This window comes from Ciconia boyciana, chromosome 1, assembly GCF_034638445.1.
Source record: "Ciconia boyciana chromosome 1, ASM3463844v1, whole genome shotgun sequence".
In the NCBI taxonomy this organism is placed as follows: Eukaryota; Metazoa; Chordata; class Aves; order Ciconiiformes; family Ciconiidae; genus Ciconia; species Ciconia boyciana.
The window spans coordinates 191673397-191904409 of record NC_132934.1 but is presented as its reverse complement, the minus strand read 5'-3'; the positions used below and the strand labels follow the sequence as shown (position 1 = coordinate 191904409).

General features: G+C 39.6%; 2 protein-coding genes across 2 annotated transcripts; both read left to right on the top strand.

Moving 5' to 3' along the window:
- The first annotated feature begins 65229 nt into the window (after positions 1 to 65229).
- Positions 65230 to 181122, top strand: LOC140649496 (FRAS1-related extracellular matrix protein 2-like). The gene is made up of 12 exons (XM_072856827.1): positions 65230 to 70458; positions 76297 to 76386; positions 148325 to 148471; positions 151234 to 151464; positions 154203 to 154328; positions 155250 to 155501; positions 172232 to 172381; positions 174354 to 174563; positions 174831 to 175028; positions 177017 to 177181; positions 177259 to 177441; positions 180950 to 181122. Exons 1-12 carry the CDS (start codon positions 65310 to 65312, stop codon positions 181120 to 181122), a joined length of 7074 nt encoding a protein of 2357 aa, XP_072712928.1. The 5' UTR covers positions 65230 to 65309.
- Positions 181123 to 182038: 916 nt separating this feature from the next.
- On the top strand, positions 182039 to 213719 carry LOC140646421 (FRAS1-related extracellular matrix protein 2-like). Its single transcript, XM_072850317.1, has 12 exons — positions 182039 to 182163; positions 183048 to 183351; positions 186038 to 186169; positions 186831 to 187162; positions 196671 to 196863; positions 199228 to 199332; positions 200493 to 200620; positions 200709 to 200843; positions 205642 to 205768; positions 207167 to 207354; positions 208260 to 208406; positions 210025 to 213719. Exons 1-12 carry the CDS (start codon positions 182044 to 182046, stop codon positions 210535 to 210537), a joined length of 2424 nt encoding a protein of 807 aa, XP_072706418.1. The 5' UTR covers positions 182039 to 182043; the 3' UTR covers positions 210538 to 213719.
- The last annotated feature ends 17294 nt before the right edge of the window (positions 213720 to 231013 follow it).

Here is a 231013-nt window from a genome sequence, read left to right as displayed (position 1 = left end):
CTTCTTTGGCCAAACGTCACATTTAGCAAACACTGTGTAATTTAAATCTTCCAAGTAGATTGTACAGGAATGCACACCAACTAATCAGTGCTGAGGAGAATAAGGAGAAAAAAACCTTGCCAGTGTTGGATTTCAGCCACGTATTACTATCACTAACACTGTCTTTGTTCTGTAGGTGAAGGGTATTTACACAGACTGTATCTGAAAACTGGGTTGTGATGGTTTATCACAGCTAGACATAACTGTTCCATTTCTTTTGATTGAATGTGTGCTTTTCCATCTTAAGAGTTGTTTGCAGCAGTTTCAAATGCTTCGCTACATCTCTGATTTATGGAGAGTTTTACTAGGTCACAAAGGAGGTCATGTCTCAGGGAAAAGGACCATCAGAGAAGACAAGATCCAAAGATAGGAGATTAACAGATAAGAGCTTCTAAAATGGTCCTATCTGTGTTTCAGAGAAAAGTCAGGGTGTCTACCTTGGAGTAACTCACCTCTTCTGTTTGTGATTTCAACAAAGCCTTTCACAAAGCTATACTTAAGGTGGCATAACCAAACCAGACCTACATGGGTACGGGCACTGCACCTAAGGGAACTAAAGCAAAATTAGCCTGTGTATCTGCACAAAGAGGAATGCATTGAACAGCCATAATTCAAGACACTAGAGAAAAAAATATAGACCATTTAAGTAGTTAGGGATAATTGGCAGCAAAGGTATTCTGAGCCACTGGCACTTGTTTGCCTCTGTACAGTCATGGTCCAAAATTTTACTGCCAGTGCAAATAGGAGCATTACACAAAATGATCTCTCCCTGCTGTGTGCCTGCACAGCATTACCTTTGTCACGGACAATGATTTTAATCATTATACTAGAGACTCGGAACAGCTTGCAGCATTCCTGCCCTTAAGAAAACTCCTTCTTAGGAAGAAAAAGCCATCACCTCTGGGTGGTTTGATTATTTTTCACCACCAAATTCAGCCAGATAAATTAATATAGCACAGATTTCTCCAATGTCTATAACAAAAAATATTTTGCAATTGAAAAATTGCATTTTAAAACTTGCTTAAAGCTCTAGTGACTGATGCAAATCTTCCGTTCATGTTTGAGACTATACACAATATATTCTCTATTTTCTAGAAGGAATATTTTCAGTAAAGCAAAATACAGAGTGGGGACAACAACTTTTGTTCTTTTAGTCCATGCCAAACATGAAGCCAGAAGTCATATCACACCTGGTTGCTGCAGCGGTGAAATGTCAGAAATTTCCTTCATGAGAAGCCATGTGACAGAGTGCAGCTGGTGTGTGTGATCACCAGAAAGCCTAACTTCACACAAGTGACCTTATCAGAACAGAATAGAGAGAAACAACTTCCATCTGAAGCAAATCTCATGCTAGGAAAACGATTATCAATTCTGAAGACACTGTATCAAACACAATATTATTTTCTCTTGAATTCTTCTTTAAAAAATTTCCCTGCTGTGAGTGTTACTGGGCAATTGCTAGACAGCTCACAGGCTCTATCATTAAATATATCCCCAAAAGATTGTTCACCTCTATTTCAAGTGCTATTTCTGTTCCTGAGATTCATAGCTTAACCTTCATTGAACTAGTTTGGAGAAGCATTTCAGTTTTGAATTGGAAGTAGTGAAGCTGCTCTTTTGGGGAGAGAACCGGAGCATTCCTGTGCAGGAAGAAAGAGGAGGCTGAGCTGGTCTGTAGCCCTGGGCACTGTGTTATCCAGGACAAAGAGATTTCCACAGCAAAGGAAGAGACCAGTCTAACCAGGTTCTGGAAGCTGAATCTGACAGCATTATCACCAAGGGAAAGCACTTGGTTTCATTGTCTCTTTCCCTACTGCAGTAGTCAGAGACTGCTACAAGGTGGGATAACATGGTGTTTTCTGCATCTTATACATTCTGGGCAGAAAAAGTTTAACAGGAGAGCACAGAAAGCCATATTTCAGAGCTCTTCCAGAGTGAGAATCAGCCCAGGTACATGAGCCTTGAAATCTGCTCTTTCACATTATATAACAAGGAGAAAGAGCTTCTCTCATATTAGACTTTCATTCAGTAATCCAGAAGTTTTCTATGATGTGTACATGTGCTATAAATAACTTCTCATCTCTGAAACAAAAGATAATCTTTGTGCTTTGCCTTTGTTATAAGCTCTCTCCATGTAACTTCCTTTCATCTACACTTGTATCAGAAGGGGATGGGGGGCTTTGCAGACCTGGATTTAGCTCTACCTTTGCAAACAGTGCACTGGAGATGAGATCATAGCGTTTGGCTAGACCACTGGCAGCAGATGTGGTATTTTTCTCTCAGTCACGCTGGGATACTTGTGTCAGTGACAGGCATTGACAGCCAGCAGCGTGGAGGAAGTTCATCCTAAGTTGCAGTTTATGCCATTTCTCTGACATGTAGCACTCCTCTCTCTTTCATTTTATACACGCATATTCATTGCTACCTGAGTCTTCAGTGCTTTTCTAAGCCTAGATCTTAAACATGAAGGCCTTGTAAGTTTGGAAATGTCAGACTACATTAGTCCCTTTGTGTGTCTGAAGACAGAAACCACGCTGTTGCTGCAAGAAGCTGTCGTGCCCTAGACCACATATCCCTGTTGACTCCTTTGTGTTAGCATTAATGATGGTGCTGCCATGTGGTGAGCTGGACCAGATCTGGTTAAAAAGGACCTGGAGAGGAAAGCAAGCTGATTCTCTGGCTCTACAGCCAGGCACTGCTACAGCTGGGGTGAAGAGGTGCAGAAACGCAGAACAGAAGAGGGTGAGGAAAGACGATGCTTTCAGTTGCCTTGTATTCTTTAACTGGCTTACAGTGGTCATGAACCTGCATCCTGAGTCTCAACGTATGTGTCTGTAGCCCGGCTCTGAACTGAGGTATTCCTTTCTCTGAAAACTCCTGCTAAATGATAGGACAAGACAAGACACTTCCAATGGATAAAATGAAAGTCTGCTTGCTAATCACCACCACAGACCTATTTGGAAAGAAGATATTGTAACGTTTTGATAATTTCTTTACACCAATATGAGGCAAATCCTTGCCAATGATGTCTTAATGTCAATTGCAGCAGCAAGAAAACCTTCCAAGACACTGCAGTTATTTCCATAAATGATGACATCGTAGTTTCCTTCTCAACACTAAGACACACAGTGACTAAGTCCAAATGTGACATGGGGATTAGACGTAAGGTGACAATTTTGTTACCAAGATTACCGAGGTATTGTTGAATAGCTGGATACAACAGTTCCTCGTAATCATGTGTAGGTTCCCTATACTCAGTCTTTTTCAGGACTTGAAGAGAAGCATGGCCTTTTTCAAAAGCACCTTGTTTAACTTAGTATGGCAGTACCAGCTTCTCTGAAATTGTTAGGGTGAGATCAGTTCATACCACTGAAAGGCATATTTCATCTTCAAATCAGTTCAGCATAATAGCATGAATTGAATTGCTACTAAAAGCCACTTACAGCATTTAATGCTTTTCCTTTCATCTAAATTCACAAAAATGTTTTTAAAAGGTAGAATTATATAAAGATGGACACGTCAGAGATTTCATTGTAAAATGAACAAAACTGTAAAATAAATGCTTTACAGAACTTTATGTGTCACTTAGAGTAAATTAATGTCTTGCCAAGGTGCCAAGGTTGTATTTTGGTTTCAGCCTACATTTGTTTCAAGATATACATTGCGTTACACTAGATGTGTGACTTTGTTGCAATTATTCATACTTTACATACACAGTAGTGTCCAAGCCATTTATTGTTTTAGAGGTATTGTCAAAATGAGTTACTCTTTGATTACTGATGTTTCCAGTGGAATTATTCAGTTACCACATTAAATTGACAAAAATGTTCATTATTTGACAGAAAATAGGTGAGGTCCTTTATCACTGTTGTAGTTGTCAAGCACTGCCATAACCCTTCACTGTAACCCATTCTATTTTTGGGCAAAGACTGTTAGGAGAGAGGGACAGGAGTTGCAAGTTTTTCCAATTTTGTAGAATCCATTTTCCATATGTTTAAATTCCATATGTTTAAAAAGTTATTGCTTCCTTCAAGAAGAATGTAACTTCTGAGACATCATCATGCATTCCTCAGATTTATTGGATGCAGAGAAATAAGGGATGGAGTGTTTCCATTGTGAGTACTGGATATGTAGGCTGAAATATGCCTTGGCTCATTGTTACTCTTCTAATGCCATATTCAGGTGCAATGTAAAGCCTGTTTGATCCCTGGTTAAACCCAGTTATGAAAGGTTTGTTCCTCTGTAATCAAGACTTGTTTCCTTTGTCCTTACATTCCACTTGACGTTTGATGTTTCTGAAACGTGGGAGCACTTCAAACTGGGATCTGAGACTGGGTTTAGGGTTTTAATATGACTTGTTCCTTCTGATTTGTATAACTAATAATTGTTCTTGAGATTCTATCCCACCCTATGCTACCAGTATCCACTCTTAGGGTGTTATTTCCTCACCAGTCTATCAGTATGAGCAATATTTTTTCATGGGCTTCAAGGCACTTTCTCATCCGTTTGCAAAGCAGTAATTTCTAGAGATGTGCCAAATCAGATTATAATCCTTGGTTTATAGCAAAATAGTAATTGATCCTTTCCAATAGGCATGTAAGGCCAGATGCAGGGATACTTAGATACCTAAATTCACATTGATTTCATGGGAGTATAAAAAATAGATATATTAGATAATTATGTAAAAAAAAATCTAAATTGAACACAGCACAGTTAAGTGTTGCCTTTTTTTCTAGGATATATGAGCAACAACAGTCCCATCTACACACTTCTCTTTCCACAAGGGATTGCCCCCACCCACTTCTTTTACATCCTCTTTCTTCCATCTGCTTGTTCCTTCTTCAGCAATGCCTGCCTCAGAAGCAAGTCTGATGTCTCTTGTCATCTAGATTGGATTTTGTCCTTAAATAGTTGGAAAAAAAATTCTCTCCTGATTTCTCCCATGTCTTACTTCCTATTTATGTCCTCCAAAATAATTCCTCATCCTGCTGCATTTCACTCCTTCACCCTGCTTTCTTCTCTTCTACCTCCACCCTACCCTTCATTTGAATATTTCTTTCTATCAGAGAGCTAGAATTTGGGGTTGTCTACACAGCTAGGCAGTGAAGGGAGCTTGTTCTGCCCATGCTCTTAGCTGGCTAAATAAAATCCAATTCTCTTCTGAAAGCAATACACCTGGATTCATTCAGCACTGGGCCTGCAGCAGTAATCTCAGCTCCTCTGCAAGGTTCACTAGTTGGGCACAGCTGTGGCCATCTCAAAGCTTTGAGTAAGATAGAGAGAAACAAATTTTGCTTCCTCAAGAATAAAAGGCTGAGGCCATCAATAGAAAGGAAGAATTAAGGAGAAAAAGGCTTTGCAGAAGTGGAAAGGTGGAAAATATCCTGGAGAAAGGCTGCTGAATTTGCTGCTCCTTGGCAAGATAAAGAAAATGGTAACAGCCATAGCTGAGAGAGCACGCTCCCCACTGAACAGTCTCTGTCCCACATGCAGCATGTCACTTGTCCCAGATGTTACAGCCACACTCTTAGCAGCACCCAGCTCAAATCCCCAGGGCTCTGGCACTCTCAGAATAATAGTCAGGAAAGTGATGGCCATAGGTTACCCAAACCAATCCACTGTCTTGAATGGTTTGCTAGTGTGCTTTGCCTGGATCCTTCTGGTTGCTAACGTGGATATCAGTATCAATCAAAACTGTCTGTCACCTGTCCAGCACGGAGGATAGGTGGTGGAGTTCATGTCTGCCCACACCACAGCATTCAAGCTTGACAATCAAACCTGAGAGTTTTAATACAGCAGAAGAAGGATTAAAGTGTTGGGTTTTAATCTGACAAAGATACTTGAAAAATGCAAGGCAAACTGCAGTTTCATATGCTACAGTGATAAGAGAGCAATTAGACCATGTTCTAGCTATGTTTTGCCATAATCTGGTACAAGTCCGGTGTTGAGACATGATTCTGCAGCAGAGCAGCAGTAGCTGTAGCAGATAATTAAAACAAATGCCGGCAGCATCATAGTCCCTCCGTTGCTGCTTTTTAATAAACCTAACATATCTCTCTACCTGACTAGAGGAATGATACCCCGTTATTGCTGGTGCAAGCTAGCTCAACTCCATTGGTTCCAAGGATATTTATTTTTGACCCTTCGACAGCAAAGAAATTAGGTAATTAAATCTATATTCAAATTTTGGCTCTTAGGTTTTTGTCAAGGTATCCTTGCTCTCACTAACCCCTTAAGGAAGTTGGTATATGTAGTGCAGGTATTTTTAAAGTAACTAGATACCAAATAAGGTAATTTAAACACATAAGCATTTTATAGCAGTTTCATCAAAGAAAGGTACACATTTCATGGTAGTCCTGACTTAAAAATCGAGTATAAAAATTTAAACAATACATTTCAGCTAATGACATTGCTGTGAGATAAAAAATAAACATTTCTTATGTGATTTACCATGGGTTTTTGAAGAAATACATTAAGTTCCTCTGTTAACTGTTAGATTTCTTGATCTCCATTTTATTTGGCTGGGTAAGGGTTTATTATATTTTATCTCTAGATTTTAAAGCCCTAAAATTTTATTGGTGAAAAGCAATGAAAAAGTGACACTAACGATTTACATTTCCATTATCGTGGTCTGACCTCTCTTCAGCCACATTCAGCCAAGAATTCAGCCTTCTGGAAGTACTCCCCTGCTCTCCCACAGCATGCCTGGGGAAATCAAAGGGACTGAGAGCCAGTAAGTGAAACATTTGGCAATTCGATGTGTAGCTGGTGACTCCTATAACACCACAGTTTCTTTGGTATTTTGTTATTAAGCAGGTGTTTTTGAAGAAGCACTTAGGATCAACAGTGAAATACTTTTTATTTTTCTAGTTTTATTTCTTAAAGTTCCTCTTGCTTCTGTGTTTGATGCTCAGGAATGCCAGAAAATGTATTCTCAGGCAAACACTATTGAGGAATGTCACAGGATTTGAAAGGAGAAAATGCCTCACAGGAAAAGACAATTCATATTAGTCTGCACACCTCTGTATGATGTATAGCACTAAATGCTTTGCACATTTCATTTTGTAGATGCCAGCAGTATACCTCTGCATGTCTGCTCTTTAGGACAACATTTCCAGAGCCTGTTTCTCTGGCCACCAGGTTCTTTTCTGGTCTCTAAAAAACTATTTGCATTTGAGTAGCCTTTTACACTCACTCTGCAGGTTTAGGGTTGGCTTTACAAGGTGAAAAACATGCTATAATTATACCCTTAAGGATATATATTTTCCAAAAATCATGTGGCATTGCTTTGTTCCTTTTGAAAAAGTTAGAAACTGACTCATCTAGGGATATCATGGAGGGATTGATAAGCAATTAGCTTAAATTGGGGTGATTACTTAATTATAAAGTAGGAGCCAAAATTATGGGAAAAAGTTTTCCTTTCAAACAGAGAAATGCTTTTACAGCTTTTCACTTCAACTTTCTTCTCCCCAAATAATGGATGTAAACACATGCCTTACTAACAAAAACACTAATATTAGCAAATAAGTTCAAAGTTTTAGGCCACATTCCACTCTGGTGTTGCAAGACTGCAAAAGCTCACCTCACCCTTCCTTTCCTTGGACCACAGGCATGTTGATTTACCTCCCTCTGTTCAAAAGACTGGCATGGAGGCTTCTCTGGGCCCCAAAGGAGAAGGAAAAAAAGCAGTGGAGATACTGTTCTGCAACTGAAACAGTTTTTCAGCCTCTGCCTATGTTAATGCAATCTCTCCAGCTGTGAAAATTCTCTAGCTGGAACCTACTGTTGGGTGGGTTTCACTTCTGTCCCAAGAAGGCAATTGAATGGTGTATCTGGCTAGTGAAATAATGAGCCATCTATCTCCTACCTGCCATCCTTATTTCTGACATCCCTTTATTTCCTGAGTCATGTCTTAACCCCAAAACTAGTAAGCAGTGTTTTTTACACACTCTCCCTGTAGGTAAGTGAGGTTCACACAGGCATTCGTGGCCACTCACAACCAATTTCTTCTAGCTCAGTGTGTTCAGACATTAAGTTCCCAGACAAGAATTTCCTGAGACACTGCTGTCTGGATTTCCACCTCTTGTTTCTCATGAGGGTATCAGCATCATCGGTTGTAAGCCGTCATCTAACAATAGCACATATATAATGTATTATATCGCATGATGGCCCTGTGAGGTTGTTTTTTGACTCATTATGTTGGAAGAAGAGTGTGCTGTAATAGAGAAAGAACAGCATGAGCCCTAGACAGCTGTCAAAGCCCTCTCCTCTCAAGGGTTAGGCTGTGGTATACAAAAAAGAGAAATTCAGTTTGACAGTCCTGGAAAAAGTATGCAGAAACAAACACAAGGAGGCCTATGTTATACGAAGCTTCTTAGTAATGTGAGAGGTGTTTTTAATATGACATGATTGAACATAAAGAAAGGCAATTTAAGCACGTTTTTCTTTACAGATTTCTCTGGCAACTTTGGAAAGTTGCCAGAGAAATAGTACAAAGTTGCCAAACTATTCTCTTCTGAAACAGAAATATCTCATTAGGTGCAGAGGGTGAATCAAAGAAACTTTAGCTTTCAAACATTTGAGTTTTGGAAAGCCACAGGATAAGAGGAAATCCCACACTGCAGAAGTAGTATTTTATAACTTTTTCATTCTTCCTTCTAGTCCTGTATTTTAATGAATACCAGAAATCAAGTCTGGGCTAGTTTAAGAGTCAGCACATGGCTTCTCCAGGGACACTTCTTCTCGCCCATCTAGATGGTATCTGAGGACATTTTCTTAGTCTTTCTGTCATACAGCAACCCAGCCAAAATTTCAGTTCAGACTGGTCAGCCAGTCAGCCTGAGGTTCTGGAGACATCCACATTCACACTCACGTTAGCTCCACGGGGCTTGTATAGTGGGAACTAAACTTTCAGGAAGCAACACAGGGATGCTCTGCCCACGGTGTGCAGTTCACGCATGATAAAACCAATGGTGTTATGAACATCCTACGTCCAAACACCCGGTCAATGTAACACATCCCAACATCATCAACATTGGAGGTACTGCTTGTACAGGACACAGGAGAACACAGTGATATTTGGGAGATGGGGGATGTTGCGTAGGAATATGGCAATACCAGTAATGAAGGAAGGCAAAAAAAACCTCCTATAGGACTGGAGTAAGAAAGCAGAGCCCCTCCTTACTGCATTATAGTAGTACTACTTGTCAGTAAAGCTGTGGCCATGTTATTTACCTTTTCTGTCACTGCCTCTCTTCATGTTTGTGACTGATGCACTGTACCTGAGCATAGCTTCTAAAATGAAAGTAAGAGAGGAAATTAATTTCATGATTTTTAATTTCTAAAGTATGAACACAAAATGCTATATGGGATCAGAACAGTCTAAAATGGCTGATCTATTCCTCATGGTATTAGGAATGAACCTCTCTATCAGGAATACAAAGAGACTAAGGCACAGCTCTGTGAAAGCACTGAGGGCAAAGAAGAGGCAGACAGACATCTGATGGGTCTAGGACTAGGGCTTTATTCTGACTCACCACACACATATTTTCTCACCACATATAAGGAAACTTAAAATGCAAATAAGTACGCTAACTTATAGCAACAATATTATGTATAATCCTGACATAGAAAGTAACATGTAATCTCCATTAAAAAAATAAAGTTCATATAGTTTAAGGGCACAAGGTAAAGAAATCTTTATTTATAAGGAAGTAACATCAGCTCTTAAATGAAAAATACAATAAATTTCAGCACAGGTTCCATATCCTCTTCCTCTAGCCATATAAAAACGAGGTCCCTATTGTAGGCTTGCTATATGGCTTCTGCACTAGCTTGTTGACATAAACATGACAGAGAACATACCTTGTTCTCTGAACATATATTTTAGGATGAAGTAAACTGCCCTCTGCAGATGCCTATCTCACACTGAACTAAAGAGCAGGCATTCAACTTTGACCAGATACCTAAGTTTAAGATGGCTGGGGTTAGATGAGATAAACTCCATTCTAAGTGTACACAAATTCTAGTGAAGTACAAGAATTTTAAAACTCTTATCTACCTTGTTTTATAGATCCATACTATGTTCCTTGAATCCCACACCCTTATCTCTAAGAAATTGTTATTTTCATTCATACTGTGTGAGACATGGAGGATTTGTTCTGTATTTATGCTGTGCATAAAAGGCAATCCTCTAAAACCAGCAAAAAATAAAACCTTTTTTTAACATAATATACTGTAGTGTTATAACACTGAAGACTCCACATCATTTCTGAGAATTGAAGGTATTAGCTGCATGATTTGGAGAAAGCCCAGGTGGACAACAGTAGCAACTTGCTTTGTAGCCTGTCGGGTGAATTTTATAGTAGCTCTTCTCTGGACTGTGGAAGCACTCTAGTGACCAGCTGGCAGAGCAGTAATAATCAACAGCAATATACCATTCAATGAATCAAGCCTGCGTTGTCTTGCAAGCTGAATCACAACTGTAGTAAGTTCTCTCTTTAGTAGAAAAACAGGTTAGCAACTGATAGGTTTGGCATAATGCCACATCCACATAGCACAGGGCAGGGAATAGGACTCTGCTTCCACTCCTCCAGAAGCACAGCATGAGCCAGAGCATCAGGATCAGGAGCCCAGACTTCGAGTGCTTTGGGCATGTATTGCTGCTCAGATCAGGGACAGTTTACATCATTAAAATTAAAAATTTAAATTAAATTTAAATTAAATTAAAACCACACAATCTGTTAGTGCAAAAATGTATTCTTCAGCTAGGAACAGAAGCTCTGGGGTTTTTTTAGTAGAAATTAGTATTTTGGCATAAAGCAAAACAAAAGCAATAAAAAAACCCCTTTAAAATGCATCTGCTACATACTAAATTTATTAATGTAGCAGGAATTACAAGTGTAGCAACTGACTAGTGTCCAGATCAGTGAATTACAGAGTTGTGAGATGCCCCTGTAATATGTTCTTGTCCACCTTCATATAATGGTTAGAGGTGACTGCCTCTGGCAGTTACAGTTGATTAAATACAATATTTTTTAGCTTATCTGCTGAAATATTATCTTCAAAATAAAGTCCGTATTAAGAAATCCTTGCTTACATACAGACATCCAAAAAGAGCATCGTTATTTGTTGCTAATACATATAAATGCTTGTCTGCAAGAACAACCACAGATTTTTGTCATGCAGATGCATTTCAGAGTTTAGTTAATAAAGGTTAAACTCTTCATATATTATGTTTTGAGTTGACTGCTAAGATGTAAAATCCTGGGGTTTTTTTCCTCTCGTTGTCTGTGTTTGCTATGTGGAAAGGACACTTTCTATCCTGGGGACAAGGGATGACTAAAACAAAGGGAATACTTAGAAACCTACTGCTGCATTCTATCTACAACAAACATGGAAATTTGGTAAGATTTGTATATATGTCAGCTTGACAGCTACAGTGTGTGGCTCAGCTGGTGTGGAGCTACACATATTTACTAAAACCAGAAGGTGGCATCAAAGACTGTCTAACATTTGCAATAGAGAGGCCTGAAAGCACACTGTTGAAAAACCTTTATTTTTGCTAACAGAAAAAATAATGTAAGTGTAGGGAGTCACTGCCCCTTTATTAGTCTTAGGAATTTGGGTTAGGCAGATTTCTGGAAATCTGTCCAGAGATAGTATCTAAGTATTATGACTCACTCAACCCAGATAATTTATTTTTATGAATTATTATGAATAAACCAGTTTGTTTGGGATTAGTAAACATATACTCCTGTCCTAATATCAGTAAATATATTTATTATCCATAAGAGTTCAGTAGACATCTTAGAAATCTTAGAAGTCTTAGAAAACAAAACAATATATATTATCTATGCACATTACGTTTAACTGGTGCTCTCCATCTTGGCTACCAGTCACCTAAGCTGGGTTTTATCACTCCTCAACTGGATTTTCTTCTCTATCTCACTTCTGGATAGTACAGAAGGGCAAAGTGCCTTCTCTATAGTAGCACCTAGTCAACCTAACCTTGATTATGACAGGCTGTACTAGAAGCAAGCTGAGTGGATTGGGTTTGCGGAAAGCAATGATGATCTTCCTCATGCTGCTGAAGTTTAGGGAATTGTGAAGGAGGAGAAGCACATGGGGTGTGGAGTACTGGGGGGGTGACATGCTTACACATGCCTCAGAGTGAGGACAGAGGTGAAGGGAGCCGGGTGAAAACTGGTTAATGTTTTTTGTAAAGGCAGTGTTGTTAGCGTGCTGGCAGAAGGTATAGTTAAGACAGTTGCATATTACGATATCTTCTAAAATTCATACAATGTTTAGGGTTTAAAAGAACTTTTTATATAAGAATAGCATTTCCAAAAGTAATGGTCTGCATAGTAAAACAAATTATGTTCATTTTTTAAGAATACAGCAGTTTGCATTTTTAATATTCAGCTGCCCTCTGTATCTAGATGTTTTGTTCATATGAACTAACTACTGAAATAACATTATTGACTAGAAAAATTTACTGCAGTGTTGGCAAATAATGTTTGATGCTTTGTTCAAAGTATTTATACTGCCAGCTTCCCCACTCGGGCAGACCAGATGATTTTCTACTAGCCAATAAAAGTACTCAAATATGTTTAACTAGCAAAACTAGTTAAACTCCTATTAAAATTCTTCCTCTGATTTTTCTTTGAGGTTCAGTAATCTGTCCATTTCCTCAGCATTGTGCTACCAGTCACAATGAACCCCAAATCTGCCTTTATGGACAAAACTTCCCTCTCATCTTTGTAGTCTTGTGTACACTTGTGTTGTCACCTCAAATATAATAGAAATTAATTTTAATCTACATCTGATGTAGATTAAATAATCCTTAAATAATCCATTGATAGTTTCTTATTTCTTCTCCTCTACTTCTTCTGTTGTCTATTGTGGACTTAAAAGCTACAGTGTTTTCTTCTTCCTTCTTTACACAAATTCAGAAGATAAATAACCTAATTCATCTATGATAATCCTGAAGCATCATCCATCACATTATACCTTCTCTGAAATTCAGATCTTTGATTCTGCCCTCAGATCTATCCCATGTCTCCACGCTGTGTTCATCTGCTGCCTGATTTAATCTCTTGAATTTTTGAAATTGTACTAATACCACTTCATAAAACTTAAATAGAAAGCTGGGTGGGGTATAAGGTGTATAATACATATTCAAGTTTGACAATTTCCAAGTTTATTTTATTTTTCTTAGGGGATCTTACTAACTAAAAAATTTATAAATTTAATACAATTTCTAGGGTGTGTTTTTCACTCTGTTTTTGTGGCTTTTGAAGACTGAGGCATACCTGAGAAAAACTTATTGACGGTGTGCTGGTTTTGGCTGGAACAGAGTTAATTTTTTCCATAGTAGCTTGTATGGGGCTGTGTTTTGGATTTGTGCTGGAAACAGTGTTGATAACACAGGGATGTTTTCATTACTGCTGAGCAGTGCTTACACAGAGTCAAGGCCTTTTCTGCTTCTCACCCCACCCCACCAGTGAGGAGGCTGGGGGTGCACAAGAAGTTGGGAGGGGACACAGCTGGGACAGCTGACCCCAACTGACCAAAGGGCTATCCCACACCATATGATGTCACGCTCAGCATATAAAGCTGGGGGAAGAAGAAGGAAGGGGGGCACATTTGGAGTGAAGGCATTTGTCTTCCCAAGTAACGGTTACGCATGATGGAGCCCTGCTTTCCTGGAGATGGCTGAACACCTGCCTGCCCATGGGAAGGAGTGAATGAATTCCTTGTTTTGCTTTGCTTGTGTGCGTGGCTTTTGCTTTGCCTGTTAAGTTGTCTTTATCTCAACCCACGAGTTTTCTTACTTTTACTCTTCCGATTCTCTCCCCCATCCCAACCAGGGGGAGTGAGCGAGCATCTGCGTGGTGCTCAGTTGCTGGCTGGGATTAAACCACAACAGACAGGAATACTAAAGCTGGCTGCCTACCTGTTCCTGTATCTAAGTTCATCCTTTTACTTTCAGTTATCCTCTATACCACCATGCTAATCCTTCTACCTTTTTTGATATTAGCTACATCTAGATATTTTGAGTTGTTTATCATGTCCTACTCTTAGTCATTCCTTAGCCAAACTATTCAGATTTCTCCCAGTGTCCCACCATAAACCAGCTATCTCTCTTCATCATTTTTATATTGCTCTTCCAACCAGTCTTTAGCTGCTCGTTATCTTTCTAGCAATGTGGTATGAATACCAGCCTCGTAATTCTAGGATTTTGTGGTATTAAGTGCATAGTTACTTAGGGCAGTGTATTTTGCCTGCTCTGTCTTGCGTGCATCCGTGTAAAGAGCTGAAATGCAAGGATAGAGAGCTGCAGCCTATCGAGGAGGAAGCAAAGGGCCATCTACATTCCATTCTTCAGCAGGCACATGGAGAAAGCTCGTTCAGGCAAGTACCTGCTTACCTGCATTAGGCACCACACTTGCATGTCAGTTATTAAGCATATCATCAGATAATAATATAAGGTAAAGTGTGCTTTTTGCAATTATTTCAGAACAAGCATGAAATGATGAGGTAGTGAAATATAATATCGGTTATGAAGTAATTATTTGGAAGCCTTTCAAGAAAAACTGAAGGAGTGGTATTGTCAGTTTTAGTGTTAAAAGTCTGAGTTTGGTGATACGGTCTAAAAGAAACATTCAGTTCAGCTCCTTTATAACAGGTCTCTTTTGGATTAACAGCTTTCTCCAACTGTATTGTAGTTTTCTGAAATCACTTGTCAGCAAAAAATGCCACCCACTGACCATACTGGATACTTTTTGAATACTCCTTAGATTTCACAGAGAGCTTAGGAGTATCATCAGTAAAGAATAAATATTTTCCTCACCTGCAGAACTACACTAGAATATCTGAAAGAATATTTCTTCTCTGCATACATGAGGTTGTCCCTCTGAGATCAGATACCAATGTGTGGCTACCAAAGATAAATGCTGGCTCACTTATGATGGCCACTATCAAGGACAGAAAATCAACTGAGTTACTGTGGTGGGTTGACCTTGGCTGGCCGGGAGGTGCCCACCAAGCCACTCTATGACTCCCCCTCCATCAACAGGACATGGGAGAAAATACAATTAAAAACTTGTGGGTCAAAATAAGGACAGGAATATTACAGAGCAATTACTGTCACAGGCAAAACAGACTCAATTTGGGGAAATTAATTTAATATAATGCCAATTAATAACAGAGTTGGATAGTGAGAAATAAGAACAAACCTAAAAAACACCTTCCCCCCACCCCTCCCTTCTTCCCAGGCTCAACTTCACTCCCAGTTTCTCTACCTCCTCCCCCCGAGTGGAACACATGGATGGGGAATGGGGGTTGTGGTCAGTTCATCACACGTTGTCTCTGCTGCTTCTTCCTCCCCACACTCTTCCCCTGCTCCAGCGTGGGGTCCCTCCCACGGGAGACAGTCCTCCACAAACTTCTCCAATGTGGGTCCTTCCCATGGGCTGCAGTCCTTCACGAACTGCTCCAGCATGGGCCCTTTCCACGGGGTGCAGTCCTTCAGGAATGAACTGCTCCAGTGTGGGTCCCCCATGGGGTCACAGGTCCTGTCAGAAAACCTGCTCCAGTGTGGGCTCTGCACGGGCTGCAGCTCCCTTCAGGGCACATCCACCTGCTCTGGCATGGGGTCCTCCATGGGCTGCAGGGGGATATCTGCTCCACCGTGGACCTCCATGGGCTGCAGGAGGACAACCTGCCTCACCATGGTCTTCGTCATGGGCTGCAGGGGAATCTCTGCTCCAGCGCCTGGAGCACCTCCTCCCCCTCCTTCTTCACTGACCTTGGTGTTTCCAGAGTTGTTTCTCTCACATATTCTTGCTCCTCTCTTCTGGCTACAGTTGCACAGCAGTTTTTCGCCCTTCTTAAATATGTTATCCCAGAGGTGCTACCACCGTCGCTGATGGGCTCGGCCTTGGCCAGCAGCGGGTCCGTCTTGGAGCTGGGTGGAACAGGCTCTATCGCACATGCAGGAAGCTTCTAGCAGCTTTGCACAGAAGCCAGCCCTGTAGCTCCCCCCCGCTACCAAAACCTTGCCATGTAAACACAATACAGTTTCTAAAAGTCTTTCTCTGAAAATGCCATGATGAATTTTAACAATGCAGTCAAGTGTGTGGGGGCAGGAGACAGGGAGACACACAGAGACATATTCTGTTATTTCTCTGAACTTCATCAACTGAAGTTAGCCATCTAGTCTAAACTACTCATTAAGTTAGCCTCTGTAGTTAACAGAGACTTATATCTCTATAGAGCCATTTATCCTATCTTAGGATAAACAACTAATATTAGTAGGATAACTCTTTGCAGCTGGTCTACCTCTCTGTTGACTTTTGGACAATTAGTTTAGACTAAGAACTTGACCTCTAGACAGACAAATTTAAGTCATTTGAATACCACCTGTAAAGTTTTGAGTCTTTATTTTTAAAAGAATACAGGTAGAAAATGTCTTTATTTCTAACATAAAGAACAGAAAGAGCAAAGGTGGAGGCCCTCAAATTGCTGACACTCTAGGAAGTAATCTCATCACTTACATAATTCTTCAGAAAGGTAAAATTACCTTCTTTGAGGTTGATTAACCTATTTAAGTAGATTCACTTTATCAATAATATTGAAAAAAGTAGGAGCTCCAGTTATGTGCTAGAACTTTGTACTGTTGGGACCTGTGCAAAGAAAATCTGAGATCAGTGTGAACAAACCAAGAGCTATAGGAAATAAGGGAAGAGAGGGGGGAATTAGCACAGCAAGAAAAAAAGAAAAACAAGAAGAAGACTAAGACATTAATGTTGCCTTCTGAGCATGACATGTTATAAACCAGCATATATCAGATGCAGAAACAGGCCTACATTTCATTTTCAGTAGTTATGATTTGAAACAAACACTTTAGACAATACAGGAACCTTTTGTTAGATGGTTCACTTCCAGTGTTTGTCGATGTGATAATTTTATCTTCAAAGTGAAGTGGTGGCACCCTATTACAAGATAAACTGAGATATCGAGAGCTATGGACAGAGGAGAAAGGTTGAAATATGGATTATACAGCACATTAATTACTAGGGGTGAAAGAATGTGATAGGGGCTGAAGTGCAGATAATTGATTATAACAAAGCTGTTGACATACATCAACTTGCTTTCTTCCCAGGCCTTGAAATTCCTCTCTCTCAAATTTGAGCATCCTGAGGGAAAATAACATTTTTTCTTCTAACAATGGGACTTTTTTCAGCCATTTCAGGGATGCTGGGATGAACTTTCTTGGCATCTGTGAAGCATGCTGGTATTTTTCTGGGTTGTGTGTCAATGTTGTCATCTAATTCTGTCTAACTGAACAATGATGAATAGCTGATACCATCCGGCAGTTTTAGGACAGTTATGTCAGCAACTTGGTCTGCTGAGATGTACAAAATAATCCCTTATTTTTGGAAAGTCCTTTAAATAAAGCCCCAAACTCTACAGTAACATCAAATTAAGCTTTGCTCTGGGTTGACAAATTCACTGGAATTGGTGTGATTATGCCCATTGAACATTTTCCTGAACACTTTAATCCTGCAACAAATATTACAATTCTGCCTTTATCTGTCTTTCATGAAAGCAGGTTTGAGAAGAGTCATCCATCTTCTAGTCACCTATATGCCTGCTCCCTTTGAGCAAACATGCAGGATGTTACTACTGAAGGATGAAGCATTTATAAAGAATTATAGTAAAGGTACTTTTCTCTTTATAACACTGAAAGTCTTAGGAAGGATGCCTTTAAACAGGCCTTTATAGTTGTTAGAAAGATTTAAGTTGGTATCAGTATTTTTTTCCTGGTACTCTACCATGACAAGCATTCTTTTGGTTAAATAATATAATTCGTGTATCACCTTAGTGACTGCATGCTTTGGCTATCAAACATTCAATAATTCCTGTAAGTACACAGAAGAGGAAACTGCAGATACTTGCACACTCTGAGATTGCTTATCTGGAGTTCAAGTAAGGTCAAAATATACACATCCCATGGGATGTTTTTCCCTGGCCAAAAGAAGGAAGGCACCTCCTTTTGCATGGGCTCCAGAGATTAATTTTGTGATTGAAACACCATCATGTTTTCAAGCTGAGTGAGCAAAAACCACATTCCTAAGTGTTTGTAAAAGATTTTATAACCATATCAGAGCTCATGTAAGTCTCCTATTTTTTCATTATATACAAGATCCCATAAACTGTTTCTTTGGGAACTAGGGCATCCTTCTGCCTGATCACACTCCAAAGGTGTTTTGGGAGTTGGAAGAAGCATGGCAAACCTTGGTGGTTTCTTCATCTGTGTGTGGACTGAGATGAGAATGTGTGACTGTGCATGATCACAGTCCTAGTCCCTTGATTGTCCAGACCAGAGACCTGGGAAAAACATACTGCCATCTGCCCAGTAAGCCTGTTTTGTTAGGGTTTCTTTTGGGTTTTGTGTTTACACATAGACTTGTATCTGGATGCTATTCAGATGCAACAGAGTTACATGGTCAACTAAATAAATAAATAAACGAAAAGCCCTAAAGAATTTATACAGTCAAGACTAGTATCTAAAAATAATTGCTTCTGCAATGTCTTGGGGTTTGATTTTTACGAAACTGAGAAAAATCGTAAAGAATCTGGAAAAATCCTTAAAAACCAAGAATTAACATAGTTTCCCCTAGAAACTTGCTGATAGATAAAAAAATATAAAATTAGGTTACCATTAAATTCCAGAAATTATGATGAAAGTGTAAATTAACCAAGTTTTGCTTGGAAAATGAAATCAATTATATGAAGTTCTGAACCGATGCACTGGTCTAATAAATGCATCTTAAATTGCACAAGAATGAATGATTTGAATTTCTTTTCAGCTGCTTCCTTCTCCAGGCACCCCAGCAAATGTTAGCTGACGCTCTGTTTCACAGGCATTACTTGTACTGCTCTAGCGTAAAAATCTTGGGCTATGAAGCTCAGTTGTCACCCTAAAGAAACATAAATCTTTTTAGTGGCCACAGGCTTTTCCACAGCACAATGGACTTCTCTATTGCTTGAATGTCTGAGACCCTGGGACATAAAAGACTGCTTCTTCCTACCTATATGCATGGCACAAGTGGACTGCAATACAGACTGGGCATCTGCTTTCTTAGAGGATTGACCATTTGTTACCTGATGAAAGAGAGCATCTGAATTTGAGCCTGTTACTTTATTCTGTTGCTCCACCAGAATTAAAAACAGCAGATTAAGGATAGCCAAAAGATATTTAATGTTTCCACTCTGTGGGAAATTCCCAAGAACTTGGGGCAACAAGAATTTAAGTCTTTTCATGCTTGTTATGAAACATTTAACATGAAGTCTTGTTTTAAAATCTGTATTAAGAACCAAGGCAGCAGGAATCAGAGAAAGAAATAGTCAGAAACTCTGAAATGAAAAAGAGAAGTAACAGAGCTGTTTGTTAGGATATTTCTTTATTTCAGTTAAGTATCATGTTCAGCATTTAAAAGCACCACCATTTGGAGGAACTTAATTTCATGTTCTCAGAATATTTTTGCATCATTGTTAAATAAATTCTACTTTGATTCCAGGTAATATAAGTAGACAAGCAACTACTGTGATTACCTAGTGCATTAGTACACTTGCAGTCTCAAAGAAACTAAGATTCAGAGATAAGGCACAGCACAAGGGTGATGGACTCAAGAAGTATTGATAACATTTCTGCTTGCAGAAATCTGTTAGCAAAAATGGCACCAACTTTATGGGAGGAATGGGGTTTGTTGTGCCAATGTTTGGGGTAGATCAGCAAGGAAATTCTATACAATTCTGTTCTCCTTCCCAGTGTGTGGTAACTGTAAGTAGCTCAGACATGGTCTCAGTTTGAGAGAATGTTTCTATTGTATATGTATTTTCTATTCATTTCTATGTTAGCGTCCACTATTACAAGGTAGTAGCCACTGATGCACACCAATAGGCTTGGATGAGCCTTTAAGACAGTGGTAGCAAAACCTTTCATGTCACATGAAATGCCATGTTCTGGCACGCATGCCAGTTCTGACATATGTGCCACCAGTTTGCCTTCCCTTTGCTCTCTGTGATCTAAAAACTGTGACAGGTTTAAATTAGCTAGAACAGGATATTCCAGAATAAGGAAAAATTAATTTGTTGATGAATGAAGGTAAGGCTTGTGTATTAATTTGAATATTATACATACATTTATACAGATTGTTTCCTGCTTCTGTGATGTTTTCTAACTATGTGATGCTAGTCAATGATTTTACTGTTTCAGAACCCTTCTACTCTTCAAAATCCAAAGTAAAAAAAAAAAAAAGTGCTAAACTTTGTAGGTAGAGAGAAAATCCTGACAGTGTGAGAGAAGAATACCCTGAAGGCCTCATAACCAGTGAGCAGATAATGCAAATTTAATTTTTTTTAATAAAAAGCTGTTGAGTATTAAATGTGGTTTTCAGTTGAGGGCCTCCTCAAAGTGTGTTTGACTCCTTAGTCAAACTCCTTTGACTCCTTGATTGCCAGTACTGGCTAGGGTTGTTCTTAACGCTGGTAACTGATTGCACAGCTACTACAAAAGGGCTGAGGCCAGAATCTAATTTGGTGTTGCAAAAGTGCCTGGACTGTCATGAGTTCCACTATCATCAAAATCATGAATCTGTCTCTCTCTATCTCATGTATTCATAATTTAAGCAACCTAAGGCATTGTTTTGCCTTGGTTTCCAGAAATCCCATGTATAAAGGAGGCTGGGCCTTGTGTTGTATTCTGTGCTAAAAACCATGGCATAGGGAACAGACCTTGGGGAGTATCAGCACATGGCATACAGTGGGGAAACTGATCCTTTTTTTTTACCTTAGAGCATGGACACTCTCGGTCTAGTCTAGAAGGGAAAGCTTCTCTATCCCATGAGCTTTGAGGACCCTGGGAGAGAAAGGTGCCAAGCCCACGCTCTCCAATATATAGGTCAGTTCCTCCAAACAGCAGCCTGGCTCTGCAGTGTTCAAGTCAGCAGGGCCAAGGCAGGGCACTCCCATCCCATCAAGCACTAGGAGTCTCTGAATTCTTGTAGGAAGCTATTTGCATACCTTGGTCATGCCTGTACCCTCTGGTAAAATGGCTCCCTTGTGGATAAAGAAACAATTGACATTTTGCATTGCTTTTGTGCAATGCATCCCATTGTCTTCAGAGGATGGAACAGGTGAGCAAAAGGCCATCATGGAAGGAGGCAAATGAATCAGAAGGCAGGCCTAGGTGAAAAGGAGGAAAAGGGAAGGGAGAGCAAAGGCTGGATAGGTAAAGAATATAGCCACATGTATTTTCTAATTGTCAGATTATTGGAGAGAAAACAGTGCTTTCATCCTACACTCAAACCCTGCCTATGGAAGTTTGCCATACAAAACGAATGTTCTCTCTCTCTTCACATCATCAATGAGGCTTTAAGCCAAGGTCCATAAACCTACAATTGCCTTAAATCAACACGCTTTCCGTGCATCCCCAGGAATCTATATTTTTCTCTCTATTTCCATCTCTACTTCTGTATTTTACTGTTCCTGCATGGGGGAGGTGGGGGAGGTGGAGGGGCAGGATCTGTGTGAGTAATGGACTCAGATACTGAAAGTCTACTTTCAAAGGTTTTCACAAGTCTAAAGAGCTGATATGTAAACTATGCTACATTTGATTCAGGGGAACACAGCAATGGAAAGCATGAAAACCAGAGGTGGGCTTGCAGTGCACACAGACATTCTTCAGCTTGCTTTCATTCAGCTCTTATGCTAAATTAATGAAAATCTGGAATCACATTTCAGCTTGGACTAACTACATGAGGAAAGGCCCAGGATACTGAGTTGGATTTTTATAGACTATGCCACTGTGCAGGTTAGCTTGAGGTAAAGCTCTCATGGTTACGATGCTCTCTGACTGTCTGTCGTACAGTGGATTTCATGGTTCTCTGGGATTTTTTACCTTTTATGTTAAGACTATTAAATCTAGTTTGCTCAAGTGCTACTAGTAATGGGGACCATCAGGTACCTAAGCCACACAGTACCTTATACACACAGCTCCTGACTGCTGTACCCACAAGTACAGTCCCATATGCCATCCCATATCCCACAGCTCAGTGCACAGCCTATGCTGCTAGGAGCTTCTTTTTTTTCAAATAATAAATATTTAACACAGTTCAGTGAGCTCTGTTAAAAATGCATCCTGATAAATGGCAGTTTGGGAAGCAGAAAAGCCATTTTTCTGAAATTTAATCTTTACATGAAGTGTCTGAAAATAGACCTAATCCAGAGTGTTTATCACCTTCCTCACCTCTGTGCCTGTGTGAAGTCATAATCAAATATAAAATTTTGCCAAAACCAGAAGGATTTTATCATATGTACTTCAGCGACTGTGGTGCCTGCATAATCATAGGCAGCTTGGGTGGACAAAGGAAAAATTAAAGTGTGTGAATGGATTTCTAGAGACAGGGAGATTTTTCTTTCTTTCCATGGATGCTGGAACAGTACTATTTTTTAAAATCCCTTTTTTCTGAAACACTGACATTTTACTTGAGGAAAAAGCATGCAAAAATCTGACAACAAAGAAATGAATCAGCGAGTCTGCTTGAACACATGTCTTCTCATTTATTGTCTCCACTTTAAACATGCTCTTTTCTTGCAGAAGAATTTTTTCAGGAGAGATTTATCTGCAAACACAGCCCAGATACATGAATTATGTGATTAAAACTACTGATAGGTTTTGTTTGTGACTTGTCTGCGATTCTATGGAATGCAGGTATTTTACTGAATAAGGCTAATTGTTACGTTTAGGTGCCAGCTCTCTGTAATGAAATGAAAAGCTTTTCAATGGCAAACTGTAACTGAGCTGTCAGGTGATAATAAAAACATTAAAGTATATTGAAAACTGGGGAGGAAAAGTCTTTCCTTTCTCACTTGACATGTTCTGAAATGTGGTTGTGGAAGTCATTCAGGTCTGAGCATTCATGCATGCACACGGAGCTCAAGATTCACAATTAATTCCCATTTCCACCTCCCCCACAGCCTGGGCTATCCGTTGTGTTTGTGCAGTTCGACATTAGTTCATAGCCTCGATGTTGCTTGGTGCCCCCAGGCTGCCGCTGCAGCTGCGTGGCAGATTACTTGACTTACTCAGCAGCCCTGTCTGACACGGTGGGAATGGAGAAGGGAAAAGGAGCTTCAGTGCTGTGCTAGAGCCGGCAGCTCTGGGACGTTGCTTAGCCCCGTCTTCATCCGTTAAGAGTCTCCTGCTCTTCAAAAATGGTGCCCAGCCCACAGGCCCTAATGCCGACCACAAATGCAGAATGAAGCTGATGATTGAAAGGCCTTAACGAGAGATCTGTGCCTCGCTCTGGGCAAATCTTGTTTCACAGCAACTCTAACCTTTATTTGTTGCAGCCTGTTGCTGTCTCTAGTCAAATGAGGAAATATGCCTGAAGTGCCCTGTGTATTCTGACCCACAACCATGCTGTCCTACTTGTCAGAAAGAAGGAACTCAGCATCTGATTCACATGCTTGAACTGCTCAGATCTTTGGGGACCCATAAACGTATTGAAACACATTAATACAATCCATACAATGTTAAAGACAATGCAATTATGGCAAACATTTTAAATCAGTTTAGAGACATAAAATCCACATTTATTTTAGCCCTTAGCAATTTTAAGGAGTTTACATTGACTTCAAGTCATAACTTTTTCAGTAAAAACAGATGTTCATTTCCCGTGATAGTAGAGCTTTTCTTAGGAAGCAAACCATGGAGCAGAGAAGTGTGTGATTTGCAAAGAAGCCATAAAGCAACTTTATTTCCACTCTGAGCTGAGGATAGTGTTTGGAGCTATGCTGTACAGGCTAGTCAAATGCCCAAAGACAGAGCTGAGGCTAATGTAGTTGCACCCATACCCAACACTGTTGAATTTGACCCCCAAACTATGCACGGAAATATCAGTAAAAAATACCCCCACAAATAAACTCCTAGCTTTGTGGAAGACTGGAAACTGCCTGATCATGGTAATTACAGACCACACAGCATGTCTTCGTTCTCGTTCAAAAGACAGATTTATTAACAAAGCGATCATGTTTCAATAAAGACAGAAAGAAATCCATTTCATGTTTTATGTCCTTCTTGTTGTTTTATGGTCAAAGGTCCTGTGGGGCAGGAATTTTTCATCCAGAAAAATAAAGCCAATGCAAGATAATTTGTCCTTCAGACAGACATCCTCCTTCGGTCCTCTCCTAGAAACTTATCTGAGTTGCTGAGGTGATAAACACTTTGGTTTGCCATAGGTCACATGTACAAACTGGGAATCTCATCCACAGTGTTTGAAGTTAATACGATTTCTTCTCTGTTGGATGTTTGCTCAGGCCATGTTATAGAAGACACTGAGTCTCCATGAGGGAAATTTATTTCAGACTAGGGGAACTTGACTGGCCTTGCTGTTTCTCATTCTGAGAATCAAGGACATCATCCTGTGACCAGACAAGCGTCCCTCACTCCCAAACATGTAGTGACAGTACAACTTAATAATTTATGAATTCCACTTGACTGAATCAGAGTAACTTCACTCAAGTCAATGAATGCACATGAGGAGATGGAAACTTTCCGTATTTCTCTTCATATGCTTTGATTAGTGCAATACAGGTATCTGAGATGGGGTTCAAGTAATATGACTTTGGCCATCTGCAGGTTAAAGCCCCTGTGGTGGTAATAAGCTCACAGAATAGGATACTTAAGTACCTGCAAGAGGTTAATGTGTGCAAGCTCCCCCTACAGGGACAGAAGACCTTGTTGTTATCATCAGTGCAACCTAGAGAGTGATTCAGCTGAGCAGTCACTACTTCAGGATGAATTTATGTGTTCCCAAAGCTTCAGTGACTGTATTGACTAGCTTGTTCTTGATTATGACAGGAGCTTAGCCTCCTGGCACATGTGGGCAGTGATATATAGATACCACAATACAGGTGTTTTGGCCCGTGAGCTGCTCCCAGTCATAGTCTTAGCTAGTCTTCTTGGTTTTTTCTCTAGTCAATAAAGACAGAGAAGATCCTCTTGAGGTTAACCCATTTTTTCTTAAAACCAGAGGGTTTAAAAACAAAACAAAACAGACATACTACTACTGGTTATAAAGGAAACATAGGCATGGTTTAGCCTAGACAACTGATTTTATAAAAGCTACAGTTAGGTGAATTGAATCCTAACCCCAAATATTTGTGGAAGTTTTGAAAACTAGATGCTTGGGAGCATGTAGAACTAAGAAAATTATGTCCTAACAACAACAGCCCAGTAACTCCACAGGGCTGCTCTGTTACCAGCGTAATTTCCACTGTTAGCTGTCAACTCGTCTGCTCACTTGAAGCCAAGTTTACTATGGCTCTGTCCCCTACTGTCAGCAAAGCCACAGGGCAATACAAAATGCTCTGGCGTGGGTCAGGCTGGTATGCAGGACAGCTGCCGCATTGCCCCACCCAGAGCCTAGCAAGGCACTTCTAAGATTTTCTCACTTTGAAAGAGCCTGGTCTCCATTGCCTCGCACTTGTACCCTGCCAGCTGTCTTCTTCTGCACTGCTTTTAGCAGCAGCTGTGATTAGTGTTGTGCCGTCAGCCAGATACAGCACGCACAAGCAGGGATCACCCAGGCAGAGCTGGCAGCTCTTGGCATCCAGAAGCCCAATTACTGGCATACGTTTTTTTGTTACTGATTTATTAATCTGCTTTTGCTCTCTCAGAGTCTGTGGTGTTTATCCGTACTCTATCATGTCAAACAGAAAAAAAAGTAGTTCCATGTATTATAATAGTGAAGCTTTCCTCTCTTCCGCTTCATTCTATAAAATAATGCATCTGATTCACAACACTGCTATGCTGTGCTATTTCTGGCACTTTAGGTTAAGTTTGGACAAAGTTACATGTGATCTACAAGCAATAAAGGCAAGAAATAGCTTCTGGTTTATATTTGACTTCATCAGTAAATAATGTATCAAAGCTTTTATGAGAATATATAAACAACATGGTAATGTTTCTTATAGCAGAGAATTGTCTGAGATTTTAAGCACTGCCAGCAGTACAGAAATATCCAGCAGGTTAATGTTAGGAATGAGTGTTATGCTTGCTCTCAAAGTCATTTTGAGTATTGTTAAAAAAAGTAAGGGACTTTGAGAGCAAGTACAAAATCAGTCCTGATATTCATCTGCGAGATATCCCTGTCACACCAACACTGTTTAAAACCATAGTGCTTGAATGTGCTCCGTCAGAGTGGTGAAGCTACTGCTGTAGAAGAGAATGGGATTTTGGCTTGCTAAATTTTACACATCTTGGAGAGGTTCTCAGTCTCTCTTATGATAATAAAGATTTACTCATTTCCTTTGATAACTAATATCAAAGGATATCTGATAACAAATATCAAAGAAAACACTTTCCTTTTCATAGCATCATGGGAGATTACTTTTGATAGCTGTGTGTGAAAGGGCTGACGTTACACCAGTGACAATGAAAAATAAGGGCTAAGGAATTAAGACATTCAAATGTCTTTCAAAATGACTCGAGGAATGGTTCATCTGTTTAAAAGCTAGTCTTTTCTCATGAAATGTACAAGTCTTTCTTTTTGTCTTCTGAGTCATTTGTAACTTTTGCAAGTTCTCCATAGTTCTTTTGAATGGATCTCGTTAGAGACGGCTTTGTTGAATGTTAATAATGGGGCAACTTAAAATAAGAGGCCAAATTCATCCCATTCCCACTCTGTGCTTTCATGCCTTCTCCTCCATAGCTAATAGTGACAGTAGGAGGACAGCTGTAGGCTGGGCTCCCTCGGAGAAGTCCTGTGAGACAGAGCTTGGGATAAGGGGCTCCTATTGCCTTGTCTGTGGAAATTATTTTACAGTTGCTGCCTTCTATGGAGCCTGAACTGTCCCCTTGGGTCATTAGTTCTTATACCAAAGCACAGAGTTAGCTGAGCATTGAAGACCTTGTGACTAGCAGGAGTGATGGCAGTTACCACATGCTACAATGGATGTCATACGCCAACACACCAATACATACCATGGCATACAAAAGTACAAACAAAATGTGAACTGAACTGCTTTCGAAATGGTGGTTTGCAGGAGTCCAGCTGAGTGGTAAACAGTTTGTCCCTTTCCCCAGAACAGGCTTAGTTTTACGCTTCTGCACTCTCTAACTGTCTGGGTGGAGGATAGGTGTCCAGATTTATCAGTATTTCTTCCGCCCTTCCTGTGATTTGCCATTTCTGCTTCTGCCCCAGCAATAGGAATAAAACATCCTGTGGAACTGGCTTTTGTGGTGTGTAGCCAGGCCATGCTGTGAGGGTGAGCCCAGGGACCCTTCACCCTTCCTAGCCTGAATAATACCCCTTCTCTCCTGGTACTTCCAAGAGCACAAGTATGATCCGACCCATCCTACCCTGAGTACAGAAAAGCCTGTGAAATACTCCTTGGCGTTGAATTCCAGTGGGATACACTTCAGATGTGAATGAATGCCATCTCACTACTGTGTGAAAAGTACTCTTCAAGGTCTTGCCAGGAATCGGCCTTTTATTGCCAAGTTTTCATTTACACTTTTCAGGGGCAATGTGCATAAATGCTACTACCCTTCACTAGGCAACTTGCAGCTGAGCTGTTAGGAGTAGGAAAATTTCAGTGAAAGCTTGTATTTTTCTTCAGCTCTTTTAAACTGGATGAAGGCCTGGAGCACAGGGAAAAGCAGCTTCCTATGGATGATGGTAAGGATAAGCCATTATCGCTGATGAGCTCAGTGTGGAGCCAGACGAAAGGGCCTGGCTGCTCATCAGACTGAAGGTGCAAGGCATTAAAGGGGATTAAAGCAGCACAGTCTCTGCCAGCCTAATCCACCTGGCACCAATGAGCTGTAGGGAGGCCTGGATGCTTTGTGCTTATGGCGTTTATAAGGAGGCTTAAAAGAAAAGAAGTAGTCAGTTTAGTTGCTATGGAGGCTTTTGGTGTTAATTGACTTTTGTGATCCTTCTTTCCCTCCCCCCCTTCTCTTTTTTGTTGATTAGAAACTGTACTCCACTCCAATTTAATGCCCACGAAACATAGGAAGCCTTTATTTCACAGTGGAAAAACAGAGCTTTAGGACAGTACAAGGGCTTGTGAATATGTTGTGTATGGTCAGAGCACTGCTGCAGCACTATCTGTGCTCTGATTCTGCTAAGGCAGGTCCAGCTTTGTTAGGCAATCAAAAAACTCCATGAAATTATCTAAGACTGAGATTTGGATCCCCATATCCTTTTCCAGTATCCAGAATGCAGTATACTATAAACTCAGGAAGGCAGCTTTCAGTGGTGGTAGATGTCCTATAAGGAGGAGGGAGCAGCAAGAGAAAATAATGTATTCTACAGTGAATTTGTTACTGATGGATACAATTTCTGGTCTGAATGTGGCTGATCCACTTCAGATGGCTCCTGATCCCAGTCACATGCTGGAGACAATAATGAAAGGCTGCTTGTGTCTAAAAGGCAAAAGGAAACATTATTCTGTATAATCTATGGAGAGACACAGTCTCCTTCTGGAAAAGGTCAGAGGAGGAGCCCAACTTTAGGTGTTCTTACTTACCTGGGGGAGAACTATCACTGTCCATTGACTGAAACAAGTGCAGAGAGTTTACGTTGCAGTCACCAGTAAGGGTACGCCCAGCAGTGTCTCCAGGGAGAAATGTAAAAGCAGATTTTTTTTCATCTGCAATCAGCAGTGAAAAATATGTAATGGTCTATCTATTGAACAGCAATTGTCTGCAGACAAAAGGAATTTTTTTTTTTTTTTTGAGCACTGGATGTTTGGTTGTCATTTTTTTCTTTATTACTTCAATGCATAAACCCAAAGGGTGACATAGTTCAGACTGACACCAGCACATATGATGTGTGTTATTCCCTTAATTAAGCTGTTGCAAAGAACTGAAATTACAGTGTCAGTAGGGACAGGCCTGGAGTAGTGCAGTGTTTACTAAAAGGTAATTTTTAGGGATTAATGTAACAGTGGTACTGAAGATCTGTCCTCTTTTCACTTTTACTTCTGACCTTTTCTGTCTGAACAGAGTTTTCTGATTAAGTTTTTGAAAGGTGTAACACAAAACCAGTACATTACTCCTTTGGAACAAGAAACCTGTTAAAATAAAGCACTGTATATATTTATTTGTAAGCTGAAGAGAAAAGAGAGAGACAAAAACCCCACTAAACAAGCAAAAACCCAGAGGCAGTTTTTTGAGAGGCAAAGCCATTTGAAAGGCTTTCATTTTTCTTTCTTTGCTTTTGGAGTAACCACTGTGGATGTGAAGATAAGAGATCATTAGACCTACATCAGTATGTGGCATATGGGCTGCTCTTCTGTAGCACATCAAGCATGCAATAACCCAACCGAAATTCCCACAGAGGTTAAACAATAGCCTCCTGTTTGTAGCTGCCTCTGGCTCATTTAGTAGAAAATGTATAACTGAGGTTTTATCAGATTCAGCTATAAAGACGAGGTGCTCAATATTTCCTGTGCTAAGTGGAGTTCTTTGATCCATTATCCTGCTAATTACCAACGGGGTTGACCTCTTCCTGGATTTAACTGCTCTTGACCATTTTTTTCTGGCTCCCTGTATTTGCTTAATTAGACACAGCCATGAATGCTCCCACAGTTCAAGCCACCTTGAAGCACTTTGGTTTGTTTGTGTGGATCCTGCACCCTCTGAGTAGAGAGTCAGACTTGCTCAAGGACTAGATTCAAAGGCCAGGGAAGTCAAGGGGAGACTTTAAGTCAAATGGCCAGACCCTAGCACAGTAAACAAAACCCAGCACGAGTGCATGGAGTGTAACTGGAGCCAGGCCAGTTTCTACAAGCAGAGAATTTGGCCCAAAAGTTTACCTTCTAATCTTCAATTCATAGTAGCATTGTTTATGCAATGGACATAAGAAAGACTGAATCCGGTCCTGTGCGAGCACTGTGTACACGACACACTAAGGACAAAAATCTTTCACTGTCTTTGAAAATGTTTCCTTGTCTTTGCATGATACGTGTGTGAAACTTAGTAAGAGAGCTTATTTTTCAGAATATTTGTTGCTGCTTTTTAATTATTTGTAGACAGCTGATCTGGAAGGGACACTGAAAGGTGGTGTAGTCCCAGCCTCAGCCCCAGGGAATGTGCCTGTGTCATTTCTGACATATATTTATCTACACTACTTTTAAAACCATGATAGAGACCCCTTCTCTTTTAGCAATCTATTTCTGTACTTCCCTGTGCTAACAGTTAGATTTTTTCCACTTTATGTCCGTGTCTTCACAGCTGCAATATAGGCCCATTAACTGTTATCTTCCCATTAGATAGGGAGAATGATTTATTCCTTTCTTTTTTTTGCGATATCCTGTTTGAAAATGGTTATCGTGGCTTCCTATATTCTTCTCTTCCTAGACTAAACAAACTTCTCTAAGTCATCTTTGTTTCTATCTACCCTGGCAATGTGTAGGACAAATTTTTAGGATCTCGGTGGAGCAGAGCTTGGGCTGGACCAAATCGCTTAAGTTAATGTGAAGGCCCCGTCACCTATGGGAAGCAGAAAGAGCTGCTCCTCTGCACAAGTGTTGGATGTCTGCTAAAACCTATAGCCTGTCTGAACAGGTGATTGCCTGGCCAGCTGATTTTGCTGATAGTTCGTGGAGGAGACACACTTCTTTCTCCTCCTGATTTCATTAGGGCCCTGGGCATCCTGAGGGGTGTAGGAAGGCTGAATCCCTTGTAGAAACACTACGTCAGTTTGCACACTCTTAAACAAGATGCATTAGTGGGGAGAACTATACAGCATTGACCCTTTTAATCACCCACACTGAAGGACCAGACAGAGATGGAATCAGGATCTTTCTTCCATGAGGGATGCACCCATGCAGGTCAGTCCTGTGATCAGGAATTGGATGGATTGTGTCAAGTTTCACCTTAAAGATGGACTGTGAGAAATTCTTCTCCAATTACATTCTGGAAGAGAAGATCTGAGATAGACCTGTTATGGCCAAATATAAATTTTACAGGTGGGGGGGAGGGAAGAAGAAGGCAGGGAACGGAAGGGGAGGGCAGAAAAAGCAGAATGCCTTTTATGAAATTTTATTTTCTGCATGGTTATGTCCTTGATTTGTTTAAACACACTTAAGATGAGTATTTTCCTTTGAGAATGAGGCATAGACTACATGTTATGGAACATGTGTTTTTCCTTTCATTAAAGATAACATTATTTTTCATTATCAGGCTTTCTTGGTACTTGCAAAATCAGGTGTGAGTATTCAGTCCACCCATTCAGTCCAGTTTTGTTTGTGAACTTATGCTAGAGAAAAACTTTTCTCAAAGCTTGGGATATATCAAAGGCATTGTTTGAGACAGCCACATTGCTGAGGATTAAAAATGGAGTGTTTTAACGTCTTCAAAGTGTTCCTCTGGTTTATTCTGTCTCAGCAATATCTCAAACTGGAAGCATGGAAAGTTCATAGTTGGCCTCGGTCGGGATTTGGATTTTTTTCCTCTGACTACAGAGGAAAAAAGGTGCAGAGATTATTTCAAATGTGTTATTCAGTTTATTAATGTTTTAGGGAACCTACAAGGTTTCTCACATCATGTGGTAGCTATTTCTTTAGAAAACTACACCTCCTTCTGTGAGTTTTCCAAAGTCTGTAAAAAATGCTGGAAAACAAAAAGGATGTCTATTATTTTACTGTGTGACTATCAAATGATCTGAAAGACATGCTAAGATGTGGGATTCAGGGGATGACTCACTTCCACAAGCAACTTCTACCCTATTTTCACCCATAGATCTCAGTGCTTATAAATACAAGATATTCCCTTATAGTTCTCCTTGTTAATTTTTTTCTTAATTTCCACTTCAGAAATGGAGTATGTGTCATTATCCATGTGTTCCCAAAAGACAGTCAAATACTAGGCAAATCCCAAAGCTATACAGCACAAATGTAGGTATGGCCTCTGCGTCTTCCTGTCTCCAGAAACCTCCCTGTCCTGGGGAATTTTGAATCTCAGACATTGACAACCTTCAGAAGATTTCAGAGGGTGTAGCATATGCTTATCATCAAACTCTTAATTAAGTGTGCTATGGCTCATGGAACAGCTACAGATGTCTTACTGTGGCTTTGTGGGTCATAGGCACCCCACGAAATCACTCAGCCAGATGGCGTTTTCCTCTGCTAGGCATGAGTTGATGAAAACTAGTTGCCCTTACTTCTTCTAAAAAGAAAAAAAAAGCTATTTTGCACTTTCAAAGCACAGAGTGTGTCATTAATGCTTCAGCCAGCTTAAGGAAGAGGTGAAATTCTTACCTTTTCACAGATAAGGAAACTAATATGGAGAGTTAGAGAGATGGTAACTGGATCCAGGCTACTCAGAGAAATAATGCCACTGCCAAACTGGAGTTAGGGCTTCTGGTACCATATCTCACTAAAACAGAAGTAATGTTAGCATACGGAAAACATCTGAATACTTTTGTTTCCCAGTTGATAGAAATTTCTTTTGAAAATGATAAATCATAGTTTGCTGCTACAGAATTTCACAGAGAATGATAACAAAAATGACAGACCTTAGGGCCACATCTTGTCAGGACCAACATTCCTGTCAGTACTGTCATGTCCCTTCTATTTATATTTTCATTTACTCTAAATTGTAGTTCTCAAAATAGCATATGACAAAAAACACTCATCAGGTTCTCTATTTAGCTGAAAGCATTTGGGCAGCTGGTTCACTTTTTCTTTCCCAGATAGCATCTTTACTCTTCTGTAGAGTTCAGTGGGGGTGTAATGTGCAAACATATCCATGGTATGAGTTGGCATTCAGATGAAGAATTTAAATATAGGCCTAACTATTCTTGCCCTGAGCAAGAAAATGCCTTGAAACTAACTATATTCAGATGCCTCAAAGTGCTGCACTTACACAGAAAAATCTCATTGCTTTACTAAAGGTTTATAAGCAAAAAGGTGATTGAGTGTACTTGCAGGTCTGCATTGGGGAAGGAGTGGGATAGGCAGCTATCATCATGCTGTTCTGATAGCAGAGACCACAGAATCTACCCAAGATTCAGAACACAACTCTTTTTTTTTTCTTTTCAGAAGATACAATGAGAGTTTCTAATACTGGAAAAACTATTACAAACATCCTTTTAAAATAAATATAAGAACAAAAATAAAAATGGGATTCACTTTTCCTGCTTGCTGGGGAATCTAGGTGATGAAAAAGAAGAATTGAAGTAGCTGAGTTTTGAAAAAAAATTAATCTTGTTACTAATACTAGAACATAGCAAGCTTTTCTGTTGATCAGAATATTACAGTCAGTGTCTAAGATCTGTTTAGGAAAAGATCCAGTGATTAAAAATGTGGGAACAGAGGTAGCACATCATGTAAAAAAGTAGAGTTACCTTTCCTGAGGCAAAGATAACTGAGGACCAAGTTACCCCAAGTCTTTAGGGATCACAGTTCTAACAAATGAACAGATGTCTGTAGTCCTATCAGGTGCATACAAGTCAGACAGGAGAACAATCCAACTAATTTTTTGCTGTTGTGATTTTTTTTGTTTGTCTGTTTGGGGTTTTTTTAGCATCTATCTGTCATGGCACTGTGAGGGACTTCAAGCTCAAAGGAAATGTTTGAAGGTCCTTATGCTGCTAATATTAAACCATCCTTGGAATTTTCAAACTGTAGAGATGACAGTCTCCTAATTGCAAAGTCCTAGACTTGAGAAGGGCAAATGCTGAGTGAGAGCTCTTCAGGACAGATAAGGAGGCACTGAGCTAACAGCCAGCCAGTGAAAGTGAGCACTGCTTGGTTATTTTCAGCTGTGAAAACAATAAAGCCACAATGATTAATACTACTCACAGAGTTAAGAATGATCATGAACTGAATGAATGAGGTGTAGGAGGGGGAAAAAAATAATACTTGGAAAAAATGTCTACTTTTTATTTGATATTCTAAAAACAAGATTTGGAAAAGCAAGAAAGAGACAATCCTTTTCTTTAAAAAAACAAACACAACAACAGCTAGCCTCAGGGAGAAAGTGGAACACAATTAAGAAAGAGAAATGGAAATGTAAAAATGGGGGGAGGGAAAGAAAGTGGATAGGCATGAACATAAATTAGAATCTAGTCATTGTGGGAATGTGCCAAGAGAAGCAAAAACAGGTGAGTATAAAGATTTTGTCAGTGTATTAATGAACACTAAGAATGCTTTGAATATTTTCTAATTGTATCTAGAATAAAAGACACCCTAATAGTGGGGGGGGGGGGTGTCTACAATGGAAAGGGTGAAATTATCAGTAAGACAGAAACAGCAGTTGTGCTCAGAGTACATATGTTTATGTCATCTAAATAAAGCAATCCTGGACAGGCTTTCTTAGAGCTTTCCTTGGCCCTGAGAAGAGAGAGTATTAAAACTGATAGATTCTACTTCATCTAACTAGTATGAATTGCATTAACTTATGAATTTTAACATCTGAGAAGTGATGTTTCAGCCATATGAATTATTCTACATGATAAATCAGCTTTTCTTCATTTGTATAATCAAAGTATTTAAGGACATCACTATTATTCCCAAATAAAATAGAAGTCTACAATTAACACAAAAATAGATTAAAAAAATAGAAGCTGCAAATATGGTAAGTTTTTTTAAATTTCTTTACTGAAATTAGAATTTTCCATTTCACTCTAAGACTTGCATGAAGCAGTGTTATTTCATTTGAATTGTGCAGGCAAGTGAAAAGACCTTTCCAGCTTTGATGGTTAATGACTGAGCATTTAAGAGATAGGAAATAAATGTAATAATGTAATGCTACAAGTCCACACCACATAAATTGAAGGAAAATCTTTGTTCTTTAAATTCTTTCTGCAGGTCTGCTGAGCTACTTTATTCATTCTATTATTGGCATCGCCCTTTCAGTTCAGGCTTGTCTTAAGTGTTATGAAGAAGACTAGACACCTGGGTATGATGCCAAATAGACTCAATAGCACACATGGAGTATATTATTGTGAAGTAGCTGCATCTAATCTCCAGTCCATTTAAGAAATTGTTGTTGTAGGATCAGCTAATAACTGTAAACGCCACCTTAAAATGAGAAGAGTTGTAATTGCATTTGATCTCACAACGTCACGCACAGCAGGTATCAAAATAAAATTGCTAACTTTTATATTTATTTTCTTATTTTAGTAAAGGATCTTATCTTGCAGAAGGAGGCAGCACCCTTTCTAAAAAGTGGCAAAACCACAGCAAAGTTTTACCTGATATGCTTTAGGTTCATTATTTTTACCTGTTATGTCTGGAATGCTAACTTATTTGCTGAGAATTAGTAGGACCAGTAGCTACACTGCGCTGCTTAAAGAAGAATTTGCCTAGGGCATTGCTCTGGCCTGGGAAACATGGTTGTTCAGAGGACAAGGGCTGCAATACCAGTGGTATGTCTGCACTCTTGCCTGAGCACCTCACATTCTGGAAACAGAGTTGCCACTAGAACATAGAGCTCTGATGACTGAATCCATCCTTCTTTTTCATCTCCTACTAACCAGCACTGCTCACACAAAGCTGCACCTTTGGCATCAGTTTTGGGGAGTGATCGCTGGGTGCAGGCTGAGTGGTTCAGATCTGTCATGTCCTCACCACTTAGGGCTAACCCCCTCTACAACAGATTATCCTGGGATATGCTACACCACCAGTTTCCTCTATGGTCCTAAGATATCCACACTCAAATGAACAAGGTCATTGTATTTTTCCTGTTCGAAATATCTGCAGTAACAGTGCTATGCTGCCTGCAGTGTGGCTGAAGGGCATGCAAAGGTGATCACTGGAAGGGTTCCTGGTGCTGAACTGCCTCCAAAACCAAGCCCAAACTGTGCCTTGGAAACATCTACTCTCAGTAGTACAACACAGAGCCAGAGAGAGCCAACAGCTATGTAGAAGAAAAGGCACAGTGTGCAAGTTCGTGGACCCTTTTATTTTACTTAGAAGCATGAACTTAAACCAGACCAGTTAGTTTCAAACCACCTCAAGTCTTTTATACCGTCTTGCAGTGACTAATGTGATTGCTCCCTTTCTTTCAGCATTAGGTACTGGTTTACGTGCAGTCACATTTGACTGGCTAGCCGATGGCTAGCAGGAGCCTTCTCTACTTGAATTAGCAATGTTGGGGTTCACTGATATCCTTGCCAAATATTTCAGCTAAGAGAACAAGGACTTACTGACCATTCAGGATGAACTTCTCCCTTTTTCCTAAAGATGTCTCCTACATCTTCCACATCAGCGTGAAAGAGGGGTGGTAATGTAGGATCACATAGACTGTCCTATTCCTGATATACCCATCATGAGAGAGATTTGGTCTTTAGAGCTGACACTTTTTTGCATCTTTCTCTCATCACTGAAAATGCCTTCTATAATGTTTTGCCAGAGAGTAATCTTATTTTATCATTCAAACTTCTTTTGAAAGATTGTGCTGGATTTTGTTTGATTTCTGGCATCACCCTGTGGGCCTGAGAACAGGCTCTGTGTTTGTGGCACATGCAGCAAGGCAGCTGAGAAAATGTTTGCTAATCATATCATGTTATGAACTTCTGAAGAGTTCTAAAGTATGCAAGGGCTGTGTTAAGGTTGGGCAGCAATACTATCTGCCCCTCCAGTCTAAAGAAAGCAATTATAAAGATCAAAATAAGAGCTCCAAGTTTCAGAACATTGCATTTTACATTTGCCTATCTCTAAATCTTGGGAATACAATCTTTTGTTCCCACTTAAGGTTCTTCTGTTCTCATGCACCCATTTACTGGAAGAGGTCCCCTCCCACCACTCAGTTCATTTTCTCTCACTTGCAATTCTATTGCATGATATCCCTCAGCATTTGTTGCAGTGCACATATTCCTTTTAACTCCAGTCATGTTAAAATTAAACAGCAATGGATATTATTTATAAAGCTGAATCACTGTAGATAGCAAAAAGATCCTCTGAAAGGTTTACAGCAAAATTCAGACAGATTTGTATACATCGGATTGGAGTTTTGAGAGTATGGTTGCAAACAAAGAGCAACCGAACAATGGAGGAAGTCTTAAGCAGGGATCCGAGAGACAATATGCTAGGAATGAAAGTTGTAAAGACTGCACTGGGGACCAGAATAGTTGTAAAACACCTATAGGAGTGACAGGTGGTGACTTTAAAATGCCACCACATGCAAAAAGGTGATAGAACAGGATTTGTGGGTGGGACACATCTCATGTAATGTTGATCACCTAGGAGCTGTATGTGCAATCTAGGCAAGTTGTCTAGATTCACCTTAGCCTAGAACAAGTGTTAAAGGAGGAAGGATAAATTACCCTCTATGAGTGTCTCTTTCCACTGAGGGAGGCAAGGTGTTTAATATCGTCTAGGTGCTAATGTCTAGACAGCTAAAAATGGACCAGATGTATCCTGCCCTCTGTCTATAGATGCACCTAAACATAGGGGGAAGCTTCCATCTTTCTCTTCCATCAATAATGTATATGTTTGCATATCCATAGAGCCTTGATTCAGCAATGTCTTCTGAGAAAGAGAAAGCCCTGGGGTATCACTGCTTATGTAGGACCATGTTTTAAAGACAGCATGCATGGGATCCATCTAACTGATTATGGGTGTCTATATCTGATACATTTAAGTTCCTAATGCAGTCAGTGGAGATCTAATCATTGAAATAAGGTTCATCTACCCAAATGTAGGCTTCTGCTTTAAGAGCAGATGAATCTTACCCTCAGCTTCATTAATTGGCTTAATTTCCTCTGATCATCAAAGGAACTTGCATGACTGGTTTGGATTCGGCTATTTGTGTTGCGGAAATCCATGTTTGAACAGGACAGATCAAAACCTTAATGTGTTAATGCATTTACTTTTGCTACTTATAAGAACATCTGCAATGAAGAGGAACATTTGCTATACCATAAAAACAGTACATTTCTGAGTACCAATTAACTGTTTCCAGATTCCCAGGTAATTTAATAATTTGTTGATGAGAACAGGGAAAAAACTTCTGGGAACAGATGATTTCATTTGGGGATTAAAATAAGGAAGTCCACAAAAGCACCTGGTAAAAATAATTTCTAGTTTTATTGAAAGATAAAGATCCAATCCCTCAAAGTGTTAATTCCCACTTCTGAGGGGGTCAGCACTTCCCACTGTCTGTTCAGTGAGGATTGTACATGCTGAATCCTTCCCAAAAGACATTTAACTTAAATGCTTGTAGACTAGATTAAAAGCACCAAGCTACCCACAGGCCAGTTATACCAAACTCCCAAATCAAATTTGCTTCAATGACTTGGAAACTTTGGATAGGAGTAACATCCTTCTGTCCAGGAAATTGGGCCTCCCAATTTATGACTTTGTTAAATATTTAGTCACAAATTAACAACATGTAATGTCACACTAAAACATTCCATTTGAGATCAGAGACCAGAAAGTTTATTTGAGCCTGCAGTCCTGCTTGACAAGATTTGTAGCGTACATTTATAAAGCCCGTTGGTATATTCACAAAGATACAAAAAGGTTCCCCCTAACATACAGATATGCATCCCATCCATCTTACAATGCATTTTAACTCTGCTCTTTTCAGAAATATATAACCTGATGCCAAAACATGCTTAACATGATCTACTAGAAAACCAGACATAAAGAAAGTAAAAAAAGAAGAGGTTTTGTTTGCCATCACTTTCAGAAAGTGACTTTGGGGAGTTTGACTAGTATATTTTAAACATTGAAACACACCTAATAAAGAGCTTGGCAGTAGCCTTTTGGAGTTATTAGATTCATCCAAGGATAATTCTGAGGAAAATAGAAGGAAAGAAGAAAAAGAGCTGAAACAGAGAGATCACTTGGGCTATAAACTTTTTATTTATTTCCCCTTGTTATCTTGGATGAATCTGTGATTGGCCTGTACACAAGGATGTTTTGTGGGAGTAAGGGCAGCCTTCCATATGGACCACATAGGGGCTTGCTGCATCTGTTTCCCACTGGTTAGGGGAACAAGTAAGCTATCTGCTTTCAAGTACGTGGGCAGGTGGCAAGATCAGCAGAGGTTTCTTCTCCTCTCCTGCTAAAGTAACCTTCATCTTGGCATTTACTTACTTGTGAATGTTTGACTTCACAGATTTATTCGTCTATTAATCTAGCTGGAGAAGGAGTAAAGGGAGGAGAGAGGGAATGTTAATGGAAAATCTTGGTTTTTTTAAAAAGGAAACTGACCACCTTCAGGAAATCCATTATGTAGCACTGTAGTGACCCATACGGTTCATCATCAGAGTTTAGCTCTTTGGATCCTTTTGAGTTAATAGTAGCACATTTGTCAACTTCTGCATAAATCAAGAGGAAGGAGGGGAGACACGTTTTGCCAGCCATGTTTAAAGCTGACAATAGAGGCGGCTCAGGAATCCTGAATCAGTTCCAGGTTCCATTTGCTAGAGACCCTTCTGACCACATCTACATTTTGCTCCATTTCCTCCCTTGTCCAGACAGGATGGAAGTCTCTGCTCTTTCCACACTACGGTTTTATTCTATCACTTGCAGGCAATATTTGCTCTCCTCTCAGTCCTCACTGCTTTCTACTTTGGTCACTTTGCTGCTTCTTTTCAGCTAAAAGCAAAAGAGAGTCTTTTCATGGCTCTGGTGCCACAAGGGCCCTTAGCAGCCAGGGAATGGCTCAGTTCATGGTCTTTAAGAAGGCAAATTTCCCCACCCCTTGCCATCCTGTCTCACGTAGGACAGTGCAAGTTCAATGCTTATTCAGGCAATCTTCAGCAAAGTTATCTGTCAGCTTCTGTCAGAGTCCTGAGGGCACCAACAGGTCTTACTTGCCCTGTCCAGCCTCACGTGGGACCTCCATCCCTGCACCCTCTGCCCACTGCCCCCGGAGCTCCACTGAGGCTTAGGCCTTGCCTGAGCCATGTTGTGGGTGTGCCTGTCTCTGGTCTTGTCTCATGGCTGAACCTTGCATGCTATACATAGCTTGTCTCCTGGATAGACCCATCATACATACGTTGTAGCTTGTCTCTGGCCCTGACTCCTGTTGCTTCAGACTGGGCTCCCTAGATAGGATCTGCCCCTGGTTCATCACTTGTTTCATACTTGCAGGTATAACAACCTGCACATATTAGAAGCATAGAACCATTTAGGTTGGAAAAGACCCTTAAGATTGAGTCCAACCATAAACCTAACACTGCCAAGTCCACCACTAAACCATGTCCCTAAGCATCACATCTACACATCTTTTAAATACCTCCAGGGATGGTGACACCACCATTTCCCTGGGCAGCCTGTTCCAATGCTTGACAACACTTTCGGTGAAGAAATTGTTCCTAATATCCAGTCTAAACCTCCCCTGGTGCAACTTGAGGCCGTTTCGTCTTGTCCTGTCACTTGTTACCTGGGAGAAGAGACCGACACCCACCTCTCTACAACCTCCTTTCAGGTAGTTGTAGAGAGCGATAAGGTCTCCCCTCAGCCTCCTTTTCTCCAGGCTAAACAACCCCAGCTCCCTCAGCTGCTCCTCATCAGACTTGTGCTCCACACCCTTCACCAGCTTTGTTGCCCTTCTCTGGACACGCTGCAGCACCTCAATGTCTTTCTTGTAGTGAGGGGCCCAAAACTGAACACAGTATTCGAGGTGCAGCCTCACCAGTGCTGAGTACAGGGGCACGATCACTTCCCTAGTCCTGCTGGCCACACTATTTCTGATACAAGCCAGGATGACATTGGCTTTCTTGGCCACGTGGGCATGCTGCTGGCTCATATTCAGTCGGCTGTTGACCAACAATCCCAAGTTCTTTTCCACCGGGCAGCTTTCCAGCCACTCTTCCCCAAGCCTGTAGCATTGCATGGGGTTGTTGTGACCCAAGTGCAGGACCCGGCATTGGCCTTGTTGAACCTCATACACTTGACCTCGGCCCATCGATGCAGCCTGTCCAGATCCCTCTGCAGAGCCTTCCTACCCTCAAGCAGATCAACACTCCCACACAACTTGGTGTGGCCTGCAAATTTGCTGAGGGTGCACTCGATCCCCTCATCCAGATCATTGATAAAGATATGAAACAGAATTGGCCCCAGTACTGAGCCCTGGGGAACACCACTGAACACCTGGGATCCACCAACTGGATTTAACTGCGTTCACCACAACTCTCTGGGCTTGGCCATCCAGCCAGTTTTTTACCCAGAGAACAGTACACAGTATACAGATGTCATGGTGGTGTCACAGCAGGTAGAACATTGGCAGTGGCAGTTGGTGACATTGCCGGCCCAGGATGGGTATAAAAAGGGCAGTGCCAGCCCAGGGTGGCAGATGAGCAGCCAGGTGAGCAAGGGCAAGGAGGGGAGGGCATGCGGGCAGGGTCTTCCCATAGTCATGGAGGGTGGCTGCTTTGTACTACAGTTGGTCATCCGGACTGGCAAGTGACCAGACCATGGCACACTCCTGTCTTCTCCTTCTTCTGCCACTGAGCTGGAGAGTTGCCAACAGTCTACAGGACAGATAAGACAGCATCAACCCCTACCCCATGTTCTTACAGGGAGCTGGAAGCTCCCCAAAGCCATGGGCAAAGGGAGGTCTGTGCCCTTTTTCACTGGGTACCCTGGGGCTGAGCTCCTGGCACTAGCCCTAGTGATGTAGTGGCCATGTCACAGTGGGCAGAATGCTGGTGGTGGCCAGCATGGTTGGCCCAGAATGGGTGTCTCCTGGCCATCAGGGAGGCATGGAATAGACAGTCTTGGTGTGAGGCTGGGAGAGCCCTGGCCAGGGAGGCAGGGGCTGCCTGTGGCAACAGAGGGTGGCTTCTTCAGTTGGTGGTTCTCCTGTCTTTGACAGCTGCAGGTCCAGACAGGGACATGAGCAGGTCATGGCACATTTCTGTCCCCTTCCTCCTCTGCCACTCAGCTAAGGAGTGTTGCAACTTTCTACAAGGATGTTGACCTAAGGATAAAGAAACACCTTATCATGTACCTCTACACCTTATCTTGTATCCTGTGATAGATAGCATCATGGTCCTACAGGCAGCTGGAAAGTCCCCACAGCTGTGGACAAAAGGAGCTCTGCAGCACCCACCTTCTTTTTGTGAAACTTATGATGGAATGAAAAAAGTTTATAAATAAAAAAATTCTGATTAATTAACCTATTGGTTGGTCATTCTTGTTTGTGCTATCTTTTTTGGGAAACCTTTTGAGACTTTTCCTTACTGTACTTATTTCCTTATTGTATTTAATCTATTTATCTTTATATATATGTGTGTGTAAATGCAGTATATACACGTATTTAAATATACATATCTGAAGTGTATCTATGTATAAATTAGAGAGCTGCACAGACACACCCAGGTAGGCAGAAGGCAGCAGGGCTGGGCCCTGCAGCGTTCCCCAGGAGCCAGCTGCACAGGCCAACAGACAAGCCACATATTTTATATTGGCCCAGCTGTTATTTTGGTTGTTAGCAGCAGGATTTCTAGCTCACAGCACTGGTGAAATAGCAGAATGGTGCTGGTATGGTTGAGAAGAAAGGTGGTATCTGAGGGGGGATATGGCACCCACCACTGCACAGGACAGAGATCCTTAATTTAGCACTGTGGTTTGTATTGATAGTTCTTAATTTGAGGGACTTAACAAAGGCACCTAAACTAAGAGAATAAACTTAATTTGGTCTCTCCATAAAGCAATTAAGAGAGGCAGGCATTTCCAAAGACCAAATCAATGCAATTAAGATCTGAATTGCTTTCTGTACAAGATTGTTGCTCTCCACCTCAAGGGACACAGTCTCTCTGAATAGGCATGAAGAGAAATCATTGCAAAGGTGAAGACAGGCACCTGTCTTAGCTTACCCGTAGAAACTTGTCTGAAAATAATTTGAATTAATTTTTATCAAACTTTAGCATTCTAAAAACTTAGATTTCCCATCTAAGCTAGGTTCACATGTTCCTGCACAGCTAATAGAGAAGGAGAGATACATTTGAGAAACAATTAATCCCATCCTAAGATACGTACTTAAAGCAGGTGGAATGAATTGCCCTCTCGAGGTATCTATCCTCTTTCATTAAGCAGAAAGAGGTTAGGATGATTACATTCTTAATTTAATCACTTCAAGCAAATGGCTAAATTTCAGTGGAATAAATCCTGACCAGAGCATGCTGGTTTATAGCACAGAGTACTGTGGACATGCTAGCTCAGATTCACAAGCACCATTAGTGTTTTACTGTGGCAAGGCAAAATAAAGCTCGCTATCCAGCTGAGAGAATTAACTCTGCCTAATGATGGACAGGACAGTGACCATGAGGACACTACCTTGCTGTGCCAGCTCTTCAGGTTGCTTTGTTGAAATGGCACTTTATCACTTGCTGCTGCATGCTTTAGATACATATTGAGAATTGCAATACCATCCCAATTCCTTTCTGGTGCCAGGATGGGATAAACCAAACCAATGCTGTTCTTCACAGTACTTGCCATGTGTGTGCAATAGTGCCGCTCATCATAAAGCATCTGCCAGTCCCCTGCCCAGGGTAAACGGAGGAAGCTCTCTATGGAGTAGTTCCACTAGATAGCATATGGTGAGTGGGAGCTCTATCTTCCTTTGTGGTGCTGGTCCACTACAGACAAAATCTGTCTCATGTTCAATGCAATGCATGTAAATTGGGTTGCTCCGGGGTTAAAGCTTCTGAATTTTAAAATATAATTAACATGCAAAAAAGTTACAAACTATCTTATTCAGAAACACTCTAACTAACATGAAAAGACTTGGAAAACTACAAAAGATGAATATATTTGTCTAAAATAACAAGCTTCTTAAGCACTGAAGCTATATTTCCTGAGAATAATAAATGAAGTATTTTAGAGATTATAAAAAGGCTTGTAATGCCTTTTTAATACCTATAGGATCATAATTAGATGACGTTCCGAAGGCTGTACGTTCCCTGTCCAAATGGAATGAAAAACTCTGAAAGCCTGCCTCAGTTCACTGTTGTCATTGTCACTGGATATTTGTGTGTGTGCATGTGAAAACGTCAATGTATTTAGGGCTGGCTGCAAGCCAACATGTGTGGGCATATGAGAAAGAACAGAGCTTCACTGCACTGTAAAGGCACTGCTAAGGTTATCAGTCATTCCACTTATTCTTGTACCTATAAATAGACCATAGCTTTTAGTTACTGTACAATCCCAGCTATTAAAGAATTTCTGAAGAGGAAAGTCAAGAGTCGCAGCATGGGAAGGAACAGCCAAACCATTTTGCCAAATTGGTTTAAAGCACTAAACCACAATGTTACTAATGCTCACTCTGTCAAATTACATGTAAAAATAAAGCTCTGTTATCTTTGCTTGGCCTGCAAATGTAAAAGAAAGTGCAAGCCCTCAGCTTTAGTGACCAACTATAATACCTGTAGTCACCCTTGCATTTAAAAAAAAAACAAACCAACACCCAAAACAGACACAATGACTTACTTTTCATTGTAAGTGCTGTTTTTGAGCCCTCTGCTGGCAAGAATCTTTCTAAAACAGACATTTTTAACTTAACACAAAAAAGTGTGGTAGAAGCAGTCTGAGTATACAAATGGTCACTTATGATTCAAATCATAATCTCATACCACCTACGCTGCACCTCCTTTTCCAGGAAAAGAGCTACCTTCTATTAGTTTCCTTGGCCATTCTTAGCCTCTGTTGGTTTTTTTTTTTCCCTCTCTCTCCTTTTCGCCCCCCAATTTAAAGAACTTTCAGCATTTCATAGACAAGACTGAGGGAAACGTGAACTGTTAATGCTTGGGGTGCCCAACCCTGACTTCCATCCTACCCATCCACCTGCCCTGCTGTTTATCCCTCCACCTCCTCCCTTTTGCTCTGCTCACACAGACCTGAGAGCAGCAGCAGAAGGTAGGACATGCTCGTCCCTACTGGGTAGCCTCTCCTCATCTCAGGCTTGTCTTGTTGCAGCTCTGAAGAAATGACTTTCTTCAGACAATGCTCAGATCTATGTTTTACAGTCCTTGTTTGGCAGCCTTCAGAAGCCCCATACATCTCCGCTGAGCATGCATCTGTGTGATTTAGCAAAAGACCATGATCCAGTCAAACCTAAATGAGTTATTTCAACTCTCTCCAGCTGTTTCTAATAAACTGTCAGGCATCTGTAGTCATTCCTGGCATTACCAAATCCTAGATCCTACTGAAATTACCTACATACTCCTCTAGTATTTCTCTGATCTTCATCAGGCCCAAGCAGGCTTACCCTAACAATGCAGAGTGAATTCCACGTTATATCCTTGGGACTGCTTCCCATGTGAGAAGGGCTCCTTTGTGTCCTCCTGGCACAAGAGCTCAGGTATCTGACCTCAGGCTTGAGCTGGACTGAGGGCAGAAATGCCTGTGCTGCTCACTTCCCTGCTTCTTTCAGTTGGTAATGCTTGCAGCTCTTATTTCGCTGTGCTAGAGGCATAGCAGAGTAGCTGAAGCCCATAGTGGCGTAAGAGTGAAGGACAGAAAGAAGGGTAAGACTGTGAGAGCAACAAGTACTTGCAGCTAGTCAGACACCAGGGAAAGGAGAAGGAGCTGCAGGGCAAGGTGGCAGCTGGCCTGTTTCTTCGCTTTAATAGGGAAGGGGACAGTCCTTAGAGTGTTGGGTTTTTTTAATAAACTGAGGCAGGAGGGATCAGGTGATAGTAGCTGATGTTGCTGACTCCTGAATCTGATAGTAGTGAAGAAGAGGAGTTTAGTCCCTGGCCTGAGCTTTGCTAATGACTGTTCACCACCTGAGAAGGCTGGCATGTGTGTGTTTAGGAGGGGGCTGCTAATAGGTGACATATTTGACACAGGAAAGGAGGATCTGAGGCAATATGAAGGGTGGGATTCAGGTGCCTAAACATGCCCAGTAGCATTTTTTTAGATGCCTTTGTGTATTTTATCTTGCCTCTGCTGCTCCATAAGGCTGTAGATGCTCTTCCATAGGTCCTGTGTCATATTTACTAGCCCAGTGTGATGTCTCAGATACCGTGTGGCACCTAAGATAGCACTAGACATCTATGCTTAGGCACTTGAAACACTCTCAAGGTCTCTAACCAAAAAGTCTGGGGAGAGGGGACATGGAGTCAAGATACGAAGTGCTGAATAGCTGATTTTCCAGCATTTTTACTTTATTTTTTAAAGTAAACTACATTTTATATCAACATTTACTGAGAGGTCATATACTAACATCATGACATGCTACACAAGTACTATCAACATCTAACAGATAGACCCACCCCCGAGAGATAACAGGGTGGTCTGATCAGCCTCAGATACCACCATTCACTCTGTCTGACTGCTTGTTAGGGCAGAATTTATTGCTTGAAGTAAAAGTAGATCAAATTGGCAGAGCAGGGGATGTTTCTGTGTGTGTGCCTTTGGGTGAAAGGGAAAAGAGGAAAGGAGTTTAATCAGTTCTCTCCTGAGCCTTGTAGTCTACTGATCATGTTGGCTCTAGCTTATGAGATTCTTCTAAGATTCTTCTTGTCTTTTTGCTCAAACTCAAGGCAAAAGGAGGAGTTGACTACCAAGTTAGGGTTCAGCAAAGAAAACATTCTATTTAGGCCATCACCCCTTTCCTGGACACGGTCTTTTCTTCAACCATGGAAACAAGATGAACTGCATTGGCAATTCTCTTTTCCGAAAGCACTAAAATAATGTCTTGTAACATGAGCATGTGCATGTTGAGGCTGGTGTGCAAAAAAACCCCAACCAAAACCGAATTTATGCCTTTTGGCCATATATTGGGCACATTTCGGATGCTTTACAGGAAAGTCAAGCAGTACAGCCCTGGAAGGACTCCAGGACAGACTATGACCCCTCCAGCCAAAAAGCAGGATGTCATTGTTTAGTTGGCATGTAATGCAAGAGTTTAGCATGGATTGCTAAGATATCCATCTAAGAGCTTTAAACAGCACTTCTGGAATACAGCTTGAACTGCATATTTGCACTGAAGCTTAGCAAGATTAGGAAACCTTTGTTTACTCTCCTATGTCTAGTATTGTTTTTTCAGTGGGAAACACTGATACAGATAAATGTATTTAGAATTTGAAGGAAAAAATAACAAAACTCTGCTTGCTAATGAATCTAACTCCAGGTGTGTAGTGGGTCCTGTATATCTACTGCTAATAAAAGTACTATTTCATATAAAACAGACTTCATTTCTTATGTGTTCTATTTCTTTTGCATCTTCAGATCCTGTATTTTGCCACTTTTTTTTCCTGTGCAAAAGCCCTTTATTAATACAAGAGACCTGCTTAAAACCACCCAAGGAGCACACTTCCAAACAGAAAGCCAGATTGCTAATTGTCCTGTTAGTCCTGTTTAGAAAGCAATAAGAGTGGGTATGAAATGTAGCAAATGGGAAAATGTACCAATAACTAGAAACAGCAATAAACAAAAGACAGCAAAACAGTTTAGCTAGTGGTAACGCAGATGTATTCTGATTTCTGCAAAGTCCAATTAGAGGACGACATTGATCCTTCATGCACACACACAAAGACAGAATATAGAAGGAGCCGCTCCCAAAGCAGCATATGTTCCATTAACTCTCTTATTTTCAGATGGATTGACTATTTTAAAAGTGAGTGATTGAAAAGAACATTCTTTTTGCCCTGGCTGTGTTTCTTATGTAAAGAAATGTCCTTTAAGAATTTACGGTACAAATACATGTTTTAGCATAGGCAGCCTTCTGAATCACTGCAGTCTCTCCTGTGCCATGTCAGGTGGATCTGTTCCCATCAAAGAGAGTTTAACTGACATCTCAGCCTTCAGACTGTATCATTAAAGATCTTCTGGGATTTAGCTTGTCCTTCCTTGAGTGCACCATGTGTGCATGGTTGCTCGGAGGCAGAGTAAGAGGTTTTGATCTGCACTGCCTCTATTTATGATTGACTAGCAGAGATTGCATGGCCTCCCCAGGCAATCTCCTTTGTTGGATTAGACAAATAGGTATTTGGTCTAGGTTGAGTTAATCCCACCCTGGGGCAGGAAGGTGGACTACTTGACCACCTGACATCCTTTTTAGTCCTGTTTCTTCCTACAATTTTCTGATTCTTTCCTGATAAGTAGGCTGCTGGGCTCTTCACAAGGTTAGGCACTGGAAAAAGATGAGGACCAAAGACTTAACCTGGAAATGTATTTAGAAGCTTAAACTTCATTTATTTCTGTGGAAGCTGAGATCCTAAATACTTCTGTAGACCACAGACTGAGCCCAAAACTATCACTTTATCCTGGGTAAAATAAAAGAGACATAAAAAGACAAAAAAATAACTTAATGTTAGGATCCCTTAACTCCCCTAATACTTGTGTAAGATCCTTTTCCTAAAGGTGTCCATCCTTTGCCAATTTTATTTATTGCTTAATATCCTACCAGATCCATCAATACATAGTCTCTATGTCATGATTGATTCACCTTTTATTGAAACAAAAATTTCAGTTACTACTGAAGTATTGATGATGACCAAGTTACACAAACTACCTGTTGTAGGTGCCTACCTTAGCCATCACTACCACATCTCCTGTCTGGGTGGCCCTCAACAGTGGGTAGACTAAGTGATGTATTACTCCCTTAAGCTTAAGTATCAGAAATGTTTGCATTAAGTATCTTTATCTTCTCTACTTACAGCTATTAATTCATTGCCACTATTTAATGTTTCTTCCTTTCTGCAGGTTTACAATCTAATACTTTCAAGAATCCTTTCAATCTGCCTATTGGTAGATTATTTCACAGGAAATATGTCATACTTAGAACCTTTTCTTCCATGTTTTTAAACTATATTTATTTTTATTAATTAATCCTTCCTTTTCCCTGATAAACTGTTTACACTCCTCAATGGTACTATATCCTGTGCTTTAGCCCATGCTCCCAAAGGTTGTCAAGAGATACATAATTTGCTCTTTTAGTATTTTCCTATAAATCATTTCATATATCCTTGTCATGGTTTAACCCCAGCCAGCAACTAAGCACCACACAGCCACTTGCTCACTCCCCCCACACTGGGATGGGGGAGAGAATCAGAAGAGTAAAAGTGAGGAAACTTGTGGGTTGAGATAAAGACAGTTTAATAGGCAAAGCAAAAGCAGCGCACACAAGCAAAGCAAAACAAGGAATTCATTCACTCCTTCCCATGGGCAGGCAGGTGTTCAGCCATCTCCAGGAAAGCAGGGCTCCATCAGGCGTAACAGTTACTTGGGAAGTCAAATGCCATCACTCCAAATGTGCCCCCCTTCCTTCTTCTTCCCCCAGCTTTATATGCTGAGCGTGACATCATATGGTGTGGGATAGCCCTTTGGTCAGTTGGGGTCAGCTGTCCCAGCTGTGTCCCCTCCCGAATTCTTGTGCACCCCCAGCCTCCTTGCTGGTGGGGTGGGGTGAGAAGCAGAAAAGGCCTTGACTCTGTGTAAGCACTGCTCAGCAATAACGAAAACCTCTCTGTACTATCAATCAACACTGTTTCCAGCACAAATCCAAAACATAGCCCCATAGTAGCTACTATGAAGAAAATTAACTATCCCAGCCAAAACCAGCACAATCCTATATCTCTACCTGTCACTATTAGAATTACCTTTAATTTGTCCTTGTCCTTTTGGTATAATGATGCCATTTGGTATAATTTCTGCAAAAGGATGCAGAAAACTTGATTATCTGAGATAAGGTTGGACCACAAATTGTGCAGAGGTAGACAATCCTTCCTGAATAGTACTTGCAGGCTTCTACCTCTGAATATTACAGCTGCAGTTTAAGGTGTACATTGTAATCTACAAAGGAGAGTTATGTCTGGCAGGAAGCTACACGAATGATCATATTTCTACAGAATACTGTTAAAGGAGTTACAACCTACTGGGTTTCCGTCCCTGTTGATTCAGAAATAGGGAAAGTTTCCTGAAGGGCTGATTTCAGACTGAGCACCATTATATCAATGAATTAGCACACTTTGTACTGCTGCCAGTCCTTGAAGCTGGGCCCTCCCAAGGTCACTTCACATCCACAGTCACCTGGCATGGGAAGAGACCTACATCATAGGTTCTAAGCTTCAATGCCCTGTAAATAAAGTCCTTACCAAAGAAGCTATAATATTAAAAAAAATGAAATGCTTTTAATATGAAGATCTGACCATTTAGAGGGATTCATGTAAATGTACTACATAATATTTAAACTATTGAAATTTACTAAGTCAGAAACTGTATTTCAAGTATTCAGAAAAGTTACAGTGCAATTTTACTGTATATTTACAAATACCTCTTACATAATTTAACAGTGTCCAGGGCTGTCTCATGTTGAGATCTTTGAGATCTAACTTCTGAGCATTTTCTCCTGTTAAATATTCATGTGAAATACGTGTACAACAAGGCTTCCACTTCTTTATTCAAAGTATATGCCTAGGGATCAAATTTTATCTTATCTGTGGGATTACAAAGCAGACATATTTCCAACACAGTAGTGGTATTGGAGGGAATCTTAAAATAATTTTAAAATCATATTAAGTAAAATAAGAAATGAGTGCTTTGGGTGGGCTTAAACAGAGTTGCCTTCAGGTGTATGCAGTGCAGATACCTACATTCCTAAGTTCTCACTGTAATTAATGAAGAAAAGTGTGTATTTTAAATTCAAGGATCATTTGACCTGGTTTAGATTCAAATTCAGGGTTAAATTAAGTGAATTCTAGGAACATTTATTGCATTGTCTCTAAAGAGAACCCAAAGTGACTCTCATATGCAGACAGCTACATTCAGTTAGATGAATTCTGTTCTTTCATTCACATTCTTAATTAGAGTAAATTATCAGGCCACCCAGATACAGGAAGATGAATAAAGTCTGAAAGAGCAGAAAAAGGGCACTCCTGAACTCGGTAACAGAGAGGTTACAGCATGCTCAGCATGCTGGGATCTTACCAGTAAAGAATATGTGTGTATGCAGCACAGCTCCTAAGCCTGGGTTCAGGAACTGATTAACCAGGAAGGAAGAAGTTTGCTTTAGCATGACATAACAAGTGTGGTATGTTATCGTATATCATGACATGTTATTCTGAGTGTATATCTGAGAGCCCTTTCCCTTTGTCTTGTGGGTTAGTGTAAACAGATTAAAATCATGTATCTTTTTTTTAAGAAGAAGACCTGGTTGAAAGTCTCCCAGAGTTAGAGAATGCTGACTTGACCAGATAAAAATGTTACCTGGAATGAATCACTGTGAGGAAATTTGCCTTTCAACAACTGTCATCATATTTTGTTAGGCCAACGTCACTGATGAATCAAAGTATTTTAGTAAAGTGTTATTTCCAAATTAATTTTGCTTATAGAATATTCTTATAGAACAGCACTCTTTCTACAGCACTCTGATACTGACGAACGTATTTACTTCAAGTGGAAGTCTTGAGATTTGGCTAGCTCTTTGGAAGGTGCTTTTTACATTCATCTGTTTACAAACCTATGGAGTTAGTTGGTCATGATCTAGCTGTACAACCTTGCAATAACTGAGCTACTTCATCTTCATTTTGACTACATTCCAGCTAGGATATTAAGTGAAATTTAAAATGTTCCTTACTGAACTAGCATCTTCACATACCCAGGCTCTTCCTGCGATTTGTCCAATAATAGCAAAAAAAAAAAAAAAGGCTGGGTCATTCGTTTTATTGTGTCTGCCCCTTGAGCAGGTGTTTATAAGTTAGTCTAAGATGTAGTACTTCTTATGGCATTCGTGGCAACTTTTGCTTATTTTATAATTCTATTCACAAAATGTACTAGAGTATGAAGAAATGGACACAGATTTCAATAGTAAATGTAAAGATTGTACAACACAGTTGCAACGTCCTTTCAGTATCATTCAGTTCTGGAGAAGAGGCCTCTGAGGGCTGAGGTGATTCTGGGGCAGGAATGAGGAAAAAGCAGAGGCAGAAGAGAGAAAGAGTGCTAATCTGAAATCACACAAATCCAGTTCGCTGTGGGTGAAACAGTAGCTCCCAAATGTCTTGGGAAGTGGTTCTTCTTGCCTCCATTTCAGAATGGTAGCATGAGGACAACTCCCTCTGATGCTTCCTTTTCCCTCCTGGGTTACTCAACTCTTGCTGCAGGGAATACACTCAGGCTACTGAGACTCGAGATGCTTTTTCTACAGTTCCTGCTCCCCCTAACTGTGATGCTCAGTCTGTGCTTTTGTCTCTGTTATACATTACAGTCAATGAGATATCATAGAGATTACCAAACAGCCTATGGTTCCAGTAGCATTTCAGCAGTAGCAGTAGGGAAAGATTATTGTCTCAATTACCCAAGAAGCAGGATAAATTATTTTCCGTCGAGATCCATATTGCTGCATTTTCCAGTAAGTAAACTAGCTCCACTATGGTACAATGCAGATTGCAATGGAGGAATACGCACAAGTATAAAGGAAACTCAAACTTATAACAAGTGTCAGGATGCAATCTTGAAGTAGTATCAGTAATAATCTAGACAAAGATTAACTGCGGCCATTGCAGTTTTATGAATGTCAAGCCACTTTTTACATGTATCCTGGTCAAACTAGATATATAGACAGGCTTCTGCTCTGGCCTTTCAGTCATTATGATGTTTCTGTTTATTAAGTCAATTTTTTATAATTTGTTAGATTTCATTTCAGTATCTTGTTGATCTAACAGAAATACTATTAATCCTGAGATTCTTTCTGCTTCTTTCCTAACAGTTGAGTAGATTTGTTAAGCTAGATGGCTGTGAAACACGAGAAATCAGGCAACACAATTAACCTGCCCCACTTCTCTACAGCTTCTTAGTTTATTTGGCTAAGTTCTAATAAAATTGTATATGTGTGTGTGTGTGTGTGTATTATGCATATATGTGTATATATATATCAGAAAAGTATTTATGACAAGATAGGGTAGACTGTCCCATTCCATATTCAACCTAGTTTATCAGTGATTCTGCTTTTGTGGTGTGTAATGGGCAAAATTTCAGACATGGTAGCATCTAATTATGAGTGCTGTAGAAAAACAAAATCAAGAACAACAACATGAAATGCACTGTGTTTTGCTGTATTTCACCAGTTACCCTCCAAAACCATTTTTACTCCTTGTAAGAAATATTTACTTTGACTACTGTAATTTCAGGGCACTTCAGAATTTCTACCATATTATCCCTCTTCAAAGATTAAGTGCTATTGTTCCCACTTCATAGCAGATATAGCAGAAAAGATTAATACCCATAGACATGTAAACATTAGGCATCTGATATAAGTGATGTTTTCAGGTTCCCCATTGTATATAGCTAGGCACTGATAAAGGGCAATTCAGTCCTCGTGTCTTCAATGATCCCATCTTTAGGATGGAAAGGATGCTCTTTTAGAGGTGTCTGTCTATTTTCATCCCTATGCTGCATCTGACCTACTCACCCAGGCTTTTATTGTAGTAAATGGAGATAGAGAGGCTTTCAGAGCATTATTCATCTTATTCTAGAGTAGATTTCTAAGGTAGGTCAGATGAATTGCAAATTAAAGCACCTTTTCTTTCCACTGATAACAAAAGGAGCCTGGAGTGATGAGCACAGAAGTACCTTCACTGTAGGCACCTCAAGTTAGGTGTAATGAGATGCTTTCATTTACTTCAGATTCAGGGCTATCCTGTGGGAGTGCGCTCACTTGAAAGAGGATTGATGTTTTTTGTGAAGTGAACAGTAAGAAAAGCTCCCAAAAGTATTTATTTTTTCCTTCCTGTGACTTGTCTAATTTCCAGGGCTGAGGTCAAAGGAGCTGAGTCTTCAGTCATTAGATTGGACAGTAACAGGTTCTTCCTTTCATTGGGCCCTTTGCTAGTCTAGCTTTACTGGGAAGGACAGAAGGTCTCTCAAAACTGTTCTGTAGCCTGACAGTTCAGGTAAGAGGGAGAAACATTTTAAGTCCTCTTTGACTGTCAAAAGCCTAAAATCCACCTCCAGTGCTTTCTGAGAAGGTGCTCTAACCACTAGTTTATTTGCACATATCAACTGGCTTACCTCTTCCTTAAAACAAGCAGACAAAAAAGACTCACGATCTTTATGGCATCACTCACTCTCTGTTCCTCACACCTTTATACAAAAACAGTAAGAAGAATGAAGTCACGGTGGATGATCTATATCTGTGACATTTTATTTTGTAGAGATCTGTAGGGATTTAGTATTCTGTGTATATGCTTTGGGAGTTTTTTCAGTAGGTATCATACAGGTGCTTTTTCTTTACGTGTTTTTGGACTGTTTATTTATGTTATTGCTTCCATTGTTTTACAATATTCTGGACTGGCTGGTTTCAGATCTGAGAAAGAAACAGGTTTGCTTCTGAGCTGAAAACTTCACAGCTGAGGCTGAGAAGTCCTGGTGTAGGCACGGAAAAACAGATTTATAAGAAAATGCTCAGACAGTTACAGACTTAAGAAATATGATAAGTTAAAGTGATAGAAGAAATTTAACTTCCACAAATCCAAAATATTTCATTAGATGAAATACTGTAAACTTTCTGGGGCATTTAAATGGGTTCTGAACTAAGAGTGACCGCTCAGGGCAACATTGTGTTGTGTTCATTACTGACCTCTTATCAGTCTATAGTAAGGGGCAGAAAACCAAATCTAAACCTAGACATGTAATGGAGAGTAACACATTACAGAGATTAAGGCTGTCATATAAATGAATGGCTTGGAATACCACATGCAGAAAGGGTGACTTGCTTGGTGAAGTTTTTGCTTAATTCAAATGATTTCACAGATGAGAGAACCTAAAGAGGGAGAATTCTCCTATGTATAGATATGATGTGTTTACTGCTTATTTGGACCTTCAGTGTGGGATTTAATCCACAATGGGATCTGAACAGACCATTTAAAAAAGAAAAAAGTTACATGGTTTCTTACGGTATATGAGCACATACTAAAGACCAAAGGTTTGAACAGTAACTGGGATATCTGCCATGTCTGGAAATGGTGCAAAGATACAAAGGTGCTTGTTTGGGTACAGGGTAATCACAGGCCGTATTTCAAGCAGCTATCCCCCATAAAGGTCCCAGCATTATTTATAGAAATTCAGTGAGCATAGAAGGCCTGATGGTGACCCAGCTCAAAAACCTCTGTGCGCTGTGGATCAAGCATGTATACCAACCACGTATACCTCACCTTCCAGCTGAGAGTTTTTCAAATAAAGCTGTCAATTTTACTTCCCTGAATATACTGTTGGAAATACCATAAATACTGCAAATACTAAGGTTATCTGACTGCAAATACTTATTTAGCTATCTAAGGCAATTGGCAAAATCTCTCCAGATGCTGTTGTGTAGCCCCTGGTGGAGATCTTGATTTACCTGCTTAGCTGCAGATTTATGTGCTGTAGCAAGAGTAATCTTTATGGTGGGTCAGATACTGGTGGCCTCTGACCCCATCCCTCATTATGTGGTGAGTGTATGTTTGCTAATTGAGCTGTTAATGGCAAATACCTTTTTTTAAGGAAAAGAAGTTTTATAGCTAACTGCTTTTAAGAGTGGGGAAGGTAGCTGCACATGTTGTGTGTTCTGTCATTAAGTGGGTCCAGAAAATGTTACTGCAAAATACTATTTCCTCTCTCTATTTTGTGCCCATTTGGCCAAATATATTCCCATTGGAGCACCTTTGATTTCAGTGGACTCGTCAGGGATAAATTTGGCTTTCCAAGTCACGTAATACAGGGACATCACAATGGTGGGCAATGTTTTGAAACTGAAAGTTAACTATTTTTACTTTCATGTAAACAAGCCACTCAGAAATCTCAAAGGTCGCAGCACCAGCCTTTGAACATGCTGCAACACCTGTGCTTTGGATTCCGTTCTGTATCAGAGCACTAAAGAGAGCTGCATCACATGCAAGCCTGAGGATGCTTAAGAAAAGATTTGGCTTCTTCAGGAATATGAGTACATATGAAATGGCAGAACTTGTGGAAGTGCATTTAAAAATATTTTTTAAAAATAATTAAAATAGAAGCCCTGAAGCCAATAGGCTTAGAGCTTTTGAGTCTCTGATAACCTGGAGCAGTATTTATCATACCTCTTTTTGCAAGTCTAGGAGTTAAGCACCTAGTCTAAGCCAGGAATTGAAGATTCCCCATAGCAGGGATGGAAGGATATGAGCACTTCTCAAACATCCTTCACAGGATGAGATGCATCTAACCCCCATCTCCCCTCACTGATTATAGGAGGCATCTCTCTATGGCATGGTGTCTGTCTGACAGTTATCAAAATTTCTTCATTTCTAATATCAAGACAGCAGTAAGTGATTCAAATCTCCTCCTACTGGGGCTGATAGACCTTGGTTTAACATACTGTCAATGGAGGAAGTAAGGTGCAAGGTCTAAGTCAGACACCTAAAACAAGTGGCCTGAATACAGTCTTTTTATGTCCAAAGGGGTGATGAATGACACAGAACACTGGTTTCACGTAAGGTTATTGAATGTATATTTGAAAGACTGTCTTCTTACTGAAATGCCATAAACTCATTTTACTCCAAAATGTAGGTTAAAAAGGGGAATGGACTAAAGGATCTTTCAGCTTAGGCAGTCATATCCTGCCTCTCGCACTCTACACATATGTATTGAGGTGGGAAATCTGAAACTGCCTTGCCCAAGTTTTGGGGTTCTGTTTAAGGGCAGCTAGTTGCCATGTCCCAACTCTGTGGTGAGTACCTGGTGCTCCCTTTCTCTGAGAGACTTGTACCCTGGCAGTGCTGCAAATATAATTCTTCAAACACAAATCCTAGCTGTTCTCTCACTTCCAGTTAATGTCTATGTCGCTTGAAAGATTAAGTTAGGCACCAAGTATTTATCCCTGCCTTCAAAAATCTTCCCTCTAAAATGAGCTGTAACCTGAAATTGGGATTCTTACTTGTTAACTGCTGGGTTTTGTCTGTGACAAACACCTTCTGCATTACAAGCAAGGTAAAATCAGTTTTGATCAGTTTGATCAGAGGTTTTATAGTTGTTGCTCCAGAATAGCTCCTATTTCATAGTATATGTTGACACTAATTGATGGTTCATTTGAATGTGAATAAAAGTCTGGAGAACTGGTTTGACACAAATTTACAGAAGTGCCTGGAGTTCAACTTGCAATGTTACAAATGCCTAATTTTAATAGGTATGCAGGTGAAACAGACACCTACATCCATATGGCTTGCACATTAACAAAATCCTCATCTGTCATATTTTAAGCTGCCTGTGATTCTTATCTTGGCAAAACTCCTTGAAGACAATATGAGGTTTGTTTGAGTGGAAGTCACAGACCCAAAAGGTTAAGACGTCTGTGTATTCACCCCAGTTGTGTGCAAAATGGGAGTAAAGTTAACATTGGCTAATTTAGGGAAATCTCTACAGAGAAAGGAAACATAGTAAGTGGTTGACATCACTACCTGGACATGAAAAGGGAGGGGGGATGCTGGTTCTTGTCCTCTTCACAATCTTAAGGCTTAGTTCTCATTTACTTTCCACCCTGTGGCTGTCTAACATAAAGGCCAGTAGTTTATAGTCAAAGGAAAATGGGTGTTTGGCAGTGATACTGTTTGAATTATAATACGATGAAACTGCCTGTGTGGGGAGGTTTTGTTATGACAACTGAAGCTACAAAGATTAGGTAAAATTTCTCTTATAAAGCAGGAGAGAGAAAATTACAGTGAAGGGCACCTTAAATGCTTAAACAACAGTTTCTTCAGCCTTTGATATGCAATTTTAATAGTTATCCAAGGTCAACACAGAGATGGCAGGATCATCCTTCAAAAGAATTTGTTTCATTTTATGACACATACCATAGTGTCCTGAATCATTAAAAGCATTCAATTCGGGGATACCTGACAGCTTGTTTGACTGAAGTTCTGGACCTAGTTTAACAATCTTTGTCGTGGAACATGACTGTATACTATATAAAATGCCCAGTATGTCACATTTATAGTATAGTTGTGTATAAAAAATATTTAGTTGATAGAAAAGAGTTCTGTTAATAGGCAAAAATCAACATCTTGGCTCAGATAAATTCAAATAATTCTAAATATTATTACTAAATTAATTCTCTGTCAGCTGCAGAATTACTGCACTGTTATCAACAATTCAACTTACTCACCCACAGACAAACATACGTCCTTCCACAAGACCAGCAGCCTTCCAAAACACATAAAAAAGTTAGTAACATACATCTAGATATTGCTCCAATTGTTTTGAGAAGAACAATATCATGCTTATGTTATAAAAGCCTCTTGACCACTGAGATCGCTCCTCTAGAGAAGAATGGATTGGCTCTTTGAATAAGCTACCTTAATATGAAGTAAGTACTTGGTGCAATAGTCTCTCCCCACCACTGATTGTTCAGCTAAACACGAAACATATGCAGAAAATGATTAACCATTGTAATCCATGATGAAGGAGGATCATCCTCCGAATGAAATTTCAGTATGCACAGCTTCATTCTACAGGAACTGCCCAACTTCTCTCTCAAGTTACTTCATAGACTTATCATAAGAACATTAATTTTGGGCAAATATTCTTAATTCTCTGTTTCTATGGCAGGCCGGGAGATAAGATAGGCTTATGTGGTCAAAGGCTTTTCTATTTTTTCCCAGTAATTTCTATTAAATCTATTAAAAGATATTACCTGTACGTACAAATCTTCCTTTGCTTATTTAAGGGGGTAACACTTCAATCAAATAGCCAGAACACTGCCACTACCAGTCAAAATACTAAACTGTAGTCAATAGAGAGCAATGGACTACTCCAAAAAATTTCACCTCCACCTTTAACATCTCTGCTAGAATTTGAATTTGAACTCCTACTTTTTAAACTCATAGTTCTTAATATAGAAATCAAACATATGGACTTATAAACTCTGTCATGAAAACTAGAATTTGATTCTCTCTCACTTTCTATCCAGTTGAGAACATTGCACCATCAGCTAAATAACCTTAACTTTAGCACTGAGTGAGTGATCTCTGCTCTTTCAGCCATTAATGTTTTCCACAGGCTACATGAATAAAATGCCTGTATTGCAAATGTCAAAATGCACACAAGCCACAGTGCAAAACAGCTTTACTGAGAAGCCATTATTCATCCTTTCTGAAAGTGTAAGAACTGGGAGAGAGAGGAAGGGAAATAAATCTCTATTGCAATTTTTATAACAACAGGCATGTGCTACCAGAAAAGAAAAACAACAACAATGTTGCATGTGTGCTAACAAGAAAATATGTATTTGTAGGGCATTTGTGGGATAGGAGGAGTTAAATAACTTAGCCTGGATTTGATCTCTTATCCACTAAGTAGCTTCCATTCTGTTTTCTTTTTCAAATAAAGTGGTGTCAGGATTGTTTCCCTACTTATTTCATTAATAAAATATATAAGCACTTGACTGTACTGGAATTTCAGTGATCTGTAATTAAAACATGGCAATATAAATTAGAGTAGATAACTGGTATAGACACAGTTTAGAGTTTAAAAAAATAAAATAAAATAAAAAAATTGGCACTTCAGATAAATGTATAAACATGGAAGATTTGACTGTGTTGACCTCCACCAGCTATTAAGTATTTACCTATAAGTAATAAATGACTTACAAATAATTCCTTGTTGATACATGATTTCAGTTATAATTTACATAAATATAGTCTAACACAATACATACCCATACCAACATGTACCTACTCTGGATTGCACGTTGAGATGAACTTATCATTGTCATTGGTGACAGCATTTGGCCAGTTCCTGTCAAGAATATTTCCAGCCACTCGCCAATTTCATCCAGGGGAAATCTGAGAGAGGACTCAAAAAGTCTAGGTCTTTAAATATTTTTTGAAAATAGCTATGTTGCTTACAGTGTCTTTATTGTTGCCTTCATTACACATCAAAAAACATGTGAGTGTGTCAATGTACATTTAAAAGTAACATTATAAATTCCATAATCACAGTAAAAAAACTTCAAAGAGTCCAAACACAAGACATAAACCATAGGCAAGGAAGTTTGATGGAACTACTTATTTACTCTAGTAAATTACCAAGTCTTTTCTCATTGTTAATAGGAGATCAAGAAGTTGTACAAAGTTGTAACTTTGAAATAAAAAGAGTAAGAGTGATTAAAAGGTAGAGGAGAAAAAATGGAAAGGAAAACACATTGCTTCTGATGAGATCTAAAGTGGGAAGGAGCTTGAAGAAGGTTGATTTGAAAAGTAGGTTTTCAAAGAGCCAAGGTTGAAGTGAAATAGTGCTAGAGACATGGAGGGTGAGCAGAGCACCAGTGCTAGGCAGGTGAAAACAATTACTGGGGCAGCAGCAGCAGAAACATCGTAAGATACTAAGACAAAAGTCTAAGAAGAGCTTTAGAAACATGAAGGGTGATCTTGGATTGGGTTTTGGAGTGAATGTTGGCTAGGTCACGTGGTCGCATCTACTGTAGGTAGATGAAATGTAGAAACCAGCATTGTACTTATCCCAGCATCAACAGAAAACAATTTTGAGAACAGACTGTATAAGAATTCCACTAGTCAAGGAATTAAACCTTATCCTGATAGAAGCCCGTGAAGTTTCTTCACACTACAAGGGAAAGATTTACCTGAGGCAATGGGAAATAAAACTACGGATGCAAGATTTAGTGGCTTTGGACTTTTCAAGAACATGTCTGCCTGCAGGGCAACAGATATTTGGACTGAAACAGAAGTCATGAAAGAAATGGACAACAGTTTCATGACAATGCCACATTTACAGAGTGTGATGGTAAAGAAGAAATCTCAGGAAGAAGAGAGGATTCTTGAGTCAGCTATCTGCCTCTTGAGATATTGGCAGAAAAAGGATGACTGAAAGTTACAGTTTAGCAATATTCTTGCATATACCCAGGTAAAAAACTACACCCAATAATTTATAAATAGCCACTTGCATAATAATTCATTAATGAAATAAGAGAAGAAAATGTGAGTATGGAAGCAACAGAAAGGTTGTTGGTCAAGTACAGCTACACGCAGGCAACAGAGACACTCTCTAATCTGGCTGATTTAACATTTTCAAATTTTTACTCTGTTTCAGCAGATTATTTATATAGGCTTGTTCTTTGGTCCTTGTACGCCAAATCACCTGTCATATTGTGAATGATGAAAATTTTCTCTGTGCCACAGTAAGTACCGTACACCTTGCTTTTACATGGCCTTCAGAGTTGAATTGTAATAGCAAAATTACTTATACAACCAATAAGTGTCCAAATGCTCCCATGAATCTCATTTGCTGTTTCCATCCTCTTCCCCACTCTCCTAATTTCCTTGGCAAGATAGTTAATATACATTGGCAAGAGATGGCACATCTTTTTGCACTTATAAGTTATGAAATACTCATGTTATCTATTTGGAAACTGTTAAAAACCCATGACATTTGTGTATCATATTTATCTCCTTTACCAGTATTTAATCATCAAAATTATTTCATTTTTACTACTTTATTTGAAGATCATCTCTGGAATTAATTCTATCATTAAGTACAAAATTCCAATGAAAAGTAATGTAATAACAAAAATCAGGCTTTGCTACCGTTAAGATTATACCATATCAACAGAGGGCAGTCTTTGATAACCATAAATTTATATGTAGACTTGGTGAACAGTAAACTTCTGTTTGTCTTACACAGGAACTGTGAGTTGTGTAGGTTTCAACAAGGAATATAAATCTGTGATCCATCATCAAAAGCAGAAGCCAGGTGCCCTCAGAAAGGGTTGCATTTAAAATAAGAATAGATTTGCATTCATTTTTTAATAAACAAATGTCTTAAAATACAGGTTTATCCTGATGAACCTCACAGGTAACTTATTTCAGAAGAAATATTAATCACTAGATTTCCATGAGCACATTTTTTTATTAATACTCTGTTAAATGAGCAGGTCATCTTTGTCCTAAAGCTTTCTGTTTCTGTTTAGACTCAGAAATATAGTGTAGTAGTGTAGCAGAGCTGCAAGCTTTCATGCAAGGGTACGTAGACTTTTTTTCCCTGGTCAAATACCAGCCACTTTATTCACCAAAAATTTATTTTAAAAGGTCAATGGACTTGTTATTGAGCCCAATTCTGATTTGCTACATTGGCTTCAGGGACAATTGGTAGGAAAAAGCTTTGGATTTACAGCTATGTCATTAGATCAGAATTTAGCCAAGATGAATTTTCTTCAAGGATGATTTGAACACAAGTGTTGGCACAAGCCAACCAGTAAGCAAGCTAAAGAAAATCCTTTCAAAATTCTTATCAACTCCATAATTTGGAGCAGTTTTTATTTTATGTTGTGCTGTGAAAAGAAAAAAAACAAAACACGTCTTGCACTTTGTAGTTAGACTGTGGCACAAGAGCTCACTGACTCATTGATAAGACAGTAACTGCTAAAAAGAAAGATGATTTCTGCTGTTTGTACATGTTTGCACATGTACATTTGTACTACTTGATGATGGAGATAATAGAGATCAAAGAACCTGACCCTGTATCCACTGAAAATAAGAAATTTCTGTATCAGAGATGGATCGATCCCATTCCTTCACTACTTTTCTCTTGATTTTTTTTTTTTCAGTTAAGAAGCTAAATCTCTCAAAAATTTATTTCTTGGAATGCCCTTCTCCATTCACTTTCAACACAGGTATTTCAAAAGCTACTCCTTCATCTGCCAGATTTCTCTAACTCTCTTTATCAATTAAAAAGAGATGTCTCAAAGATGATCTCTTGATAAACATCACAACAAATATTGGACTGATTTTAACAGAGAAGAGATTGCTCTGTTACAAATGTGGTTCAAAACACATAATCATTAAAGAGAAAATATTTTAAAGGTACATGTTTACCTGCTATCCCTAACAGTCTATTAAAAACTGAAAAAAATAGTGTACTTTTCATTAGATACCTTTTTTCCCTTCTGCTAGAACAACAAATAAAAAAGCTAGATGCTATTTGTAAGTGATTTGTTGCCCTTTGTCACTCTCTACACACATACATGCATATATGCACACATACACATGGTTTGAGTGGCAAACTCTGCAAAAGGGAGTTTATTTTGAAACAAGGAAGATCTTTTTCCCTTGAAGTGAATAAATTTAAAGATTTCTACTGAGCATTGGTTCTGTAAAACTTCATTTTAATACAGCCTAAATTTGGAATAAAACTTAGATAATACCCATTTCTTTAATAAGACAAGCTATTCACGCCCATGAAGGCAGACATGCCTTCAAATCACCCCGAAGCTACCTCAAATCTCTGTGCTGGGTCATTTGGTTTTGGTTTAGGGGTTTTTTGTTTTGTTTTGGGTTGGGTTTTTTAAATTTATTTGTTTTAAAAACAGAACCCAGGACTTGACACCAGACCATTATATCTGGGCAATTCCAGTCACTCCATCCTGAATATTGTAATCTCTGACAAAAAGAGATACTAACACCATGTTTGTGAAACTATGGGAGATCCTTGGTTCTGGGACTCAACTTTTTCTACTGAATTATCTTTCTTTGAGGCTTAGAAATAAGACATTAACTTGCTGAAATCCAGGGTGAATGCCTCATAAAGGTAGAGAAATGGTATTAGTGTTGCTTAACTTACTAGATATCTAACTACTAGAATTACTATGTCCTGCAGCAGCATCCAAGTCCATAATTCAATACAGACTTCTTCAATAAAACTTTCTGCAGTTTTCCACAGGTATGACAATAATAGAATATAAAAGTATCTCACAAATTACAATAATGCAGTGTTGTAGAACAGATGTCCACTGATGTCCCCTTACCCCAAACCAAGCTGAATTATTTGTTGGAATGAATACTTACACGTAAATGCGGCTGACTGTGCCCACACCTGAAATTCCAAATTCAAGTTTTCCATACAGAAAACAAGATCACATGCCATAATGTTGCTCCACCACTGAAGGATAATTTCAAAGATTATTTTAAAAGAACGCATCACAAATTTAAACCAAGTCATTTCCAATGGGACCATTTCCATTGGGTCATCTTTGAATCTGCCCTTCTTTCGTATTTTTCACTTTTCTATTGTTAGAAACCTTTTTAAAAAGAGACTGTGGATCGCATTTCATTAAGAAAGAATTTTAGCAGCTGTGAGAGAAGGTGAATAAAAAGTCAGAACCTGCCATTAGGAATTTTAAAAGGCAAATAACTCCTGCAAGCTCAGGCTCTTATTAATATGCTTTTAACTGCAGACACAAGGTGGCAGAAATACTGTGAAGCTTTTATTCACCCACTGCTGTGCCTAGTCACCTCCGAGGAATGAAACTGGATATTAACTAATGTGTTTTGCCCCGGAGATATTTATCCGTTTTCTCTCTGGCGCAATCAAAGCCGGCGCTGGCAGGCAGGTCTCCACACCCCCACCCCGCAGCCGCCCGCCGCTCCGGCGGCAGCCCCGGGGGGCTTCTCCTGGCGTGACCGCCCCGGTTTCCCTCAGGCACCTTTCTCTCCCCCGTCCTCCTGGCTCGGCTCTCGGGCAACCCCGCTCCTGCCGCCGACGGGCACCGAGCAGCGCCGCGCCGCCCCGCCGCGAGGGGCGGCCGTTACCCGCCGCCGCTGCCGCCCCGCGCTCACCTCTCGCCCCGTACCCTGAGGGGAAGGGAAACCCCCGAGCCCTCCCCGGCGGCGACTCGGGGACAGCCCCGCTCTAATTCTGCCCCAGGGAGCCAGGACTGAAGGCGAGAGCGGGGAGGTTCAGTGCAGGGGAGGCGGGGAGCGGCGGTGCGCTCCCGCTGCCTCCCGGGGCTGGCGGAGGTGCGCTCCTCCGCTGTGGGCAAGCAGCACCGGCCTCCCGCCGATATGGGGGCTCCGGGCGGCCCGCGGCGCCTTTCCCGCGGCGGCTGCCGCCGACAAGGCGACCCGCGCCGGCAGGGTGATCCGTGCCCGCCGCCTCCCCCTTCCTCCCCGTTCCCGCACGGCCAGGGCTCGGCCCGCCGCTTTCCCTGCGCCTTCTCCTCAACAACCTGTTGAGGGGTTGGGGGAGGGAGGGCGGGGCTGTCTCCCCCGGAGCTTGCAGGATTGGCAAACCGCTCTGTCCAATCGCGCCAGAAGGCCTCGCCCCTCGCGGGTGTCTATTGGCCGCTCGGAGGTGCGGGGCGGGGCTTCGCAGCTCGCGGGGCTCCCCTCCGGAGCAGGGCGCGCTCTCCTCAGAGCGCCGCGTGTGCGTGGGGCGAGCGGGTCTGGACGCGCCGCGCCGGCGGCAGGAGCGGGGCCGCGACTCGGCCCCTGAGGAGCGCAGACGCCGCTGCCGGGAGCTCCCGGCGCTTTGCTCCGCCGGCAAGGACGATGCAGGCTCTCCCCGCCGCGCCGCGGCGGCTGCTGGCCGGCTTGCTGTTACTGGCCGGCTGCGTCTGGGTGGGGGCGCCGGAGCCGCCGCCAGGCAGCGCCGTGGTCTCCTCGCCGTGGGCACCGGAGGCGGCCCCCGTCGTGGTGGCCAACCGCGGGCTGCGGGTGCCCCTGGGCCGCTCCGCCTGGTTGGACCCCGCGCGGGACCTGGTGCTGCAGGTGCAGCCGGGGGACCGGTGCCACCTCACCGTGCTGGACGAGGACCCGCTGTGGCAGCGCCCGGGCCGCCTGAGCCCCAGGCGCTTCCCCTGCGACTTCGGGGCCCGCGAGGTGCAGTACTCCCACCTGGGCGGCCGCAGCCCCGCGCGGGACCGCGTCCGCCTGCAGCTGCGCTACGACTCGCCGAGCCGCGCCTTGGTGCTGCCCCTGGTGCTGGAGGTGGAGGTGCTCTTCACCCAGCTGGAGATCGTCACCCGCAACCTGCCCCTCACCGTCGACCGCCTGCGGGGCACCAGCAACCCGCTGGACGCCCGCAGCCTGGAGTTCGCCTTCGAGCCGGGCCGGCAGCGCTGCCGGGTGGGCCTGCTGCCGCCGCTGGCCGGGCTGCCCCGATACGGAGAGATCCTCAACTACCCCCCGGCGGCGGCGCCGGCGGCCGCGGGTGGGGGGGCGGCGGGGGGCGGCCCGGTGCCCGCCTCCATGTGGGACTGCGAGGAGTTCCTGCGCCTGGGGCTGCGCTACCGGCACACGGCAGCCGGCGGCTCCCCCAACCGTGACCTGGTGCCGTTGGTGGCAGAGCTGTGGGAGGCAACGGGCAGTGGAGCACTGCTGAAGCGCGAGTATTTCCAGGTGCTGGTGCGGATCCGGGCCGGGACTGAGAACGTGGCCCCCAAGCCCAGCTTCTTGGCCATGCTCATGATGGAGGTGGACCAGTTTGTCCTCACCGCCCTCACGCCTGACATGCTTGCGGCCGAGGATGCCGAATCACCACCAGACCTGCTGCTGTTCAACATCACCTCGCCCTTTGGCCCTGGCCAGGGGCACATGGTCAGCACAGACGACCGGAGCTTGCCTGTCTCCTCCTTCAGCCAGCGGGATGTGAGGGAGCTGCGCATCGCCTACCAGCCACCCATGGAGGACTCTGATCAGGAGCGGCTCTTTGAGCTCGAGCTGGAGGTGTTGGACCCAGAGGGTGCTGCCTCGGAGCCGTTTGCCTTCGTCATTGTGGTGAAGCCCATGAACACCCTGGCACCTGTGGTGACCCGCAACACTGGCCTGGTTCTCTATGAGGGGCAATCGCGGCCTCTCTCAGGCCCCGGTCCCAGCCCCAACCTGGTGATAAGTGATGAGGATGACCTTGAGCAGGTGCGAGTGAGTGTGGTGGCAGGGCTGAGGCATGGCCACCTCACTCTGCTGGAGGACACCCCAGCACCTGCTGCCCCTCGTAAACACTTCACAGTGGCTGAGCTGGCAGCAGGTCGGGTCATATACCAGCACGATGGCAGCGAGTCCCCACTCAGTGACAACCTGGTGCTGCGGCTGGAGGATGGTGGCTCTCGCCACCGTGTTGAGTTCCTTTTCCCCATTACCTTGGTGCCCACTGATGACCAGCCACCTCTACTCAATGCTAACACGGGACTGGCCATGGCTGAAGGTGAAACAGTGCCCATCACCACCCGTGCTCTTAGCGCCACTGACATTGACTCGCAGGATGCCATCCTGCTCTTCACAGTGGAGTCTGGCCCCACTGCTGGGCAGCTGCTCCTCCGTCAAGCACAGCCACCTCCTGGCTGGGAAGAGGAGGAAGAAGATGAGGGCTTTTCTTGGAGGAGGGTGCCAGGTTTAGCGGGGAGCTCCCTAATCTATGAAAAGCCAGTGAGAGAGTGGCTGCAGCAGGACATTGTGGAAGGGCGTCTCTATTACCACCACTTCGGGCCTCACAGCCCTGGCCCTGGGGTTGTGTTGGACCAGTTCATCTTTAGAGTCCAGGATGACAATGACCCACCCAACCGCTCCGGACCACAGACTTTTGTGATCCGGGTACACCCCGTAGACAGATTAGCCCCAGAGCTGCATAGTAGCAGCAGCCTGCACTTAATAGTTGCAGAACAGCAGGTGACCCCACTGCGGAGGAAGCACTTGTGTTACACAGATCAGGATTCAGGGGACCGTGAACTCCACTACACAATAACCCAGCCCCCCACTGACACTGACACTAACCACCCTCCAGATGTATATGGAGCCCGCCTTGGATCCCTCGTGCTGACTGAGGATCACTCTGTGGAAGTTACCCACTTCACCCAAGCCCAGATCAATCATCACAAGATAGCATACCGTCCCCCACAGGAAGAACTGGGGGTGGCTCCTCATTTGATTCAGTTTCAGTATCAAGTGCACGATGCAGCTGGCAATGCAGCCGAAGGGACTTTCACCATCTACCTGCAGCCTGTGGATAACCAGCCTCCTGAAATCACTAATACTGGCTTCACTTTGCCTGAGGGAGGCAGCCATGTCCTTAGTCCAACTGAGCTGGATGCCAGTGACACAGACACTGAACTTGCCCATCTCAGATTTATCCTGACCCAGGCTCCTCAGTATGGCCAGTTGCAGCTTTCTGGGTACAGTTTGATTCCAGGAGGTGTCTTTGGCCTGGAGGATATCAGACAAGGGAGGGTGGCATATGTGCACAGTGGAGCTGAGACCAACAGTGATACCTGTAGGCTTGACGTGAGTGATGGGGTTCATTTTGTGCCCATCACACTGAAAGTGAATGTGCGCCCAGTTGATGATGAGGTTCCTACGCTACGGTTGCCCCCAGGCACTCTTGGTTCCTACCTGGATGTGCTGGAGAATGGTGCTGCTGAAATCACTGCTAATGTCATTCAGGGCACAGATGAGGATACAGATGATTTAATGTTGACCTTCATTGTAGAGGATCCTCCTCAGCATGGGAACATCCTGGTCCAAGGGGTGCCTTCAGAGAGATTTTCCCAGAGAGATCTGCTGGATGGTGCTGTGGTATATGCTCACACTGGTGGTGAAATAGGCCTTCTGCCCAAAGAAGATACCTTCAACCTGACCTTGTCTGACCTGTCTGAGGAGTGGAGCGTCAGGGGTAATGCTGTTCAAGGAGTTTCAGTCTTGGTTACCATTCTTCCTGTTGACAGTCAAGCCCCAGAGATTTTTGTGGGGGAGCAGTTCATGGTAACGGAAGGTGACAAACGGGTCATTACTCCTGCTCACCTTAGGGCTGAAGATGTGGATACCCCTAATGATGATATACTCTGCACCATTGTTGCTCAGCCGACATCTGGGTATGTAGAGAACATCTCTCCAGCCCCAGGATCTGAAAAATCTAGAGCAGGTGTAGCTATAAGTGCTTTTACCTTGAAAGACCTCCGTCAAGGGCATATTTTTTATGTCCAAAGTATACATAAGGGTGTAGAGCCTGTTGAAGACAGATTTGCTTTCCGCTGTTCTGATGGCATTAATTTTTCCCAAAGGCACTTTTTCCCCATTGTCATTATGCCAATCAATGATGAAGAGCCTGAAATCTTTATGCGAGAGTTTGTTGTGATGGAAGGCATGAGCCTGGTTATTGATACCCCTATCCTCAATGCAGTTGATGCAGACATCCCTGCTGATAAGTTAATGTTCACAATCACCAGGCTTCCCAGGCATGGCCACATTGTGAACCAGCTGGTCAATGGAACTGTCCTATTGGAGAGCTTCACCTTGGATCAGATAACAGAGCGCTCCAACATACTCTACGAACATGATGACTCTGAGACAAAGGAGGACAGTTTTGAGGTGGAACTCACAGATGGTAAACATACCGTTAGGAAAACAGTACTCATCATGGTTATTCCTGTAGATGATGAGACACCCAGAATGGCCATCAATGATGGTTTGGAGATTGAAATAGGGGAAACTAGAACTATTCATAACAGAATATTGAAGGCTACTGACCTGGATTCTGAAGACAAAACCTTGACATACATTATAAGATACGGGCCAGCACAAGGCCTCTTGCAGAGAATAAAATCTTCAGGTGGAGTTGAGAATATTACCCTGGGGATGAACTTCACCCAAGATGAAGTGGATAGAAACTTAATTCGATATATGCATTTTGGGCAAGAAGGAGTTCGTGATCTTATCAAGTTTGATGTGACAGATGGAATAAACCCTCTCATTGACCGCTACTTTTATGTGACAATAGGTAGCATTGATATTGTCTTCCCAGATGTAATCAGCAAAGGAGTTTCTTTGAAGGAAGGAGGGAAGGTAACCCTTACCACTGATTTGCTTAGCACCAGTGACCTGAATAGTCCAGATGAGAACTTAGTTTTCACTATTACCAGAGCACCTGTTCGTGGTCATCTTGAATGCACAGATCAGCCTGGGGTACCCATCTCCACTTTTACTCAGCTCCTATTAGCAGGCAATAAAGTCTATTACATTCACACTTCAGAAGATGAGGTGAAAATGGACAGCTTTGAGTTTGAGGTGACTGATGGCTATAACCCTGTATTTCGTACTTTCAGAATTTCCATCAGTGATGTGGACAATAAGAAACCTGTCGTCACAATCCATAACCTGGTGGTGAGTGAAAATGAATACAAACTGATAACCCCATTTGAACTGACTGCAGAAGACAGAGATACACCCGACGCTTTGCTAAAATTTATCATCACTCAAATACCAGTTCATGGTCAGATCATGTTCAATAACTCCAAACCAGTCACCACCTTCACTAAACAAGATCTAAATGAAAATCTAATCAGCTACAAACATGATGGCACAGAATCAGTTGAGGATAGCTTCTCTTTCACTGTTACGGATGGCACACATACTGATTTCTATGTCTTCCCCAACACTGTGTTTGAAACGAGGAAACCTCAGACCATGAAGATTCGAATAATGGCTGTGGACAACAGTGTACCTCAAATCGTAATAAACAAGGGTGCTCAGACTCTCCGTATTCTGGCCACAGGTCACATCGGGTTTCTGATTACCAACAAGGTGCTCAAAGTGGAAGACAGGGACAGTTTACATGTTACTCTCAAGATCAGAATCACAGAGGGTCCGCGCCATGGCTTCCTGATCCACCTGGGGAAAGGCAACCATAGCATCAGCCAGTTCACCCAAGGTATTACAATACTCCATGCTTTCTTTAGATCACTGGAAACGTTCTTTTTCATGCTAAATTCTATAATAATTGATGGGAGAAACTTTCCAACAGCAAGGTTATTTATAATGTCTTTATTATTTTTTAGTTCTGTTTATTGCATCTGTGACAGCTTTAAATAGGAAAGGGGGTCTACTGGGTAAACACTGAATAAAGGAGCATCTTCACTTTGGAGAGCTTACAAATAAATGTGATTTGGACTTTCTATCAGTGACTGAAACTTGGATAACAAAATTGTGCTGCATGTGGTTCTGGATCTTTAGAGGCTGAGTGCCTTCTTTAAATAGTTTTATTTAGAAAATGCTATGGGAGTGGGCAAGCTATTATTAACTAATGGTCATACCATGGCTAGGGTATCATTTGCTATACAGTCTGAGCACACTTAACTGTAAAAGCAAAATCATTTCCCAAACATGGGGAAATAATATATTATGAATGAATTTGTTGCCTTAATTACACAAATCTTAACCACAAAGTGTTTGTGGTAAATTAAAAGGTAATGTAAATGTTTTAAAATTATGTCAGTGGTACTTACTTTTTACATGGAAGGAAAATACTAGGTGGTATAAATAGCACAAAAACCACGTGCTGTATGTTCTGAAATAAAGCCTCAACACAAGGCTATGAAATAACTTTAGTTGAAAGGGGAGCATTAGGTATTCTCCAGATAATTTTCCATGTTACTTTGCAATGAGTTAATAGTTGGTTAATTAAAAATGAAATGAGGTTTCTTGGAACCTCCTGCAGCTGTGGAGTGAGCAGACAGCACAACTGCATGGAGACTCAAAGGCGTCCAGACAGGCTGGGCTGTGTAGGGGTAAGGCTAGAGATGAATACTTGTAGCTGGCTGTATTTCATTTCACAGAGCCCATACTAGTATGTATCCCATGTTACAGTCTTGGCTGTGGTGATGTTCTTGTCTGATATACCAAACCTTGCAAACAGGCCTGACGAACTTTTGAATGGCTGCGGTACCCGAAATTTTGCAGTGTTAGTGCAAAGGAGAGGATGAGGAGGGCCCAAACCATGTCTAAGCTTTGGGAACCACCACAGCTCCTTAAATGTAAGGCTTCAGTAGTGAACTGCGAGTAGTATTAAGAGTATTGTTGTCAGTCTAAGTGAGAAATAGAAGAGAATGGGAGTGAGCAAATAAACAGATTATCACTTTTTTAATGGATTTTCTCTTACATGGGAGAATTTAGAATTATTGAGTTGGTGTTCCTTGAAAGCAGACCACTGCATAGCTCAGTGATATCCCATTTTTTTGAGGGGGGGGCACTCAGGATAGGTACATATTCCATTCTCTTTTGTGCCACGTGGCTGGGCTTATATTTGTCAGATGACCAAAATGCAGTTGTTACTTGGCTTTCAGTTGGCAGTCTGACCACATGGCATGCTCACTGGTCTTCATGCAGGCTTTCTTAATATCCTGGGGCTGCCTGAGCTGGGTGAGAAGCATGCAACCCTTAGGAAAAATTGGTTTTAAAGCTAGTGAGGATCTTCAGAAAGTGATATAACTTCACAGGTTCCCTGACAGTACTGGTACAAGCACTCTAATTTGTGTTGAGTTGAAGAGTGTTTCTAAGAAATACACATTTCTTCAATAATTTTGTCCTTTGGCCTCTATGAGCAAACACCTCCTGAGCATCTGTGTTATTTCTGTGGTATCTCTCTTCTCAACTTCCTAAATGCTTTTTATAATGGTTTGTATTTTATGAAGCAAACACATAAAAATGTCTTATGAATGCAGGGCCAAGCACTTGAGGGAGGAGAGGTGTCTGGAAAGGCTGCATGAAAGGCAGAAAACATCAGGCTCTCACAGGGATAATACATCTGCTGACGATAAGGAAAGAGAACGTGCTGGAAGTCATAGAATAACCTGGGAGTGAAAGTCATGGATGAAAGGGCACTGTCTTTTCCTTTCCTTTTTCCTCAGATGCCCTCTTGTCTGTAGCTGCTTTGGGTATGGGAGAGGCTGTGAGTGGCAGGGAGGCAAAAATTATTGGCTGAACCTAGAAGGCTACAGTTTTGAGAAGTGATGTGAGACACAGAGGTCTTATGTAGACCAAGCTGCATAGTCAAAACTCTGTGTGTAGTTCACTGTTGACCCTCACCTTGTGGCCTACTACCATTAATGTGCAAAGCACTGTCAAATCCAGAGTAGTGAATTTAGGCATATTTCATGCTTATGCTATACTGAGACAAGTAATTATCTAATGTTCAGGGCAGGAGTAAACAAGACCTTATTTTGTCATATTCTTAATGATCCTAATGTAAGTGCAGATTTTTCAACCAGCCACGAGTAATTGTTTTGACTTCGGGATGCTCCTGTGTTGACTATTAGACCTGCTGTTATACACTTTCTTTTTATGTTTTGATGTCCCCCCTTTTTAGGGGTCCTATCCTGCCATGTGGGGCAACCTGTTACAAAATGCTGAATATTTCCAGTTTCATTAACGTGTGTGGGTCCTGATGGGGCTTGTAAAACATCATTACAGTCTTCCAGTTTATGTTGGAAGGGACCTGTGGAGGACATTTGGTCCAGCTCCTACTCAAAACTGGGCCAACTTTGAAGTCAGGTGAGGCTGTTCAGGGTCACATGCAGATGAGTTTTGAAAGCTGTTCAATAGTTTGTGAAGTCCATCCTAATACTCTACCACCCCACACTCCCGTTCCTTGGATTTGGGTCTATCATTGTATGAACAGGCAGCCTGACTGCTTTGAGTGAGGTAATATTGATGAAACAAGATTCATTGTGTGCAAGCAGCTTGAGCGGTCTGGTTTTTCAGATTGCCTGTAACTGAAAGAGAGGGCAGAGCAGTTGTTTATCAAACAGCTTTCTGCCTTGTGCTTGAGATTGCTTTTCAGCATCTGCCCACAAAACTTTATCAAGTGCTAGAAGGGAAATTAGCCTAGCTTGCAAGATGAGCTAAAAGCCTCCAGTCAAAATGTGGTTGTGCAGAATATAGTATGTCTCGGAGATTTGTTGTGTATTTTGTTCAGGAACAATCAGTGTGGGGCTTTCTAATTAGTATATATAAAATACTTCTGCCACAAGTACAGTAGGTAATCTTTTGCTCATGAGGCTCATAGAGTTAATTTGGATTGCTCAAAGAAGGTATAAGAGTGTGGAAGAATTAACGACTTGATAAAAGGTCCCCAAATTCTGCAAATAGTTGGTGCTTTTTATTCTTTTCTATTGAATTGTTAAAATAATCTGAATGAGAGAGAGACAGGCAAGTGACAGTAATAAAATAAAATATTCTTAAAATACATTAAGCAGTTCCTAAGTTTATTCAAGTACTATCCGTTACTTCATGTTACACCTGAAAGCATCACTTTTGGTTCTTTATTATTTCTTTGTGCTTTATATTTACAATTTGGTGATAGTAAATGCAGAGAAAGCTTAAAGAAAAACACTTGCCACATGGTAATTTCTAGTCTAGTGCTGTCCTAGAACAAAAATACATACAAAGAGTATCGTGTATGCATAATTGTACTGCACTCATCTCTGCAAGTCAGGGCTGGAATTTGTTCATAGCAGATATTCATTAAGATTAGATAATTTGTTTAAAACTGTGGAAAGTCCATTAAGGAACTGCCAAGTCTTTGACATTTAAAGAAGTTTAGTGGTATATAACAAGTAGGTAGCTGATGTTTGGATAATGTTTTGAATGTACAAAATGTACATTCTGCTGAGCACTGTTTTGAGAGTCACCAGTCCCACGTGGGTAAGTTTGTGAGTAAGGACCAGGTCACACCCCACAGCTCTGTAGGTGTGCTGAGAAGCCAGGAGGAAGGGGACGGAATAGCGGAGAGCAAGGATCTGCCTTGGCAATAATATAGCTTGGTTGATGTCTCAGCACTCCGTGTAGCCTCCTGAGGCCAAAGATACCTGCATGGCTACTCCAGCCAAATAAGCAGCTCTTTGCAAGCAATGATGTTATTCAGCATTCACCCCTGATAATGCTTTTTATCTTCTTTTTCAGGCAAGTGTTTTCAGAGAGACAAGTGAATTATGTTGTGAAGTGCATTTGTTTCTTAAATAATATATATTAATATATGTAATCCTTAATAACCACATCAGTTTTGTAGAATTTTAAATGGGAAATCAGTGCCCTGATCTAGTGAAGATAATTATTTTTTTTTTTAATGGAAAATTATCTTGGGTGGATTTCAAAATTATGTTGGAGAATTCCAATATCACATTAATATTTAGCAGGCACTGTAGTTATACAGTAATCAATTGTACTTACAACTAGGCAAGTTTTAATATAACTAGCATAACCTAATCAGCTGTGGAAGGAAAGCGTAGAATTGCTCAAGTGACTCTGAACATGTTCTTAATGAACAGAAAACAGGTCATTCCTTTGCAATTCTTTTGACAAAATTAAGATGTTTGGATGACAAGTGGCTTTTTTTGATGAGGTGGTCATGGTTCTGCAAACATTGGCTCAAGTGCTTATCTTTGTCTTTGTTGGAACCATGGGTTTTGATAAGGCTGCCCACATGGACAGAGCTGAGTACTTGTGTGTTTGCAGAATGAAAGATTTATTTGTTCCACTGGCATGAAGAGGTATTTGTTTGTGTCCTCTTTACAGCCCCAGGAATTTTTGATCTTTAACTTTCAAACATTTATGGAAGAGATTCTTCAGTGACATATATTTGCTGATAATCTTCTTAACATGTTTGGCCTAGAAGATGTCTGGCTACTTTTGGAACTGAGGATTTTGAGGAGCTCTAACAAAAGTGCTTTTGGCTTCTTTTTACTAATGCATACACCCTAACATGGGAGGAGAACTTGGGTGGTACTTGAGCTCCACTTTAATGCTATTAATTTCTAACACTTTTTCTTTAAAAAAGTACCAGACGTGGGTTTTTACCAACAGCAGTCTTTCAAAGACAGTGACAAAAATTAATTTTTATGTATTACATGTTTCTCATCACTGCTCAGGGAAACCAGAGAGCACAATATTAATAAATATTTGTTTACCTTTTACATACTTTCTTTATTGCAATTGATTATTCTAAATTGTGCATTGAATTTTTTCTTACTGAAGTCTTGTCTGTCTACTTGAATTCCATTTGTCTGGCTTCTTAAAAAAGTCAATCACTGTAAGTGTTTGAGCACTATTTATGACAGTTCATATAGATTATATGCCATATCCTTTGAAAACATGCTGATAGGAAGGATGGTCTGTGGAGGGGGCATTTTTGTGGGGGACTAAAGAGATTGAGATCTCTGTGCTGCAGAACGTGTAGAATGCTATCCTAGAGGTAGACCGCATGCCAGAAGTAATCTAGTTCTAGAGGTGGGGGAGTCATGTGGACTAATTTGTCTTGTCTCTTCAATGGAGGGTAGACCTTACCATAGAAGATACCCTGGGTTTTGCTCCCGTTTCAGCCACAGATTTTCTGTGACGTCTACAGTACTTTTCAGGATGAAGAATGGCAGAGTCAATATCTTAGTGGAGATACATCTCTGTTTAAGAAAATGCACCACTAAAAATATGAAATAGTTCTGACTGTTGAGCCCATGTTTTTACATTTCCTTTCAGTTCTTTTTGTAAATACATCTTAAAAGAAGGAGGGCACTGGGGAGGGGGAAGTAAAGGGAGGGAGAATGAATGGTATCTGTAAAACTTCAACGCTGTTAGTATGGAAATTCCTGAGCTCTGCTGGAGAACCTTGACCTCTCTCTGTTGAAGCTAAACTATTTAATACGTCAGGTTTTTCTATAAAAACAGTTTCCTACCTTCAGCATTTAAAATTAAATCTATTTTTCCTGACTCTTTCCAGCTGATATTGATGATATGAAGATATGCTATATTTTACGAGGGGGTGACAATGCCACCAGTGACATTTTTCATTTCATGGTTGAAGATGGTGGTGAGTACTCATAAGATCTGTGCTTTTGTTGTTCTTGAAAGACAAAAGAGTTTAAGTATACTTTGGGACTTTAAGAACATTGAATTTAGTTGAGGGAAGTCCATGTTACCTCCTGGAATATGATTTTTATTATGACTTTCCCATGTTGTGGACTATTTCTGGTGATTACAAAGAAAGGTGTTGATAAAATGGTAATTGCATCTAATGAAAAAACACTCAACCTACTCTAGCAAGAAAGTGAAATTCTCTAAGTCTACTCAGATACCTGGGCTTTCTCTGGTTTTACCTTTGTATTCCCTGTCCAGGCTCTTTACACATAAATTCTTATAAGCCTGTTATCTTGAGAAACTTTCTAAATTTTGATTTACAGTTATGGTTGTCTACCTCTTTAAAGGTTCCAGCTACACAACTATTCATATGGATGCATTGTCTCTGATGTACATGTTGCATAGAGTTCAATTTCTGATTCTACCTACTTAACATAACAGAATCCTCAATGGCTTATCAAAGATCTTTGTCAGGTGACTGATGTGAATTCTCCTGACTAATATTATTGTGTAGGATTGTGGAGGATGCAAAAGAAAAGAATAAAAACAAATTGAGAATACTAGCATATACTCATTCAGGAAAAAAAAAAAGTAGGTTTTTTTTCTTTTTAAAGAACAAAGATAGAACAGTTTAAGGGCTAAACAAAACACATCAACAGGCCTTTTTTATTTCATCCACAGTCTGTAATTAATGTGGATATTTCTAAACGTAGATACTCCTGTGTGTGGTAACAGGTGGCTAAATTATGTTACTTTAATACCTTTTTAAATATGTGATATATAGCTCTATGAGTAATTGGCAATGAATTTTATTAGTTGATTTAATAATATACTTCTTAGAAAAAATGCTTCAAGTTAGCTTATTTTCAGCTCATGTGTACTCAGCTTGTGTTACTTCTTCACAAGAAGCACAGCCAATTAACAGTATTAAGATTAGTGAGCAGGGATTTGTCCTGTCTGTGACAGATTGAACAACTGTCACCTCTACCATTGCTGGGAGTGAGATATTAAAGCATGTTGTCTTGTTCATTGTGCTGGACAAGCACAGAAGAGACAGTACTTTTGAAAATGTCTTTGCAAATATTTGCTACATCAGAGAACAAGCAGTGAGATAAGAGTTTTGTAACACTTGACTTATTTTCCTTAAATGTTTTCTTTTAACTGAGATATAGAGAAATTTAAAGCTCAGTAAAGATAATGGAGCATGGGATGCTGTATTTTCTTAGCACTGCCATCATTTTCTTATGACAGGTGTCACCACATGGTGACATTGTTCATGATTTTCAAGTGTTCTTCTAGTAGGTGAGCAAATACTGAGTCTTGAGATGTTTCAAGGTTTCATGTGGTGGGAGTAATTAAAACTGAAGAAAGTTTGCTCTCAGCGACTGATTAACATAAGTTCTTAAAATTGAGTTGCTACTTGAGAACCCAACGTTTATGAGACTTCTCTCCATGCTATTTGAACGTTTTCTAGTGGCAAATGTGTAGTTAAAGCAAATTGCACTTAATATATTCCAACTCTATACCAAGAATTTTTCTTTCATTGGAAAGCTTACCTGCCACATCTGCTTCTACTTGGCAGAGTTGTAACAGCCTGTCAATTGTAACAGCATGCTATTTTTCATAGTACAAAGAATCATTATGATAACAAGGTACTTGCTGACTTTCTAGAGCCTTTGGAAATGTGACAACGTTATCATCTAGACTACTTAGCTAGATGGTAAGATGGTCTTCGCTTTCCTGAGGCTATTTGTTGACACAGTGAAAAATAGCGTTGCATTTCAGAGTATTTCTAATTTTCTGACTGAAGATGGTAAAACTGCATTTAAAAGGGATGAAGTTGTGATCAAAACATTAATATTTGTCTGTCTGAAATAACTCAAATTTATTAGCAGTGTCTTTAGAATCTGTAACAAGGGGTGAAAAATCCAGCAATTTAATCTAGCTATATTTCCACCCTCTTCAGAAAGACATCAAAGCCAGTGTTTTGCAGCTCAGATATATTTTGGCAGAATTTCAGTGGTACCAAGACTATTGTTTTAGTGTTTTTTATTTTAAGCCAGATCATTCTAGGAGACTAAACACAAGATCTGAGTGAAAGATGCAGCACAGACTACCAACATCCGCAGTAGAACGGCACGCTTCAGGCTTCTGTTTCCTGTATCAGGAATTTTGCAGTAGTAACAAGTTTGTGATGGCTACCACATAGTGCCTAATGCTGTAAATTAAATAAGTGGGACTTCACTTAAGCTGAATTGCGCCATAGTCTATAAGTGGTCCTGTTGAAATCAGGAGAGGTTTCAAAATTTTCTTCAATGAATGAGTATTTGTTCATATTATTCAGCTACTGTTATTCTGAATAAGTAAAAAAAAATTAAGGCACATCTTGCAACCCAAGTATTTTATATCTTCCAGTTCTCTCATGCCTCAGTGAGGGGAACCTACAACACCAGTCCTCACTCTCTTCAAATAACATGAATTAGAAAGTTGATTTTGCCCCATACCTCTAGTGTTGCCTGTAAAATAATCTTCTATGTGTTTCAGAATATTTGTTCATGATCTATGAACTGGAAATAGTGGAAGAAGAGCATGACTTTCTCTAGCTCCATCTTTTGATGGTTGATCTACCCCACTCATTATACCATGACTTAAGAGAACAAATGCAGACGATCATTTGTTGGTGTCTTAAATGATGATAGTCTGATTGGGGCCCAAGTCTCTTATCTCAGGAAATTGCATGGAGGCCAAGTACGAGGAGTCATCAGACTGCTCCAATGTGAATTTTGTTGTGGATCTGGAATTTTGTTTATCCTCTTACATGTGGCTAGCCTTTGTGGTAAGCAAGTTAGGGCAACAGCAGACTAGGTGTTGCCCACCTAGTGAGGGGGGTGAGCCAAATGAGGGGGGAAAAAGCCAAGTCAGCACTCTGCCAGCTCTTGGCCCCTTACCTGCACCGTTTCTCACAGCGGGAGCGAGTGCCATGCTGTGTACCAAATTGTGACCTAGGGCCTGAAAACACGAAATATGGTACTGGGACAAACTTGTTTTCTTACTGGCCAAGGGAGAAACCTGCAGCCTAGACACATGGAGAATAGCTCAGGGATTATGGCTGTCACGATAACTTTCTGAGTATAACTAAAGAGAACAGAAATGGGCTCAATATGAAGAGAAAGGAAGGCCATTTCAGAATAAAATCAAAGAAAGCCTTTGGGACTGTAATTCACAAGCGAGAGCATAGGCCTGCTGTATTCAAACCGAAATTAGAGGTTTCACCAGAAAGAACTGGTTGAGGTTTTAAGCTCTGAAAGAGTCTTATTGTCAGCGTCAGTTACCTACATATGTATGGCTGTAGTGCTTTTCTGGCTTTAAATGGCATGTTTCATAAAAGTAATTAAAAAGTGAAATAAATAGAACACAATTCAGCTGTTTATCAGCACTAATATTTTTAAAGGTAGAAAAGGTTTTAATTCTTCATGCTTAGGGATTTAGCCTCAAGATGATCTGCTATAAAGTGGGAGAGCCCTTGCATTTCTGTTATACTTAGAACGAGAAGCCACTGTAGGAGATTGGATGCTGCGGAGTTAGCTGTGTGACATTTTGAAAGAAACTACCGTAGTTCATATTAACAATTTGCTTTCTGTTTTGTTTTGAATTTTGATCTTAAAATGATTATGTGGAGACCTGTTGATACCCAAAAAAATGTTATGAGTCCATTTTAGCAAAACCTTGAAGAAAATACGGAATTTTGTTTTTCACAAAGGTTGCAAAATAGTCTCAGTTGAATCTCTTTCCTCAGAAGTGGCCTCCACATTCCATTAACAAGGTGGAGAAACAACTCTTCTTAGCAAGGGCAAGCATGTGACCACGGTGAATCCTGATGTTTATATTATTAAATTCTTAATTCAGTGGTTAGTAAAGGCACCAATAGTACCAGAAGGCAGGGAAAACAGGATTTTTTTTTTCCTGTGGGGAGGTAAAAAAAGTGGAAATCCAGATTGATAGTTGAACTCCTGGACGTATTTGTGGTATGTAAATTTGCACACTATTGAGAGACTCACTAGATCCAGCAGAAAATGCTTGAGCCTTTTAATTAGTGAAAAACAGACTCACAGAATAACTTAAATCTGATAGACTTAGTGAGAGACTGCAGTGTCTGTAGCAACTTCATATTACTGAAAGCTCAGGGAAAATGGATATGTATGGCACTGCCAAATATACACATAGAGTTGGTGCTTCAGCTATGCAAAATGGCACTAATCTGTATGGAATGAAAGTTGACACAGAAATTAGCTCCAGTGTGTTGAGCTCTTGTGCCTGTTTCAGAAAACTGCATGCTACAATTTCATGCTACATCCCTTGTGAGTTGTCTGAGGCATTTTTACTCCTTACATGAGAAACTAGCACTGAGAATGCACAGCTAAAACTGAAGACCATCGTTTACCTTCAATTTATGCCGTCCTTATCTGTTTTTTTAACGTCACTGCAGTAAGTCATAATAATTGAAAAATAATATTGATCTAAACGCCCACCTATCCAATGTGTAGAAGATATTTTATCATTAAATGTGCAGTTTCAAATAATGTGAAACTGGTTGAACTTGTTTAAGGCAAATTTTTGGCCAGATTCTGCTGATTGTGTCTAATAAAACAAACATACCCCAAAGCTGGCACTAAACTCAAACCCCAGCTCAGGCCCCATACTTCCAGAGGCAGTATCAGTCAGATTCCTTTGCCCAGCAATGGGTGTTGGGACTGGGGTAGCACTACTACAGCAGTGTGCTGAATGCCAGTTGAAGAGCAGAGCTTCTCTATAAAGGACTATTGTTGTCTTAATTTTTGCTTCACATAAGAAATATTCTTTATTCGATTTAAGTGTTGTGGATAACTCTGAAACGTTCAAGTTCAGACCATGTAAAGTCAGTGAAGGAATGTTCATCTCTTCTCACTAGTGATCTTCCCCCAAATATTTTTAAAATAGGAGCTTGTTCTTGACCTGCTTGTTGCTTGGCTAGTGCTCTCATCACAGTAGTCTACTTGCTCCTCCTCCTACTCTGTCTGTTTTCTGAAGCTTGGGGAACCATCAACCAGGACTGTAGCACCTATGGAAGAAATTCATGTTTTGTGCCTCAGTATTTTTTGTTGCAAGGGGCTGGTGCGATACTAACAATGTTTTGCATTATAGAGTCGGTTCCATTAAATTTTCCCGTTTTGAGGAAAAAAATGAGATAATGCTGGTTTGGGCCTGGAGCATTCTAAAAAGAAAAAAAGATTGTGCAAGGGGGAAGCCCATTTCCTGTTCAAAATTAATTTGAACCATAATCTGTCCCTCCCTTACCTAACTCCCTTCTCTGCTCAGTGCTTAAGTGGAGTCCTCCAAAATGCTTCTTTAGGGCTGCTAAGTGGTATCTTGCAGTACAGTGCCTCAAGGGTAGAATGGTTTCAAAGGGGGAAGTAATGACAAATTCTCATGGCTGTTTTAGGCATGTGAGGATCACTGTGGAAGAAAAGAAACAAGATTTTTTTTTTTTTTTTTTTTTTTTAAATTTCAGGCTCTTTGGGCAGCTTTTCTGACTTAAAGCCAAAGCATTGCAAAGCCAAGGCTCACTGAAACTGGTGTTTTACATCATTACCTAAATCTCATTTAAACTTTTCATTGCAGATCCCTAAATGCCTTAACACAGCACTGCATTTTCCTATACTAACATTTGGTTAAATCCCCACTGAAGCAAGAATCTTTCAAAAACATTTCCCTGAAGTTAGCCTGTAAACCTAATTTCTGGGAAAACTTCATAGACTTTTCCTAAATATGTTTATGCAAGAAATTATGCTAATTAAAGAACCACTGTTCTACTGCTTAGAGAAAACTTCCATTAAGTTTATGAAATATAATTATTTCATCTGTCATCCTTCATTTTACTAAATAAAAAATATATTTTTAGGAATTTCACCATTCTGGTAAGCTTTATTCATTCATGAGAGAATAATATTACACTCCTGAGTATAATTATTAAACTAAAGCAGTTGTCAGTGCTGCTTTTCAAAGCCGTAACACTGATGTGTTTTCCTGGGTGAGCTATAATAATAGTGTAGGAACAGATATTTTGGACTCAATATCTGACAGTTCTTAAAGAAGCGGACTGGTAAAATACCATTGGGAATTATTTGCAGCATCCTTGCTTGACCTCACATGTGGCATTTGGGCACACTAGTCTTGGCAAGAAACATCAACTACATTTATCTTTGGCTTAAAAATGAGGGCATCACATGTTGGCGGTACGTTTGCCAGCATTTGCCAAGTACTGTATTGGATTCTGGTCTGTTGCCAGGTTTGTTGCTGCTGTTTTGATATACTCTAGGTTGGTGCCCAAACAATTTTCCACATGTCACACTTCTTAGTGTAAGTATTACCAAGGAATTTAAATAGTAGTTTGACACTACAGTTTATAAAAAAAAAAAAAGGGCAAACACTAACCCAAACCAAAAAGACCCCTCAAAATAAACCTTTCTGTAAATAAAAAATTAGTTCATGGGGGCGTTGTTGTGAATGTAGCTGGAAGGTCAGGGCAAAATTAATATCTGTTAAAGTATACAGGAGTAGCTATGTGTTTTGTGTAGAGATGATTATATGGGGCACATAGGAAGTCTAGTACAAGCCTTACTAATCTCAGTGGAAAGATTTTCATTGTCTTCTGTACCAGTTATATTGGTTTCTTTGTACTGATGTTTTAGACTGACTGCTGGAAATTATTGAATTTTCTGTTTTGAACTTGAATATCACCTTATCCTCCAAATATATACATAGAAAAGAAGGTCTGCTTTATCCAGGAAAAAAACAAAATGGTTTTTGCAGAGGAAAAAAGGTAGTTGTTTGGTTCACAGGAGAATTTTTGTTTATTTTTAATTATTTGGGTTCAAATGGTGGTTTTAGCCAAAAGCAAGGCTTTCCTGTACTCCCCATCCTGGATTATTCATCATTTTTAACAAAAGCAAAGCAGTGTAATTGAAGGGGTGGGTTTAGGTACTGTTCTGGATTAGGAAAGGAGAGGCAACTGTGTTTTGAATTGCCTTTTATGCAGAAGTTAGGGCACTTTGTCCAAACGTGGAAGACTCAGATGCAATTCCTTCCTTTATTTTGGAGACTTTGAACCCGTGCTCCCCATGATGTGCCCTCACTTATATTGTGGCCATTTTTTAATTATTTTCTGTTTGCCTCCTGTGTATATGAATTCTTAAATACTTTTTTGAACATAGCCTGGACTCTGATGTTCCACTGTCCAACTAAGTACTGTTACCACGGGGCCAACAAATTCTCATTTTTTGTGTGTGCTCCTCCCCTCTTTTTTGCCATGTATTTCTCCTTTTCTGCTAATACTTGCTATGTTCCACAGAATAAAACAGCTTGAATAGACTGATTAGGAGCAGTGCATTCTAGAATAACCTTTAGGCTGGTGGTTTAGATCAGGGTTTAAGGTGGGGAGATTTTGGTTCCAGTTCTCTTTGAAGTCAGGGCCAATAGTCTTGTCTTCCACGTAGAATGATCATCCCAGCTGCTGGGTTGGTTGGATAGAAGGGAAATCTCTCCAAACCATCACATGGTGATAGATATTTTCATAGTTTTAAACTGAGATTACTTGCTGAATAATCACACTTTTAAAGAACAATGTATTCACAACAAAATTGACCAGCTCAGCTCTTGGAGGTGAATCCTGCTTGCTTTACTGAGCTGAATAGTGCCATTGATTTTATTTGATCTGGTCCAGTGAGAAGCAAGGAAGGTAATGCTCAAGATAACACTATCAGTACTTAGCAGGCTTTTTACTTAAAAATAATCCACAATTTAGCTTTTATATTCTTATGATACATAATAAGGCCCAGCTAGCAGCAAAAGCAGCATGACAATGAACAGTAAAATTAGGCCAAAATGCAAGAATTAAAGGGATTAAGGAGACACACTAGGCTTAAGTGGAAGAATGGAGAACTTTCAGGAGTAACACTGATTGCCAGTGACATGAGAACCTGCAGAAAAACACTAATTCCTAAAGTGAGCTATAATAAGCCTGTGAAATGATATTGGTTGTTGGTTGCAAATATTTTTGATTCAGACAGACTAAAGAGGTCTAGAGAAGAATGAAATGAGAGAAGGGACACTGGCTGCTATCGAAGAACCCTGCTCACAGCAGCTCAGCTTGTTTGATTTCCCAACCTGTTTTCACTGAGGGACTCTAAATAGCCCTCAGGATGAGTTTAGCATTTTTCACTGCACTTGCTGGTTAACAGTGTAGAGTCCCTAGAGTTCCCATAAAGGTTCATTTGATCAGTAGATTAAATGTTTCAGGGAAGTTTTTTGATTTCTTTAAAAATTAGATTAATATTTATACAAGAGGGATAAACACATATGAAACAAACTGCAGATATGTGCCAGTTTTCCACCAATAAAAGTTAGTCTTAACCTATGGAAATACACTAAGAATCAAGTTAAATTAAAAATGGAGAAAAGGTAATGAAGGCATACGTTGTCATCAAATTTTTGCAATTTCTGCATCTTAATTTACAACATTCTTGCTATTGTAAGAAACACTCTCCATAGCAGTATAACCATGTATCAGCAAACACATAGTGGATTTTATTGTCTGTCCAGGGTCTTAAATAAAAAGCTTATTTGTATTACATTATGTAATTAACTTATATTTGCCAAATTGTTGCTGTTGGCTGGTAGGCATTGGGAATGTGCCAAAACTGAAACTTTATATAACCATTGAGTGACGGGGAATTAGAAGCCTGCTTGGAGAAAAGGGATCCAACATGCGTACGTAGCCTTTCTAGTACACATGTCTTATGAGATATGATCACAAGTGTTATGAGGAGCGGCTGAGGGGACTGGGGTTGTTTAGCCTGGACAAAAGGAGGCTCAGGGGAGACCTTATCGCTCTCTACAACTACCTGAAAGGAGGTTGTTGTAGCAAGGTCTGTGTCCGTCTCTTCTTGCAAGTAACAAGCAATAGGGCAAGAGGAAATGGCCTCAAGTTGCACCAGGGGAGGTTTAGAATGGCTATTAGGAAAAATGTCTTCACTGAAAGGGTTGTCAAGCATTGGAACAGGCTGCCCAGGGAAGTGGTTGAGTCACCATCCCTGGGGGTATTTAAAACACGTGTAGATGTGGTGCTTAGGGACATGGTTTAGTGATGGACTTGGCAGTGTTAGGTTAACAGTTGGACTCAATGATCTTAAAGGCTGTTTTGATGATCTTTTCCAACCTAAATGATCTTTTCCAACCTAAATGATTCTATGATTCTAGTACCAAACAGTTATGATGAAGAGCAGCCATAGCAAAGAGTTTAGATGTGTGCTGGTTTAGCATCAGTTCAACACCACAGGGGAGCTAGTTCAAGGCAATGAACTTTCTTTGGAGTTTTCCTGTGGAAGTTAGAATTCTCTTTACTCTTAAAAAGTGCAGTGTACTTGGAGATACCTCTTCTGACCTAACCTTGCAAAGCATAACACATAAAAGATTGTGCAGGCTGAAAAGCAAGTCTGCTGGAAAACAGAGTTATAAGAATTGGTATATTCATTTATTCTGTTTGCCTTGCTAAATGTTACAATATAAGGACCATACTTGCCTTATCAACCTCTTTGTGTACTTTCTGGGAAAAGGAAGACATTAGTTTTATTTCATAAGCCCAAACTGTGTTTGGATGATGTTGAAATTTTCCCTGAAGTTATATGACCTGTTCTTTATAATTGGCATTGAAGAATTTAAGAAGAGGAAGTTAAGAGCCAGGAATAATACAAGCAGAGTGAAAATCCTGTTAGAGTAAATTAATGCATTAATTTGACCTGTGTTTGGGTTTGGCCTAGATGAGAATTTCTTAAGTCAGTATATTGTGGCTTGTTTTCCCTGGGGTTTTCTTCAGTTAATCTTTCCTTTACAGATTTAACTAATTAGTTTTTGGTTTTAGTAGTAGAAAGAGTTTAGTTTAGCACTAGACCCTTAGGAAGCTCTTTGAAAAGACAGAATTTTCCCTTTTTTTTCCCTTTTCTGAAGAAGGATTTTGGCTTGTTTAAGTTAAAGTAATTAGTAAAACATTAATTCATTCAGCTTGATACAGCATTGCCCCGAATGTTTGCCAGGATTCCAGTCTCAGTAACTTTTAACTTAAGTACTAGCATAGCACTTCTGTCACTCTGCTGTATAATGTGCATTTTCTTCAAGACTGTAGGAATGCTGTTACCACACACCTTGCTGCCTCTTTAAAGCTTTGTAGTTAGGGTAGAACATAATAATTAGAGAAGGAATTGTAAGGATACCTTTAAAGAAACATTTGAAGTCTAATTCAAAGCCCAGTGGCTCCAGTGAGGCTCTTTGTGCCTAGAGGTTTGTGGTTTGATCCTGCATTAGTGAAATCTGTGAGAATATTTTTTTCACTTACTACTGTGATGTTCAAGAGCAGGTCGTAGAAGACAAGATTCTCATAACTAATAGTATGCTATTATTCACTGTCCCTAAATCTATTTTACCCTAAAAGTTTTTATTTTAGGGCCCTCAAAGCATTTGATTTCTTATTCTGATGTCTCCTCTTTAGGCAGAGCTTGTGAGCTCAAGAGCCTGAGACACTGTAACCAGTTAAAAAAAACACTGGAGTACTCTGCATATTATTTTAAGACTTTCCTGGGGTTTGTACTGAATTTGTTCACTGTCTACACTGTTTAATCTCAGTAATGCCCTTTAAGCTGGCTCATCATTACAGTAGGGGATTTGTAGTACTGTGTGGTCAAATACATCCCTCCCGAGAGAACTGCACTGAGAGTCTTTGGATAGAGATATAAGATCCTAATGAAGAGGAAACTAGTCATTACCTATTATTTTTTTCTGGCAGAGGCATGAGTGCATCACTCTCAGCTTCTTCCTCAGGGATAGGTGATGCAGTATTGTACATTTAAGATCCAAATGGCAGAACTTCTCTAGTGGGCACTTTGAGTGGGATTATGTCCTGGATTCACCCTAATCAAGTGGAGGTCCTTAAAGTGCTGAATTTGTAGCCATAATAAATTTAGGTTCCCTCCATAAGCAGTGACAAAATGAGAGATACCTCAAGTGTGAGCAGATTTAGATGTGGTACAGGAGCAATTGCTCTGAATTCTAATCCAATTTTGCCCATATTTCCCTTTTCATGTCTACTTAGAATTGCATAAATCATGTCAGTATTAAACAGGGCAGCTTTCAGCATTGGCAAGATTTATAGGTTGTTCAGCAAAGTGGACATTTTCAAGCTTGTTGACTGATTTGGGCATAACTCTAAACATATTAATGGACATGAGATTGCCAATGTCTTGCTTTTACTTAATAAGTCACTGAATACTATATTCATTGCTGATACTTGAGACCTGTGCTTAATTTTCTCTGCTGCCTGAGGAAGCTTAAATAGATTTCCTACACAACTGCTGTAGCCTTCAGGCTATAGGAAATGTGAGGTGAATCCCTCTCACTGAAGCGGAGTCATTTTGTGTGGAATGAGTAACTGTTCACTGTTGAGCACAGGTCAGGCTTCCTGTCCCACTGCATCAAAACCAAGCCCTTTTGGGCTGCTGCTCAACTCTCGTGAGTTCTCTGCTCCATCCAGCATGGTGAAAAAGTCTCTTCTTTTCCTTCATAATCTTCGCTCATGGGAAAGCCTAGCTCTCTATTTTCCCTGCTCCCTAGGAGTTTCCATTTATGCCTGTGTGGGGGATTGTCCAGTTAAGTTTTCAGCTCTCTGCCCTCCATCTCCATCCAATCAAACTTTTTTTTTTTCTTTCCCCTGTCCTTTTTCTGCCTCCTGCTTGCTGCTATAGCCTGGTTGTACCAAGAATCATTGAGGGCTAATCAGATGGTTATCAGATTACTAGATCTGCTAGGGACAGTGGGATGCCTTTTCCTGTCAGGGACTGGGAAAAGTTGAGTTAGCCTATGCTCCTTCAGGGTCTTGTTGTTTGTACACCAGTGGCAAGTTGGAATGAGACAAAGCAAAGCATTGCTTTTTGCACTGTTTTGCCACCAAAGAAAAAACTTGGGGAAAAAAAAGAAGAGCTATGCTTGACCCTCCTGAATATATTCTAGTGGAAGAATCCTTCACCCTTCAGAGTAGCGGGAACAGACAGACCTTAGGCATTAAATTGAAGCTATGGACTGCAGTGGTTGAAGGGGTCTAAAAATGAGGGATTGTAATTCTTAGCATTGGGGCATATCAGCCAGCCCATGATCCCATATAGCTCTCATTTTTTCCCCCACTTGAAGACAGGCATAAGGTCATTTAGTAGTATGTCATACCGGTATTGTAGCAATAGCAGAGTCCTGTGTGTCGTTTTAAGATGCACAGTTACTATATGCTTTGTGCTTATTTTCAAATACACTGCTTCAGATCCATAGAAGGATCATAACTGAGCTAGATTCAAATAAGCAGGACAATTTTCACCAGCAGTGGTTCTGCCCTAAATTATATAATGCATAATTCTTGGATTTCAGCTTATGAAGAACAGAGAAACAGAGCACAATAGAAAAGGTTTAATTTATTTATTTATTTATTTATTTATTTAAGGGAAAATAACTCTCTTCAGAAAAAAATCTCAGTACTAATGCACTTTCTACCTCTAAAGTATCTTATCATATGTGTACCTGTTCCCTATTCAGCGCACACACTCACCGACTCACATCTCTACATCAAGGTAGTGAGCCTGCAAGTGATTCGTGTGTCATCTCTCCACCACCCTGAATTACGCTGCAGTTTGAACTTCTTTTCTGAACTATTAGGTTCATAGCACAAGTAGATTCAAGATGATATGATTTATTTTGATCACCTCATGAAAATATATCTGCATCATATTCCAGTTAATAGCCAACAAATGTTTACTAACACTTTAGGAAAGAGGATGAGAAAGGGAAGGGAAATACTTTCTTACGGGATCAGTCTGTTTTTTCTTCTTTATTGAGTCTCCCTACATCCCCTGAAACAGCCTAGGTTTAACTAATTCCCCTTTTCTGTCATCCAAGAGAGTTGTTTCTGAGAAAACGCTCTTTGCTACTCTTAGAGTGCTTGCAGATTGAAAGAGGCCGCAAAAGAATATACAGTTGAGAAATACACGTCTATTAATTGAATCTTCATCTTAAAGTTACAGTAATTTCAACATATTGAGCAATAAGCAAATGTAGTTTTAGTATATTAGTCTCCATGTAGTTACTGCTGTTATTTATAGTAGTTTGATAATCATCACTCATAGGAATTCTGCTTGAAATCATCTGATAAAATTATTTCCTTCTCTTGATTACTACTATTACTGCCTATTAAAGCAAACAATTCTAACTATGTAACTTCTGATTTTTCATGGTTCTTTACATTTCCCTTAATTACACATGTAAACCAGACCTTTTTCATTGTTTTGAAGTCTTGGATTCATCTAAGCATCTGAGGAGTGTAACTTATTAGCCAGCCCTGGAACCATTTCTAACAACTGAATTGTTGAGATCTCAAGTGGCTGTATTACCTTCTGGAGCTGCCTGCTTATAAGGAAATCTCACTCAACTCAAGTACCTCAGAGGCTGCTGTTACATGCGAGGAATCTGTTCTTTGTTGATCTGATATAATTTTATTGCAGTCTTCCCTTGGTTTCCACAACTGAAAGAGAATAAATCTAGGTCTTCTGTGAACTTGACTTACATTTTTGGTAAGACTGTGTGCAAATGTATGTTAGCTCTTTGGGACAGAGCTGCATTTCCTAGCTGGGACATGCTTTTGCAAATGCATATGTAACATGAAATACATGCCTTTGCTTGATTATCCTCTCATCAATAGGCAATGTATTATTTTCATCAAAGAATAGCTTCTGTGCTATTTTTTTCCTGCAGTACTTCTACTTTGTTCTTTGCATGAAATAGATGCACATTGGTGCAAAAATATATTGTAAGACATCTGTAGATTCCTTGGTTAAATCCCATGTTTTCATACCTTTTGAGTACTACTGAAAAATAATAATTTTAGTCTAGTTTTTTCTTCATAGTATTCATTTTGACTTGTGAGATTTTAACAGGATGCTGTCCATGTAGCTTAGTTCTCCAGATTCATTCAGTGAACTGAGTTGCAAATACTTCCAGCTTATGTCCCTTTCTGTTTTTTTTTTTCCCCTCCTGTTTGATGACTCCAGAATAAGTATAGCTACGGTGGGATTTAATATTTAGTATTAAGATAATCACAAAGAGTTAATATAGGCTTTCTTTCACAGCATTTGACATAGCAACACATGACAAAATGAACTTAAAGATTTAACCAACATTGAGTTTCATAAAATGACAGTTTGGACAGCTTGAAATGGTTTGTTTGAAGGATCATGGATCTTGTCAACTTTCACAAAAGCTGGAAAATGTCGTTTCCTGAGAGGCTGTGTTTCATGAAACTTAACAATAATGGTGATTTTGCTAAACAAGAAGTCTAAGCTGCTTCTGGCCTGCTGGCAGTTTTTGAATGCTTGATTTCTTTATTTCACCTATGGTAGGACGTGGCATAACAAGGGTCAGTGGTTGGAGGTTGAATGCATAACAGTTCAGATTACAGATGGGAATGTAGTTTTTAAGAGTGAATGCTCTTAACTGTTAGGAGATTTTCAAGGCAAGTGGTGAATTCTCCTGATGTCTTCAAGAACAGATATCTTACTGAAAAAAACCCTGTCAAACTACATCCAACACAAAGCTACTGAATGGAATTTTATGTTCTCTTAATACAGAAGATCAGCTAAATAATTATAAATGCTTCTTTTGGCCTTGGAATCTATGGAGCAGGAATTTATAGAAACTCAACTATTACTGATTTTGCATGCAGCTAGAGTCAGCAGCAAAGCTCACCTGGACCTCAGTGAGGAAAAACTAGAATGAGAATATATCATTTGCAGGACAGTCTTGTCAGTGCCATTCTTCCAAATTGTATATTTAAAAAACAATCCTTACTCCTCCCTGACCCCCTTCCAAGATCCTTAAGGAAATTAAGAAGTGCTGTTGTGAAACTGGTAGAAGGACCTTTAAATCCAATAGCTGAGAAGTCAAGAATTTGAAGAAGATAGAATGAAAGCTGAATGGTACAGTCCTCAAGATCTGTGGATTGTTATGCCTTTTCATATAGTCACTAGTAACATTATTTGCTTAGTATTTCAACATACAATCTTTTCCCTCTCCCACCCGCACACATTCTTGTAAAGTATATCTTGTTAATCTTAATGTTATCTTAACTTTTTTCACCCCAGGGAAGTTTTTGTAAGAAATTCTAAAAGTAAGCAGCACTTAAAAATACAACCAAAAAGAACACCCAAACCTAAAAAATTTTACCAGTCTTACTGAATTTTAAAACAACCTTTTGCATTTAACAATTTAAAAAGCTGACATTTGCCAAATTGTGTTTTATTTTTTATGTTCAAAACTACATCATGTGCCAGCTTTTTCTAAGTAATATTATGTATAAATGTAGGTGCAATATTTTTTAGAATTTGACTGTTTATCCTGTTTTTCTTAGCTAGATCACGGTTATTCTGACATAATCAAGTGAAATAACTCCGTCCTTATGTAAAAGAAAGTAGAACGAGACTAGCCAGCTTCCCCCCCTGCCCTACAAAATTATTACCGTAAAGGTTATCCAACGTGTGTCCTGCCTGATGAGTGTGTTGCTCAGAAGAGTTCCAACATATGAGACTGAGATTTCAGGTTCATCACACTGCTGCCTTCTCTATGGACGTGCTGTCACATGATGCCAAATGAGGGGATATGGATGACTTTCCGCTATGATTAGATCACGTAACTACCCAATCCTATAGCTCTCCAGTGGCCCATGCATAGTTACTTCACTTTTGCTTAACTATGCTGACTTGAACTGGTGGTTTGTAAGCTAAATGTTTCATAGTCTACTATGAAGAGACTATATATATGTGCGTGTATATATACATAAAGGACTGTATATAGTCCTTAAGCCAGCTAGCCTCTTCGAGTTTATATAGCAAGTATGTATTCTAATGGGGTATCTTTCTTTCCTGCTTCACTCCCATATTAGGGTGAGTAGCATGGTTCACAGTTAAGTCTTGAACTTTGAATTCTTGACATGCCTGAACTGGCTTTCTACCTGAAAAAAGGCAAGTATTCCTCTTTCAGTGCTTAGCTTTGCGTAAACAGGTCTTTACCCTGACCTTTGCTTATAGATATTGTTATCCAGTCAGCTAGCTACACTGGAAGGAGACAGAGCATACTGTTTCAAGCAGCAGTCAGTTTTAAAGTGTATAAAAAATGCACATTTCTTCTGCATAAGAAAGACTCCAATTTTGATGAAAAAGAATTATTTGGTGGGGAAAGATGGTCAGGAGATATTTTCACACTTTTACAGAATACTTTTTAGGTCAACTTTTAGCTCTCACTGTTCACAGTATATGAAACTACAGCTCTCAGGCCCAACCCACCTTTCCACTGTAGAATTGATAAGAGATCATCAAGAAGCTGATAAACACAAGCTTAAGGATTAAGAGTAAAATGAAATATTTGGGGTGGGCTTTCAGCGCAAAGTAAATTCCATTCCATAAGTAAATTCAGATTTTTTTTTTTTTTTTTAAGTAGCTCTTTCTCTGGGCTTCTTTTAAAATCCTTTAATTACTTATTGTGCAGTTTAGTAGTTTTTGCCTTATTCCTTGCTAAGGTGAAAAAAAAATCACTTCTTTTTCCCTCCATAAATACATTACCTCTGTGAATTCCCCTTTGGGCAGTGTTGTTCAGCTCCGTTCCAAAATACAAGACTGTGTGCTAAATGGCATTGAATAGGATACACAGGAGGAACAAAGGTATGATTAATTGTATGTGCTAACATATTTGTTTTACTTCAAACTAGCTGCATAACTTAGAGTAGAAGCAGAAGCCACGGCATGAATTCTAGCATATGTAAATCCAAGCACAAACTCTCTATACGTTCTGGATATACGTGCTAAATAAATAAGCAGCATTTCTAAAAACCACATTACAATCCCTTAATTGCTAATGTTTGGACGCTAGCTAGATCAAGCTAGCACAGGTACACTGTCATGTACTCGTACTAGTATCTTAATTTTGCTTTGTAGACATGTATTCTATTTAATAAGATTTGGCCAAGTTTGGAGGGGGTTTGTAGCATACTTCCCTGGGCAGGTTTTTTGTAAAAATGGAAGGTCTAAAGAGGCAATATATTTTAGTAGTCTGCTCATTTATTACATCATAACAAAAAATGATTCTCCTCAATGTACAGCCAAATTTTGCTCTTTTAAATTCAGACAGAAGATAAAAAGGATGGGAGTCATTTGTTTTAACATAGATGTCCAAAGTATATGGTTCCAAATCTAATGGTAATTTTTGGATCCTTTTATAGTTAATGAAGTTGTTTATCTGATTAAGTAAGGGTGATTCATCTCAGTCTAAGACAAGAGCTCACAGATTTGTTGAACTTCTCTCCTGGGGTGCTCATTTCTCCATTTATGGTAAGGGGGTGCTGGGTACAACTAGAAAAAATTTAGAAAAAAGGTGAAAAAGATGAATCCCACTCTTTTTCAATTTTATTTGTGGGTGCAGGTTGTAAAAAATAACATTTAAAAGCAGATGCTAAAGTATCATCTAAATTTGGATAAAAATATAATAGAAGGATAAGCTATGTAATTGTTTTTTAACTACATAGTATATATAGTTGGAAGCATCTGGTTTTAAATATTTGAAGTACTTGTGCAAACCAACGTAAGCTCTCTTGGAGCATAATAGAATCTCCTTAGTAATTTTCCTGTACCAAATACTTGTGTTTGTGCATTATATTGTTAAGTGTCTGATTATATTGATATCAATGTGACCATATCACTTTCAGTAGTATCCTAGCTAGCATAACAGTATTTGTCAACTTGCCTACTAATACATTAATGATCGATCAGTCAGTGCTCTTGGTCACGGACATTGTGAAAAGCTAACTTTGTAATTCTGTAGTCTGGGGTTACAAACATGGGTGCCCTTGATATGTTCTAGTTTGTACCATTTCATTGAACGTCTCAAGAATTAATTCATCGTCTTTAACTTGTACTGATTTAGGGTCTAGTTCCAGGCACTTGGGTCATTTATCGAAGTGACTAAATGACCCAGATCCTCCCTCCCGCCCCCCCCGCAAGTTTTTACTTCCTATATTGCAACATTGTGTAGCTCTTAAAAGTATGCACATTTGTAATTAAACAGTTCATTTGAATGTTTTTTTTCTCCAACTCAGATGTACATTCCTGCTGACAGTAACTACAAGAAGCATACTAACTTTGCATGCACAGTTCCCTGCTTTAGTTGTTTGAGGATCTAGATGCTAGTCTTCAGTTAAATTCTCATTTAGAGTGAGAAACTCTGAAGTGTTAAAAAAAACATGCAGAAGTCAAAGGTGAAAGGCACAGTCTGGGTGATCTTTACTCAGATTATATAAAGGAAATGTCATACTATCAAAAATCAAACCATCACAGGAAAAGTACTGAAACAAAGACATCACTGAAGAAGCAAGTCCCATGAATTGTACTGTCAAAATAAAATTAATATAAAACAAAAATAGAAATTAAGGAAACAAGTGGCTTCCCTGCAGTGTAGGCACTTACTTAAATCAGCAGAAAACCCAGAGGTTGCTAAAAGTTAAAACTATCCTTTGGTCGCAGGAAGGCATATTGCTGTTCTTTGCGTTCTCTGGAGGACAATGACCAGTAAAGCTTGCTGTAATATGTATTATGGTTAAAAATAGAGTATTTAAAACATTGGATGTTTTTATATTGTGTTACTACAAATCAGCAGGCATTCCTTAATCCACTAGGATACTCCTGATATTAGAAAAGAGGTATATCAAAATAGGTCTTCCTCAAAGCCCTTCAGAAACTGTTGTTACAGCAGCTAAACAGTCGTTGTATGTCAGTGAGATCAAATGTTGTTGTGCTTTAGATGGGGGTTAGGCAACAGTAAAGATTAGTATAGATTAACTTTTAATTAACTATTGTTAACAGGATTTTAGTAATGAGGATGCTGCAGTTTCTTTCATGACACGTTTGTGGTAATCTGTGTGAGTGAGCAGCCAGGAGGCATCTTTACAAATGACAAAACCCAGAGTTGTTAGGCCTAGAGAAAATCAGAGAACTGCAGCGGATCCATAAAACTCCCAAAGTGAACACCCATGACAGCTGGTATTGTTCACTCACAATCTACCAGGTGCCTCGTGCCCATGTTCTTACAGCGTGTGAGTGTGAGACCTCGTTGAGCATCATAGGGAGGAACCTACACGTATCAGGGTGCAGCTTATTCTGAGCGGGTCCTTGATCAAAGATAGAGGAAGACTGTGACACCACAGTGTCCCCTATGGAATAAGTCTACAGGATGTCTGTATGTGCAGTGGGATTGTTCACCTGAGGTCCTGCAAAATACATAGCTCCTGAACATCGCTGTGGCCTATCATTGAGACGTCTGTTTTGTAAAAAGACGACAAAAGATTATGGTGGCTGTAAAGAACAGTGATTGTTGAGAAGGTTTACTAGGGATCCTCATATACTGGTTTTCCTTATGCAAGGAGAAATAAATTTAAAAAATACTTTAAATTGATGAGAACAACACTGTTTTACACATTTTACAGTGAAGTCATTAAATTTTTTTAAAAGGCTGGTATTTATAAGAAAGTTAATCTAAAACTAATGATCTAGGATACTTTGTTTTGGTTTGTTTTGTTAATAAAAAAGATGTAAACTGAGAAACCCTTCACAATGTCATGGTACATCTTGGTCATTGGTGGAAGTTAGAAAAAAAGTTGCTTCTATGCACACAGTTCCATAACTCCCACATAGAGTTTCCTTTGCTAAAATTAATGTTGTGGAAAAATTTAGGTGTGAATCACATAAAAAACCCCTAAGGATTGGACCCAATAATTGAAATCCTATTTAAAAAGAGGAATAAAATTAAATGGAGCTAAAAGTAGACATGCAGGCTTGTCTGATTTTCACACTGGGTAAATTAAAATTGCACATGCTAGGGCTTCTGTAAAATTCTATAATCTTTCCCTATCTAAGAACCCCGCAGTTCTTTTCACCTTCGTGGTATTTTTATCATGGTGTGCTCTAAATTTCAGAGCATATCAAAAGTGTCTGTTTATCAAAGTTTATCAAAGGCCAAGGACTGTACAGTTAATCTAATGTGTCTTCTAAATTACTCCTACCTAATCTCTTTACACAGTAATTTCAGTGCATTTGTTTACAGTTTAAATATGTGTTATTCATAAAACCAAAATTCAAGTTCTGCATTTCAGCTTTCCTGGTGCTTCGAGATGGTCATGGTTGCACTTTATTTCTTTGTAAAGTTAATTACTGCAACATATGCAGTAGATACTAAGAACAGTTTTAATAAGTTGATGGAATTAATAGAAGTAAGATTGTGTTATCTTTTTCTTCACTGTAAATTTGGCAAACCACTTTCATTTGCAGTGGCCATTCCTTTTATCTAAATAGTTGAGAAAGAATACAGAGATAATTTTTGGTGGAATGAAATACCAAGAAGTTGTGATTCAGATAAAATGCTTAGAGATGCAAGTAAATTTTTTATCTACTATGTATAATCCTTTAATACACCAAGTGATTAGAGAAAATAGGGAGTTGAGCACTGAAGATTACAAAACTGAAACCAAAATACTGCAAACACTTCTTTATAAGTATTTTGTTACATTTTTCTAAATACTTGTGTGAGTATAGAGTGTCCTGATCCTGTATGTTTATGCACATGTGCATACAAGAAATGCAATGAAACTATTAGCTGTGAATTTAAGGAAACAAAGACATTATATTTATAATGAATATTCTGAATACAAATAATATTCTGAGTAGAAATAAATAATACGATTAGAAAAGAATCTAGTACTTTCTCAGTATTTTTGTGTCTCTAAGTGGAGAAAGGATGGCTTTGAGATGAAGTTGTTAAAATGGATTTTGTGCCTAATTCTTCACACTTTGTATGTGACTTCATGCAAGCCATGGAATCACAGAATAAGAGTGGTTTGAAGGCATGTCTGGAGATCATATAGTCCAATACCCCTGCGCAGAGCAGCATCAACTAGAGCAGGCTATCCAGGAATTAACCCAGTCAGGTTTTGAATATCTTGGAGATATCTTTGAATATAATGGAGACTCCACAACCTCTCCGGGCAATGTGATCCAATGTTTCAACACCCTTACAATAAAGAAGTTTTTTCTCACATTTGAATGCATCTTGTAATTCAATTTGTCCCCACTGTTTCTTGTCCTGTCACTGGACACCTCTGAGAAGAGTCTATCTCCCTCTCATTACACCCTCCCAATCAGGTATTTATATGCATTGTTAATTTTCCCACCTGAGCCTCCTCTTCTCCAGGCTGAACAATCCCAGCTCTCTCAGCCTCTCCTTATACGTCAGATGGTCCAGTTCCTTCATCATCTTTGTGACCCTTCACTGGACTTGCTCCAGTATGTCCCTGTTTCTCTCTCCCCAGTACGGGGAGCTCAGAACTGGGCCCAGGACTCCACGTGTGTCTCACCAGGGCTGAGTAGAAGGGAAGGATCACCTCCTTCAACCTGCTGGCAGCAGTCTTCCTAATGCAGCCCAGAATGCTGTTGATGTACATACTGTCATGTATCAATCTAGAGAAACCCCAGGCTTGTATTGTGGCAGTAAGAAATACTCAATTCCCTGTTACTTCATTCAGCTGTGATGAAGCAAGACTCTAATGCTTCAGGTATACAAATGATCATGAATGTAAGCGGCTTACAGATTTTATCTATCTGCGAGAAATATTTCAAAATTAGCACGAATCACTGATAGCTGAGTTGGGGCTAGCAACTGGTTTCCATATTCAACATGAAAATGAAGCGTGGTTAGTAACCACCAACTGTAAGAAAAAACTACATCTCATAGTGGGATCGTGGGGAAATCACTTAAAGGCTGCATCAGCAACTCACATGATTTATTGCTGTTTAATACCTTGGCTCATGGTGAAGCAGCTGCAAGCTGTCATCTTCTCTCTCCTCTGTTAGAAACACAGAATCATAGAATAGTTTGGGTTGGAAGAAACCTTTAAAGATCATCCTGTCCAAGCCCCCTCAGTGAGCAGGGACATCTTCAACTAGATCAGGTTGCTCAGAGCCCTGTCCAACCTGACCTCGAATGTTTCCAGGGATGGGGCATCTACCACCTCTCTGGGCAACCTGTTCCAGTGTTTCACCACCCTCATTGTAAAAAATGTCTTCCTTATATGTAGGCTAAATCTACCCTCTTTCAGTTTAAAACCATTACCCCTTGTCCTGTTGCAACAGGCCCTGCTAAAGTTTGTCCCCATCTTTCTTGTAAGCCCCCTTTAAGTATTGAAAGGCTGCAATAAGGTCTCCCTGGAGCCTTCTCTTCTCCAGGCTCAACAACCCCAACTCTCTCAACCTTTCTTCACAGGAGAGGTGTTCCATCCCTCTGACCATTTTTGTGGCCCTCCTCTGGACCTGCTCCAACAGGTCCATGTCTTTGCTGTGTTGAGAACTCCAGAGCTGGATGCAGTACTCCAGGTGGGGTCTCACCAGAGCAGATTAGAGGAGCAGAATCACCTCCCTTGACCTCCTGGCCATGCTTCTTTTGATGCAGCCCAGGATACACTTGGCTTTCTGGGCTGTGAGTGCACATTGCTAGCTCATGTCCAGCTTTTCATCCATCAGTACCCCCAAGTCCTTCTCTGTAGGGCTTCTCTCGATCCCTTCATCCCCCCAGCCCGTATAGATACTGGGGGTTGCCCCGACCCATGTGCAGGACCTTGCAGTTGGCCTTGTTGAACCTCATGAGGTTCACATGGGCCCACTTCTGAAGCTTGTCCAGGTCCCTCTGAGTGGCATCCCATCCCTCAGGTGTGTCAATTCCACCACTCAGCTTAGTGTTGTCTGCAAACTTGCTGAGGGTGCACTCGATCCCGCTATGTCATTGATGAAGATCTTAAACAGTACTGGTCCCAATACGGACCCCTGGGGAACACCACTTGCCACCGATTGCCATCTGGACATTGAGACATTGACCACTACTGCCATGACTTTCCAAATACCATGGAGAGTGGCTTGGCAACTACATCAGCCAATTCCCTCAGGACTCTGGGATGCATCTCATCAGGTCCCATAGACTTATGTATGTTCAGGTTCCTCAGGTGGTCATAAACCTGATCTTCTCTTACAGTGGGAAAGACTTTGCTCCCCCAGTCCCTGTCTTGAGGTCTATCCACTTGAGAGGTGTGGGAAGAGAGGTTGCCAGTGAAGACTGAGGCAAAAAAGTTGTTGAGTACCTCAGCCTTCTCCTCGTTGCTACCAGTTTGCCAGTCATGTTCATCAATGGGGGTACGCTTTCTTTGACCTTCTCTTCTGGCTGACATACCTGTAGAAGCTCTTATTCTTCTTTGCATCCCTTGTGAAGTTCAGCTCCAGCCATGCCTCTTCCTGACCCCATCCCTACACAACCGGGCAGCGTCACTGTACTCTTCCGAGGATACCTGTCGCTGCTTCCACTGCCTGTGCATTTTCTTCTTGCCCTTTAGTTTGACCAGGATGTCTCGCCTCAGCCATGCCAGTCTCTTGCCTTCCTTTCCTGATTTCTCACACCTGGGGATCGAGAGCTCTTGCGCTCTATGGAGAGTGCCTTTAAAGATCTGCCAGCTCTGTTCTTCTCCCTTGTCCCTGAGGGTAGTTTCCCAGGGGGTCTTATTGACTAACTCCTTGAACAGCTCGAGGTTTGCTTTCCTAAAATTCAGGGTCCTGACTTTACTCTTTGCCTGTCCCATATCCCTCAGGACTGCGACCTCCACCAGTGCATGATCACTGCAGCCCAGGCTGCCTCCAACCTTGATGTCACTGATTAGCTCACTTGCGTTTGTGACCAACAGGTCTAGTATTGCATCCCCTCCGGTAGGGCTGTCTATTACCTGTCCTAAGAAGTTATCCTCGATGCACTCCAGGAGACTCCTGGAGCTCACTGTGCTACTTTTCCAGCAGATGTCGGGGTGGTTGAAGTCCCCCAGCAGGGCAAGAGCCTGCGAGTGTGATGCCTCCTGTAGCTGGAGTAAGAAAGCTTTGTCAATAGGCATTGCTTTGTCAATAGGCTGCACTGATAGGGCAGCCAGTAGTAAACACTGACCACAAGGTTCCTTTTGTTGCCTCGATCTCTAATTCTTACCCACAAACTTTCAACCTGCTCATGGCTATTCTTCAGAGACAGCTCTTCACACCCTATCCATTTCTTGACGTAGAGGACAACCCCTCTGCCCCTCCTTTCTTGCCTGTCCCTTCTGAACAGCTTGTAGCCATCCATAGCTGCACTCCAGTCATGGGATTCGTCCCACCATGTTTCAGTAATGACAACTAGGTCATAGCTTTCTAGCAGCACGGTGGCTTCCAACTCCTCCTGTTTGTTGCCCATGCTGCGTGCATTGGTGTAGAGGCACTTCAGCTGGGCTGTCGGCCGTGTCACCTTCTTAGAGGAACACCCCTTAATTCCTTTGAGGTATTTCACTGGTGTTTCCCTGTTGGCTCCTATTACCTCAGGAGCCCCTGGCTCCTCTCTGTAAGACTTCAAGTGTGCTCCAGTCTACGCAGCAAGTCTCAGAGCAACAGGCTAAGAGCCCTCGCTACCATCCCGCCCTTCTAACCTTGGCATGTCATCCCACAGCTTGTCACAGGCAAGCCTGATATTATCCCCCTCCCCTTTCAAGTCTGGTTTAAAACTCCGTCAATCAGCGCTGCTAGCTCATCAGCAAAGACCCTCTTTCCCCTTTGAGAAAGATGAATCCCATTCTTTGTATGAGGTGAGTATTATATGCTGGAGCATAGATATTCCTATCCAGAGTGGCTGGTAAAATTAGAAGAATTGCAGAGTTGGGAGGCAAACTTGAAAGTGTTAATTTTTCTTTCAATTTAACTACCTAAAATTGGGGGAAATCAAAATAATCATGTAAGGAGTATGAAAGGATATTCTGGAAGTGTCTGAACTATGATAAAAGTGTACTGCTTTACAGCTGGAATGAATTCCATCCCTAATTTTTAATTTAGATTAATGACTCAGATGCTGTTTGGCTGAGAGGAGTGGGAGAGGGAAAGGGAATCTATAATCCATGCCACCTAGCTCTTAACACTTAGAAGTGATGCCTCCAGAGCTTTATTTAGGAAATGTAGGTACCTCTAGAGGGCATTTCAGGTCTCATGCAGGCCAGGTAGCCCTCTGGAATTACTTGATTCTCTCCATCATCTATTTATGGAGTTTAGAGCAGTTGCGTTCCTCCCCTAAAATGTGGTTCAATGTTACAGTCCAATTGACTTGATGACTTGCGGCTGCCAAAAGAGAGCCCCTCTCCCTCTCTCATCCTTTCCTATCTTGTCTTACACCAGTTTATAGCATGTTAAGTTGATTCACCTAACTGTCCTGGAAGAAAGCCAGTAGCTTTTTAGGCTGAGTGGTAGGGCGTTGAATTGTTTTACTAGGCAGGCAGTGATGAGCAGCAGGAAGACCACACAGCTAGGAACCAGGGGACCAGAGGAGGTGAGAGAAAAATGAGGTTTCCCCAGTTGAGGGCTTTGAGCTGTTGGATTGGTTCAGCTCAGTTGTCTAGCTATGCTGCTTCATGCTCAGTTCAGAGGAGCTTCACAGACTGCTTGAGGCAACCTGAAACTGTGCTGCCTACCAAAGGGAAGTCCCACCTCCTCTTTGCATCTGTTCTCTCTGTGCTGGCTCTAGCAATGATGCAGCCACACACAAAGGCATAGATTCCCCCTATGCACAGCATCCCATAATTAATCAGTTTAAGACCATCTTGCAAGCACACTCTTGGGCTCCTCAGGCTAAGAAGATTTAGTAGTTAAATGAATAAACAGCTCTCTAGCTACTGTTATAAAAGTTTTATTACAGATTTTACTGACTGGTGGCTTAACAGCAGAGAAAAGACAGTTTATAAAATGTTATGAGTCCATTTAGTTTGTAGTATGGCATTCCAGCATGACATCTCCATTAGCACCTAGGCAAATTTTTCTTGGAGGTTTGAATATGCCATAAAAGATTGTATATTTTTGAATAATGGTATAAAAATAAAAAGAAGAAATAATGAATAAAACAGAAAAAAAAAATAAGGTGGAAAATTACACAGACATCTGGGATATTTATGAGAAAAAATCTTAATCTGTACATAAGGAAAAAATACATGTTACGTACAGCATTACACACATTGTAAAATAGAGTAAGTTTTATGTCTTCTAATTCATAATATTCTAATCGCTTTTATTAAATGTTTAAATCATTTTAATTGTTCAGTAAAGGAAACTTCTGATTTTCTTTAGAATGTTGCGTTAATGTTGGTGATGGATTTAGCTTGGAATTGAGGTAACAAGTGATGAAAACATAATTTAATTGCTCTTGTGGAAGGAACATTGTGCTGCAAATTTATTATCACTAGACCAGAAGTGGACTAAACATCTTAAGTACATTACACAAGATAGTCGTTTGCATGTTGTAGGAGACATGCAGTTTGATTATTAAAATGATGGGTCGTACACCTCTATGTTTTGGCATTATAATCCTATAAAACTTGTACAATGGAAAGATACAGGTAGCTATAGCTTGTGTTCTACCATAATAAATGTCATCCCTTACATCAACTGTTTGATTAACAGGTTGAATGTGGTACCCATGCAATGAATAGATGGTTGAAACAGTATCTCCTTTTGAGATGTCAAAACATACAAGGAGTGATGAACCAAGTCGTCAGGCAAACACTTCAGTGTTTCATTGAGTAAAGGCTAGTGGAGAACTACAGTGTCACAGGATTTTTCAAAAGATGGTTCATCATGTTTGTTTCTTCTTTTAAAAAGAAAAAAAATGGTGCATCTTCTTCATTTTAAGATAAGAGTTCTTGTGAATTCCAGAATATATGCATGTTCCCTATTGCTTTGAAAACAGTATGTAAGTAATTATTAGTATTGTGCATGTCACAACAAAGTAGTTTCCCATCTAGTACTGAGTCAGTACTAGGCTTTCTAGTGCTGGGGGTGAAGTCAGGAGCCCATGCTCATAGGCCTGTGCCCAGGAAAGAAGGACTTCTTCAGAAAGCAGCTAAGAGTACTCAGCTTCTGCCCCAAATTTGCACTGAAGAGGCCTTTCTCTCCTTGCAGGGACTTCAAGCAAAGTTAGGGAGATGGGTCTCCTAATCAAGGCATCTTAACTTTTCTGCCTGGGGCTGTTCAAACAGAGCGAGGCGGGGGGTATTCACCCCTGTCGCAGAGATCCAGGTAAACTGAATTAAGGGAATCAACGTTACTCACATTTGTCAAAATATATTTTTTATTTTGAAGTGAAGAATTCAATGACCAAGGAAAACAGTTGATACAGAAGCTCTGAGGAGTCTCATTTTGCACAAACTGCTCTTCTCATGTGACCTTTTCAGTCAGTAACTGTCCATTGCTGTCTCTGACACTACTGGGAAAAATCCAGAGATGCTGCTATAACAAAACAAGAAATTGCAGCATGGTTGTTCAGACATGCAGTGTCTGTAGAGATGCCAACTTACTCTGATATTTTACTATCCCTTTTATGTAACAAAGAAAATGTTGCCTCTGGAGATTTCTTTCTGAAGATGTCTCTGTTTACAGACAGTGCATGCAGGTGCATGCCGAATTTCCTGTTTGTGTTTGCACTTGGTGTTGCAATTTTTTAGTCTAACATAATCTCATACTGTACAGAAAATCACTGTACTTTACATTTTCTTGTGCAACGGTGATGAGGTGTTTCTAATTTACGAAACAGTGTATTAATGAGCTGTCTTATGGCTTAATAGAGTTTATTTGGATGACCAGAGTATCTGAAAACATTACGTCAGTGTTGCACTTAACCAGGGTATTTTTGCATGGAAATAAAATGTAATCTTTTTGCATTTCTAGATAAGGTGATATGGTAAGCTGACTTCTAAAGCTATTTTGAAGATGCATGATGATTCTGGGCTGCATCAAAGGATACCTAAAACCTCTACTCATGATGGATGCTGTGTGTAAATCACAGCAGGCTAATTGTAAGGCAGAATAATGGCTGTAGAGAGGTACCTGAACTGACTTTACCATCTGGGCCAAATGCTAATAAAACTGTAGGCACAGCAGCTTGGGATTCAGCTTGGGATTCAGTACTGCGTCCAGCTCTGGAGCCCTCAGCACAGGAAAGACATGGACCTGTTGGAGCAGGTCCAGAGGAGGGCCACAAAAATGATCAGAGGGCTGGAACACCTCTCCTGTGAAGAAAGGCTGAGAGGGTTGGGGTTGTTGAGCCTGGAGAAGAGAAGGCTCCAGGGAGACCTTATTGCAGCCTTTAAATACTTAAAGAGGGCTTATAAGAAAGATGGGGACAAACTTTTTAGGAGGGCCTGTTGCGATAGGACAAGGGGTAATGGTTTTAAACTGAAAGAGGGTAGATTTAGCCTACATATAAGGAAGACATTTTTTACAATGAGGGTGGTGAAACACTGGCACAGGTTGCCCAGAGAGGTAGTGGATGCCCCATCCCTGGAAACATTCAAGGTCAGGTTGGACGGAGCTCTGAGCAACCTGATCTCGTTGAAGATGTCCCTGCTCACTGCAGGGGGGTTGGACTAGATGATCTTTAAAGGTCCCTTCCAACCCAAACTATGCTATGATTCTATGATTCTATGATTGATCTGCAGAAGCAGTCTGGAGTCCTGGGAGCAGCTGTTCATGCCGAGTTCTGCATTGCCACTGCCATACATTTTTTTAACTAACTAGTTTAAAGCTAGGTGCCATGTATCTGTATGTGCTGCAATTGCTCATTTGGATTGCAGTGCATGATGCCAACGCATGGTACCAAAAGTTGGGAACTGTTGATGCACGGGGCCACCCTCACTTTCTCTGTGCTCAGGGTAGGGTATGATGTAGAAACTGCTGTTCCTCTGCAGCATGAGAGCGTTCTGCTCCAGTGGACTGCCTGGGACATGAGCAAGGCAAAGGAACTTTTGTGAGGGCAAGGATCTGGACATTATTTTGTTAGGTTAGCCTTTTTTTGGGTTAAAAGCTAACATTTTTGCCTTTAATGAAATGTATCTAATCTTGCTGATGCTACTTGTCACAAGTTTTGTCCCTAAGCTCTTCTTAAAGATAGTGGGAGGATTGCTGGAGTAATGACCACATTTGAAAAAAACAAGTTTTGACTGTCATTTACTGAGGAAACAGGTGTGGTGGTTTAATATGTTACTAAATCCCCCTCTGCCACAGGTAGCTGCCTTTTTATAGAGTCAGCAGAGTGCTATGCATATGTTAGTAACTCCAGTGTTAGTCCAGCTCTGTAGCAGTGCAAGCTAAGATGCTGAACTATGAATGGGTGTTTAGGGGCAGGGACACACACTCTGCCTCACTAATGCTGCTAGAGGTCTGACTAATTTAGGAAGGGGGTAGAAAGCTGGGGGGACTAGTGTCTTAAAGCTGCTATGGCAAGATTTGCCAAGTCAGATATGGTCATGAGGTCAAGATTTGTATTGGAATGTACAGTATCATGCAATTCATTAATAGTCTTTATTTACCATTCATTTGAAGTGTATGTTGTTGTGTCTGGCATGTCCAAGTTAGTATCTGCTGCCTAGAAAGCTATCCTGATTGCACACAGATTTAAAACACCACATTGACAGTCTAATTGTGATTGAATCCACCACCCTCTTAATTGTACTGTTTCTATATTTTTCATTGCAAGTATGGACATTTGCTTGTTAGTACAATACAGATCATGAATAACATTTTATGAAAAGCAATCCTGTGTTTTAATAAGCATACACAGAAAAAATCAATTTTTTAACTGGATTTAAAAAAATATATAGTTGTAACAAAGTAAAATGAGTTCAGGTTCACCTGTGGATGGATTGTTCTCAAGTCTGCCTTCTTTGATCTCTGGGCTTGATGTAGACGCGGTCAGACTTTTGTACTTTAAAGAAATATTGCTTTTAAGGATAATATCATGAGCATTACAGTGCTAGAAATTCTTTTTATTACAGGAATATTTGTATTACCTATATCTGTCATATCAAATAAAGAATATATGAAAATGTATTTATGTCTCACATGCTAACATGTAAGCCATCACGGAATGCTTTGGTGAGAGAGAATTGAAATTTGGACAGAGTGAGTGCCAGGTAAAATTGTGAAGATGAAGGGAGAGTACAAGAAGGAGTAACATGCAGCATAAAATAAGAAAACTGTGAGCCAGTGGTTTGGAGAAAATGGGAAGATGTATTGGTGTAGATGCAACTGTACATGTGAAAAAGCTTGACTTTCAGTTTTGAACAGTTGTAGAGAAAGAACAAAGACAAAGAAGGATATTAATAGAGAAATAAAGAGAGACTGAAAGGAAGGTGCTGTACATCCAGAAACCACTTAGAAAAAAATGGTGTTTTTAAATTGTTGTGAAATTAATTTAAGTAATAGAAGGAATTTTCCCTGGAGCAACATGAAATTGCAGTGCTTTCTGTGGCACTGTAGAAAAAAGGGTAATGATTTAGGAAGTCTACAGAATTACAGTAATCAAAATGGGAAGTGAATCTGATGTGAGGATTTCTATGTAATTTGTCTTTTTGTGCTGCTCTTTCTTTGCCACCTGGAGCTTTAAGTTATATACACACATATCTCTTTCATAATTTGCATTGTGTGCTAAACTGGGCATTCTCTTTTCTTTAAAAATAGGGGCTTAGTTTGGAATATCAGGGTGAAATGTCACTCTACAATTTGGTTACTTTTTATATATGTCTTTTGTTTCTACTTATATGTTTTAATGAGAGATCTCTGAGCTCAGGCAGATATGTGTTCTTGACAGTTTTACTTTAAAAGGAAAAATGTCTTTCTGTGGGGTCTTTAAGCAAATCTGTCTAATGTGTAACTGAGAATAGCCTTTGCGTTCTACTTTCATCATCAAAAATATGTCACACATTGTAAGAATCTAGAAGGACCTAAATCCCTTCTGTTATATGTTTGTTTGGTATATCGAGAAGTCCTTCATTAGATGGAACTAGTGGGGTTTCCATGAAGTCGATTGGAAGATTTGCCGAAGTGCAGACTGGCCGTTAGAAGTCCCTGAAGGTATGTTACTGCTGCAGCTGTGACCTGATCTCAGCATGCGAGTGATCCAGGTCCACTTGTGAACGTTCATATTGCAGAGCTGCAGTCAGCTCACAGCATGTAGCCATCCACACTGAGACTGCCAGAGCTGGGTTTGCAGATGGCTTTTCTGAAGCACAGGTATAGGTTCTTATAGCCTCACTGAACTGAGCCGCTCTGAGACGTTTTTTCTTCCAAGTTCTGAGAGTCTCTGAACAAACCAGTGTTGAAGTCGTTCTTGGCTTACACAGGAGTGTGCTACTCTGTCTGTCCATTCCAGCTGTGCCAGCACCCAACACACTCTGATGACTGCTTTCTGCTTCTGGCCATCCTGTTACTGCCGCCAGAAAGACATAGAAGCATAGTGGTACAGGAGCCTCAGAAGACAGAGTAAGTTTTAGCAAGATGATCATACAGTTTGGGTGCAGATGCAGCGAGGTGGAGACAGATATTGCACGAAGCAATGACTGCAGGTTCTCTACACGGGGAGCTGAGCTTCTAATGCAGATTGCAATACTGATATTCTGACCAGTCTCATATTGCCTCTGTTCTTGAGTATTCCTGTTCAGCCACACACCTCTTTCTGAAGAGATTTAAGCTTTGTATATATTCAGATGGATGGCTGATTAACCAGATCAGTTCCCTGGACTGTCCTTTTGTTTGTGCTCTACCAAGTGATTACAGTATTAGGCATCCCTGGAACAAATAAACCATGATAATTAGAAATTGTACATAAGGAAGTAGATCTAACTGGAGCTTTTTGAGAATCTGCCATGAATGCTAGTTTGCACTAGTCTGCCAAGAGTTGTGGTTGATCAGATTGGTATCATCAAGTAAAACACAGGTGTTCTGTATGGAGTTGGGGGTTTGGGAGGTGTTTGCTTTTTTGGGTACTGTGTTCTTTGGCATATGCTGCAGTCACTGAGCATGAGGCCTATTTTTGTTATGCAATTGCAAGGGCACTGTTGATTTCTATGGCCATTACAGAGGGTTAAGAAAGTACTGTTGTCATCACTTCAGCTAATTCCAAGCAAGCAAGGAAAATAAGGAATGCTTTGTGCTTCCATGTCTCTGCATGGCAAGAGGAAAAGAAGCTGCTATAATTGAGATGTGTGATGCTAATAAACATGCGTGTAAACATGATGTTAATACTTGGCCATTTAGGTGCTTTTGGTTTTATGGGATTAGAAGAATTAGATAATTCATGAAAATTTAGAATAAAATCTTCTTGTTTCTTTCCTCATCTCATGTCCATATAATGAACAATTCAAGAAAAAAAAAAGCCCAGCAAGTTTGCTAGCAAATAAAATGTTGAAATTAAAAGTGCTGCACTGAAATTATGAAATCAAGCTGCAAGAAAGTAAAATATGAAAGTAGACATAAAACCTGTGAATAGTGCATCCCCTTGCAAGACAGGTAGAGTTCTTCATTGCCCTAGAAAGATAAATTATCTTTTTGTCTTAATGCCACTTGAGTTCTGCCAGTGAAGCAGTCATCTCTGCTGGGCTTGTCACCTCTGTGCCTCATAAAGTGGAACTGACATCTTGCTGTGTGACTGGAGATCTCAGTACTGTTCTTCTAATCTCTTTGTGCTGGAGATACATTTGACGTTTCACCAAAAAGCAGTGGCTCCTGAGTCATTCAGATGTTTTTGAAAATTTTATCTGGTAAGGGAGAACTTCAGAGAGGAATTCAGGATTAATTATATAAGCAAACTCACAGTTATTTGAGGGCTGAACTAATTGCTTCCACCCTGTGCTAAACTTGACCTGACCACATCATCCTCCCCAGCATGTCTCATAGTTCTCTTGTTATTATTTTTCCATTTTCTGGGTTTTCCCAGGCCCCTTAACCTTAACCCTGGATAATACAGAGTTAAGTGTAATTCTGTATTGCTAGAACTGCACTTCAAAATTTACAAGAGAGAATACAATGTCGTTATATACCCAGTCCTAAGTCTTAAAACTTTACGCCATCTGATTTTTCTCCTGGTGAGAGAAATGTCAGCAGACTGGTCTTTTGTCACAAGTGTATACAGTTACATATGTCCTTTGTAGGATGAGATTTTTTTCAGTGACTTGATTAAGGAGGTATTTAAAAACACATTTTTCATTTTAATAGAAAACTGATCCTACTTTAAAAAATTAAAATCAAAATAACTTATCCTGAGAAATAAATTTCTTCTCAAGTCCCTTAAATGTGGTCACAGAGACACATATAAAAATATTTTGTTGTAAATCTCTCTTCTTATGTCCCTCTGTCTTCACTTCACAAGATCTTTATCTACTGTGCTTGAGGAGAAAATAAGGGGTTGGAGTAAGGCACTAGAACAGGCTGAGACCTTTAAGGAACTGAAACATGATGATTATACTGCAGATTTCTGCCTTTTTTCTCACCCTTAATATAGAACATCCTGGTGCATCTGAGAATAAAATTACTTGGGTTTTAGAATATGGCTAATAAATACATCGCAAGTAGAGGCTTATAGCATGTATGCAAACCCTATTTACATGGATAAAAGTTTTGCCTTTTGAGATTTTCTTGGACTTGCTGGGTGTGTGGGATTTATTTTTCAATTTAATGTAATCCAATGGGGGAAAAAAAACCCCACCAAAAGTAATTATTGTAAAATTTAGCATAATATTCCTCAGGCTGCTTGCAGTGCCATGCCTTAAATTCTGACTAGACTGCTCTTACCATGTCTTCAGCATCTTGGACTTGTATCATAAATTTGTATACATAAAAATCATGGAGTTGCCAATACTGATATGGCCTATAGAAAGATAAATGGATGAGATCTGATATAATGGGCTGCAGGCTAGAAAGCTGCAATTTGTTAGCTAGCAGGGGAAACAGAGATGGCCATGACAAACAGGTGAGCTGCACATAGGTGTTCAGAAAAGATGACCAAACTGGGGTGAGCTGTGTGTAGGATATCTGCAGAACAGTGCTTTACTGAATCTGGAGGGGAGCACACATGGCACTGAGCCAGGGAAACCTCACCTTTGTACTCCTGCACAGGACTGCCCTGAGAAACTGAGTTGGGAATACGTGTTTGATTTGCTTTGTGGCACTCTTAAGGGCTGTGATGAACATGTTTGTGCCATTTATTACTGGCAGGCCTCACAAAGGAATTCTCATTTTATCTGGAATCCAGGAGTGGTTTGGGGAACTAGGCAGAACCTGCAAAGCTTCAAGGTATGTGAAGCACACATGGTGCCCTCTCACAGCCTCATACACTGTTTGCCAATGGGCTGTGTCATGTCACTTGATGGGACATGCCAAGTCCTATGATAAAAGCTGGGCTGTGACACTAAACTGTTTCTGGAGAACATATATTTTGGCAGGGCTCTGTTGATCATGGCTCACTTGTAGGTTGTCTCCTTGTGGCTATGTAACATAACAACCTCTCTCTTGCTCTGACAAAACAAGCCAAATTCAGTCCTTTATTGCAGCTCACCCCTGGGACATGGTGCTGTGAAGCAGAAAAAGCCAGGGCATGGTACTGCAGGTGTTCAAGGTACAGGCTCAGCCATGGGGGTCATGGAACGGGATTTACGTGTATTTATTTTCTGCTCACTTAACAAGGTCTGTGCTCACAATAAACTGATATCTCCCTAATTAGCTAGGAAGCTCCCAACAGCCTCCTAAAGTGAGGCTGCAGCATAAGAGATCATGTTATTTTTGCACCATATCTGGCACATTAACAATATACTTTTGTAGTGTCTGTCCCCTTCCCCATATGTTCTTTTATTTGGTGTGTATGTCTGTGGCCACTGAAAAAGGGAACTTTAAACTCACAGCACTGTGCTGTGTTCAGAATCTAGTATGAGACATTTACTATATTTGGGCCAGATTTTTAGGCAACTAGGTAAAATGAAGGAGATAATCACCTGATTTTTAAAAACCTGCGCATTGTCACCTTTTTTTCTCAGAGTCAGAAATGTGGAATGAATCTTTGAAAGCACTGAAACAGAAATTACATTCAAGCTTTGTGGCTTTGTAATAAAAATTATACTTAAAAATCCTCTTAGGAGCTCCATTAACATTAATACTATTTTTTTCTAGGTGATGCATTAGCATAAGCATCAAAAATATTTGTTAGCAAACTGACAGATATTTTGTGATTACCACCATTTCACACATTTATTGTGGTGAACTTAGGTTAAACATACAACAAGCAGTGATTTTAATTAACTCTTTTTTTTTTTCCCCTGCCCTTTCTGGCATAAAGTACATAAACCTTGAAAGATAATTTTTAACCTAGGAGTTACCCATTCATTAGCAAAGTTGAAAGCAGGATACATTAAGTAGTTGTTTCCTGACCTCAGAGAGAGCTGCCTGTGTGCTTTCAGATCTGTGTCCAATAATTGGTTCTACCTAGGGGGAGGAAAAGAATGAAACCACACAAACTGACTGAATGACCACTCAAGGGTGCTTCCAGAGTAAAAGTTGGCTTCTAGCAATGCTCCTGCTCATGTGACATAGTTTGAAATACCTTTTATGTTCCCCAGAGAAGTCTCCTACCTTAAGCCTTACCTTAAAAAGGTCATTGTTAAAAAGCAGGAATATACACTAGTTAGTGGGATGAATCTTTAATCTTAGTGTTCATGTTGTGGTCAAAAAACGTTAAAGGACTGTCAATAAATGAAAATGTGTGTGTGGGAGAGATTTAATTTTCTAAACTTCATTATCCACAGGTATACCAGACTGCTAATAGCAAACTTTGCCCTTTAGTTACATTACTTAAATACTTTTCCTGCAAGGTAGGACTCTAGAATTGTCTTTAGCCTGAGTCTTGCCTATGCACAAAATCTGCTAAATCCAGCAGGTTAGTGCTTTTACCTTGAGCTGGCTGCCTTGGCAGGCAAGCCCATTCCAACTCCATTTAGTGCAACTCATAGCTACTAACACAATGCCTTTGTCCTGGAGAGTCATTCTAGAGCACCTTTGGTTTTGTCCATTTTCACTTAGCTTAAACTGACTTGAACGGAGTGAACTCAGTTATAATGTGAATGCTATGTCAAAGGAGAAAATAACCTTACAACTGTAAGGAATGATGTTTTGGAAGGTTTAATATGTGTATTTTGAAAGGGGTGTTTGATCAATCCTTTGAATGACATTCTTGCTCCTCTGAAGTTAATAAACTCCAAGATAAGTAGAAATGAGAGCATTTGACAAATCTTAACTTTTTTCCTTTATGTAATTTGTTTGTATTTTACACTTTGTATAGCTTGATTGGCAAAACCAGACTTGGGTTTTTTTGTATCCTATCTATACAACCTTTTTCACTTCCTTACTCTCCTTGGTATTATTTCTGAATTCTTTCTGCTGTAGTGAAAATGCTAGGATGAAGGCTATGAACAACCTCTTTAGCTCATGCTACAGATAGTGAACTTAAGGAAAAGTATTGAGAATTTGCATTCCATGTCCTTTGCAGTATATCGTCCCTGCTGAATTGACAGAGAACAGGAATCAAGAGGGGCTGATATCTTACACTCCAGCACGCTCTTCAAGGGTGGTCAGCTGGCTGGAGGGGTACTGTCTTTCTGCATCCTTGTACAGTAGAGATTGAACTGAGCCAGGGGTTGCACCATGTCTCTACCAAGACTGAGAGCAGGCTGTGCTCTTTCAGTGTTGGACCAGTAAGGGAGAAGAGAGCAGGTTTGCTCTAAGGGACAAAGCTGCAAGGAACTGGGTTGTGGTGGCAAGAAGCAGATTTCCCTCTTTATGCCGGAGTCACACAAGGACCGGTTATTCTGGTGACATTTTGAATGAATCATCTTTATGGGGCCTCTAGCTCACAGTGCTGGTAGGAAGAGGGTGCTATGAAACACCTGCTGGGAACTAAGATAAAAAGTTTGGAAGTGAGTTGGGGGGAGGACTGGCTAGGTTGTGAAAGGGATGTATAAATAGTTTAGCAGATGAGGACTTTGGAGAAGAAGAAACATGTAAGTGTACTTTTCTAAAACTATCAGATAAGAGGACAGTTTGGCTCATACTCATTTGGCAGGTTAGAGATGGAAGTTAATATGAAAGCATTCATGGAGAGGGGCAACAACAGACACTTTAGAAGGGGTTCATGCTTACAGAAGACAAGAAGGTAGGACTGAAAAAAAGCAAAGCTGGAAAACTGCTACAGTAGGGAAATCTTTACCTGCAATACATTCCAAATACAGCTCAGCACATGTATCTATTTTGCATTTCTCTTCTATGGGAGAAGGCAAGATACATAGTCACAATAAGCATAAGCAGCAGAGGTAGAGTTTCTCAATGGGCCCTTATTTTCCTTGCTGTTTTAACCTCCTCTTTCTGAGGTTAGATGCATCATGTACCCAAAATGTTCAGGAATGGAAAATGTTGGAATGAGCTTCCCTACAGGTGGGTTAGTGCCTTTCTGGTTAGCCAGTAGATGTCATCACAAGACTGAGCCTCTTTGTCCAGGAGCTGTGCAGCACCCTTCCCTAATCCTTCACACCCTTGCCAACTCATGACTGGCAGAAACTACATTGCAGCACTTGAGTGTGTATTTTCTGGCTGGCAGCACATGTAGGCTAACAAAGTGGTTCAAAGCATAAGTCATCATACAGAGGAAGTGCCACTTGCTGAGACACCTTTCTGATGAAGAACTGATTCTCCTTGAGCTCTGCTGGTGGCACACAGGAAGCATTTGAGAGACTGTTTTCAACAGAGGAAGGTAACAACGATGCCTTTGAGAATTAGGAAATCGTAATGACAGTGTGCTCAGTAACATAAAGGCTCACTAGTGTCTTAGAGGCAAGGCTCCAGGTATTCCATACACATACAGCTACAGAATCCAGCCTGTATATTGTGTTCCAGAATAGAAGGGTATGATCTGCAAAAGCATCCAGTGTTAAGCTAATCCTGTCCTTGCTGAATAGCAATAGCAATGGTAAATAGAAATTTACCATTGATCTTATCAGAGAAAAAAATTATTAAAAAAAAAAAAGTCCTTTCCTGAATTTTTAATTTAAAAAACATGTTCCCAGTCCTTATAATCAAGAAAAGTGTTTTAAGAATGAGTTGCCTATATGTACATGTCTTGCAATAGTGCAAGTAGGGTAAAACCATGAGGTAGCCTTCTGGCCTCTAGCTGCCCCTTCACAACAATGCAGGCTTTCCATAGGTGCCAAATCATACCTGCCAGCCTGCACTGATGTCTGGTTTCCATAACTAGATTGCACGAGATGCCAGTCCTTAGACATCTGAATCACATCAATATGGCATTTTTTTTCTTCTGGAATCTGTAAGCATGCTGTAGCAGTTAGCATATGTATGACCTTCCCATGTATGCATCTCAGTAAGTTAACACTGGGGCCCTCTCAGACAATCATCATAGAAGCAGCTGTGGTGGTTTAAGATATTATTGTCCTTCAGCTGTTCATTACTAAACCTCTGCTAAAGTCTGCAGCCTCATGGAAGAGACAACAGAACTCTATCTTTTTCTGCTTCAGTGTAATTCCACCTGAGTTACCTTAACTTGCTGATGAAGGGGGTTTAAACTAAGCTGGTTAATTTGTGCTGGAGTAGATGAGAGAGGCTCACGAGATCTATTCATTTACATTGCTAGAGGGATAACAGTCTCCAGCAGAGGAGCAGAAACAAGCAGCCAAGGTATATTAGCTTTTAATACCATCTCATTCATTTATTTAGTGAATGTCTGGCTGCAGCCTAAAACTAAATATAACAATTTAAATAGCTGCAATGACATAGCTAATCTTCTTCATATGCTCACCTCCAGTATTTTACAGTATTGCCCCTATCCAAGACTAACTGGACACCAAAAGCTCTGGCTTGCCATTTGCTCATCTCTCAGCATTCCCAGCTGCCCCTGTCTGATAAATACATGTATACTGGAGTGTTACTTTAGCACCCCGAAACCAATAATGCAGAGGCAACATTAAATACTCTGTGTTTTGCATCATAGCCTTATAAAATAGGAATTGTATTGATTCTCATCAGAGTTTACCTGAACTCAAGAACCCCTTCTGACTTTTGACATGTAGCTGCATCTGCTGTGGAAGTTCCACCTGTCTGTAGTAATTCCGGACCTGCCTACAGCATCTGAGTTTTTCCCTTGGAGTGTACAGTGTTTTGCTTACTGACATTTGTCCATGATGAATCCCATGGAAAGCAGCAAGGCCCATGGAGAGCTGCCAGAGACATTCTAGGTCAGAGAAAGAAACCCCTCTGATAGCTTTCTGGCAGGAATGCTTGTCTGGCCAGCTTTGCCAGCTCTGGGGAGGGCAGGCAGGAACCACCTTCTCTGCATGTTCATTTTGTACTCCTCTACTCTATAGTGTCAGTCATTCCCTTCACAAGAGGACAATGACTTAAAGGGCATCCACTCCACAGTAGCGAGATGACTGCTTGTGTACTGCTTTTGTTATCTGAGGCAACCTGAGAATGGGCTAGTGTTGCACTAAGGACAACTTAGCAAGAGGAGGGAAAGTATCCTGGTAGGACGAAAGTATCAGCTGTGAAGGGGAACTCATAGTAGTAGAGAGTACTGCTTGTATAAATGCTGCAATAAAACACGAACATACAGGTTACTTACCGTAAATTGCTTTCATGGTGCTCTTTCTTCCAGTTCTTTTATGCTGCTTGATAATAACCTACTGGTGATAAGTCTTTCTCATGTATGAAAAGAAATGTTTTGTGTCATAATCCCTCTGTAATTTTTTGCAGGGACTTCATTTTTATTACTAGAGATGAATTTTGACATCATTGCTGAAGTTTTGCAAAGTCCACATTGATTTCAGTGCCTGACTTGACGATTTCATAAAGACTTTGGTCCTAAATGTACAAGTATCACCAACAAATCTCTTTAAAGTGCAGGTTATTGCTATTGAAACTGTCACTTTGAGAAATGTGATAAGATTACAAGGTCAATCATGACAGATGCTTTGTTAAATGAAAACATATGTGACACAATAAAGCAGCCAGCATAAAGTTTTATTGTTGGTTTGTTCAGTGTGTAAAACTGCTTCATGACCATTTTGCAAGACACACAGTATTTGCACACTGTATTTAGTTTCACTCATCAATCAAATCAAGTCAACTGGTCTTTTTCCTTCACTTATTTTATGCCTGCAGTTGGATAAGGAGTACACAGATGTTGCTTGTGGTAAGATCATGCAACTGTCAGCACGCGGCAAGTTAGAGTGGAGAATGGAGACTGCATTTTAGGATCAGTTTTCTGGCTGAGGATTAATGTAATAATCTACTATTAAATAGGGATGGGTATCTGAAAGTTTTACAGATTACATGATTTTGAAAACCCGTCAAAAGCATTAAAAGGATTTACATCTGAACAGATGTCCGATATGGTATTCAGCTGACTTGAAATAAGAATGGAGGAATTGATAAAACTACAGAAATGTATTGTCGACTAGGAAACAGAGCTTGAAAACCACAGATGCCTAATAGAAAGTGCGTGCAGAAATTTGTGGAACTTCATGTTTAAGACTGAGTTTATTGATAGCTCTCTGTGCTGTCAGTATTATTTTACATTCAGATTTCTTGTTCATTGAGAATCAAAGTTAACATTTACAGGGTTTATTGTAAAGTTGTTAGGTTTGGGAAGCTGGCTTGATGGATAAACTGTCAACTTCATTTACTTAAGATGTGAGCTTGTGGAGATGGCAAAGAGAATGTGTTCCTGATAAAGCACAGAGCAGTGCACTGGGACAGGGAAGCACTCCTACAGAACATGTCGGGGCATGAATGATGGTAAGGCTATTCTCTTCTGTGTTGGTTCTTACTGCACTTCTCCCACCCCCTTCCTATAGAATCCAAACATCTTTCAGTAGTACATGAACAAACACGATTAGCATCTGTCACAAAATGTTCTTTCTTTCATCCTCTCCTTGGGGCAGAATTGCGTGTTCAGTATAACCTAGCACTTTTTTAAAAAAATGTATATGTTACACGTTTGTTAAAGAGAAATCAAAGGTGTATACTCTGACTCAAATTGTAAGATTTGTGATGGTCATTCATTCCCAGGGGAGTTCATTTCACAAACTCAGACCAGCTCCCAAGCAAGCCGTGTTTCCTGCACAGGCAGGCTTTACCTTCGGGAGGAAAAAAAATCTATTATGCCTGAGGACTATTGACTAGGCAGTTGAACTGGAGCTTTAAGCAGTGTTTTAAATATGCTCGGTCCAGAATAATGAGCCCCTTGAAGGTAAGGAATGTTTTTTTTGTTTAAACTTAAGTCAGAGTTCAAAGGGAAGTCATCAAAAAGAGTGTTTAACAAAAAGACTGGATGGACCCTTGAAAGTCTGTGTTGGTCAGATGAATGGGAGTGTTTGGTATCACTTGGCATTCCCTGTGGGCTGAAGGCTATATGTTAAAGATGGATCACATCCCTGTGACCATGAGAGAAGTGATAAAAACAAGTATAAGTGTTTCTTCTGCAATTACTGATAAAAGCAATGCCTTGCTCAGTGACATAATCCTTCCTTCTGCCTTCAAACGTAAACCAATCCAAGTTGTTTCTGAAGGAACCTATTCTTGGTACATCAATTCTAACTAACCACTACCAAAATTAAGCCTTCTGTACCTAAATTACCATCATCAAAATCAGAAGTAGGCTGAATACACATTAATTTTTCAAAGCCAGTGTCTTAGACACGATGACATTTAAATTTAGTCCTGGACAACCATAAAACCTTATTTAAAGCTTGGAGTCACTATACAGCTTCTATGGTTAAAGCACTTGCTCTCAAATGTTCAATGCAACATATGCTTCCTTCCACTTTCTTTAGAGATGCTACCTATCACACAATGATACTGACAAACAGTGCTTCCTGCCATCTGCTTTCTTATAAGATTTCCCTCTTCCATTCCTTCAGCATGATAAACTATCATCTGACTTTTAGAGGAAGGTTTAAGACAGGTATGTTGTGTCACATACCTGTCTTAGATATACCTGTCTCCAAAGAGAAGCTGGTTAGTGTAGTGATTTTAACTGTGAATTAGGTGAGGAGACTCCCATTTGTGATTTCATAGTCATAAGGCAAACCTTCATTTAACATTGCAAAGGGCCAAATTTTCAGGCTTGACTGCTGTTGGTTTTAAAGGCTGATATCCATAAAATTAAAAAGGATAACTTCAGATTACTTTCTACTCATTGAGCATGCAAGGATAGCTATTTTGCACATGCAACTTGTTCTTAAAGCAGATTTTCAGGACCATAAACCAGATTTGAAAGTATGCTCAAGAGCATTTCAACTACAAAGCTCTTCACTTCTATTATCCCATTGCAGTTTTGAGAGAAGTCTATTGTGTTGTGGAGAGGTGAAGTCTGCTTTAGTGATGACAGACGATCTCTACAGAAAAGAAAAAAAAGACAAAAAAAAGGTATTTTCTTTTGTCCTCTGTTGATATCTAGTGGCAACAGGGATGTTACTGGAGAGAAAATGTCATATTCCTAAGTGTGAAAGCACAAAAGTTTTAGCTAGCTGCTCACCCTACTGTTCCATTTATCCCAGAACTGACATATCACTACATTGCTTTTGCATCTTCGTGTTTCTTATCCATTAGTCAGTCAGCGGTTAAAAAAAAAAAAATAGAGCTGTTTTGCAGTTGCTTACTTGACTGAATTATATGAGCCACAATTAACAATTTTTCAAAAGAACTACCAATGCTACCAATGTTTGGAAATATAAAATTGTTGTTAATACTTTGCTCCCTGTCAGCTCAGGAAGTGTTTTTCACCTTCTAAGTATTTAGAACATCTGAGAAAGACATTTTCTTATTGTTATTAAGACTTAAATAAATACAGGACAGTAGTTCTGTTTCTTAATGAAGACTAAAACTACTTATATGTGTTTCCAAAGTCTACTATTGGAATAACCAGCACTCAAATTTTTCTGTTGAATTTATTAGAACAAATGTATAGGTCAAAAAGCTAGGGGCAGGGTAACCTTATACTTAAAGTTCTACTTACTGGAAAAGGAAGCAGGTTCTTTTTTATTTAATGGTATTATGCTACCATGAAAAAAAGGTTGACTGGAAATTGTGAAGTTTGCATGTCTGGCTTTATACTTTTGGGAGGGATTTTTTTTTTTTTTTTTTTTACAATAATGCACACTATGTATAGATACTCTTAGCAGTATCTACATATATTTTTTCTCTTCATGAAAAAAGTAAGCATTCCTAGAGCCTGTATCTGACCTTTATGAAAAAAGGAATAACTACTTATATCAGTCAAGTTTAATCAGTATATGTTTGCTGTATGTTTGCTATATGTGCAAATATACAATTTTCTTGGAATTTCCCTATTAAGTTAACTTTAAAAAATGATTGTAATAAAAGCAAAAGTTAGAGATTTTACATTTGTGTGTCTGGCAGACATTACAGTCCAGGTTAATCTCATTCAATTCAGTCACTGAAAGTTAGTTATCTCACCTACGCTAACCACCTGAGCTTCCTCAGCAAGCTTCTTTAGGTGTCTGCAGAGATCAAGGCAGTGTTCCAAGGAGGAAGAGCAAGGTAGTCTTGGAGATGCTTTTCTCTCTGTTGACTGCAGGAGGATTGTTTTACTTTAGTTATCTAGCTTTTGGGAAACCAGACTTCTGAGAGATGAATCTCACCATCACTCATTTTTCATTTGGTACTCTTTTATCTATAAAACAGCTCTGGATGATAGGCAACCTTAATTCTTTTGGTTCTCTCATTGACAACTTTTGTAGCACTAGGGGTGTCAGATGTCTCTTGCTTTGACGTCTATATAACCTGTTACTCTAGTAATTTTCACTGCACGCAGCAATGTGACATTAAAATGTTTTACAAGATTAAATTCTCATAAGTAGTTAGGATTAAAGTGAAGGCAGTGGCTCCTCTCCTTTTTATGGATTTCAAAGACCTGATTCATTAGAGTTAGATTAAGTGAGTAAGAATCGTAGAATGGTTTGGGTTGGAAGGAACCTTTAAAGATCTCCAAGGACAGAGGCTCCACAACCTCTCTGGGCAACCTGATCCACAGGTTGAACACCCTTGCAGTAAAGAAGTTTTTTTTCATGTTTGAATATATCTTTTAATTCAATTCGTCCCTGTTGTTTCCTGTCCTGTCACTCGGCACCTCTGAGAAGAGACTGACTCCTTCTCACTACACCCTCCCATCAGGTATTTATACACATTGGTAAGTTTCCCACCCCAGCCTTCTCTTCTCCAGGCTGAACAACCCCGATCTCTCTCAGCCTCTCCTTACATGTCAGGTGCTTCAGTTCCTGCAACATCTTTGTGGCCCTTCACTGGACTTGCTCCAGCATGTCCATGTCGCTCTTGTACTGGGGAATCCAGAACTGGACCCAGCACTCCACATGTGTCTCACCAGTGCTGAATAGAGAGGAAGGATCTTCTCCCTTTATCTGCTGGCAATGCTCTTCCTAATGCAGCCTATGATGTTGTTGGCTTTTTTTGCTGCGAGGGTGCATGATCAGCTTGTTGCCAACTGATACTCCCAGATCTTTTTCCGTAAACTGCTTTCCAGCCAGTCAGTCCCCAACCTGTGCTTTTGCATGGGGTTATTCCTTTCCAGGGACAGTACTTGGTTGAACTTTATTTGCTTTCTGTCAGCCCATTACTCCAGCCTGTCAAAGTCCCTCTGAATGGCAGCACACCCATCTGATATATCAGCCATTGCTCCCAGTTTTGTATCATCTGCAAACTTGCTGAGGGTACACTCTGTCCCAGCATCCAGGTCTTTAATCATCCAGCTTAAACTGTATTGGCCCCAGTATTAGTGTACCCTTGGGGTACACCATTAGTGACTGGCCTCCAGCTGGACTTCATACAGCTGATCACAACTTTAAACCCAGTAATTCACCCAGTTTTCAATCCACCATACTTCCCACTTACCTAAGTCTGTAATTCATCATGCATGATTTCATCTTCGTAACTCCATACTTAATCCTCCCTGTCACCTTCTTGTCCTTCATGTGTTTGGAAATGGTTTCAGGAGTATTTGTTCCATTACCTTCCCAGTGATCAAAGAAAGGCTGACCTGCCTGTAGTTCCCCGCATGCTCCTTCTTACCCTTCTTGAAGACAGGCATGACTTTGTAATGTAGACTGTGAAATTCTGCTTGAAAAATATATTAAACAATTTAGAAAATGCAAATAAGAAAGCAAGCTGCAGCCATGTTACTCAATACCACTAATCTCTGAAAGCACATGATGTCACTGTGGCAAAAACCTCACAACTTCTTTGTACCTTTCGGTACCTCTAGGTTAACAGTTGTGTTATTGATGCTGATTTTGAAAGCTGTTCTTTGCATACAGTTTTATATTGAGATTCTACCCACTTGATGGATATGATGTTAATTACATGAGACTACAGCACTTGGGCTAACGGAAGCAAGGTTCTTCCATTCTCTCTGCATCCTTGTTTGGGGACATCTGAGATTCCTACAGGTGTACTCCCATCACAAGGCTGTTGTATAAGACAAGGCCCATTTGTGTAGTCTGACATTTGCCAAAAACAAATAGAATATTCTCCATTTAAAGCAGAGAGGGAACAAAAAGAAGCCTTTTTTAGAGTGGTTGGCCTTGTTAGCTAATTGTATTTTGTGTTTAATATTTGGATTTTTTAATATAAACCAAAAAACATTTCATAGCATTTCTTGTATTTAAAAATACAAACTAGTTTATTTTAGTATGTATGAAAGAAACCAAAAGCTAAAAATGGTACTGGAAGCTACTATGCAGGTTTCGTAAAATGTATCTGTAATTAGTGAATAGAGAAACGGATAAATACCTGATAAGGTTCTTGCAACTAAAACAGCCAGTGAGATGATAAAATAGTAGTCTGTTGGTCTAGGTGTTGATTATTTTGTTTCTTATAGTGAGGCACTGAAAATTCATGCTGGGGCCCCTTATGTAGTCCATGAATAAATCTCCTTCAGTTTTTATCGCTGTTTTTTTCATTCACAGACCTATTTTTCTATGTGTGTGGAATGATTTCCATCACCTTTTGTGTGCAGATTGTACATGTTTTAAAGGTAGATTTTTATGTGCTCCTGCCGTTACTGTAAGCAAGAAGCAAGCCTTGCCTTACTGTAGGCTCAGATTAATCTAAAAAACAGTGAAATTGAGTCAGATCTCAGGTTCTTTTCTTACCCTCCATGACCTTCGTGCAAGAGAATATGGTGATTCTCTTGCATGCACTGTCACGTACTATTAAAACATCACTGCATTTAAAAAGAACTTGAACAAACATGAAATGCTGAGATGGTTTAATTGGTGCCAGAGGTTAATGTGAAGTTTATTTTGTGCATGTGTGTGTGTTAGTTACATTTACTGTAACTCGACCAAGAGGAACAAAGAAAACTAAAGAACACATTGTTCAGATTAATCTTGCTCAGAGTGCAGTTTCTTCACTGCTTTTGCCCTGCTGTCTGTCACGGTCAGACAGATATGTTTATTCTCTAATATGTAAGTAAACAATGAAAAAAGGATTTTCCAGCAAATAGCTGTTACTGGCTCAATCACTCACATACTTATGTATATGAATAGCTTTAATATCCATAAGACTACTAAGCTGAAGAAAGTCAGTCGTGTAAGTGTTTGCAGGGTTAGTATGTATGGAAGTGGCACTCACTTGAAGCACTGCAGAAGGGAGCAGCTAATACACAGATCTCGATTTTCAGATGAGCCCCATATTCTTCGTCTTTTATTCCTTGGTGAGCTCAAGATGTTGAATGGTTTAGTAAATAGAATACAATTATGGATATATTCAGAAGTGACTCTCTTAACACATTTCTCAAGCTGATGAGGTCTGCAAAATCAGCAAAAAAGTATATTTTGTATTTTCGTATTTAGCACATTGTTACAAGTGATACACTGTTAATCAGAGAAATTCTTTTTTTTTTTTTTTTGGTCTTCTGCAAAGCAAACAAACCAGGCTGCTGTTCATTTAATTTCTTTTTTAAATCATACATTCACTTTAGGATTCATTATTGTGGGTGCTATACATGCTAGATGTTTGTGTGTTGTAGGTAGGTATCTGTGGGTGTGTATGTAAAGCATGAGTTTAAGGGAATTAATTTCTAAAGGGATAGATTTTTTGTGTGTGTTTTTTCTGTTAGGACATCAAATCTCCATTTTGTGGAGTGCCTTCTTACCTTTAAAGTGGGTGGCTGGTGGGCTAAGGCAATTAGAAACAAGGTAGTGCCTCACAAATGATCAAAAGGAGCAAGTTGCAACAATTCAGAAAGCTCTGTCCTTCTCTCACATTAGTGTCCTGGCCAGTGGGTCTGATGGAAAGGAGCCTTAACAGAAAGCTTGGGTATCTGTAGGCTTTTGTTTTTCTTGGGACACATTGTAAGGCTGGAACCTTTATGACCTCTTTAAATGGTTGCCACAACAACTCCTGGCTTCTATCAGGAATCATTTTCACACTGTTAAAAGTGATGTGATTTGCGTCACCATCAAAGTGTGTGTTCCTCTGTTACACTCTACATTAGGTATAAGACTCAGGCATGAAGTTGTTTCTTAGTGGAAATAACATGGAAAACCCACTTTTCGGAATAATGGCCAGATTTACACTCTAACACCAGCAAAGTGTTATTTATACCAGCAAGGAATAAGTACATAAGGGCTTACTTTCAGCATCAAGAGACAGCATTGCAGCCAAACGCAGCAGCCCTGCTCTCTCTCCACCCCTGACACGTGCCACTGTGCTGCTGCCTCCCTTATGCTGGCACAAGCATTCTTACCACTGTGCCATGAACTCTGGGTCAGGGAAATCACCCAAATTAAAATTAAACAATTTCTTTCTGCATTTAGTTCTACTACAGATCAGTTCCTTAGAGCGGTTCCTTAAATGGCCACACAACCACTTGTGCCAGCTGCAGGGAGGGGACGGAGCAGAGGTGAGACTGAGAGCCCACAGGGGAACAGGGAGTTCCTGATTTCTTAGGCAGTGCTTAGTCTATACTTGCTGAATGCATGAAGCCATGGCTCAGGGATGCATTATCAGTCAGTTTAAGCCAGTCTGAGACCAAGACTAAAATGGATACTACCTCCTTCACTTCCCTGCTCTCAGTGACATGTTCCTGTCCTACCCTGTTTGCATATTTCTTCAGGCTGCCTGTTTGACAGACAAACATCCCCACATTCATCTCAAAGATATAGTGCCAAGAGGTAGGGCTTGCAAATCTCTCTTTTAGCAGTGGAGTCAGCTGCCATGTAACATGAGATTTGTTTTTCAATCTGCATGCTCCCCTCCCTGAAAAAAAGGTTTAAATGTTATGTGTGGGAGTTTGTGCTAGACTGAAGACACACAAAGTTAGATGTCTAAATGCAGGTTTCTGAATGTGTCTAGTTGTCTAAGGTCCCATTGTGGTCCATGAAGATCTAGATGGTACAGTCGGGAATTACAAAACTATTCAGCTGATGTAGGTGTCTTCTTTAGGATGAGCTGAATAGCGCTCAAGACACCATTGGGCAAGATTCAGTTCCCTCAGCATAGGACTGAGTGCACTGTGAGGGGCTCCAGCCAACCTGCCTGACCTCTGTCCAACCCTGCAGAAGGGCATGGATTTCCTGTCAATCCTGTGTTATTTTTGCCAGCCCTCTGCAGATGTCCCAGATACCTTAAAGCATCTCAAATGGCCCTGAATACCTATCTTTAGGCAACAGAATCCTAATCCACTGACTAAACTTTCACTGGCTATAATGGATGCTTAGGATAACTATCTTAGGATACAGACATCTACAGTGTCCGAAGTTAGGTGAAACAAATCCCAATAAATGCTTTTCAAAAAACCATGTCTAATGTAGCATGAGTGTAATTCAATGCAGTAATGTCTCCCTACATAGAGAGTCCTGGAGAGAAAGTGGAAGAAAGCTTCCAGCTGCTGCTGGCAAGAGCAGTAAAGGAACTGTAGTTACTGGAACTAGCAGGCCTATAGCCTAGATCATTTGTAAAAGGGCAAGGATTTGGGCTGTGGTTACAACTGTGAGCTACGTATACTCACCCAGGATCTCACACCACCCTCTGTGGTGAGGCATTGTAGCGGATTGATGCACAGACTCCGATCGAGGGATAAATCGAAGACCCTTTATTGAACTATTACATGGCTTATATACTTTCTAATTGTTTGTACATGCGCTACTGAGAGAACTCTTATTGGTTTATATGTCTTGTTCACGCATCCTTCATGCGTTCCTTCAGCTAAATACAATTGGCTATCTTTTTGCAACTTTGCAGTTCCTTTCTTCACAACAAAAAATCACACGCTCGCCTTATCTCTCTCCAATGCTATCCACTCCTACTCCTGACACACAGCCTCCTTCCCTCAGGCATAACCCAAACTCTCAGTACTTCAATCTTGTTAACCCTTTCACTCCTGCTATGCCTAATTTCTCCTCAAGGCATAACTGTTGTCATTTCACTAAAGGGCTGCATGAGTATATAAATTCAGTGGAGAGAATAGATAAAGGAATGCCATAGGTGCCGAAAAGAGTTTTCTGCTTTGGATAACCATCATGGTTTTTGCCAGAACATTGCTCTCCACAATCTCTTTACGTATTGGGGTATTTCTAGTGAGTCAAGCTGTGTGGAACCAGCAGGGGCTTAATAATGTCTAGCCCAAAGGCTTGACGTTCTCCAGGTGAAAGTCCAAGTAATGGGAGATGACAGCTCAGTGTGTTACACCACCTTAAACTGCATTATTGAAGTTAGGAGAGATTGCCTGACATTACTGTGTTGGGAAGGGAACAGTATACTTTTTTCACTCAAGAACAGCGTGCTCCGTCTTGATTTACTGGCAGAATGGGAAGTTTTAATTGTGTGTCTTGGGAAACTGCATGAACTGATTTATCTTGTGTGGGCTGTGGGAGTCTGCTGCAGTCTTGAATAAGGTTCATGGGGAATAGCTCTTGGAATCGCTCCCTATAGAGATTGTAGTGGGAGGCAGGTAGAATAGAACTGTTAATACATAAAACATGACTCTGGAGATCTGCAGTATATTTCACTTTGCTTCATACAGTGAAGTAATATTATTATCCATAATAGTATTATTATTATCATCCATATTATTGATTTATTTCAGACAGCTAAAGAGAATTAATCCTCAGCCTGTTACATAGGTTATTCCAGCTCTGAATAAAGACTTGAATTTTCTGTAAGATGAAAAATAAATCCCAATACATAATGTGAACATTAAAAAAATTGATAAATTTGTGTGGGTGTGGTACTGTGAGCATGTTTATTCACATTTATGTTGCTGATATGAAGTGCATCTCACTAGTGAGCATCTGGTATAGATATCCATGCTGTTCTGTGGCGGCAGAGCAACACAAAAAATATGGACCAGGTCTTCATCTTAATGAACAGTCGTTGCTTCATTTGCTTCAGCTAAGCTGCAGAATGAGACTGATTTTGAATACAGAGTGAATGCAACGTACTCAATGAACTGTTTAACTAAGCGTTCAGGCCCTGTGCATTCCTACATAAGTCTGTGTATGTGTGTATGTGTGTGTGTGTATATCTATAGGGACTTACATATACATATGTAATTGTCTTGTTTAAGATATATACAGAGAGAAAGAGAGAGAAAGAGACTTGCAGTGTAGGAACATATTTATGTCCCACGTCTGTCGGATCTCATATTAAAAATTATTCCATGAAAGTAGTGCATCTCAATTTTCCTTATAAATCTAACAATGTACAAAGAAAGCTGGCTTAAGTTCATTAGGTGAAACGCATGTGGCTTCTTAAAAATATAGGATACATAACTGTTGGGAAGAAATTCAGATTCTTCCCAAAACTTACATGAAAAATGTAAATCTGCATGGTCAAAAAATTTCGTGTCAATCTTTTGTACATACCACCTGTAAAATTCTTTAGCATTAATAATATTCTCCGTGTTCCACACAAATCATCCTTAATACATTGGTGTTAACATTAGTAGTCATACTTCATTGTTTGCTGATAATTGCACTTCACACTGCCTATTGGGCAGATTCAAACCATAGAAATGAATGCTGAACTTGAGTTCACTGTTGGTCTTTGAAATATTGTGCTGAAATGCTAGGAATGGAGGGAATTGTAGAAATTATATTCTCTAAAACATAAATGTTTATAATTTTTCATCTCCTGTTAATATTCTGGCAAAGGTTAAAGCGTATAAATATTATACGTACTACAGTCAAAAGATTTATACCTTGTTGAGTATGTCTCTGAAAGAGCTCTAAGTACTGTAAACTGTTTGCTTGACACACCATTTAGATTTTGTAGGGAGATAATGAAAGTTTTCACATACTGTTCTCTTATTGACCCGGATACTTTAAACTTTTTCTGTATTGACTCAAATATAACTTTGCTAAACATTTCTGAGATCAAATTCTGTAGCAAGGGGAAGAATACTCAGGCAAATCCCCTGTCATTATGCCTCCCGCTGCCTCTCGCTCATATTGTGTCTTTATGGTGGAGAGGGATTGAATGTTTGAGCATAGCTCCTAAGAGATATAAAAGGATGCAAAATATTTTTCCCATTATGAGAAGCTGATCATTTTGCCATGCTGAATTCAGTATATTTAACACATGAAACCTGATATCTAGACTTCAAATTTCACACTGAAAGATTCTCACTTTATGGGAGGAGATGATAAAAAATCTTATGGGTACTTGAAGCTATAAAACTGAGTAATATCATCTTTTAAACATTATGCTCATTGATCATGTTTTTTCATTGATATACAAAGCTTACTTAAATATACACTACTATTTAGTTTTTGTTTCAGAGATCTTATACTGTTTTGGGAAAACCGATAATAAAATCTTTTTTAAAAATTTTATATTCATTTTTATTTCAGAACTACTTTAGGTTTGTGTATATACCTTATAAAAATATCTTTAGATTATTTTAATGACACAGCATTCAAAACATTGTTAAAGTATATTTCCTTTTTATCTAACCATCATATCAGACTTAGTTCTCTCTCCATCATGCTACATTGTGATTCTTTCTTTAAAACCTTTTGCAAAATTTCCACAGGATACTTGGTTACTGCTGACTTATAGGTGATTATAAGGGTTCACTTGTGTGCCAACCATAGATAAAAAATTCTTATCCAAAGTATTAAATATTAGATTGCAGAAAGCATTCTGGAATTCACAGGAATAATTCACAGTAAGTTTTGCTCTATTTGTATTAATATGAGTTGGGTTTTTTTAATTTTGCAAACAGAGGGTTTGGTAGAACAGTAAGTGAAGGGGCATATTTTATCATCAAATTTGATTTGGTGTAAGCAGAAATTTAGATTTGGCAAAAGTGTGTTAGTTACTCCTTCTTATTTTCTTTTGATACCAAAACTGATACAGGAAACCACTATTTTAATTCCTTTTCAAACTTATTCTGTTTTTTCAAATGGTTTTCTTTTCACCCCTAACACTCTTTTCTTGTGTCACATTTTATTGTGATTTACTGCTCTGAAAAAATGATCTTCTGGCATACTGTTGAAAGCTACTGAGGAAGCTGCATTTTAAATCAAGTCCAAGTCAATTCTATCAGATCAACACTAAGAATTATGGAGGAAAGTAAAATTTAGAGTCAGTCTGAAAGACAGTCAAATATGTGAGATATAAAAAAGTTCTAAAGAGAGTGAGTATTAAAACTGTAAGTATGGTACAATATGTGCACAAAAGAGGTGAATGGTCTTAAGAGTTCCTTGCAGAGTAGTTGTTTTATATTGAAAAGTGACAGGTAGGACCATCAGTGAGAGGAAATTATTTTCAGTGTAACATCAAACTATGCCATCTTTGGGAAACACAGAGCAGAGAAAACATGTATTTGAGGATTTGGTTAGAACTGAAATGTACAGTGATTTTCCTTTGCTAAAATGAAGTCAACCTTCCTGCTTTCCAGATGATGAATATTAAATAGCTACCTAGTTAAAACAAACAAACAATCTATTTGAGAACTCATGAAAAATGCTTGATATGCCAAATCAGGATTATTAATGAAATTCCTTAATTGTTTTGTCACTGATTCCTCATTTCACCATAGCTTCTTTTCATCATCTCTTTTAGCATAAACAACTGCATAGGTGGCAGAAACACCCAAGATATAAGGACTTCCCCGCTGATATACTTCAGTCTGCCTGCTCAGGGACTTGCCCAAGCCAAGTCTGGCTTCGTATGTTATGTCTGCACAATAATCTTCTCTTGATATTCTAGGCTTTTTCTCAAAGAAGGCTTTCACAGTCTAATATATTATTACTCAGACAATGGAAAGGATGTTATAAAGCCAGCCACATTCAGCACTATAGGATTTAAGAAGAGACCACATGTTTACTTCAAAGTTGAAATATAGTATAACCATAAATGGATATACTCAAACTTTAAATGTTATTCTGGAATATTTCCAGCATTATATATATCTATCTGCGAGTAATACTTACGTGTAATGCAAATCAACATGTTGTTATGCAGAACTTCCATGCACTTCTACACAACATTTCTTTTATTCAGATCTCGTTGCATACTTGGTAAGGGAGCAAAGAATTAACCTAGAAGGTTATAACTTTCCCATACAGTATACTGTCCAAATCTCGTTCTCCAGCAATTGTTGAGTGGCTCTGCTCCAAGATGTCTTAGGATGAAAAAGTTTAACCATAGTCTGAATGGAACTCCAGGCCCACTTTCATGCCATGAGGTTTGTCACCCTGTTCTCCAACACATTTAAATAACTGCTGTTCTTCTGCTTCTCAAAATGTGACTCAGAGAAAGTGGTGCCCTGTGAGGACACTGTTGTGAAAACTGGCTGTGGAATTTGTCTGACACATATTGCTAGCACTCCTCCTTGTCTCTAGTTCTGGAATAATGTTGAAGCAAACCTTCAAAATAAAGGTTGGAAGACTTGGCCTGTATTATATCTCTGTGTAAGCAGTTATTGTATTTACCACAAGAAGGGCATGTGATGATAAACCAGAGAAAAAATGGTTTCTATGGCCACACATGGGTAGGAAAGAGAGAGACAAGTGTATCTGACAACCTGTAGAGTGCACTGTGGAAAAACACTGAGAGAACCCAAGATAAAATCTACCCTCCCCATTTATTTCCTGCTAGCCAAAAATAAACCTTTTCTGTCTACAGAGCAACACGGTCCCTTACTGAGCTACTCAAGACAGAGCTTAATGAACTGTCTCAGGAACCAGCAATCAGCAGGGTTGAGTAGGCTAAGCAGAGCATCAAACTGGTAAAGCTTTGATTCTGGCAGAGCTGAACCTTGTGGCATTGCCCTTTGTGCCATGGAGATGTACCAGCCCAAATGGAGCTTGTTTGCGTGGCTCTAACAGGATGCACATACTTGCCCCTGTGTTTATGTGCCAAGGCACATTAAGGTATCTTGGTGATTGTAGGTTGAAATATCTGTCAATAAAAGAACAAGACTACCATATAGGCCTCTAATGTTAAGCAAAGAATAGAGCAAATGCGTCTGCATTGAACAAGTAGCTTTTGAGACAGTACACTCTCAAGTTTCATTTCAATGTTCCCTCCCATGTTCTTTAACATAAGGACTTTTATCAAACTTATCCTGAAAGTTGCTCATTAACTAGAAAGTGAAAAGAAAGTGCTTTCCCATGGTTATGTTAGACTGTATTAGGCTCACTGTCCTTCCAAGAAGCTACTCAGTGAATATGTGAAGAGGTGAAGAACAGAGCTATTGCTCATATTTCAGCAGCTAAGGAATCTATAACATATGTGAATTTAATAACATGAGATCAGAATCATGTCCAAAGGATGAGAAATATGTTTGGAGAAAGACTTTTCGAAGTCAGAATATGTTCTCTTGAAATGTTTCAAAGTGCTTAAAAAAGGCTTATTGTGAGACCTCCTCTGGACTGCAGCACCCAGTTTTAGTCAACAATTTTTGAAGGATTCCCACCATAGGAAGTGGAGAGAAGGGCAAGAAGCTTCTGCTTTGTAGGTGGAGTTTAATGAGTTTTGGACGTGGAATAGCGATAAGGCTTTCTGTCGCAATAGGGGACAGGAGGCAGCGATCTGGAAGATCCCTTTCAGTTAGATTTCCTACAGAGTTAAACAGCGGAAGAGAGATCCCAGATCATTCCTGGGGTGAAACTTGCTGGAGAAGACTGTGTGAGTTTGGACTAGAGAACCTTAAAAGCAAGGTGAGAGACAATAAGGTTACTCTACTACCATATTCCCCTCTCTTCTGATATGAAAGATACCTAAAGGATAACTGGAATAATTAAAAGATACATGGTTATACAAGAATAGGTAGAGCTACTTCTGTCAATAACCTGAACTGATAAGCACTTTTAGCTGATATAACTGCACTTGCTAGCTTGGGGCAGAGAGAGGGACAGAACTGCACTTTAAAAATAAAGGCTAGGTTTTATGTATTGAGATTTAATACCATTTTTATCTGTTGGACTTTACAAACAAGATTAGTGATATTTTCTCTCTTTGAAAAGGCAGGAGATTGAGGCCTAGATAGACAAATTATTTTCTTAAATAGGTCACATATTAGGTACTTCTTTGGAAAGTTTAAGGCTAGAGTCCAGCCTTCTGAGTGGCAAGATAGGACTGACCAGTAGACCAAGGTTAAAGCAGGAAAGTTTCTCTAGCACAGAGAAGCCTATAGCAGGTAGGAAGTCGAGGATATGATTTAGCAAGGGTGTGGGCATTTGTATGACTAAAGTTACATGTGCAAATGTTTGAACAATTGAAACTTTATTATATATCGCGTACCTTTTCAGATTGATCTCTAAATAGATAAGGAGTCACTGCCATATTTTTCTTTAATATGTGTCCATTTATGTGGCGTAGATTGTTTTGCACAGGAGGATCAGCAGTGCTTTCAGCCTAACCAACTGGTCACTCAGCTTTCATAGATGGGCTTGAATGTATGTCTTTCCAGAGGTGTCAAACAGTGGCCCAGCAATCAGTGACATTTTATATATTGCATAGTTATCCATGTGAAGATTAATACTTCTGCCATCCCATCTTCTGATGTTAAATCAATTGACATCCACACCTGTTCAGTCCTATAGAACAGAGAAAAAAAATCCAGTCCGTGTAATTTATGCATCTAACTCTTATGCACCTCTCATTAATCAATCCTACAAAGTCCTTAATTTTCATCTGTAATTCAGGTAAGAAGGGAAAGAAGTATCCTTGAAAGACATCCAGGGGAGAGCTCATCTTCCTAAACAATGAGGCTTTCACAGGTAGCTTGATGGCAATCATTAGCTAGAAGGATTTCAATAGCCATCTATACTTATATGGCAGGAGGGCTGCCCAGGCTGATTCAATCTGGGATGTCCTATTAATCTCACTGAGCATCTGGTGAACTTTGTCATCTTGTCACCTCCACCTTGTGTTCCCATCTCTGCTGTATCCACTGTTCTTCATGGCCTTATGGTCCCTGGGGCTTCTCTGGCATTCCTGGACTGGGCCTCCCGAACCCATGGGCTTCAGCCTCCAGCGTGTCGCTGCATACTACAGCGACATGCTGTAGTATGTCGCTGTAGTATGGGATCCTAACAGGGATCCTAACAGGTAGCAAGGGCACTGTCAGGTTTAGTGGGGGAAAGAAAAGAAGTATTTTGAACAGCCACAAAATCAGTTTAAAATAAGAAGTTTAACACCCCCAGCCAAAAGGAGGAGGTAGGCGGTGACAGCTCGACACTGTGTCATCAGCATCATTCGGATTGCTGCAGGCTGAAGCGAGAGTTTTCCCTTTTTCTTTCGCAAGCATCCCCAGTTGCACTACAGCCCAGGGAACTGCTCTGCTTTGTGTGTCAGCAATGCTATCAGCTGCAGCAGGCGACTCGCGGGAGGCTGAGGTCATGTCCCGACAGCTCCTTTTCAAGAGAGGGTGGGAAACATGTTTAAAACTGAGAAACATTTGTGCTAGCTGGCATGTTAAAACTGCTGTGGTCACACCTCCACACATTTCTGTACAAACTCTAAGGCAAAAAATGTAAACTTGAGACCACAGATACCCACGCCTTCACCTGCCTTCATGCAATAGCCAGCAGATTCGATGGGAGCTGGACTTGATTTGACAAAAACATTGCCTCCCTGGCCCTTAGGAAAAGGATTTTAATTTCTGAATATATGTGGGAGAATGGTCATGGAAATCTTGATCAAGGATTTTTCAAAAGCATGAGTGACGCCAAATAAACTTCAACTTGGTATGTCAAAAAACACACCTTGGTATTTGAAGGTCAATATGTAATTTTTGAAAAGAATCTTGCCAAACCTATTATAAGTAAAGGGATTTTTATGTAAATGTGCTTCTTCACTTATCAAGACACTGCAGTATTCTGCTGGTACATTAAGACAGGGAATAATATCTAAAACATTAATGTATTTTCAAGCTGAGCAAAATGTGAACTGTACATAAATAAATGAGTTGTTAAAATCTGTTGTGTGCTAAAAACTTACATTTAATTTTAAAGATGCAATTTTCCTACTGACGATTTTCATTTAATTTAACTACTTATCTCAAAGCATAAGTCAAGATTGCATGCATATGCAGAGAGAAGGAGGGAGAGAGAAATAATGTGTGGAAGCAACGTACTATCAAGATGAGTTGTCATAATTTCACAGTCGCTTCTATCCCCTGTCCTTCTGCTTTATGTCTGTTGAGCTTCTCTCTTGGGAAACTTACAGTGATCATTATTATTCTGGAGTTTCAATTCTGCTCTTCATTTCAGAAGTACTTTCCTGTACTTAATTTTGATATTTAAACAGATTTCTCATATCTTGACTTGAATCTTTTACGGAATTTTTGGCTTCTCGCAATTTATTTATTTTTTTCATCTTGCAATATAAATTGTGACTGCAGCATAGGAATTTGAGATAAAATAAGAATACAGGAATATAATATAATTGCTGCCTTAGGAATATACAGTTCTGTTCCATAGGATAGCCCTCAAGTAACACTAAAAAACTTGTCATGATATAAAAAAATAACACATTAATCAAAAAATATTTTTTTCCTCAGTAGAACTAATATCTTTGGATACCTCTTTACAAGGCTTGTCTTACGGCAAAGTTACAGTGATTTAAAAAGGAACCCCTCTTTGTCCTTGTCTATATCAACAATTTTGTATGTTTTCATTTTTTTACTCTGCCCTTGCTGAGCAGGACTAAATCACCTGCAAAGGGTTATAGGTTTGGCATAGCTTAAAAAGGATCAAAGGCACCACAAAGGAGTTTCTCTGGTCAAATAATATGAAAAGTTAAGTATTTGAGATTACCTGGTACAATTACTCTGAAATGAATTAAAAGTAAATGTTAAATGAACCTGCTTGACATTTGTTCTCCTCCAGTCAGTCGGGCATTTTATTTGTTGCTTTGCCAGAACAGAAAAGGAACCAAAATTCAAGCCTGTGGAAGTGAATTCTTAATAAAGAAAAACAGTTCAATCACTTTGACATGGAGTTAAAAGAATAGTTTTCCTATTGGTGCTCCGTGAGATACAGCAAGTCCAACTGATAAAATGGAAATGCTGTTGCATTTTGTTTAGAGTAGTTTTTGCAAATAACAACAACCTCTTTAATCCCGCTTGCATACATTTTCCTCTTAAGACCGCAAAATTTGAGATTTATGAGTCTGGATTGTCATCTGAAATGGAGGGGAATTCTCTGCAAAGACAGCATTCAACAGTTAGAGTTTAAAAGTTCAACTACTTCTACAAGGGAAATTTGCCAATTTGACACAAATACCAATTTGAAATTCATTATGAAACATTAGAGGCCTCAGTTTCAGATGGCACCCACTCATGTGTCTCAGTTTTAATCATGGGAATGATATTGCAAGCATTGAAATATTAGGCACATATGAAGGAGTTTGCAGTAGTGGTTCTAAATTAAAATGTTATGTAAAGAAAGGGAAATTGGTATATTCTTTTCCCAGAATAAAGGAATTTTTAAAAATAGCACAATATTAAGTGAGATAAAATTTTGATTGTAAGTGTATTTCTCCTGGCTTCTATTCTATTGGAATGTCTTTCATTCGTGAGGTCGCAGTACGCTTTTCTGTTATTACTCATTAGTTTCAAGACTGAGGCTGAGGATACCCCATGGCCCTAAAATTTAAGACTTTGTCTGATTAGGCTTTAAATGACAATAGTTTTCCTACAGGCTAATATGTGTGTAGCACTACTTTAAAGGTATAAACCAGAAGAAAGTCCCATATGGGACAGTAACTAAGCAAGTGGCACTAAACCCGTTATTCTGTGAGACAAGGAAATGAACCTTGCTTCAATTCAGCTGGAGCCTGGTTTTTGGGAGAGGTTGTCTGGCGCCACAAAACAAATTAGTAAGCAGAGGCCTGAAGACTATTAAGTTTATTTTAAGAATGTGTTGCCAGAGATCTAATAAATTTACTTACTGCTGCAGGCCATGCATGCATGAAGCCTTACTAATCCAGGTGGTGTTTTTTTCCTTCAGAGGGAGGTGCAGGGTGTGGATCCTTAGGAAAAAAGGTATTCTGCTTTAGGTAATATGGGCATTGTTTAATGATAGACATGACAGCTTGAGTGGTATGTTTGGGTTTTCTCTGTTACTACTCACAAGGAAGTTTAAATTATTTTTCTGATGCAAAGTTAGTTTGTGACTACACAAAGTGCTAATTAGTTTAATGACAACATGGATATAACTTTATAGTAACAGAATAATTCTTCTAAACCAAATAGATTTTTTGGTTGTTATTTTTAAATATTCCAAAGATTACTTTTGAAGTATTTGAATTTACAAGTTTACCATATTACAGTTCAGGACTAGTCATATCATCAAGTTTTCTCAGGACTCTCCTTTGTGCACGCATGAAAATCACATCACTGGACTTTAGTTAGCCATCTAGACTGGTGGGTTGAACACTCTCCCTTTACATTCAATGGAGTGGGCCAAATCTTTCTAGAGGGTAATCCAGCTTTTCATATCAGATGTACCTGCAGTTCCTGAAGATGCAGTTCTTTCCATTCATTGTGCCTAGACAGCTAGCTTAAATTAAACATATGTCTTTTACATGATAAAATTAGATTATATGAATCCTACCCTTAAGTGGCAGGTGTCTGGTCTTCACCTTCTGTGGAACAGGAGCCAGTTGATTATGCTCCTGTACACTGGGACCTGAGCAAAAACATACTGTGTTTTGCCAGTAGTGGTTATTCACTGAACTTTTGAATTTGGCTGCTCTGAATTTTTTTTTTGCTGAGAAGCAGTGGTCATTATTTATCCAATATGCAATAACATAAAGCATCATTTCAAAATAAGGATTTATCTCTACAGTAAGAACAAAGACTTCTGAGAACAAAGTGCTGCTAATAGAGCAGTCTACAGACAGCCCTACCTTCTGGTACCCTCACTTTTCTGGGTCTAATGGGACATTATGTTCAGTAGCTGTCAACGGTCCCCTTTCAAACGCTTCCTCTCCTGTCCATCCCCTTGGTTTTGGTTTTGTCCTGCTTCTCTTGAATCTGTTTATAGGAGTTAGTTCTCCAGAAGGGAGGGTAAGTTCCCAAACATTTTACTCTATTCCTTGTCCTTTACTACTTCCAAATAAAGGCTATCAGCACTGATTTCTACCTGCTGATTAGTTTAAAATAATCCCTGATAAGTGCCTAGCAAATAAGGCAATACCAACCAAGAGACAGGTGGCACACTTTTTTTTTCTTTTTTTTCCCCTGTTCATCACCTTAGAAACAGTTAGCCAAAATAAAGTCTTTATTCTGCTTCATTATCTGTCATCTCCTTAATTCAGTATAACATCAATGTTTGCATGTGCCTGCTGCACAGGAGTTTCTTAGAGGTCTGCCTTCCAAACACCAGTCTGTTGGTGACTGCTTGACCTCAAATACTGGCCAAAATCAGGTGCATTCAGCATAGCTTCAGGTTATTATTTGTAGTGTATCCTGATCCTTCAACATGCTCACTTTCATAATTTTTAGATTTTTTTTTTCAATAGTGCATGCAGGCTGAGAGGGTGGAGTCTGATTAGGAATTGTTTTGAGCAGATTCTGTGATGAATGGCTCGCTCCTGTTGACATTCAGTGAGATAAAGTATTTCTGGAAAGAAAACATTGTCAGTTCTGATTTGTAATGAGAACAGGCCTGTATTAGTTAGAAAATATACTTTCTATAGAACTGATACTTGTAGCACTTCAATTTCCAGAGAAATCTTTCCATATCAACCATATGATGATCCAAGGTATCAATGGGATTTAGTTCAGATCCTTTGGTCATTGTCATCACAGTAACCTGTCTGGCTGCACTGTGAATGTTGCAAGATTTTAAAGTGCTGTAATATGTTATTGTTGGTATGTACACAGAACAAGTATTATGTATCCATTCTTTTGTGAATATATTAATATAGAAATATGTATGATTAATATAAATAATACATGTGTTTTGTGTCTAATGAACTGTCATTATTTTACTTTTAGCCTACCCCTAATTTCATTTAAGCTCCTTGCTCTCTTAGAGGAAAATTTAGGCTGCATCTGACATATTTTAAGTGTCTACTTTAAAATATGATTAATGAAATTCTAGAATGTGATTGTCAGGAGAAAATATTAGCTAAAGTGATTCTGTGAATCCTATTCTATATATGTTCTCCACCAATAAATACTGAACAGCTGCTGAGTCTTTGAGCAGAGCAATAAGAAATTTTCTTATCCTGTGAAAATGTTTTCAGATATTTTATTTCTAATCAGGACAAAAAGTCAAAATTCTTATAAAGTTTTGCAGAATAACTGAGCATGTGGTTTTCAATTTGAAAAAAAAAAAGAAATGTGCAGTTTAGTATTTTTAGTTTTTACATTAAAAATTAGTTTAAATTTGTTACAGTATTAATATGAGAATTTATATATACCTAAAAGACTTAAGGCAGACTGTGGAAAAAGATAAAAATTCAAAATTTATTCTCTGCCAATATTTTCAGTAACGAGATTAATCAAAGCCAGTCTTTGTGTGAACCACTTTGGTTTTGATGGATTGGTATTTTGAGGGAGAATAGGAATAATATGAATATTTTTTGCCCAGTTGTACTTTATTCAGTCCTGCTAAGAAAGTTTCAGGTAGCTCAATGTCTTTCTTTTCTGTTACAGACAATGATTCAGCAGCATATATGGGTATGTGCTTAAGCATTTCAATTAGTAGCACTTCAGTAGTACCCTGAATCCATGAAATTATTTACATATTCACCACTGGAACTGTACAAGTGGGAAGCATTCAGCTCTTGCAGAGCTAGTCCCTTGCTTACAGCACAGAATCCCAAACCAGTAAATGAATCTTTTGGATTCCCTTGAAATCAGTTACAAAGCTAACCACTTAATATCTATAAAGACTTTCAAACACACACACTGCTCCAGCGCTTTTTTTTGGTGATTCAAACAGGGTTTCTCTTTGTCTGGTTTGCTCTTTCCTTTGGAAGCTCGCAGCTTCTTGGTGCAGCCAATAGAGTGAAAGTGTCCTGGCTCTTGGTGAACTAATTTGTACTGAGCTGATTTAAACTGTAATTAATTTAAAGCTATGAAATGCAGTGGCTGAAGAGCCAGTGCATGTTTGCTTCCACAGTTTCTGTAAATGAAAATCTGGTTAATGTCTTAATCAGAATCTGGTTAATCTCCTGCAGAAGAACTAGGCATAGACTTGAATTGGGAATTCCTTAAATTAAGCCAGCATGAATCTCCAGACTGTGCTTAGAGACATCCTTAGTTACGCTTAGTTGAATTTTACTAGGATCAAAATTTAATATGCGCTAGCTAGCCTTTACATTCATGTCTCTTCTCTCACTTCCCCTTCTCTTTTTGTAACAAAGCAACTATACAGTATTCTTCAGATATTTTTTCTGCTATGTGATTTCAAGCATTTGCTTAGTCTGAGCCCTGGCAAATGCAGCCATTCCAACTTATTTCTTGGGGATAGACATAAAACAGAAGCAAAAAAAGAGTTACAGGAACTACTGAAAGACGGAAACTGTCTGCAGTTCATTGGATACCAGCAATTACATTCCAGGCAAGCCAAGTCCATAATGCTGGGAAGTGTGTGTTTTCTCATGAGAAGTCAGAGAAAGCATTGTTTTAGTCCCTAATCACTAGGGGCTAGTTTAGGGGGTTGGTTTTGGTTGTTCTGCAAATATATTGAGTTACAGTGGCAGAGAGAGTGCAGAAGGGTGCAGAGTTCAGCAAGTTATTTTAGTGATTGGAGTCCATTATAGCACATTTGAAAAAGACTTATAAAGGTGAAGCATTTTATTGGGTTTCTAATTGGATAAAATTATTAGGTTAGCTTATGCATTGTTGAAGTCAATTCAAAACATTCTAATGGCATATTTTATGTGCTGGGTTTATTTATGCATTTCATTTCTGCAAATAGTTTTTCTATATGAAATTAAGGCCATTTTACAGGATATGCCTTTTCTGATGATCTTTCATAGCAGAGGGAATAGCATATGATGTGTTGCCCCAATGCACTGAATAAAGAACGTTTATTATCTATTTTATAGGTGGGGTTTTATTTAATAGTTTGGCAGACAAGATTTACTTGAGACCTTTGCTTTTTAACCTGGAACTAGAATGTACTGGGACTATGACATAGTATAGCAAATCAGAGTTGATGAAACTATGTGTCTTGAGCTGAACATATAATATCTTCTCTGTATTTATTCTGACTAGCAGAATCACCTAAGATTATATGTTCCTTCTCTAGTCTGGCAAAAAACATGTTCATACAAACCATGACTAATGACTAGCAAATGGTGTGGGGATCAAAAAACTTGGGAAGTGCTAAAGTTGGAAACAGGGAGCTCCAAGGCTAAATGGAGGATCATGATGTTTGGGATAAAGATTTCTGCATTTCACATCAGATTTAACTTCTAATAAAACTGTTGAGGTAACTTTATCCTGGTATATATTAACTAAGTTGGCTTGGCACAGAAGGAGGCTAATCAGAGGATGAACAAATGAAACAGATGTCTAAAGATGGACAATTCCCTTTTCTTTCCTCTCTCTGTGTCTTTGTTTTCTCTGCAGGTTGAACTCAAGTTCAGGAGTGGGTTTCCTTTTTCAGATGCTTCATGTACCTGCTGCAATGAGGAGATCCGTAGGAAGGAGGATAGAGTAGTGCCGACTTCAGTAACTCTGTCTGAATGAGGCACCCACTAGGGTCAAATATTTTGAACCGAAGAAGAAAGACTGCAGTTCTTGCAGACAGGCAAACAAATCAGCAAGAAGTAGCAGGACCTGGAAAGAACTGAAGGAAGAGGGAGGAAACATATGATTTGTTAAGATGTCTTGCTATGGTTCTAATTATGCCTTACAATGACTCCTGACCTATAGGTGTGGTTGTTAATATTTTGCAATTGCTGTGATTCTCCTTATTAACCTCCTTTTGCAGTCTGTTTAGGAAGGCAGATAAGAAAAGAAAGGAGAAAAGACCAAGAGTAAAATTTTTAAAGGAACTCTTCTTTCTTCTTTCACCACTGTGCTTGTCTGGTTCTATCATTGCTGCACTTTTCTTGGTTTCATCAAAATTCATTCTTCATTAATGTGGGTGATTCTTACTGGGATACCGTTGATATGGCTTATAGCAACCATAGAATTGATGACATACAGTATTATATAGCAATTAACATCATGCAATTCAAATCATTGGTTGTTCTCACCCAAAATCAAATCCCCTTGAGGTACCCATTGGACTTCCCCATCCTTCTGCATTATCCACCAAGTGCACGCAGGTCCTTGAACAAAAGCAATCCCACAGATGGGTTTACCTTTGCCTGAGGCAGGAATAACCCAGACTGTCTTCCCCAGCATATTTTTTATGTGCACTACAGGGACTTTATCCCCTTCTACAGTACATAGAAGTTTTGATTAGGCAGGGCCAGCTCTATTGACAGATCCCCTAGCGTTAACTAACCAAGTGGCTTTTGCTAAATGTGTATCCCAATGTTTGAATGTCCCACCACCCATTGCTCTCAGTGTAGTCTTCAACAGTCCATTGTATCATTAGATTTTCCTGGAAGCTGGTGCATGATAGGGGAAGCGATATACCCACTCAGTGCCATGCTCTTTGGCCCAGGTGTCTATAAGGTTGTTTTGGAAATGAGTCCTGTTGTCTGACTCAGTTCTTTCTGGGGTTCCATGTCGCCACAGGACTTGCTTTTCAAGGCCCAGGATAGTGTTCCGGGCAGTGGCATGGGTTACAGGATATGATTCCAGCCACCTGGTGGTTGCTTCCACCATTGTAAGCACATAGCACTTGCCTTGGTGGGTTTGTGGGAGTGTGATATAATCGATCTGCCAGGCCTCCCCATATTTATATTTCAGCCATCATCCTCCATACCAGAGAGTCTTTAACTGCTTGGCTTGCTTGATTGCAGCGCACATTTCACATTCATGGATAACCTGTGCAATAGTGTCCATGGTCAAGTCCACCCCTTGATCACGAGCCCATCTATATGTTGCATCTCTTCCTTGATGGCCTGAGGTGTCATGGACCCACTGAGCTATAAATAATTCACCCTTATGTTGCCAGTCCAGATCCACCTGAGCCACTTCAATCTGAGCAGCCTGATCCACCTGCTGGTTGTTTTGTTGTTCTTCAGTGGCCCAGCTCTTGGGTACGTGGGCATCTACATGACGTACTTTTACAACCAGGTTCTCTACCCGGGCAGCAATATTTTGCCACAATGCGGCAGCCCAGATGGGTTTGCCTCTGTGCTGCCAGTTGCTCTGCTTCCATTGCTGTAACCACCCCCACAGGTCATTTGCCACCATCCATTAATCAGTATAGAGATAGAGCACTGGCCGCTCTTCTCATTCAGCAATGTCTAAAGCCAACTGCATGGCCTTTACTTCTGCAAATTGGCTCGATTCACCTTCTCCTTCAGCAGTTTCTACAACTTGTCATATAGGAATCCATACAGCAGCTTTCTGCCTCTGATGTTTTCCTACAATACGACAGGACTCATCAGTGAACAGGGCATATTGCTTCTCATTTTCTGGCAGTTTATTATACAGTGGGGCCTCCTCAGCACGTGTCACCTCCTCCTCTGGTGATATTCTGAAATCTTTGCAATCTCACTAGTCCATGATCACTTCCAAAATTTTTAAAGCAACTCTTATTTACCTTTTGTTTGGTTTGTTTTTTATTCTCTATCTTTCTTGTGATTGATGTATGTTCTTTGGCCTGGAAGAATTTATAGAAGTTTTTTTCCCCATTAAACAACCTCACCTAATGACTAAAGAGGGCAGATATGTGGCACCATAAAGCTCTACAAGTACCAGACAGCTGTGTTTGTACAGACTTATATCTTGGGGACACGATGAGTCCGTGTGGCTATGATTATACAGGTTAGGCACTCTTTAGCTGATTCATCTCTGACTGATTATGGCATGGATACCATGTAGGGAAGCCAATATCTGTATCAAGATACATCAATTTCTATGGTGTCAATAAGTGAACACTGTGGTGTAGTTGTATGCTTTTGTTTATGAATTAGGGTTCTGGGGTAGCTCCTAGGGACAGCAAAGCTACAATCAGACATTCTTTATGGAACGCCCTTCAGGTTATCGGTGCTCAAGAGACACGATTTAATGACAGAGATATATTTTATACTGTCTTCACATAGCCCAGTGATCTGTGGAGAGAAGAGCCTTCTCTGAGTTCTTTGTGTCATGGTAGAAAGTTCTGACAATCTAGTCTGTATTTCTCAGGGAGGTTTTATGTCTTTTTAAAGATATCTGAGCAGCATGGCTAGAAAGATAAATTATTAAATGGGAATATTCATTTTAATTTTTTTCTCTTTAACCAATTTACTGACCAAGTCCTCTTCCCCCTCCTCTTTTATTCATGTTGAGTAGCTGAAACTGGAGTTTCTGGATGACTTGATCTTTCTAGGAATTTCTGGTTTGATGACCTATGCAAAAATAATATATCACTGTTTTCTGACAGGTGAGCAATTTGCTGACAGGACTCCTACAAAGACTGATTCTAGGTGACATCCATCTTTTGACTTGTCATATTCAAGCAAATCTTTTCAGAGTATATTGTCCTCAGCAGCCTCAGTCAGGCATGAAGTCACAGTCACGAAGTCACTTCGTGACCCACCTTACTCTAGATCCTTAGCCTTAACTCCTTACAAAGTTTTTGACTTTGTGCCTCACAACTCTTGCCATCTCATTTCTTTTGAGTGTCTCACTGCACCACGTCCTGTCTAGCATCTTCTGATTTAGAACTGCTGCACTCTGATCTCTGGAAAAATCCAAGAAATAGGTTTTCATGCATCACTATAGCAATGTCTTGCCAGCCACATCTCATTGATATATAAGCAAAATTACTTTGGATTTGCCTTATTGTAACATGGCCCTCCTTCCTTTTGCTTAGTTTTAAAAGGACTCTGGTAATGGCTTCCCTCTCCAAACTTCTGATGTATTTGTATTACAAGCACTTGTCTGGGAGAGGAACAAAAGCAAAACTGTCATTGAGGTATAGTACCTTAATTATTTGCCTAGCAGCTAAATGTTTGACTATGCCCAAGGGAAGTGCTAGTGAGCAATGCAAAATTCATTTGCCTATAGAAATGTTATTGTAGAGCAGATAATTCATTTAATAGGAAACCAAATTAAGATGGCATGTGCAGTTTTATTTCTGATGTTTTATAATTTCTGAAAGCTATACTCTTAATATTCTTTACAGACCTTATGTTTGCCTGGTGCTTGGCTCTACTATGTTGTACAAAAGGCCCAGTTTCGTCTAGTTCAGGCACGGTGGAATACATCTTACCCAACATTAGATGACTATAATAAACTTTAGATGACTACAGTGTAACTCATCGCAACAGGCATCTTTAACAGCTGCTGAGGAAAAATGGACATATTTCTGCATATTATGAGGCACAGCTAATCTCATTCAAAAACAGATGCCTAAAATAAGTCATAGCCTTACAAAATGCGTCTTTCTCACTTTTGGCTATAAAGACAATTTAGGATTTCTAACACAAAAATAAGTACCTGAAATTAGATAAGATGTATTGTATGCTTCCTGGTCTATTGTGTCAGACGTCTGTAATAATAATAATAACAATAATAACAACAATAGTAATAACAACAACAATATCGGTTTTATTCTTTGGGGACATTGGACCATGAAATGGCTTGTATAATTTAGAAAACATTTCTTCTGAACACAAAAAGCACAAAATGAAGAAAGCAAGATCTAAAATATCTAAATTCTTTTCTTAAAATTCTAAATCTGATGGTTTTAGTACTGCACATTCTAAAAGGTGAACAATACCTATTTCAGGGGCAGAAGTAGGCCTGTAGAAATGAAGGCTTGCTGGAAGCCCCCTAGAAATAATACTTTCATTTTGGTTTGGTTTTTCTACTCTAAGAAAAAAATAGAAAGAAACTGCTGAAAGCAAGAAATAGGTGGAATTAAGACAATGTTAAATCTTTCATATTGCCTTTCTTGTGCTTTTTGCTTCCTAAATTTCATCCTCTCATTAGGTTTCTAACTCAGTATACTTCAACATTTTCCATAGTATCAATGACAGGAATGAACTAGTTTGGTAGCTGGCTACTGAAATTTCTCCATATGACTGTTCCTTTTAAACAGCTGGGATTTTTTTTCTTGTATAGTAATTTTTATGTGTTCCGTAATTATGTGCAGATGTAGATTACATTTAAGGTTGAACTATTTAAGACACTAGAGATGAAACATAAGAGACCTGTGTGTAAATAATCTGTAGATTGTGTGCCTGTGTCCACAACACGTTTAAACCATTAGTTCTTTGGACAGTAGAAAAAATGATACCGGATTTCCTATTGCTTTCCATCCCCTGGCTGGAATCTCTTCTGTCTAAAAAGATACAAACTCTGCTAGAAGCTTTTCCTTCAGCTGGGGGGTTTCCGATGTCTGACATTCTCATTTATAGTAAGCTCATGCAGCAGGATTTTTTCTTAGTAGTGATACTAATAGGTTCTCTCTCCTCTAATTGGCAGTAAACTTTCATTCCTTTTATATCTTAGAAATTGTTATCCCTCTGTCAAATTATGTTTAAATTGGGTAGTGTGTTCAAGGGTGGCACACAAGTGGCTTTTCTCACTAGATTAAAGAACGAGATATATTCTGTTGCATTTGTCCCAAGAAACTAATGGGAAGACATAACATATGGCTAACCTAATGTAAGTGCTGGTATAGCTAACACTGTAGTTACTGGTTTTCTTGTGGTGCTCATTACAGTTTTTGGTATGTGTGTTTGTAGCCTTCCCCTTTGTCAGTAACAATAGAGATCAAAAGAGCAGAAACAAGCAGGGCAAGGAGTGCAGCGTGATACTCCAGTAACCATTTCCCTCCTTTTGTTTACACAATACCATAGCCTTTATGTGAGATTACGCAAGTGTGGTGGCCGTTTTTTCCCAGTAGACAGGTCAATAAAGAAATATAGAGGCTTATCTTTGAAGCAGAGTGGAAGCATATGGAAGGACTGCCTAATTTTTCAGGGAGTAGAATGGAAGGAACTGGAAAGGGAAAACCAACCTCCATTTGGCTCTTCCTCCAGCAGTTAAGACATGTGTGAACTGAAATACTTAGATATGTTTCTCTGCTGTTCAAAGGAATTACTTTATTCACTGGCTTGTGTACAGAAGTGTTAATTTCTAAAGGGAAGTCCTTGCACATTTCAGGCAGTCATTACCTGAGCAAACCTTGTTCTGTAGCAGCACCTTGTGGGAAGGAAATCAGACTACAGCCTCTCACACAAGCCAGCGTTCCTAGAAGACAGTTGCTGAGTGAGCATCTGCCTTCAGTGAGCTGAACAGATTATTTTATTCTTGCTGTGGGAATTAGAGGATTCTCCTGAGCAATAACAAACACATCCAATAGGATGATATACAGAACTTGATTTGTCATGCCCTTTTATCTGTGGCATCCAGAATCCCTACACTGACAAGTGTATGTTTTACTGTGGAGATGGAGGTAAACTATACATAAGGAAGTAAAGCTGTGCTATATTTTATCAGAAATGTGTTAATCTAATTTGAGATACTCAGTCTGTTGTACAAATACTTGGTTTATAGTCAGTGAAATGGGTGCTAGCTCTTTTCAGCTATTACCTTTGCAACTGAAAAAAAAGCTACATTTTTAACTGGACCTTAGAGTGCCATCTGTTTGCATTTGCTGTTTCTGGATTGCTTTTTTAGACTAAGAAAAACTCTATGAAGCCTGCCATGTCAGTAAACACTTCCTGCTGCTTTACAGTTGTACAAATCCCATTAATTGTAGACACACAGCTTCATTTCTGCTGGGAACAAGAGATTTAGGCTGAGACATGCTCAGATTTTACGCTGGTGCTTAGTGTTTTGCAGCTGGAGTTAAATGGCTTCCATATCATCCCCTCCAAAACTTTGAGGGATGCTTCCTATATTCCTGCATTGCTTTGGCTTCAAAAAAGGGAGCCTACTTCTGCTGATAAATATATGGGCATTTTTGTTTGAGGAGGACTGTGAGGGTTCTTCCAATTATGGTAAGAGGAAATAACAGTTTCAACTTAAGGACAACACTATCAACAGCTGGCAGCCAGAGATGCTGACTTGGTCCATGTTAACCGTTCAGTTTCCCTAGCTGAGTGTACTGCTTGCTGTCCTGAGCTTTCAATTCCCACTGTTTGCACAGAAACCATCGATGTTCAGTGAGACTGCAGGGAAGCTGCTGTGCTACTGATACAGTAGAGACCTTGGAAAGGATCCCTGGAGCCTGCTTTCATCACCAGGAACATGTTGCTACAGTTGTGCCTGTGTAAAAAGAACTGTGAGGACACCTTTTGGTCTATTGAAAATTGTCTCTCAAAACACATCTCAGGAGCTTACTTAGTTGGGGGCATTCATCATATCATGGAGACAGGTCATTGCAAATAGTTTAAGAGAATTCCGATAAGCATTTGTATCTCTCTGAATCTTCTTAGGTGACACAGGCAATCATACTTAACCCAACAGTTACAAGCATGTAAGCTTAGGAGGGCATCAGCATAGCTATAAACTGTGGCATGTATCAGGGATACTTAATCTTGTTGAAACCATTTCCTAGAAAGATGTGAAAGCTGTTCCTAAAATCATACAGTGCTGATGCATAAATTCTAAACCAGTAAGAGCAGAAAATGTTAGGTTTAGTGAACAAAATACTGAGTTTTAGAAGCAGGCTACATGGGTAAATGCAGTCTAAAAGATGGTAGATATCATCTCCAGTCTCTCAGGATACTAAGGATCTTCCACTGCTTCTGGCAGTCAGATCATATAGAGGAAGTTCTGCGTGATGTCCTACATTGTGTGCTGTTTGGAAATACCAATACAGTTCTGCAGAAACTTGGATCATCCACAATTTTTGTAATTTCTAAAAAAGGCATCCCAAATATATTTTGATTAATTCTTGTTCTTTTTCCCTTGAAAAAGAAGAAAATTAGCATACTCTGGAATGAATGTGACTAGTTTGTATGCATCTAAGATGAAATTTATTCCTATATGTACCAAATGTATCATGGTTGAGTTCTTTACTTGTTATTTCTTAGTTTTAAATCTTTAAAACCTGTAATTTTCAGCTAAGGTACACATCTTACCGAGGATACAAGCTACATTAAACTCAAAAGACAAAGTAGTATTTAACAAAAAATAAAAATGAATAAATATATCTTTATCATTTTGTTTTGCAGGAGGCAATAAGCTGAAGAATCAACATTTTCGCCTAAACTGGGCATGGATCTCCTTAGAAAAGGAGTATTATTTAGTAAATGAAGACTCCAAATATCTTGATGTTGTTCTTAAACGGAGAGGTTACCTGGGAGAAACCTCTTTTATAAGTAAGTTCAATTTTAACCTTATCAATTACTTCTATAAATCACTGGCCAGCTAGTTGGTAAAATGTATCAATACAGCTATATCCTTTTACTAGTGTTTCATACTAAGCAAGCTACATATAAAGGAGTATGTTTATTTATTAAAGCATGTATCTTTTGTTATGCTAAGTATATGATTTCTTTCATTATATGATGAAATTTTCACTTTTTTTTTTTGTCTTCTGCAATTAATTTTTGACTTAACAACCCAGGACCCAATCCTTCTTTCTCTGATTTGATTGATACCACTGTTGTATTTGTTTCACAGAATACAGTTCCTGTCCAGATTTTATTTTTCCTGTAATGAGAAAATACAGTTGTAGCAATTGGGAAGACAACAATAAACGTAGATCATTTTCCAGGAAGGCTATTGTGAGCTGGTCTGATTAGCAGCTACGAGCATTAGGCTCATTTTCTTCAGTCAATGTTGGCAGTCAACTGAAGCTGATACAGGAGGTGTTGAAAGCTGTTTGCAGTGTCTGGGGAGTGAAAAAGTGAAAAAAGATTGTGTTATCACATTCTGCTACCTCACACCTGTCTCTAGCTTCTGGATCTGTTCCCATCCTCTTCCTAGTGATGCATGTGGACCAGGGAGCATTATCCTTGTACAGTTTCATGTTGAAACCTATGGTGAGCTTACACTGCTTAGAAAATGCACTGAGTTTAAAGCTGATTTTGCAGAGATATGTAAGCACAGAGATATGTACCTGGCATGGAGCACAAGTTCATGCTTAGAAATCAGGTTTCTGTTTAAGTCTTTTTCTGAATAAAAATCTGAGTTTCAGGTATTGACATGTACTTAGGACACCTATTTTGGCATGAGATTTAAGGGATATAGCCACTAACTAACTGGATCTAACTTAAAAGGCTCTGTTTTGAACAGTGGACTAACTTTTAAAGAAAGTAAAAGAATAAAAGAGATGAATGAAATGCAAAGTTAAGGATGTGTGGTTTAAATTAATTACTAGTACTTATAGGAGATCAGTATGCCAATGACCTTGACTTAATAAACACGTCTCTGAACTAAGGTTGTGGGTGAGGGACCAAGAGGAAAAAAGAGAACAAAAGAATGCAAAAGAAGGAACAACAAGATAACTATAAACCAATGAAATGCTGTGTGATAAAAGTTACAGAGCAACCAATAATGATCCTTTGCTTTTGATAGAATGGGTGTCTTTAGCGTGAACGCTGAATCAAACTGCTTTTTGTGTATCTAGGGAACAACCGGAACAACCATTCCATACATGTCTTGTAGGATTGCCTATAGATGAGGTAGGGTTAATACAAAAAGAAGCAAGTGGAGTGCTAACTGCAGATAAATGTAATTCTACCACCAGTAATGTTAGCGCCTGCTTTGCGGGTTGAGATAAGTGGGTGGCTTAAATCATTATTAAAAACTGGGTTATTGGTTATCGGTATAATGATCTCCTATAGGTACTGATTAACAGATACTGATTTGACTTCTGGTCCTTCAAATAGAGTGTTTACAAAATTTTCTACCTATGGATTCAAGTTCAGTTTCTGAATTGAGCTGACTCAAAATCAAGCAAAAGCAGTTTGAATAACTTGCCTCTGACTACCTTAATCCTGCAAAATGGAATTTCAGGGTTGGAAAGAACATAAAAGATACCGGTTAAGATGCTTACTGGCCTTTCTGGTCCATGGGCAGTGCCAAAGGGGCTGAAGGGTTATGGATGTTATGTAAAATATTGGCTATGATTTAGGAGGAGGCACAAGCAGGAAGCACGAAAGGCAAGGTTTGTAGGGAAAGGTGATATGTTTTAGTACATTAAACAATACCATTGGAAGAAACAGGCAGAGAAGGGAGAAGTTTTAAGTTTTCTGAAAATCTGAGAAAGACCTTTAAGATTTGAGTGGTACTGTGGGGTTCAAACAGAGGCCAAATGCGTGAGTTGGGGATAGTTCTGAAGGACTGTCTAATTTCCATGAAGGCCTGTCAGACAGCCTTAAACCGGGAGGGAAATGCCAATGAAAAGCCATTTTAGAGCAGCCTGGATCTGAGGCTGTAAGTTCTGTGCTGTCTGGGTGGCATGAGCTGTATTGGATTTTATCCCTTGGCTTTGCAGTTTCAACTTGACTTGAGTTTAATGATTGTCATTATGCAAACACTGAAATGAGAGGGTAATCATTTAAAAAAATGCTTATTGTAGTGGGAATTACCATAATGGTTCAGATTTTACATCTTCTTTCATCCTTATTCTGTATGTTTTACCCCTTTGTGTCTTTGTGTTTTCCTTAGCTTTCTCCTTGAAGGCTGAACTTTCCAGGTGTGTTTTTGTTTTTTCTAAGAGAAATAAATATTTTTGAATGTTTCAGACAGCATGTTATTTAGATGTTCTGGAACAGAAGAGAACACAGAAGGTTAAGGGTTGGGGGGGAGAGAATCTGTTGGCCCTTTTGGGCATCCATAGTTGAATTATGGAGAAATGGAAACTTGACTGTAACCTCCAAGACTGTAGAGTTTTTCTAGTAGTTAGTTTTGCTTTGGCTAATTCTGTCCAAACTGCCTTTCTTAATGTTAACTGATGTGCTTCCACCTCTATGTGTGACACCAATATAAAATTCATCAACAGTAACAGAGTTGGCTTGGACACTCTCAAGTTGTGAAAAGTATATTTTTCTAGAACTTCTTTTTTTAAAGATGACATAATGAGATAAAAGTTACAAGTGATGTTTTTAATGACCAGAATTTCTGATTTTGGCAGGTATTAGCACCAAAGATGGTACTGCCAAGAAAGATAAAGACTTCAGAGGAAAAGCCCAGAAGCAGGTGCAGTTTAATCCTGGCCAGACCTTAGCTACATGGCGAGTACGGATTTTGAGTGATGGTGAACATGAACAGTCTGAGTCCTTTCAAATTGTTCTTTCTGAGCCTGTCATGGCAGTTCTGGAATTTCCTGATGTATCGACAGTGGAAATTATTGACCCAGGAGATGGTAAGAACCTTTCCAGAACTGTACTGTCAATATGTGCATATACCAAAAGATAAACTGGAGGGCAAATGCTATGAGTAACAGTGGATAGTGAAGCTTACCTTTCCTCAGAATATTTCTGAGGACAGACTTGGGCATTGGGTAGCCATTTGTCCTATCATTTTAGGTGATTCATGACTATGTAACTAAGGTAGCATGCTCTGATGAAATACCTGCATTTTCCTATGATATATTATTTCTAGGGTTTTTGTTTTGTTTAGTTTTGTTTTCATTTTAGGTATGATAGGTTTTCAGTTCAATGTGTTTGCAAACAGAGTGTATCTGCACAGGTGGCTGGAGGGTTACTTGATTTACTTTGCCATAATTAATGTGGGAGAGGATGGTACAGGACAGTCCAGGCTGGATGGTCCCAACAAGTTTGGGTCTTGGAGCAGACTCATTGCATCAGTTAGGCCTTAATGCTGTGAAGCTCAGTAAGGGTAAGGTTCACTAGACCAAGTACAGCACAAGCTGTGTCAAGAACAAATAAAATTATCATTAAACGTAAATGAAGAAAGAAGCTGATTAAAAGAAAAAAAAAGTAGAATGTGCTGTGGTTGTTTTGCTTTTCAGTTGCATGCAGACACTTGAACCCATGGGCCATGGTCACACAAAACTGTCCTCAAGGAATATTTAAAGTATTAGATGACTGTAACAGCTTGCTTTATATAGTCTTCCCTAATTAACATTTGAAGAAGACTGAGCAGGAAAACTGTCAGAGGTTTCTTAGTTCCTAGTTACAAATGCAAGTTAAACCAGAGGTTATCTGGCATATATATTTAGACACTGAGAAAAATAGTGCTTAACTTGAAAAGCAGTATGTATGAGACAGAGAAATTACTTGAAAATGTGTTAAATCTCTCTATCTTTTCTATGATCAGTGAGATAGCACGACTCAAGATAATTGTCTGAGTCTTCTTAATGCCAACCATAGTTTTTTCTATTTCTTATATTAAGGTAAATTTTTTACAGTCCCAGAGAATTTGTAGTAATTATACATAAAGTGAAGTTGAGTAGGAGAAAATCAAATGCACAACTGCAAATCAAGGAATACCTACAGGAAAAAATATAGGGAGACCTTTGAGGGGAAGGACCAGGTTTCCTAATCATCTTTTAAAGTACAGGGTATAACAAGTTCAGATGCTAACTGAATAGGAACCATCAAAAGTTTTATGCTGCTTCCAGTCAAAATGATTTTAAAATTCATTGATTTGAATGGTGTAGTCTTAGCACCAAAATAATGAGCTTGTTTGGAAAGCTGTACCAGCCCCTTGGTATATGGGACATTAGTTAATGTTTTATTCCAAAAAGAGATTGTATGAGGACATGTTTTCTTATACTAGCTGAGATGATGTAGATTATTCTCCTCTGAGCTTTTATGTTGTTCAAAAGGTCTTTGATAGTGTCATTTTACTCCTAGTTGGATAATTATGAGAGAGACAGGAAACAGAACAAATCAGATTCCTGCATTTTTTTTGAAGTATAGAGTTTTTCATTTTGTCGACTTAATTCTAAAGGGAGAAATAAAAGGAAAAAGTTTTTTTTTTAGTGTTACCTTCTGTTTTACTTTAAAACAAAAAGGTAGGGACTTGGTGTTTTTCACATTGAATTTTTGACTTGCTGGAATAGTGAAAGTGTCTAGATCTTATCAAACCTGAATTACGGCATTTTTAAGGAAGGCTTTTACCTTAAGTCATGCTAGTAGTATTTTCCAGTTGGAGAAATAAAACCTGGAACATGTTTTCAAAGAAGTCACATGACAATTTTCAGAACATTGTTTGCCGAAGTACTCTGAAATAATGAAAAAAATTGCTTTGTGCAGTCAGCTGATACCACTTGATTTGATATTATACAGAATTATATTCTGTTTGGGTTGCAGTCATATTAATGAAACTGTAAAGGTGCTTTATAATTACATGCATAACCACCTTTTGTTCTTGAGTATTTGAGGGAATAAGAACAAAATTGATCCTGAATCCTAGTAACAGCATAAAACTCAGCAATCTGTTTATATGAGTATAAAATAATGAAGGGGTTTAAAATGCATTTTAGTGTCATTTTTCCCTGAAAACAGATCTGACATTCTTCGGTCTGATACATTTTAGGGTGATGTTGCTCTCCAGACTCCACTGACTGTATTGGCTAGCTCTCCTTTGAGTAAAACAGGAGTATAGACATGTAGCCAACTCAAATCAAATCTCCAAGTCAAAGTAAGATAGAAAGAGCTCAATCTTGCATCCTCAATGCCAAATGATTTTCAGGGTTATCTTGATGGAGTAAGATAAAGAATGGCCTTGCAGAACCACTGCCTGTGTGTGAGCTATGTTATTGATACTTCTGTGATTAACAGTTAATAATGAAATAGCATGGAAATAATAAAAATAAAGACCTTGTGGACATATTCTCCAAACACTGTCTTGCACCATTAACACTAGATAAGTAAATTAGTCACATTAGAGACTACTTAGTAAGGACTTGTAAATTCAGGCCTAATGATCTGATTTTATTTTACATTTCTGAAAGACTAAGAAACTCTACTTCTTTCACCCTCCAAGTTTTTCTTAAAATTTATCATCATTGCTGATAAATATGAGTTATTTGTTATTTAGCACTTTAGAATATGATAAAATGCTCCTAGCTATTTTATAGGTGACTTTATGAGGCCATAAATCTACATAAACAAATGTGTCTGTTCTTTGCAGAATCAACTGTCTTTATTCCTCAGTCCACCTATATTATTGAAGAAGATGTTGGTGAATTATTTATTCCAGTCAGAAGAAGTGGAGATGTGAGCCAGGAACTGATGGTTATCTGCTACACACAACAAGGTAACAGAATCTACTATAGAAAAAAAAAGGCAAAAATGGGAGAGAGACAGAAAAGCAAAAAGAGTTGTTCCATCTATTGCATAATAAAATTGTTTATAACTCTGTTAATTACTTTTTCATCTAAATATCTTCAGTCTCAACTGGAAATGTATTCATCTTTGCAATCTGTCTTAGAGTATTATTGAATACAGCAGAAAAATTATCATGTTCCAAATTTCTGCTATTTGTTAGGAGGTGAAGAGGATCTGTGTTCTTTATGTTTGTGCAAGATTTTTATATGCAGCCCCATATGTCTGAAAGTGATCAGAACTGAAAGCACTGCAGTGATTGCCCAGGATATCCTTTACTTGTTTGTATCTTGAAAAAATTGGTATAAAATAATATTGCTTAATTGTCATCCTTCTCCTTCCTCCATCTGTCAATCTCCTATTGTTTATATCCACACAGAGCATGGGGTCTCCACACCTGTGCTTTTATTGTTATTTTTCACCTGGAGAGGTGAAGCAACATTTTTGGTGAGGTGATCTGGAATAAAAATAATTTGTTTTCATCAAATTCTCTGTGCTTATAGTTAATTTCTGGTCTACTGATATCTTCAACTGAAAAAATATACTAAAGGAGTTCATTTGTAGTCCTCACAGGGTCTCCTTTGTCAATCTGTGTCTCTTGTGATAGACTACAATATTCCTTCTGACTGAAAAACTGCAAATGAATTTGAGGAGCCATGTGCTTGCATTGCATCATATAGCAGAAGTAGTTTGTCCAAGGACCTCAGAAATGTAGCCTGGCCAGAGGTTTCAGCCCATCTTATCACTTAAAAGTAAACAGAAATTAAAAGATAATGAAAATAGAATTCAGCCTCTGTGAGGAGTTTGTTATAACCAGGGTATGTATAGTGACTGTTTTCCTTTTATGCCACAGGAACAGCATCTGGCACTGCCCCAACCTCTGTACTTTCTTACTCTGACTACATATCCAGACCTGAGGATCACAACAGCATTCTACGTTTTGATAAAGACGAACGAGAAAAAATGTGTCGGATAGTCATCATAGATGATTCATTATATGAAGAGGCTGAGACCTTTGATGTTTTGCTGAGCATGCCGATGGGTGGAAGAATTGGTGCAGAATTCCCGAGCACTCAAATTACCATTGTACCTGACAAGGATGATGGTAAGACATCATGTAATAAAGTGATATTCCCAGTCCAGGACAGAAACTACAGGTAGCATCACACAGAAATCAACATGTAGAAGTTGGATTTTTGCACTTCTTCCTGGTGGTTAAAACACATTTTGCTTCCGTCTTGAGATGTGAAAATACTGCTAGAAAGCTATGTGAGTTTTTTAAAGAATTTACTATTGATATTTTATGGTTTGAGAAATCACATGAGCAAATTGGGAGTGAGGAGATGCACCTTTCCATTCTATCACAGTAACAAGTGTAATTCAAAATGTCACCCTGCATGTGTGATTAAGAGGTTGTGTCCACAAAACCTTCAAGCCCATTGCATTATGCTCCAAAAGGCCCTATTGGAGGTCCTGATGGACCAGAAGCCATCTAGCAGCTGCTAAGAGGCAAGCTAGATTCCTTCTGATTTGATGCTGCATTTAAATTTCTGCCTAGAAGTGTCCATGTATGCTTCCTATGTCTTTTTAATAAAGCAAATAATCAAAAGACAGTAATGCTTTAGAAATCCCCTCCATAAGGAAATGCTAACAGAATAATGTCCTTTTTTCAAGCGATCAATAGCCTTGAGATATTGCATTGAAAGGGACACTTCTGGTGGTGATTAGAGAGAGGTCTGTGACTAAGGAAGAGTAGAATCAGCACACTGTATCACCAACTGCTTTGGAAAATATGTGTAAATATCATTACAGCCTCAAGCCTCTCTTTCAGTGTCCCTAGCATTGGTGTGGCAACTCTCTTTCTGGGAGTGGTAGCAAAAAGGTTTCCTGGTACAATTGCTCTCATTTATGCATGGAGTTTGGAGGCTGACACCTCGACTGTAAATTCTGTGAAAGGAATAGTGATAAGCTATTTTAGTCCCTCTCTATGAGGCCATAAACCATCCATTGTGACACTGTCATATTTCCTAAAGACTAATGTGAGGAATTATATAGTACAGTAATCTTTGAAAGTCTGATGCCAAGATAGATGGTTATTATCAGCACAGTGATTTCTCCCTAGTTAAGGATATAAAAGGCAGCTCCTAAAGGCAGGAAGTTGACACCCATCTAATTGCATCGTAAATACTCAGTCTGCCTAAAATTTCTTGTGTAATCCTGTGACAGAGGTGACTGGTTTTTTTGAGCATTTGGGTAATCATATAGCATTAATGAATACAACAGTTTGAAATAACACTTCTTGTAAAGTAACAGAACATAAACCAAATGCAAGCTGAAATATAAATATGTTTATCTGACTTTGCTATGATAGCAAATACAGGTTTATTTGTGTAGGTTTTTTACAGCAATTTGATTTTTTGAACAATTTTGATGAATTCATGAAGTTTACAGTTTGTGGATAGCAGAGCATAGAATATTGGGAGAGTAGCTATAAAAAAATATATCCATGAAGAAGCTGATTACCCAGCTTTTGAAGGTGTTCTGACTGCTTAAAATGTATATGGAAAGTTTGGGGTGGGGAGAATGTGAGATACATTTTGGGGTGGGAGTTTGGGGTGGGGAAAGTTTGGGGTGGGGAGAATTTGGGGTGGGGAAATTAGAGCATCTAACTTCAGTGGGAACCTCAGTGCCTGGGAGGGAACACTTTTATATACTGTTTTTAGCATTTAAAATAACATATTGTCGTTCATAGGCTTATACAGTCATTTTAACAGTAACCTAGAATGACTTTGAATAAGAAATGATGAAAGTTAATAAATCACAACGTAGTATAGAACTTAACAGTTTATGAAACTCCCACAAGATATTAGGGAAGTTAACAAGAAATCTCCTTTATTTTAACACTGCCATTAGAAAACGTGAGAAGTAATTTGGTTTGTATACCACCGTTCAGTTTTAAGTATAATATTTGCTGCATTTATGAGCACAACTTGCCTCAATGCTACAAACTTTTAAACAGGAATTATTTAATAAATAAAATAATAATAATCTTACAGGATTTATTAAAAAAGCTGGGGAAGTGTTTGGGACATTAGAGTAGAACATTTTCATTATGTAACAACTGAAACATCTGTTGGTAAAAGTAAACAATATTTTGGATATTGTACGTATAAGGCGGCTTTGAAGGATAAGTTTGGATCATTTTTTACAAACATTCACTTGTCTTTTTGCACTTAAAATATTGCATGTTTCATGTTTGAAATAATGTGACAGAACTCCTTTTTTGCTTTCTGTATCAGTGAAAGTATTCCCACAAAAAATTCCAGAGCATTCAAAAACCTACTGACAATTCACTTACCAGTAAAGTTTTCTACCACATGCTTTTAGTTTGCACAAATACATAATGCATGGTAACAGAAAAGTCTATATGCATTTTGTTTCATCTGAGATCTGTTGTGCTGCCTGTTCTATAAAAAGCAGAGTACAGACTACAGAGTAGATAAACTGTAAGTTATACCTTACATATTTATTTATGTATTCACACACACGTATACATATATGCTTATTTCCAGTTGTGTATATACACACATATTTATGTAATGTGTGAGCGATTTAACACCCTGGCAGTCACGATTGAAATTCTGCATAAATAAGCAGGGGATTTTAAGCAGCATTGGTTATTATTGTTTGCAGTGCACAAAATTAATTTTAATAAGTTAAAACAGTATGCTATGTGAAATAAAAAGCCTTTTCTTTAGCTTATAACAATAAAATTTCATTCAGAAAATGCCTAAGAAGTGGATAAAAGCTTTGTCACATATATGCCTATGAGCTATAGTAATGTTATCGTACTAAATTCTGTAGTCCACTTCAGTCTCCTTACTTCACATCTACTGATATATTTTTCTCATTGTTTAGCTGGGGCTAAACCAGGACATTTGTTTAAATTCATCTTCTACTTAACAAAGTTTCTTTGGACGAATGTCACAGCATGTCATTAAGTTGTGATTTCTCCAAGTACTGTGACTGGATTAACATTATACATTGACTTCTTCAGGTCAAAAGACACAAACAGAAAAGGTCAAAGTTTAATAATACTACATGAGATCTTTCCTGTGGAAGTCAAGTCAGCACTAGCAACATTACCTTATCTCCTCTGGCATTCAATGCAAGTTAATTAGGAAACATTCACCTTCAGTACCTATCATCAAAGTCTTTTCTTCTTCTTTTATTTCTAGAGAAGGCCCTTAGGGTCTAACTAAAATAGCTGAGTTGCTATACAATCATGACAATAAACAGAAAGTAAAAGAGGTGTGCTCAATTTTCTAGTGAACCAGAGTATATTAAAGAAATTCCTGGCAACTGAATACATTAATTGGGGATTATACAGTTGTGTGGTGCTGCCAAAGCAAAATCTGAAAAAAAATCATAGTATGTAGAACATGCACAGGTATTTATATATTGATAAAGGTATTTTTAAAATTGGTGCTGTTGGGACATTTCTTACTTTGGAAGGGACTTTTCCTATGAATACACAACAAAGTTGTACATGGTAATCTTGGATTCAAAGTTACATGTGCCACTACAATTTAAGCACTAAAACATAAAAACATGGATCTGTTTGAGTCAGAGGTGATAGTTACTAGCCATGAAACACTGGAAGAAAAACATGCAAGGGAAAGACCTATGCAAATCATCTTCTTTTGAGGTGGCAGTAATCTCACTTGATATTAGCCATCTGTACATTTAGACATCTCGTTCAAGCTGGGATCCTTCCATAGTTAATGAAAAGATAGGTGTACTCCCAGGAACCATCCCATTCTAGAAATATCTAAACTGTTGAGATCCATCACCATGTGTACGTTGTGCATCTGAATGCCTTGATTTCTGACAGTAGGTATAAACCCTACCCTTAGAAATTTTAATTTGCCGTTCATCCCAAAGTCATAAGCGCTACTGGGCATGAAGGAAGGAATTCTTTCTAATTTTGTGTTGAAACAGCTCCTACTATGAAATGCCATTAAATAACAGAGATACATAGCTATTCCTGCTTCATAAAATAATTATGATTTCTAAAGAAAAATCTAAAAGAATCTAGTTGAAATCTAAAAAAATGAATGCTGAAGAGTGTTTCAATAGGTATTTAGATATGTTCAAGATAAAATCCAAAACCCAACAAAAAAATTCAACTGTTTTCCATACAAATGTGAACTTGTGTTACTAAATCTATCCAGAATTGGTGGGCTGAACTGCTTGTCTTCATGCCTTTCAAGGATTTGGGGGATGAACAGAAATCCCTGAAGAATTTGAGGTCAGTTGATTGGCTCAGGATGTACCTATCCTGCATGAAGAGCACAGAGTTCAACATAAAGCTCATTCAGAGGAGGCACTTTACATAATAGATCAATATTATGCATCTAGGAAAAGGAAGATAAGGTTGCTGTGCACTTCTCATTCCCCTTGGAAAGAGGAGTCCTGGAGTTTAGTCTCAGACCCTGAAAACACTCAGACCCCAGTCTTCCATGGAAATGCCTTAATCCCCAGGCACTTAGCAACTAAGCAAGATCAGCCTGAAAGTGCTCTCTGTTTTTCCAACTGAAGCTGTGACTCTGAAATCATTTCACAAATATAGAGAAAAAATGAGATAAACTCTTTTGTTAGTATTCATCTGGTAATGAGGAGTCTGTAATTTGTTTCCAACGCTAACAGCGTTGCTGTGTTGTGTGCAACAAGCCTGATACAAAATGCTTTAGTCCTTGCAACAAGGCTTGCAGTCAAAGCTCTGCTCTCCATAGTCAAATGTTTTGATTGTCAGGTTGCTGATTTGGACTCTTTCTTACTTACTCTGTTTTGTATTGTGAGAAAATTTTAAACTCTTGGTTTGTAATCACATTTGGAAACCAGAAGAGAAGAGGTGTGATGAATGCAGAGCTGAAAGTTTGCAGCTAAGAGGAGAATGTGTACAACTACTTTGTTTGCTTCAAGTTTTCTGTCAGTGGCTGTCTTCCCATGTGATTTTAATTCCATGCTACTGTATTTAGTGTTGCCATGAGAGCACACAACCTTACAGACAGGCTGACAAACAGTCATCTTGCCTTAGTGGAATTGTTGAAGCCTCATGCTGTTCACAGCAGGAAGTACATTAAATACATTTGTTCCACTTCATTCACATTAGATGGGCAAGCAGCCGTTCAGACTTCTTCTTGACATTTCTACATCAAGGCTGGGAAAGCAAAGGACTCAGGTTTATGTTGGAGGTTTGCTTACCATTTTCTCTAAACCTACTGAACAGAATCGATCACTCGTATCATCCACATGATAGAGGATAGCACTATATGGGAATATTTTACATCTGAGTAAACTGGATGATGGTATGATCATGGTATGATAATGCAGAAAGCCAATGTTAGAGGTTAAACAGAACAGATTAATTCTTTAGTCTTCTGGAGATTTCTTTAAAACACTTGCTGTCACTCCCCATACAGTTAATTAAACTTTGGAAATCATTAGACCATGTTCTTGAAATCAGTAGCCACTAGCACTTGTCCAACTTGCTTGGAGTAGTAAAGTCCATATTGACATTTACTATCAATAGCCTGAAAAGAGGCAGAATTCAGCTCTGCAATGCTACATTATAAATACATGCTTTGGATTCAGTGTCCCAGTAGGCATACAGTATCAGCTAGCTTTCAGTGTGTGTAATGAGCCAGATTTCCAGCTGATGATAATTAAATATTCTATTAGTAACGTGGTTTGTCAGAGGGACATCCTTATCTCACAAGGCTATCTGGAATTTCCGCTGTCTGCTGAGGCAGGCAATCCAATATGTCTTTTTACTTTCAACAATAGGTTTCGACAATAGCTTGTAACTAAAATTGGGCAAATAGACTGGCAGATATTAACCACCAAGATTAACCAAACACCCATTCAGTTTAAGGTAGAGCATAAGGTAGGCAGAGCATGCCCAGTGTTATATTACGGACTGGAGTCATGATTTGGCCAAGTATCCTTCACCATTCTCTGGAGATGACTAAAATCTAGACTAGTTGCTCTTTTTTCCTCTATAGAGCCATCTTTCTCCCTTTTCTATTTTACAGTGCCTGTGGGTCTGATGCCTCTGGCACTTCTGTGCAGGTTTTAACTTCTTTTGTCCTCTCATTAGGTAAAATCTCTATGTGACCCCTCCCCTTTCCCCAGTCTGTGGCAGGTGGCCAGATTGGCAACTAATCAAGGGAAAAAGTGGAAGACAGCCAATTTATGACACATGTTATACTCCCAGTTTTCTTTACTTATGGTTTCTTTTTATCACCGGTTCAAAAGAATGAAAAATGTTCAATTTATGATGATAGCCTTAAAGATTTTGGAAAATCCAGAGTTGCTGTCTATCACAGAAATAAATTTATGTCATATCTTACAGTAGGACATTCTATAAAGGCAACCAGGCACATTTATGATTTGCTTTCTAGCATTATCTGTTACTGACAGTTTATATGCATGTGTATGCAGGTACACACTCACACATTATATATATATGAACTACAGAGGTTGGATTAATCTCATCTTCACTTAGCTGCTTAATAACTAGGTATATGGCCTAACCTTATGATACAGTCTCCTTTAATACGTAAGGAGGACAGACCATGACCTCCAGACAGTACATTGTCACATCTATTTCAGATGGCTCCTTTACGATGGAGGACTCAGCTGGCGGAGCAGCATATATCCAAGCCTTCACTACTGCAGGTTCTTAAATGCTTAGGTTATGTATGTATTATTACAGTTCTATGTGAATTATAATAGTATTTCTAGGAGAGTGTTGAAATATAGAGAACAGCTTTTGAGTTTTGTACTCGAAGCACATAAAATAGTTGATAAGCACAAGGTACAAAATTACATGAACTGTAGAAAATTGATACTTTCTGTTAAATCTAGAATGAGTTAGATGAGATGGTGTTCTTATATGTACTGATGCTGTTTTCCAGAGCCTAATGGATCATTGTTTTATGACAGTTCACTCAAGAGTACATTGAAAATCTTTCTCTCCTGTCTTCCTGTAGCATGTTATATTTTTTATGGCTTTGGTCTTTGTACTACAGATCTTATATTTATTATAGACTGTTTGAAAATGTAATGAATGCCTAGCACACCATTCTAAATTAATCACTTGGTTTTGGTTGCTTGCGATTGTAAGGAGTGAATTTAGTGACCTAGTGAGTGCTTTGTGTTTTTAAGATTTGGATAATCAAGTTGCGTAGGACATCTTGGTGCATTCAGTTTTCCTACGGTTTCTTCAGATCACCTTGCTTCCTCTGAAGCTCCTTATTCTGAGACTTTGCCATTTTGCTCATCAGTCTTTGAAGACCCAAAGGATACTGAACAACAGAGTAAGCAGTGTACCCCATTGGGCTTTAATGACATTGATTCTCCTTTTGGATGTGTAAATCATCAAAGGATTAACTCAGTTATTGTCTCACATTACTGTCTGTCAGGCAATTCTTTTCTCTTCCCTCCCTCACGAATGGGGTCAGAAGTCCAAAAGAGAGAATTCAAGAACTTTTAACATACAGCAGAGCATATTTTCTGTCATTACAGCTCTGCTTTTGTGGTCTGATAAGTCTGTCTGTTGTTCTGTTTTCCCTTCTGTTCTGTCTTCTCTGCTGAGTCTCATCCTCAACATTAGCTCCTGTAAATGGAGCACAGAAGATCTCTTGAATGTTTTTCTTCTCAGACCTCAGTGGGCTAAATGTGTTCTCACTGTATGTGGGCAGAAAAGCCTGTAAGAAATTGTTTCTGCCAGTTAAGCAAACTCAACATAACTAGCATTGTGACTGAATAGTAAAAATGCAAAAATCTAAAGTCAGAATTGGGGCAGTATCTTTCTTAGCCTCTCTTGTGATATGGTCAAGATGTCTCCAGTCCAGAACAGTCTGTGTATGCAGGCAGAAGAACAGATTTAATAACTATCCACAAGAATGGATAGGATCATAATTTTCTTTAAAAAATGTGGTACAAACTGTGCCAGAAATTATATACAAATACCAACAGCCACTGGGAAAACAAAGTATTTTACATTTCTTGGTTATGCTATTCCTCTTCTATGCACCATTTGTAGTAATGATAGTTATAATAATAGTGACTCCCTTCTTCTTCATTTATTCTTCAATGAAACCAAACACATTTGCTAGTTTGATAAGATTCAGATTTGTAATTCATTTGGTTAAAATGAATTTAACAGCCTCACTTCTGTGCCTGGTAAGATCATGGAACAGATCCTTCTGGAAGATATATAGAAACATACAGAAGACAGGGGAGTGATTAGAGACAGCCAGCATGGCTTCACCAAAAGCAAATCATGCCTCACTACCCTAGTGGACTTCTATGATGGAGTGACTGCATCAGTGGACAAAGGAAGTGCTACAAATGTCGTCTACCTAGAGTTCTTCGAGGCCTTTGACACAGTCCCCCCCCCCAATATTCTTACCTCTAAATTGGAGAGAGATGGGTTTGATGGATGGACTGTTAGATGGATAAGAAATTAGCTGGCTGGCCACATCCAAATAGTTACACTCAATGTTTCAATGTCCAAACAGAGACCACTAATGAGTGGTGTTCCTCAAGGGTCCGTACTGGGACCAATACTATATAATACCTTCATCAATGACATAGCCAGTGGGATTTAGTGCGCCCTCAGCAAGTTTGCAGTTGACACCAAGCTGAGTGGTACAGCTGATAGGCTTGGGGGAAGGGATGCCATCCAGAGGGACCTTGTCAGCCTTGAGGAATGGGCCTATGTGAACCTCAGGAAGCTCAGCAAGGCCAAGTGCAAGGTCCTGAACCTGAGTTGGGGCAATCCTCAATATCAGTACAGACTGGGGGATGAATGGTATCCCCCCCTGTGCAGAAGGACTTGGGGATATTGGTGGATGAAAAATTGGACATGAGCCAGCAATGTGCGTTTTGCAGCCCAGAAAGCCAACCATATCCTGGGCTGCATAAAAAGAAATGTGGCCAGCAGGTCAAGGGAGGTGATTCTCCACATCTCTGCTCTTGTGAGACCCCACCTGGAGTACTGCACCCAGCTCTGGGGTCCTCAGCACAAGACAGACATGGATCTGATAGAGTGGGTCCGGAGCAGGGTCACAAAAATGGTCAGAGGGCTGGAACACCTTTCCTATGGAGAAAGGCTGAGAGAGATGGGGTTGTTCAGCCTGGAAAAGAGAAGGCTCTGGGGACACCTTATTGCAACCTTTTAATATATGAAGGGGACTTATAAGAAAGATGGAGAGAGACTTTTTACCAGGACCTGTAGTGACGGGATAAGAGGCAACAGTTTTAAACTGAAAGAGGGTAGATTTAGATTGGACATAAGGAAGAATTTTTTTATGATGAGGTTGATGAGACACTGGAACAGGTTGCCCAGAGAAGTTATGGATGCCCCATCATTGGAAGTGTTCAAGGTCAGGTTGGATGGGGCTTTGTGTAACCTGATCTAGTGAAAGATGTCCCTGCCCATGGCAGGGGCGTTGGAGTAGACCATCTTTAAAGGTCCCTTCTGACCCAAACCATTCTGCGATTCTATGAAAAATTACTCTCAAAAATTGCACAATTTGGATTTATTTTGATCTTTAGAATATTGTTATATCCTTTTTCTCAAAGTCTAATGGCTTTCGTTGTATAAGGAGCTCACCCATTTTCAGCATGCATTTACTTTTATGAAGGTCCAGGAATTCCATCTTTGCTGTTGAGTCTCCACAATTTCCTCACCATCTTCCTATCAGCTCTCATTACCAAACCACAAAATGCTTGCTTATCATTCAAAAGCCTTACAAGTACTACTTGCCAACCAGTGGAAATCTCGGCTGGGGAGAAAACATAATTGTCATCACTATGACTTTGGGCTTTAAAATCTTAGAGATCAGGGTCATGATTTAAGGGGATGATGTTACAAGGTATTATAAAGAAAACATTCATACAATGAGCTATTGTGATTTTGTGGTGATGTTTCTTGATATGAGTGTAGGTGTGAGGAACACACTTTGGAAGAGAAAAACTGAAAATATTCTTCTCAGAAAACCTCTGTTTTTGCAAATATACTTATTAGACTCAGACCCATTCTACAGACTGCTATTTCTGCAAGGCCCAGTAGTAAACTAATTACTCAATTAAAATGTGAAAAACATATTTAGATGTGGCTACATGCTGTATCTTTATGTAGCCTGATTGCTAAAATACTGCTCAGCTTCTCCTACCAGTTCTGTTTGTAGGAGTCCTCATTTGTTATCTCATGTATGAATGACTGTGAGCTCCTTCATGCTTGGCCTCCTTGTGAGGTAGCTTGTGTGTGGTATATTTAAATATTACTGCCAAGCCTTCCCATTTATCTGCCTGCCTCTGTTTCATCAGTTCATTGAGAATTTGTTACTGATGCCATTTCCCGGGCCTCTTACATAAAACTAATCTCATTCTTTTTAAAAATAGGACATGTAGAAAATTCTGCGTTGTTTTCATGCTCTGTGGGAGGTCTACCCAGTAGGAAAAAGGTATGTGAAAGTCAGATGGTTGCTGCAGGCAATACCATCACGTTTGGGTGTGTCCCCAAATTCCAAAGTGTTTGTTTCTTCAGCTATTACTCTTTATATTTTTATTTACATTGGCACATGAAGCAATTATCTGGATTATGGAATAGTTTGGGCAAGTGATTGGCGCTTGATGTACTTGTAGCAGGAAAAATCTTTTGGCCCTGTCCTCAGGCTCTGAACACAGGAAAAGCTCCTCTGACCCCTGTGATAGTTCCAGTGATATCAAGGTCTGTAGGTTATATCCTGAGGACATGTGCAAGGATCATAACAATACTACTGCTACTAATAAATATTTTCATGTATATGTTAGTTCACATATATATGAATTTGGTATTTTGGAAAGGTAACAATGTTTCTCAGCAAACCAACAAAGGTAAATGAATTGCTTCCAAGAGAAGGTCACTTATAATAGTCAACCTCACACATTAGCCTTTCTCCTGAAATGCCAGTTATAGCTGGGAGACAACTTAAGACTGTTCATTACCATCTTGTATGTAATAGTTAACTAATTATTGAAAAATTCATCTTCAGTTTAAAGGCACGCATCTTGAACAAGTTGAGCTACAGCATGGCTTCATGCACTCAGATGTCTTTACTCTCCATGGTTCAGGCATACTCTGTAGCTCATCTAGTTATTACTGAACCATTATGAATTGCAACCTGCCATTAAGCAAAATCAGAATTAGCTCAGTTCTTCAGGCTGCAAAGTACACTGCAGGCTGTCCTTGCAGCAGGGATGGGACTGACAAGAAGGAAAGAGTACATGACCAGAGATGGTGTATCACTGTAGCCATCTTACTGCCATCCTCAGTCTTGCAGCTAGGGCTGTAGTCTACTTCCTTTACTGTGCTACTTTGCTCACATTTGAGTTTTATTTATTCATGTAGCAGAGAGGTTAGATGTGGATTCCAGGCCTGCTAGGCAGGTGCTGCTTGTGATGGTACTGTGTGTAGAGAAACTGAAGCATGGATGCACTTTAACATAAAGGGTGAGTTAAAATGTAAAGACCTATACTGAATTAGTATGTATCATAAATTAATTAAAAGTGAATCATATATTATGTTGTTCATAGCAGTTATTGATCTCAATTCACACTGTGTTATTCTACTGAAATTACTGGGTTAAGTTGCGTAAAATGAGAGTAATTCAGTGATGAACCAGTCCAGTCAATGTATGCACTGCCTTTGTAGATTAAAAAAAGTTGTGTGTTTTTCTTACAAGATAGAACTGGATTTGGTAGAGGTTGCATTAATTTGAGTCTGTCCTTTTACCTGCTATAATCTTTGCAGTATCCTTTAAAAAGTCATTGTAAGCTGCTAGACAGAAATGGGCTGTTGAGACAAATGGAAATGCAGGCATTTGCTTGAGATAATGTGTGTGGCAATTTGGCTGCAAATAGTTATTTTGATTCTGAGGTGAATTTACTTTTTGAATGCAAAAGTTATGACAATAGTGCTAAGAAGATGAAAGCTGTTAAGATTACAAGATATGAATTTGAAAAGTAATCTGTTTTGACCACATCAAATAAAAAGCTATTGGCATTTGCACAATAGGTACCTACTCCAGAACTGAGCTCTGACTGTAATCTTGACCCCTTCTTCTACAGCATTCAGCAAAAATAAATGACTTGGCAAATTAAATTCATTGTGCTAAATGCAAGCTCAGTTGCTTGCATAGCTTCAAGTATGTGTAAATAGCTGTGGAATGGTGCTACCTAGTTTCAGATGTTAAAGTCCTCTTTCATAATATCGTAATATAAACTTTTTGTAATGGACAGTTTTTCTGAGCTTTTCTTTTGCTCCCATTATCATGCATATATAAGAGAGATTACAGAAGTTGACCTTTACTGCTATTAAACAGTAAATGCCCATTCCTTCTCAAATGTAATGGAACTCTTGTTCTTAACTGGTCTATCTACAACTCACCCACTTCATGTTCGAATGGGTGGAGTCTCTTGTGTTATAGACTCAGCAGCTCAGTCATTTAATGCTAGCTGTGATACTGAAATGCAAGTAAGCATTGTGTAGGGATGTATACGTTGCCTGGGTATGAGCCAGATCAGGTCCAGAGGAAATCTGGCCATGTTTGTCTGTTGTTATGTCCAAGCTAATTAGCTGTGTCAACCATCAGGGCTTATTACTTTGGACTCAGCATTGCATTAGCATGTCTAGACTGTACCAGAGCAGGCTAGTAGGCTTACAAAGCACTGTTTTGCACCTTCTGCATTACCACAACAGATTTCTACTAGCTCTGGCAACTCGTAATGTTCACATCATAGCCTTGTTTGTACTGTGCATGGAAAGAAGGAAGGCAAAAGCTTTTAGGAATAAACGGTTTAACACCACTAGAAAAGATCAACCATGAGTTCAGTTGTAATAACTGCTTCTCCTAGTCCCAATATCTAAATATGTCAGAGGGACAGGTCTGTTTTCTTCTGTTATTTCTCTCCTCCTGAGAAAAAAATAATATATATATGTATCTCTCACTGGAAGCATATATCACTGAAAATCACTTTAGTATTAAGGCTTATCAAGGTGTCAGCACAGAAGTGTCTGTTCTTTTGTGTTTGCCCTAACTATCCTGCCTTAGCTGTTATTTGCACTGGCAGCCCAAACTGATTTGGCACCTTGCATATCTTACAACCAACCTACTCTTTTGCCATGTCTCTCTAAAGCAGATTGTAAGGATATCATTTTAAAAACAAAAGCCTCCTTGGAAATAAATATTTTTGTGCTATCGCACTGATTTTCTGATATACATTCAAAGACAGACCTATTTCTAACAGCATGAGCAGTGTGTTTGTTTTCCTCCTTGATGACTGACTAGTACTGTAGTTGATATACACCCCTGACTATATAAGTACAAAGGCAAGACAAAGATTTCATTTCCGTGCCAAGAAACCTGGGACTAAAGCTCCTAACCTTTCTCCTCTGATTATTTTCACTTCATGCCAGTGAAATCTGTGGGTCTGAACAACAAAAGTCTAAAAAAACTTCCTCTTATTTCTGTAAGAGGAACCATTAAATTTGCAGTGGTCTCTCTTCAGAGTGATTACTAGATTAAAGATCTGCTGTAAGCGAGCCCACAGTCATTGAGCAGAGTGTTTTCCAGCCGTGACCTGAGAAGGACAATGCTTTCCCTGTTAGTAGCTTGGCTTTGCTACTTCCCCTGGGGAGCTACTAACACAGCTTACAGGAAATGAACTTACAAAACATTTGTAAGGATTTGTTTCCTAGGATGGGTAACCATGCAGAATGTATCTTTCACTGAAGATACATGGCTCAAAAAGTGTGAAAAACTCACTCTGGAATACAAGGCAAGCTAACTGAGGGTTTAGGGGTTATGTTTGGCTGTAACTACAGGAACAAACTGTGTGAGGATTCTTCTTCAGCAGCAGTAAAGCAAGCATTAGGATAACACTACAAGAAATGAATATTTTCCTTTATATCTTCCATCTAGTTTAAGGCAGATCATCTGTGTTCCCTGTGTAGTCAGTGAGTAGAAGGAAATGCTTCCAGACCTCCTCAGATTTTTCTCACTGCAGTGAGTGAGCCATTCCACCTCTCCTCCTGTATGCTCATTATGCTGGGAAACCTTCTGGAATGGCCTATCTTTGTCCTTGTAAACCGAGAGCAAGCAAGCTGTGAAAGTGAGTACCTCTCACTTAAGTGCTTAAAATGAGGTGCAGCCAAGTCCAGATCTAATTCCAGAACTACTGGGACATCAATATAGAGAGAACAGGATTATAAGAACAAGATTAGACTTGGGAAAGTGTGCTAAACTTTAACACTTGTTTAAGAAATTACATGTATTAGATTTGATAATATTTTTAACTGCCTTTATCTAACTGTTGGCACATTCATAACCATTTCCATTTGGTCTTAGTAGGCATTCTGTATTTTTAACCTCTAGAGGCTGGATAAGTCTTTGTCCATTTTGAGAATTTTAGAAGATGACTGTATGTCTGAAATGGCATATTTCTTTGCAGATCTAATACCCAGTTCTGCAATATCCTTGTAAGTGGAAGTCTCTTGAAAGTTACGAGTAGTTATACAAAAAGGTCCAGAGAATGTATCCTATTCACCTATTAAAAATGTTTCAGATAAGAGCTTTGCAGTCCCAAATATAAATGCAACTACTGACAACCCAGTCCCTATAAACAAATAATGTAAGATTGATGTGTGTCTGTGCACACAAACACACATGCATTTAAATACACATAGTGTTGAATTAAAAAAATTAAATTGGAACAGAAAGCCTTTTCATCTACCAAAGTTAGACATTTGCCAAGTTTGTCTTTCATCCTGCAAGGGTTGATGACCTTGATAATGCTCAAGCAGATCTATGAATCTGTACTGTTTTCTAGTAAATACATTCAGTTCCATGAATTTGTTACAACCCATGTTTTTAGTTTTGGCAGATAAGTAGAGAGGCAGCTGCGTTTGTTTCACTGATGTGCAGTATTAAAGGGGTTTGTTTGTTTGCTTGTTTTTCAAGAATTTATTTTGCCAGTTGTGAAATACAGGAAAAATCTTGAAAGCAGAAGACAGAATCATTTTCTCCAAAATTTCCAATTTAACTCTTGAATGCAATTCCAAAATACATATTAAATGATTCTCAGATGAAGTTTTGGCTTAGTAATAACGGAGTAACTACTTTATATTACTTCTGGTTAGTTTTAATTAAATTCCTATTTTACATTGTTCAATTTTCTATAAAAATAAATAAGCAGTCTACCACAGAGGAGATTGTTGCCATACACTGTGTAGTCAGTCAGATTGTCCTCAAGTACTTCAGAAAAGCATAGGTATTTTGTCTGTCTAGTTATCCTACAAGCCTCTCCAAAACCTTCAAAATACAGTGTCTTCACAATATTTGGCTTTATTGAACTCAGTTGTAGTCTGAAGAAGGTTCTTCAATTCCAAAACATTTGTTCCATTGTAATAGAAGTCATAGGTTTTGCAACATACATATGATCTTAAGAAAATCTGACTGAATCATGGAAATGATGGGCCCAACTTCCACTTACAATTAAAAAGGATTTATGTCTCCTCCTTTGGGTAAGTTGTACCTTTTCTGTATGCTAGGCATAGCTCTGTAGAACCATAAACTTTTCCAGTCATTTCCTTTGAATTTTTTCTTTTTTTCTATGCTCGATGATGGGGACATATTCATAGTGCCACTGAAAGAGCACTGATTAATTGCTATGATCTTTGTCAACTTAATTCAAGTTGGCCATATGCTGTATGGTATTTTCAAGCACATTTATGATATTGTAACCTCATGATTATAATAAATTCTCACTAGGCAACATAAGAAAGTTGTGATTAAATACAAAGAGAACTTGTGTAGGTCTTCAAATTACATCCCAGCCGTTGGGGAATGTAAGTATGATTTCTGCTGTGCAGTGGGAAAACTGAGGCACTGGCTGTGTGTGCTTACTTGTATGTGTTTGAAACAGGAATGGAAGGGATAAAAAAGGGGAGCTGATATGCATCCAGGATGAAGCGGGGCTATGTTTCTAAGCCCGTTTACTTTGTAAACTTGGCATGGATAGACAACCTGAAAAAGGGAGGAAAAAAAAATGTCTGTTAAGTGGGATAACACTTAACCTCCTTTGCTTTTTGCTCTTCTTTCTTATAAACTGTGGAACTTAAATATTAAGATAAAAGACTATTCACATGCCAGTTTACATGAAATAAGATTGATATTGTTTTAAATGCTAGATGCGGGGGGACTAAAATTAAGTATTTGCCCATTTGGTTAGCTGGAAAACATTTCCAAAAGCAGCTCCAGTTATGTATCACGTTCCAGTCTGGTTTTAGCAACAGGAATCTGTGAGAACATTAAAGTTAAGATTTCATTATCTATATTCACCTTTGTCTCTTTGCACCAAAGTGAAAAATGCAAGGAATTTTCTGTCTTCCGCACAAGGCTCAGCTCAAATAAGTTTGATGAGATAACACATCTGGTTTTGCACACAGATTCGTACCTGCTGACACACAAAGTTGAAAATGTAGGAGGCAAGAAAAAGAGCACAGTGCTGATATAACAATTGCTGTCCCAAAATAGGCAAAGCAATACTTGAAAGGAAGCCAAAAATACCTAGAAACATTCTAAACCTTAAAAAAAAGCTTTATTTCACTTACTGAGAAGAGCGAAGTGCTCTCCATTGTCTAATGTGGATTTTATGCTCTCTTGCTACCTTCAACATAAGGTAAAGAAACATTTATGGACATTATTCCTCTTTCACCAGAACCAGCATTCTACTTTGGAAATGATGAATACTATGTTGATGAGAGTGCTGGCTATATTGAGGTATGTGTCTGGAGGACTGGAACTGATCTGTCTAAGGCTGCCTCTGTTACAGTGAGGTCTCGCAAATCTGAACCAGTAACTGCAGAGGGTAAGTTATTGTTTTGTTCTAGTTTCATAATAAATCTCAACAACAAATGGTAGTACATTTGGTCTTGATAAAGAGTCAGTTACACAAGATGGAATTTATATGTTTCTTGCTCTTAGCAGATCTTTCTTCTTAGAACAAATTAAGTAGTTACAGAATTTGTCTCAAAGAAACAGGAGTAGGAGCAAGTGTGAAGTACAGCACTAAGAGAAATGCCTTCAAATCCTCTTATAAAACACTATCCCACAAAGGCAGCTGATTACTGTCTCAACAGCATACTCTGGGCACAGAGTTATAATCACTGGCAGCATGCCATTTGCTCCTCTCATTTTTAGTTTAGGCAATGAGAAATTATTATCTAGTATTCTGTTCAACACGAGGATTGCTACAGCTGTGTGGTTCAGTGATGCTTTGACAGAACCTTTGTCTGCAAAATCAAGTGTTAGTGTACTCTTTTTTTTTTTCCCCCCACAAACCACAATGTTTAAAACTAAGACATTCATATAGAGACAGCATAAAAATTATCTTCCTTAGATGCTTATCCTGAGTGTAACTGCACGGTAGAGTTTATCTTCTCAACTAATTTTCAGTGAGGCAAAATTGTGTAAAACATTACAGTTATTTCAGGAATATCTAAACATCATATATGTATCATACCTAACATATATGATAAACATCCTATTTCTCATGAAAAAGAAAATTATGAAGTCTGAAAAAAATATATGATTCCTTCATTTCTGAACTTGCTTTATATGATCTGATGTCTTTATCTCATCCTGAATAATAAAGTTATTTTATTTCTGGGGGAAAAAAAAATATTTCCTTACAGTAAGAATCTTAATTCATTGTGCTGGGACCTCTAGGATTCAAAACTGTGAATGGCACAGCTCTTGGGCTTTCTAGCCTGTTGGTCACAGTCTGAAAGCTCTGACATGTCTGGCTGCCTGTAAAGCCATGAGCCTGGTTCTTGGTCTTACACAGTGCAGCAATGGATCTGCTGCGCTGAGCACCCTGCCTTAGAGGCTTAGCTCTGGGGCAGAGCAGCAGGGACTCCAGGCAAGTGCCCATCTGATGATGGCCTTTAATCTTGCCAAATTTTGTCAAATTCACAGAATTCCAAACCTTGTTTCGATTTCAATGAAACTGTTTCCCCCAAAGCTTCTTTTCAACAGCTCTGCTACTTATTCTCCCAAAAAATGAACATTAAAACTCAGTCCTTCACTAAAGTCCTAGATACCTTTAATGCTTTGGTTCCGAAATTGAGTGTCATGTTTTAGTCAGTATCTTGGGTTTTTTTCTTTCTTCTCATTGGCTTGTTATGGATTGGCTTGCTTTGCTTACAACAAAACAAAACAAAACAAAACAAAACATAAAAGCAAACCAAATCCAGATCAGTCTGTCTTTAACATTAAGATACCAGACCTCACCTGACATGGTCTGAGCAGAATTTTATTCTTTTGGTTTCCATTCATTCTGTTTTACACAACTCCTCTGAACAGTAGTTCTTCCTTAAAGTCAGCTCATTGGCCTTTTCTCCTTACCTTTTTACATTAGTCTCAAAAGTTCCATCTTCATTACAGAATAATATGAAATTTTTTTCCAAAAGACTTTGCTTCATCTCCAAAGTCTCTCTTGAAGCTTTTGCTTGCTTTCATTTCTCGCTTAAAACAAACTTCATTAGTTTTAGTGGAATAACTGTTGATTTACAACAGAACAGAATCAGCCCCATTTTGTGACTTGAATCACTAAACAAGAAGTAGCTTAATATTGACTTGTTTTATTGTATAGTCCAACTTAGATGGTCAAAAGATGTTTTTGCATTACATGACTGACAGAATTTGGCAAATTTTAAAATTATATTTAAAGAAAAATAGATTTACCTACAATTAACTGCCTAATGATAGATATTTTTATTTTTCATTACAAGTAATGCTGTTTATTAATTTGATATTTTTTATCTATTTTCCATTGGTAGCTGGAGTAGATTATGTAGGCATCAGTCGTAATTTGGATTTTTCCCCCGGAGTCAATATGCAGACATTTCGTGTGGTAATTCTGGATGACCTTGGACAGCCAGTGTTAGAAGGAACTGAGAAGTTTGAGCTTGTGCTAAGGATGCCCATGAATGCTGCCCTTGGAGAACCCAGCAAGGCCACCATCTTCATTAATGATTCAGTGTCTGACTGTGAGTAATAATTTTTCTTACCTTTTCACATTTATGCAGAAGATGGATGACTGCAACACACAAATAGCACTTGTCCTTTTGAATCACACCAAAGCCAGTGAATCTAGACGTTTCAGATACAGACAATGTGTTAAGTCATTTGCTGTCTAGCTGCTTATGTTATATACCTGGTGCAATGTAACATAACTAAATTTGAAATAGCAGAGGGAAGATATGATAACTTTTGCAATTATACTTTAGACATGCTTTTTATGTTTTTCCTCCCAGTGCCTAAGATGCAGTTTAAAGAATCTGTATATGTAGGCAATGAAAATGATGGGCAGATTTCTGCCATGATATATAGGAGTGGGGATATCCAACACACATCCACTGTGAGATGCTACACAAGGCAAGGTTCAGCTCAGGTAATGATGGACTTTGAAGAACGCCCCAATACTGACAGTTCCATCATCACATTCCTTCCTGGTAAGCTCTTGATCTTATTTTAGAAGCTTTTAGTCTACCATGTTTTGTTTTGCTTTGCTTTGCTTCGTTTGTTTTGTTTTGTTTTAATGTGTCTTCTCATAAAGTAGTGCCAAAAAGACCACTCTGGAAAACCAAGCTTTTTTCCGTACACAATGGACAGAGTGCACAGAAATTATGTTGTCTCTTTTTGCTTCACTTCTGACCTAGAGGGATAATCAATAGGATCCAAAGGGACATATCTGCATATAGGTTCAGCCTGAGTACCTGAATCTTTTTGATCACAAAAGCAGGTTCAGCATACCTATATATAACAGAAGCACAGACCTGCTGTCAGAAAGGAAACTTCAGAAGCTCCACTCTTTGTTAAGCAAATTGCTGGTAAATACATTTGACTTACACTGAAATGAGTAATAGATCTTTCAACAGGGATATAGCTCTCTAATTTCTGTTTGAATTTTTTTTTCACACTGAGGCTTTCCTAAGGCAGTTCACCAATATTAGGTACTTAATATCTCACATCAGAGATGAAATACAAATAAATCAGATGTTACTACCTTGAAAGAATATTGCCTGATTCCTTCTATTTATGCAGAAGACAGTTTAGTCTTTTTAAGTTTATACACACATAATATTTTTTACAAGCCCTAAACAAGTTCTGTCATCAGCATGAAATCCTTGGCATGCCCTTATCACAGAAATGATGACCTTCCTATTTCTGTAGGCCTGTATCATAGTTCTCTTGTAAAGTGAGTTGTTCAGTCTATCTTTATTTAGAGCTGGCCTCAGCTTTTAGTGCTATCTTGTACTGTATACCTTTGCCATTGCTTCTGTGCAACCAGGAAAGAGAGTCCAACTTGTTAGGACTAATGGATCTGGGCCCCTTAGGAAGTGAGTTTCCTCTTTTTTTGAGTGTCGCTCTACCATTTCTCTGTGAAGACAAGTAACAAAGAGGTCTTCTGGGATCATATCTTGTTTCCATAAGCTTCTTAGGCGTGTTCAATATGTGGTGGTTTCAGTACAGTTTTCACATTTCCCATGTAACAATGAGGAGGATGAATATTTTGAATTTTTTTTCTCCTCCTAATGGATAATTTTCTATAGGGGGGAAAAAATGACCTCAGACAATGAACATAGTCAGCATCCTGGTCTGGTTCTTCATCTTGAAGATCCTTGATCATATTTGCATGCATAGTGATTAAAAAATACCGTAAATTGACCTCATCTCTCTCATATCCTGTGCTGTTCCTTTTGTCAGGGATGTAGGAGTCATTCTCATGATGATGAGCCCACTAAGTCTGACACTGGGAGCCAGACACTCTACACACCACTCATAACTCTTGCTGCTCTTGTAGAAGGCCTAAGACAAGGCCTTTTTCCCAGAGTCTCTGAACATCTAGTAAGTCTAGACACATTGATTTATGAGTGCTCAAACTGAGCATTTTGCAACTCCAAAGTATTTTTAAGGCAATATTCATTGTCACTTGGAATCAGTGGGAGTTTAGAAGACATTAAAATCAAATGGAGTAATATAAGTGAAGGTCCACACAGTTGGAGAGTGTCCAATCAAAAGACAGTTGAAATAAAAAACTCCAGGACAAAATTACCATTAGTATTAGTGAAAGTTTCTATTACTCTGCTTCCTTGTGCAAGTATTTATTTTTTAAATGCACACTGTGGGAGACGTCACTGAGAAGGAGTATTTTATTGTAGGATAAAACAAAAGGAACAATACGTGTGAAGTGGATATACCAAATAGAAACTTAGAGAAGTCCCAAAATGGGGGATTCCACTTTAATGAGTTTCCATAGAAAGGTAAAGATTACTAATTGTGCTTTCACTATTGTCATTAGTCATTAATTTATATGGTGTCAAGGTGGATGCCTTGGCCAGCAGAAGCAGCCTGTGGTTCCTTGAGCTTGGAGAGAAGTGCTGTAATAGAGCAAAGAACACCTAAGTTCTGCATGATATTACCTTCAGAATGATTGCAGGTGAAACTGAGAAGCCTTGCACACTGGTGCTTATGGATGATACCTTCCATGAAGAAGAGGAAGAACTACGTCTCGTTCTTGGCACTCCAAGAAGTGATTCTTCCTTTGGTGCCTCTATTGGCGAACAAAATGAGACGCTGATAAAGATTCAGGATGATGCAGACAGTAAGAAATTATTTTGTTGTTATTGGCTTTTGGAAGCCCATTTGTGTGCTCTAAAAACACTTTTCTTCTAATTACAGAGGCCATTATTAAGTTTGGTGAGACCAAATTTAGTGTGAGTGAACCAAAGGACACAAGGCAAGTAGCAGTTGTAAAAATCCCAGTGCTTCGTCTGGGAGACACTTCCAAGGTTTCTGTTGTGAGAGTTCATACAAAGGATGGATCTGCTACTTCTGGAGAAGACTATCACCCTATATCAGAAGGTAGGATCATTCAGATGATTATCATATCCTACGGTTTGTTTTTATTCATGACTGTAACATAATGTTTGAAAAATGAAATAACTTTATGAATAGAATACTTTGCAACCACATCAATTAATAGGTTTTGCTATTCAAATTCAGTATGGACATGATCCCATGTGGTATGCAACAGCCAAATTGCTCTTGGAATACTAGATATCAGTGAAGATATTTACAAAAGAATTGTGACTCCTTTGAGAACATCTGTACCTCAAGTACCTGTGGAAGAAATGTGTGAGTGCCACCTTAGTAACATTTGCAAAGTGTAATACCATTACTCTGCAGAAGCATCTACTCATAGGGTATGATTGTGTGGTTGTTTCTCAAGCAATTCATTAAGCTAATGGCTTTTGCTCTATGTAGGAATTAATGTCTATTTCTGTTTATTTTTCTACTTTCATAATAATTAAGCTTTCTTTCTATATCTCTGCAATTCACTGCCCACTGCTTCTTACTAGTAATGAATGAGGAGAGAAGTCATGCAACAGAATGAGAAATTTCTTAGCTGATAAACTTCTTTCCATTAATAGCCCACCCACATGGTTTAGTGAATGACTAAGAGTTTGTAGGACTATGAATTTTTTTTCTTCTGAACTTTATGATAATACATGATACTAATCTGTGTTTTAAGGTTAATTATTCATTGCTGGACTGTTTTCACAGTTTTGGACAAACTATTTTGGTGTCCAGTCCAGCTAAAAGATAGGATTTATTTTTGAACATCCAGCAACAACATTGGGCTATCTCCAAATTCCATAGAAGAAAAAGCATTTCCCACTAGTGATATTTGAAGAAAAAAATTGTTAGCAATAAGAAAATTATCAACCCAGAGTTTGCTAATTCCAGTCACTTTGCTTCCTGCATTTCAGAGTTTTGCTCTTTCCTCCTGAAAATCACAGGAATTTTTAGTGTCAGCTAATACTTATCCTATACACATTACCTATATGCATTGCCTTGCTTACCCTCTCCCTGCTGTGCACCGACAGCACCGGGAGCAGAGTTTTCAAGGGAAATGTGCTACTGCAGAACAAGAGGCTCTGGGACTCTGCCCAGAAACCTTTGAGAAAGGTCTGTGATCTGCAGGATTTCCCCACAGGTTTCAGAACATCTGTGGGTTTAGGGAGCCTGCCTATTCAGCCATGGGTACAAACCCCACATCCTTAACTGGGTTATCTGAAGGAAATGTGACAAACTGAAATTCATTAAAATTCTTAGCTCTCACACAGCATGTTTATTACCACAAAGAGTATTTTCTTGGCTTAATAACAATTAAGGCTGAAGGCATCATTAGATCACGTAATCAGACTCACTGTGGATTGCAAGATTCTCTGTTTCCCCCAGTTACTTCTGTATTGAGCCCAATAACTTTTGGTTAGAGAAAGTATATCCTTCAGAAAGGGCATCCAGTCTTCGTTTGAAAGCACTGGAGAGGACAAGTGTTTCTTAGCATTTTGCTTCACTGATCAGTCCCTATCACTTATCTGTGCCTTATTTCCCACCTATACTTCAGCTCTCATCCACGACTGCTTATTGTGCCTGTCCCTTTAGAGTGCAGAGCTCTTTAGCACCTGGTATTTTTTGTTTATGATGGTATTTCAATATACTAATCAGAACATCACTTTCTGCAAGTCTTTTTTTTCCTTCTGGTCCTCAGTTTCTGTTGGTCATTTCTGTGTCATCTTCAGTTAATTTGACATACTTTAAAAAATAAAGATAGTAGAAATGCACCTACTATGCTAGTATCAGTCTTACCCATTCCATACACAAATGTTAAAGAGTTTCTGTACTTCTTCTTCCTTTAGTAGTTAATACATCCAAGAATCACAGTACTCTTCTAACTCTGTCAGTGTGGTGAGTTGACCTTGGCTGGATGCCAGGTGCCCACCAAGCCGCTCTATCACTCCCTTCCTCAGCTGGACAGGGGAGAGAAAATATGATGAAAGGCTTGTGGGTCAAGATAAGGACAAGGTGATCACTCAGCGTTTACCTTCACAGGCAAAACAGACTTGATTTGGGGAAATTAATTTAATTTATTACCAATCAAATCAGAGCAGGATAATGAGAAATAAAACCAGATCTTAAAACACCTTCCCCCCACCCCTCCCTTCTTCCCGGCCTCAACTTCACTCCCCATTTTCTCTATCTCCTCCCCCAAAGCGGCACAGGAGGATGAGGAATGGGGGTTACAGTTAGTTCATCACACGTTGTCTCTGCTGCTCCTTCCTCCCCACACTCTTCCCCTGCTCCAGTGTGGGGTCCCACCCACAGAAAACAGTCCTCCATGACCTTCTCCAACGTGAGTCCTTCCCACAGGCTGCACTTCTTCACAAACTGCTCCAGCGTGGGTCCCTTCCACGGGGTGCAGTCCCTCAGGAACAGAGTGCTCCAGCATGGGTCCCCCACGGGGTCACAAGTCCTGCCAGAAAACCTGCTCCAGCGTGGGTTCCTCTGTCCATGGGTCCACAGGTCCTGCCAGGAGCCTGCTCCAGCACAGGCTCTCCACGGGGTCACAGCCTCCTTTGGGTGTATCCACCTGCCCTGGCATGGGGTCTTCCATGGCCTGCAGATGGATATCTGCTCCACTGTGGACCTCCATGGGCTGCAGGGGGAAAATATGCTTTACCATGGTCTTCACCAGGGGCTGCAGGGCAATTTCTGCTCTGGCGCCTGGAGCACCTCCTCCCCTTCCTTCTCCACTGACCTTGGTGTCTGCAGAGTTGTTTCTCTCACATATTCTCACTCCTCTCTTCAGCTCCAGTTGCACAGGGTTTTTTTTCCCTTTTCTTAAATATGTTATCCCAGAGGCGCTTCCACCATCGCTGATGGACTTAGCCTTGGCCAGTGGCAGGTCTGTCTTGGAGTCAGATGGCATTGGCTCTATCGGACATGGGGGAAGCTTCTGGCATCTTCTCACAGAAGCCACCCCGGCAGCCCCCCCCACTACCAAAAACTTGCCACACAAACCCAATACAGTCAGCTAAGATTGAACTTTTTATCCGACATGACTTCTGATGTTTTTTCAGAGACAATGCTTTTCAAAATACAGTACTCTTCTGTGTAATTCTAGTTTTGTGCCTTATTTTCGGTATATACCATTGTATTAAAATGCATTTTGTTTGAGTAAGACCTGACAATACTTTTTATTTAGAATTCTTCAGTCTTTTGGTCATTCACATATGTTACCAACATTTATGTAATAATTAGTCTAATAGAACTTAATAAGTTCTATTAGACTAAATCTTGGTCTTTGCAAATCTCTTTTGATGATGATAATGCCTCATTTTCAGTGATTTCCACGTGTGTCCACTGCTATTCATTATTATTATTTCTAGCATCAAATAGGTTAAACTAAATATATGAACATCTGTAATTTGAAAAGTGAGTATTAACTGCCATCTCTCAGGGCTGGGCCTAGAATTACAGCTTGTTATGAACAACAGATTTATTTTTAAGTGTCTCATGTTTTTAGAAATTGAGTTTAAGGAGGGTGAAACACAGCACTTTGTGGAGATTGAAGTTCTCTTTGATGGAGTAAGGGAGATGAGAGAAGCCTTCACTGTTCACCTGAAGCCTGATGAGAACATGGTTGCAGAAATACAGGTAACAAATTCATGCAAAGTCCTCAACAACAAAATCTGGTAAACAGACCTTCTTACTTTCTCGCTCATAGCTTTAATCTTCTTTTAAGGTTTATACATGCCATCTTGGCTTGTACCTTAAAAGACAGAGAGGATCATCCCAGCTGACACAGTAGCACCTACCCAAAACAGTTTGTTGCCAAGGCAATAACGTTCATGGGGTCAGAGAGACAATGAGAGACTGAAGTCTTCAAGATATCATTCCAGACACATTCTCCTCATAGAATCATTCCTAAAAACTGATGTCCTCTTGGAAACACTCTCTGGCAATACAATATAACCTCTATGCTGTAAAAAGAGCAATCAGGTGAAATATAACTTCTGCTGTCAAAACCATGTTAATATTATTCTTGTTGTGTGAAATGAAATAGCCACACATTCTTGTTATTTAGCATTATATCATACATACTTTTATTTTAAACAGTATATTCCTCTGATTCTGCATAAAATGTGTTTCAAACTCTTTGGCCACTTCATCAGTATCACACCATATATATATAGTCTGACTCCAGGTAGCCAGACAGCAGAGACACAGCCTTTGCTGGTGACAAGCACCCCATTTCCACAAGGCGTTAAAGCATACAGTGCACATTAGGGTTCTACCAGAATACTGAAGTGATTCAAGAAAGCTGGGACACAAGGTTAAAGGGTCTGGTATCTTCAGTGTTCTGAAAAGAAAAAATTCATTTTAGCTCTTGCTTTTGTTGTCTGCAATATATACTTTCCAGTGTCTCAACCCTTTCTCAGTAGCTCATCCAGTTGAGGTTTTAGAACCTATTTTGGGACAATGTTGCAAAGGCTAGACATATTCTGATCAAGGTCCAGCTTAAGTCTGCTCGTTTGTTTAAATGTTTACAGAGAACTGTTTCTGCCTTCTCATTGTCAGACAGCCAAGGCCATTGTTTACATTGAAGAAATGAACAGCATGGCAGATGTCACCTTTCCCTCTGTCCCTCAAGTTGCATCCCTTTTGATATATGATGATACTTCTAGAGCCAAAGACAGAACCAGTCCCATAGCTGGCTATCCTGTCATCTGTATCACAGTGAGTATCTCTGTGGAAAGATGGAACGAAATCAGCATATGGATTTTGTTCAATGGATTTTAGGCACTCAGTATCAATCCATATTTTGTGAGTCACACATGAGTTCAAGCTAGAACTGTCCTAAGAGCTAATCTGGATAACTAATCAATTTTCAGGAGGACAAAAAGCTAGAAAGTTGTTTCACTTGTTCATCACTAAGAACAGTTTAATACTCATACTATGTCTGTGATTGCATGACCTTACTATTTCCTGCATTATCTTGCCTTAATTTGCAGAGCTAAAATCACTGGAGGTAGCAGATGAGCCATTGTTTTCAATGAGTGCCACAGACTGAAAAATGAGTACTGTTTGTTGAAGTACTACAGGCTTCTTTCATTGTAATTTTGCAACTGAAAGGTTTGCATGAATATTCATATGCATTGAGGAAGGTTTTGGTCCATCTGCATCTTCAGGTTGTTTCTCACACCATTCCTTATGCACAGGAACGGATCATATGTTAAATAGTTCTCCTAAATAAATAAACAAATAAATAAATAAAACAAAAGAAATCTTGAAATGCAAAGTATATTTGCAGAATTAGATCAAAGAGTGACATTCAAGTTAAAGTAGCATGTGGGAGTGTAGTTTGTGCCTTCATAACTATGTTAGGTTTTCACCCATAAACCATAATTTAAAATCATATTTTTATTTCAATAAGCATAACTAGATCTGCCTTTCAATCTACCATTAAAGTGCAAAAAGCATCACTGTCAAAATAAGGTGATTTCTTGACAGATTTACTGGGGTTGTAAATTCCATGTTGTTGAGTTTTGTGACTCTTAATAAATTAAAATTCCTTTGCCATGAAGCAAATAAGTTGTTGACACATCTGCCTTGTTCTGCAGGCTTGTAATCCTAAATATGAAGACTTTGACAAGACTGGTTCTATATGTGCCAGTGAGAACATCAATAATACCCTGACACAATACCGGTGGCTTGTAAGTGCACCTACTGGTCCTGATGGTGTGACTAGCCCCATGAAGGAGGTTGACTTTGATACCTTCTTCACTTCCTCCAAGATGATTACGCTCGACTCCATTTACTTTCAAGCTGGTTCTCGTGTCCAGTGTGCGGCTCGTGCTGTGAATTCAGATGGGAATGAGGGTCTTGAGCTTATGAGCCCTATTGTAACTATAAGCACATCAGAAGGTAAGACATCATCACCTATTGCAAAGCCCTCAGACCTCTTTTGGATTCCAAATTCCATCCTAACAAAATATGATTACATGATCAGGTGTTTTAACATTACAGTCTCAGCTTTTCTTCTGTTGTCCATAGAGGTGGTGCAAAAACTCTCTTCTTAACACAGCAGAGAATTGTATGAAGAAAATGGTTTTCACCTTTGTTAGTTCTCCACATCTTTAAATAGTTATCCACATAGCAAACTTGTATGTTCAGGAGAACAATATATAATGTGCATTGGAATTAGCGAAACTTGGTTTCTGTTGGCTTTTGAATTCAACTGTAGTAATGTTGCAGTACAATCTCAGCTCCTATTAGACACTGGAGAACCCACAGGGGAGTACTATTATGAATGCCTAGCCAGAAGAAAAGCTTCATTTGGCATTCAGGCCTCACTGGACACCTGAGAATCAATGTCTTCCTTGACTAAAGACTAAAGCAACTGGTGTCCAGTAACAGGGCATAGACAAAATTTTTTCATGGTTGTGGTATTCATAATATTCATCCTTCTTCTTTCTCTGATACTCTCTTTGTCTCTCTCTGATTCTCTGATACCTAATCAATACTGAACTGATGCTGCATTCTCTCAGTCAGCAGAGTTACTGTAGTCTACCTCCTTTGCCCAGCCAACTCTTTTCATGAAACTCGTACTGAATAACGTTATGAAGCGCAGGTGAACAACTGACATGCACACGAGTACAGTCTGATAGCATATGCTATTTTGTTGTAGAAATCACAGATAATTTTATTTATTGTATAATATGGAGAATGAGTAATTATCAGCAGTCAAGGTAAACTACAAAACATTGTATTTTATTACCCTTCTGCAGCCATTTTGCATTCTTTGTGTCATCTCTGCTGCTTTTGTAGCTACATTAACTCTTCCGGTTTTTGTGAGATCTTACAGTAGATAATAAATTACATGATTGTTCATTTGCAAGATCATTTTCATTTCCTTGGCCTTTCCAACTAAATATTTTAGTTAAAACATTTTATTTTCTACTAAGTTAGGGCTTTAAGGAGCTTAATGAATGGAATTTCTATTTACCCCTGTCCTTTATTCCACATTTTGACTGTAGGCTCAACTCACCTTTGTTTGCGATATCAGGAATCCTACACCCTAAAGAGGACTCTGTCTAAGGGTATTGTCTACAAGGTGCAGTGTAGTGGTTGTTAAAGGCAGATAACCTTGCGCTGGGTGAGCTAGTTTTGTTACGTGAAACAGACTGTCTATGTTACTGTTATAATGCATTATTTGGATTACACTTGACAAATTAGCAGGGCTAATTAGCTCAGGCTCAGGACTGAATTGTCATGCATATATTACTTCCAGTACCTGAGCTAACTTGTGATGTGGAAGTCAACAATACTGAAAATTGTGTACAACACAAAGGGAATTGCTAGATGCTATTTTGAAAGAAGTGCAATGATCAAAGCAACCTGCCAAAATCCTGAATATTTTCAACTTTGAGGATGCTTGACCTCCAGTGCATAGACCAAATTCTCAAAAGTAAGTCAGATTGTGCAAAAAATTGTATTTAGCCTCTTTAGCACATCTTTCTTGCATTTGAGAAAAACAAACAAACAAACAAAACCCCAAAAAGCTATTGTGTGCGGAAAAGAAATTTTGTTTCCTCATGCCAGAAGTTTCCAACTTGGAGCCGTTGAGCCAGATGAGGTCCACCAGAATCAATAAGTTCTCCAAGAGGAGAGCCCTGACTCCTCTTTTCTTTGCCTCCTCAGAAATGGGCAAAGAGCAGAGCATGAGCAAAGGGAACTGTTTTGATTTTCCACTTCTGCTGGTTTCTTTCTTCAAATACCTTGTGATCCTTTGGCCATCACATGGCAATGTGCTATGATTCTTGTGGCCAGAATGCAGACACTTCTGCATTGAAATATGCAACTAGAAGTTGCATGTATCTCAGATCATATGATTACAAACCTAATCTTATGGTCCTACAAACCAGGACTAATACTGGAAGAGGTTGAACTAGCCCTGGAAAGGATTGCCAAAATAAGTTACAGATTCTCCTTTCTTGGAGAAATTCAAAATTCAACTGAACAAGGCCCTGAGCAACTTGATCTAACTTTGAAGTTGGCTCTACTTTGAGCACAGTATTTCTAGACATCCTTTGACACAATTATTCTAACTACATTTTGGTCACTTATGGAACAAGAGGCTCATAGAGTCCTATGAAGGTGTATATATAGGTCCACACCGCAATCCAGTGCCAAAACCAACTGAACACTGATCAGGTATCTTCTGTAAAGCTATGTATGTGCTTAAGAAGGTGGGAGGAATTAAAGCGTATGCCTCTGAGGACCTCTGTAAGAAAGTATGGCACTTGACACTGACTTTGCAAGTATGGTTGACACATGCAACTGAAAATGTGCAGGTGCAGTATCATCACCTGGTTTTAAAAACGTGGTCCAGTTGATCGAGTAATGATTTTTGTTTGAATCTCCTTTGCATAAATTCCTGTTCAAACCTCTGATAAATGCTGCTCGAAGCATTTACCTGTCATTCAAGAAAACTCTCCTTGTTTTGGAAACTTGTACAGTGGAAAAAAGCGCATCTAAAAATAGTGCAAGGGAAAGTATAGATTATTTCCTCTAGACATAAAGTAAAGTTGCTTTCTCCTTTTTCCATTAGGTCTTTGTCAACCTCATATGTCAGGAGTAGTTGGAGCAGAACCATTCTCTGCCAAATTGCGCTATACTGGCCCAGAAGATCCTGATTATGCCAACCTCATCAAACTGACAGTCACAATGCCACATATTGATGGTATGATAAAATCAGCTGTGGAGTTGAGAGAAGTCATACAACAAGCTGTTATTTGAGCTATTTTATTGGTTATGTTATTTTATATAGTCAAAATAATAATATAATCAATCAATAATATAATCAATCAGTAATAATAATATAATAGTTCAACATGTAGGACCAGAGAAAAATGGGATTAATGTACAAGTGCAGTTTGCAACAAGGTGCATAAGATACTGTATTGATACATAGTCTTTGATGTGAAGATTGTTTTCAGATTAATTGCATAGTTTACATAAGTTGGGCTAGACCTACACTTTGTAAAACTCCTTTGAAGCACATAGAGATATACCAAAGAAGAATTTATTTATTAAAAAAATATAAAGCCATTTAATTACTATGTGCTTCTGAAAAAATCACACAAAATCCTGATTGAAAAATATGTTGGAAATTTAGCAATATTTTATCTGGCATTTCATAGTATAAAGATAATTATTGTGGATAACATTCTCATACACACTTAGCATATCGACTTTCTTTGAATTCTAAAGTACATTAATCGCTGTAAGTACAAAATACAGAAGCACTGCATAACATACTTAGTGTTTGACAAATTTTGGCTAAATTAAGCAGCTCTGACCACTGAAATTTAGTGATGGTGCTATAAATTAATGTTTTTTAGGCATGCTGCCTGTTATTTCTACAAGAGAGCTCTCCAACTTTGAGCTGACACTTAGCCCTGATGGAACTAGAGTTGGAAACCATAAATGCTCCAACCTGTTGGATTACACAGAAGTGAAGACCCACCATGGTTTCTTAACTGATGCTACCAAAAATCCAGATGTGATTGGAGAGACCATTCCCTATCAATACAGCCCAATAATTAGAGGCTTCAATACATTACGCTTCTACCGCAATCTGAATCTGGAAGCCTGTTTATGGGAGTTTGTTAGTTATTATGACATGTCCGAGCTCCTCACAGATTGTGGAGGCACCATTGGGACAGATGGACAGGTATGAAACTGTAACTTGATTTTGTACTGTGTTCTTAAAATGAAAGATTTCCCTTATAATGCATCTATGCTAGTAGAAATAAGTGGGCTTAGAACTAATTTAGTTGAAAAGTGTTCTTGTTTATTCTTAACAAGAAATAGACTTCCCCTAAGGCCAGATTATTTCTTAAAGCTATCAATATCTATTAAGTACTAATAGGCTAAATGTGAAATCCTTGTCCAATTGAAATTAAGGGAGTAATTTAGTTTGAATGAAATTTGCTATGATTTTCTCCCAATACAGTTTTAAAGTATTTTAGGACAAACCAATCCCACCTTTATTGTATAGTGAGCCACCTTAGTCTTTTCTTAGAAAGAAAGCCTTCTCAAGGATTGGTTTTAGCACACTGATAGTACTGGACTATTTAGTATTAGTCACAGTGTATCTTAAAAAAGAGTTTTAAAAAATTGTGAAGAGCCTTCTTGCTGGTAACAGTGGACTGCAGTGTCCTACCAGCTGCTTGGCTCTGCTGATCTCTTGCTCCCTGGGTAACAAGACCCTCCAGTGCAGACAGCACAGTGGTCTTACTTTACCCAGCAAAGAATTCCTTGGTCAGGAAGCAAAGAGAAGCTGCCATTATGGGATGTCTGAAGAAGAGAGCTGTGGAAGTGGTTGGGGAGTTAAAACAAAGAGATTGGAGAGATTTTCAGGTGTCCTTTGGAAAATTATTTCTAGAAATCCATAGTAATGTGGAAGTAAAAGGGTGCAGGATTCCTTCTGGTGCAGTGACAGTGAAGTTAATCCCTAGGTCTTCCTTGTATAGTTACTACATAAGCCTGTCTGATCCCATTCAGGCTCTGGAGTACAAAAGCTGTAGCTATGAAGATCAATCCTTTATGACACAGAAAAGTCTCTTTGGGGAATAATGCTACAGGCTGGAAGAAAGACTGGAAATGCAGTACCTCATTTCAGAGAAGTCCATCCACAGCATGGCAGCTGTGTGGTAAAGCTAGCTCACTTTCCTGGCTCACTAGCCTTCCTTGTTGAGCCATTGTGGAAAGGATGAGGCCACTGTGTGAAATGGCCATAATTTCTCTGCTTTTTAACAGGTGTTCATTTTGCCAGGGACCCATCTGCTTATCAGACCTCAGTAGACTTATATGCACAAATTCTTACTTTGTCAGCCCCAAATGGCATGAGGCCTTAAGAGAGAAGTGTGTCGTTGCCCAAAGAAACCTGTGGGCATGTGCAACAACAAAGCTCTTTTACTACTGAAAGCATAGGTGCCAATGGACATATAGATACCTAATCAGATAAGCTGATTTTTCTCTTTTTTCTTTTTATACTTACATGCCTAAAGTCCACCTTACTCTGTGGGTGTCTGCAGGTGATCATACAGTCAGTTTGCTGGACAATAAATTGCACCAGGCTTTCTTTAGCCCTTGGTTAACTTCCTAACATCCTGCCCCTTTTAACTAGAGATTATATACTCTGTAAAGTATAAGACCAGAACAAAATGGAGCTTCTGCCCTTCTTAGATACAAAGTCCTTGATGGATATGTCATCTCAGTGCTCTATCATCAGTTCTGGTTCCTTATCTGTTACAGAGACCAGTTCAAGGTCTGCCTTGATGTTGGAAGCTCACTGTTGGTGCATCTGCTTGGGGTTGCCGCTCTGCTACAAGCAGATCCTCCTACAGGTACATTCCACTGGAACGATGAACCTGTCAGAGGAAAGGGGAAGTCATGCAGGTGTGGGATGTAAACCTTTCACATTCCCACAAGATAAAAATGACAGCAGTCTTCACTGTTCTTAGAATTATTTGATTTCTTCAACTCATCATTCCTTTGACTATCTCCTTATGCCCATGCAATATGCAACCATATATTCATATTTCCTACACAACACAATCATAAGCACATAAGCACACACAGCTGCCAAGCAGCTGTAACTCGGATCCGGTGACCTATGCAAGCCACTTCTCCCATAGGGAAAAGGAAGGAAGACCTGGTATGAATCCTTGCCATTATAAATACTTTTGCGTCCTTTAGAGAAAAGGCTGAATAGCTGGTTTAGACAAATGTGTGTCTAAATAAAACCTATACATGTCTATATGCATATAAACAGAGGAGAAAATAAGCACCATTCCAATATTTTAGTAAATGAAAAGAGCCTGTATATTCAGTTGTGAAGGACATGCATAAATGGTAATGTGGCCAAGGAAGAGAGCTGTACTTGCTTTAAGCTCCAGAAGCATTATGTACTTTAGGTAAGATCCCACATTTAAGAGCAGAGAGGGATGAACATGAGCTATGAGAGCCATGAAACTGCAGCTGAAGCCATCCTTTAGTGCCTTGTAGGTTATGGCTAAAAGGTTACAGTGTGTTAAGTGAAATATCAAGCTGAATTACTTCTAGCAGTGAAGCATTGCCCCGCAGCCAGTATGCGCTTCACTGCCCTCCCTGTTTCCCCCACCTCCATTTAATTCTTCTCCAAGTTTGGTCTTTATCTTCACATGACCCCCTCCAGCTGAGAGGGGAGGCAGTCAGTGCCCTATCTCTGTGGTTGTCACTATTGTTGGTTTTTTCTCCTTCAGTGAACAATTAATAATCCTCCTCTGTGAGAGGAGAGCTGGCAGCTATGGTTTTCACCATGTTTTCTTAGCACACAAAGGAAGCTTAAGTTCTATTATACAGACAGAACAGATAAATAACAAAAACACTCTTACCACATCCTGCTACCACTGCAAATTTAATAGCTTGAATTTACCAGATATTTTAGCTAGAATTTTAAGCTCAAAATTCTGTTTCTTGATCCTAGCTCTCCAGTACCTGTACAGTCAAACAAAGGTAGCACTGTTGATTCAGAGAGAGAGATTTCACAAAAGCAACTAGCAATATCTTGCGTGATATGGACTTTCACTTTATGGGAGCTCCTCCTATGGTAGGGGAAGAAGATGAGCTTCAGTCAGCAAGAAGTGAGGTGGGAGACCTGCAGCTGGTGTAGTTCTTCTGGCAGTGCTTCTAGTGTTTGCTTCAGGCTGCAGCTGTCTTAGCCAGTTCCCATGAACTCATGAACTGTCATAATACATACAGAGAAGGTCTTAGTTTTCTTTTTTTTTTTTCCTTTCAGACGTTTTCCTTGTGACCCATTCTCTTTCTCAATTACTCTGTGAATGAGCAAACCCTGCATGAGTTAGGTGCAGCACTCCTTTCAGTATACAGCTTGATGCTTTGTTCCTGGGGTCTGCCCATATTCACCACATCTGAAAAGTCAGACATTTATGTATCTAAATATGGATTTAGATGTGCAGCTTAAGGAACTTATATTTAAAAATAAAGACTCCTCTTTAAATTGAGCTAATTCACTTGGATGATAGTTCTGTTCTGGTTAAAGTTAAGGTCAGCTTTGATGATTAGCAGCAACAGTTTTATTTTGGACAAGCTGCAGGCACAGCCTAAAATTCAGTGTCTGTCTTTGGATATGTATAGGCCTTAAAAATGTGTAACTCATCTATCTGAGGACTGTCTTCCTGTATTTTCAAGTAATTAATAAAGGTTGGACTTTACTTCATGGGGATGTTGTGAGAGTCAAGTACTAAAGACATCTCACGTTCTCAAGACGCAGGTGCTAGAACAATGACAGATATTCATGAAAGGAAGTTAAAAAATGAAACAGTGAAAGCCAAGCAAGTGACTATCCTTTAATAAAGTATATATTGAAGTGTTGGCCTAGACTTATGTGATAGAGTGTAAAGTATCATTTGATCGATTTTCCTACTGTTATAACTGTTTGCTGTAGCCAGACAATTTGGCATCTAAAGCCTTCTGTGTGGTTCTGGCCAAGTATTTATATGTGGATGTTGCTTTCCCTAGTCCCAGTCCATTGCCAGACTTGACATAGGGAAGCAAGGAAATTACCATTCAAACAAATTTTATTAACAACAACTAGTTAAGCAAGTCTTTGATAGAAACAAGAAGGTGAACAACATATATTAAAATACTTGAACGTACAGATTGATACCTTGAAGCCACTGTAAGTGAGTACAGCTGAGCAGTTTGTTTTGTTCTCTAACAAAACCAGTTATTTCTGGCCAAAACTGAAAATGTCTCTCTTCCAATATGTTCAGTTAACATTTACGCTACACATGTTATGGCACTGAGTGTTTGAAAATCCCATCTGAAAACAGATTTTAAAATCACTAATGTATTGCCGCAGCTTATATGAGGCAGCTTGCAGAGGTTTTTTATTACATAGAAACAGTATATTTACAGCTTTACTAGTTCTAGTTTTACCAAAATCATACTTTAAGGGGAAAAGTCAGCTCTTCTGAAAATCTCACAAGATGCTGTAAAATGCAAATAGACAGAAATGTCTATCTTCAGAATTTTATGTTCAGTTCAGCCATCACAGTCAAGTTTAAGAAAACCCCTCAATTTGTATTCCCTTGACATGGAAGCTCACTAACAGTCAAACCTTTTTTTCTCCAGCTGCAAACACATGCATTTAGTAAGAGCTGTGAAGAAAAAACTCTACTATAAAGTTAGTACGCCAGCTGTGTAACAAAGTCAGAGGTTAAATTTTTCAAGGAGCTGGCATTTCAAGGCTGTATTGCATTCTCCTCTCCATTCAGACTTCTTTAAACAAACCTGCTTTGTATTTCACCTGTGACCTACCTGGCTGCGTGCCTTCTTGGGGCCAAATCTTAGCTCTACCGTATTGGTATTGTGTAAACAGTTAATTGATAACATTGTTAAGCTTGTATGACTCAAATTCATAGACACAGCAAGTCAATGCAATAGAAAATGAGGCCTAGGGTAATATGGAGGACAAAAATACAATTTTAATGAAAAGTTTGTTTCACTGTGATATACAATATAAAACATGAACTTCTGTTATTTCTAATTTCTAATTCTGATTTTATCAGTACTAGCAGTGCACGCGTACTGCCAAGTTCTGGCCTCTGGAAATGTAAGCCAGATAAATAAAACACAATATAAATGTAGAACAGAGTCCATGCCCCAAAGCCTTAACTGAAAATATTTCTTGTTGTAAATATTCTCAGTTGTTACATGACAGATTCTCAAACTAATTATGGTTTTTTACTTAATGAAGTTTGACAGTTTGCACCAGAAAGGAGAACAAAAGAAGAACACCTGTAGAAACTCCCATTAATATTTCCTAAGTCTTAAATGGGAATTGTCAGTATTCAAAAATAGACCTTATGCTCTGTGATAATTTATCTTGCAAAGAAAATGTATGAAACTCTACTTCTTATATCAATGTCCAGTATAAATTATGTTCTTCCCTCACACACATGAATTTCGAGATGCACTATTTGAATGATTTGTGATCTACATTTTTTCAGATATTAACTGTAAGAGTCTGTTCCCTGCTTGGAACAATTTTTGTCTTCTATCTTCTCAGGTTAGCCAGCCCTGGCATTGTCACAGAGTATTAGACACAATTTCCCCAATTCAGCTGAGGTGTAGCTGTAGTCTGTATTTCTCTCCTGGTATCACAAAGCTAAAAGTCACACCCACTTACTGTTGTTTAAAATTAATGTTAATTAATATAATTTTGTCAGTACAACTGCTAAAATCTCCTGTGCATAGGATGCATAGATACTTAATGCACCTGTTCGGTCTCTCCACAGCAGTTAAGCTGATCCTACGCTTACACAGCTCTAAGTTACCATTTTGGTTTCATCAGTGTCACATTGAGATAAAATATGAACAGCTGGCTACTTTCAATAGGCTTTGCAGGCAGTGCTGGGAAATAAAGATAACTCAATGGAAAGAATGTTTTCTCATGTTTGCCTAAATGGCGTTAGTAAGAGGGCTAGAGAAGTAAGACTCCCATCTGTGTAACACATTCCATCGATTCATTTGCTGGGGGGGCCTGCTCACTTATCCTGACATAGTTTTCCTCTGCAGTTAATTTTCTCTATTTTATTTTTATTATATCAAAAAGATCCTCTGTATTTCATATAGCATGTCTTGAGATTTTTCTTTTCTGCCTACTGAAGAGTAGTTTTCCCTTTGTGGCATTTTTCTTTACAGCAAGAAATGAGAGGGCCTTTTAAGTTTTTATTTACTGTTAGGAGAGAGAGAACTATTTATTCAGTAATTCTCTGGCTGTCAGTATTGTATGTTTTCCTCCACACCTGCAAATCCACGAGTGCCTGAAGAAGGGTTTGTGTGCATAAAAACTCAATCAGCTGGTTTAGCAAGAACTCCTTCCTCTGCCTACATGCCATGAATCACACATAAGGGCAGCTATGCTGCTGGAAGCACACTGACATTCATAAGTACATGAATAAATTCCCAGGATAGGGCAAGCAGCCCTGCTGCCCAGACATCTCTTATGGGTTTTGCTAAAAGAGAAGAACCTTCTAAATTCTAGGGTCCTAGAAATGGAGACAATTCTTTGGCACCATGGTTTCAGATTTTCCCACAGAGTGGTGGTAATGTATGGCAAAGGAGCAGACTTGCCCCAGAAGGGATCCTACTGCTAGATTTCCACCAGTACAAATGAGTTGAGCTCACTAACACTATGCTCGCATTGAATGGAGGCAAGAAAACCCTAAAATGTGGCTTAGAAACCCCATTAATGGATTGCTTTCCGTACAGTGTTCGTGAAGAGCTGATGATACCTTGTACTTGAAAATCAAGAAAAGCTTTGAAAGAAGGTGGCATGAGGTGGCATAAGATACTGAGCTAGAAGGGGTTTTCTGGATGACTCTGTCCAGGCCACTGCCTTAACTCTCGATATAATGTGCTTCCAACATTAGTAAACTTAATCTAAAAACTAATAGGATTTCATGGCCTCACTATTCTTGTTTAATGCCACCACACTGAGGGCTAGAAATTCTTCTGATTTCTGGGCTGTATTTGTCATGGCCATCTTATGCCTGTTTGTTCCCATGTCAGCACCATCTTTCATCATCAGTGGACCTCCTACGCTGTTCATCTCCTGACATGTATAGACAGCATTCTTACTCCCTCTCAGCCTTTGTTGTACTAGGCTAAACAACCCAGCTATTTTAGTCTCTTCTTATCAGATAGTTTTGCCATTCCTGTGATTATGTTGATTTCTTTTCCTAGTCTACAATGCAAATTAAGCTTTTTCAAGCATGGGTGATCAAAGCTGTTCCAGATAAGCTCTCACTAGTGCTCTGTATAATGGCATGCATGCTTCTAATTTCCACCCCATTCCTCAGTTTATCTTAGGATCATATCACATGGGGAGGGTAGGAAGGTCATAGTTATGATGTGATCAACTCACATACCAATTTTTTTTTCCCTTCTATTGTTTCTAATCAATGTCTTTCATTTCTACCAGAAATGCCTGTCACTAGTTTCTATTACCTTATACTTTATGCTATAAAATTTAATCTCACTTCTATTATTCTAGTCCTCAAAGTCATTAAATTCTCCCTGTGTGATATTCCAGTCCTCCTCTACATTATCCTTAAGCATTATGTATGCTTCTTTTCAAGAGGATAATGTACATATATTAAATCTTCTTCCACATAACTTTGTCTCTTCCTCATAAGCAAACTGAATTTCAGATCTTTGACTTCAATGTCTAATTCTTACTGTACAACATGCAGATATAGAACAAAAACACACAGAGAAAAGCCAACACAGTGTGTCTGGGATGACTTTTCAATAGTAACACATTTGTTTTACTACCAAATGTATTCAGTTCTTGATACTGTACCAGGAAATGACAGATGTTCGAGGTCTCTCCTGAATTAGAGGCAAACCATGGTGCACTGTAGAGTTGCATCATAGCTATATTTTTTTTGATAGAAGTGAGAATTCTGTGTTGTTATTTGCAACAATTTATCAAATCCATGTCTGTAATAATTGCTCAGATATCCATGCAGGTATCCCAAAGATAAACTTGCAACTTAAATAGGACTAATGAGTACTATTTTTGTCTAACTTCGATTTGTCATCCAATACATATAGACAAGAAAACCCTTTTTTTGTTTCAAATAGGAGTTCTTGACTGTGTTTATGTAAAACCAACAAAGCAGCATTAATATATAATAATCTATAACTGTAGCTTCTCATATTATCTACCAGGCTGCTTTACTGCATGGTACTGTGTGTTTCCAGACTACTACTGTCTAAATGCTAGCACATTTTGTGGAACGATGCAAACACTGTAAGCAGAAAGGGGTTTGGTAGCATGGTGTGTAGATCAAGGAGTGTCACGCGTGAAAGTGAGTTGTGGCAACTACTAACATTTGCCATAATTAACTCCTTAATTAGTTCAGAGTATTTAGTCAGTGCAGGCAGTAAATTTGTGGTTTCACAGTATTACTAAAAGTTTTGTCTGGCGTTTGGAAATGTAAAGCAGCTGTAAGGTAATGGACATTCAGCCCCCTGACATGCCACTGGGTGAACCCAGAAACAGTTTGATTTTTACACAGCTTGTAATGTTGGGGTTCTTTAATAGTGCAAAACACTCTTTAGAAGCTTGTTAGGTAATCACTCCAGGGAAATGTTCAGATATACAAATTTACATATGGAATTTCTACTGGAAGTAAATGAGAGTTCAACACCATTTATACCTTTGAAAAGTTTCCCACTGGGAGATGATCTCAATGCCTTTCCTTCTGTGTCTTTCTAAGAAAATCCAGAATTTTCTAAAAGGATCTGGATTGCACATTTCTAATGAGAGGTAAATGTGAATGAAAAAGTATTTGTAACAAAACATAAATGCAAAGTCTCTACAGAAAGGTTTGGATTCATGTATCATGTAAGAGCTATCGTCAGAGGTCACAGTTTACTGACACTGTTCTTCTTGCCTTTTTTCATAAAAATATAGATAAAGAACGTGTAATTCTCTGATAATAATGAAATACAGTGCTATTATTTTGTACGATATACGCATAAAGGGTCTGTTTATAAATCTGTATCAACTTGCATACTATTTTTAGTTCTTCCAGGCAGTGATAAACAGTATGATTTGTGTGTTTGCATGCAGTATGTTAGCTACTATCTATGCACAAAGGAAGAAATAGTTCCAGAGATAAGTGCAGACCAAGGACTCAGTCTTGCAATGACGTCTGAGCAAATTCAGGGTCTTCCAGAAGAGCTTCTCAGAGGATAGTAACATAAGAATGTAAGCAAAAGAGTTGGTTAAGGCACAAGGATAGAGCAAATGCAAAAGGATATTTGAAACATTTCTAAAGCCTTCATTTGTAGCCATGTTGTTTATGTACTTAAAAAACCTAAACAAAAATTATGAGTCAAAAAGAGGGATTTATGTTTTATCAGAACAGATATTCAGTTTGAAATACAAAAATGGAACTTGAAGGGATGTAAGCTCAGCTGAAATCCATTGAAATGTAGTGTTTTGCACTTCATCTGTAATTTGCAAAATGAGAGAATTTGATTCAGTCACAGTGTTTACTTCAAGTTCTGTCTTCTCTTTGTCTTGCATTCGGATTACCTGTGCAATGCTGGCTTTCATGAGCACTAACCTAAATAAATAATTTTCCTTTTTATAGGTTCTCAACCTAGTACAGTCCTATGTCACGCTGAGAGTCCCCTTGTACGTCTCTTACGTTTTCCACTCTCCGGTGGGCGTAGGAGGCTGGCAGCATTTCGACCTGCAGTCAGAGCTCCGGCTGACTTTTGTGTATGACACTGCCATCCTGTGGAAGGATGGGATCGGTAGCCCACCTGAAGCAGAGCTCCAAGGTGGGTGTTGGATTTCTTTGCATCGAACTCATGTTCTGTTAGTAAGAGTGTAATTTGCACACAGTAGGATGATTTTTCAATCGTTCTAATACCAAAAAAAAAAAAAAAAGTATATCATTTATTATCAGTTGCAAACAATCTGTCATTTCCTAGCACTCATAGTGCTCTGCTGGGGTGTTTATGAAAACCATGTAAAGTTGACATCAGTTCTTTTATTGTAAAGAAAGATAATTGTCTTGTTATGTTTTAAGTACACATGCAAAAATTAACACATTTATTTCTACTCAGAACCTCGAGGTTCACTATGTATTCATATTCTGTTACCACACAAGATGTTTGCACTTTAATGAAAAAAATCGAAACCTTTCTGTGATATCTCTTTTTTCTGGCCATGAATGTACAGTTCAGAAACTTTTGATATTTTGAAAACATTGTGATTAATTGTGAAACATTCAAAAGACACAGAAATATACAATGGGTATAATAGCCTGTCCTATGTGTTAGAGTACTAAACTGTGAAACATTCTTTAAATGTGATAGATACTGTCAATAAATGTTTGTGACTATAATTAGTCAACAAATCAAACTCTATCATTACAGAATTTATCTTTGCAAAAAGTTAATTTATTTTTTAAAAATAGTTACATACAGATATCTGTGAAAGATTAAAATGTATAGTTACACCTATATGCTGCTTTGTTCTATTTATGCATATTTACTTAGTATTTCCCAGCATTAAGCTTCAGGTGTTCTGTATCTGTCTCAACCTAAGGTAGAATACAGGCGTCAGCTATTATTATGTATGTACACTTACACAATTTCAGGACTCCAGTGAACATGAAACTATTTTTTGTTTCTGCAAACTCTATATATGAACTACAGAAGTCATTGCAATGCAATTTCTGTCCTTATGTTAAGAGCAGGAAATGAGGAGCGGCAAGGGGAATCTACAGTGCATGAAGAATGAAGCACATGTCATGCCATGCCTAAAGAATAAGCCACATGCCACAAATCATATGATGTACTAGTCACTGAATAACAACCAGATCTAATCCTCAGTCTCAGCAGTTACGTGGCACATCTATGCCACCTTCTTCTTGTCTTTGGTGCTTTAATTTTTTATTTCTCTGTTTAAGAAGCTGATGGCCAGGTCTTTGGAGATGCTGAACATTGACAGCTCCCTTTGAAAACAGCCAGCACAAAACACATGATAAACACAGTGAGGTAGTGGAGGGTAGACCCCCAACATATGCCAATCTAATTTGGGCAGTATTTTCTCACTCCACAGCCTTGCACAATGAGCAGCTGTTTTTCTGGGCAGGGAGAGGTTAACTAGTTTGCAGTTTATTTCCATACCTCTGGATACATATAATCGTTCTACATAAATTCTATGTAAGACTGTAAAGCAGTCAAGGTCTTCTAAAGCCATAATTCATGCATATATATATATTTCTAATGTACCAATAAATATGATTGGGACAAGTGATTTTGTACAGGTGGTGTACATTCACATTGGTGAGTGTGTTAGGTTTCCGACACATTCATGGAGGAACATTCCTGTTTCCTTCTTGCTCCTAGAAAGCAGAATGGTGGCACATCAGTGGCTCTTTGTAAGGGAGCACTGGAGGAAATGCCTGAACTCTGAAGCTTTGCAGATCTCTAGAGAAAAAGGGGCTTGGCTGCAAGCTACAGCAATAAACCATTTCTGACATATAAACAAGACCTTGTAATCTGAAATTAGGAAACATTAGGCCTATGTTTTGGGCCAGATTCATACCAGAAATCACCAGCAATGCAAAGCCTGTCAGAATGAGTTTCACAGATTCAAGCTCCCTCAAGCAGATTGCCATGGAAGCCACAAATAACTGCTACAACTAAATGCTGGTGGGTGCTGCCTTGGGACAACAGATAGGGAGGCGCTGATAAAGAGTTTCTCTGAAGCAGCTTTCATTGGTAGGAGTCAGCTTGAATACCTGGTGAAAACAAAAGTATTCTTCCTTCTGTAGAACCCCGTGGCAGATGACCATGCTGTTGCCTGAACACAAGCACAGATTGTGCTGTGGACTTTCCTCAGCCTACTAGAGCGGCTGTGTGTGTCCATGATAACATGTAAAATCATGATGTTGCAGGGAAGTTCTGTATGTGCTTTGGAAAGCTGAAGCACTGTGAAAACTCCAGGCCCCACTGTGTAAATTCTTGTTTGAGAAGAATCTTGAGTCAACCCAAAAGGTACAAGCAGGCCCCCCTCCCAAACAACTGACATGACAAGGGGAAATGAAAGAGTAGGGCTGGTGTATCATAGGAGTGTGATTTATTTGTCATCTGCAAGTGGAATAAACCTTGTGAATTGGCTTCTGCTGCCAGGTTCCCTGTACCCAACCAGCATGCGTATTAGTGAAGAGGGGCGCTTGGTTGTCAACTTCAAGACTGAAGCCCGGTTTCATGGTCTGTTTGTGATGTCCCATCCTGGTAAGCTTAATCTACACTTTAGCAGTACTATAAAAACAAAGACACCCCTCCCAAATTTTATACTATTAATTTTTCTTACTTCTGCTACTGATATCTGAATTTTTTATGTACTGCGCTCTTCAGATAACAATTTTTCCTCTACTTGGGATTTCTCACTTGTCATTGATGACTGTATTCAGATTGTCAAACTTAATGAAATATGCATGAATCTGATGGAAAGCAGATAGTTTCACTTGACCAAGAGCCTGATTTATGAAAGATGAAGTTCTAGGCCATTCTGTCCACTAGGGATCTATAAATATATGGTTTTTAATCCAAAAGCTATGATTAGCTATTTACTTATGTTGCCATAGGAACGTAGACAGCATTAAAATGTCTTTTCTAACTTGAAGCCTTTCTAGGTTATTTAGACCTTTTTCAGAGATTAAGAAAAGGTCTTGTATGAGCATTGTATCACTCTGTTAATAAAACATTCTCATTAGTCATTGCTGAGGACCTGATCCTGCAATTTAATCTGTTTAAACCCCACTGCCTTTATTCAGAATAATCACAGGTGTAAGACTCTGTCTACAGACATAAATCTGAGCATGAATGCTGGCCATGGAAAAGATTATCTTACTAAATTAAATCTGCTGAACAATAATGAGAAGGGAAAAAATCATTTTAAGAAATATCTTTTAGTTTAACTCAGTTTTATTAACCTATAAAACTCCTTCATAGTGCTGCTACTTTTTATCAGCTGTCCTCTAGCATGTTAGGTTTTGCCTATCAGGCAGAGCCGAAAGAGTTACATTGCTAAGAGAAATTATTTTGTGTTCCCTGGGCTGACATTCCAAGTTTACAACAGGAGGGATTATAGATCTTTGCCATTCCACTCTCACTGTTTTGCCTGTCTGTTAAATTTAATCTTCATACAGTTCTGGTAGTATAGCCCAAAAGCAACGGTTTAATAGACACTTGAACAAGAATCAAGGGGGCCCAGCTGTCTTGACTGTAATTGATTTTGTTTGATTTTCAGTTAATAAAACCCAGTGCCCTGTAAAACTATTAGCATCAACTATGGCATTATGGTCTATGAATTACTGGGAATGTTTTTCAGGCTCTGCGAGTTTGCAGTGAAACACTAAAGGTGACAAATCTGTCTCTTGGCATGTTTCTAGCTTCATCTCTAACTTCCATGGTTATGTCAGCTGATCACCCGGGCCTGACATTTAGCCTCAGCCTCATCCGAAGTGAGCCAACATACAACCAGCCAGTACAGCAGTGGAGCTTTGTTTCAGATTTTGCGGTAAAACCTCAGCCTTACTGTGTCTTCTGTTGCTCTAGCCTGTTAGTTAGGATGTTGGTGGAACAGCTCTCTCTTGCTCTCTCTTCAGGTTAGAGACTATTCTGGAACGTACACCGTGAAGCTGATAGCTTGTACCACTGCTCCACATCAGGAGTACAGCCTACCAGTGATCTGCAATCCTAGAGAGCCGATCACATTTGATCTGGATATCCGATTCCAGCAGGTACCACTCCAATGATACCTTCATCATGTTTCCTTTTTAGTTTGATTCCCAAATTGCCTTTGTTGGTCTTGTAATGATACTGCTAGAAACTGAATTTACTTGCTTATAAACAAACCAATTCCTAAATTGGTGGGACAGCACATACTCCTCTCCTGTTATTTAACCAGTTTTACCCAACTGGGAAAGGCTAATGTAGGAGCACAAATGGTTTTTTGTCCTCAATGCATGGCCAATCTTTGATAGCCAATAGGAAGCTCATTGGCATTGGTTTGGGGGATAGTTACTGTGGTATGAACTAACCTTTGGGAATTCTTTACTTGTCTGTTGGCTTTTGTGTGAAATAGTTTTACCCGATATAAAAAATATAAAAACTATTGTCAGAAGGTTTTCATCTGACACAAAGATCAGAGCTAGGTCTCTGGTATTAAAAGTGGGACCTCCAGAGAAAGATTCATTCAGTCCTAAGGTAGGACTTCCTTCACTGACTATAGAGGAAGTGTAGATAGCCAACACTGGATGCTTAGCTTTAAGACTCATGAAAGTGAGTGAGACAAATCCCACCCATAGCAACATGGATCATATGGTAACACGGGAACAGGCAAACAGCATACCTTTCACAAAGCCCAGCTGTAAAGCTCTGTAGCTGGGAACAAAATATGGAGAAATGGACTCTGCTGTAGAAAGCATTGGCTGAAAAACATCTGGGGGTCATGGTGGATGGTTAACACAACATAAACTGCCAGTTTACAGTGTTATCAAGAGGGCTAGCATGACCTTGGGATGTGTAAGGAGGAAGTTATATCATTTCTGTTATTTGGAGCCAATACAGCTAATACTGGAACAGTGTGACTGTGGTTTCATGCTCATTAATAGTATAGATGTATGCTATTAAATCGTCTTACAGTATAAATCCGATCCGGATCAGTCAGGGATACACAATCACTTTTCTGTTGAATTAGACAAGGTACACAAGTGAATGTATGCAGTCTTTATGCTTTCATTTGGCATTATACCAGCTATGGGAGAACAGATGATTCCTGATATGGCATTAAGTCCTGGCGAAGCAGACAGATGATACATGATCTGACATGAAACCTGCCTTCTCAGAGTTAACCAGCAAAACATTTTGAAAAAGTTTGAATGGAGGGGGTGAGGAGAATTTATACTAGTTCAGCACTTCAGCTTTTGTCTGGCATTTCTAATCTGCTTCTAGGAACTCTAAAGCAATTCACAGCAATACTAAACCACAGCTTGTGTCTGGTCCTAGTATAAACAAGAAGATGCTGATAATTCAAAGAAAATTCAAAAGAGTTGCAAAAATCATTCAAAATGGGCAAAGTAGCCTAGGGAGAGACCTAACTCTTACCTGGAATAAGCCTATGACTAAGAACTAAGAACTATGACTAAGATGAAGAACTGCCTTGGAATAAATAAATGGATACTATAGGAGACATTAGATCAGATAAAGCTTTAATAATACAATATATGGAAGTTTCAGGTACATCAATTCAAAACAGGGATAAGGTGCAAAATTGCAACAGTGTCCTGCCACAGGACTGTGGCCAGTTAGTCCTCCATCACCAGCAATTTTCCAACCAAGACCAGCTCTTTTTCTTGAGATACTCAGTAAAAGGAATTCAAGAAATTCTGTGGCCCATGATATTGTTCCCTTTGATCATAGACTGAAAGACTATGTGGACTTAAAGCAGGTCCCAAAAAAGCAGCAATTAGCAGCAGTACGGTAACACAAATTCAGTAAGCAGTATCTAGCACTTTACCTCTAAGATTTTCTAGTCATTCTGCAAAACTGAATAAGCATTGGTATCCATTGTTTCAGAAATAAGAAACAAAAGACAGAGAAGTGAGCATGAAAGGTCAGACTGTGACACTGGTCCTTAGACTAGGAAACACCTGATACCTTGCACAGGCCCACTGCATCCAGTGCTGGGGTCCCCAGTGCAAGAAAGACATGGACCTGTTAGAGTGGATCCAGAGGAGGCCCACAAAATGGTCAGAGGGCTGGAACACCTCTCCTGTGAAGGAAGGCTGAGAGAGTTGGGGTTGTTCAGTCTGGAGAAGAGAATGAGCCAAGGAGACCTTATTGCAGCCTCCCAATATATAACAGGGGCTTATAAGAAGGACAGAGAGAGACCTTTTACCCAGGGCTGTAGTGACAGGACAAGGGGCAACTGAAAGAGGGTAGATTTAGATTGGACATAAGGAAGACATTTTTTACAATGAGGGTGGTGAGACACTTGAACAAGTTGCCCAGAGAAGTTGTGGATGCCCCCTCCCTGGAAGTGTTCAAGGTTAGGCTGGATGGGGCTTTGAGCAGCCTGATCTAGTGGAAGACATCCCTGCCCATGACAGGGGTGATGGGCTAGATGATCTTTAAAGGTCCCTTCCAATCCAAACCATTCTATGATTCTATGAAGTCAGTGAATGCAGGTGTCACAACTGGACCAAAATGGCTTTGACTGTAAAATCTAAGGATGAAATGATGGGGCAGAGAGTTGTTTCTCCCAATTCTTAGTCTAGTGCTCCAGCTGCTGTACTGAATGATCTTCTTGGGCTTTTTAATATGAGGCTTTTCATTTTCCTGGAAACGTTTTGTTCTAATTTCCTTCACAATTGTTTCCACTGTTCACAAGTGAGGGAGCATTTTAAGAATCAAACATCAAGAAGACAACATATTTGGTGTATCCCCTCTGGAGATTTTGATTCAACATTTCCTTCTTTAACATGTATCTGCCCATCTCCTTTTTCCTCTCTCTGTGGCCCCTGGAGAGGGAAGCAGGTAGCCTGGAACACTAGTGAGGATTGTATTACCACTGTCTCACTCTGGGATTTCCTGAATATGAACAGCATTCAGCCTCCAAGCTCTGCTTTATCCCAGTCCTTTCAGCATCTCCTTTCCTTAAATGTGCATACTATTTCCTGACAGAAGCACTTCCATAATCAGGATACTTGCTGCCCTGGGATGGACCAATCTCAAGAGCTTTCTGCTTCTTGAGGTACCAAGTATCTCATGGGCTTTGGTCCCATGGAGGTGGGGATGTCTACCATGAATGATCTGTATTGTCCCCAAATCATCCATATGCAGAGTTGTTGGGCATGGCAAATAGGCATAATAAACTGGCAGTACTCTTCTCACTCAGAGTGAGAAGAGATTATTTTTTAAGAACTCTTGTTTAAAATGCCTCAAATGCACATGAAAATAATTACATTTAAACTACTGTCATCAATAACAGCTATGTGTCAGCCACTGGCAGCACTGAGACTTACACATAAAACTGAAATAAAATAGTAACTTAAAATAGGATGCCTAAGAGATGTATTCATAGCTATATGCATAGTAATTACCCAGGCCATTGCTCTTACCATTGTTGTAAACCCTGTGGCTGAAGTCCAGTGCCTTTAGCTGAATACACACTTCTTGTTTCCCATTCAGTGGACATTTACTCTGCCCAGGAAGAGATTGATGAGGCCATGCTTGATTCTCTTTCAGAACCACAGCTGGAAACCAGTTGTGCTAGTCAGGTATTTGAAGCTGTGGGACTGCAATCCAATAGCCTGAATCCCAGGCATTTAGAAGGAAGCATTCCAAGAGAAAGGAAATTATTTTTTTAATTCTTATTTCTGTGAAAAGGCTATGGGGCTAGGGTTCCTCTTTCTGAAGAGTAGCAGTGAGTTTATAAAAATATTTCAGCTATACATTCTTCTTGCCAAATCCTGTTGCTTTGATAGTTTTGGGACTCTATTGTGAAAAAGGTATTTGAAGAAGAATAAATGTGTTAGCTGTATAACTTGCAGCAGTAGTTCCTGTTGATATTGCTATATCTCATTCCATCAGCCCCTTGTCCGTGAGCCAGCAAGAATGTTTTCTTTTCTGTTTTCCTTCCTTCCTTTCCACACACATATACATATATATTCATAAATATACATATATATGTTAGCATTTTTTAATTTGTTTAGTGGCCTCTTGGTTTTGGGGGTGTTTTTTTGTTTTGTTTTTTTTAATGTGTTCATCTTCCACATTGTTTCCTCAGGTACACTGCATCTTTTTGAACTTTGGGCTCTCCCCAGTTCTTCTGTTCACTATATTCTTTCCCTTTTGTTATGCCATGTCCCTGTATAGTTTGCCTTCTAACTTATGTTATATGTCCCAATGAGAACCTAATGCTGATAGTATGGATTTATTTTATTCTTCTAATGTAGTCAAGGAAGAACCATAGATAACTGTGTCAAATATATAAAGATAAATACTAGCATAAAAAGATGTTCAGATGGTTTGGTGCATTTTCACATGCATGATCTGATATCCTGCAGCACATCAGGAGAACTGATAGTTGCAAATAAATCCTCAGCAATGTGTACTTTCAAATACTTGGCACAGGATCAGAAGCAGAGGTTGGACTTGGGTGTAAGAATGAAAGTGGGATAGAGAAAACAGGCTGTGATGAGTCAGAGACAAGTTATTGAGGGAAATATTTTCCTCATGTTACCCCCCACATAAGTTGCCTTAGGCACCTCCTTGGCTGGGATTTGGAAAAATGTGGTGGGAAGAAACTAACCTTGAATCCTACCAAATATCACAGAGGCAGATAATCCAAAGGTTGTACGCATGTAAAATATATAGCAATATATGTCTAGTACAAAGAAATCTTTTTGGTTAAACTGTGTTATTGCACGTAGATGTGCGGAGCTGATAAATAATGTACATTGGGAGAAGATCATGCTGTGTTTTAAGAGTCATTAAAGAATACTTGTTGAAGAGCCTTATGCTGTTGTGTTTTAGGTCAGTGACCCAGTGGCTGCTGAGTTCAGCTTGAACACCCAGATGTTTCTCCTCTCCAAAAAGACACTGTGGCTATCTGATGGTTCAATGGGCTTTGGGCAAGAAAGTGACGTTGCTTTCTCAGAAGGTATAATTGTGCACAGATCATGCACATTTAATATGTGTTCCACACTATCAGGATCCTGTTTCAGTCAAAACAAGATATGAGTAAGGGTTTGGGCTGTCTGCTTGTGTTCTTTTGCATTTGCTTTTCCTACCTGGCAGTTTACATTAGAGCTGTTGGCCAATCTGCACTGAAACTATTATGTCTGAGGGTTACAGTACTGGTGCCATTTCTCATAAGCTGAGCACTTTATAAACATTGGCTGATATTAAGAATGTTCCTAGTTGATAAGTGACTATTACACAGTCTTTTTGTTGTGGGTGAGTGTACTGGGTCTGGCTGGGATGGAGTTAACTTTCTTAATAGCAGCCACTATGGTGCCGTGCTTTGCATCTGTGGCTACAACAGTTGATAACAAGCCAACGTTTTGGCTACTACTGAACACTGCTTGCACAGCATCAAGCCTTTCTCCCTTCTACCTGTCCTCCACTGAGTAGGCTGGGAGTGGGAAGATGGAGTCAATTGATACATGTGTCAGTGGACCTAAGCAGTCACTTCATTCCTCTGCTTTCCTCATGTGCCTCTTTTGCCTATTTAGTAGAGTGCCAGCACCTTGAATACATGACTGTCTTTTGTGATGTATTTGCACAGTCTTTTGAACAGCAGGTATCTGGTCTCTCTCTCTCCAAGTCTACAGTTACTCCAAATTGTTGTAAAAGCAACGCAACATTTCTCCTTTCCTCCTCCAGATTCTCAACCTTCCTAATCACTTTCTGTCATCTGTACCTGACCACTGCACACAGTATACTTTTCTTGCCTGCGTAGCAATGGCTCAGGTTATTTGTACAGGCCTGGCAAGCATGTCTTATCTTAAACATTATCAGACAACTGCAATGCAATTACACAGTAGGGAGCCAAGTCTCAGAAAATGTCTCTGTGACTTTTCATAATGTTCATTTCACTTGTACGGTATGCCAGTCTGACCAAGTATAAGTAAGCTCTTATGCGGCCTGAACAGGATTCTATTGACATAAAAAAGAACATCTCTTCAACAAAGTGCATTGTCAGGAGGCCAAAACCTACACCCTGGTCTGGTGCAGAGGAGTGCATAATGTTTCTTTAGGTCAGTTTTTGAATGAAGAGCCCAGTATAGCCCAGAATTAAAGCAGCCCCGGAACTGGTTCAGATTATACCAATGGCAAATGGCCTCCTACTGCTATTGTGTGTCCCAGAGTGCACGGAAGAGTGTGCACTCTGATCACGGCCTTTGACAACCCCCTACAGAAGGTGGGTAGCAAGGTGTCTTTGGATATAGTCACATTACACTGCACTAAGCTTCTTGACTAGGCTTATTAACTTAGCCTCAGTACTGTGCTAAATGTTCCAGTGTAATAGGATGTGAACTATGTGCACTGTTTACAGGTGATATCATATATGGTCGGGTGATGGTGGATCCAGTGCAGAATTTGGGTGATTCCTTCTACTGTAGCATCGAGAAGGTTTTCCTGTGCACAGGAGCTGATGGATATGTACCCAAATATAATCCATCCAACACTGAATATGGGTGCCTTGCTGATTCTCCATCCCTTCTGTATAGGTTTAAGATTGTGGTAAGCGTTCTAATTCTGGGAGGATGCACATATATACTTGTAATTTTTTTTCTAACTTTTTTATCCAAAACCAACTGTTCTTTAAAATGTTCTTGATGGCACCAAATTTTTGACTTGAGCTCCAGGCTAACATGAAGGCAGTATCTTACCCTTTTGCCTCCTGGTTCTATTCTTAATCTTTCAGGGGACTCTCATCATTTAGAGTTTGACCTAAGTTAGAATCCCAAGATGGCCTTTTTCTCTGCATTGTCTGTATCCATTGACCATAGAAGGAGTCTTAGGAGACATGCAAGTCAAGGATTGGAATTTGCTTCATCTTTAGCCATCCAAAATTTAGTGTATAATGTAAAGTTAGTCATCCAGGTTGCCTCTGTAGTCAACAGGGAAAGAGAGGTGCCTCTAAAGCTGGCTTAGAATATCTGAGATAATATCTCAAAATAATTACAGTGTAAGCCTAGATGACTACAGACCTGATGCCCAACTTTTAGAGTGTTAACTTTAAGTAAGATGAGTATCTAATTATCTAAACTAACTTATATGAACATCTGTTAATAGAAATGAAAGGTAGCTTCTTTAAACTGGGAAATAGACTTCTTACTTTTATTTCAGACCACATTTGTGTATCTCTTTTACTTTAGAAATGTAGCTATGGTTGTTCTCTAGTGTTTCCCCCTTGTCTTTCAACAAAAAAGTCTTCAGGCAAGAGATTAAATAGAAGTTAGTACAAGTCAGATGTAACCACAACTGCTTCTCGTGTCTTTTCTCTTGATATCACACTGGATTGCATAAAACAGCATGTGTAAATTACACAATTGATACATTGCGTATAAATATTAGAACTGTTTTTCCTAGAAGAAATGAATCTGTGTTTTATAAACTTTTTTTTCCCCTCCATGACCATGTAGGACAAAGCTCAGCCGGAGACGCAAGCCACAAGCTTTGGAAATGTGCTTTTTAATGCAAAACTTGCAGTAGATGATCCTGAAGCAATTCCGTTAGTTAAACAGCCAGGGTCTGATGGATTTAAAGTAGACTCAACTCCTCTATTTCAGGTATGATTTCTAGGGCTTATTAGCAAGAGTATTGAACCAAGAAAGAAACGCTTGCACAAGAAGTGTTGTTAACTGCAAGTCATATTGAAGCCAATAGAAAGATTTATTCTGATTCCAGTGATAGTCAAACAGGATTATAAATGCTTACAATTTTCTAGATATAAAATACAGAGTACTTATTAAAAGATTTCTGTGGGGATACTATGCTTTTCTCTTGCTTAATTCCACAGTCTAACCAGAAATCATACAAATTATTCTTATGCATTTCTCAAGACAAAAAAATAAAAGAATCATAAGCATTTATAGTGAACTTAATCAAAATCTAGTTGATACCCAGCATTTTCTGTGCAATTCTTTCCTCTCAAACTTGCACATTGTGAAACATCTAAGCACTGGAAAGCCTAGAAATTGACAACTAAAGGGTGCAAGTACTTCTTAATTAAATAGAATCCTTCAGCTCTGTACATTCATCCCTTTGATCTATATAACCCAGCCGGGAGTTGTCTCTTCATTATTTGTCTCTTTAGTATTTGCAAAACTACATGCAAAACTCAAGTGTATAAATCAGTAGAAAAAATATTGAGGAGACTTTAATCCTACTCCTGGCTACTGCAGTATTAAAGATCCCATTGTAAGCAATGGAATATTTAAGAGAACAGCCTACTTACCAGTATAAAAAGGGTTTCATAATCTGCCCCCATGAAAATGAAATCTCATTTTTTATATGAAGAATCCATTTCCAATAATACAGATTTTTGGTCCTCATTCTGTCAAAAGAATGAGAATACAAAGAAACAACAGTATATCCTGAGAAAGACTTGGAAAAACAAGAGTAAAATAGAAAATGTGTTATTTTTCACAATAACAGAACTTGGCTGCAGCCACTGAAATTATCAGCCAGTAGCTTTAAGACAGTATTCAGACAATCCTACTGGACCTTGTGGAGGCCAAATTTATTATGTATCCAGAAAAGACAAGACAAATTCAAGGAAGATAGCATAATCTCACGCAGACTGCAGGGAATCACGCAATCACAGAACGGATGAGGTTGTCAGGGACCTCTGGAAATTGTCTGTTCCAACCCCCTGCTCAACGCAGGGTTGCCTAGAGCAAGTTGCCCAGAACTGTGTCCAGTTGGATTTTGAATATCTCCAAGGATGGAGACTCCACAGCCTCCCTGTTCTAACGTTCAACCATCCTCACAGTAAAAAATTGTTTTCTTATGTTAAGATGGAAATAGAGCCACAGCCAGGGCCTAGTCAGCTGGCAGGTTGGGCCTGGAACATCCTCTTCTGTGGCCTGTCTACAGCTGAGGCTCTTTGTATGGCCATTTATACTAACAATACCAAAAAAATGCCAAGGCTATGCTTCTTCATCCACACCTGATAGCCATAGAGTCTGGCCATGGAGACGAATGGAGACTACCCCCTCTTAAAATTTTGGCAGAAAACATGACTCCTGTGGCGCACATTGACACATAGTGGGAGGTTATCTGTGCATGATTTTGAAAGTACTTGTCCAGGCAATCAGTTCAGAACAGTGATTGATTTCCTCTGTGTATAGTGCTGTCCAGATTGTGTATGTGTGTGTTTAAATACAAAAAATTGTGTCTTTCTAGGTGTCTTTGGGTAGGGAGTGGTATGTCCATACGATTTACACTGTACGTTCAAAAGAGAATGCTAACCGCGGAATCGGCAAAAGAAGTGTGGAGCACCAGTATCACTCACTCTTTAGTGGTGGGAGCCCAGGAGCATCCACACAGAGACGTCAGAAGAGGGGAGTTGAGCAGGACCCAGAACTTGCAAAAGACATTGGAGTAGAAAACAACCGAGGAACAAACATACAGCACATAGCACTAGATCGCACCAGCAAGAAACAGGTTTCTCAAAGGGAGGTTGCAGTCAATGGCGTTCTCCCCAGGGAACTGAGTAACCAAAGTGCAGGGGTCAGCATAGTCACAATCATTGGCGGAGCTGCTGCCATCTTCCTTGCCATCTGCTTAATTGCAATCATCATTGTGCTGCTAAAATGGAAACAAAATTCTGAGAAGAAGGAAGCCACAAAAGAGTCGGGCAGCAATGAACCCATGATGCTACCATATAATTACACCAGCGACAGCTCAGAGGTTTGATTCCAAGACTGCAGGATTCAAGCCAGAGTCTCCAGAGTGCCTCAAAAAAAACTTGAACTGCACTTCGTTAGCAGCAGATCATGGTCACTCGTGAGGAGTAAAGAGTTCATGTACTTCTAGGTGTACTTGAAATTTTTTATCCTAAACTCTTGCTGCCATTATCAACAATAGAAGAATTCATACTGAATCTCCCACTTTGCACGAAAGGTAATCCTGAAGTCCCTATATCATGCACTAATCTTAAGCAGCAATTCAAGGAACTGCATTGTAAGGGAGAGATTTTTGTTTTGTTTTTGTATTTTCTGACATTTCAAAAAAGTAGAAGAAACTATCCAAAGGTGCTATATATCCTGTCTGCAATAAGAGAGGAAATCTGTTTCTTTGGAAACACAGAATACTTGAGAGGAGGAATCCTTACATTCTTCAGTTAAATTTTGTACTGTTTCTCACAAAGAACTCAATGTCTGCAATTAGTCTGAGAGGTGATGAAATGCCTTAGGCATGAATCCTCCCTCCTATAAGCTTTTGACTTCACTTAAACTTTACCAGTTATTTTTTATTTTTTTTTTTACTTATGTGTAACTGAACTTTTTCAAAAGACAGCTAGATTAGACAGCACAACATTATAAACAGTTGCATGTCACAGGATGCAATATATACTCTTTTCTGCAAATTCTTATTCAGCTATTTAATCTGAGAATTTTATTCCTTATTTATGTTTATACAAAGCCAAAGAATGCAACAAATCCAGAAAGAATTTGGTTTTCACAGAAACTGGACGCTTATGTCCTCTTAAGTTTATAATGGATCACGGAAGTGTCGTAAGGTAAATTGTATTTGTTAGTGCATATCCACTGCTGGGAAATGCAAGCATTAGTATTTCAGTACCTAGAGAAGATGATAGAGTTAGATTCAAAATGCAGAGGACAAGGTTCTGCCTGAACTGAGCCTAGGAATCATGATACTGAATCCAGCTTGTGATTGTCAGTTGCTATATTAAATGGCAACAAAGTGAAGAAAAAATTAGCATTTGATTGAATCAAGTAGTATTTATTACGGTATAGTCATAGCACGTCTTGACAAACGTGCTGGGTCATGGTTGGGCATTTTTTAACAAGTGAGTACTTTTGCAAGAGTAATTCTAGTTTTCTCTCAGCGTTCTTGATTTAGGTAACATGGCAGCATAATGTTCCACAGAAGTTTGGATCAGCAGTGTCCCATGTCAGTTCTTATTCAGACAGGACCTGTTTTGTCCCAAAGATACCCTGCCAAATGCTTGGCTATGAAAGCTATGCAACGTTCAGGACAGATTGTCCCATTTGTCACACTAGTTTTATATACAAGTAAGTCCTTTCAAGTCAATGGAGTTAAAGTATATAAACTATATAAAATCTGAATCAGGCTGTTGAGACTGTTGCTAAAATACCTGTTCCCTTCCACCATCTTGTGGTGGTGGGTGCAGGCAGCCCCCAAACTACCTTCAGCTACAATACACTTGGCATTTGGTATTCTGGGGACCATGCTGCAGAGATCTGAGTTAGCTGAGCAGGATCCAACTTGAAAGCAGCCTGGCTGCAAGCACACAATGCTGCCTCTGAACTAAAAAAATCCATCCAAAAGGCTTCCTGGCCTGGCTGTGGTGCTCTGTCAACACAGGTAGACCTAACCTAGTAATTCTGCAAAATTGTCCTCTGAGCCATAAAGACTCAGAAACATTGAGGTCTACTAGCCTAGAAACGTCTGTGCTATGATTCATGGTACAGTGTGAATATGCCCACGGAGGGACTCATGCTGATGTGTCTTGCTCTGGATTTATATTGTTATGACTTCACTCATTTAATAAGATTGCATCAGTTTTTCACCAAATGAATCAAGTCAGAATCTGTCCTACCTTTTCTAGGTTTTCTGAAGACTGTGATTCAGACTGCTTAATTGAAGGATGTTTGCAGCAACCTAAGGGTCAAACTCCATTACTAAAATCATGCAGTCATCTTTTATTTTAATTAATCCGAGTTCTAGCCTGAAACAATTATCCGCAAGATGTGCCCAGTGCATTGGACCTTTTCCCTAGTCACCTGACATTAATTTAGTCTTTTAATGAAGTTCCTGGTTTTGTGATCCATGTATTATGTGTGCAAGATTGATCAAAGACTTAACCCACAGATACTTTTTATATTTAGTTTAAGTTCACAGCTAAGTTGTGAATGTAACCTAAGATCAGATTTGCCTTTGTGCCTATACATGAAATCGCTATGGTAATGAGAAATGCAGAATTTGTCTCCTAGAACCTGCATGTTTGGATAATAGCAGTCAATGATTCTACAGTAAAATGGGGCACATGTAAATAATAGAACATTTTAATATTTATCAAATGCCCATTTTGTATAAGCAGAGAAGATCTTTTTAAAAATATATATATAAAATACAGAAATTAGGTGTTTATCAGTAGAGCTATTTTTCTGCTTTTGAATTTTAACAGACTGAAATATCATTAGAGTTGCTTGCAGGCAAAATCTTTTTTTAATTATTATTTTTTTATATAAAATCACATCAAAACCCATGTGTACTACAAGCCAAATATTTAGCCCGGTAAACAAATTGATCACTGCTTTCAATAGCACCTGATTACAACTCTGTAAAATGTTGAGGTTGATGGGGATTATCAGACTAATGTTTTTCTAACAATATATAAAATAATAGTGCAATCTGGTGATAGCAAAGAAAAACACAAAGCAAACACTGAAAAGCTGGACAAGCATGAGTAAGATTCATGAGTCAGATATCAAAGTCCTCTGCCTGGGAAAAAAATCCCAATGTTTTCAGTAAGGCCTGCCGGATTTGTCCCATTCTTAAGAAATTGGATTTCTTACAATTCAGTGAACTATAAATACATCTGTAACAGCATGCCTTTTTTATTATGGCTTCAAGGTTTTAGATTTTTGGAGGCTTATTAACATTTTCCCTTCTACTTAACAAGTGGCCTTGTTTATACTAACCTGAATAAGTGCCTCATTCCCAGTTATGTGCACAAATATGTTAATATTTATCTATCCATGCAATAAACTGAGTATATTTTATATATATATTTAATCTATTTCCAGATTTTGTATTCAATCCTCTTTTCCCTGGAGATGCTTATTCTGCTAGCAGTAATACCATTTGTTAAACCATTTATGCAATAATTCCTGTGTTTAAATTTGTTATCAAGCTGTCAAAAATCTTTCCATGCATATTTATTTGGAACAATTTTTTGCTTATGTCTATAGCTGTGATATTTGGCATTTGTATCAGGACAAAAATAAAAATACTTCTCTTTTGGTTACTCATCTAAAATTTGTATATGAATATCACACTGTGGAGAGGGGTCAGTAATGCAGTGTTAAGAAAAACTAATTTGTCACATTGATGGAAGAACATAAACTTACTACTGTGTTTGCAATAAATCTTGCTGCTTCGTTCCCGAACTGATTGTTTTCTGGTCATGATGTGTTCAGCACAGGGGTTGTTTTTTAATCATTGTGCTTGCACTCATGGCTCAAAGAGGGATTTTTCTTTCAATTCCAGAACATCAGAAATCTCTAGATATCTGCAAGTACTTTGTAGGTTGGATTGCCACGTTCCTTGTGTGCTGGCAGGGTTTATTGTGCTAGATTCATTGACAAGTGAAGGTGAGTCTGCAGGAAGCCATTCTCTTGTTCCTGCAGCACTGATGTTGCTGTCAGTTGTTTTTTGTGCCAGCTCATTAGATTTTTTTTCCCAGAGGCAAATGTATCAGGTTAGAAATGTATGAGATGTAGATACTTATGGTGAAATGGTTACATATATATATATATATATATATATACACACACACACACATACTATCATGCAGAAAGAAAAAGCAACTCTGAACCCCTCTCACCCCACCCTTTGTAAACTGGCCAGCACTGACCTCTGATTTCTGTGTGAACTTAAACAAGCACCTGCCTCCTTCACTGTCAGCAAGGCTATACTTCCTGGCTAGTTACAGAAGTGACACAGTCTATTTACCAGCTGCTATAAGGAAGGATAAACTGGCAGGCAATGATTCCTGCTTTGCTATGTCTGTTCCCTTCTACTACCTAAACTTGCTCATGTGGATTATACTCTTAGCAGTTACTTAGACTGAGCTGAGCCATCTGGTGTCATATCTGTGAGTTGTGTTGTGATTTTCTGCCAGGGCAAATCAGATGATTGGAAGTGTTTCTGTCCTGCTCCAATATGCAGGACAGAATATGATGTAAGTGAATAAAGAATCTGGTCACAGGACTATAACACTATCAATAAATCAAAGGGCATTAATTTCCCACTCCAAGATCATCCACAGGGATCAAGTCATGCCCACGTTCGTTTTGGCACTTAGTGGAACTCTGATACTACTACTAAGGTGTCCAAGCATGTTCCAGGAGGTCCAGGATTACTTTCTCTTCACAGCCCAAGCATGGTTACATTTCAGCATTTATAGGAGTCAGGGTTTTTTAATGTATCCTCACTGTCTTTTGAAAGAATGACTCACCTCCTACCCTGAAAGAATTCAGCTCCTGCCACTGAATGCTCTAGCTTTGAAAGCTGTTCAGTAAATTACTCTCAAGTGATTGGCTGTTTGAGTTTTGGTTTTCTTATTATTTATCTCAAGAGACAATCCATTCAGAATTTCTCTTGCACTACTGTTGCTTTGGTAACCATTGACTTCCAGTAAAAATGAAGGGAACAGCTGAAAGATTCTTAAATGATGCATCTTGTTTCATTTCATGGCCAATGCTCAAGCATGTGCTGGATTCCTGCTATCTCCTGTTACCTGTATTTTCATGATACAAGTTTTTCTGAGTGTAAGTTTACATGTAAAGCATGAACCTGTAGCTGCACAAGTTGAAGTGCTCCACTTAAACTAGTGCAACTGGAAGAACAGGTGTAACAATTGTCATCTCTAGCATCTTTTTGACCATTTTTGTAGCAAAAGCTCTAACTCAGTTACCATGGAAGACGAGAGGAGGCATTCTGGATAAGTGCATGATATACCCACCTCTTTAATAATATATTAATTTCTGCTTTTCTCCCTCTTGCATTCCCTTCCAAAAAAGCATATAATGGAACTAAATGAGACAGCAAATGACAAAAAGCATGACAAAAGGTAAGGAATGTCTTCCCCATAAAGAGGGATTAAATAGATAAGACTCTCTTCCACTCTTCAGCCTCAGAAAGAAAGACCCAAGGGAGAGTATTATAGAGGTGCATTAAATCCTGAATGTTACAGAGACGGTGAGTGGGGAACAATGATTCACTGTTTCTTGTAATATTTTAGAGAGGTTCCACCCAACAAAATTTGGTGGCTACAAGGATGAAACAAAGTAGGCAATACCTAATCATCTGACCTAAAATTAAAATTGCAACACTCATTACTGAAGGATGATGTCTATGCCAAACTAAAAAAGAAGTGAAATTCGTGGAAGAAAAGTCTATTACAATCAGCTGTTTGTTTCAACAGCTAGTTCAGAAAGCATGGACTAGAAAAAGCTGGGAGGATTCAGGAGAAGGATCAAGCTGTTCATCTTCTCTTTCCTTTATCTTCCCTACAACTCCACTACTGGGCACTGTCAGAGGCAGATCACACAACCCAGAAGAGCCACTGTCATGCCCTAACAGTTGTACAAAGAGCCGCCAGTCCCAGGCTTGGAATTGATAATATAAAGTATAAAAAACATAACATGTTTTTTTTTCTTGGCATAAGAGGGAATGAAGGTTTCCATTTGTCAGCGCCCTAAGTCTCTGACAGCTGGCTTACCTGCACCTCACATCTGCCTAGACCTCCTGCTGAGGACTGCTTGAAATGGTAGCATGAGTCAATAGCCTTTTCCTGGCCCATATCCTGTGAAGGCATATGATCTGGAGAGAATGAGGTAAAGCATCTGGAGAGAGGAAAGTGGGGGCAGAGGTAAAAGATACTGTTGATGATTTTATTTACCTTATAAACGTGCTCCATTTATTCTCTACTCTTTGTAACAAAAGGTTAAAAGAATATTTATTGGGGCATCTCTTTCACTGATGTATTTTTTTCTTCTGTTTCTAATGGCACCAAAATGATCCTGGCAAGAAAGAAACATAAATACCGAATTCTTTAAAAGCAGTAGCTCATGGGGATGTGGCTGGGCTTCTCTTCCATTTCTTGGCAAGAGACTTGGATTTCAATACAGCAAGCTGCACTGTGCCCCACAGGGACTGGTCCCCAGTATAGTCAAGTCTGTGAAACAGAGGCTGGAGTAGGATCTGGCTAATCGTTCAGAACAACAAAAGCCTCTGTCTTCAGGGACAAAATGATGTTGATATATCAGGAGGTTGGCTTCACAGGAGGTGTCCTCCTATGCCCACATCTCATAGCAGCATCACACAACAGTGCCACAGACCACCTCATCAACAGTGTGCCTTACACAGTCTCCTGGAGACAAGATTCCTGGCCTCCCATTGTCAGGATCTTGAAACCCTTTCTCCCAGTAGGAGGAAGGGAAAGATTTGTACCCACCCTCAAAGAGCATCAGCTGGAGAGAGATTCATAATGTCTTTATGGGCATCAGCAGCTGCCCATGCACCACACATACAGCAACTTTCAAGTGCCCAGGACTTAGCAGAGGTGCTACATGATGCCCTCAATATCCCAAGCAACCCTAATGCATCAGAGCGTGCAGTACAGCATAGGCACTCTCAGGTCTCCTCTGCACCCCAGGAGACTTCTTCCATCTCAGGTTGTAGTGTCAACCACTAACTCGCCATGCTGCACAGGGGATGTGCTCATTTATGTCATGTCTTCCAAGACTTCAGAGACAAAAGTCTCAGCAGACCACGTTCACTTCACCTAAACTCCACTCAGATCCTAACTTCAGTGAACTTTAGTAACAAGGTCCAAAAGAACCCCATTTATGCACTGCATCATGATGGACACAGACACCTAAATGTTGCTGAACAGAAGTGCAACAGAGGAGTGCAATTCTCACTGCTGATCGAGGGTCTACATGCTGTGTACGGTTACGGGAAAAGCTTGGTTCATCGGCAGTTATTCTCAACACAGCAGGCCGTGTGCTGGGACCTAAGGCCGCCTGCAGGAAGTACCCAGGGTGGTGCGTGGCTGCAACTGTTTCATTGCTGACTTAAAAGTTTTTAACCAGACTGGCATCTCAAAAACCATGAGTTTCAGAGGCAGAACCCACTTCTTGCTTTTATGTAGCTGGGCTAAATGTGAGCAATTCAATAACTGCTTTATCTTGCTGACAGACTTTTTCTGAACTAGTTGTATATTTAGACAGCTTGTCCAGGAAATTCAGATTCTGTTATCAGACATTAGCCTGAAGAGGTTTGTGTTCACACCTCCTGCAACAGTTGCTGCACCCATTTATTATTATTTCCTCAGCTGTGGTGATTTTCCGACCCTGCAACACTGCATTCACAACAGGACCGCCAATAACAGCTCCATCTGAGCTCTTTTGGCTTGGTGCATTGCAGCTTGGATTTTCCTTTCCAATTTGACTCTCAAAATGAAGGTGCTGGGGACATATTTCTCTCCCAGGAAATTTCAGTTTCCTCAGGAACTCTGCATTTGACATCCGTAACATCATTATGAATAGTAAGCATGATGCCAACAATTCAAAATTCTTGCAGCATTTAGGCATTGCCTGTAGTTCCCATCTGGAAGTGTCAGCTGTAGTAATATGTGTTATCCCAGTCTCCTCACAGAATCACAGCATCGTATAGGTTGGAAAAGACCTTTAAGATCATCGAGTCCAACCGTAAACCTAACACTACCAAGACCACCACTATACCATATCCCTAAGCACCTCATCCAAATGTCTTTTAAATACTTCCAGGGATGGTGACTCAGCCACTTCACTGGGCAGCCTGTTCCAATGCTTGATAACCCTTTCAGTGAAGAAAAATTTCCTAATATCCAGTCTAAACCTCCCCTGGTGCAACTTGAGGCCATTTCCTCTCTTCTTATCACTTGTTACCTGGGAGAAGAGACCGACCCCCACCTCTCTACAACCTCCTTTCAGGTAGTTGTAGACAGCGATAAGGTCTCCCCTCAGCCTCCTTTTCTCCAGACTAAACAACCCCAGCTCCCTCAGCCACTCCTCATCAGACTTGTGCTCTAGACCCTTCACCAGCTTCCTTGCCCTTCTCTGAGGTGCTGGACACGCTGCAGCACCTCAATGTCTCTCTTGTAGTGAGGGGCCCAAAACTGAACACAGGATTCGAGGTGCGGCCTCACCAGTGCTGAGTACAGGGGCACGATCACTTCCCTAGTCCTGCTGGCCACACTATTTCTGATACAAGCCAGGATGCCATTGGCCTTCTTGGCCACCTGGGCACACTGCTGGCTCATATTCAGCTGGCTATCAACCAACACTCCCAGGTCCTTTTCTGCCTGGCAGCTTTCCAGCCACTCTTCCCCAAGCCTGTAGCGTTGCATGGGGTTGTTGTGACCCAAGTGCAGGACCTTGCACTTGCCTTGTTGAACCCCATACAACTTGCCTCAGCCCATCGATCCAGCCTGTCCAGGTCCCTCTGCAGAGCCTTCCTACCCTCAAGCAGATCAACACTCCCACACAACTTGGTGTCATCTGCAAACTTACTGAGGGTGCACTCGATCCCTTCAACCAGATCATTGATAAAGATATTAAACAGAACTGGCCCCAACACAGAGCCCTGGGGGACACCACTTGTGACCGGCCGCCAACTGGAGTAAACTCCATTCACCACCACTCTTTGGGCCCGGCCATCCAGCCAGTTCTTTACCCAGCGAAGAGGACACCCGTCCAAGCCATGAGCAGCCAGTTTTTCCAGGAGAATGCTGTGGGAAACGGTGTCAAATGCTTTACTGAAGCCTAGATAGACAACATCCACAGCCTTTCCCTCATCCACTAGGTGAGTCACCTTGTCATAGAAGGAGATCAGGTTGGTCAAGCAGGACCTGCCTTTCCTAAACCCATGCTGGCTGGGCTTGATCCCTTGGTTATCCTAAATGAAGTGGCTGAGAAGTTTTATTCTCCAACAAAATGATTGGTTTGAAAGCATGACCGCAACATGTGCACGTGTGTGCACACAAACACACACACACACAGAGAGAATATGTTTTTTAGTATTATATAAATTTTATATAGATTTTATTATGCAATAGATATTTTAAACTTTACATATAGTTATATATAATATGTCTGTGCATTTTATATAGTATGTAATAGATATCAATATACGTAAATAGTACAAATTTTATGTGTGTGCTTATATTTTTCTATTATATAATACAATTTTTTATTTATATGTAATTCATCAGATAAGATCACAAGGATAAAGTGTTACAAGCTGGGAAGCAGAATTCAAGGTGTATTTGCCTGGAAGGAATCACAGCAGCCAGACCCACAGCCAAAAGCTGAGAATGCACCTCCTAGCACTTGAGGTCAGGAAGACGGATTTGATACTGGAACAGGATGCCCAGATACTGGAACAGGTTGCCCAGAGAGGCAGTGGAGGCCCCATCCCTGGAAACATTCAAGGTCAGGTTGGATGAGGCTCTGAGCAACCTGATCTAGTTGAAGATGTCCCTGCTCTTGCAGGGGGGTTGCACTAGATGACCTTTAAAGGTCCCTTCCAACCCAAAGCATTCTATGATTCTATGATACACTCTGCTGGAGTCTAAGATAAGCAAACTGGTGGCATTCAGGACTGTCTCCCAGATGGTGACTTCAGTGGTCGCAGCTCCTGGGACCAGCAGCTGGAATCTTGCAGCTTGAGCTTTTCAGTCCTGGTCTGCTGCAGGATGCTAGGGAGCAGCACAGCCATTCCTCCAAAATACCTTGTGTTTGGAGAGCAGCAAGTAAATGCATTGAGAAAAAGAGAAGTTAAATGACAGAAGTTCTCCAAAAGTCCATGTTTCCGTGCCTCTTCTATTTATTTGATGTCCAGATTCTGCAGTAGCAGGATTTCCCCCTCCTGAACGCCTGCAGCCTGGGGGCTGGAAAATGATAACCATGACAGCAGCTTCTCCTTGCACCCATCTCTTGGCTGCTGGTCTCTCGGCTCCCCTTCTGCGACTGCTGTGAGCTGGTTTTGGTCATTCATAAGCAGAGTGGCCTGGAAATGTCCCCAAAGAGGGGGAAGGCAGCAGGCTTAGTCAGTGAGCATGTGCCTCCAAGGGCTGGTGACAGGGGATGCTGCCAGCGCCTGGGCCATGTGAGGCCTCGCTCCCGGCTCCCCAGACATTTTGAGAGAGTCTTTTTCATTTGGTGAAGGTATGAAGTGAAAAGCTAACCAGCTGCCCAGGGAATGAGGGAATTTTGGCCACTAAACAAAGAAGAGCTGTCTGCTGTCGGATACGGTCCAAGATTTCTCAAAGGGGCAATGAAGGTGCCGCTTTAGTCCCACGTGAGTGCCCGTGGACGTCGGCCTTAACTCCTCGGTGGCTCCTGGCACCCCCAGCCAGGGCAGGAGAGGTGGCTCTGGTCCAGCTCAGACCAGCCCTCGCCATCCCTCTGGAGCACTCAGACCTAACTTTCAGTCTGCTTCTCATTAAAGGAGCTGTGGCAATTAGTCATAGAATAAAGTGAAAAGGAGAGCTCAAGACGCAAGGAGCATCCTACCTGGTGAGTCACCAACATTGGCTGCAATGGGTCTTTTTCGTGCCGCTGTCACACAGTGTGAGGTGAACCTGTTGCTTAAAATAGATCGGTGGGTTGGAAAAAAGAGATAAAAGTGTGCTTTAAAGAAAAGTAAGCAGGCCAAGAGGGTGCCTGCAGATTAGAAGGCATCTGTTTGTGGTAACAGTTTCACAAAGCCAGGCTGAATATTCACAAGATCTTAATTTAATGATTTGAGAACAAATAGTTCTATCATCTTCTCTAATTTATTTATTTTGGGTTTTTGCTTCATAATTTTGTGGCAAATGTAAATTCATTCTCCTTTTTGCCTGGTGCTATCTCCCATTTTAAAGGGAAAATTTTAAAGGGATTTTAAAGGGAAAATGTCAGGGCCATGTTTATCTTCCTGATATAGATCTTGATAAACTAGTCACACTGTGTGGATTTTATCATTAAGGAAAAAAACCACCACAACAACAACAAAAAACAGAAAAAATGCACACCTGCGTTTTACAATTTTCCTAAAATGTTAAAGTACTGAAAATGAAATGCATCACAACTGACCAGGCGTTTTTCAGAGTCTAGTAAAATCAGCCCTTACGGCATCAGTGAATTACACTGCATAAATGGAGAAAAAAAACCCCAAACCTTCAGTGTTAATACAATCATTTACAGCAGAGGTATATCAAATTGGATATGGTCTGGGCTTAGCTGTTGTCTTTGTCCTTCTGTATCCTTTTACTTTATTACCTTCTTGTCTTCCTTTTACTGTAGCTGCTTCCTGCATTTCCTTTACCGTACTTTTTTGCTGCATGAAAACGTTGAAAACGTGCCACCTTCTGTTCTTTTCAGCTATTGCACAGTCCCACGAAAACTTGTAACCTCTGGAAATCTCTGTAAAGTGAGTGCAGAGATACACGCAGGCACACGCACATGCATGTAAACCTGCATATGCACACTTCTCTTAAATCCCTCTGAACCATCAACATCTATTCATAGGCTTTTCTTTAGTTACACTATTTGCACTCCAGATGTTACAATAAACATGCTTACTAAAGGGTTTCCAAGGAATCCAGAAATTAGGCCAATTCCGACCACTGTCACTAGAAAGTAAAGGCGGGGAGAGGAAGGTGATACTTCATCCAGTCTCTCTAATGACTGCACTGGATGAAGATCTGTACCTGCTTTTTTTCCTTCTTATCCTCAGCTCCTTCACCTCCACGTGTACACCCACATATATGCACTTCCATTCAGAGCTGCTCTGGGAAAATCTCCCTCCTCTCCTTTCACTGATGCAGGGATGCTGAAGAGCTTCTGCCAGGGCACCCTGGGCATCCCCACTTGCACACCACCACAAAATACAGTGGGATGGGGAGATCAAAACACAGTTCCAGCCCCAAAGTTTTGCTTTTGTGTTCATGACTTTTAACCTGAGTTTTTATATTGCTGATGATTCCTTTTCCCCAAAAAAACACAAGGGGCATTTCTTACATCACTACCACTCCGCAAGTTTATGCCAGTATCTTCTTAGTCTCCTGTTATCCCAAAAAAAGCACAACGTTATGAGTATGAGCAGATTCCTCTGCATAGATTTTCCTACCCTTATTTCCTCTGTTACCATTTAAAGAGTCTCCATAACTATAGATAAACTTGGACTTTGGCAAGGGCTGTCTGGCTCTCCAAATTCCAAGGTATGAGAAGTGCTTTATTTTCTTTTCTCTAACCGCTAACAAGTAGCTTGCTTGTTTCTAAGAAGCTAGGGCTGTGTTCAGGGGTCTTAGCTTCTTTTCACTGAAGACTTTGCAGTGGCAGACCACGTAGGCAGGAGATAGTTCTGTGTTAGGTGATAGAGGTGAAGGGTAGCACCCATGAGTGAGGGTAGGGGGTTGGACACAGCCACAGAAATGGTGTTTGTGGGTCACCTTTGCAGGCAGATAGGGAGGCGGTCAGGGCACATCTCTCAGGGCTGCAGAAAAGGAAAGAATGTCTTTTTCTTTATCTGCATTTGCATGAGGAGAGTTTTCCTAAGCTCATAGCTGCATTCTTCTGTACCTTATACACATTATCTTGCTTTTATATGGTCTTGGACTGCTCTGTGTAGGGCATCCTGCCTGTCTGACTCCTTAGAGAGGGCACTTTCAGATATCTGAGTTGCAGATAGGGTTATTTATTCCTTAAGAGCACTGTAAATACAATTAAGCCAGCTTTTATTTCTACTATAACCCCCGTGGCAGAAGGGCTATCTGCAGACTGTAAAGAGGAATAAGTAATGAGTAAAATAAATATCCTTAGAAGGTGTAATTTTTTCTCTGTGTTCTTTTAACCTCAGAGATACATGTTATGACAGAGAAGTCAAAGATCCTCTCTGCCTATTCCTGTGTGCCAGAAAGGTGTTAGCATTCCTAAATAGCTGGCCTTATATCACAATACCTTAAGGTGCTTTAATTCCTATTAGAAGTGAAGCTAGCCCTCTGCCTACTGTGAAATATGGGGAGCTTAAAGATGATTTAAAATAATCTTTCCCCCTCCCTTCTAGTCATAAGTGGAATTTAGCTGGAACAGTGAATAGGGGCCCCATGTTTTCAAGGCATCTGTTTTCCCAGATAAGCTCTTGACTCGCAGGGAGTGGGAAGAGAAGAGTGTGTTGCAGTAAATCAGAAAGTCCATAAGGCGTGGAGCGGGGTCAGGCTTCTGACTGCAATAATCACTTCAGAAAGGATGCAAATGAGATAAGCCTTGTTCTTGGCAATAAACTGTGGTGGTCAGCCCAAAACATTTCATCTTGCCTTCCAGGGCCTAATGCCATGAGGCTGATGTAGGTGGGTAGAGCAAGGTGTATCATGACTAGTTCATGAGAACGCACTGACTTTATAAAAGCTTACCCTTAAAATATGGCTTGAACAGCACTGCTTTTGCTGGTGCATTTGCTCGCAAAATTATAGACTAGGTTAAAAAGCTGGATAGAAACCTGGACTTGTATCCAGACAAGTTGGTTTTGGAGACAGTTGAGTAAAGGCTGTGATGTCAAGAGGTGAACAGCTCTCAGTATCCCAAAGCGAATCCCACTAGACGTTTCTCAGAAGATAACACGTGTTTGATTCTGAATTGCCACTGGGTCACCTGGGACATGTTTTGGGGGGTATTATTCTTTTTTTCCCTTCTTTTTTTTACACACAAGAGTTTAAGCACTCCTTAGAGCAGACCGGGATAGGTCCCTCCACTAGGATAACCCAAATCACTTTCTAAAACCCACTAGCTGTATTGACTGTCACGGAGCTCGGATACGCAGCTCACGTATGAGCAGCCTGCGCTGTGGAGAACCACCCGTGTGTGTGTGAATCTGGAGCTGACTCCCCATTACACCTAGTACCTGTCTGGGAGGTAGAAGGGGGTCTCAGAAAGCAGGACTGGCAATTTCACAGTTCTTCATGAAAGCTTGCTTCGGCGGTGGAGAGCACAGCTCCCGGTGGCTGGCACCAGGGCTCTGCACAGACAGCGCTGCTGGAGCCGTGCGCGCTTCCCTTCAACATCCCGGACCCTGTCCCATCTCTAGGCAAAGTGGTGCTTCGCAAAGAGACAATGCAAGACCCTGGTAGCAAAAAGATAGGTAGAAATTACAGATGTGAAAGCTGCCACTGAAGACACAGAATGCTGTCACGGGTAGTATTTCCAAAGGGGCATGTGATCTTTTATGCACATGCAGGGGCGTGTTACCAAGACAGGAATATTCTGCAGGGTACTTTGTGTTCCTTTCCGTATGGGCTGCTCTTTCTGAATAATCGCATAGAAGATAATCACAGATGTGGAATGCACCTTTTCTAACCATAGGATAGAGGGAAAAACATTTACTTTTTTTTTCAAACTGTGTTGTTCCAAAGCTTCCTTGATGCTGCTTCAAGCTACAGCAACAGCAGTATATGGATACTGGAGGTTTAGCAGATTCTAGCTGCAAGATTCTGTGTCTTAGAGTATATTAACATCCAACATGTGACCCATGTCAGAGGCACTGATGCTGCCACAGGGTGTCAACACTTTTTGGCATCTCAGTGGAGAGTGCATGCAGAAAACCTATGGCAGATATTTATAGAATAATGTACAAGTAAATGCTGTTAATACTCTTCTCCACAGAAACTGAAGCTGGTCTTGCTGCCTAAATGTACACCTGCAGTGTACTTACTACAGCCAACAAGTTTTACTGAAGTCACCAAAGAAAGGGGAGGAGTTTGGAAATTTAGCCTTCCATGACATTATGTTGTAATTCTTAATGATCTCTGATGACTGTTTATTTATTTGTCACTGCTCAGGCAGAAAGGTAAAAGCCTGTGAAATGGGAGCCAACCCCAAACTTACTTAAGAAACTGCTGCTGGTGGCAGCAAGGAATGAGAAAACGCCTGTAAGGCAGAGCACAGCAGCCCAAGACTGAGATGCTTGGTAGGGGCCAGCCTTGGCACCCCCGTGCTGTGTATAACCTTGAGGAGCAGCCTGCCTCACCGTTTGGATGGCAGAGGCCAGTGGGCTCCAGGTGCAGGACTAGATGGTGTCCAAGCCCAGGAACAGCATGAGCAGGTGGAGAATTAGGTCTCAGACCTGGGCTTCTGTCTGAGGCTGAGAGTGCCATGGGCACCGGCTCTTTCAAACCTGCTATTTATTTCTTCTACCTCACCAAGCCAGAGACAGACACAACAGACATGTCTGGTGCATGTAGAAGAAGGAAAGCTAAGAGAGATGCCCAGACATGGATGGCACTGGCTGCCAAAGCTCTCTGCCCCACCACCCCGAAGCGGGGAGAGCAGAGGTACAGCCCAGCCTTGGTTTTCACAGCAGGGTTGCAGGCTGGGCTGCTCTCAGAGGTGGCAGCAGGATGACTGCAGGGACCGCAGGCTGAACCAGAACAGTGCAGAGGTGTTTTTAAACCACATCCCGATATGACTGAAAATTCATCTTCCTCATTCAGAAGTCAAGTCAAAATCGAGCATGAATGGCCTGGAAATGTGACCCACATCATAAAAATACATAGCAGGACATGTGCTCACATATTAGCAAGGGCAGATCCATGCTCCTTCCAAGATGTGTTGGCTAAATAAATGCAAACATCCTTTGTGTTTGCATTTTGTTATCGTTTCACCTTTTTTCTGTAGGTACAATGTGTAAACCATATAATCTGGGCAGGGTGTGTCTGAAGCAAGTACCATCAGTAGGGCTTTGGGGACATCCAGCCAGTCCCCTTCTGAAGGAGTCAATATTCCCCTCTGCACCTAAGCCACTGAGAGGGCAGCTGAGTTGTCTTCTCTTGTATCATTTTGCTGGAGGTAGTTTTCTGCAAAATTGGGTTAGCAAGAGGGAAGATTCCTGCTATTCCACCGTGTCAAGGCTGGGTACGGTACCTGTCCCTGACAGTAAAAAGAGGCACATTGTTCATCCAAACAGATGCCTAAAAAGCTGATGGCTGCAAAGAGTCAGAGCTCCACGGCTAAATTTCTGTAGAAAGAAGAGATCAGCGTACATTACTTGAATAACTGTCCCACTGAACTGCTACAAAAGTCATCCAGATTTTACTCTTCTATAACAGGACAGCAGATGCTCTGCCTGCTGCCTGGGGAGGTACTGCAGCTCCTGACATTGAAACGTGGTGTAACTGAGCAGCTTCTCCTTTACAACAAAAACAAAACCCTCCTGACATTCATATCCTGTCTCCTTTCCCCCTTTCTCTTTGAATTTCATCCTTGAACATTAAAACCAAGGCATCAAAAAAAGTAGGACAACTTCTGATCTGCCAGTGGAGCTGACCTAAGCTTGCTTGCGTGCAATGGAGGTAGGAGCAGAACCTTCTCCCAGGCTTGGGAGAGGAGAAGGTTCCTTGTGTCTCCTGTTTCTCTGAGTTACTGGGTGAAGTGAATGTTTTAGATTTAATTTGCAGATCAGAGAAAGGAAAGCTGCCAGTGGCAGATAGGCACATGGCTAGCTGTGGTTGTACGTGGTAGGTGATTTTTTTTTCTCCTTTTCTTTGTGAAACATTTTTTAGTATAATTGTGCAATCATCTGAAACATTAGAGTATCTCCATTTAACAAGTCAAGAAATGCAAGGAATGAGGGTCAGTAATAGTTATAAATTACTTCTCTAAATTTTGCCTGCATAAAAGGCTGGTTTTCCTTGATTTTATGATATGCTCCCAAATCCACAGAACTGGATGTGTAACCTCTATTCTTATTCTTCTCAGCTAGTTGAAATTTTAGCTTTTACTACTGCTATGTTTAAGATGCCTTTTGCTTTTTTAACTTATTCTTATCTTTTGCTCCCATGAAAAGGAGAAGAAAAGAATGCCCTAAAAAGACAATTGTGTTCATTACCGTCCAGGAGAATGGAGAAGTTGGGAAAGATCAAAACATTTTAAATATGTTAAGTTTTGTAGCTAATGTGTATTTCTTACAGTTGGTAGTGAGGAAAAATTGGGTTGTCTTTGGTTTTTATAATGAAATTGAAAGAAAAAAAAAACCACACCACTAATGATGGATTTGAGAATAAGACTCTAAACAGAAAGTCAGGATGTTTGGGTACAATGGCAGTACCCCAAATACCTTGTATGATTTAGGCCAAGTTGTTTTCTTCCTCATTTCCAGCAGTTCTTTGCTTTCATCTGGGGTGAGCAAGCCACCTGCGTGCTCAGACATCTCTTCCTCTCCTGGCCATGACCTACAATTATTAAATTATTAAATTCAATTTATTAAATTGAATCAAATTATTATCAAATTATTAAATTTGACCTACATTTCTTAAAGGTGCCAAAAGCTCTGAGATTCTGAAAAAGGTAGTTGATCAAAAAAACCAGGAAGCATTATTACAGTAGGGTAAAATATTATGTCAGTAGTACAATGCAATTATTGCTTGACCTAAAAAAAACATACTGTCTTATATAGGTCACTTTTGCAACATATTAAATTCCCAGAAGCAGTGCTGGTTTTGTACATTTTTCACAAATCTTAAATATTTTTTTTCTCTTTTTTTTTGACATTATGTTAAGAAAATCACAGAATTGAGCCTACCCATTGGGAAAATGAGGGAGGAATCCATAAGAAAAAACTAAGGCTGCTTTCTTAATCCCCCCAAAATCCAGGCTCCTCAGTGAGAGCAGAAAAACCCATAGGTATATTGGTTTTCCTGTTTTAAACAGTTTTTTTTTCCAATAGATACACTTAGGAGCACTAAATGCAGAACATTTAAAGAAAATAGAGACAAAAAGGACAATTTTTCATGGCAAAAGCAACTAGAACCTAGATTAACTTTTTAATTCATGATCTAGATTATGGTAAAGAAAAAAGTATAGTTTAAATTTGCATTTTCAATTTAAATTGATGCTAAAGAGCAGTTATCCTGCTGTTAAGAGGAACTTTTCAAATTAGACCCACACTTCATGGTCTGCTATTGAAAAAGGATTTCAAAATCTAATTTTCTGAAACGTCAGAAGTGGAATATTGCCTTTTGTGTTTGTCACAATTCCCTGTAACCCTGCAAAGAGGATATCACCACGGTGCTTATTTGTAAAATGTGCTTTGTGAAGCTGTCCTTTGTACCCTTCTGCCAGGCAGAGGTGAAAGAGTGCAGGAGGAAAGTGAAAGAGTTTGGTCTTGTTAGTATTTAGGCAGATTAAGGGGAAAAAGCCTTTTGGAAGCACTTCAAGCCAAAGAACAAAAACTACTGCTGGTGCTCAAAACACTGTGAAAGCCTACAAAGTTCAAATGAAGCTACTGAAAGGAGAGATAACATATATTCAAAATAAAGCAAGTTTGTCTCCCTGAGTTCAGGGTTCACTAGTTCCTCCTTACACATACATCAATCCCAGATGGTGCTTTCCACGTGCTGTACTGGACTGTAGGTCAACTGAAGGATCAATAGCGTACCTGGTGAAAAGTGGCTGATGAGTAAATAGGAAAGGACTTTGTCTTTAGAAAGAGAACAGGCACATAAGTTGTTTTAGGGTGAGTTTTCTGTGTTCTCTCTTTCATGTATGTGCTGGAGACCTTCAACTGAGAGAATTTTATTTTATTTTATTTCATTTCATTTCATTTCATTTCATTTTGTTTCATTTCGTTTCGTTATTTCATTTCATTATTTTATTTTGTTATATTTTAATGTGGCTTTGGACTGGAATATTTTGCATTATACTAGAAATGAAAATCCCAGCCAATATGAAGAACCTGTGATACTAGAGAACTGATACAATGATTATTTTATACAAACCCAGAGACAGACAAATAAAGCATAAGGAATTTTAAGTCTAGTTATATGAATGGTTATGTATACACTTGCTCTTTTGTGTTTGTGAGAGACAGTGAGAAAAATACCTATTTAATTGCACTTACTGGTTTATATTTTGGAGAAAAAATGCCTTATTAAGAGTCAGAACACCTCCTTAAATTCAAGTATAAAATGGTTATGCAACATATTGCTATGGATAGCCATTATGTACACACACATATATATTTTCATACTTCACAAGAAAGCAAAAATGTGCAAATCCAATTAAAGACAAGTGAAAGCAAAAAATGGCTTTTGGAAGGTCCCCTTTAAAAAGCAATCTGTGAAACTGTCTTACTGTGAGTTCATACAGGGCTATTTGTATAGCTGTACAAACAGACCTCGGTCCCCTGGCAAACAAGCCAGCCCGTACAACGGAAAGCCCCTCTCCTCCCCTCTGATAAAGACTGGCACAACAGCAAGATTTTGGTGTGACCCCACAGTGCAAAGTTGCTTTTCCTGTGACTTCAGGAGTAGGAAATCTGTGCTGGTTGTGGCACAGTCTTCTGCAAATTGTTGACTTTTCAGCTGGGAGAACTCCGTATGTGTTTCTCAAGGAAAGGGCATTGACCTTGCGGATGTTGATTTTTTTAATTATAATTTTTTATTTATCTGGAGCAACAATAAAGGACCCGTTCATACTCGTTTCTTGTTCTGGTTTAGTGACTGAGATTGCTCAGTGATTGCATCAGAGCCGACCTTGGACTGCAACCGTGTAAGACCTAGCAGTGGAACTGTCTCTGAAAATGACAGGAGCCTTAGCATGCTCCACAGCTACTGCTGCTCTTAATTAACTTCCCCCATTATCTTCTCTTTGTTCATGCAAGAGTGAGAAGTCCTTATTTTACCAGCTGCAAGTTTAACAAGCCTCTTCTGCTCCCCAGGGAGAGCATGAGGCCTGTTCCCAAGAGAACTTCTTCTTCCACAAAACCTTTCTCTTTGTCCTGAGCACAGACCAGCTTCATGGTGGAAATCTCTAGTCTTCCTCACCACCTAGCTTGGGTTTGGGAGGCCAGAGGCCTTGAGGAAAATTATGTGATTTTGGCATAGAAATAAATCACTTTTGTCAGTGCTTAACTGCAGAGGGAATGAGAGGGTGGGGAGGCAGGGCAGAGTGAAAATAACTTTGGTCTTAACAGTTCCCATTTCTAATCTCCTGTAAACATTTCCCAACGATCCAAAAACATTTCCCAAACATTTCCTGAAGATCCACAGGTACCTTTCCTCACCTTCTCCCTCCTGACTGACAGCTGAAGTGAGAGTGGGAGCCAGAAGAGGAAGGGTGAAGGCAACTGCCTGTCTCTTGGAAAAAAACTATGCCTAGAGCAGGCAAAACTTAGCTTTTGCTGATGAGATTGAAGCCAGAAACATTCCTGTTGCTGCTGATACTTTCTGTGACCACCAATGGACAGAAAGTACTTGCCATCCCTCTGTTTTTGCCTCAGAGGGAGCTACCACACTGTGACACACTCAGTATAAAATAGTGAACTGGTGTCTTGACACCTTACACCTTCTTCTCTTCCCCTACCTCCTTGTCTTGAAGCA

Bases quoted from the DNA above. Each gene is read 5' to 3' on its own strand.
- LOC140649496 (XM_072856827.1), top strand. From the start codon at position 65,310: ATGCAGGCTCTCCCCGCCGCGCCGCGGCGGCTGCTGGCCGGCTTGCTG. The intron at 148,472-151,233 runs GTAAGTTCAATT...TGATTTTGGCAG, and splicing joins GGGAGAAACCTCTTTTATAA to GTATTAGCACCAAAGATGGT. The intron at 172,382-174,353 runs GTAAGTTATTGT...TTCCATTGGTAG, and splicing joins TGAACCAGTAACTGCAGAGG to CTGGAGTAGATTATGTAGGC.
- LOC140646421 (XM_072850317.1), top strand. From the start codon at position 182,044: ATGGCAGATGTCACCTTTCCCTCTGTCCCTCAAGTTGCATCCCTTTTG. The intron at 187,163-196,670 runs GTATGAAACTGT...TCCTTTTTATAG, and splicing joins CCATTGGGACAGATGGACAG to GTTCTCAACCTAGTACAGTC. The intron at 205,769-207,166 runs GTATAATTGTGC...CACTGTTTACAG, and splicing joins TGACGTTGCTTTCTCAGAAG to GTGATATCATATATGGTCGG.